The sequence below is a fragment of the Bos taurus genome, chromosome 22, assembly GCF_002263795.3.
Source record: "Bos taurus isolate L1 Dominette 01449 registration number 42190680 breed Hereford chromosome 22, ARS-UCD2.0, whole genome shotgun sequence".
Classification (NCBI taxonomy): Eukaryota; Metazoa; Chordata; class Mammalia; order Artiodactyla; family Bovidae; genus Bos; species Bos taurus.
This window is the reverse complement of record NC_037349.1, coordinates 57,136,763-57,378,411: the sequence shown is the minus strand read 5'-3', so window position 1 is coordinate 57,378,411 and position 241,649 is coordinate 57,136,763. Positions and strand designations below refer to the sequence as shown.

Sequence of the window (241,649 nt, the reverse complement as noted above, 5' to 3'; positions counted from 1 at the left end):
AGGTTGCAGTTAATATGTGTCCTGTAAGAACGGATAGGTCTTATTTTGGGGTCGAAGCCATCATACCCTTGCCACTCCAGTTCCTAGGGAGAGAGAACACCTCTGTGTCCCGGGGGGTGGTCATGTCCCCAAGGGACGGGGCTGTTTCCAGAAGTGAAACCAAGCAGGGCACAGTCGGGGGCCTGTCGGTCATGTGAAGCCAGACCAGTATTGTCGGGGTGACCACCCATGTACCACATGTTGCAAACAGAGGCTGGACCACTTTACCAAGGCTGCCCTCCTTGGGGCACGGCAGGTAACATTGGAGGGGGAGCCAGCCCAGGGGACAGCTGTGTAGGTTCTGTGGCCTGAGATGACCAGCATGAAGTGGAGTTCATCCCCACCTTGCCTGCGTGGCCTTGGGCTCCTCTGTGGCTCACCCCTCTCTTCTGGGGTTCCCTTCTCTAGGTTTACAAGTGCCCTCGGGACATTGTGGATGTGCAGGCTGGGGATCTGGGCTTGGGAGGGTCTGGGAAGGTTTTCAGAGTCAAAGCTTGGTCTGTGGGCAGTGACCCCAGCTTGTGGCCAGGCTTGGAGTCGTTAGTGGATAATCAGATTCTGAGCCGAAGAGGAGACCCAAGGGCATCTGGAATGATGTGTTAGGAATGAGGGCTGTCACTGGTACCATGACAAGACTTCAAGGCACCTTTTAGAATTCGACACTGTGCCAGACGATCTCAGGAGGAATACATGGCTGAGGCAGTGGACATCGGAGGGGAAACCAGCCTGACTCTGTCAGACCCGGGACTGCAGAGCCGCTGCCTGGCATGGCAACATCCCCTTCCATAGAACTCTCAGGAGAAGCTTAACGCCCCGTGGCCACCCTCACAGTGTCCTGGTGATCATGGAGCAATTTTGCAGACACGCTGTATATGTGGCCCAGGTCTCTTCTGTGGACAGGTGGTTGATGATGTCTTACAGTAAAGGGCGTTCTGTGTTGGCAGAGCAGAGTGACAGGTCTCTTCTCTATGCTGATCACCTTTCAAGGATGATGTTGTAACAGTGTGGGGAGCGAAAGAGAAGCTTGGACAAGAGGAAATCTGTATTCAGAAAGCACAAAGCAAAAAAGGGGAAAAAAGCACCATAAATGACATTTCTTTTTCCTTGTTTTTCAAACTCTGGAAGTAAGTTACGAAATCAGTGTCATGGATCACAACCAGGACCCCGCCCTGCCTCGCACAACAGAGAGCAAAGTAGAAGGCAGCAGAATACTCCATCATCGCCAGGGACCAGGTTCATGACATTTTTGTTTTAATCATATGTATATACATATATACTATATATATGTGCAGCCTCTCAGGTGGCGCTAGTGCTAAAGAACCCGCCTGTCAATACAAAAGATGTAAGAGACGGGTTCAATCCTTGGGTTGGGAAGATCCCCTGGAGGAGGGCATGGCAGCCCGCTGCAGTATTCTTGCCTGGAGAATCCCATGGACAGAGGAGCCTGGCAGGTTCACAGTCTACAGGGTGCAGAGTCAGACATGACTGAAGCGGCTAAGCACACATGCATGCATACTATATATGATGTGCTGCTTGTTGATATAAAATATACTTAATAGATCATGGTCAAAAAATTTTTTTGAACCACTGGCTTAAAAGTATCAGGTAAGGGGGGAAAATAAAGAGCACAAAGTTTCAATTAGACAAATTAAACCAAAACAGAAGAATTAAAGTCATGTATTCAAAAGTAAAGACACTTAGTTTTCTTTTCTTTTTTTTTTTTTGGTTTTATTTTCTAAAAGCTTCAAAATACTACAAAGAGGAAAATGTATGAAATTCATGGCAAATCTACAAAAATTCTTTGTTTTTCTGGAAACTGACTTTGCTGATCGAAACTCTGATCCACTCATAAATCTTGACTTCCTAGCACAAAGAAATGCTGATTTACCTGTAATTTCCGAAATGTCTTTGAACAAATAAAATTTCATGTTGAAACCTGGAGCCTCAAGAAGCAGCTAGATAACCAGGAAACATGCATTTCTTGGCTCCCTCCCAAACCTACAGAAAGGACAGTAAATGAATAAAAAGATGTAACCTGAAGGACAGAGAAAATCCAAGAGGCATAGGCTGTGGAAACTGTCATTTTTGGAAGATACAACATGCAGGGACAGTGATGGCTACCTTGGCACAGAATTTGAACACTGAAGTGCCCCCAGGGGGAGATGCCAGCCAGACACATTGGCCCCTGCTTCCCAAACAGGCTCAGAAGCCGAAGGCACAGGGTCTGGGAAGGCCACGATGGGGGTAAAGACAGGAGTGCCAGGTGAGTGTCTATAAGGAACCCTGAGACCCTCATCCCCTGACCCCACGCTATACAGACAAGTGACTGCTCTCCTCCTGCCCTGGCAGGAGACATGAAGTTTATTCAAAATACAAGAACTAGAAAAGGAACAGGCCCCCATCTGCAGCATACACACACACACACACACTTTGGATTCAACTTTTAAATGGGGGGCTTGTTTCTGCCTGCCATGTTCCCTTCCTTGAGATGAGTTCTGTATGCTCAATAGAATCACAGTTCTGAGTTCCCCAGTGTTTTTGTGGAGAGATCACCACTGCCATCTGAAGGTGGCAGAAAGGACCCCTGGGAAGGACTTTCGATCACCCTGGCTCAGGAGTTTGGATTTTATCTGCTTACTCAAAGGTCCCAAACTAGTTCTGAGGCCCAGAACCACGGTTAAAAGATGCTGCTTGGCCTGCAGACTTTAGAAACCGGTTGCAAACTGCCAGTACTTTAAAGGTAAGAGATTTCACATTTACACATCTGGACTCCTGGCTTCTCTTGAGAAATCTGAGATGAGGTGTCTCTGGGCCGCATTCCAGGTGCCAATGAGGGGCTGGGTCACTAACACCATTTAACATACGAATGGTGTTTCTGAACCTCCCTTAGACTGCCTGCTAGACTCCTACCCTCGGCTCCTACCCTCACTCAAGGTCCTCCCCTTAGGCATCTGAGTTTTCCCTTCAGCCCTAAGCAATGCAGAACCATTAGAACTTCTTAAACAGAAGAGGGCTAGGAGTGGCTGTTTCAGCAGCAGCAAGGAAGGGTGGATGAATGAATGGATACAGAGGGAAGCTACTTGGATTAGTTAGGAAGGCTAGGAAACCACAGCAGTTAGGACAGAGCTAAGACCTAAACGTGGGACCAGAGGAGGAGGGGCCAAATGCAAGGGAAAACCAAGGGGGTTTGTGTTGTCTAGACCCTCAGTCTTGACCGTGCACCCAGAGCTCCCTGGAAGCCGGAGGCCTCTAGCAGCGTCCCCTCTCTCCCCGAGGCTGAGGGCAGAATCCAAAGCAAAGCACTTGAGAGAGAGGCTTTCCCAAGGCATCTCTGCTTTGAGGTGCATTTCCTGGGCTATAGTGAACAGGTTGTGGGGTGGAACTCATCTCTTAGGAACCTCAAGGAATGCTGTTTTAGACGGCTGACAGCCCCAAGTGGCTTAGCTCTTGAAGTGGTGCTGGGTTAGTAAAGAACTCCAGGCCTCACAACTCAAAGAGGCCCAATTAGATGACATTTAAAAACACATGGCTCCCAACCATATTCTAAAACAGGGACAAGGGCAGGCAGATTTTTTTTTAAAGTAGGTTTATTTATTTGCCATGCCTCATGGGATGCAGGATCTTAGTTTCCCGTCCAGGGATCAAACCTGTGCCCTCTGCCGTGGAAGCGTGGAATCTTAACCACTGGACCACCAGGGAAGTCCCAGCAGGTGCCCTATTCTGAGAAGACAATCTGATTTTCCCTTATGTTTTCAAGATAATGTGAACCAAGTACAACTTATTAAGGCATGGGAGCCAGGGGGCAGAAACCAGAGTTGGCACTTCCCCGACCCTGGTCATGCTGCCCAGCGTGGCCAAAAACCAAACAGAAACAACAAAAACCCCTTAGAGTCATGACTCAGTAAAAGCCATTCCGGAGCGGTCTGGGACCCACTCTTACAGTGTTCCTGTGTTCCAGAACCATCCATCCACTGCAGCACCAGGCTTCCTCTACCTGGGAAGAACATGGGTCACAGATACAGAAGCTGAGACTTCCCCAAGTAAACTTCTACTGTGACAAAGCTCGACTGTGACAGAATCGCAGAGGTGGGTAGAAGAGAAAGGTTTTCTTCTTTTCTAAGTCCTCAAGGACAGAAGAGACTAAGCAGAAGGAATTCCCTGGCGGTCCTAACCATTCCCAGTGGTTAGGCTTTCACTGCCCAGCGCATGGGCTCAATCCTGGTTTGGAAACTAAGATCCCTCAAGCTGGGCAGCATGACCAAAATATATAAATATATATAAAACTTAGCAGAAATCACTATTGATAAATGTCCCAGCATATGCCATCCAGGTGACTTTGCAGATGTTATTCTCCCTCTGTTAAAGGTTTCCTGCCTCTTCAGTTGTGAAAAAAAAGAAAAGATAATATCATCTACTTCACAGGGTTATTGTGAAGATTAAACAGGATAATGCATAAGTATAAGGAATGTGCAATCTGGTATTCAGTGATTACATCTATTCATATTCCAAGTTTTTTTTTTTTTAAAGGCTAGTAACAATTATATGAGGTTTAAAAGTTTATTTTATAAACATGTCATAATTATATAAATGACAGAAGTGTCACAAATACTATGTACAATAACAAGCTATTACAGAAAAATGATACAAAGATGTACATAAGTACTTATGAAGGTAATCATTAAGTCTTCCTAGTCTATGAAAATAAAAAGGAAAAACCATTATTTACGCTATCGCAAAAGCCATACCTTTTAGGTAAAAAGAAACTCTACTGATAATAGTAATTTGAAAAATTTAGCACATCTACAACTATTGTTTAATTAAAACTTGATTTTCATTAACATTTTATCATTTAAACACAGATAAGCTTGGATGGCAAAAAACATCTACTCAGGTACAAAATGAAAACTGCATGATGATCTTCCTGCTCTCAGTTAATGACTGCAGAACAGACCTGTTTAAGTGTTGTGGGGAAAAAACCTGTCCAGAGGACCACAGAGGCCGAGGAGGGAATGCCTGGATCCCATTCACAAGCTCTGTGCAGGGAGCTAGGAGGCCCGGGCTCACAGGCCAGTCCAGGAAGTCTAACTAAACCATGTTTTCACTTGAGTTCATCCGTAAAAACAAGCTGATGATACCAACACTGCTCATCATACGCTGCTGCTGGGAAAAGCATGCACTAGGTGCCCACTTCATACCCACTCTGTACTAGGAACTGTGTTACGGGCTGAGATGAGGACAAGGCACGTTTCAGCACAGGCTCAGTGTGGGCAGGTGCTGAGGCAAGGCACGTACAAGCACTGGGCACTGCCGGACAGATCACTCCCAACGGCTCTGTGAATGAGCAGTATTCAGGCAGTCAAGTTAAAAAAATTTTTTGAACAAGAAGTTTTCTTTTTGCCACGTTTTTGGAGTTCACGCAGTGATTTGAGCCTGTGGCGTACATCAGAATGACCCAGGATGCCCAGCAGACATGCTCATGCCAGGCCCCACCCAGAGCTTTCAGACCCAGAATGCACCTGGCAGTTCTACAGTACACTCCCCAAGAATCCTTAAAAGGTTGATAAAACAACTTTCAAAGCAACTGTGAATGCAAATGTGGATACTTCCTATTACTAGTCAAAAAAAGTATAGCTAGTTTAACACAATGTGTGTATTTTTGTTATTATAAAATCCATCAAGTGTTACAAAGTCACTTAAGAGTTACCACTAAAAACTTCTGCCCAACACACAGTGGAGCAAAAAACCGGCACTCTGGCAGTGCCCACCTCCGTTTGCAGAGGCCTGTCATACTCTAACAGCAGTCTGCCAGTGCATGTCCATGTACTTGTTTTCTGAGGCAGAAAAGTGCTCAGGATTATGAAGGCTTGCTATTAAAATTTTTTTTAAATCTTTATTGAATTTATTACAATATTGCTTCTGTTTTTTTGCCCACAAGGCATGTGGGATCTTAGCTCCTGGACCAGGCCTCCTCTTCCTTGCATTGGAAAGCCAAGTCTTAACCACTGGACCGCCAGGAAGGTCCTGCTATTACTGGTAGTATCAACATTAACCAAGGTTTTAACCGGCAATTCGTTGACTACTAGTACAAACAGAGCAAACCGATATGGCATGGCAAAAGGACTAGATCAGAGATCTGGCTTCACTTTCTGCACCCGGAGCACCAGAAAGGTCACTTATCTGGGCATCAGTTCTTTCACCTCAGTAAAATGAAATAACACTGCCTTGTTCACAGAACTGTGAGTATTAAAAGGAGAAAATCATAAGCCATCAGAGAAACATTGTTTAGTGTTCATTTCAAAATCTAGTACAGTTTTGTTTGCCGCCCCCCCCAAAAAAAAACCCCACAAAAAACCTCAATGTATGTATTTTAAAGCTATAGCTAGAAGTGGTATACAACGTTGAAAACCTACCTAATGGCGGGGGGGGGGGGGGGGGGGGGCCCGGGAAGTACACCATTACAAAGCAGTACATGTTTACAAGGATTTATCATTAAAATACTGTGTTCCCTTAGGCATATCATTTGACCTTTCTGGTTCTCATCTTCCTCTTCCTTGAGAGATGAAAACAAGGAATATGGGTGTGTTAAAGCATTTCCTATGAAATAAAAATATTACAAGATTATGGAGAAAATACTCAAAGTTGAGGTCACACTGATAAAAGCTAAATGGCTACTGGTTAAAAAAAAAAACAACAACAAATGGTTAAATCATCCATTTTCGAGTCAGAATTTATTAATAATAAACAAGAAAAGTTCAGGAAAAAAATCAATTAGCAGCGGATCTTGGGCCTATCAAAAGCACGGTCATCAAGCGGTCTGGCCTATGCAATTCAGGGCGTCTCAAATAAAACGGCAGTCCGCACCATGCAAAGCAAGTCAAATCATCACTAAGAGAAGTATCTAGTGAATACCTACAACCCAAGATTCATAGGATCAAGAGAATCAACTATTTGTATACGTAAGCAACTCTACAAGGAGTTTCTTTGTATACACTTAAGCATTGTTGCACTTCATTGGTAGGACTGATTGATGCTGAAGCTGAAGCTCCAATCCTTTGGCCACCTGATGAGAACTGACTCACTGGGAAAGACCCCGATGATGGGAAAGACTAAAGGCAGGAGGAGAAGGGGACGTCAGAGGATGAGACGGTTGGATGGCATCACCGACTCGATGGACATGAGTGTGAGCAAGCTCCGGGAGTTGGTGATGTACAGGGAGGCCTGGCGTGCTGCAGTCCATGGGGTCGCCAAGAGTCGGACACTACTGAGCGACTGAACTGAACGGAAGCACTGTTGTTCAGTTTCAAATCGCGAGGAGACTCTGGACGTAAGACTTGGGGCATATATTCCAGAAAAGACAGTGACAGGCTTGGGAGGGCTTCAACACGTTACCTGATACTCCCAGAAGGTGGTGCATCCTCGGATCATCCGGACCGAGGGCACGAACAGGTCAACGCCCACCCAACAAACCACCCACTTCCGCCCTCCGGGCGCTCCGCCGCCATCACTTCTTCAGTCCACTAGCACAGAGGCTTCGGCTGGGCTCGGCGGAGGCCCGGGTGGGGGACGTTACGGCGAGAACACGGTGCCCACCCGGCCTCGAGGAGCTCGCGGGCGAGCCACCCCGAATGACGGGGAGGCCGGCGCTCCCGGCTTTTGACGACGACCAGCCAACCCCTCGCCCCGAGGACCTCGGCATTTAAGCTCCGTGGTGGCCGTATGGCGGCGCGGCCGAGCCCGGACGGAGACCCCGGAGGAGACCGGAGGCGCCGCCCGGGCCGCGGCCGCGGAGGGGCCTGCCGGAGCGGCGCGGACGGCGCGTTCCGGCGCGCGCGCGCGCCTCAGCCAATCGCGTGCTCGCCCGCCCCCCGCGGCCGCGGCGAGGCTGGCGCTGGGAAGAGGAAGAAGAACATTCGCCCTCCTCCTCCCAGCGCGCGGGCGGCGGCGGCGGCGGCGGCACCGGGGTCACGAACTCTGACCTTTCACTGACAAAAACAATAACAAACCCCTCCTTCCCCGCGACCCCGGCGGCGCCTCCGGGCCCGCCCCCGCCGTCCAGCTCCCACCCCGGCGTCCCGTCTCTCGCCAGCTGCCCCGCGAGCCTAAGCGGCCCGGGGGCTCCCGCCAAACGCCGACGTCGGGAAGCCGGCCTCCCCCCCGCGCCCTGCCCTCCGCGCCGGGGGCCGACCCGCCGCAGACACGGGACCTGCTTCGAGGCTGCTTTGGCGCCAAATCCTGAGGTAAAAATTGAAGGGGGAAAAAAAAAAAGGGCCGGGGCGGGCTCGGGCCGGCGGCGGAGGGGGCGGGCCTGGCGCGCGGACATGGAGGCGCCGCGGCTGCGGCGGCGGCTGAACCCGACCCTTTTACCTTTGCCACGGGGCGGTGGCGCCGGCCGCTTTGCATAGTGGGCCGGGCCGCTCCCCTCCCCTCCCCGCCCGCGGCCGGCGAGGCGAGCGGGCTCCCCCTGACCGGCCCGGCCGGCGCGAGGGTGGGGGCGGAGGGGGGACACCGCGGCCCCGCCTCACAGTTGGCCCTCCGCCAGCGCCGCCATTTTGTCCTCGGCGGCGACGGCTCCGGCTGGGCCGGGCTCCCCTCCTCCTCCTCCATCGCCTGCTCCTCCCAGAGCCCTCCTTCCCTCGCTCCCCAGCTCCTCTCCCCTCCGCTTCCCGTCCGCCGTTGGCGACCGCCGTGGCCCAACCGCCGTTTCTGTTTTTTTCCCCCCCCTGAAGGGGAGGGTTGGAGGAAAGGGAGGAAGGCGGGTGTGCGAGTGCGACCTTATGAGTGACAGCTGAGGGGGTCAATTGGCGCCCAGATAGGAGGGACGGGGCCTCGCGGCCCCGCCCCCTGGGCCTCTGCTGATTGGGCTCTGCTGGCAGGGGGTGGTCCCCGCGTGGCGCGGGAGCCCTTGGCGGGGCGGGAGCAGAGACCCGGGCGCGGCGCGGGGGCCTGGGGGCGGGGCCTGAGGCCTGGGGGCGGGGCGCGGCCGGGGGCGCGTGGGACGCGCGGGGACGCGGCGAGGGCAGGGGCGCGTCCTCCGCCTGGAGCGGGTCCGGAATGAGTGCTGCTAAACAATAGTAATAAAAGTGATGAAGCATCCTGAACCCAGGGCCGTCGGCTCGTGGGATAGGGCGTTGTGGAAGCGACACCTCTTAGGGCTCCTGCCCGTGTTGTCGGCGCGGCTGCGGGCGAATCCCCTTCCTGAGGCTCAATTTCATCGACCCTAAAATGGGAGGATGGGCGTTCTTACCAGGCCGGACCTCCCTTCTCAGTTCGTGTGAGGTGCTCAACTCAGAAAATGGAGTCCAGGCTACTTTGCAAACCTCGAGTCCTGCAGAAGTGTTGTTATGGTTGAAAATGGAGTGTGGAGCCACCTGGAGTGGAAAGCTTACGGGTATGGAGGACTTCAGAGAACAGAGGGGAATCCGGAGTATTGTCTTTTCATTCGTTGGTTAAATATGTATTCGATCAGCCCAGGGTCCTGGAATACATTCAGAGAACCAGGTAGACCAGGCCCCTGCTCTTCTAGAATTGGGGGTGGGAGTGAAGTGTTGCAGGCCTGAGAAAACTGCCATTGAGTGGTCAGGGAACGCCTCTGTGAGAAGGTGATTGAATAGAAGAAACCAAGGAAGGAGTAGCGTGAGAGAGGGAAAAGTGCAGAGCCCCAGGAGGGAGGGCGTTTGGTGTGCAGTGAGGCTGGCCGCTAGTTCATTGCTCCATCGGTTCCCCCCTCTACCTCCGAGCTGCAGTCTGTGAAATATGATAAAGGTAATGGAGAAGAGTCATCAGCGAGAGTCAAGGAAAATAAAGCCATGTAATGCATAGCTGTTGAATACATGACTTGGTGGGAAAGCATCAGAAAATCACTTTACTTCCACATTAAAATCCTTTGTCATCCCTTCAATTCCTCAGATACTTGCTGAGCCCCACTATTACCCAGGTGCTAGATGAGTTAGACATTGGTGGGTGGCAAGTATATGATTGTAATTCCAGACACCTGCATTCTGTCCTCTCCCTCCTCAGTGTATCTCTACGTACATACTTACCCACAGATGTAGGCAGAAGCTAGGGTTGGGGTTAACAGTGCCAGGATTTACGAGCCCTGTGACTTTGGCTAAGTTCTTTAACTGTTTTGAGCCTCAGTGTCTTCATCTGAACAGTGAATAGAACTTTCCTTCTAGAATTCAGGATTAAATGAGTTAAATGTAAATAAGGAGCTTAGAAAAGTGTGTAGTAAGTGCTCACAGTTGGAGTTATTGTCATGAAGAACTAGCTGTCTGGAAAAGACATTAGATGGTTAAGTGAGGCAAACAGTGAAATTTTTAGACAATGTGGTGTAGGGCAAAACACTGGACTAGAACTCTGGGGAACTAATTTTGGCTCTTATGCTTTCAGCTGGTCACTTGGCATCCAGGCCAAAAGTGTATTTAGAAAGAGAAGTAGTGGGACTCATACTATTAACAAAACTGTGCAGTGCTTTACAATTTATAAAATTCTCTTACAGGCATTATGGTGCTCAAGCCCTACCAGGACATAATGCTAGAGGTCCTTTTCCTCCTCCCTATTTTCAAACGTTTCTAAGACTTTTCATCATTTTCTTATGCCTGTATTCCAAGCTCGTGCACGAAACACACCGGCCTGCTTTCAGCTTCCTTGAAGGGTTGGCTTACCTTTACCCCAGGCCCTTTCAGATGCTCTTCCCTCTTGCTTAAAACCCACATTTGCTGTTGCTCGCCCGTGCCGGCCCCCTCACCCCCCACCCAAGTCCTGCAGATGTCAGCATAAGCCTCACTTCCTTAGGGAGTCCCATTCTGATCCCCCATACCAGTCTAGATCAACTCCTTTTTCTTTACACTGTGTTCTTTTCCTTTATAACATTTCTCTCTGCATAATTACATTCCGTAAATGTGATCGTTTGACGGATACCTTTACCATCAGTAAGATTCCCTTTACCTTATGCGAGCAGGAATAATTTTGCACATCATTGTATTTCCAGCACTTAGCATAGTGGCTCAGTGACTGCTTGTTGAGTGATTGAATTGTTGATACTTTTGATATCTCTGATAAGCTGCTGCTCATTACTGGTGTGTTTTTATGTGGATTTGTTTAGCGGTTAAGAAGCAGTGTTGGCAGTAAAATAAGTATCTGTTACAGTATTTGGGTGAGTTAGGAAGTGGTTTCTCAGAGTGTGGCATTGTCTGCAGACATGGTGTGCATGCATCAGTCGTGTCCAACTTTTTGCGACCGTGTGGACTGTAGCCCACCAAGCTCCTCTGTCTGTGGAATTTTCCAGGCAGGAATACTGGAGTGGGTTGTGGTTTTCTATTCCAGGGGTTCTTCCCTATCCAGGGATTGAACCCATGTCTCTTGTCTCCTGAATTGGCAGGCAGATTCTTTACCCCTGTGCCACCTGGGAAGTCCATAATATGTGTACGGAACCTGAGGGGAATCCTTTTTTACCCACCTAATGTGTTTGTTTATGGTTTTTTATTTTTTTGAGATAAATAGATAATTGTATCATAAGTAAACTGCATGTAAGTTAGTGCGAATGGAACTCTGCTGCTGCTGCTAAGTCGCTTCAGTCGAGTCCGACTCTGTGCGACTCCATAGACAGCAGCCCACCAGGCTCCCTCGTCCTTGGGATTCTCCAGGCAAGAACACTGGAGTGGGTTGCCATTTCCTCCTCCAATGCATGAAAGTGAAAAGTGAAAGTGAAGTCGCTCAGTCGTGTCCGACTCTAGCGACCCCATGGACTGCAGTCTACCAGGCTCCTCCGTCCATGGGATTTTCCAGGCAAGAGTACTGGAGTGGGGTGCCATTGCCTTCTCCGAATGGAACTCTAGTAAACAGCGTATGTATTCTTGCCATTTACTTTAACTGGAGGATTAGAGCACAGTGTGATTTTTCTTGAAATAAAAAATGCTGGTCTTACTCTTATCACAGAGGATCAAAGGACAAAGAAGAAGACTTAGCTTGCAGAGAGTTGGCAATTCAGTCTTTGTAGCAATTAATTTAAAATAGTTACCTTTTCAAAGATGAATCATGCAATAGAGTTATTGAAAATCACCTTGTAATTGCTTTACCAACGTCACAAGCGCATTTGTCAGGTATATATCAAGCTTCTGCTTAAGAGTCTGGTAAATGGAACATTTCTGTTGACTTATTTTATATAATACAGATATTGCAAATGTTACAATATTTTTAGAACAGTCACCCTTTTATTCACTTATTTTTGGATTTTTTTTTTCTGTCCTGTTTAAGAATTTTTTGGTATTATTTTTCAATCCAGCACTTTTGATCCTTGAACTCCTTAGGGTAACCAAAGAACTCATAGTTTAGTGGAAAAACTAAATATATCTGTGTGTGTGTGTGTGTGTATATATATATATGTATTATTAAATTATTTGTTGCTTTTGGCAGTTTTATTTACGGTGACCTTTAAGTTTTGTTGTCATAAACATGCCTTTCAGAAAGAGGAAAAACTTTGTGATAACCCCAGTTTATGAGGGCTTCTGGGAAGTTTTAGTGATTGTCTCCAAGAAGTCAAGTTACTCCTGTCTCTGGAACTTTAAGTGGGGAGATTCCCCGCGTGTAAGATGGGGAGGCGGGGAGCCAGCACTGAGACTGGGGTCGGGACAGGGGCCTCTTGCTCCCTGGGCGGCACAGGGAGCACGGCGGTTGTGCCTGTGGCTCCTGAAGCCGTGGCACTGAGCGCTGGCCCGCATGTCTTGCTCCCTGAATGTCTCTGCATTTCCAGGACTCTCGGAATTTTTACCCTTGAGTCCTCTTTCTTTTGTGCCGTGTGCTCCTTTAGTCCCAGAGCATCCGTGGAGCAGATGCTAGTCCCCCTTAATCAGAACTGCATGGGAAAAACCTGGGAAGGATCCGTGCTGCAGCTCATCAAGGCTAGCCTCCCACCTGCTGCAGAAGTCCTCTGTCGGAGGTTAGTTTCCTCTTCTCACTTTGTTGCTCGTTATAGGGAACTTACTGTAGACTTTTTTTCCTCCGGGTACGATTATCACCTTTAACCGAATCTGTCACGCATTGAGAAGATAGGCTCTTCCTTACCTGTTGCAGTTTCTCTTGCCTCAGCATACTCGGCCTGGGGGCTGAGATTCTCTGTGTGACCCAACCCTGCCATTCTCTCCCCATAGCCCTTGTCAGGGACAGCTGCTTCCTGCTTTCCATCCTTTCTTCAGGTATCCTGAGTGCTTGAGTGTAAGCAGCAGGGACTCTGTACCCAAAGCCAAGTCTCCCTGGGAACACTCAGCTAGTAAGTCACAGTGATGGTGGGAGAGTGGATAGAGGACTTGAAAGCCCAGATTAGGTCATTGGCTTAGGACACTCTTAGGGGACAGAAAGAGCAGCTTTCTATCCCAGCATCTGGGGTCTGGGAGCAGAGGGGTGGGAGGGAATTAGGATGGGAAAGGAGGAGACTGGTTCAGATACTCAAGTATCTTTCTGATTACCCACGGGCTCCAAGGAGCCTGTAATCATGACAGGCAGCCTGAGGCAAAGTGTGCTTTTTAGGGACAATAAAAATTACCTGCTTCACTGTAATAAGAGGCCTTGAAGTCCATAGTAGGAGGGCTTCCCTCATGGCTGTCAGTGGTAAAAAACTCGTCTGCCAGGCCAAGAAATGTGGGTTCAGTCCCTGAAGGAGGAATTGGCAACCCACCCCATTTATTCTTGCCTGGGAAATCCCATGGACAGAGAAGCCTGGCAGACTACAGTCCATGGGTTGCAGAAGAGTTGAACGTGACTGAGTGACTAAATGACAACAAAAGTCCATAAAAGGAGGTGAAACCTTTTATCCTAATATTATGGACAAATAATGCTGAAGATTCTAATTCCTTGAAGTGTTAGTGAAGTCAGTAGGGAGGAATTTCATGCCAACGATAGAAGAGGCTATCATTCTCTCCTGCTTGGATTAGCGGAACGTGTGAGACAAGGTGTTGAGGCTTGGAAAACGGAGTGAGTGGTATCCGAAGAGCGGGGAGAGAAGTGAGAGGCTGCTGGGCCGGAGAGCAGATCTGAGGCGGCATGGTTTTCCTGGGCGACACCTGACGTTTTTTGTTCATGTTCTCCAGTAACCGCCTGCCTCTGTGTGCCAGGTAGGTCTCCACTGAGAAAGATAGCCGGCTGAGATTGGATGGCTCTTAGGAAGTTAATTCCATGAGGTTTCAGGATGTGTCTCCCCTGGTGGTGGTTATTATATAGTGTATCTGATTGTGTAGTATTTGTCGAACATTTTAGAAATGTCATTTGTAGTGCCCTCATTGCCTCTCATCCCCTGCTCCATCACTTTTGGAATAATGCATACTTCTACTAGGTTGATTAGGTGAATAAGCCTAGAATTATTGAAAAATCACCTTTTACCAAGGTTAAAAGCAGATGTCTCAAAGTGCATGTCAGCCTTTTGCTGAAAAGAATATGTTTATCAGTTCAGTCGCTCAGTCGTGTCTGACTCTTTGTAACCCCATGGACTGCAGCACACCAGGCCTCCCTGTCCATCACCAACTCCCAGAGCCCAGTCAAACTCATTCCATTGAGTCAGTGATGCCATGCAACCATCTCATCCTCTGTCATCCCCTTCTCCTCCCGCCCCCAATCTTTCCCAGCTTCAGGGTCTTTTCCAGTGAGTCAGCTCTTCACATCAGGTGGCTGAAGTATTGGAGTTTCAGCTTCAACATCAGTCCTTCCAGTGAATACTCAAGACTCATCTCCTTTAGGATGGACTGGTTTGATCTCCTTGCTGTCCAAGGGACTCTCAAGAGTCTTCTCCAACACCACAGTTCAAAAGCATCAATTTTCAGCACTCAGCTTTCTTTAGGGTCCAACTCTTACATCCATACACGACTACTGGAAAAACCATAGCTTTGACTAGATGGACCTTGGTCAGCAAAGTAATGTCTCTGCTTTTGAATGTGCTGTCTAGGTTGGTCATAACTTTTCTTCCAAGGAGCAAGCGTCTTTTAATTTCATGGCTGCAGTCACCATCTGCAGTGATTTTGGAGCCCCCCAAAACAGTCTGACACTGTTTCCACTGTTTGCCCATCTATTTGCCATGAGGTGATGGGACCAGATGCCGTGATCTTCGTTTTCTGAATGTTGAGCTTGAAGCCAACTTTTTCACTCTCCTCTTTGACTTTCATCAAGAGGCTCTTTAGTTCCTCTTTGCTTTCTGCTGTAAGGGTGGTGTCATCTGCATATCTGAGGTTATTGATATTTCTCCCGGCAATCTTGATTCCAGCTTGTGCCTCATCCCGCCCAGCGTTTCTCATGATGTGCTCTGCATATAAGTTAAATAAGCAGGGTGACAATATACAGCCTTGACGTACCCCTTTCCTGACTTGGAACCAGTCTGTTGTTCTGTGTCCAGTTCTAATGGTTGCTTCTTGACCTGCATACAGATGTCTCAGGAGGCAGGTCAAGTGGTCTGGTATTCCCATCTCTTTCAGAATTATCCACAGTTTGTTGTGATCCACACAGTCAAAGGCTTTACAGTACAGATTTTTTAAAACTTAACTTTTTTAAGAATGTATTATTTTTGGCTGCACTGAGTCTTTGTTCCTGTGCATGGGCTTTCTCTAATCACAGCGAGGTGAGGCCACTCTCTGGGTATGTGGCCTTGTCCTCCCAGCGGCTTCTCTGGCTAGGGAGCGCGGGCTCCAGGCGCACAGGGTTCAGCAGTCGCAGCTACCAGGCCCTGGAGTGCCGGCTCAGTAGTTGGGGCACTTGGCTCAGTTGCCGCGCAGCATGTGGGGTCTTCCCGTGCTCAGGATCAAACCCATGTCCGCTGCACTGGCAGGCAGATTCTCAACAGTGGCCGTCAGGGAAGTTCTAAATGTATAACATGGCTCTTTTCTGAAGAGATAAAAGATAGTTTTTTAAAGTAGGAAAATTTTCAAGTGAAGAAAAGATAGCATTGCATCAGAAGGCACATATGGATCTTCCTTGATTTATGATGGGGTTATTCATAAGTTGAAAATATACATAAAAGTGCGCTGCTCCTAAGTCGCTTCAGTCGTGTCCGACTCTGTGTGACCCCATAGACGGCAGCCCACCAGGCTCCTCTGTCCATGGGATTTTCCAGGCAAGAACACTGGAGTGGGGTGCCATTAAAAATGCGCGTGATACACCTAACCTACCAAAGACCGAAGCTTACCTTGTTTACCTTAAATATGCTCAGAACACTGACACTAGCCTGCAGTTGGGCAAAATCGTGTAATGGAAGTCTATTTTATAATTATTGAATATGTCCAGTAATTCATTGACTACTATATTGAAAGTGAGAAACAGGATAATTTTAGCAGTTTAATTGTTTAACTGTAACAGTAATGATTGTAACAGTAGATCATGTGACTGACTGGGAGGTAGCCAGATGCCACTGCCCGGCATCATGAGAGGATCATAAATGTATACTGCTAGCCTGGGAAGAGTTCAGAATTCACAAACAGAAGTGCAGTTTCTACTGAATGCATATCCCTTTCACACCATAGTAAAGTTGGAAAATCATGTTATACCACCTTAAGCTCTGGGCAGGAATGCTCAGAGGAATGCCAGTCATTAGCACTCCAAACTAGAAATAATCTAAATGCTCATCGGCTGTAGAATGGATAAGTAAGTAGTGCCACAGTCATGTGCTGGAACACTGCACAGGAGTGAAAATGCACTCGCTGCTCATGGTTATCACAACTGTGAGCAGAGAAGCCAGAGCCAGGAAAACTGTACTAACATACAGCTGAGAAACAAGCAGAAGGAATCCCTGAGCGTGGAAGGCAGGGCAGCAGGGGAGAGGCGGCCCTGAGGGGCGTCGGGGGGCTTCCAGGTGCCCGTGGCGCTCTGAGGGGGTGCGGTTTGTGTGTGTGTGTTCACTGAGTGAAAATGCATGGAGCTGCTTCATTATGATTTGTGTGCAGTTTTGTATCTGCATGTTAGGCTTCAGTAGAAAAATTTTTACGTTAAAGATTGTAAAATTATCCTTGTTATTTTTAATCAGTATGATTATTATGTTGGTAAAATTTGTAAGGCGAAAGTGTGTTCCAGTTCCAAAGGAACTGTCGTGTTGCTGTCTGGGTGGAGCTAGGTCAGAAATTTCTGTAATACTGAAACATCAATCACATGCTTAGGAATCAGTGTTAGCGTTAGTCGCTCAGTCATGCCCGACTCTTTGCGACCCATGGACTGCAGCCCACCAGGCTCCTCTGTCCATGAGGTTTTTCAGGCAAGGACACTGGAGTGGGTTGCCATTTCCTTCTCCTGGGGATCTTCCCAACCCAGGGATCGAACCTGGGTCTCCTGCACTGCAGGCAGATTCTTTACTGACTGAGCTACAAGGGAAGCCCTGTTTCAGAATTAGTGGTTTTATACGTAAGTTACTAAAGATCCAGCATGCTGATGTAAGCCGTTTGTTCCTTTGGATGACTAGCTGGTCTCCTGTCACTCTTTATAATTCTCTTCTGTTGACTTTGTCTTTCAGGAAACTATTTTGAAGGGCAGTCTGGTGCAGAAGGAAGGCTGTGGTTTTAGAGTCAGAGAAGCCTGAGTTAGAACCCCAGGTACATTTTTTCCAACTAGGTGGCTTGGAACAAGTTGAGTAAACTGAGGCTCCTTTTTTTCCCCCCTGTCTGCATTGGTGGAGCTAATAATGTTGCACCTGCTCAGAAGGAATGGATTTAAGGATTAAATGCTGCCTACTGTGACTTCACTTTCACTTTCATGCATTGGAGAAGGAAGTGGCACCCCACTCCAGCACTCTTGCCTGGAGAATCCCAGGGACGGGGGAGCCTGGTGGGCTGCCGTCTGTGGGGTCGCACAGAGTCGGACACGACTGAAGCGACTTAGCAGCAGCAGCAGTGATATCAGGCACGTTGTAGGTGCTCCAAAAAGCTGTCGTGCTTTCCTCCCGTCTCTCGCTGGGCCACACTCATAGAAACCGGGAGCGTGCGTTTCGTCCTTGCCGTTGGGCCCTTGGTAGACTGAGGAGAGCCCCCGCAGTGAGCAGTGCGTCTCAGGACAGGTCTCCACATGGAGACCCGCGGCGTTGCTCTGGTCGCTGGGACTCCACAGAGAGCCGCTCCTCTTCCCCGCTAGCCTCTGCTCACCCGCCTCCCCAGCCCCCACGCACCTCCACTGTCCTTTCCTGGACCCCAGACTTGTTACAGGGAAGAAGCAAGTTTCCTGTGGGCACAGGAAATCACCTGGCCCCAAAGCTAAGTCATCTTTGAGTCTCTCTCTGACGACAGGCTGTGTACCTCAGCTTGGCCCGATGGTGTTCTCGTAGCATCTTCCGTGCCGATGCGCACTCACCGAATCTGTCACCTGATCTGTGTCTTGCCTTCAGGTCGATCTGTGGTTTCAAGTCTTGAGCTGTGTATTTCTCATTTTTTAAGTTCTCAGGTGTTTTATATTAATATTTTCGTTTTTATTTTCTCAGTACAAAGAGACTTCTGACAGTCATAGCATAATAATACTTACACTGAATACCTTGTTGTCTGTCTAGAAGTCCTGTTGTTGTTGTTGAGTCAGTCAGTCGTGTCCGACTCTTGCGACCCCATGGACTGTAGCCCATCAGGCTCCTCTGCCCTTGGGATTTCCCAGGCAAGAAGTTCTATACGCGGTAGTATTTTGCGAATAGTTGTTGGTGTTGGTTTATTTTCAAATGTTTTTGAGATTTATCCTAATTCAGCCCTTTCATTTCTCAGATGTGCAGTTTAATAGGGTGAATTATAAATATTGTATGAGCACATAATACATATACATATGTAGTTAAATTTCATGTGGCTCTTATGTCAAAATAAGGGGCCTATCCCCGATTATAATATGCGTTTGGATACAGTTTGTCGCTGCTTTCTCGCGGCTTTGGGATTGGTGCTGGCAGTAGCGCCATGCACCGCACGCCTGCTGTGTGCCTGGCACAGTGCCAGGCCCTTTATATATGTGTTAAGACCTCTTCTTCATGATAATCTCATGCAGTCCAGTATCAGAGAGACCAGCTTAGAAGCCTGCCAGGGCCTCTGAACCCAGTATATTTGTTTAGATGAGGAAATATCAAGGCAGTAAATCTTTAATGTTATGTAATTTTGGGCCACATACTGTATAAATAAGGATGATGTGAATCGGTTCTTTGTGAAGGGGAAGGCAGGCTGACCCATTCCTGTCAGTGAAGACAGAGTTTCCTTGTCCCACGACGTGTTTATTGTCATTTGAGACATCGGCCTCTCAGCCTGCTCCTGGGGAGAGCACGGCCGGCCGGGCTGTTCTCCAGCTCCCTGGGGTTCGGGTGTTCCCAGGCTGAGCCCCGCTCTCGCTGCAGTGGGATCTGCAGCCCCCCGCTGAAAGCAAAGACACCCTGGTTGCAAAGTTTGGTCAGCTGGATGCTTTCTGTAAATCTGGAAGAGTTGGTTAAAGTCACTGCTGTGTCCTCTTTGTTGTTGTTAAGAGTGATACCGATCTACTTGTATTTGAAGGAATTTGTGTTCTAAAACTTCCTGCCACAGAAGGCCAAGCAATGGTAATTTTACTTCTGCCCTTCTGTGGTCTCTATGATGGTTTTATGTGCTGCGCCCTGTTGCCGTTTGTGTGCTGAAAAGACATGCTAGTTCAGGTTAAGACTGTATCCCTAGTCTTTGTTGCCACCACTTTCTAACTGGCCTTCTGTAGACCGTTTTCTGTCACCTCCTCACTGTCCCCCGAAGGATTTTTTTTTTTTGGAAGAGCCAGATATGACCACTTTGTTTGTTTCTCTGCCACACCGCTGGCAGCTCTTGTTGTCTTCAGTGTCTGCCCCTCTCCTTGGCCGCTCCAGCCGTCTCCCCCAGGTTGCCTGCTGGCCCTCGACCCTGCTGTCCTCCTCTGGTCTGCCGGGCTGTCTGAGCTCTGCTTAGAACTCTCTCCCACCCGCCCTGTGTTGGTTTGCTCCGTTCCACTTCCCTTCAAGACCAGTCCACAGGCTTCTCTCCTGTGAAACTGTCGTCTCTTCTTCCTTTGAACTGCAGCATTTACCTTGCTCAGCTCTCACTGGTTTCCTTCATAAGTTCTTCAAGGACAAGGACTTTCTCCTTTATTTCTTCTTGTTACTCAGGCTCAGCAGTCAACTTGTTGCCTAGTTATTTTAAAAGGATGGATGGTAGTTGAACTTGGTTAGTTTAAAACCACCATAGGAAAGTATTCCATAGTAGGTAGGTTTTATTGTTGTTTAACTTAGGGTACGTGGTTTTCTGCTCTTTGGTTAATTAGGAAAGGGGAGGGTGCGGTGCTCCAGGGTTAGAAGCCGAGCGGGTGAGCGCCAGCCTTTGAAGCCCTGTGCTTCTGAACCGAGAGCTGCGTTAGTGTCCTGCCCACGGTGCTGGTAAGTGCAGGGCCTGGGCTGCAGTGACCACGCAGCGAGTGTCAGTTACTTCAGCATGGCGCTGCTTCCCTCTGCCAGCAAGGCTGTTGTCAAGGGCTTTGTCTAGTTTGTAGTATCTAAACAGTAGTGTTTTCTGTTTTGTTTTTCAGATTTCAAATGCAGAATTATGTTGTACTAGTGATTATGGCTTTTCAAACTACATGTGGACATAACCCACTGTTCCCCAGAGCCGCTGTTTCTTGAAAGACATCCCCTAATTGATAACCATCTCCCAACACCCTTTGCAAGGCTTTGCCCTTCCCTGTGTCCCAGGGGCCACCTGTGGCTGGGGTAGCCAGGAAAACAAGCCCTGAGGGGAGCCTGACCCCCTGACATTGTCTTTTTTCTCTAGGGCATTTAAGTCAAAGGTTCCCCCTCACTTTCTGATGTCACTAGAGGATGCTGCTTTACTTATTTCTCACTACACTGTGATGCCTGCAAGAAGCAGCCTCTGTCTTCTTTGGTTTATACCTGAGAATAAGATGCGGTTTGCAGCTTAACATGTTTTTTCAAATATGATGAAATGGAATATGTTTTTAAAAATTTCTCTCTCTCCTACCTGGTCTCACTGGATTTAAATCAGTGTTGGAAGCACTTTTCATAGTTTTAGTCTCTCTCATATTCTGTTAGTCTCTGCTTGCTTTTCCAGAGGTGCACATTCGTCCTTGTTCATTTGTAAGCATTTCCTAAGCTGCCTTTGGTGATGCCTGTAGCTTCTTTGGTGGCCGAAAACTAACAGATCAAGAATTAAAAGACATAGAGTATTGGGGTGGCCAGAAAGTTTATTCCGGTTTTCCCACAGCACCTTATGGGAAAAACTCAAACGAACTTTTTGGTCAATCCAATATATAAAGGAAGGTTGTTGCTCTGGGTATTGAGTGTTTGCTTTTGACCAAGAGGTTGGCATGGAAGGGAGAGCTAGGGGGAGGGGTGCCTGCCCCAACAGAGAGCAAGCCTGAGCTGTAAAGGGTAGTGTCAGATGATGAAGTAGACAGAGGAAGGCAGGACAGGTGTGCGGTAGAGCAGAGAACCGCGAATCACATCCTCAGGGAAGCTCGAGCTGTCATTGCAGACAAGTGAGGAAAGCTTAGACTGTTCCATGAATGGGGTTGAAAATTGATCATCCGTATTTGAAGAAAATTCATTGGGCCTTTTGTCTACCTCTGACTCAAGAGTTAATTTGCAGATGGATTGAGAACTTAAATGTGAGAGTCGTAAACATATTAAAAGTAGGCTTTTGATTTTGGGGTAGGACAGAATTTTCATAAATAAAGGTACAAACTGTAAAGAAAAAAAAAAAATTCAGCCTTATGAAACTTAAGAACTTCCTTTCGTCGAAAGACACCATGAAGAAAGCAAGCAGATGAGCTGAAGAGTAGAAGATATTTATCATTTATATAATCAACAGAGGATTAATATGCAGAATGATTGGCTTTTCTGAACTTAACAGCTAACTGCTACTTCTCTGAGACCTAATGTCTGTAATCACCAGTCATTAGCAGGATCTTGGGACCCCTAAGCCTAATCTGAGGTTGGTGAGTCCTGCAGACTTAGTGTTAAAGTGAGTCACTGCAGAAAGGTTTCTGAGTTACTATCAGACAGTCACCTGTAAAATCCTTTTCACTTCATATGTCGGAGGGTCAGGCACCTCTTTTAGGGACACCTGGTAGAAAGGTATGCCTTTCTAATACTTTATTATTTCTCTACTCTAATACTCAATGGTATTTCCCTAACACTGTTTTTTAATACTCAAGTTCATGGACTTCTTGTATCAAAACGCACTTGACAGCAACACAAACGCTAGTAACACCTCAGAGCGCTGCAGTCACCGCTGCGTGTTTGGACCTTATTTCTTAATGTAGTATGTCTGTTTAGATTTTATTTCTTAATGTAGTGTATCTGTTTGCTATCTTTATCCATCTGATTCCTTAGCTCTTATTTATGGTTTTGAGGAAAAAAGATTAGAGCTCTAGACTTCCCACATATAGTAGTGGGCTTCTTATCAAGTTGATTTCTGGTACGTGTGAAGTCTTTTTTCTTTTTTCCTCTGTCTCTTACTAGTTTGAACCAGACTGTAATAGGGGAAGAGACAAGAGTGTTTCTCAAAGCTTTTTCTTGTAGAAACAAAGAGGAGTAAACAAATGTTAAAATCCTTGGCTAGTTATTAAAAGAATAAACAATCAGAAACACTTCCTCCCTCATCTTGGACCTGATCTTGTTCTGTGAAGACAATCCACTGAGACTGGTGACCTGGGGTCATTGTCAAGGTTGGTGTAATACCTGCTCTTAGAGGACAGTGATCCTTGAAGTCAGGGGCCATTCTTCTCTTTGTCTGTCATGGTTTCATTCTCCATTTCTCTCTCATTTTGGTAAGAAAATAATCTGAAGGGGAATTAGTGATAATAGAAATGGTGGCTGTCTAATAGTGGATAGAATAATATAGGTTACCAGAGTGAAAAAGTTCTATAGACATCAGTGCTTAAAGTAACACTTTAGGTGAGAACTATGGAAAGTGTTCTGTAAAATTGCATTGCAGAATATTCAGTGCCTGAGGAGTGGCCAGGCACACGGACTGTATGTGCATTTTGTGTACTACACACTCGATTGGACCATATAGATTTTATGTGTGAATGCTGAGAGTAAGTCACACAGGAGCTTTAAATTCCTGTTAACCATGGGTCTGTGCAGTCAGTAATGAAGTCTGCCTTGTCCAGAAAGTGGGTCCAAAGTGGAGTCCCTTTATCCTAGGTTCACTGTGGCAGAGTTATTGGAAAGGGTTTAGGGACTACTCAGGGTTTCCTTGATGGCCCAGAGGGTAATGAATCCACCCGCAGAGCAGGAGGTCCCCTGGAGAAGGGAATGGCTACTTATTCCAGTATTCTGGCCTGGAGAATCCCATGGATAGAGGAGCCTGGCGGGCTACAGTCCGAGGGGTCGCAAAGAGTCGGACACGACTGGGTAGCCGACACGTAGAGACCCCTCGGGAGCGTTGCTGCATGACCGGAAGAGACCAGGGGTCAAGTGTCATCAAGGTGCCTGCACTCCAGTGCTCCTGACCCAGGAGACCAGCACCGTGTCGGCTCTTTAGACGATCTTCCTCAATTTTGAGGCAAATGGTGGCATAATTTTTCTAGTAACATAAAGCTGAATTATTTGTGTTTCTAATTTAATGAGGACTTAAAAGTATAAATTGATAAATTAATGGGTACCATGTTCTTAGCCCCCTTCAGTACTGTCGTCTCCTTACTGCTTTTGTTACTGTTTGCTTTTTAACTCCTGAGTGAGGTGTGTTAGCACCCGGCAGGGCTTTGCTTCTTGCTTGGTCACTAGTAATGGAAGCGTAGTTGCCGACAGCAGTCTAGTGCTCTGTCTGGAAGTCGACCTTAACAGCTTTCTCAGAGAGCCACCTTCGCATTCAGCACGCTGTGACACAGGCCATCCACAGAGATGGCGGTGCTTCCCACCTGCCTGAGAGGTGAACCAGGCTGTTACAACCCGAGAGACCTGGTAAAGTTCCAAATTGATTTTCGTGTTTACCAGGGGGAAGTCTTGTCCCCAAACTGAAGTGTTTCTACTAATCAGTATTGGTACCTGTGATTGAAGAAGCTGCTTAGCTTGTGGTCTGAGGACAAAATCTGTGCCAGACAGTACCAAAGGAGAATTTTATTACTGATGTTTTTCAAGGAGGCTGGTTTCTGCCCACCTGATGGAAGTCGCTGCCTCTTTCCAAACAGGTTCTCTAATGGTCTTGCTTCACCATGGCTACAAGTGCGGAGGGGCTGGTGCAGCACAGAGTGGGGGCCCGGCAGGTGGCTGAGGTGAGTGACGGCGGCCGGCTTGCCAGTTGGCACTCCTGCTCTTCCAGCAGAGGTACATCAGTGTGCGCCGCCCTGTAAAACCGTCCCGATGAAGGCAGCGTGCGGGCCAAATCCAGAGCAGGGTGCTGCCTTTGAAGACAGTTAAAACCACAGAAACGTTGACTCTTCAAGTTCCTTGGTGTGAATAGGGTGGCCTAGCTGCATACAATATGGTGACTTTAAAGATTTTACCTTGAACAAAAGCTCAAAAAGTTTGATGCTTGTCAGGCTTGTGAAAGTATAATTTCAAGTCCCAGGCTCTTAGTTTCTTGCACATTTAATACTCTTAATACTGTGTGTGGTGGGGAGTGGATTCTGTGCAGTCCACAGTCATTGTTGACCTTCTTCCCTGTCCTGGGAGTTTTGCTAAGTTGCTCAGTGGTAATGAATCCGCCTGCCAGTGCAGGAGACTCCTGAGTCGGGAAGATCCCTGGGGAAGGAAATGACAACCCACTCCAGTATTCTTGCCTGGGAAATGCCATGGACAGAGGAGCCTGGTGAGGTACAGGCCATGGGGTCGCAAAGAGTCGGACACGACTTAGCAACTAAACAAGAAATATGGAGGTGAATAAGCCATTAGTCGTACCTTTAGTGTTCTTGGGGTCTGGTTAAGGAGTAATTACAAAGTGGTGAGACGTAGAACTCCATGCGTGGAGGGTAGTCCTGGAGGCTGTCTTGCACTGCGAGTCATCGTTTGTTAGGCCCCAGGAGGCAGGGCTGGAACCTGGCAGGTGCTGACGGGGCTTCTTAAGTCAGAAACCTGTGCAAAGACAGGGCAGAGACCGAAGTCCCTCGGTCTAGGCAGGCAGCCCGAGGTGTCCAGGAGGGAAGTAAGGCCAGGTCGTCTCCCTCTGTGCTAGCCCTCCACAAGGGCTTCAGTCCTCAGCAACCTTCTGAGCTTGATACGATCACTGAACATGAAGGTGAGGAAACCAAGGCTCAAAGAAGTGATCGGCCAAGGGCACGCTGGCCCTGTTGTGTTTCACTTCTTCCAAAGCTCCTCGTCTAAACCGTGCTTCGTGCTGCAAAGAGGAGCCATTAGAAGGATTCACAGTTGTGTTTTGAGCCACTAATCATATTCCTAGAGTGAAGAAGCAGGTTTACCGAAGAGTGGACATTTAAAGGAAGGATTTTTTAAAATAAAAAATAAGTACACACATGCCAGCTTAAATCAGTAAAAATGGTGAGCAGATTTTTCAGATTTTCGATAAACCATTAATTTTAAGGCGACAGTATAATCATCCCTCTCACCCAGCAAATCATCAGTTCAGTGCAGTCGCTCAGTCATGTCCGACTCTTGGTGACCCCGTGGACTGCAGCACACCAGGCTTCCCTGCCCATCACCCACTCTCAGAGCTTGCTCAAACTCATGTCCATCAAGTCCGTGATGCCATCCAACCATCTCATCCTCTGTCACCCGCTTCTCCTCCTGCCTTCAACCTTTCCCAGCATCAGGTTCTTTTCTAATGAGGTGGCTTTTACATCAGGTGGCCAAAGTATTGGAGCTTCAGCAAATCATGATTAAGTCATGTCTTTAACCATCAACAGATCATGGTTAGTGTTAACTGAAGATGAAAGCAGATAGATTTCACAGATTTTTCAATATTACATTTTTTAAAGAGCTACAGAGCTGTGAAAACATCAGGGTTAAAATGCTTGTGTTTATTTGTTGCATTAGTTTGTGATAGGAACAGTTATCTTGAAAATCATTGTTGGCTTTTCAAATATTTAGGGTTATTTTGCATTTAATACAGTTTCCAGCTGACACAGACTTGGAGCCTAGTATATGGATCACTGCCTTAAGAAGTCATCATTACGTCTTATGGGTTTATTTAGTTACATATAGTACTGACCTATAGTAACTTAAAGGATAATATAAGCTTTCTGTATGTATTCAGAAAATTTACTAGCTGAAATTTTCTGTCAGATGCCTTATTTCCATGAGGAAATGGAATTTCATGTATAATAGTGCAACTATTGATTCCCATGGCAAACAGTACATTTTGTGGAGACTTCCACAACAATAGGCATTGTTAATTTGAAGAACAAAAGCAATCTTCCTATTTAAACTATTCCCTATATTTCCATGATTATTTTGAAATTTTAAGCTTAATGACTTAAACTATTAACATACAGTAACTGTATTACATTAGGTTAGCCAAATGTAAGAGAAGCTGCAGGTCATCATTTTGTTGCTAAACAGTAATTGAGTGGGAATAAATTTTTTCAGTTCGGGGTTAATAGCAGTCAGCTTGGGATAGTTGTTCATTCATTCAGCAGACGGTGAAGGACCCCTTCCCTGCCTGTTTGCCAGAAGCCCACGCCAGTGAGTAACAGGCCTGGGGATCTGCTCCCCAGAGCTCTATTGTAGGGATGCGGCATGAGACAGGCTGCCCTGGAGGGTGGGCTCTCCCGGGATCAGAAAGATGCGGGTTCAAACCCAGGCCCTGCCCCTTGCCGTCTGTGGCTGCGTGTGCCTCGGTTCCTTATCTAGAAAACGGGAGGAGGAGCAGTGCCTGTCATCTTGTAGGCTTGTTGTGAGAGGTCATTGAAATAAAAACATGTAGGAAACTTTAACAGGTCCCTCCCTAGTGGCTCAGATGGTAAAGAAGCAGCCTAAAATGTGGGAGACCTGGGTTTGATCCCTTTGTTGAGAAGATCCCCTGGAGAAGGGAATGGCAACCCACTCTAGTATTGTTGCCTGGAGAATTTCAGTTTCATGGACAGAAGAACCTGGTGGGCTATGGTCTGTGGGATTGCAAAGAATTGGACACAACTGAGCAACTAACAATTTCTTCTTTCTTTTTTGCTTTTGCCATATGAATGAGTATAGCAACATCGTCACTTGTGTAAATGATTTTTTTCCCAAGTACTCAGAGCAATCTTTTTTTGCTATAGACCAGAGAAATCACATTACCAAAATAAACTGGGAAAAATGGATCATACAAAATAACAACTTGATGTACTATAATGTATTCAGGTTTTTTCAGTTATTCAGAGAGTTTAATACAGTGGTCAGGAGTATAGACTCTGGAAAAATTGCCTGGTTAAAATCCTGGCCCTGCTGCTTACAAACTGTGTGACCTATTTTTTGGAATTGTTTATAAAGAATTGCTAATTCTTTAAATGTCTGGTAGAATTCGGTATTGAAGCCGTGTGGGCTTGGGGGTTTTTTTTTTGCAGGTAGTTTTTAGTTCCTCATTTAGTCTCGTCACTAGTTCTAGTTCTATTCGTATTGTCTTTTTTTCTTGAGTCAGTTTCAGGAGTTTGTGTCTTTTTTGAGGAAAAAAAGGTTGGTTAATAGGTATTGGAGAGGGCGTGGAGAGGTTGGAAACCTGTGTTGTTGGTCATAATGTCAAATAGTGCAGCCACTTTGGAAAATAGCTTGGCAGCCCTTCAGAAGGTGGGCATGACGTTACCATATGGCCCAGCAGCTCCACTCCAAGCTGCACACCCAGAAGAGATGGAGCAAAAACTGGCTCACCAGTGTGTACAGTAGTGTTCAAAATAGGCAAAAGGCAGAAGCAGCTACATGTTCAACAACTGATAATGAATAACAAAAAGTGGTATATCTAGACCATAGAGTATTAGTGAACTATAAAAAGGAATGAGTTACTGATAACATGCCATAGCATGGATGAACCTTGACAACATTATACTAAGTGAAAGAAACTAGTCACAAAAGAGCGTATTCTTCCATTCATATGAAATGTTCAGAACAGGGAACTCTGTAGAGATAGAAAGTAGATTATAGCGGTTGCCTCGGTCTGGATAGTGGAACTGATACCTTTTGAGGTGTTGAGATTTTTCTGAAATTTACTGTGGTAAAAGGTTGCACATATCTGTGTATATACTAAAAACCTTTGACTTGTACTCTTAAAATAGAGTGTATAGTAGGTGAATTATATCTCAATAAAAACTGTTTTTAAAAAATAACCCATAACAGCAACTAGATGCCACTACCAAAATCAGGGGGTATTTTCCAAAATAAAAAAAAAAATAAAAAGAAAAAAACCTAAAAACCAAAAGGATTTGTGACTTCTGCTTTTTAATTAGAAGTATATACTTTCCAAAATAGTGAAACTTCATGACAATAAGCATTAAAAACAATAGTGTATACAGTTGGATTCCAGTTTTTTAAGGTACTTGTAGTTAACATGTACCTCTCTATATAATATAGTGTGCCTGGTATTATGCTTTAGCTCATCACCTCATTTAATACTTCGGTTAATGCTAAAGGGAAACATTACTTTCCCCACTTTAAATAAGAGAAAACTAAGAGGTGGGAGATCGCTTTGCCGTATCTGAGTAACTTCAGAGCCCAGACTTTTATATGGCACAGTAGGTTCATATTTTATTCTATGAAAAACATCTTTTTCTCAGTTTTATTGAGATATAGTTTACATATAGTACTATATAAGCTGTATATTTAAAAGCAGAAACATTACTTTGCCAACAAAGGTCCATCTAGTCAAAGCAATGGTATTTCCAGTCGTCATATATGGATGGGAGAGCTGAACTATAAAGAAAGCTGAGTGCCAAAGAATTGATGCTTTTGAACTGTGGTGTTGGAGAAGACTCTTGAGAGTCCCTTGGACTGCAAGGAGATCAAACCAGTCAATCTTAAAGGAGATCAGTCCTGAATATTCACTGGAAGGACTGAGGCTGAAGCTGAAACTCCAGTACTTTGGCCACCTGATGCGAAGAACTGACTCACTAGAGAAGACCCTGATGCTGGGAAAGATTGAAGGCGGGAGAAGGGGACAACAGAGGATGAGATGGTTGGATGGCGTCACTGACTGAATGGACATGAGTTTGAACAAGCTCCAGGAGTTGGTGATGGACAGGGAGGCCTGGCGTGCTGCAGTCCATGGGGTCATAGAGAGTTGGACACGCCTGAGTGACTAAAGTGACCTGAAGCTGTAAGGTGTGCAGCATAATGATCTGACACATGCATATCATGAAATGATTAGCACAGTAAGTTTAGTGATCATCCATCATCTTACATAGATGCAAACTAAAAGAAAAAGAAAATAGTTTTCCCCATCATGGGAACTCTTAGGTTTTATTTAGTCTTGTTCACAACTCTCATGTGTAACATTAAGCAGTGTTAATTATGTTGATCATGTTCTGAGTGACATTCTTAGCATGCATTTATCATATAACCGGGAGTTTGTACCTTGTGACCACCTTCCTCCAGTTCCCTCTCCTCCACCTCTGATAACCACAGATTTGAACTGTGTGTGTGTGTATATGTGTTTTGAGGTATAGATGACCCACAACACCATGCTCCTAGTGCACAACATCATGATTCAATATTTCTGTATATACATTGCAAGTGACCCCCACAGTGGCTTCTTTTTTTTAAATACCCTAAATGCTAAAAATGTTTTTAGTTTTCTTGAATTTGGGCAATTTTCTTTATACCTTCATTTTCCAAATTTTAATTGTAACATTTTGTAAAGTCAGTAACTCTTATTTAAAGAAATTAAAACTATTCTTTTGTGGTCACACAGTGTCCGAGGCATGGCTAGATCCAGGCTTCTACTAAATGTGTGTGCTATAGAATTGACTGTGACATTTGATAAAGAACATGCGTTAATTTTTTTTTAAAGGGGCTAGTTGGTAGTTGAGAGTTTGTAGCTGAAACAGTGGAAGGCTGAATCATATGTAACAGTAGCATTAGTTTTACTTGTCACATCTTTGAAATGATCTTTGAAATGGAAGACCCTGTCACCACTGAGAAAATACCCCAATTCTTATGACCCTATTCCTTGATTTATCATCAGGACTTACATCACTGTTGCAGAAAACGCCACACTTCTAAGGGAATGTTTAAAAACCTAGGGCACTCCCTGTACTTGGAAAAAACTCATTATTGGCAAGACTACATCCTGTAGTGGAAGAAAGCAAACTCATTGCTCCAGTTTCAGGTTTTCAGTGTCCTGAAAAGACATAACTCGTTACATTTTATTATTCTGCCCTCTTACAAGCTGGCATTTAAGTTTTCATTTTCTTGTAGTATGTATATATCCATTTTCTTGTAATAAGAATACATTGATTTAAATGTTGGCCAATATTATGTTTGGCTTGAGACAGAACAGGAAGCTTCTGAACCACCCCCACCCTTTCCTTAACCTCGTCTCTAAATTTGGTTTCTTCTGGTATTTAACTCCTTATTCTAAAAGTATCTTTACCTTGCCTTTTTTTTTTTTTTTTAAATCAGTGTTAGACATTGCCCTTTTTTGGGAGAGAGGATTTTTTTTTTAATTGTGGTAAAATATAAAATTTAAAATTAGAACCGTTTTAAGGGTACCGTTCTGTGACATTGACTACATTATTTTATAACCATTACCACTGCCTATCTTCAGAACTTTGCATCTCTCCAAACTGAAACTCTCCACCACCCCCCCCCCCCTTTTTTAAATTCTGTATCCTTTAAACACTTAGTAACTATTGACTCCTCCCCTCTACCCTGGCAGTATTTTATTTTTGATGCTGTTTTAAATGGAATTATATACTTAATTTTTTTTTTTTTTTGAGCATCATTGTTAATTGTGTAGAAGTGCAGCTGATGTTTTGTGTTGATTCTATATCCCACAACTTAGCTGAATTTGTTTATTTTACCAGATGTGTGTGAATGCGAGAGAGAGATTGAGGTTTCTCTGTGTGGAAGATCATGTCATCTGTGTGCTTATTCCCTCAGTCATGTCCAACTCTTTGCGACCTCATGGACCGTAGCCTGCGAGGCTCCCCTGTCCATGGGGATTCTCCAGGCAAGAATACTGGAGTGGGTTGCTATGCCCTCCTCCAGGGGATCTTCCCGACCCAAGTCTCCTGCATCGCAGGCAGATTCTTTACCAGCTGAGCTGCCAGGGAAGCCCCGTGTCATCTGTGAATAAAGAAAGTTTTACTTCTCCTTTTCCATCTGGATGCCTTGTGTTTATTTTTCTTGCCTAACCATTCCGGCTGGAACTTCAGCATGTGGCCTGAAAGAGGTGAGAGCAGTCGTCCTTGGCTTTCTGGCCTCAGAGAAACGTTTTTCAGGTTTTCATCACAAAATGTGATGTTAGCTGTCACATGACATTTATTATGTTGAGATAGTTTCCTGCTATTCGTGGTTTGTTGGCTGTTGTTGTTATAAACAGGTGTTGAGTTTTGTCAGGAATGAACCCCCTTGGGCTTCCTAGATGGTGCTAGTGGTAAAGAGTCTGCCTGCAAATGCAGGAGACACATTGGAGGTGAGGGTTCAGTCCTGGGGTTGGGAAGATCCCCTGGAGGAAGAAATTGCACCCGACTCCAGTATTCTTGCCTGGAAAATTCCATAGGCAGTGCAGCCTGGCAGCCACAGTCCATGGGGCTGCAAAGAGCTGGACATGGCAGAGCACACAAACCGCAGTTAGTCATGGCGTGTAATCTTTTTAACATGCTGCTGTTAGCACTTTGCTGGAATTTTGTTGAGGCATTTTATATTGGTATTCATAAGGGATATTGATCTATAGTATTCTTTTCTTCAGTCTTTGCCTAACTGGTATCAGGGCAGTGTTGGCTTCATAGAATCAGTTCGGGAGTGTTCCCTCCTCTTCAGTTTTTTATAAGAGTTTGAGAGGAACGGTGTTAATTCTTCTTCAGATGTTCAGTAGAATTCAGTAGGACAGGGCCAGGGTTTTTTGAGGAGTGAGGAGGCTTGATTACTGATTCAATCTTACTAGTTATAGGTCTACTCAGATTTTCTGTTTCTTCATGATTCAATCTTGGTATGTTAAATGTTTCTAAGGATTTGTCCATTTCATCTAGGTTATCCAGTGTGTTGGTATACAGTTGCACACAGTACTTGCTTATAATCCTCTTTATTTCTGCAAAATCAGTAATAAGTTTTTAACAACTTCTCTACCATGTTGGAGATACTAGGGATTATGACATTATCACAGATACTTCCTAGTATCTCAAATAGAGTTGTAGAACTCTCTGAAAACTATTTTTCATACAAATACATCAGAGGAATTTTCAGTTTCCTTTATTTTCCTGTGAAAACATTCCTCTCAAGTCCTCTGACCTCCTGCTCCAGTGCTTACTGATGGCTTTTTAAGCCAGCTGCACAGCTGTCATCCTTTATTTCTCTCTTGTTTGGGATTCTTTACTTGAGTTCATGTCTTTTTCCTTTTTAAAAAAATAAAACAACATGCTCAAATAACTTCCTAAGAAACAGTGCATCAGAAGTGAATTGTTTTTAGATCTTAAATATCTAGATATGTCTTTATTTATATCCACATGCTTGAGTAATAGTTTGATGGAGATAGAAATCTAAGTTGAAAATATTTTACTTCAGAATTTCGCAGCATCATTTTATTGTCTTCCAGCTTTGGGAAGCCATTTACATTCTCAATCTTTGTGCGAGTCTCTCTCCCTCTTTCTTTCTTGCCTTTTCTGTTCCCTGCCTCCATTGTTAAGATCCTTTCTTCGTCCCTGTTGTTCTGAAATTTCACGGTAATGTCTCTTAGTGTAGTTATTTTTTCATACATTGTTCTGGGCACTCAGAGGGTCCTTTCAGTCTAGAAACTCATGACCCCCCTGTTGAAATTGTTTGACACTAGTTCTCTGATCATTTCTTTCCTCAGTACTTTTCCAATCTCTTTCCAGAACTCCTCATTAAGTAGATACTGGAGCTCTCGAACTAATCCGCTCATTTCCTCATCTTTTATCTCCTATTTCCAGCTTCCTAATGCTTCTACTTTTGGAGAGATTTCCTGACTTAGATCTGTCTTCAGCTCTCACCAGTTGCTTGAACATACTAGTTAACCTTGCTGTTCCAACTATCAAATGGGGTTAATGATGGTACTTACTGTGGAGGGTTATCGTTCAGAGTTGGTGTGTCTAGAGCATGACATACAGTAACACTACATTGCAGCAGTCAGTGCCCAGCTCCTATTGCTGCTACAATTTTGTTTTCTTCTTTGCTGTCTTATTTTTCATTTTAAGAATTTTTTTTCTGGTTTTCTTTTATAGCAACCTTTTTCTTTTATTTTCCTTTCTTGATTGAAATTTTGTTGGTTGTTTTTGAGGATCAGTGCACAAATATTTCAGTTTGTTCACAGTTTGTAACATGTGTACCAAGCATCTGAAAAACCATGTAGTTGGGAGTTATATTTAGAGGATGTCAAATGCCAATATCTTCAAATGTTGATAAACTGTTAAATTGTAAGTCCCACTGATGCACAATTTAGCATCATGTACTTATTCAGATTTTCAGTCTTTCACAGCATATTAGCAGTTACTAGGAGAATGGACTGCCACGACCAGAGGAGTTACAGAGAGCAGGCAGTTCTGACAGGCAGAGCCAAGATCAAGAAGTTGTTTTCTTGAGGAAACGATTTTACTGAAAACAAAATGAGAACAGAAATAATTTTAAATGTTAAAGGCATATTAAGTGCACACCTGGGGCTCCCAAGTTGTCATTTAGTATGCTGTATATAATAGGAAATGAAAAGGACCCCCCTCCGTGGCACGTTGAGCTGGCACCCAAGACAGTCAACGTGTCCGGCATTCAATATTCTGCTATTTCAGGTTGTATCGAAAAATAAGCAACAGCAGATGATTCACCACTCAAAAAAAAAAAAAAAAAAATTGACCCTTGAAGGATTGTATATGGTGGGATTCCCGCCTTAAAAATGTTTCTAGAACTGCTTTTTTTTTTTTAACCCTGTGTTTACAAAATAGCTGGTAACTATTCCTCCGCATTTCTCACGAAGTGAGACAGGGACCTCTAAGACTTGGTGTGTAACGCCCCGCAGCGGTGGCCCCCTTCTCTCCCGCTTCCTCAGGGGCTGGACTCTCCTCTCTCAGTTCTCCATTTTCTGCAGGTAAACCTTCTTTAGTTTCTTGCTTCTGATGAGCCACTGTGGCCTGTTTTCCTTTGCTCCCCTGTTCTTTTTTCTTTTTTCTTTTTTGTCTGAAGAGTTACCTTTTCCTGTTCTGTCTTTGTTTCCACTTTCGCAGGAGCAGGTTTAGCTGAACAGGATGGAGCTGCACGGCAAATTTTACTTGTCTCATGGATGTGGTGGTTTGTCCTTTTTTAGTGAGGGTGAGAAGTCCAGTGTCTTGCTCTCTAGTTTTCTTTTGCTGCCTCCATAGACGCTGTTTTATCCAAACTCCTTTTTGCCTCTTTCAGTTCCTTTATTCCGTAAGGAGTATTTTTCTCAAATGGCTGATGATCCTTATTGTTGGCTCACATTTTTAAAATGAAGCACTTAAAACTGAAAGCAGAAACGAACACGTTTTGTACAGGAGTAAGTCTTGTCAGCGTCCAGTTTGATCTTGCTTTGGGGTGATTAGATGGGCACCTACACACTTTGTTTGGAGAGTGCCCCAGATGGCAGTATTCACAGGTTTCTTTTCTGGGACCGTTCAGGGTTTCTAAGCAAGAATTCTTCAGTGTAGTGGTGGGGGTACTTCATGCCTTGTCTGCAGTATTTCCAAAGCTGTGGTACAAGGTGAGGGTTGGGGTTCAATACTTCATGTCCCTCATTGCACTCTGAAGAATGGGGGCTCCCTCCTCACTGTGAAGCTGTTCTGTGTCTGGTCTGGGGCTTGGTGGCCACCCTTTCCCCACAGGGGCATAACGTGGTGGTGGTCCTGGGTGAGTCACATGGCCGCATGACAGATGCTCAGCCAGCCCCTGGCTTTCGCGTGTTTCTCAGCCCGGCCTCCGCAGGACTGCGGGATCTAGCACTGAGCCCTTCCAGGCTCCGGGGTGGCAGCGAGCGTATTTCTCAGTAGTGTCCCCTCCACAGTCATTTGGAGCTAGGCTTTGTTCTTTATGCTGAGTCAGTTTCCTCTCCACCATCTGCTTTCCATCTTCCTAGAGTTTGTTAGGATTTGGGATCCGCTGTCATCTCCTTGACTACTATTTTTCCCTTGTGGATTTGTACTTTTTTTTTAATCCTTTACTCATACTTAAATGTGATTTGTTGAAGAAATAGAGATAATAAATGCCTGTACTTGCTGTATTTAACTGGAAGTCAGGTAAAGTATTACTAGTAAATCAAATTACAGTTGTTCACTGATAGATTGAAGATACTTCGTAAATATCCATTCATCCATATAACAAGTATTTAATGAGTGCCTACTGTGTGCTAGGCCTCATTCTGGTTTTTAAGATACTTTCCTTGCATGAAAACTCTATTCTGTTGGGAAATAACCAACATCTAAACAAACAAAAATTGTCAAGAGAGCGGTAAGTGCTCTAAAGAGAAGTGAAGAGACAGGAAGTGGTAAAGAGTAGTCCTGTCTAAGCACCTTAGGGAAGCCTTCTCTTAGAAGGCGACACTTAAATGGAGACCTGAGTGGCGTGAGAGAGCGATTCATCTGTGAGTGCCGGGGCGTGGGCCAAGCGGCCCAGGTGCGGGAGAGGGAGCGTGCTTAGCACAGTGGAGGAGCCATGCAGAGGCCTGTGCGGCAGGACCGCGTGGTGGGGACAGAAGTGGTGGGAGATGAGATGAGTTCTGTGGGCCGTGCTGGAGAACTTGTATTTTCTTCTCTCTGTATTGGGGAGTCACTGGAGAGTCTGAGCAGGAGGTTGGCCTGTCTTTGAAGGTTGTAGCGGGAGCATGCTGATCATGCAAACCGGCACTCAGACCCTGATCTGACAGACCAGTCTCTTCCTTGAGGGTGGGTGCTTTGAAGTGCTTCCCACTTTGAAACCGTTGCTGCCCACAGTCCCTGCTCTTCATGTACCTGTGTGGCCACGTCCATAACACATTACCCTGGTCTTGATTCAGCCAACTTGTATCCCTGGTGGACTGATTAAGCTGATAAATTTCCTACTCTTAAGAATTAGAAAAAAAAAAAAAAAAGAATTAGAAAGCAAGCATTTTTGTTTTTACATGAAATATGCATCTCTGAAAAACCTTGTGTTCTCCACAGTAAAAGTAACAGAACTTATAGGAAAAAAAGCATTCACAATGGCCCAGAGCACTAAAAAAAATAATAATCCTAGTAAAAATGCTAATATAATTAAGCCATTGCTAAGTCACTTCAGTCGTGTCCAACTCTGTATGACCCCATAGACGGCAGCCCACCAGGCTCCCCCATCCCTGGGATTCTCCAGGCAAGAACACTGGAGTGGGTTGCCATTTCCTTCTCCAGCGCATGAAAGTGAAAAGTGAAAGTGAAGTCCCTCGGTCGTGTTGATTCTTAGCAACCCCATGGACTGCAGCCTTCCAGGCTCCTCCATCCATGGGATTTTCCAGGCAAGAGTACTGGAGTGGGGTGCCATTGCCTTCTCCAATAATTAAGCCATTAAATTCCTAATAATCAAACATTAGAGTAAGCATAGGATTTTGTCTTAAAAACAAGGTGAAAGTAACTTTATGGTAGAAGATACAAGGGAGGGTTCAGTTCAGTTCAGTCGCTCAGTGGAGTCCAACTCTTTGCGACCCTATGAACCGCAGCATGCCAGGCCTCCCTGTCCATCACCAACTCCTAGAGTTTACCCAAACTCATGTCCATCGAGTCGATAATGCCATCCAGCCATCTCATCCTCTGTCGTCCCCTTCTCGTCCTGCCCCCAGTCCCTCCCAGCATCAGGATCTTTTCCAATGAGTCAACTCTTCGCATGAGGTGGCCGAAGTATTGGTGTTTCAGCTTCAGCATCAGTCCTTCCAATGAACACCCAGGATTGATCTCCTTTAGGATGGACTGGTTGGATCTCCTTGCAGTCCAAGGGCCTCTCAAGAGTCTTCTCCAACACCACAGTTCAAAAGCATCAATTCTTCGGTGCTCAGCTTTCTTCACAGTCCAACTCTCACATCCATACATGACCACTGGAAAAACCATAGCCTTGACTAGACAGACCTTTGTTGGCAAAGTAATGTCTCTGCTTTTGAATATGCTATCTAGGTTGGTCATAACTTTCCTTCCAAGGAGTAAGCGTCTTTTAATTTCATGGCTGCAATCACCATCTGCAGTGATTTTGGAGCCCCCAAAATAAAGTCTGACACTGTTTCCACTGTTTCCCCATCTATTTGCCATGAAGTGATGGGACCAGATGCCATGATCTTTGTTTTCTGAATGTTGAACTTTAAGCCAAGTTTTTCACTCTTCCTCTTTCACTTTCATCAAGGGGCTTTTTAGTTCCTCTTCACTTTCTGCCATAAGGGTGGTGTCATTTGCATATCTGAGGTTATTGATATTTCTCCCAGCAATCTTGATTCCAGCTTGTGCTTCTTCCAGCCCAGCGTTTCTCATGATGCACTCTGTATATAAGTTAAATAAGTAGGGTGACAATATACAGCCTTGATGTACTCCTTTTCCTATTTGGAACCAGTCTGTTCCATGTCCAGTTCTAACTGTTGCTTCCTGACCTGCATAAGGGGGGCGGGGGTTAGAGATGGTGAATTACTGCACGAATGCATAGGGAGAACCATGCGACGGGCTTTTCCAAGACACAGAGCACATGGCCAGAATGAAACTACCAAAGAACTTGGTGTGACTAGGTCTCGTGCACAAGGCTGAATTTCTGGTGGTTTCGATGCCAGTGTGCTTTGCATTCTGTGGTGTTTACACTGTGCTACAGAATAGAGTGCATTAAGGAGTTGGAAGCGGTCACTTTTGAGTCATTGTGATTTCAACTCTTGTATCCCCACCATTTCTCTGTTTCCAGTTTTGTAGAATCAAAATCACATTACGGAAATAACTTTGCAACAGAACATACTTTGCTAACAGTGGTACTGTTGAATCCTTACTGTGTGCCAGGTATTGTTAAACTCTGTGTGTGTTATCATTTTACTTAATCTTAATGTCTGTGAAATGGTGCTCTCAATTTTCATAGTTAAGACCCAGTAGAGAGTTAAATACATGTTTACTGGTACATGATCAGTAAAAGGTTACATTAGACTCTGGAGTTAGAAGATCATACAGCGTCAGGTCTTGAGTTGATGCTACATGCAAGGCCAGGTTGTTGGGGAACGTAGAAGCAGAGAAAGCTAGTCCTCCAAGAGAAGCTAGAGAGTGATCAGACTCTCAGAAAAATGCCAAGGAAAGTGGGCAGGTAGCCTCAGAAAGATGGAGAGAGAAGCTGCCTCATAGCTCTCCACTTTGCAAATAGCGTGGTCATGCATCCTGAGAGACTGGGCTCTGTGAGTGTCTTCCCAGCAAGTATTCACCCGAGCAGGTTAGTGTGTCATTTGTAACCAGTCACAGATAGAAGCACCCAGAACCTGCCAGTACTACTTGACATGTGTCTGGCATGTCACATTTCAGAGGTATACACTGCAGTTTTCTGTAAGTAGATTAATGTGACTCATTTTCCCCATGAAATCGAATAAGTTATTTGTTGGGGTTCAAGCCCATGGCTCTCAGATACACACGCGGATTGGTTTTGGGTGGGGAAGGCGCTGTGGAGAGAGTGGGAACGCCAGGAACGGAGGAGCAGGGCTCCGGTTCCTTCATTTCCTCTCGGTGAAGCTATGCATTTACGTATTTATTCTGCTGCTGGTAGTCACTTGGATTGTTTAAAGTGAAAAGTGAAGTCGCTCGGTCGTGTCTAACTCTTCGCGACCCCACGGACTGTAGCCTACCACGCTCCTCCGTCCGTGGGATTTTCCAGGCAGGAATACTGGAGTGGGGTGCCATTTCCTTCTCCAGGGGATCTTCCTGACCCGGCGATCAAACCTGGGGTGTAGGCAGACCCTTTACTGTCTGAGCCACCAGGATTGTTACCGCTCCCTTTTGGGAGTGACAGGATGGGGGTGACATTGGTGATGCGTGTGCCTCTAGTGCACGTGGGCACGAGCTTCTCTAGGCTCGCGGTGATACTGTAGGCTTGCTTGGTTGTGCGGAGGCTCCTGGTCAGCTCCAGGCTGTACCACACGGTGCAGCCCCGTCAGCGCTGGTTGGATGAGAGCAGCTGACGCTTCATATTCTTGCTGCTGTGTGGTAGGATCTCACTGGTCAGGTAGGTACGAAATTCTTGCCCAATGTGGCTTTATGTTGCCTCATTTATTAATGACATTGAACACGGTTTTATGTTTTTATGGGTGCCTCATTTTTTGAAATTGTGTTCGTAAATGTATTTGTGTTTTCACCTGTCTTTTCTCACTAGTAGGAATTCTTTATAGATTGATGATGTCAATCTTTTTTGCTTATGTTTTGTGAGCATACTCTCAGTTCATGGCTTACCTTTTTATTCTCTTCATGATATTGTATATTCATCAGTCTTTTCCTTTGTAGTTTTCACTCCTTGTATCTTGTTTATGAAATTCATCCTTACCCCACGGTTCAGTGGTTAACTTGTCTATTGAAGATTTAGTTTTGCCTTTTAGAGTTTAGGCCTTTGGGCCTCCTGGAATTGGCATTTAAGTGTCATATGAAGTTTTATAATAAAGATCAGATTTCCTTCACTTTGTTCCTGGCCTTTCAGATGGTTGTGAATATCTGTGGTCCTTTTCACCTTCAACATATATTTTAAAGTTAATTTGTTAGGTTATACATATAAGAAACAAAAAGCCTGTTGGCTGTTTAAAATTGGAATTGCATTTGCTTCATGAATGAATTTAGAGAGAATTTATATCTTTTTAAAAAGTGATTTTCTTTGTTTTGGCTATGCCGGGTCTTTATTGCTGTGCAGGCTTTTTCTCCGGCTGTGGCAGGTGTGGCCTCTCTCGTTGCGAAGCACGGGCCTTAGTAGTCGCAGCTCCTGGCTCTAGAGCACAGGCTCAGCAGTCGTGGCACGCAGGCTTAGCACGTGGGGTTTTCTTGGACTGTGGATTGAACCTGCATCTCCTGCATTGACAGGTGAATTCTTTATGAGCCACCAGGGAAGTTGAAGAATTATATTTTGATGGTACAGAGTCTTATAATCCATACATGTAGCAAATTTTTCCATTTATTTAGGTTTTTAATTTGTTCTGCTGAGATGCAGCATAATTTTCATGTGATTTGTTTCCCAGTACTTAACGTTCTTTGATGCTATTTGAAAAGAGCATACTAAAGTTTTGTTTTCCAACTCTGCTGGTATATAGAGATCTTGTCTATAGATATGGTTTAAATCCAGCAATCTCTTATTTTTTATAGGGATTGCATTTTTCAAAATTTATTTTATATTGGAGTGTAGTTAATAATGTGTTAGTTTTAGATGTACAGCAGAGTGATTCAGTTATGCCTATACATGTATCTCTTCTTTTTCAAATTCTTTTCCCATTTAGGTTATTACAGAATATTGAGCCAAGTTCCCTGTTCTATATAGTAGATACTTGTTGACTGTCTATTTGAAATATAGTGGTATGTACCTGTCAGTCCCAGGCTCCCAGTGTATTCCCCGCCCCACCTTTTCCCTGGGTAAACCATAAGTTTGCTGTCTGAGGCCGTGAGTCTGTTTCTGTTCTGTAAACTAGCTCATTTGGACCCTTTTTCTTAAACTTTGGCCGTTATATTATGGCCGTCTTCTCTGACCTCACTTAGTGTGGGAATCTCTAGGTCCATCCACGTTGCTGCAAATGGCATCAGTTCAGTTCAGCCGCTCAGTCGTGTCTCACTCTTTGTGACCCCACGGACTGCAGCATGCCAGGCTTCCCTGTCCATCACCAACTCCCGGAGCTCAAAATTGTGTCCATCAAGGCGGTGATGCCATCCAGCCATCTCAGCCTCTGTCGTCTCCTCCTCCGGGGCTCAATCTTTCCCAGCATCAGGTTCTTTTCCAAAGAGTCAGTTCTTTGCATCAGAGAGCCAGAGTATTGAAGTTTCAGCTTCAGCATCAGTCCTTCCAATGAATATTCAGAACTGATCTCCTTTAGGATGGACTGGTTGGATCTGCTTGTAGTCTAAGGAACTCTCAAGAGTTTTCTCCAACACCACAGTTCAAAAGCATCAATTCTTTGGCACTCAGCTTTCTTTATAGTCCAACTCTCATGTCCATACATGACTACTGGAAAAACCATACCTTTGACTAGATGGACTTTTGTTGGCGAAGTAATGTCTCTGCTGTCTATTTATTGCTGTCTAGGTTGGTCATCGGAGAAGGCAATCGCACCCCACTCCAGTACTCTTGCCTGGAAAGTCCCATGGACGGAGGAGCCTGGTGGGCTGCAGTCCAAGGGGTCGCTAAGAGTAGGAGACGACTGAGCGACTTCACTTTCACTTTTCACTTTCATGCATTGGAGGAGGAAATGGCAACCCACTCCAGTGTTCTTGCCTGGAGAATCCCAGGGACGGGGGAGCCTGGTGGGCTGCCGTCTCTGGGGTCGCACAGAGTCGGACACAACTGAAGTGACTTAGCAGCAGCAGCAGCAGGTTGGTCGTAGCTTTTCTTCCAAATGGCATTATTTCATTCTATTTAATGGGTGAGTAATGCTCCATTGGATGTATGTGCCACACCTTCTTTATCCATTCCTCTGTTGATGGACATTTAGGTGGTCTCCATGTCTTGACTATTGTAAACAGCACTGCACTGAGCATTGGGGTGCATGGATCCTTTCAAACCATAGTTTTCTGCAGATATATGTGCAGGAGTGGAGTTGCTGAATCATATGTTAGCTCTTTTTTTTTTTTAGGAACTTCCATACAGTTCTCCCCAATGGTTATATTAATTTACATTCCCACCAACAGTGCAGGAGGGTTCCCTTTTCTCCACACTTGCTCCAACATTTACTGTTTATAGACTTTTAATCATGGCCATTTTGACTGATGTGAGGTGATACCTCATTGTAGTTCTTTTGAAATTTTTTAAATTAAAAATATTTATTTTTAATTGAAGGATAATTGCTTTACAATACTATGTTGGCTTTTGCCATATATCAACATGACTCAGTCATCGGTGTACATGTGTCCCCTCCCTCTTGGACCTTGCCGGGGTCCTGCCCCGGCTGATCCAGGGTATTCGAAGCGGGGACGGCGTCGGCGACCTATTTATTTATTTAAATATTTTATCAAAGATATAAAGAGTAATAGGATGAGGATAGCTCAGTAGGAAAATTCAGTGGAGAAAAGAGGCTGAGTGGCTTGGTTTACGCGGGAGACCAATAAAACTTCAAGACAAGAAGCTTGCACCACTTACGTAGGCCGCAGGCGTCCTTCCGTTCTCCCGAAGGAGAGGAGACACTGAGGCCTCCCCGGTCGGATCTTAGAAGCCCAGGCAAAATTAGTAAGCTTGGTGGGTTCCGCGCTCCAGATGGAGACTCAGCCAGAGGGAGAGAGAGACATGGGGAGACCAGTATTTCGAGAAACTGATCCCAATTCTTTATTTTCCAGAGTCTGTTTTTATACACTGAGATGTTATACAAAAGTCACGTGGGGACAGCAGTCCTGACTTTTATCAAAGTCAGGTGCTTCATACAAATGTATACAGAGGTCTTAGGGGTGTTACATCATCTTCTGGCCAGGGGGGCCTGCTGACAATTTATGACCCTCTCCTTGTGATAGCGGTCAGTCAGTCAGGACACTTATTTCTCCAGGGCTGATTAGTCTCAAAACAGACGCCACCCAAATAAAGTTACATTCCTACAGGGTGAGGGTGTAGTGGGTTTTAGTTAAGGAAAGAATTTACTTAGCCTAAGGTCTAACATGATTAATATCAAAGGTTAATACTTATTCCTTCTATATATTCATTAATGTGTGTAAGGGCAGGGGATATGGAGACTTAGCAACAAACATTGGCTCAACAAATGAAAAACCCTTCACCAACACAATTTCTAATTAGCCCACTATACTTATAGTTTTCTAACTTCTCTGAAGAACCTGTTTTTAGAGGGTTTAAAGCATCTTGTGCCTCTCACGGTTGGGAGGCTGTGAGCAATCACATGTGGCCGGACGAGCCTGTCAGGCAGGCTAGAGAACCTTCAGAGGAGTTTGTAGGTTAAAACACTCTTGTCACACCCAAGAGTTTTTATTGACTGGAGCTCTAGGTTAACTCCTTCTCCGAAAGAGGTGGTGGGGGACAGCCCCCCGTAAAGTCAGAGGTGTAGGTAAGAGCACAAAGTAGTAAAGTAGGCAGGCTCAGGTTATGGGGGTAGATGCTCGAGGATTTCCAGCGGGACTCCTGAGGCTCGATCCCGCCTTTGCGTATGTCGAGCCTCCTTCCTCATGACCTTTGCCATGGGCGGAGTACCTCACTCTGGCCCCCAACACTCCCGCCTCCCACCCCGACTGCATCTTACCCCTCCAGGTTGTCGCAGAGCACCGATTTGAGCTCCCTGTGTCATACAGCACATCCCTGGCTGGCTGTGTTACACATGGCAGTGTGTATGTTTCCATGCTACTCTCCTTTCGTCCCATCCTCTCCTTCCCCGCGCCGTCCCCCACACGTCCACCAGTCTGTTTATCAGCACCATCTTGCCAGATTCCTGTGTATGCATTCATATATGACACTTGCTTTTCTCTGTGACTTACTTCACTCTGTATAAACAGGCTCCAGGTTCACCCACCTCCCTAGAACTGACTCCAGCGCCTTTTGCTGGCTTAGTAATACTCCACCCTGTACATGTGGCGCGTGCTCTTGATCTGCCCACCTGCCGATGGACACTCAGGTTGCCCCCGTGTCCTGCTGTAGTGAGTGGCGCTGCTTCGAGCATAGGGCTGCGCGTGTCTTTCCCGCTGTGGTTTTATCATGGTGCATGCCCAGTAGTGGGACTGTGGGGTCACAGGCTGGGTTTATTCCCAGTTTTTTAAGCAGTCTCCATACTGTTCTCCATAGTGGCTGTATCTATTTACAGTCCTACCAGCAGTGCGGGAGGGTTCCCTTTTCTCCACACCCTCTGCCTTCTGACCTGTGTGCGGTGGTACCTCGTTATAGTTTTCATTTCCATTTCTCTAATAATTAATGGGACTGAACATCTTTTCACATGCACCTTAGCCATTGGTATGTCTTTGGAGAAATGTCTGTTTAGGTCTTCTGGCAGCTTTTTCATTGTGCTTGTTTTTTTTTTATATTGAGCCTCATAGCTGTTTGTAAATTTTGGAGATTAATGTCTTATGGGTCACATGGTTTGCAGATGTTTTTTCCTGTTCTGTGGGTTGTTTTTGTTTATGATTTTGCTATGCAAAGGCTTTTAGGTTTAATAAGGTCTCATTTTAAAATTTTTTGTTTTTATTTTCATAACTCTGGGAGAGTTCTATCTCTGTTAATTCTAATGGTTTCACTATATGTTCATTTTAATTTTTTTTTTCAGTCCTTATGTTTTTGTCTTGCCTTTCTGTCCTGGCCAGAATCTCCAGCACAGAGTGTAACAGAAGCGCTGGGAGCAGCAGTGCTGTCTTGTCCCTTGTCTTACAGGGATGCTTTCAGCAAGGCCTTCTCTTCCATGCCTGGTTAGAAAAAACTCAGATTCAGCAGATGTTGGGTTTTTAATCACTTTTTAAAAAATATACTAAAATGTGATATCTCTCTTTTAATCAGTTAAGCTCATCTTGATTCTGGGGTTTTTGTTATTCAGTTGCTAAGTTGTGTCCATTTCTTGAGACTGGACTATAGCATGCCATGCTGCATGCTACAGATTATGGGGTTAATCCCAATCTAATCATGATTCACACATGCATTTTAAGTTCAGTTTGCTAATTATTTGTGTAGGAATTTTCCATCTGTGTTCACGAGAAGACTGACTTTAAATGTTCTTAAGTTTTGTAATCAGGGTTATGCTAGCTTCATAAAATGAGTTGGAAGGAGAGCCCCTCCATTTCTACTTTCTGTAATAATTGATGTAAAATTTAAATTATTTGGTCCTTGAATGCTTATAGAACTCATCAGTAAAACTGCCAGGGCTTAGAAAGGTTTTAAACTACTGATTTAATTTCTTTAATAGTTAAAAGGCTATTCAGATTTTTTTTTTGGTAATTGACTTTCAGTTTTAGTAAGTTATGTTTTCCTAAGAATTTGACTTCAAGTTTTCACATTTATTGGCATATAGCTACTCAGAATAACTGTGTTTTATATTTTTAATGTTTGAAGCATCTCTAGTTATAGCTTATTTTCATTCCTAAGATTATATTATTTGTGTCATCTCCCCTTTTTTCTTGATTGATTTTACCGGAGAGTTGTTTTTTACAACTTTACATGTGCTTATGTCATTCATATTACATCTTTGATGAAGTACCCGTTCAAATCTTTTGACTTTTTTCTTTGCTGTTGAGTTGTTTGCTTTCTTACTCTTGAGTTTGACAGTTCTTTATATATTCTAGATATATGTTCTCTATTAGATAAGTGGTTTCCAAATATTTTCTCCCAATCGGTGACTTTTCATTCTTTTAGCAGTGTCTCTTGAAGAGCAGAATCTTTTTTTTATTTTGATGAAGTCTAATTTATCTCTTTTTAATATTGTAAGTCATGCTTTTGATGTTGTATCTAAAAATCTTTACCTAACCCAGGGTCATAAAGATTTTCTCCTGCATTTTCTCTAGAAATTTTATAGCTGCTAGGCTTCACATTTATAATTTTCTTTTTGTTGTTGTTGTTATTTTAACTTAATCACAATATAATAAAATCTGGTCTGTATGATAACCAATTTTGGGTTGTTGTTTTGTTTTTTTCCTGAGCTTTGGTGAAAACAAAAGCAATATCTGGGCCATTTGTGTTTTTTGTTTTTTTTTTTCAAAAAATTCCAAGATAATTCTGATATACATTTGGATTTTAAAAAGTGGTTACAGGTTTTCTGTTAAATGATAGTTTTCAGTTCAGTCGCTCAGTCTTGTCCGACTCTTTGCAACCCCATGAATTGCAGCACACCAGGCCTCCCTGTCCATCACCAACTCCCAGAGTTCATTCAAACTCATGCCCATCGAGTCGGTGATGCCATCCAGCCATCTCATCCTCTGTTGTCCCCTTCTCCTCCTGCCCCCAATCCCTCCCAGCATCAGAGTCTTTTCCAATGAGTCAAGTCTTCGCATGAGAATGGGAAAGACTAGAGATCTCTTCAAGAAAATTAGAGATACCAAGGGAACATTTTATGCAAAGATGGGCTCGATAAAGGACAGAAATGGTATGGACCTAACAGAAGCAGAAGATATTAAGAAGAGGTGGCAAGAATACACAGAAGAACTGTACAAAAAAGATCTTCACGACCCAGATAACCACCATGGTGTGATCACTGACCTAGAGCCAGACATCCTGGAATGTGAAGTCAAGTGGGCCTTAGAAAGCATCACTACGAACAAAGCTAGTGGAGGTAATGGAATTCCAGTGGAGCTATTTCAAATCCTGAAAGATGATGCTGTGAAAGTGTTGCACTCAATATGCCAGCAAATTTGGAAAACTCAGCAGTGGCCACAGGACTGGAGAAGGTCAGTTTTCATTCCAATCCCAAAGAAAGGCAATGCCAAAGAAGGATCAAACTGCTGCACGATTGCACCCATCTCACACACTAGCAAAGTAATGCTAAAATTCTCCAAGCCAGGCTTCATCAATACATGAACTGTGTTCAAGCTAGTTTTAGAAAAGGCAGAGGAACCAGAGATGAAATTGCCAACATCCACTGGATCATCAAAAAAGCAAGAGAGTTCCAGAAAAAATGATAGTTTTAGTGATAAAGAATTCTTTTATTTTCTGTTGACCAGTCATGATACAATTATCGTATTAAGTAAAAATCACAATAGTGGAAGATGTTAATCAGTTTTCACAGTCAGTAGCCAAATAAAACATGAAAGGTCACTACACTTGCAAGCCATGAATAACCTAACAAAATAAATACATAGAATTTGGGGTGTTAAGTAGAGTGGTGTGATAAGGGAAAGTGCAGACATGAACGTGTTTTTCTCTCCCCAGCCAGTCTTTGTCTTCTGGTTCATGCATTTACTCCAGTTATATTTAAAGTAATTAGTGATATGTATGTCCCTTTTACCATTTTCCTAATAGTTTTGGGTTTATTTTGTGTAGGTCTTTCCCTTGTGTTTCCTGCTTAGAGAAGTTCCTTTAGTATTTGTCGTAGAGCTGGTTTGGTGGTGCGGAATTCTCTCTTAACTTTTGCTTCTCTGGAAAGCTTTTGATTTCTCCATCAAATCTGAGTGAGAATCTTGCTGGGTAGAGTATTCTTGGTTGTAGGTTCTTCTCTTTGATCCCTTTATACGTAGATACAGACACACTCCGTATGTCTTGCCGTCCCTTCTGGCTTGTAGAGCCTCTGTTGGGAAGGCAGCTGATAACACTGTGGAGCTCCCTTGTGTGCCATTTGCTGCTTTCCCTTGTTGCTTTTGGTCTTTCATCTTTGTCTTTAATTTTTGTCAGTTTGATTCCTGTGTGCCTCAGTGTGCTCCTCCTTGAGCTTATTCTGCCTGGGACTCCCTTACTTCCTGGACTTGGTTGACTGTTGCTTTTTCCATGTGAGGGAAGTTTTCAGCTATTAACTCTTTAACTGTTTTCTCGGGGCCTTTCTCTCCCTCTTCCTTCTGGGATCCCTGTAATGCGAATGTTGGTGCCTTTAATGTTGTCTCAGAGCTCTCTTCAGCTGTCTTCTTTTCCCCCTTTCGTTTGTTCTTCTGCATTCTGTTCTGCTGCAGTGATCTCCACCACTCTGTCCTCCAGGCCATATATCCACTCTTCTGCCTTGGTTATCCTGCTGTTGATCTCTTCTAGTATTTTATTCATCTGTTTGTTCGTTAGTTCTTGTAGGTTTTTGGTAAATATTTCTTGCATCTTCTCTATTGTTTTCCTGAGATCTGGATCATCTTCACTATTATTATTCTGAATTCTTCTTCTGGAAAATTGCCTATCTCCACTTTATTTGGTTGTTTTTCTGGGGTTTTATCTTGCCCCTTCATCAGGGACATAACTTTTTGCTTTTTCATCCTGATTAACTTTCTGTAATGTGATTTTTGCTCTAGCCATTGTAGGATTGCAGTTCTTCTTGCTTCTTCTGTCTGCCCTCTGATGGAGGGGTTTGTGTAAAGTTCCAGATGGGAGGAACGGGGGAACACTGTGTCTGCTCTGGTGACAGGGCTGTGCCAGTGAAGCTTTAATCCTGTGTCAGCCGACGGATGGAGTCATCCCCCTCCCTGTTGGTAGCTTCAGTCAGTTCAGTCGCTCAGTTGTGTCCGACTCTCTGCGACCCCACGCTCCGCAGCACACCAGGCCTCCCTGTCCATCACCAACTCCCGGAGCTTGCTCACACTCATATCCATCCAGTTGGTGGTGCCGTCCAACCATCTCATTCTCTGTCATCCCCTTCTCCTGCCCTCAATCTTTCCCAGCATCAGGGTCTTTTCCAGTGAGTCAGTTCTTCGTGTCAGGTGGCCATACTATTGGTGTTTCAGCTTCAGCATCAGTCCTTCCAATGAATATTCAGGACTGATCTCCTTTAGGATGGACTAGTTGGATCTCCTTGTAACCCAAGGGTCTCTCAAGAGTCTTCTCCAACACCACAGTTCAAAAGCATCAATTCTTCAGTGCTCAGCTTTCTTTATAGTCCCAACTCTCACATCCATACATGACTACTGGAAAAACCATAGCCTTGACTAGACAGACCTTTGGCGGCAAAGTAATGTCTCTGCTTTTGAATATGTTGTCTAGGTTGGTCATAGATTTCCTTCCAAGGAGCAAGCGTCTTAATTTCATGGCTGCAGTCACCATCTGCAGTGATTTTGGAGTCCAAGAAAATAAAGGCTGTCTCTGTTTCCACTGTTTCCCCGTCTGTTTGCCATGAAGTGATGGGACCGGATGCCATGATCTTAGTTTTTTGAATGTTGAGTTTTAAGCCAGCCGTTTCCAGCTCTCCTCTTTCCCTTTCATTAAGAGCCCCTTTAGTTCTTCTTCGCTTTCTGCCATAAGGGTGGTGGTAGTTGTTTAGCCTGAAGCAGCCCAGCCCTGGGTCTGTGGGCTCTATGGTATGGTTAGTGGCAACCTCCAAGAGGGCTTCACACCAAGGGGCCCCTTCCCCGCCTGCTGCTGCCAGTGCTCCCTCCCCCATGGCGAGCCCCTGTGACCCGCGCCTGCACAGGAGGCCCTCCAACACTAGGAGGTAGGTCTGGTTCAGTCTCCTGTGGGGTCACTGCTCCTTTCCCCTGGGTCTTGTTTCCCCCAGTCCTGTGTAAGTCCTGTAATCAAATCCCAGTAGCCTTCAGAGTCAGATTCCCTGGGGATTCCCAGTCCCTTTTTTGGAGCCCCAGGCTGGGAAGCCTGACGTGGGGCTCAGAGCCTCTACAACAGTGGGAGGAGTTCCTTGGTATCATCACTCTCCAGTCTGTGGGCCGGCCACCCGGCGGGTATGGGATTTGGTTTTTAACATGCTCGCACCCTCCTTGCTTCTTTGCTGCGGCTTCTTCTTTGTCTTTGGATGTGGGGCACCTTTTTTGGTGGGTTCCAGTGCCCCCCGTCAGGGGCTGCTCAACAGCTAGCTGCGCTTGTGGTGCTCTCGCAGGAGGCGAGCGCACATCCTCCCACTCTGCCATCTTGAACCCGAAGCCCTGGGTGTTTGAAATTTGTTTATTTTCAGTTTGGTCTGGTACTTTCCAGACATTTCCCCAAGTATTTATGTTCGTGTGTTACGTAACTAGAAATATATAGATTTTTTAAATTTAATGTAAATGGAATCAGACTAGATAGATTTATTTTTCTACAGATTGCTTTAACTGTCAACAGTGATATACATAATTCTTTTACTATCATATTGTTTACATAAGTTACAGCTGTATTTTTTTTTAGCCCCTCTTCTTAGAAGCACACTTAAGTTGCTTCCACAGTTTCTCAAACATAAATAGTGCTGCAGCAGACATCTTTGTCTTTGTTGCCTTCTGGACTCACTTGTGGGTATATTTCTCTAGGCTGGAAGCAGAATTGCTGAATTAAAAGCTATCTAAGTGGCAGACAGAACTTTAATGTGAAAAGATACATACACCTCACTGTTCATAGTAACCCTGTTTATGGTAGCCAAGCCATGGAAGTGAGCTCAGTGCCCACTGAAGATGAATGGCTAAAGATGTGGTGCCTGTATACTGTGAAATGTGAACCATAAAATAGAGTGAAATACACCGTCTGTAGCAAGCTGGATGGCCCTAGAGATGACCACAGTAAGCGACATAAGTCAGAAACACAGGGTGCCATTACTTTATGTGAATTCTAACATAGGACAGACACGAGCTTGTCTACAAAACTGAAACGGATTCAGACATGGAGAACAGACCTGCGGTTGCCGGGGGAGGGGAGGGGAGGGTAGGGAGTTTGGGACTAGAAGGTGCAGTGTTATATGTCGGATGCATAAATAACATGGTTCTGTGGTATAGCACAGGGAAATACACCAGTATCCTATGATAAATCGTGGTGAAAAGAATATGAAAAAGAGCATATATGTGTAGCCGAATCACTGCTGTGTTGCAGAAATTAACACTGTAAATCAACTGTACTTAAGCAAATTTTTTAAAAAGCTACCTGGTTGGAATTTTATTTTCCAAGTTGATTCTTTTCCTTTTTAAAGTTTTTTTTCTTAATCATGCATTCTTATATGCAAAAAGTAGCTGGGTCAGTGATCAGCTCAGTTGTTAATTCAGCAAGCATTCATTGAGGACATACTGTGGGACTCTTCCTCCTTGGGGTTTTCATTTCTTTCCAACTCAGCCCCCTCTGTTTATTGCAGTATTTTAAAGTCAACCTTTTATTACACCAGCATGATGTTAAGAGGAAATACAACAATTCATATACAAATAACTTTAAAAAAAACATTAATATAGTACAGTAACTATATTCAACAGAAATAAAAGGAAGGCAGTTTATCATGAAGGCAGTATATTATGTAAGTGCTTAGGCGCAGCTGTCGCAGAAGATAGAACGGAGAATTCGGATGGTTGTATGTACTTAAATAACCTGTGACTTAAGAGTAGTAAGAAGAAGAAGCGTTTTGGGATTTGGAATAAGATTAGTGTTAGAATAAGTGGTGCAAGAGGAAAAGAGGTGATCAGAAGGTGAGGACGTGTGTTGTCTTTGTAGAAGAGCTGCAGTGTGGAGAAGCGTCTTGTCAAAATAATTCCCTCTGCTGTCTCAGAAGAGAACGGTGATGATCTATACCAGAAAATGTCTCCTTTCTTAAAACCTCACTGCATTTGAGGTGTATACGTTTAGTATCTGAAACTTTCAAAAGACTTTGGAGACCATATTTGTTCATTGGTCGCAGGACTGGAGGGTTTGAAACCTTTTTGTCTGCCAAAACATAAAATACAGAAAATCCTAAACATCTTACATAGGGAAAAATAGCATTTTACTGAGGATTGTAGTTTTAACACTGCACTTGATTTCCTCAAGAAACTTGTAATAGAAATGCTGGGGGTTTTTTTATTATACTACATTGCATTTATATTTATTGCCTCATTTAATCCTCCCAGTATCTGTGAGGAAAGTGATATTAACCTCAAATAAGTAGACAGTCTTAGAACAAGTACAGGACTTACCCAAAGGCACCCAAACAGGAGCCGGCAGAGTGAGATGTTTCCAGGGTCCTGGCTGCCCACTGAGATAATTCCATTTAGATCATAGTTACAGAAACACAGAGCCTCGTTAAACTTCAGTAGCAGTTCTTTAATAGGTAAGGAGATTGAGGAGTATTTTTTTACAGCAGCTTTTAAAACTTTTTATTGGAGTATAGTTGACGTACAATGCTGTGTTAGTTCTGCTTCACAGCAAAGTGAATCAGCTATATATATACATATAGATTTTTTCCCCCATATTGGTCGTTACAGAGTATCGAGTAGGACCTATACAGCAGCTCCTTACTGTTACCTATTTTGTATCTCTTTTATGTGTAAATAATGTGTATGTGTCGGTCCCAATCTCCAGGTTTATCCCTCTCTCCACTTTCCCGCTTAATAACCGTAAGTCTGTTTTCAATAACTAAGTCTGTTTCTGTTTTGTAGGTAAGTTCATTTGTATCATTTTTTTTAAAAAATTTGATTCTGCATAGGCATTGGAGAAGGAAATGGCAACCCACTCCAGTGTCCTTGCCTGGAGAATCCCAGGAACGGGGGAGCCTGGTGGGCTGCCGTCTGTGGGGTCGCACAGAGCTGGACACGACTGAAGCGACTTAGCAGCAGCGTGAGTGATACATTTGACTGACTTCAGTTCAGTCCAGTTCATTGTGGGCTTTCCTGTTGGCTCAATGGTAAAGAATCTGCCTGCCAGTGCAGGAGATGCAGGTTTGATCCCTGGGTCAGGAAGATTCCTTCCCACTCCAGTATTCTTGTCTGGGAAATCCCATGAACAGCGGAACCTGGTGGTCTGCAATCCATGGGGCTGCAAAAGTGTCAGACAAGACTTAGTGACTGAACGGCAGCAGTGTGTCCCGCACCTTCTTTATCCTTTCTGCTGTGGATGCACATTTATGTTGCTTCCATGTCCTGTCTGTTGTAAATATCGCTGAGGTGAACATTGAGGTGCATGTACCTTTTGAAATTTTGTTTTATTCTGGATATATACCTAGGAGTGGGATTGTTGAGTCATACAGTAACTATTGTCAGTTTTCTAAGGAACCTCCATATTGTTCTCCATAGTGGCCGCACAGGTTTGCCTTCTTGCCAACAGTGTAGGAGGGTTCCCTTTTCTCCACGTCCTCTCCGGCATCTATTCTTTGTAGGTTTTTTGATGGTGGCTGTTCTGACTGGTATCAGGTGACACCTCATTGTAGTTTTGATTTACATTTCTCTAATAATTAGTGATATTAAACATCTTTTCAGGAGCTTTTTGGCCATCTGTGTGTCTTCTTTGAAGAAATGTCCATTTCTTGTGTCCATTTTTTTTGATGGAGTTGTTTTTGATATTGAGCTGCTTGAGTTGTTTTTATATGTTGAAGAATAATCCCTTGTTGGTCACTTTGTTTGCACATGTTTTGTCCCCTTCTGTGGGTTGTCTTTTCTTCTTGTCTGTGGTTTCCTTTGCTGGGCAGTAACTTTTACGTTTAATCAGGTCCCATCTTGTTTTTATTTTCGTTCCTCTAGGAGGAGCATCCAGAAGGTCCTGCCGCGACTCGTGTGAGAGTTTTCTGCACAGGTAGATTCTGAGTTCTACAGTGTCTGGTCTTACATTTAGGTCTGTAATCCATTTTGAGTTTATTTTTTTGTAAGGTGTTAGAGAATGTTCTAATTTCATCTTCTATATGCAGCTGACCAGTTTTCTCAGCATCACTTATTGGCAAGGTACAGTATTTTCTGCATTGTTTCTTTTTGCCTCCTCTGTCGTAGATTAGATGACCATGGGTGCCAGAGAGTGGGTTTATCTCTGAACTTTGTTTCCTGTGCCATTGATCTGTATTTCTGTTTTTGTGCCAGTACCATACTATATTTGATTACTGTAGCTTTGTAATACAGTCTGAAGTCAGGAGGCTTGATTCCTCCATCTCTGTTTTTCTTTCTCAAGATTACTTTAGCAACCTGGAGTCTTTTCTGTTTAATAACAAACTGTAAAATTTTTTTGTCTAATTATGTGAAAAATGCTACTGGTGATTTGATAGGGATTGCATTGAACCTGTAGATTACTTTGGGTAGTATAGTCATTTTGACAATATTGATCGCTTCCAATCCAAGAACATGGTCTATCTCTCCGTGTTGGTGTCATCTTTGATTTCTTTCATAAGTTATCTTATAGTACAGTATGTTTTTATATTTCATCTTACCAAAAAAGATGGAAAAGCTTTCCTTGTTCTTTCTTGAATGGGTAGAAGCTTTTCTTTTAAAAATGAAGAAAAGAAGAACACAGTTATTGCAGACTTTGGATGGAAAATAAGATTCATTGTACTAAATTCTAGCAATATTTGCTGGTTGTAGAAGGTAACTTTGTTTTGGAAACAGTTTTTTGTCGTTCTGTTGTTTTGGCCACACTGCTTACCTTACGGGGTTTAGTTCCCCAAGCAGGCGCTGAACCTGGACTCTTGGCAGTGAGAATGCCACTGGACTGCCAGGAAGTTCCCTGCAAACAGTTTGTTCCTTTTTTTCTTTTTTCTTTTTACTATAAAAGTGATACAACATTCTGAAAGTTTTGAAAAAGAAGAAAACTGTATGTCTTTCATTTTGACACATTTGACACACATTTGCTGACAAACATCCGTCTATTCAAAGCTATGGTTTTTCCATTAGTCACGTATGGATGTGAGAGTTGGACCATAAAGAAAAGTCACTAACTTTTTATTACTTTATCAATCACCTCCCTATAAAAAAATAGAATGGCCACTTCTACTTCTATCTCTGTCATTGTCTATCCTCAATTTTATTTTCCTCCGTAATGCTTAACACCATCTGACAAATGTATACTTGTTTACCTGTCACATGAAATGTAACTTCCAGAAAAAGGCAGGAACTTTGTCTCATTTGCTGTTGTTCTCCACCCCCTAATACCCCCTGTCTAAAACTGGAACGTAGTAAGCACTCAGTGTTAAGATTTCTTTTTAAAATGAACAGACATGTAGTTTTTGATCTTTTTTGAGTGTCATCCAGTTGTAATCATCCTGTGCATACAACTTTGTATCTTTTGATCACTTTCATGTTAATTTCACAGACTAAAGGTCATCATTCTTTTTGTAGATTGCTACATGGAATGTATGACCATCATTTTTCATAGCTACATAATTATGTATCAAGGGAGCATAGCATAATTCACTAACCCATCTCCTAGTTTGGGACATTCATTTCTGACTTTTCTGTAATATAAATTAACACTGATAAAAAAAATATATCCATGCTATATCAGTCAGTGGCTACAGCTGTGAAATTCAAAGACGCTTGCTCCTTGGAAGAAAAGCTATAACAAACCTCAACAGTATTAAAAAGCAGAGAAGTTACTTTGCCGACAAAGGTCCGTCTAGTCAAAGCTATAGTTTTTCCAGTAGTCATGTATGGATGTGAGAGTTGGACCATAAAGAAACACCAAAGAATTGATGCTTTTGAACTGTGGTTTTGGAAAAGACTCTTGAGAGTCCCTTGGACTGCAAGGAGATCCAACCAGTCCATCCTAAAGGAGATCAGTCCTGGGTGTTCATTGGAAGGAATGATGCTAAAGCTGAAATTCCCAATACTTGGGTCATCTGATGCGAAGAACTGACTCCTTGGAAAAGACTCTGATGCTGGGCAAGATTGAAGGCGGGAGGAGAAGGGGACCACAGAGGATGAGGTGGTTGGATGGCATCACTGACTGAATGGACATGAGTTTGAGCAAGCTCCGGGAGTTGGTGATGGACAGGGAGGCCTGGTGTGCTGCAGTCCATGGGTACAGTCAGACAGTACATACAGTCAAGAAATCTAATAGCAAATACATTAGAAACCAGCTGTCGGTGATTATTTATTTATTTTCTGGACATTTTTATTTTTAACTTTTTAAACACAAAAAACATTTTGTATTGGGGGATAGCCGATTAACCATGTTGTGACAGTTTCCGGTGGACAGTGAAGGGACTCAGCCATACATACACACGTGTTCATCTTCCCCAAACTCGCCTCCCGGTGAGGCTGTCTCATGACACTGAGCAGAGCTCCATGTGCTATACAGAAGGTTTTTGTTGTTGGTGGTCATTTTAAATACAGCAGTGTAAACATGACCTTCCCGAAGTCCTTAACTATCCCTTCCCTCCGGCAACCATGAGTTCATTTTCTAAGTCTGTGTGTCTCTTTCTGATTTTGTAAGTACATTCGTTTATATCATTTCTTTTTAGATTTCACATATAAGGAATATCATATGATATTTCTCCTCCTCTGTCAGACTGACTTCCCTCAGTGTGACACTCTCTAGGTCCCTCCATATTGCCGCAAATGGCCTTATTTCATTCTGTTTTAATGGCTGAGTACAGTTCCGTCGGATGTATGTGCCACAACTTCTTTATCCATTCCTCTGTTGATGGACATTTAGGTGGTCTCCATGTCTTGGCTGCTGTAAACAGCACAGCAGTGAGCACTGGGGTGCATGTATCCTTTCAAACCATAGTTTTCTCCAGATATATGTGCAGGAGTGGAGTTGTCGAATCATACGTTACGTTTATTTTTAATTTAAATAGAAGTAAGATTCTCAAAAAGCATTGAGTTAAAATATATGTGAGGATGGATGGACAACTTATTTGAGAGAGTTACCAAGAGGGCTGGAGAAATAGCTCTGCAGCTAGACACGACACGCAGATCTCACAGAAGAGTTGGTCTGATGCTGTGACTGCACACCACACCACCGAGGCCAGGCATGGGGCTCCTGCTGCTGCTGCGGTGTTGTCTGAGCCTGATTGACACCTGGCCCTCCTCCAAGGGAACCCAGACCTGCAGTATCTGCTTTATCTGCGAGTATCTGCCTTATCTGAACCCCTGAGAGAGGAATTTCCTATATTCCCTAGAAAAATAATACAGGATTACACACTGTCAGAGTTATTTCTGTATTTAGGATGGTTTATGTAGGGTGGATTCCTGAAAGTAGAATCACCAGTCCACGGGACATGAACAAAATTTTTGATGAGAAGATCAGACCTGTTGACCTCAACAGTTGAGTCTGTAGCTTTTTACTTCCTTGGAGTAATCTTTCCTTGAATGTGTCGTTTATTGGCTATACTTAGTGAACTGAGTTTTTTAGAACTTTAGTTCTTTGATTCTCTTTTAAGAGAATCATCTTTCCTCTTGATTGGGTGCCTAGATTTGTGCTAGAATCTGAAAAATGGATGGCATATTCTTTCAAATTAGATTGTTTTAAGTTAGTACACATAGAAACTTGGGGTGTGGAAATTCTTTATTCATGGCAGTGTGAACTTAGTTTTTCCAAAGTTCCTTCTTTCAATCCCATGCCCCCATCCTACATAAAAGTAAACATCCATGTGCTTCTTCCTGCCCTTGCCCTAGGCTTTCTTGTATTTGGTTTGGTTTTGGTGATGGACCAGCATTCACTCTGCTTAAAACCGGAGGCAAGTGCTCTTAGCTCCCCACCCCAGGAGCTCCCTTTCCTCTGTGGCCTTGGGGAGAATGGAGAGGCTTAGATTCGAAGCCATTCCACAGTCACTCACCTGCTCTGACTACACCTTCTTCCTCACCAGAATCGGAGGCGCTTCCTGTGCCTATTACATATTGGGTGGATGTAGGAAGCCTAGCCCAGTGCTTGTTATTCCTGTGGGTGTTTTCATATGTAATGCAGACGGTTATGTTGCTGCCTTTTGCTTTCAGGGAAGGAGGAACTTGTAAAGACCCTGTGTCTTTACTTAATCTACTGCGGTGTTGAAAATGCTGTGTGCAGACCTTGGTATTTCCGAGTTCTTCAAGGATTCCCTTTACCCCTTATAGTTTTAAAACTGAGTTGGTTGCACCCCATGGTAACATTCTCCTGAGCCCCGTGTTCAGGAAAGGTGGGCTGGGGTGTGGGTTGGAGGGGTGGCATGTAGCAAAGGCAGCAATCTAGGTGAAGGGAGAACTTTGAAAAGCAAAATGCATCTTCCCTAAAAACAATTAATCATATTATTAGACAAACGGCTTCAGCAGCTGGTGAAACAGCAGGAACATGTCAATTTTGCTTCCTTAGTTACCCAGAGTGATCGTGCACTTGACCTTCAGCAGAGCAGGGTCATAGAGAGGGCATCTTTAAACAGCTCTGTCTGGTTTTGGCAAATGGAATCTGCACTGGCAGTTTGAAGCACATGCCCATGAGTTCCCCCCATGAACCCCTGGCTCTTTTGGTTGGACTGTCTGGCTGGGGAAGTTGCTGAGAAAAAATGTAAATAAAGCTGCAGAGAGCCGTTGGCATGGTAAGTGCAGTGTCCTGCAGAAAAACAAGAGTCATTTTTGCAGCCTTTTCTTTTCGTCTGTTTCTGGAGGGAGCCTTCTTGTGATGCGGTGTGTTTCACAGGCACTTGTTTTTCGAGCAGTTGGTGAAATAGCCGTGGAGTTAGATGCCTGCTGTGTATTTGAAGGAAGCTGATTTAGTGTCTGTTCTGTGCTTAGCGCCTAGCAAGTTACTTCTTCATGGGAACTTGGATCTGGACGTGCTGGGTAGATTCAAGTGGGGCAAGAGCTGTTTGTTTCTTATTTTTCAGCAGGTTAATCTGCTTCTGAGCAGAGAGTGAACCCCGCCGCTCTTACACACCTCCTTGTTTTGTATGATCGGGGGCAGTCCTCACTGATTTTGGATCTTTGTATTTGTGCTAAATTTAGGGCTGTAGTCTTTTATCTTTTTAAATATACTATCAACTTGAAAATTTTAAAATGGTCGATCAGTTCTGACGTAAATGAGGCTGATTTATAATACCGAGAGGCTTTAGTATACAGAAGAGCTGGCTTTGCCACTCCTCAGGAGATGTCGTTCTTTAGAAACATGGACACTGGAAGCTTCTAGCCCTTTGTAGGAGGTGACGGCGTGCACTTTGAAGACCAACAGGCTCCTCCGGCTTCTTCCCTCTGGTGTAAGCTGCCGCACTAAGGTTAATTCTTTGCCCATTGACCCTTCACCGTACTTATTATTTCATGGTCCTTCGAAATAAAAATAAAAGCAGGATGTGGTACATTTCAGTCAGGCTGGTGGTGTCTCCTGCCTGAAACCCTTTACCCACTTAGGCGGTTGTTTACTTGTTCATCATTTCCTAGGAATGTTAAGGAGAAGCTGGAAGCCCCTGATTGAGATTGGTTGCATGTTGGGTCTACATGATCTGTCGTCGTTCCCCCCCCCCCCCCCGCCCCGCCCCCCGACGGTGTGAAGTGGCCATTCTATTTTTTTATAGGGAGGTGATTGATAAAGTAATAAAAAGTTAGTGACTTTTCTTTATGGTCCAACTACCCATAACCCATAGGAATGTTGTAGCCGAAAATTGAAATGAGGAATCATTGTAGATTTAGAAATTTAGTTTTTTCTTAATTAGCTGACTGCTGTGGGCATTCTCTTCAACCTAGATATTCATAGCAAATGCCTAATACAGAACTTTTTCCTAAGAATTTCCCCCCCTCACTCCCCAAAAAAATGCTCGCAAGGCAATGTCATGTTATGGTAAAATAGAGATGGTTCTCACTCGAGAGCAAAAATACATGTGCTTTTCCCATCAGCCTCATACATTCACGTGTGTTGGTGGAACCAGTACGCTTTGGTTTATTTATATAAGAAACTGCCAGGGCAGACACTGTGGGGTACCTGCAGAATGTTTAGTTAGCAGATAGATACAAGAGTGGAATAAAACAAAAAAAAGCCTAGGCAGAGTCCCAGGATCAAGGACTGTAAAAATGACTTGTTGTTTATTCCTGAAGTTAAAAACTGTTCCTCTCTAACCAGTCATTGTGGGCCTAGTGTGTGCCTGGCCTGAGGCGTCAGAGGCTGTCCCTTCGGGCCTCTGAGCAGCTGCTGGGCGGGCCCTGGGCTGAGGGCTTGGATGCAGCTGCTCTGGGAGCCCCGAGCTGGACTTGGGCACCAGCCCCCGGGTCCAGGGAGGGAGCTGTCCAGAGGAGCAAGGCTTTCATGAACTCTTTAGGCAGGAAACAAGCATTCGTGTGTTGCGTAAGCATGGTTCACTTTAGAAAGGATGTGAAACGGAACCACCTATTTACTCTGTAAGCACAAGTCGGAGACCGTACTCTGAAGAACTGTATCCGAACGTGCTTTCACACCCTCCTTGCTCATGGTTTAGTTGAGTCCTTTGGACTGGCAGTTTTCTGGCAAAGTGCAAGTGCTCTGGCCAGGTATAACACACCTGGGTGTTGCCAGGCGTTTACAGTCACTGTGAGCTGATGGGCTGGAGCAGATGCAAGAGGGGAGAAGTAGGCTAAGGGGGAGGGCCACGACGTACTTTGGGCACTAAAAAGGGAGGCTGGAAAGGAGATGCTTACACTGGTCAGAAATGTATCTAATGTTCTTATGGCTTGTTACGAAATTGACTGTTGTTTTTCTTTTAATTGTTATTTATTTACTTTTGCCTGTGCTGGGTCTTTGTGGCTGTGCACAAGCGCGCGTGGTGGCGAGTGGGGGCTGCCCTCCAGTTGCGCTGCTGCTCATTTGGCGGCTTGTTGTGGAGCGTGAGCGTGGGCTTCAGCAGTTGCGGCGTGCGGGCTCAGCCGTCGCGGCTCCTGGGCTCTAGAGTAGTTGTGGCACGTGGGCTTAGTTGCTCTGCGGCATGAGGGATCTTCCTTGATTAGGGACCCTAACCATGTCCCTGAGTTGATGGGTGGACTTTCAACCACTGTCCCACCAGGAGAGTCCCCAAATGGACTTTTTATCATTGTGCGAAATGATTTTCAACAGAATGCTTGGGGGGAAAAAATAGATGGCCTGCTTTGATGTCTGATCATAGTATTAGGCTTTTAAATTCACACAGCTGCAAGAATTTCTGAGGGATCCCATCATGACATCACTTTGCCTTCAAGCTGAATCATATCTAAAAACTACCCCTGGTACCACTGGAACACACTTCCTCTCTAAAGGTCTTAGGGGTAAGGGATCTGAAGTGTTTTTCCCTTTCATCTGTCAGTTCTAAAGTTAGGCATCCTTCTCTGAATCCCAGGGATATTTAAGACTGTTCACCCGATCTTACTTTATTACTGAGCTACAGGGAGCCCATCACCAGCATGATGCTTGCCCCCGATCAGCAAATTTGTGGAGGTCTTTGCGCTTCTCATGTGAAAGGAATTAGAAGCTTTAGAAGCATCTCCCTTTATGTGAAGGAACTAGAGTCGAGGGAGTTTATACTATAGCTCAGGCAGGGCCAGAAAGCTGCAAGTAGTCTTGCTGCCCAGCCCACACTCCTCCCCTATTGCCATCCATCCCCAGCCCCCAAGTGCAGGAAAGGCAGGGCCCTTTCTGCTTGCCATGCATCCCCAGCACACAGCCACAGAGGGGCAAGGTCAGCGCTACTGACTTAGAATGCTTCTCTGAGTCCCTGTGAAATACTTTTTGAATGCTGTTATTTTTTTAAATAAAGTCTTTATTGTAGTATAACATACCTGTGTTCACAGTTCATAAATGTGTAACACAACGAATGAATAGGAATTATGCTGCTGTGAATATTCATGTACACATTTTTACATGGGCATATATTTTCTTTGCTCTGGTATATATATCTGGAAGTGGAATTGCTGAATCATATGGCAACTCTGTGTTTAGCCATTTGAAGAACTGACAGTTTCCCAAAGTGTACCATTTTATATTCCAACAGTAGTATATGAGAGTTCCAGTTTCTCCACGTCCTTGCCAGCACTTACCTTCTTTTTCATTATAACCATCCTAATGGGTATGAAATGATATTTTAATGTGGTTTTGATTTGCATTTCCCTAATGACTGATGATGTTGAACAATGTTTATGGGCTTGTTGGCCATCTGTGTATCTTTGGAGAAATGTTTGTTCAGCTCCTTTGCCCATTTTTTCTTTTTTTAAAATGTATTTATGTTTTAATTGAAGGATAATTGCTTTATAGAATTGTTTTCTGTCAGATATTAACATGAATCAGCCACAGGTATACATATATCCCCTCCCTCTTGAACCTCCCCCCACCCCCATCTCCCTCCCCATCCCACCCCTCTAGGTTGATACAGAGGCCCCCCTTTGAGTTCCCTGAGACATACAGCAAATTCCCATTGGCTATCTATTTCACATATGGTGATGGAAGTTTCCATGTTTCTCTCTCCATACGTCTCACCCACTCTTCCCCTCTTCCTGTGTCCATAAGTCTGTTCTGTATGTCTGTTTCTCCATTGCTGCCTTGCAAATAAATTTATTGGTACCTTCTTTCTAGATTCCATATATATACATTAGTATACAATATTTATCTTTCTGACTTACTTCACTCTGTATAATAGGCTCTAGGTTCATCCACCTCATTAGAACTGACTCAAATGTGTTCCTTTTTATGGCTGAGTAATATTCCCTTGTGTATATGTACCACAACTTCTATATCCATTCATCTGTCGATGGACATCTAGGTTGCTTCCATGTTCTAGCTGTTGTAAATAGTGTTGCAGTGAGCAATCGGATACATGTGTCTCTTTCAGTTTTGGTTTCCTCAGGGTGTATGCCTAGGAGTGGGATTGCTGGGTCATCTGGTGGTGTTACTCCTAGTTTTTTAAGGAATATCTATACCATCTTCCATAGTGGCTGTATCAGTTTATATTCCCACCAGCAGCGCAAGAGGGTTCCCTTTTCTCCACACCCTCTCCAGCATTTACTGTTTGTAGACTTTTTGACGATGGCCATTCTGACCAGTGTGAGGTGATACCTCATTCTAGTTTTGATTTGCCTTTCTCTAATAATGAGTGATGTGGAACATCTTTTCATGTGTTTGTTAGCCCTCTGTGTGTGGTCTTTGGAGAAATGTCTGTTTAGTAGGTCTTTTTCCCACTTTTTGATTGGGTTGTTTTTCTGTATTGAGTTGTATGAGCAGCTTGTGTATTTTGGAAATTAATCCTTTGTCAGTTGTTTCATTTTGCTATTGTTTTCTCCCATTCTGAGGGTTGATTTTCACCTTGTTTGTAGTTTCCTTTGCTGTTCATTTGCTCATTTTAAAATTTTTTTTGATATCTAATTGTAAGGGTTAATTAACCATATATTATAAAAATACAAGTCCTTATCAGATATGATTTACAAATATTTTCTCTCATTCTGTGGGTTACTTTTTACTTTATAGTTGTCCTTTGAAGCACAAAAGTTTTAAACTTTGACAGAGTTTATCTTTTCTCTCTTTTGCTTTAAGTATAATAGCTAAGAAATCATTGCCTGTAATCAAGGTCATGAAGATCTACACCTTTGTTTTCTAATCTGTGTGTATAATGTGAGGTAGAATTTAATATATTTTTTATAAAAAGAAAAGAAATTTCTGTTCAAGGAAAGTCTCAGCAGTACAATTAATCATGTGTAACAAAGATATTTATACACTGTTTATAACTCAGGCTTTAGAAAAACATTTTCAGGAAGTTTGTGATATTACTAATAGCAACTATGTACTAAATAAATAGCATTAATACTTAGCATATTATTTATTAACCCTCTCATCAATCCCATAAAGTAGTAGTAATATGTCCACGTTTAATTTGAGGAAACTGAAGTTTAGAGGGTTAAGGGACTTTATCAGGGTGACGGTACGTGTTTCAGAGCCTAGGTTTATCTAATTCCTTGCGTATGGGTACTCAAATAGTGCTGATTGCTTTAAAACTTCTGAAGAGTAAAGTGAGTCAGAAAGGCAGCGTATTATTCTATCGGTTAAGAATTCAAAGGATCTGAAATGGGTAGAATTAACTTACAGAGCAGTAATAGACTCAGCCAGAATTCTAAATGTTCATTATTAAAGACGGATTTAATTCCTGTGTACTGACAAAGTGACTGGCCAGCCTTTTTTTAATCAGAAATAAACAGAGCTAACAGATGGTGTAGGTGGATGCTGGGCGATACATTCTGTAAGGTTTAAGCCTCATCACACTCTCTCCTGTCTTAACCAAGAGAAAACTAATTGATATGAAGCATTTTGTCAACTAAAAATCACTATGAGAATACTGCATTCTGGGTTTGGGGGTTTTTTTTTGGTCTTTTTAAAATAATGTATTTTGGGCTGTGCTAGGTCTTGGTTGCTGAAGGCAAGCTTTCTCCGGTTGCAGCAAGTGGGGCTACTCTTGGTAGCTGTGTATGGGCTTCTACTGGCTTCTTGCGTTGCCAGGCACAGGCTGTAGGCACACAGGCTCAGTGAGCGGCTCAGGAGCCCAGAGCACGCGGGCCTCAGGAGTTGGCTCGTGTGGGCTCGGTTCTTGTGGCTCCCAGGCTCCAGAGCAGGGGCGCAGTAGGTGTGACGCACAGGCCTGGTTTCTCCACAGCATGCGGAGCCTTCCCGGGGCAGGGACTGAGCCTGGGTCCCTGCAGTGCCAGGAGGAGTCCTGTCCACTTGCGCCACCCGGCAGTCCCATTCTGTTGTCTTTCTGTGGTGGACTTTTTGTTGGTGAAATTAATGCTTATGAAAGAAAAAGTTTTTCCTAACCACCCCAATAATTCATCATGCTATGCTTTATAAAATTTATAAATTTTATAATTTATAAAAGAGATATAATTCACTTCCCATAAATTTCACCCCTTTAAAGTGTACAGTTTAGTAAGTTTCACAAGGTTGTACAGCCATTACCACTATCTAATTCTAAAACATTTTCATCATTTTAAAAAGAAATTCCATTGAATTCCCTGGCTGTCCTATGGTTAGGTCTCCACACTTTCACTGCCAGGGGCCTGGTTCAGTCTCTCACTGGGGATCTGAGATGCACCAAGCTGCTGTTTTTGTTAGGGGGCTATCTATTAGACGTTATTGCCCCTTCCCCATCCTTTCAGTGCCTGAGAACCACTGATGTACCTTCTGTCCCTCTGCGTTGCCTACTCTGGACTGTTGTGTAAATGAAATTATACAATACATGGACTTCTGTGGCATGCTGCACATGTTCATCCGTGGTGTAGCATGTACCAGTCTGAAGTCCTTTTTATTGCCAAAGAGTACTCGATTGCATGCATACACCGTGTTTTCTTTATTCATTCATCAATTAGCAGATACTCGATTGTTTTTACTTTTGAGCGATTATGAATGATGCTGATATGAACATTTCTGTCCAGGATGGTTGTAGATATATATTTGCCTTTCTCTGGAGTATATACCTAGGAGTGCAGTTGTAGGTTCACATGGCCCCTTTGAGAATTGGCCAGACTGTTTGCAAAGAAGGTCTGCCGCTCTGTATCCCCTCTAGCAGTGCACTAGAGTTCCAGTTTCTCTGCATCCTGGTCAGCACTTGCCATTGTCCATCTTTTGGATTGTAGTCATCCAAATGGGTGTGAAGTGATGTCTTGTTGTGGGTTTAAATTTAATTTCCTTAGTAACTAATGATGTTGAGCCTTTCATATGCTACTGGTCATTTGTATATCTTCTTGGGAGACATTTCCATTCATCTCCTTTGCCTCTTTTTTAAAAAAGTATTAAGTTGTTATAAATAGTTCTTTATAGTCTGTATGTACATGTCCATGTCTTAGGTACACTACCTGCAAATGTTTCTCCTATTTTATAGACTGTCTTTCCACTTTCTAATCATATCCCTTGAAGCACAAAACTGTAATTTTGATGGTGGCCACTTCATCTGTTTTTGTTGTTGTTGTTGTTGATTATGCTTTGGTGTCATATTGAGGGAACTATCACCTAATCCCAGTTCACAAAGAGTTACACCTATATTTTCTTCTAAGAATTTATAGTTTTAGCTCTTACATTTAATACTTTGATCCATTTTGAGTTAATTTTTCCTGTTTTTAAAATATGAAATATAATATTTACTACTTTATGTATACAGGTCAGTAGTATTAAATACATTCATAATGTTGTGCAGCATCCACCACCATCCATCTCCATAACTTCTCTTCATCTTGTAAAACAAACTTTGTATCCATTAAACACTAATGCCCATTGCCATCTCCTCCTTGAGCCACCACTCTACTCTCTAATCTCTAAGAATCTGACTACTCAGTGTTTCACTAAGTGAGTATGTGCTAACTCACTTCAGTGGTATCTGACTCTGTGATCTTATGGACTGTAGCCCACCAGGCTGCTCTGTCCATGGGATTCTCCAGGCAAGAATACTGGAGTGGGTTGCCATATTCTTCACCTGGGGATCTTCCCTATCCAGAAATAGAACCCATGTCTCTTCAGTCTCCCACCCTGGCAGGTGAATTACCACTAGTACCACCAGGGAAGCCCAAGGGTCACCACTCTTCCTTTCTGTCTCGAAGAATTTGACTACTCTCAATATTTCACATACGTGAAATTATACAATAGTTGGTTGTCTTTTTGTGAGTGGCTTATTTCGCTTAACATAATGTCCTCTAAGTTCATCTGTGTTGGAGCATGTGCCAGAATCTCCTTACTTTAAAAAGCAGAATAATATTCCATTGTATGAACATGTCACATTTTGTTTATCTGTACACGGACACTTCGGTTGCTTCCACCTCTTGACTTTCATGAATCCTGCCGCTGCAAATGTGTGTACAAATACCTCTTGGAGGCACTGCTTTCAATTCTTTGTTTTGATAGTAGCCGTTACACTGAGTATGAGATAGCATCTTGCAGGTTTGATTTTTTTTTTATTTCCCCAATGAATTGTGATGTTGATCAACCTTTCATGTGCTTATTGGTTATTTGTATATTTTCTTTGGAGAAATGTCTATTCATATGTTTTGCCTATTGTTAATCAAGTTGAGTTTTTTTTATGTTGCTAAGTTTTAGAAGTTCTTAATATAATCAGAGGTTTATACCTTGTCAGATACATGATTTGCAAATGTTTTTTCTCATTCTGTAGTTTGCGTTTCCACTCTGTTCATACTGTCTTTCGACGCACAAATATTAGAATTTCTTTGTGTGATTTCTTTTTTCCCCTTTAGCTGCCTGTGCCTTTTGTATCGCATCATGAAATCGCTGCCGAATCTAGTGGTGTGGTAACTTTTCTCCTAGGTTTTCTCCTGAGAGTTTTGTAGTTTCAGGTCTGACGTTTAGGTCTTGGATTGAATTAATTTAGGTCTCTGATTGAATTGATTCTTGTGTATGGCATGAGATAAGAGCCCAGCTTCATTCTTTTGCATATGGATATTGTTTTTCTAGCACTTTTGTTGAAAAGAATGTTTTTCCTCCCATTGAATGGTCTCAGCTCCCTTGTCAAAAAATTGTTTAACCAGATATGCAACAATTTACTTCTGGAATGTCTTTTCCTTTGGTCTATATGTTTGTCTTTATGCTAATACCATGATTTTGTGACTAAAGCTTTGTAGCAGGTTTTGAAATCATGAAACCCAAGTCCCCCAACTTTGTTCTTTATCAAGGTAGTTTTGTCTATTTGGGATCCCTTGAAATTCCATACGAAGCTCAGGATGGGTTTTTCCATTTCTGCCAAAAAAAAAAAAAAAGAAGATTGGGACTTTGATAGGAACTGTATTGAACCTGTAAATCACTTTGGGAAGTATTGACATACTAGCAGTGTTAAGTCCTTCAACCCATGAACATGGAAAATGTTTCCATTTATTCCTCTCAGCAGTGTTTTGCAGTTTTTAATGTACAAATCTCTTACCTTTTAGGAGCTTCCCTCAAAGCTCAGTCAGTAAAGAGTCTGCCTGCAGTGCAAGAGACCCAGGTTCAATTCCTGGGTGGAGCAGATCCCCTGGAGAAGAAAATGGAAACCCACTCCAGTATTCTTACCTGGAGAACCCCATGGACAGAAGAGCCTGGCAGGGGTTGCAAGAGTCGGACACAACTGAGCGACTAAGCACACACTTACCTTTTACTTCTTCTTTTCTCACTTGGATGCCTTTTCTTTCTTTTGCTTGCTTCATTGCTCTTGCTGGAACTTCCAGAACAGTGTTGAGTAGAGAAGGTGAAAGCAGGCATGCTTGTTACACAGGAAAACTTTTCAGTCTTTGACGACTGAGTGTGGTATTGACTCTGGGTTTCTCCTATACGGCTTTTATTAAGTTTAGATAATTTGTTTCTATTTCTAGTTCATTGAGTGTTTTTATCGTAAAAGGATGATAAATTTTGTCAAATGCTTTTACTCCTTCTATTGAGATGATACTGTGGGATTTTTCCTTCATTGTGTTAATGCCATGTGTTATGATGATAGATTTGTGTATGTTGATCCAGTATCTTTGCCTGGCTGATAGCAGGACAGTGCTGGCCTCAATAGAATGAGTTAGGAAGTGTTCCGTACTGTGGATGAGTCTGAGAATGCTGCCTTAAGTATTTGGTAGAAATGACCAGTGAAGCTGTTGGGTCCAGGGTTTTCTTAATGAGATCTTTTGGATTGATTCATTCCCCTTAGTAGTTAATGGTCTATTCATGTTTTCTGTTAATTCGTGCTTTAGTCATGGTTGCTAAGTCGCTTCAGTCGTGTCGTGTCCGACTCTGTGCGACCCCATAGACGGCACCCACCAGGCTGCCCCGTCCCTGGGATTCTCCAGGCAAGAACAGTGGAGTGGGCTGCCATTTCCTTCTCCAATAAAAGAAAGTGAAAAGGGAAAGTGAAGATGCTCAGTCGTGTCCGACTCTTAGCGACCCCGTGGACTGCAGCCCACCAGGCTCCTCCATCCATGGGATTCTCCAAGCGAGAGTGCTGGAGTGGGGTGCCATTGCCTTCTCCCTTTAGTCATGGCAGGTTTGTTAATTTCATCTAGGTTATCCAATTTGTTGGCATACAACTGATCATAGTATTCTTCTATAAACTTTTATATTTCTACAGAATTGATAATAATCTCACTTTTGTCTCTGATTTCAGAAATTTGAAATCTCTTTCTTTCCCCTTAGTCCATCTAGCTAGGTTCAGTTCAATTCAGTCGCATCTGACTCTTTGCAACCCCATGGACTGAAGCACGCCAGGCTTCCCTGTCCTCACCAACTCTCAGAGCTTGCTCAAACTCACGTCCATTGAGTTGGTAATGCCATCCAACCATCTTATCTTCTGTCATCCCCTTCTCCTCCCGCCTTCAATCTTTCCCAGCATCGGGGTCTTTTCTAATGAGTTCGTTCTTCGCATCAGGTGGCCGTAGTATTGGAGAGGGGGGGATCTCCTTGCAGTCCAAGGGACTCTCAAGAGTCTTCTCCAACACCACAGTTCAAAAGCATCAATTCTTTGGTGCTCACCTTTATTTATGGCCCAACTCTCGCATTCATGCATAACTACTGGAAAAACCATAGCTTTGACGAGATGGACCTTTGTCAGCAAAGTAATGTCTTTTCTTTTTAATACACTGTCTATGTTGGTCATACCTTTTCTTTCAAGGAGCAAACGTCTGTTAATTTCATGGCTGCAGTCACCATCTGCAGCAATTTTGGAGCCCAAGAAAATAAAGTCTGACACTTTACATTGTTTCCCCATCTATTTGCCATGAAGTGATGGGACCAGATGCCATGATCTTCGTTTTTTGAATGTTGAGTTTTAAGCCAACTTTTTCACTCTCCTTTTTCACTTTCATCAAGAGGCTCTTTAGTTCTTCTTCACTTTCTGCCCTAAGGGTGGTGTCTGTCATTTGCGTATCTGAGGTTATTGATATTTCTCCTGGCAATCTTGATTCCAGCTTGTGCTTCATCCAGCCCTACATTTTGCATGATGTACTCTGCATGTAAATTAAATAAGCAGGGTGACAATATACAGCCTTGATGTACTCCTTTCATGAGTTGGAACCAGTCTGTTGTTCCATGTCAACTACTGCTTCTTGACTTGCATACAGATTTCTCAGGAGGTAGGTAAGGTGGTCTGGTATTTCCATCTCTTGAAGAATTTTCCACAGTTTGTTGTGATCCACACAGTTAAAGGCTTTGGCATAGTCAATAAAGCAGAAGTAGATGTTTTTCTGGAACTCTCTTGCTTTTTCGATGATCCATTAGATGTTGGCAATTTGATCTCTGGTTCCTCTGCCTTTTCTAAATCCAGCTTGAACATCTGGAAGTTCACAGTTCATGTACTGTTGAAGCCTGGCTTGGAGAATTTTGAGCATTACTTTACTAGCGTATGGGATGAGTGCAGTTGTGCAATAGTTTGAACGTTCTTCTTCAGTTTTGTCCATTTTGTTGATCTTTTCAAAGAATCAGCTTTGATTTGTTGATTTTTTATATAGTTTTCTTATTATAAATAATAATCTTTATTATATCCTTTCTCTTGCTAACTTTGAATTCGGTTTGTTCTTTTCTTTTTTACTCTAGTTGTAAAAGTTAGGTTATTTGTTTGAGATTTTTCTTCTTTTTTTAAAAAATCATTTGTAGCTCATAAGTTTCCCACTTAACACCACTTTTGCAAATTCCCTAAGTTTTGGTATGTTATGTTTTTGTTTCCATTCATTTCCAAGTTTTTTGTTGTTTTTTTTTTCATTTCCAAGTTTTTTATAATTACCTTTATGGTTTCCTTTTTGATTCATTGGTCATTGAAGACTGTGTTGTTTAATTTCCACAAATTTGTGATTTTTTCCAGTTTCCTCTTATTGGCAGTCTCTAACTTCATTCTTTTATGGTCAGAGAACACTGTCTGATTCAGTTCAGTTCAGTTCAGTTGCTCAGTCATGTCCGATTCTTTGCGACCCCATGAATTGCAGCACGCCAGGCCTCCCTGTCCATCACCAACTCCCAGAGTTCACTCAGACCCACGTCCATTGAGTCGGTGATGCCATCCAGCCATCTCATCCTCTGTCGTCCCCTTCTCCTCCTGCCCCTAATCCCTCCCAGCATCAGAGTCTTTTCCAAGGAGTCAACCTTTCGCATGAGGTGGCCAAAGTACTGGAGTTTCAGCTTTAGCATCATTCCTTCCAAAGAAATCCCAGGGCTAATCTCCTTCAGAATGGACTGGTTGGATTTCCTTGCAGTCCAAGGGACTCTGAAGAGTCTTCTCCAACACCACAGTTCAAAAGCATCAATTCTTCGGCACTCAGCTTTCTTCACAGTCCAACTCTCACATCCATACATGACTACTGGAAAAAACATAACCTTGACTAGACAGACCTTTGTTGGCAAAGTAATGTCTCTGCTTTCGAATATGCTGTGTAGGTTGGTCATAACTTTCCTTCCAAGGAGTAAGCGTCTTTTAATTTCATGGCTGTAGTCACCATCTGCAGTGATTTTGGAGCCCCCCAAGATAAAATCTGGCAGTGTTTCCACTGTTTCCCCATCTATTTGCCATGAAGTGATGGGACCAGATGCCGTGATCTTAGTTTTCTGAATGTTGAGCTTTAAGCCAACTTTTTCACTCTCCTCTTTCACTTTCATCAAGAGGCTTTTTAGTTCCTCTTCACTTTCTGCCATAAGGGTGGTGTCATCTGCATATCTGAGGTTATTGATATTTCTCCCAGCAATCTTGATTCCAGCTTGTGCTTCTTCCAGTCCAGCGTTTCTCATGATGTACTCTGCATAGAAGTTAAATAAGCAGGGTGACAATATACAGCCTTGACGTACTCCTTTTCCTATTTGGAACCAGTCTGTTGTTCCATGTCCAGTTCTAACTTGCTTCCTGACCTGCGTATAGGTTTCTCAAGAGGCAGGTCAGGTGGTCTGGGATTCCCATCTCTCTCAGAATTTTCCAGAGTTTATTGTGATCCACACAGTCAAAGGCTTTGGCATAGTCAATAAAGCAGAAATAGATGTTTTTCTGGAACTCTCTTGCTTTTTAGATGATCCAGTGGATATTGGCAATTTGATCTCTGGTTCCTCTGCCTTTTCTAAAACCAGCTTGAACATTTGGAAGTTCACGGTTCATGTATTGCTGAAGCCTGGCTTGGAGAATTTTGAGCATTACTTTACTAGCGTGTGAGATGAGTGCAATGCATTGCCTTTCTTTGGGATTGGAATGCAAACTGACCTTTTCCAGTCCTGTGGCCACTGCTGAGTTTTCCAGATTTGCTGGCGTATTGAGTGCAGCACTTTCACAGCATCATCTAAAGGATTTGAAAAAGCTCAACTGGAATTCCATCACTTCCACTAGCTTTGTTGGGAGTGATGCTTCCTGAGGCCCACTTGACTTCCTGTCTTTTAAAATTTGCTGAGACATAAGTTTTGGCTGCATTTATGGCCCGTGCTGGAGAATGTCCCTTGTGTACTTGAGGAGAATGTGTATTTGTTGTTTCATGGTAGAGTGTCCTGTTATAGTGTGTCCAGTCTCGTTAGTTTCTCTTGTGTTAAGTCTTCTCTTTCCTTATACATCTTCTGTCTGATGGTTCTGTTCCTTCTTGAGATTGCAATATTGAAGTCTCCAATTATTATTGCAGAACTGTCTATTTCTTCCTTAAGTTGTATTAGTTTGGACTTCATGTACTTTTCTGGTTATTAAGTGTGTAACTTTGTGATTATTGTATCTTCTTGCTGTGTTGAATCTCTTATTAGTATCCTTCTTTGGCTTCCCTGGTGGCTCAGAGGATAAAAGAGTCTGCCTGCAGTGCAGGAGACCTGGGTTCGATCCCTGGGTTGGGAAGATCCCCTGGAGAAAGAAATGGCAACCCACTCCAGTATTCTGGTCTGGAGAATCCCATGGTTGGAGGAGCCTGGCAGGCTGCAGTCCATGGGGTCACAGGAGTTGGACACGACTGAGCAACTTCACTTTCTTCTTTCTTTCTTCTTTCTTTGTCTCTTAAACCCTTTTAAAGTCTACTTTGTTTGATTTTAGAACAGCTACCTCTGCTCTCTTTTGGTTTTTGTTTGCATAAATTATCTTTTTCCTTCCTTTCCTTTTCAGTCTGTTTGTGTCTTGGGTTCTAAAGTGAGTCTCCCAGGCAGCATGCAGTTGAAACAGAATGTCTCAACGGTGTTCCGCCATTGTCTCTCTTGATTAGAGAGTTTTATTGATTTGCATTTAAAATATTTATGTATGCAGAACTTCTGTCATTTTGCTCTTTGTTGTATATATGCCTTCAGCTTTTCTGTCCTTCATTTCCTGCATTCCTATCTTCTTTTATATTTAGTTGATTTTTTAGTAGTGAAATGTTTAAATCACTTCTCATTTTCTTTTGTACCTATTCCATGGCTGTTTTCTTTATGGTTACCATGAAGGTTACATATAACATCCTAAAGTTGCAAATTCACACTAGTATGAACTTACACCAGCTTAATTTCACTCACTGTCAAACGTTTTTCATTTACAGCTCCGTCCCTACCTCTTTCAGTAGTTGATGTCACTGATTACATTTTTATGCCCCAAAACATAAGCTAATAATTCTTTTTAAATACATTAGTCTCCTTAATTATGTAGAAAAAAAGATTCTGAGTTTCATACCAAAGATATAGCAATAGTATTTACAATAATTGAGGGTTTTTTAAGTGTATTTTTAGGAAGCAAAAGGCCCAGTGGTGAACCGTTGCCACAGTGACGCTGGCGTTTTATGATCGCCACGTGTTTACATGTGTTGGCGTTCTTGTTTCCCAGGGTCCTACCGTCTTTCCTTTCTCCTCGCAGGTCTCTCTTGAACGTTTCTTGCAGGGCAAGGCTAGTGATCACAAATCCCCTTAGCTTTTGTTTATCTGCAATGTCTTGGTTTGTCTCTCACTTTTAAAAATATTTATTTACCTGTTTATTTCAATTGAAGTATGTATATGTGCGAGTGCTCAGTCACTCAGCTGTGTTTCATTCTTTGTGACCCCTTGGACTGTAGCCCACCAGGCTTCTCTGTCCGTGGAACTTTCCAGGTAGGAATACTGGAGTGGGTTGCGCTTTCCTTCTCCAGATCCTCCAGACCCAGCGACTGGACCTGGGTCTCTGTGGCGCCTGCACTGGCAGGTGGGTCCTTTAACACTAGCGCCACCTAGCTGATCTGCAGTGTTGCGTTCATTTCTGCTGTACAGCAGCGTGACTCAGTTATACATGTGGTTTATTATGGGATATTGAATATAGTTCCCTGTGCTACACAGTAGGACCCTGCTTATTTTTTGTGTATTGTGTGTGTGTGTGTAATGAAAGATTTTTACATATTAGATACAGGGAAGTCATTCTGTTTTATGCATGAGTTAACTTGAATTTTATGCTCAGTAGAATAGCCTGTTCGTGACCTATCAAACATGCATTGTATATCTGCCTTAATTATTAAAAAGAAAAGGTTACATTGACCAGAAGAATGTCCATGTTAAAAATAAAGATTAAATTCCTGTCTTCTTGGATTGCCATTGCTGGTTCTCCTTTGATGATAAGACTCTCTTCCAAGGTGCCAAGGCCTTGCCGACTTGCTGATCTCTGATCCACGTGGGGTTTTGTTTGTTTTTGTTCTTAAACCTTGAAGAAATATAATGTTCTTTGTTTTGACAAGATGCAGAACTCTGCTTGGCAGCCATGCTTCTCCAGAGGAGCTGGTCAGAGTAATCTGGGAAGCTGGCCTCTGGGCTAGTCTTCAGTTTGGCTCACAGAAAACATTTCTTATTATAGAGCATTTATTGGTTATTTTTATTGACATTTGTATTTGCTAATCCCAGAGTCCTAACTTGTGCCCTTCCCCTTTGGTGACTGTAGTCTGTTTTTTGTGTCTGTGATTTTGTTTCTGTTTGGTAAATAAGTCCATTGGTATAGTTTTAAAAGACAACATATAGGTGATACCGTGTGCTATTTGTCTTTCTCTCTCTCTCTTGGCTTAATATGATAACCTCTGGGTCCATCTGTGTTGCTGCAGACGGCATCATTTCATTCTTTTCCCCCATTCTTTTTTATGGCTGAACTGCATGCCACTATATACACACCACATCTTTGTCCACCCATCTGTCGGACATTTAGGCTGTTGCCATGTCTTGGCTATTGTAAGTGGTGCTGCCATGAACATTGGGGTGCATGTTATCTTTTCCAGTTAGAATTTTCGCCAGATTTATGCCCAGGAGTGGAACTGCTAGATCATATGGCAGCTCTGTTTGTTTTTGTTTTTTCTTAAGGAACCCCACACTGTTCTCCGGGCTTCCCAGGAGGCACTAGTGGTAAAGACCCACCTGCCAGTGCAAGAGATGTAAGAGGCGTAGGCTCGATCCCTGGGTCAGGAAGACCCCCTGAGGAGGGTGTGGTAGTCCACCCCAGTGTTCTTGCCTGGAGAACCCCATGGACAGAGGAGCCTGGCGGGTACAGTCCATAGGGTCACACAGAGTCAGACACGACTGAAGCGACTCAGCACACACGCATGTACTGTTCTCCATAGTGGCTGTGCCGGTTTACACTCCCACCACAGTGTAGGAGGGGTTCCTTTTCTGCAAACCCTCTCCAGCATTTGTTATTTGTAGACTTTCTGACCATGGCCATTCTGACTGGTGTGAGGTAATACCTCATTGTTGTTTTGATTTGCATTTCTCTGATAATTAGTGATGTTGAGCACCTTTTCATGTGTCTTATTTGCCAACTTGTGTGTCGTCTTTGGAGAAATATCTAGGTCTTATTTTTTTATTGGGTTGTTTGCTTTTTTTGTTACTGAGTTGTATGAGCTGTTTGTATATTTTGGAAATTAAGCCCTTGCTGGTTACGTTATTTGCAGGCATTTTCTCCCAGTCCACAGGTTGTCTTTTCATTTTGTACATGGTATACTTTGCTGTGCAAAAGCTTGTAAGTTTTATTTTTATTTCTGTTGTCTTGGGAGACTGAACTAAGAAAAGTATGCTATGATTTACGTTACAGAATGTTTGGCCCGTGTTCTCTTCTACGAGTTTTATTGTGTCATGTCTTATATATGTCTCAGCCATTTTGAGTTTATTTTTGTGTAGGGTGTGAGGGAGTGTTCCAGCTGCTTGCTGAAGAGGCTGGCTTGTCTTCGTTGTATATTCTTGACTCCTTTGTCTGAGATTAATTGACAATAGATGTGTGGGATTATTTTGGGGTTCTCTGATTTTGATTACTGTAGCTTTGTAGTATTATCTGACGTCTGGGAGGGTTATGCTTCCAGCTTTGTTCTTTTCTCTCAGGATTGCTTTGGCAATTCTGGATCTCTTATGATTCCATAAAAATTTTGGAATTTTGTAGTTCCATGTAAAATGTCATGGGTAATTTAATGGAGAATCCCTTTAAATCTGTAGAGTGCTTTGGGTAGTATGGTCATTTTAACAATATTCTAATCCAAGAATATGGTGTCTTTCCATTTTTTTGTATGCATATTCCTTTGTCAGTGTTCTAAAGTTGTCAGCATATAAGTCTTTCACCTCCTTGATTGAGTTTATTCCTATTCATTTTATTTTTTAATGTGGTATTTAAAGGAATCTTTAAAAAGATTTTTTCCCTTTCTGCTATTTCATTGTTAGTGTAAAGAAATGCAACTGATTTATGTGTGTTAATCTTGTATCCTGTTACCTTGCTGAATTCGTTTATCACTTCTGGTAGTTTTTATGTGGAGTCTTTTTATACCTAGTATCAGATTGGATGGCACCTAGTCTAAGACTCATGGCTCATTAATAAGGCCATGATGCCTTTATACCCAATAGTCCCTAATCCTTATATACTTCTGAAAAAAAGACCCCCAGACAGCAGCTGGTTCTCACTCTCAGATTTAAAAGATGCCTTCTCTTTCATCCCATTGGCACCAGAATCACAATACTTGTTGCATTGAAGTAGAACTCCTCATCAGTACCCCCTCAGTAGCTGACCTACCCCAAGGCTTTATTAGCCCTCATCTTTTGGAGCAGGCTCTAGCCCAGGATCTACAAGACCTAACTCTTGAGGGAGGAACATTTATTCACTATATTGATGATCTTTTGATTTGCTCCCCCACTCAGTCCCACACCATTATATACACCACTCAAGGTCCTTAATTTCCTGGGTTATTGGGGTTACAAAGTGTCCAAATCTAAGGCCCAGTTGGTACAACAAGTGTCCTATTTTGGGATTATTTTTACCCCTGGTAGATGCAGCCTTCTGGCAGATTATACACAGGCGATACCCATCTACAGATTCCCACTACCCATAAACAACTACAAGCATTTCTGGGCCTAACCAGGTACTGCAGAGTCTGGGTACCTAACTGTGGTCTCATGGCACAGCCCCTTATATCAAGCATTAAAAGGTAAGGAAGATCAGATACCCCTCAAACGAGAACCAGTCCAGCAGGAGCCATGGACACTTTAAAAAGCCTCCTCCACAGCACTCCCACTTTGGGTCTACCTAACCTTTCCTAACTGTTCTGACTCTGCACCCAGAAAACAGGGAGTGCGGCCTTAGGAATCCTAACCCAAAGACTGGGAGAAACCACACAGCCAAAGCCTATCTCTCCAAACAGCTGGAGTCCACTGTGAAGGCTGGCCTCCCTGTCTTAGGGTGCTAGGAGCACTGTCCCTTGTAGCTGAGGGAGCACGGAAATTTACTCTGGGAGCCCCATTCAGGTTCTGATTGCTCACCAGGTACCAGGCCTACTAAATGATCACAAATTTTCAGATAGCAAATTCTTTTATTTGAAAGCCCACAGATATGTTTGAGTATTTGCAAAACTTTAACCCCAGCAACTTTACTGCCCATACCAGGAAAAGATGACCCTACTCAGACTTGCTCCGAGATCCGGATAGTTTCTCCCAGTGTCCACCCAGACCTCTCAGACCAACCCTTAGCCAATACTGATTAAATCTGATTTACTGGTGGAAGCAGTTATATTACGGAGAAGACAGTGGCACCCCACTCCAGTACTCCCGCCTGGAAAATCCCATGGGCGGAGGAGCCTGGTGGGCTGCAATCCGTGGGGTTGCGAAGAGTCGGACACGACTGAGTGACTTCACTTTCACTTTTCACTTTCCTGCATTGGAGAAGGAAATGGCAACCCACTCCAGTGTTCTTGCCTGGAGAATCCCAGGGACGGGGGAACCTGGTGGGCTGCCGTCTATGGGGTTGCACAGAGTCGGACATGACTGAAGTGACTTAGCAGCAGCAGCAGTTATATTACAGAAGGAAAACACAAGGCTGGATACACTGTTGTGTCCCTTTATGGGAATATTGAAGCCCGAATTCTAGCCCAGGTGACGTAGGGCTTCCCAGGTGGCTCTAGTGGTAAAGAACCTGCCTGCCTGTGCAGGAGCCATCGAGACTCGGGCTTGATCCCTGGGTGGGGAGACAACCTGGGGGAGGGCGTGGCAGCCCACTGCAGTGCTCTCGCCTGGAGAATCCCTCAGATGGAGGGGCCCGCGGGCCGCCACCCATAGGGTCGCAGAGAGTGTGACACGGCCGAGTGACCGAGCATGCGTGCGGCATGTTGGGTACGTATGTTAATGAGTATAATATACCTTCTTGTATTGATCCTTTTTTTTAATCATTATGCAGTTTCCTTCTTTATGTTTGTTTTCAGCTTTTGTTTTAAAACCTGTTTTGTCTGATATGAGTATTGTTACTCCTGCTTTCTTCTTCTTTCTGTTTGCATGAAATTAGATTTTCCATCCCCTTACTTTCAACCTATATATGTTCTTTGCTTTAAAGTGGATCATTTGTAGGCAGTATATTGTAGCCTCTTGTTTTACTATCTGATCTGGCACTTTATGTCTTTTGATTGGAACATTCAGTCCATTGACATATAATGTCATTGTTGATAGATATGTATGTACTGCCATTGTAAACCTTGTTCTCCAGTTGATGTTACATTTCTTCTTTTCCTGTTGTGGTTTGATGGTTTTCTTTTATATTATGCTTGTGTTTTCTTCTTTGTGGTTTTTGTGAATATACTGTATGTTTTTGATTTGTGTGTGTGAGTCTCTCAGTTGTGTCTGACTCTTAGTGACCCCATGGACTGTGGCCCACCAGGCTCCTCTGTCCATGGGATTTTCCAGGCAAGAATACTGGAGTGGGTTGCCATTTCCTTCTCCAGGGGATCTTCCAACCCAGGGATCGAACCCGGATCTCCTGAATTGAAGGCAGATTCTTTACCATCTGAGCTACCAGGGAAGCCCCCATTTACTTTAGACTGGTATTCATATATATTCCAAACATATTCTAAAAAACAAACAAAACCTGTTTTCTTACCTCCCACACATTTTATGGTTTTGATGTCTTTTATGTCTTCATGTTTATCCTTTTCTTGTTTGTTGCAGCTATTTTCACTTTCACACAATTGTTTTAAAATGTTTTAATAGGTCTACTGATCTGTTTACGCTGTCTACTTTCTAGTTGCATTTTTCTCTTTCCTGTAGGTTCTTCCTTCTTTCCAAGTTATTTAACGTTTTTTAAATAGTTTATTTTAGCTGCGCTGGATCTTCATTTTCATGTGCAGGCTTCCTCTGCTTGTGGTGAACTGGGGCTGCTCTGCGTTATAATGTGCAGGCTTCTCTTGTGGTGGCTTCTCTGGGTGTAGAGCACAGGCTCTCGGCCTGTAGACTCAGGAGTCAGAGCACAGAGACTCAGGAGTTGCCGCGCGCAGGCTCTAGAGCGCCAGCCCAGTAGTTCTGGTGCACGGGTTTAGTTGCTTCATGGCATGTGGAGTCTTCCCATATTGGGAATTGAACCTGTGTTCCTCCTTTGACAGGCAGATTCTTACCTACTGTACCACCAGGGACGGCCCCTCCTTTACTATTTAGAGAAGACCTTTTGGTATTTTTTTAAGAGTAAAAGTTTAGTCTTCCTGTATTATTTTAGTTTTTGCTTGTCTGAGAAATTCTTTATCTCTCCTTCTCTTCTAACCTTGCTGGGTAGAATGTCATAGGTTGCAGGTTTTTCCCTTTCAGGATTTTGAATTTATCTTTGTCACTTCCTTCAGGCCTGCAGTATTTAGTAGAGAAATCAGAGGATAGCCTTATGGGACTTCCCTTTTAACCCCTCCCCCCCCCCTTTTTTTTTGCAGCCTTTAGAATCCTCTTTATGTTTTGCCATTTTAATGATAACCTCCCTCGCCTTTGAAGGACTGTTTTGCTGGGTATAGGATTTTGGATTGACATATTTCTTTTCTTTGAGCACTTTGAATGTATTAGCCAACTGTCTTCTGGCCTTCAAAGTCTCTAAAGAGAAATTGGCAAATAACCTAATTGTGGATTTTTTGTATGTGACAATTTGCTTCTCTTTTAAATGCTTTCAAGATTTTCTCTTCTCGTCTTTTGAACTTTGCTTATAATGTATCTTGATTTGGGTCTCTGTGAGTTCCTCATATGGTGAGCTTGGATGTTTATGTTCATGTCTGATCAAATTTGGGCAGCTTTTCAGCCACTGTTTCTTCGAGTGCTCTGCCCACACCCCTCTCTCTCTGATTCCCACAGTGCTGCTGGTCTCACTGCTGGTATCCTGCAGGCCTCTTTGGCACTGGTCACTTCTCTCCAATCTTTTTTCTTTCTGTTCCTCAGATTCACTAAATCCCATCAAGGTTACTGATTCTTTTGCTTACTCGAATATTCCTTTGAATCCCTTTAGTGAATTTTTCATTTCAATTTCTGAACTTTTTAGCTCCAAAATTTTTTTGCTTTCTTTCTAGATTTTCTGTCGCTTATTGGTATTTTGATTTTGTTCATATATCATTCTCTGACTTTTCCACATCTTTCTTTAGTTCAGTCCTTATTTAGTGCATTTGATGTGAGATCTTTTTCAGATGTAATTTTTGTTAATTTTTTTTTTCCTTTGACTGGGCCATACTTTTATTTCTTTGTATGCCTTGTGATTTTGTTGTTGAAAACTGGACATATGAATCTAATAATGTGGTAACTCTAGAAATCAGATTCTCTTTCTTGCCAGGTATTTGCTGGTTTTTGTTAATTTGTTTTTATTGTAAGCACTTTCTGTAAGCAACATCCTGACATGTAAATTTAAGGTCTTTTCTAAACATGTGTCTTTCCCTAAGCATGTGTAGTTACTTTCTAATTTTTCCTGTATATGCAGTTAGTTTGAAAGTCTTTGTCTGTAATGTCTAATTCCCAAAAGAAGAACAAAGAGAAAAGGGGGTGGTGGGAGAACAAACCAGTCTTTTAAGTCCCCTGGAAATCACTTTAGTAGAGATGGGCATTGGCAACAGTAGGAGGAAGTGCAAAGACCATGGATGCCACCTCCTTGTCTGCACCTCTGGGATCAGAAGCAGTCAGCAATTGGCGCACGGGTCCCCAGTTTTGGAAGACAAGGACCCTTTCTGCCACCCTGGCTCCCAAGGCTGTGTGCAGGCTGCTTCCGGAGTGTGTGCACAGTTCCCTGCTCTGGGATAGGGGCGGGGACAGGTAGCTGCACTGTTGTGCTAGGAGCTGGAGTTGACCAAAATTAACCGCACTGTATCGTCCAAGTCTTCCCCCGGAAATTGCAAGCCTCCATTGGACTCTGGAGTTCCACAGTAGTCCCATCAGACAGTTTCTGAAGTCTGTCTGTGATCTAGGTAGAGAGACAGATTCCTGGTGCTTCCTACTCCACCATTTCCCTAGAATTCTCTCTCTTGAATTAATTGTTTTTTATATAATAGGAGTGAGGTGTCCAGTTTCATTCTTCTATTCTTCCATCACCATTCGTTGAAAATGCTCTTCTTTCCCCATGGAGTTATCATGGCACCTTTGTCAAAAATCATCTGACCATTGATGGAAAGGTTAGTTTCTACGCTCTTTGTTCTGTTTTATTGCTCTATTAGTCTATTTTTATGCCATTGCCACACTGTTCCGATTACCATTGCTTTCTAATAGGGGCTTCCCAGGTGGCAGAGAACCGGCCTGCCAATGCAGGAGACACAAGAGACAAGTAAGTTTTGAAACCAGGAAGTTCAGTCCTCCAACTTCGTTCTCTTTCAAGATTGTTTTGGCTATTCTGGTTCCCTTGCATTTTCATGAATTTTAGGATGAATTTATCAATTTATGCAATACATGCAGCTAGAATTCGAATAGCAACTATATTGAATCTATTGATCAATTTGGGTAGTATTTACATTTTACCAGTATTAAGTCTTCTGATCCATGAACACAGATGTCTTTATGTTTATTTACATCTTAATTTCTTTCAACAGTGTTTTGTAGTTTTCAGTATACAAATGCTATATTTTGTTTGTTAAACTTATTTCTAGGTATTTTCTTGTGTTTGATGTTATGGTTAGTGGGATTGTTTCTTTAATTTTCTGAGTGCTCTTTGCTAATGTATAGAAAAATAACTGATTTTCATATGTTGATTTTGTATTCTGCAACCTTGAAACTCATTTATTAGACCTAGTAGTTTTTCTGTGGAGTCTTCTGGATTTTCTGTATAAAGGATCATATTATCTGCTAATAGGGATCGTTTTCCCTCTTTCCAGATCTTGCTGCTTTTATTTCTTTTTCTTTTCTAACTGCCTTGTCTAGAAGTTGCAGTATGATGTCAAGTGGACATGGGAAAGTAGACTTCCTTGTCTTGTTCCTGATCATTGGGAGAAGGGTTTTAGTCTTATATCATTAAGCATTATGTTAGCTATATTTTATAAAGACTTGTTAACAGGTTGACATATCAGTACTTCTTAGTTTGTTGAATGGGGTGTTGTTTTTTTTTTTTTGTAATCATGAAAGAGTATTGAATTTTGTCAAATGCTTTTTCTGTCCATTGAGATGATCATTTGACTTTTGTCCCCTTCTAAGGTATATTTTATTGTTTGATTCATATGTTGAAGCAACCTTGCATTCCTGGGATAAATCTCACTTAGTCATAGTGTATGGTTCTTTATATGGTTCTGGATTCATTTTGTTTGGATTTTGTTTCAGATGATTGCATCTTTATTCATAAGGAATATTGATCTGGGTCTATAGTTCTCTTGTGATCATCTGTCTGGTTTTGGTATTAGGTATTATTGGCCTCATAGAATGAATCAAGAAGTATTTTCTTCCTCCTCCTCCTCCTCCTCCTATTCTTCTTTTTTTTTAAGTTTGAAAAATATTGGTTCATAACATACTTTTATTCAAAGAAAAATAATACCTGATCACTTCAGGTGTCCAAGTGACTGTTCTGAACCTTGAACCTTTACTTTGATGGGTACTGACCTTGTGTTACTGATGAACTTTTTCAAGTTTCACCCCGTGGGGTGGGAGGTTGCCAGGCTCTTTGACAAGTACTAATAATGGTAGTTTACAGTGTAATTCTGGTTCTGTTTGCCATCCTCAGCAGTACTGTGAGAGCGTTTCTTCTGAAAACTGTCATCTCACAGGAGTGCTTTATAGCTGGCTTTGTAGACAGTGGGGGGAAAAAGTTCAAAGATGATTTCTAAGAAGTTATTTTGGTAGCTTTATATTTAATTGATGCTGCACAGAGCAGACCTGAAAATTCCTTTCATTTTTTCTTGCATTTTCAACATTAGAAACAGCTGTTTGAGCTGGTTTTCAGGATCCTTCTGGAGAAGCGTCTCGTTGATGCTTTGTCATCCTGAACTACACATTTTGTCACTCGGAGCCACAGTGAAACCAAGGGGCGCGGTCCTCAGACGCCCACTGGGAACCTTTCTGAGCCCCCTTGTGATCCAGCCCGCTTCTCGCCCACAGGTACCACGTACACAGACTTCTCGGCCGGAATCTCCAGGGATGACCAGCCCCTCCCCGCGCATCCAGATAATCTCCACTGATTCTGCGGTAGCCTCACCTCAGCGCATTCAGGTACCTCCCCAGTCCCCCTGGGGTCCAGCCACCCACCCTCCCTGAATCCGTTCCAAAAACAGAGCTGCCTGAGGGTCTCAGGAAGGAGCTGTGCTTCTTAGGCATCCAGTATAGTGCAGTCTCATTTATGTTTTAAAATGTGAAAGAAGAAAGAGTTTACATTTGCTAAACTAACTTACTTTTAATCTAAAAGTCTGAAGTGTCACTTCAAACTATTGGAATGAAGTACCGTTTTATAACTTTTGAACTTCAGAACTGAGAGGCAGCATGTCCTAGTAAACTAGCAGTTAAGAGCGTGGACCCCGCTTGAAGTCAGATCCCAGTGCTCCACTTTATCGCTTTCCTAACATCTCAGTTTTTTCATTTAGAAAATGTGCATAATAGTAGTGCTTACCTCATAAGGTTATTAGGAAAAATCAGTGGATATTACTTGTAAGATGCTTAAAGCGGCACTTGGCACATGATAATGTTCAGTGTGTCCTCTTTATCTATAATAACTATTTGGCACCCCACTCCAGCAGTCTTGCCTGGAAAATCCCGTGGACAGAGGAGCCTGGAAGGCTGCAGTCCATGCGGTCTCGAAGAGTCGGACACGACTGAGCGACTTCACTTTCACTTTTCACTTTCCACTTTCATGCATTGCAGAAGGAAATGGCAACCCACTCCAGTGTTCTTGCCTGGAGAATCCCAGGGATGGGGGAGCCTGGTGGGCTGCCATCTATGGGGTCGCAGAGAGTCGGACACGACTGAGCGACTTCACTTTCACTTTTCACTTTCCACTTTCATGCATTGGAGAAGGAAATGGCAACCCACTCCAGTGTTCTTGCCTGGAGAATCCCAGGGATGGGGGAGCCTGGTGGGCTGCCATCTATGGGGTCGCAGAGAGTCGGACACGACTGAAGCAACTTAGCAGTAGTAGTATCGTTCCTGTTAACTATTTCATATTCACTTATGGGAAGGTTAGCCTTCCCCAGGGCTCTGAGCCTGCCTCTGGCTCACTGAAGAAAGAGAAGATATGTGTATTGAAATCATGACCAGCAAGCAGGAAGAAGGGGAATGCTGATGACTCAAATTAGATTCATAGTTACCTCAGAAGGCTGAATCAGAAGACCAAACCAAAGCATGTGAGCAGAAATGAATGGCAGAAAAAGCACTAAATATGTAACAGAAGTCTGAGAAAATACCAGGCAGCCAGGTATTCAAGTGAATTAGTTAAGGATCGATTTCATTTTCAGTTTGCTTACTTTAAGCTAAGTAAAAGTGAGCAGTAAGCTGTAATAAGAAGATGGTTTCTGTAGTGTTTCCCCATTCGTAAAAGTGATTTTATGGATTGTTAAAAACTAAGCATAACAGAGTTGTATTAAGGAAAGTGAAATGAGTTGTTAAAAATTGTATTTCCATCATGCCTATTTTACATAAGTTAATCATAAAACGGAAGTTCATATACTTGTAATTTTTTTCACTTCACACCAAGTAGGACACACATATCTGAGTGTTTGGAAATTTAGAAGTTATTGGTCCAATGAGGTTTTACTATTCTTCAGAATTAGAAACTTTATGTAGCTAAGTTATTTTTTCTTTCACTTTGTTCTTATTTGCTGATTGTGACTTGAAAATGAGTCCTTTATAGTTTAATGTAGTAGGTATTAGGATCCTGCCTACATAACTCTCCCAGGTTTGGAAAAGGGACTAACTTTGTATGTTTAACTATGGCTGTTACATTGTGGTTTCACAGCCATCCAAGGGCAGGTGAGAGCACAGAACACTCCCCCAGAAGACTCCAGCTAGTCTTGGAGTTAGTGCATATTTCGAGAGAGAGTGTACAGCCCCCTGTGTTGGTGTAAGAAGAATCCTTGTTTTCTTAGGGGCTGTGCGGGCATCCCAGTTCATCCAGAGGGGTATTCCCATGCCCTGGCGCTTGGTCCGTGGTTCCACCACTGTCCTGGCTAGAATGCAGGTTCTTGAGCCACAAGTCTTGTAGAATGGATCTGTGGTGTTGTGCTTTCAGTTTCTCTAGGGAAAATAACCCCTTAACATGAGTTTTATGTGTAGTAAGTATAGCTGAAAATCTTTTCATTGTGAACTGTCAATAAAATTGAATATACTTTGCTTGAACTGAAGTGTGTTTGAAAGTTTGGTATTTTAAAGAAGAGTTATGGTCATAACCAATGTAAGTTGGTTTCTAGTTCTTGATGTTGGCGCCGATGTCTTCTATGAAGTTTTCCTTTCTAGCCCTGACTTAAGCGTTGGATCTCCAACCCATTGTGGGAAAAGAGTTCATTTCCTGATGTTTTAGTGAGTAATCAGTGCTCTGACCTAGATAGTAGCTCTGTGATAAGTTTGTGAGGGAAGATTATTCAGTAAGGATGGCAAGCTGTGCAACATTTAGAAACTTTTGGCTCTGAACGGAACGGACTTTAGGAGTAAATCCTGTGTCTCCTCAGTTGTGTGACCCGGGGAAGTTTCTCTAACATCCGTAACTGTCAAGTGGCGATAGTGACAGTGCCTGTTTGATGGCGCTGTAAACAGGTGAAGAGGTAGTGCCCGTAGCCTATAGGGAGTAGACGGCAATAGGGTTAGCGTCTGTGTTACGGGTTTTTAATGTTGTATTTCCATACAAGTTCAGACGTAAGGAAAATAATACATAGGAATCTTGTATTCCCTTTATACAGATTCACCAGTTTTTGCTGTAACATTCTGAATGTATGTATGATGTATGTTTTTCTGAATCATTTGAGAATAAAAATAGAGACATCATGCTGCTTTGCCCTGGATACTTCTGTTGCATTTGCTATGGAGAATGACATTCTCCTATGTATTTACACTACAGTGATCAAAATCAGGCAATTTAATATTGAAACAAGCCATTATCTAATCCATAGTCCAAATTCTAAAATTCATCAGTTTTCTCAACCAAGTCCTCTATAGTTGTTTTTTCCCCCATCCTAGGATTTCTTTTTACTGTTTATAATAATGACAGCAAAAATCAAGGTGCCAGTCAGCACACGACCAGCAGCACATCCAGTCGTGCAGACCAGCAGAGGGCCGCCCCGCCGGTGGGTCTGTGTCACTGCTACATGTCAGCCCACTGGTTGCAGAAGGGCTTTGCGACCACGTGGGGAAGAGCGACGCTCCCGGTGTGGGGAGAGGCGGACTTGTGACTGGGTGGAGAGCTGTGGTGTTTGGGGGATGCAGAAGTCCCGTGCAGAAAGTGTGGGAGGAAGAAGATGGCGGCAAGAGGGAAACACCGGCTTGTCTGAGAAGGAGGCCTCACTGGAGCAGTCCAGTCACAAAACCTAGCTTCTCGGGAAATTTCATGAGTTTCCATCATATGCAGTCTTTCTAGGCCAGTGGTTTTCAAGCTCGGTCCTTTATTACTTCCAAGATTATGCGCATATTACGTTCAAATGTCATTTTTTAATCCAGCTTTTAAAGTGATCTGTTGTTCAGTCACGTCTGACTCTGCACACCAGGCTTCCCTGCCCTTCTCTATCTTCTAGAGATTGCTCAGTTTCCTGTGCATCGAGTCAGTGATGCTGGAGATTAAAAGAGAAACACTTGGCACAGTACGCACCAAAGTTGACGTGCTGGGGGTCACTGCGCTCACTGGACGCCACCTTCCTTCTCTCTGGGGCGGATCTTGGCTTAAAGCTTCTTTTCCACCTGTGGATTTTAAGGTGTCCCTGAGCTATTCCTCCACACTCTCCATTTCACATTTATGTTTTCAGTAGAGCATAATTGTACTTATTGTTTGACTGAAGGAAATGTTTAAATTTAAGCTTATGAAATACATTTATATGATATGGTGCTTTTTTATCTCCTCTATTTTTTGGATGTTTCACCTGTTACTAGAAAAGACTTCTGCTGTTTGTTTTTTAGAAGTTTGGAATCTGCATTACATTCCCCAGGGGAGTGCATCCCGGGCTCCTGCAGCTTCCTTCCCTCGGTCTCTTCCATCAGCTCTGTATTCCTTCGCGTCGTTCTTGAGCTGCCGGTGCCTGCTGTCTGTCCTTTCTCCATCCGCAGCCTCTGGTGCTTCCTCTCTTGCTCTGCTGACTCTGGTGGCTCCTCTCAGGTTCTCATAGGAGTTGTTTGTATGTGTTGAGTGGGTAATAGGTACACACCGTAACTGAGTCATACCAGAGAAAGTAGAAGATGAGTCTCCCTCTCCACGTCTCTCCCAAGAATGGCCACTGTTGCCGTATTGCTTAGTTTTTCAGAGTTGGCCTGCACCAACACCCGTGAGTGCACATGTGAGCAGCGCAGCATAGTTCACACGCCTGCCACACTCTGCCCGCACTGCTCTGTGCTTTACTCTTGGAGTAAAGTGGTACAAATAGAGCCTCCTCTTCTTATTAAGTAGGGTTTTGAGATTTCATTTTATGAATGTTGTGATAAATAACCTTTCACCTGAGAGTATTCCTGTAGGATCAATTATTCAAAACCGGGTCGCTGGTATTGAGAGTGTGTCGTGTAATTTTGACAGTCGTTGCCAAACTGCCTTCCAAAGAGGTTCTGCCAGTTTACTCCAGCCAGCCTGGTGTGAGAGCGCCTGTTTCCTTACATACTCAGTGAAATATTTTGAGAGGGAGTGTGTGTGTGTGTGTGTGTGTGTGTGTGTGTGGTGTGGTGTGTGTGGGTGTGTGTGTGTTTTATGGCCCAGAATGTGGTGTGTGTGTGTGTGTGTGTTTTATGGCCCAGAAGTGGTCTGAGTGAATGTTTCATGCAGGCGTCAGAAGAATGTATGTTCTGCTGTTGCTAGCTGGAGGACTTTATGAATGTCAGTTACATCAGGGTGATTGATAGTGCTGCTCAGGTCAGCTGTATCCCGACTGATCTCCTGCCTGCATATCTGACAGAGAAGCGACACCTCCAGATGGCCGGTTGACCGCTTCGTCTCTTTCTGGCAGTTGTACCCGTTTTGCCTCGTGTGCTCTGCTGCTCTGTTGCTAGGCGCATGCACATTAAGAGGATTGTTACGTCTTTGCGGGAGATTGAGCCATTTTATCATATGAAGCCCCTCTCTATGCCTAAAATTTTCCTTGTTCTGAAGTCTGCTTTGTCTTCACATTGAAGTAGTTACTCTAGCTGTCTTTTGACTTTTCACTTTTCACCTGTCTGCGTTTAGGGTTTTCTGTAACAATGAATAGTCGAGTCTTTTTTTTTTATCCAGATGACAGTCTCTTTTGGATGGTGTATACAGAACACCCACATTTAAAACAGATTGTCAATATATTTGAACTAATATTACCGTGTATGTAACTGTTTCTGGTATGATGCCAGGCTTCGTTTTCTGCCTTTTCTAGTTTTGATTGAGCAACTTATCTGATCCACTTTTATCTCTTTTCTTAGTGTATCACATGTACCTCTTCACAAGTGTTTTTAGTTGTTGCCCTAAAGTTTACAATTCACATTTTAAACTAATCTAAATTTATCGTCAACTGACAGCACCCTGTTTCACCTATAATGGGAACCTTTTCACAGTATTGCCAACCCCTGCCTCCCATCTTTTGTAATATTGCTGTAATTCATTTCACTTACCCACATGCAGTAGTCACCCAGTACATTGTTACTTAATTTTAACAGTTTTTTTTTTTTTAAGATCAATTAAGAATAAGAAAAAGAAGATTTAGTTTTGCCTTCATTAATTCCTTCTTTGGTGTTCTCCCATTCTTTATGTAAATGCAAGTTCCTGATCTGTTCCATTTACCTTCTGCCTGAAAAAAACCTTGGGACATTACTTACAAGGCATATCTGCTGGTGATGAATTTGTAGTTTTTGTCTGAGAAAAGCGGCTTCCCTGGTGGCTCAGAGGTTAAAGCGTCTGCCTGCAATGCGGGAGACCTGGGTTCGATCCCTAGGTTGGGAAGATCCCCTGGAGAAGGAAATGGCCACCCACTCCAGTACTTGCCTGAAGAATCCCATGGACAGAGGAGCCTGGTGGGCTACAGTTCACGGGGTCGAAAAGAGTCGGCTATGACTGAGCGACTTCACTTTTTTGGTCTGAGAAAGTCTTTATTTCACTTTGACTTTCTTGATGTTGGGTTGTCTTTTTTTTTTTATGATTTTCTGTGAAATACATGACATAAAATTAAGCATTTTAAAGTAACGAGTTCAGTGGCATTGAACATATTCATAATATGGTGCAGCCACCTCCTCTGACAAGTTTCAAAACATTTCTTTCACTCCTTCACTCCCCTTACCCACTGTGCAGCTTTCCCTGTGCCTCCTCCACCTGGTCCCTAGTGGTTATCTGAACTCCATCTCTGTGGATTTATCAGTTCTGGATATTTACTATAAATGGAGTCACACAGTATGTGACCTTTTTTGTGTCTGGCTTCTTTTGTGTCTTACATAATGTTTACCCACACTTATGGCGTGTATGTTATTCTTTCTTAGGGCTACATAACTCTCCACCGTGTGCCATAATTGATTTATCCGTTCATTGATGGAGCCGCCTTCACTGTTGAAGGATATGTTTGTCAAATGTAGAATTCTGGTTTGGTGGTTCATTTCAACAGCATTTGAACTATTTTGCTCTATCATCTTCTGTCTTGCATGGTTTCTAAAGACAAATCTGCTCTAAAATTTTTTTTTTCTTTATTGGTGAGGTGGACTTTTCTCCCAAAGGGAGAGTGGGAGAGAAATCTTTTCCCATGTTTTTGACAGGGAGAGTTAACTTTTTATCTTTTTTGGTCTTATAAATAGGATATACTTAAATGTAGTTTTTGAGTTCTTACTGTGCTTGATGTTCTCTAAGCTTCATGGATCTGTGGTTTGGTGTTTTGTCATTAACTACGGGAAGTTCTCACCTATTATTACTTTGAATACTTCTTCTTCTGGTATTCTAGTTACGTATCTGTTCTCTCCTGCAGCTATCCCGTGGTTCTTGGGTCCTGTGCTCTGGGTTTTGTGTGTCGCGTGTGTATTCTGCATTGGTTTCTTCGTGCTTTCCCCTTCACGTTTCAGTGGAGGGCTTGTTCGGGCCTGTCTTCAAGCTCACCGGTGGTTTCCTTGGTTGTGCCCAGGCATACTTCATTTCTGCTGCAGTGTGTTTGATTTCTAGCATGCTATGTTTTCTGAGAATTTTCATATCTCTGTAGATTTATCATTTGTTCTTACATGTTGTCTATTTTTTTTTTTCCTTCAGAGATCCTTAGATACTGATCATGAGTTATTTTAAATTCCTTATCTGAAAGTTCTAACATTTGTGTCACATCTGAGTCTGGGTCTGATGCTTGTTTTGTCTTTCCAGATTGTATTTTTCTTATGTTTTGAAATTCTGTGTATTTTTTTTTTGCTAAATGTCAGACAATGTTGGCTGTGTTAGACAGCAGGAACGGAAGTGCATCAGCCTCTGTATGAGGCGTTGTTGTTCTGGCTGGGGGTTGCGCTCTGTGTAATGTTTGCTGTGGCTGTAAGTGGCTGAAACTTCAGATTCCTCTAGATGCCTTTGTTTCTGTCCTCTTGACTTTGAGCTGCCCTAGATATTCCTCCTCAGAGAGTTTGTATCTTGAAGCTCAGCCGTAATCTGCTGTTACCATTCTGTAGCCTAGTTGGTAAGGTGTAAGGGAAGGGTGGTTGCTGTTCAGTCACTCAGTTGTGTCCAACTCTCTGCGACTCCATGGACTGCAGCACGCCAGGCCTCCCTGTCCATCACCAATTCCTGGAGCTTGCTCAAACTCATGTCCATTGAGTCAGTGATGCTATCCAAGCATCTCATCCTCTGTCATCTCCTTCTCCTCCCACCTTCGATCTTTCCCAGCATCAGGGTCTTTTCTAATGAATTGGCTCTTCGAATCTGGTGGCCAAAGTATCGGAGCTTCAGCTTCAGCATCAGTCCTTCCAGTGAATTATTCAGAGTTGATTTCCTTTAGGATGGACTGGTTGGGTCTCCTTGCAGTCCAAGGGACTCTGAGGAGTCTCCTCCAATGCCATAATTCAAAAGCATCAGTTTAGCTTGGTCAGTAAAGAACCTGCCTGCAAGGCAGGAGTCTTGGTTTCTATTCCTGGGTTGAGAAGATCCCCTGGAGAAGGAAATGGCAGCCCACTCCAGTATTCTTCCCTGGAGAATCCCGTGGACAGAGGCACTTGGCAGGCTGCAGTCCATGGGGTCACAAGAGTCGGACGTGACTTAGCGACTGAACCGCCTTCCTTACGGTCCAGCTCTCACATCCATACCCGACCACTGGAAAAACCATAGATTTGACTAGACGGACCTTTGTTGGCAAAGTAATGTCTCTGCTTTTTAATACACTGCCCAGGTCTGTAATCTTATGACGAAATCTCAGTATTTTCGTGGTCCTCTGTCCTTGGGCTATGACCTTCACAAGTATTTATTTATTTCCCCTGCCCCCACTTAGATGAGAAAGGCAGGGTAGAGGGACCTGGAGTTGAAGAAATGGCCTTTCCGCAGTGGGATAAGACAAGTCTCTGGTAAAGTCTTCTCTCCTGGGGAACAGACCTTGGTTACGTTGAGTTTTTTGTTTTGTTTTGTTGTTACCAAGAATACTCTTCCCTCTTCCCCTGCCAGAGTCACCAGAAGATCATTGTCATTTCTTTACCAGGAGACCCAGGTGGGTTCCTGGAGCTGAAACTCGTGAGCATGCGGGACCCTCTGTGACTTTACCCCCGGAGTCTCTCACCCCCGTCCTAGTGTACACGAGGTCTCCAGCCTCACTGGGATCACCACTTGGGTTTCCTGCCCGCTTGGCTTCTGACCCACGTAAGCAGACCTTAGACTTGACGCATCCACTTCTCTCCAGATCTCAGTGTGCCTCACGGTCAGCTCTCTGATGGGCCCTCAAGGAAAGTCCTTGGTTTTCAGTTTTTTTTTTAAGGACGGAATGATGACTTCCCAGCCCTTTATGTGTGGAAGTTGCAACTGGAAGTGTACTTTGAGCGTGACTCACCTGTCTGTAGTTGGTTGGACATCCTCACCTGGGCATCTCACACTTGGCAGGCCAGAAGCAGACTCTCAGTGCCTGCCGCCTCTCGCCCGTCCACTGCCTGCTCAGGCTGGAGACCGGAGGGCCGCTTCTGGCGCCGCCTCCACGCTGGCGCCCCCCCGCCTGCGCCCGCCTCCGCGCTCAGCTCTCCCCAGGGCCACCCCAACTGCCCCCCAGCTGCCAGTTTCCAGCCAACATCTAAGAAGGTCTTTGTTTCCCATCATTCCCTCACTTAAAACTTTGAGTGTATTTAGAAAACAGATTTTATCTTATTTAAGAAAGAAAACTTTGTCAGGTATTTTACCCACCTGAACTTGTAGGAATTGAGGCGTTCGTGGGGCCAAATGGAGAATGGGCCAATGTTTTATCATTTCGCCTGTGAGCAACACTAATTATTCATATGAGTTATTTATTTAAAAAATCATTTACTTTTTTGTGTAGTTCAAAAAATGTTTAAACATTTTTTACCGTTTTCATTTTAAGTTTCGTTATCTTTGCTGCTGTTCTTTGTTATGCTCTAACGTGTGCTGGCCTGTAGTGATGACAGAGTTTGCATGTATTACATAAAGACCTGTGTGTCTGTCTGGGATGCATGTGTGAATGTCTGTGTATATAGAATAGTATAGGGCAGGTCTCCAATAGCACAAGAAACCGGAAGACCTGCTTCTGGGGAACAGCCCCTGAGTGGCTCTCACTGTGCTTAGAGGCCCACACTCCCCACAGGGCCAGCCCCCTCCCCTCTAGATCCTTGGGCCTGACATCAGTTCCCAGAGCTCCTTCCTCTCAGGACGTCCCTCATCAGAACATGTCCTGTTGCTTAGAACACACTTTCCCCTAGACCTGTACCTGCCACCATTCTCCTTATCCTTGAATCTTCTTTAAAACGTCACCTCATCACAGAGGCATTTCCTCATCTCTCTTTCTAAAGTGCCTGCATTTTTCTCTTACCCCAGCCTGATCTTTCCCCTCAAAGCATGTATCATACACTTAAATTATTTCCTGGTTGGTCTGTTTACTTGTTTTTTTGCCAGTCTTTCTCATTAAACTAAAAGCTTGGTGAAAGCAGGCACCATCTCCGTAATGCCTGTCTCTAGCCTAGTGCCAGCAAAGGTCCGTCTAGTCAAGGCTGTGGTTTTTCCAGGAGTCATGTATGGATGTGAGAGTTGGACCATAAAGAAAGCTGAGTGCTGAAGAATTGATGCTTTTGAATTGTGCTGTTGGAGAAGACTCTTGAGAGAGTCCCTTGGACAGCAACGAGATCCAACCAGTCCATTCTAAAGGAAATCAGCTCTAAATATTCATTGGAAGACTGATGCTGATGCTGAAATTCCAATACTTTGGCCACCTGATGCGAAGAACTGACTCATTGGAAAAGACCCTGATGCTGGGAAAGATTGAAGGCGGGAGGAGAAGGGGGCGACAGAGGATGAGATGGTTGGATGGCTCGATGGACGTGGGTTTGAGCAAGCTCCGGGAGATGGTGGTGGACAGGGAGGCCTGGCGTGCTACAGTCCATGGGGTCACAAAGAGACACACCCGAGCGACTGAACTGAAGTGAGCCTAGGGCCTGACACGCGTGAGTGAGCCGCAAAAGAAAGTCCTGATTTACTCAGTGGGGGAGAATTGATGAGATGAAATGGCTGAGACAAGGCTTCCCAAGTGAGGGGGAGAAGTGAGAGAGCTGAGAGAAGGGAAGTACTTTCATCTCGGTCCTGTTATGTTCCAGGCTGTGTGCCAAGCACTTTGACGTGTGTTGTTTCACTTCCCTGGAGATCCTTTTTATAGAGCTGTAAGCAGGCTCAGAAAGCGAGAGGGCTGCTCCACGCTGACGCGGCTGGAAGGCAGTGGGCAGGCATTCCAGTCGTGGCTGCAGCTCCAAGCGCCATCTCAGAATCACAGACTCAGGTGTTCCCAGGCCCAAGCAGCAGTGGAGGAGGAGGCGGGGCAGGGGTTGGGGAAACCAGCTAAAGGGGCAGCCACACCCACCCCGCTGGCACCGGGGGGGACGTGGGCCCAGGATGGCCAGAGCTGCTCGTTTGTTAAAAAGAACTGTGTGTGTGTGTGTGCGCATGGGTGGTCATTTGTGTCCGACTCTTTGTGACCCCGTGGACTGTATAGCCCGCCAGGCTCCTCTGTCCACAGGATTCTCCAGGCAAGAATACTGGAGTGGGTTGCCATTTCCTCCTGCAGGGGGTCTTCCCAATCCAGGGGTTGAGCCCCCAGCTCCTGCATTGCAGGTGGATTCTTTACCCCGAGCCATCAGGGAAGCCTGAAGAGCAGTAGACAGGACTTCTGTGGGAAATACCCCACTTTTAAATGTTGTCAATTGGAGTTTAGTTTTTTTTTTGTTTTTTTTTTGTTTTTTTTAATGTAAAAGTTGGAGAATTGAAACGGAAGTTAGGTCATGACTGGCTTTTTGCCTTCAAGCCGTCCCTTTGCAAGCTCTTTTTTCCAGTAGAAACGATGGGCCCAGCCTGGCTGGAACAGAGAGGGTGAATAGACGAGAATGGCAGCATGTGAGGCCATCGCTGAGAGCCTTTTGGATTAGAACCCGGGGCCTTGGGCTGGTAGAGCGCAGTCGGCACTGCTCTGACAGGGCTGCACATCCCCAGCAGTGCCCACCCTTTGCAGACTGAGCGGCGAACGCCACACAGGGCTAGCGGGGAGAGATGGCGTTATGGCTCAATGCTCAGGAGCTGTTGCTGACACTAAAAACGGGCGTGGGTTCAGTGTAAACTGCCATGCTACGTGTGTCCACAGGAGTGCACGCAACCCAGTGCACGCGGCCTTCACTTGAAGGAGACTGGAGCTCACTTGTAGAGGGTGCAGGGACCACGTCCCGGGGGCCCCTGTGCTGGCTTCTCCCGCACCACTCGCTTCACCGGAGGCCTTCTTTGTGTTCACCTGGTGTTTCTCACTGAAAAGAGTGTTACAGACACACTCACGATTCACATTAGACACACGTTCTTCTCTAGTGTATCAGTGCATGGACTGTACAGCCCTTGGAATTCTCCAGGCCAGAACACTGGAGTGGGTGGCCTTTCCCTTCTCCAGGGGATCTTCCCAACCAGGGGTAAGAACCCAGGTCTCCCACATTGCAGGCGATTCTCCACCAGCTGAGCCAGCAGGGAAGCAGTGTATCAGTCACATCAGAACAAAAGTGCTTTTCAGAACCAGCATTAAAGCCGCACTGATAGGAAGCAGGCTGCGGAAGGCCTTAGCCTTAAGAGTCAGAACAGTGTCCCTTCTTCAGTGCTTCCCCACCGCTCCCTGCCTCGCCCGCAGTTTGTTAGCGTTTGCAGGTTGGGAGTCTGCACATTTGTTCCAAGTAAAGAAATTAAAGCTTGCGTCTTGTGTGTGTTTCCTGGGGCTGCCGCAACAGATTACCACAAACTGAGCTGCTTAAAACAACAGAAGTGTGTTCCTCTTCTGGGGGCCAGAAACCCGGAATCCTGGTGTCGGCAGGGCCGGGCTCTGTCTTACGGTTCTAGGGGAGCATCTCTGCTTGCAGCCGAGTCACTGCCGCCTCTGCCTTTGTTGTCACGTGGGCGCCTTTTAAAGGGCAGCACAGTGCGCTGCCACTCAGGTCAACGACATCCGCAGGGGCTGCCCCAAGTTAGGTCAGCTGTGTGAGTCCTGGGGGCCAGGGCTGAGACTTCGTTCTGAGGGGACATGATTCTCCCTGCCACACCTTTCTCCTCTGAGGAGACTTAATCTTTGGATACGTCCCCTCAGTTTACTGTCTCCTCAGTCTCATTACGGAGTCTGCCTGCCCATGTGTGTTAGCAAGGTCTCCCCACCTCATGGTCACTGTGAGATTCCAGAACACTTCAGGAAGAAAGTGAGAGCTGACAGGTGTGAAGAGGAGGTCAGACCTCTGACTCCCAGATCTCCAGGCTAGGGGAGGGCCTTTCGAAGGCCATTTAGCTCCCCTCCTCACGAGTAGGCAGGAGGCCCTCCCTTGGCCGCCGGGACATGTTTTCTCACCCGGTCCAGTTCTCTGTCTCCAGTTGGACTGCTCCAGGGGCCCGGCACACCGCAGCTAGTAACGGTGAAAGGTCCTTCCTGTCCTTCCCGCTGAGGGCCCTGCTTCTAGCGTGGTGGGCCTTTGGCCCCTTGGCGGGAGTGACAGTGTGCGGGGCCTCTGGCCCGCGCTGTAGCAGCTCTGCATGGCCCCCTCTCTTGCCTCAGCGTCACTCCCTCAGAGCAGTCTCTCCTCCTCAGGCTGCCCCACGCCCTGCCCGTGTCGGGCTCTCTTCGTTCCCCTGCTGTTTGGCATCCTCCGTGGCGCTGGCGCTGACTGTGCGATGGCTGCATGGCCGGTCTGTCCTCTGGCAGGTGGGCTCCCCACCGGGTTCACGTCTGCACCCTCAGTACCGGGAGCAGCGCTCATCAGCGAGCAGCTGCCCAGTGAGCACGTGTTAAGCAACTGGCTTCCTTGCTTGTGTCATTTTCTTGGGCACCTACCAGCGTTGGCTTGTCTCCTGTACTGGACATTGGCAGAGCCGTTGGGTAGGACTCTGTGCGTTTGCTGGGGATGCCGTGTCCCGAGGCATTTCTGTCAGGAGGGGGCACAGGTCCGTCTGTAGATGTGCCCCAGGGCCCTGGGGTCCCCCAGAGACACCACACATCTGCCCGGCCCAGGGCCCAGCGCGAGCACCCCAGGAGTCCCGTCTGCCGGGAAGGCCTGCTGGGTCCTTGGGGAGAGAGCGGGCAGTGCTCCGGGCTGGTGCCTGGCCTGGAAGAGAGGCAGGAATGGGCTGGAACAACTTCCGTGAACATCACGATCGGGAGGCAGAGAAGTTGCTCTTCCCACAGCAGCTGATTAGTCATGACTGGTGCACTGGGGCAGGGACGCAGGGAAGAGACCCCCTCTTGCAGGGGCCTCCTGAGCGGTGGGTGTCCCTGGAGAGCCAGGCTCAGGGCTTGTCGGAGTCGGCGCTCACTACCTCCAGGGCTGCCGTGGTCTCGTTCACGGCCTCTCTCCGGTGCCGACCCTGCGGGTGCAGCCCAAGCCAGGTGTCATGTCTGTGCTTGAGGACCTCAGAGTCAGGACGGGGGGAGGCTGGGCTGTCAGCAAGGAGCCCCCTGCGCGTCACTCCGAGGCGGGCATTTACAGGGCCTGCCCTTCGGAGGCCACCCTTCTTTAAAGCAGCCTTTGTCAGCTTGGGTTCAGAAACACAGGAGAGGTCATTCCCTGCTCATCCAGTGGTTTGGGTTCCATGCTTCCAGTGCAGGGTGCCTGGGTTCCATCCCTGGTCAGGGAACTAAGTTCCAGGCAACGTGGCCAAAAAATAAAAGTTAGAGTTGTTCACATTTCTCAGTTTGCCTAGAACAAGGAGGTACACACATCCATATGTACATGGAGCCAAGCACGGATGGATGTATGGACCTCCTTAAGCACACTCTCTCTATATATGTAAGTTAAGATACCGTCTACTGTTTATTATTGTCTCCATTTCATTCATAACAGAAGGGGCCTTTCTCGGTCCAGTTTAATTGAAACTTAGTTGATATGCAGCACTGTTCTGAGTATAAACCACAGTAACTTAGATTGTACCATCACATTGTAAAGTGATTGCCACAATACGTTTAGTTAACATTCACCAACTCATGCAGACACAGAGAAAAGGAAAAGGAAACACGAATGTTTATTCTCCTTGTGGTGAGAACCGTGGGGGTCTAGGCCCGGAACTGCTCTCACCCACGTGTGCGGCGGAGCAGTCTCGAGCCGCGGGCCATGCCCCCAGGACGGGCCTCGCCCCTGGAGTCTGTGCCTTTGCGGCGCCTTGGTGCAGTTTCCCGTCCCCTCCTTCTGCAGAGCATTGTGACTGTAAGAGTAGTAGGGATGGTATCACCCTGCAGTGACACAGCTCTGTGAGAAGTGGACTCTGAAAGGCTCCTTGTTGCCCCCTCTCCGGCCCTGGTGAGGCCGTCCTGGCCCAGCCACCCCCAGGCCGGCGCTGGCAGTTGCACGCTCTCTGTGAGAGCCCCTCCGCGTTGTGTCTTGTAGATCGTGACCGACCAGCAGACGGGGCAGAAGATCCAGATCGTCACCGCGGTGGACGCCTCCGGATCCCCCAAGCAGCAGTTCATCCTGACCAGCCCCGATGGAGCTGGAACTGGGAAGGTGATCCTGGCTTCCCCGGAGACCTCCAGTGCCAAGCAGCTCATATTCACCACCTCGGACAACCTCGTCCCCGGCAGGATCCAAGTAAGACCCGTTGACAGGTGTTTATCTCAGCATTTCTGCTGCCACGCTTGTTCTGGACTCTCACCTCTACTCTGGAGGCCATATCCGTCCCTGAAGGTCCTTTGAGGACCTGCAGCCATGGCAGGTTGCTGCCTTGGTTCAAGTGAAAAGCAGCAAGTGAGGGGCAAGGCCCAGACGGCAGCTACTGCAGTGCTCAGGGAGGGTGGAGATAGGAGGCCGACTGAGCAGGTGGTGTGGCCCCCTGGATGACTGTCTCACCACAGCTGACCACAGCCAGGTGAGGGCCGGCTGGGTCTGATCTGACCCGGCCTGGCCAGCCCTCTGTTCTGTCCTTGCTCCTGTGGGCTGCAGCCTGTGGCCCCTCAGCTCTGGCCTCTGTTCCTGCCCTGCTTCTCCCTCTGATGGGCGAGGTGGGGTCCGTGCAGGTGCAGGGAAGGGAAGAGCAGGAGCTGGCAGAAGAGCAGGCTTACTGGGATGCGCTGAATGTCCAGGTCCAGCACCTGGAGGAGTAGGGCTCAGGCCGGTGTCCCGCATTGGCCAAGCACAGGGCGCGTGCAGTCCACCGTCGTGTTTAGCTCTGCTTTCTAATTAAAAAGAAGCTTGTGGTGACGTGGACTTCACCGCCTCAGTCAGTTTCAAGTGTCCAGTTCAGTGTATTGGCGTTGTTTTGCAACCCTCCCCCGCTCTGGTCCATCCACAGAACGCCCCATCCTCCCCGACCGAAGCTCTATGGCCATTAAACACCTGTCCCCACCTCTCCCCAGCCCCTGGCCACCACTCCGCTCCTTTCTGTGGGTCTGATGACTCTAGGGACCTCACATGAGGAGACTCCTGTAATACTTGTCCTTCTGTGACTGGCTAATTTCACTGAGCCCAGTATCCTCAAGGTTCATCTGTGTGGTCACACGTGTCAGGATTTCCTCCTTTTAAAGCTGAATGATATTCTGCTCTGCGGATGGACCACGCGTGGGTTATCATTCATCTGTTGATGGGTACTGGGGTCGCTTCAGCCTTTTGAGCACTGTGAGCAAAGCCGCTAAGCATCCATGTGTTTTGCAGGGGCATTCCGCTGTGGAGAGAATTCAGGAAGGAAAGGGTTTCTTTCCTTCTGCTCAGCTGTGTTCAGAACACCAGTGTGCAGAGCTTTCAGAGCTGTGCTTCTGAGACACTGCATGATGGACTTACTCATCCTTCCCTTCCCAGCTTCCACTCTGATCACCTGAAATCCGAATTCCTCCCTGCTTGCTCAGACTCCTCGCTCGTGAGAGGATGGCTGTGATCTTTCGCATCTCTTACAAGAGGTCATCCCATGTAATGATTTCTGTATATAGTCACTGCGCTTAAATGACCGTAAGGCTTAGTGGTGGTGGTGGTGGTGTCCCGCTCTGCGACCCCATGGCCTGCAGCATGCCAGGCTTCCCTGCCCTTCGCCGTCTCCAAAATTCGCTTAAGTTCATGCCCATTGAGTCCGTGATGCTATGCAGCCATCTCATTGTCTGCTGCCCGCTGCTGCTCTTGCCTTCAGTCATTCCCAGCATCAGGGCCTTTTCCAGTGAGTCAGCTTCACATCAGGCGGCCTAAGTGTTGGACCTTCAGCAACTGTCCTTCCAGTGAATATTCAGAGTTGATTGATTTCCTTTAGGATGGATTAGTTTGATCTCCTTCCTGTCAAAGGGACTCTCAAGAGTCTTCTCCAACACCACAATTTGAAAGCATCGATTGTTTGGCACTCAGCCTTCTTTATGGTCCAACTCTAATACCTGTACGTTACCACTGGAAAAACCATAGCTTTGACTGTGGAGGCCTTTGTCTGCAAAGTGAGGTCTTTGCTTTTTAACACACTGTCTCGGTTCGTCATGCCTCTCCTTCCAAGGAGAAAGCGTCCTTTAATTTAGTGGTTGCAGTCACTGTCTGCAGTGATTTTTGTAGCCCAAGAAAATAAAATCTATCGCTGTTTCCACTTTTCCCCTTTCTATTTGCCATGAAATGATGGGACCTGATGTCATGATATTAGTTTTTTGAATATTGAGTTTTAAGCCAGCTTTTTCACTCTGTTCTTTCACCTTCATCAAGGGGCTCTTAAGTTCCTCTTCACTTTCTGCCATTAGGGTGGTGTCACCTGCATATCTGAGGTTGTTATTTCTCCTGGCAATCTTGATTCCAGCTTGTGATTTATCCAGCCCAGCCTTTCACATGATGTACTCTCCATATAAGTTAAATAAGCAGGGTGACAATATACAGGCTTGCTGTACTTCTTTCCCAATTTTGAACCGGTCAGTCATTACTTCCACTGTATAATCATAAGGGATTTGATTTAAGTCATATCTGAATGGCCTAGTGGTTTCCCCTACTTTCTTCAATTAAAGCCTGAATTTTGCAATAAGGAGTTCGTGATCTGAGCAACAGTCAGCTCCAGGTCTTGTTTTTGCTGACTGTGTAGAGCTTCTCCATCTTTGGCTGCAAAGAATTTCAGTCAGATTCTGGTATTGACCACTTGGTGAGGTCTCTGTGTAGTTATCTCTTATGTGCTGTTGGAAGAGGGTGTTTGCTGTGACCAGTGTCTTCTCTTGGAAAAACTCTGTTAGCCTTTGCCCTGTTTGATTCTATACTCCAAGGCCAACCTTGCCTGTTACTCCAGGTATCTCTTGACTTCCTTCTTTTCCATTCCAGTCCCCTATGATGAAAAGGACACCTCTTTTTGGTGTTTGTTCTAGAAGGTCTTTATGGAACAGGTCAACTTCAGCTTCTTTGGCATCAGTGGTTGGGGCATAGACTTGGATTGCTGTGATGTTGAATGGTTTGCCTTGGAAACGAACTGAGATCTTTCTGTTATTTTTGAGATTGCATCCAAGTACTGCATTTCAGACTCTTGTTGACTATGATGGCTACTCCATTTCTTCTAACAGAGTCTTGCCAACAGTAGTAGATACAATGGTAATCTGATTTAAATTCACCCATTCCCATCCATTTTAGTTGACTGATTCCTAAGATGTCGATGTTTCCTCTTGCCATCTCCTGCTTGGCCACATCCAGTTTACCTTGATTCATAGACCTAACGTTCCTTTTATAGCATCAGACTTGACTTTTACCACCAGACACATGCACGGTTGGGCGTTGTTTCCACTGTGGCCCAGCCACTTCGTTCTTTCTGGAGCTGTTAGGACTTGCCCTCCACTCTTACCCAGTAGCATGCTGGACACTTTCTGACCTGGGGCTGATCTTCCAGTGTCGTATCTTTTTGCCTTTTCACACTGTTCATGTTCGTGGAGCTCGCGCAGCAAAAATCCTGGGGTGGTTTGCCGATCCCTCCTCCGGTGGACCACGTTTTGTCTCCACTGTGACCCGTCTATCTTGGGTGAACCTGCGTGGCATGGCTCATAGCTTCATTGAGTTACACAAGCCCCTTGGCCTCGGCTAGGCTGTGACCCACATTATTTCATAGCAGCTGTTGTTCACTTTTTCATGCGCCTTTTTCAGTCACATCACTCTTGTAAATGGAGAGCACGGTGGGTCGTGTAGAAAGTCTCCTACAAAGGCAGGAGAAATAGGTTTCAGAGGCTCCCTGTCCTAGTCCCTCCACTTCCAGAGCCTCACGAGAGAGCTAGTTGTTTAATCAGTAAGGCTTAATTATTTTTCTGCTAAATGTACTAGTCTGAACTTCCAAGCTGTTTCACGAGTGTAGAGAAGCAGCCAGAGACTTTGAGTATCCTCATGGTTGGAGCATCTGCACGGGACTCCCCCACTGCCCCGGGTCTTGGTGGTGGTAGCAGATTGGAGGGTGGGTCATTGAGAAGTAACATCACACCCTGGGCAGCCCCACCCGACCCCCACCACTGCCGAAGGGTGTGGCCCAGAGGCCTGGCCCCCATTCCCGCTGGCAGAGGAGGCTGTCAGGTGGGGTTTCCCCAGTTCTGCCCAGAGTTGTTCTTAGAAACCCAAGATTAGGAATTCAGTTGATCCTGACTTGGCTTCTTGTTCTGGTTTTTCATCATCTTCAGTTCAGTTTAGTCGCTCAGTCGTGTCCAACTCTGCGACACCGTGGACTGCAGCACGCCAGGCCTCCCTGTTCATCACCAACTCCCAGAGCTTACTCAGACTCATGTCCATTGAGTCAGTGCTGCCATCCAACCATCTCATCCTCTGTCGCCCCCTTCTCCTCCTGCCTTCAATCCTTCCCAACATCAGGGTCTTTTCCAGTGAGTTAGTTCTTCACATCAGGTGGTCAGAGTATTGGAGTTTCAGCTTCAGCATCAGTCCTTCCAGTGAATATTCAAGACTGATTTTCTTTAGGATTGACTGGTTGGATCTCCTTGCAGTCCAAGGGACTCTCAAGTCTTCTCCAACATCACAGTTCAAAAGCATCTCAGTTCTTTGGTACTCAGCTTTCTTTATAGTCCAACTCTCACATCCATACATGACTACTGGAAAAACCATAGCTTTGACTAGGTAGACCTTTGTCAGCAATGTGATGTCTCTACTTTTTAATACGCTGTCTGCTGCTGCTGCTAAATCACTTCAGTCGTGTCCGACTCTCTGCAACCCCATGGACTGCCGCCTACCAGGCTCCTCCGTCCGTGGGATTTTCCAGGCAAGAGTACTGGAGTGGGGTGCCATTGCCTTCTCCGAATATGCCGTCTAGGCTGGTCATAACTTTCCTTCCAAGGAGTAAGCGTCTTTTAATTTCATGGCTGCAGTCACCATCTGCAGTGATCTTGGAGCTCAAGAAAAGAAAGTCTATCAACTTTTTCCACTGTTTCCCCATCTATTTGCCATAAAGTGATGGGACCAGATGCCATGATCTTAGTTTTCTGAATGTTGAGCTTTAAGCCAGCTTTTTCACTCTCCTCTTTCACCTTCATCAAGAGGTTCTTTAGTTCCTCTTCACTTTCTGCCATAAGGGTAGTGTCATGTGCATATCTGAGGTTATTGATATTTCTTCTAGAAGTCTTGATTCCAGCTTGTGCTTCACCCAGCCCAGCATTTCTCATGATGTACTCTGTAAGCAGGATGACAATATACAGCCTTGACATACTCCTTTCCCGAGTTGGAACCAGTCTGTTGTTACATGTCCAGTTTAAATTGTTGCTTCTTGACCTACATACAGATTTCTCAGGAGGCAGGTCCGGTGGTCTGGTATTCGCATTTCTTTAAGAATTTTCCATAGTTTGTTGTGATCCACACAGTCAAAGGCTTTGGCATAGTCAATACAGCATAAGTAGATGTTTTTCCGGAACTCGCTTGCTTTTTTAGTGATCCAACGGATGTTGGCAACTTGATCTCTGGTTTCTCTGCCTTTTCTAAAACCAGCTTGAACATCTGGAAGTTCATGGTTCACATGTTACTGAAGCCTGGCTTGGAGAATTTTGAGCATTACTTTACTAGCGTGTGAGATGAGTGCAATTGTGCGGTAGTTTGAGCATTCTTTGGCATTGCCTTTCTTTGGGATTGGAATGCAAACTGACCTTTTCCAGTCCTGTGGCCACTGCTGAGTTTTCCAAATTTGCTGGCATATTGAGTGCAGCACTTTCACAGCATCATCTAAAGGATTTGAAATAGCTCAACTGGAATTCCATCACCACCACTAGCTTTGTTCGTAGTGATGCTTCCTAAGGCCCACTTGACTTCGCATTCCAGATGTCTGGCTCTAGGTGAGTGATCACACCATGGTGGTTATCTGGGTCATGAAAATCTTTTCTGTACAGCTCTTCTGTGTCTTCACCATCTTATTTCCTGTTTATTCTTAGATCGTCACGGACTCTGCTTCTGTGGAGCGTTTGCTGGGGAAGACCGACGTCCAGCGGCCCCAGGTGGTGGAGTACTGTGTGGTGTGCGGCGACAAAGCCTCAGGTAAGCAGCGGTGGTCACGCGGGTGCACCTCAGGGGCCGGCATCACAGACCAGGTCCGGGCAGCGGGGTGGGGGGTCAGAATGTGACTGTACTTTTCTTTATTGGGATGATGATGTCCATAAGCAGATCAGGTTGTCAGATTATAGGAATCAAAAGGAAAAGTCAGAAAACTGTCTGTGATTTGTAAATCATGGTTGACTGTGATTATTTTTGTACTAGTAAGAAGGTAATCAAGACTTCCCTCATGGTCCAGTGATTAAAAACATGCTTCCACTGGGTTTGATCTCTGGTAGAGAACTAAGATCCCACATACCCTTATGGCCAAAAAAAAAAACGTAATCAGTCGTGAGCGTAGTCAGCATTTGCGCAGCGCTTTGCTCTTCCACAGGACGTCTGCTGCCCGTCCCGCCCCGGTCCACACTGCAGCTCGTCTCTCGCGCCCTCCCTATAACCCAGGGTGATAAACAGGAGGGAACGTGCCCTTGTGGCTGGAGTCCCAGTCGGGACCTCAGTGGTTGAGCGTGTGCTGTCGGATAAAGAGAAGGCTGCTCCAGCTGGCGGCCCAGCCCGGGGAGCGTAACACGCACAGCCCCTGTGTCTCTGGGGACACACTCCTGGGCCTCCACGGTCGGGAGGGGACGAGGGACCTCAGAAGAGGCCTGGCCCCAGCAGGAGCCGTCGACAGTAATGATGCCGGGGACACTGACCTGTGCTCTGTGGTCACTGCATTCATAGCAGCTTTGGGTACTTGGTGGTCCCGGTTTGGGAAAAAAAAAGGTGAGCTAGGCCTCTGAAGAGGAGGACGAGCCCTGGTCAGGAAGGAAGCCCCAGCCCTGCCCGCTCTGCCGCAGCGCTCTCCCTTCTCTGCGCCTCCCCTGCGCAGCCTTTGTCCTCGTTGCCCTTGTGTTCAGGCCTCTGGGCACTGGATGTGCTCTTTTCTAGTTGCTTCCTGACAGGCCTGTCTGACCCCTGTGTCTCTGAATCCCCATCTTCTTGCTCAACAAGGAGAGACCTGTAAAGATTTGAGCAGATGAATGAAGCTTGAGTGTACCAGAGGCCACAGAATCTGCTCAGCTTCCCCTTTCTGGGCTTAAAGCTCAACACAGGCTTGCAGTGCCTTTGTCTAGACATGAGAGGTCCCTCTACGGCCTCAAGAGCCCGAGGAAATCCACTGCAGGGAAAGAAGAAAGATGTGTGCAGAGTCACTTCAGCACCACTGTGCTCAGAGCCCCACAGTTGGGGCCCCCAGGTGCACAGCTGGAGAAGGGCCCCACACGTCGGGGCTCAGGGCAGTGGGCTGCGCTGCAGCTGCTTCCATGGTGACCCCGTGAACTCTGACCCTGCAGTGCAGTTGTGACCCTGGGTTACAGGAGAGCATGCTCGAGTCAGTCCCCACCGGGATTGTGACGAAAGGTAAACCGATGGGACTCTTTAGAGTTCAGAGACCCCAGAGTTAATAAGCCTAGGATAAAGATTTGTGCTCGGGACGTGTACCTCAAGGATGGAACCACCGTGAGCTGCAGGCGTGGTGGCCTTCCTGGGCCATGCGGTCACAGCCCCCACACCGCGTCCTCTGGTCACACCCCCGCCCGCCCCCGCTCCCAGGTTCGTCTGCAGCCAGGACGGGACTCACAGAGGGAGTGAATGTGGACCGAGACCCTGGGGGCTGAGGAAGCGCAGGCTGCTGTCAGCTCCGCGCTGCTCCCAGCAGGACAGCGGAGCTGAGGGTTCCCAGCCAGGCTGCCCACCCAGCCCTCTCCATGGCCTCTGACGGGAGCCGAGCTTGGGCACGCCATCTGCCAGTGCCGGGTACCATGTCCGAGCTTGCGGCCTCCGTCGTGGCCTCGCAGGCTCCTCTGAAGGTGGGAGGAGGACGTGTAGGCCTGGGGGCCCGCAGTTGGCCCGTGGCTGCCAGCATGGGAGCCCACACAGCAGGCCCACAGATGTCCCTTCCTCTCTCAGGCCGCCACTATGGGGCTGTCAGCTGCGAAGGCTGCAAAGGTTTCTTCAAAAGGAGCGTGAGGAAAAACCTGACCTACAGCTGCCGGAGCAGCCAGGACTGCATCATCAACAAACACCACCGGAACCGCTGCCAGTTCTGCCGGCTGAAGAAGTGCCTGGAGATGGGCATGAAAATGGAGTGTGAGTAGCAGGGCTCACACCCACACGCGTTAACAAGAGGGGAGAATGAGGTCTCGGTGCGTGGCCTTCGAGTACGCCAAGACCACCGTGTCCCCTGGGGCTTCATTCCGGTTCACCCTTTGGGTCAGCTTGGTGGTGCGGCGACGCCGCTGCTGGGCAGGGTCAGTTTCCACAGTGAAATCTTTCCCGACATGCGGGAGCCAGCGTGCGTGTGTGGGGAGCAGACACAGGCTTTGGGGTGAAGCCAAGAGAAGGCAGCCCCGGCCCTGCCCCGGGAGCTGGGGGGCCTGGGCACGGCACATGCCCTGCCTGTGAAGTAGCGCCCTTGTCTTGCTGCGTCTGCCGCCCCTTTTCTTTCCCCGTGAAGGTCTGTTCTATTCCGTTGTTTCTGGCACGTGTGCATGCACTCTGCCAGACGCCGAAGGGAGAGGCTGCTGGTGTGACCCCCGCCAACAGGTGGCGGAAGCTGTCCTGGCTGGAGCCGGGCGTTAGGGTGCATCCTCCGCCCCAGGGGGGTGGGCAGCTCTGTTGGGCCCACCTGAGGGGCTGTTTCTCCCCCGGGAGAGAGTCCTGTGAGCAGCGAGAGTCTCCAGTGGAAGCTGGGCCAGGCATGTCTGCCACGGAGCTTATCATCCCCACAGCAGCGGGCTCAGCCCAGGGGAACCCCACCTCCCGCAGAGGGAGTGGCTTTTGTTGGTGTGGCGCTTTCTTCTCAACACAGGTGTTTCTGTTGTCACTTAAGCTGTGCAGAGTGAACGGAAACCCTTTGACGTGCAGCGGGAGAAACCAAGCAATTGTGCTGCGTCCACTGAGAAGATCTACATCCGGAAGGACCTGCGGAGTCCTCTGATAGCCACGCCGACGTTCGTGGCCGAGAAGGATGGGGCGAGGTCAGTGCCTGTGAACAGCCTGGGGGGCCCTGGAGCTGACGTGGGTGGTGCAGGTGCTCCTTGTGGGGGGCTGATGGCCCCACCTGCGGGCCTCGGCCACCGAGTTGGAGCCGCTGCAGTCACAGCCCTGGACGGGCCCTCGGGGGGTGGGCTCAGGAGGGGTCCAGGATGGGGTCAGAGCTTCCTGTCTCAGGGGCTCGGATTACGTGCTGTAGTTCAGGCATCGTTCATGCAGGAAAACGGCTGTTCCGTGAGTCAGGATCGGGGCTCTTGCAGTAGAGATAAAAGGCGTGAGACCCAGGTGTGGTCTGGGCAGCACCACGGGTCAGTGACACGTTGTTTTTAGTGCGATCTCTCAAACCTAACTTTAAAGCAGCAGAGGGAAACGAGAAGCCCTGTTTTGTACTGTGGCGCGCCCCAGGGTTGGGAATGCCCTGCTGGTGCTCCGAGATCAGGTGGCAGCGCTGGGAGAGCCGAGAGGCATGTCCACGTCCTGTCTCAGGCAGGCCCGGCTCCAGGCGCGTCTCCTTGCAGAGCAGGGCTGGCGGCTCGCTGGCGCCGAGTGAGCGAGCGAGCGCGTCCTCCGGCCTGGCCCGCAGATGCACAGGGTCAGTGCAGCGTGAACTCTGCACTAAACACTGGAAGCTACTCTGGGTTTCTTTATGTCTTAACTAGACAAACAGGTCTTCTTGATCCAGGGATGCTTGTGAACATCCAGCAGCCTTTGATCCGTGAGGACGGAACGGTTCTCCTGGCCACGGACTGCAAGGTGATGTCCCACTCGCGCCCTTCCTGTTTCTGTCTCCACACGGGCACTCTGACGCGCACGATGCTCTCAGCTTCAGGGTGGAGGGTGTGCACTCCGCACCTCTGTGTCCTGGGTTACAGCCGTGCTGTGGGCTGCTCATGGTCACAGCACGTCAGGAGCTAGCGTTCTCCTTGGCGAATGTTCTGTGGTCTCTTTTCTTCTGAGGTCTCTCCCCCGGTAATGCACTTGGGCAGACTGCCGGCCGGCTGGGGAAGCGCTGCCTCTCCTAAGACGGCCTCTGGCAGCAGCCCCCAGTTCCTCTGTAGTAGGCGACCACAGGAAGAAGTCCCGCCAGGGCTGACAGGGACAGAGCGGGGCAACTGCGGGGAACCCAGTGTGCAGACCCAGACGGTTGTCACCCTGAGACATAGACACTGGCTGCCTCCTGGGGAGGAGACTGAGGAGAGGGCTTTATCCTGGCAAGGGAGCCCATTGTGTCTATGGCCTGTGGTCCCCGACACAGCCCAAGTGACGGGGCGGCAGCTGCACTGAGCCCGAGGCCCTGCTCTGGAAGGAGCCCCTCGGGGACAGTGCCGGCCTTGCTCTGCCCCTCAGAGCCGCAGCCGGGCCCCGTCTGCTCAGGCACACGCAGTGCGTCCCAGGGCGTCCTCCTGGGGCTAGGGGAAGGGGACGAGGACTGAGGGCCACTGAGGCCCGCTGCCTGCTCTGACCGTCTCCCGCGGGGCGGTCGGCCTCGTGGCCTCGGGCGCCGCTGAGCCGTCTCCCCAGGCGCGTGGCCTTCGCCCGGCAGACAGGTGGGGCATGACTGACCGCCTGGGCAGAGGGGCGGGCACACCAGGAGCAGGAAATAGGGCCCGAGCGCCCCGAACTCCCGATGGCCGAGGACAGCACCCTGTCCCATGTGCCACCCACACAGAGGCCGGTGCAGAGCAGGTGCCCACCAGGCAGGGGCGACGGGAACCTTGAGGAGGTCAGGTCCATGAAGCGTGCAGCGCCCACTCTAACCGCTAACGGCTCGGAGTCAGCTGGGCAGCAGGAGTGAAGCACCGTGAGGACAGGCGGCCCAGTGCGCCCGCCCCGCAGGGCCCGCCCCAGGGGCACCGCAGAGCCCCTGAGGGCAGGTGTTCTCAGGAGCTAACTGGGAAGCTCTTTCCTATCAAATAATTATACATTCAAAATCATTTACTCTGAATAAAAGTAACGGTATCTCAAATACCACCGAGACCCATGCTCCCTTCACCTCCTCTCCACGGGGCTGCGTCCTGCAGAGCAGTAAGTAGCTCAGGACCGTGGGCAGCTCACGGTACGGGCCCAGGCGTGGGGTCTCTTTCACTCTGCAGCGTATCTGTCACATGCTGTGTTCACATGAGAGAGATCAGATCCATATTCTGTTACGTGGTGGTTCTGTGATTTATTGATCGCTTTTCTGTTTATGATCTTTTCCACTGATTCTGGTCTTTCACGTGTGTAATCACGATACAGCAGACGTTTTTATTTATGTACCTTGATTTATCTTTTTTTTTTTTTTTGGCTTTCTTTTTTAAAAAATTGAGATATTAATTCACACACCAGAAAAATTTACCCTTTGAGCATGTAATTCATGGTTTTCAGTATATTAACAAAATTGTTACAACTGTTCCTACTAATTCTAGAGCATTCCGTCACCCCAGACAGAGAGCCTGAACCCACTAGCAGTCACTGCCCCTTCTCCCACTCTCAGCCCTGCAGCCGCTCGTGTGCTTCTGCCTGTGGTCTTGTCCGTACTGGGCCTTGCGTATAGAGGGAGCCGTGGGGCACGTGCCTCTGGGCCTGGCTGCGCTTGTGGTGTAATGTTCTCAGGGTTCACCGTGTCGCGGCCTCCGCAGTGCCGATAAATAGCGTGTCGTGTGGTTGATCCATTCGGCAGCTGATGAACGTCGCTTCGTTTCTGCTTTTTGCCTCTTAGGAGTAATGCTGCTGTGAACGTTGTGTACAAGTGTTTGTGCACGTGTATTTTAACTTTTCTTACATACGTGCGTAGGAACGGAATCGCTGTGGTCGTGTGACAGCTGTACGTTTACATTTTTGAGGAACTGCCAGGCTGTTCTCCAGCAGCTGTGCACTTTGTTCCTCCCGCTGCCCCCGCGTCCTTGCCAGCACTCGACATTATATGCCTTTTGACTGTGACCATCCTAGTGGGTGTGATGTGACATTTCACTGTGGTTTTTATTTGCATTTTTTTTTTTTGCATTTTTAACTAGCTTATTTGTCTTCCTGTTATTGAGCTGTTAGAGTTCTTTAGCTATTCTGGCTACTAGACCATCATCAGATGTATAATTTGCAAAAAGTTCCTCCCGTTTTGTGGGTTGTCTTTTGTGTGTGGGAGGAGAGTTGTCTTTTTACTTTACCGATAACCTTTTGAAGCACAAAGGTTTAAGCTTTGGCGACACCAGCTTGTCTGAGTGTCACCTTGTCTGTCCCTTGTCTGTCAGTTTACCTGGGTGTAGGTTTGTGTAACTGCCATCACAGTCCAGATGCAGAAGTGTTTGATTACCAAGAGCACTTCCTCTCACTGCCCACTGTAGTCACACCTCCGTAGAAGCTGCTTTTAAAACAAAATGATACCTTCACTTTCCTGAGAGGCACGTGTGTATGTTCATCTTTAATATCACTGTTTTCTGGTTAACAGGCTGAAACAAGCCAGGGAGCCCTGGGCACACTGGCAAATGTAGTCACTTCCCTCGCCAACCTCAGTGGACCCCTTAACAATGGTGACACTGCAGAAACGCAGCCGGAGGACCAGTCTGCAAGTGAGATCACTCGGTACGGAGCCAGAGCGGAGGCCTCCCAACACACAGTTACGCTTTGCGAGGGCGGGGCAGCACTGGGTGCCTACCCCGTATTTAATGGCGGATTGCAGAACTGTCACAGGCCCCTGCGTGTCTGATTCTTCGTTTTAACTATGGGGATGTGGACCTGTTCAGGTTACGTGATACAAAACAGTCTGAAAACTTCATTCCAGATGATAAAGGAGACTGAGTAATTCAGGGGAAGCTCACGAGTCCAAGCATGCCTGCCACTGTTTACTGGACCTAAACGTCAGTAGCGCAGTGCCTTTCTCGCTTGTGCTTTAGCCTGATTTTCTCAAGCGGTGATCCAGAGCTGAGACAGAGCCCTCAGGGTGGACAGATACTGTGGTGAGATGGCACCAGGCGGCTGGACGCCTGTGCCCCCTGCCAGGGTGCACTCCCCACAGCCGGCGGTGAGATGGCACCAGGCGGCTGGACGCCCGTGCCCCCTGCCAGGGTGCACTCCCCACAGCCGGCAGGTGCGTTTACGCCTTTTCTGCTGGACCTGCCACTCCTGCCCGTCAGGCCAGGCCATGCGGGGGCCACTCGGGCAGCGGTCCTCAGGTTCCCTTGTGGTCTGGTAGAAGATGCCAGTCTGGATCCGGTGGAAAGAGGGCGGAATGTGAGCTAGGCCAAATTCCAGTTCTACCACTTAACTCCTGGTAGTCTTGGCAAAGTTAGCTTTCACATTTCTGAGATGGAGGGAATTATACCTTGGAGAGTAGTTCTGAAAAACAAAAATTATGTGTGAGAACAAATAACATCTAGCTTAGTGTCTGAGACCCTGGGGAGACACGCATGGCGGCCGCTGCTGCTCCTCTCAGGCAGAGGTAACTATCTCTTCCTGCTGGGCTGTTTTCCTAAAGGATGTCTCAGCTAGAGCGCTGCTCCTGGAAGTGGACTTACAGCACGTGCTTGCTCCCTTTCTGCTCGCAGGGCATTTGATACCTTAGCAAAGGCACTTAACACCACAGACAGCGCCTCGCCTCCGAGCCTGGCGGACGGGATCGATGGCAGCGGCGGCGGGGGCATCCATGTCATCAGCAGAGACCAGTCCACGCCCATCATTGAGGTCGAGGGCCCCCTCCTCTCAGACACTCACGTCACATTTAAGGTGAGGGCTTCCGCCTGCCTGCCGCGGTTAAAAACCAGATCTGGAAGTGAGCCCGTCCAGGTGGTGGCAGCCTTCTCGCCCATCTTTGCTCGCCTGGCCATCTGGCTCTGCCGCTGACCCTGAGGCTGGTGTGGCCTTCTGTCGCTGCCAGGACAGGCCAAGGCAGGCTGCCCTGCCGTCCACCCTTCCAGGACAGCCTGGCTCCAGCATCAGCTTAGGCAGGCCCTTGACTCCCACAGGCATTGTTCCCAGCTCTTGGGCCTGCCCTCCTGCCCGCTGGGGCCACCGAAAGTAGCTCTCACATACGCTTGGAGGCTGGTCAGGTCCCCAGGGCCCCCCTCTGCACTCACCTCCCGAGCCTCACGTCTCTCTTGAGGATACTCCCAGGCTCCCTGAGCCCCTAGTCTCGAGGTCTGCAGAGTGAGTCTTCAGTTCTCCAGTATTCTTCGCTAGAATGAACTCGTGAGTCCTTGCCCGCCGTTGCCCAGGGATCGAAGGGCAAGGGTCCCTGGGGGGACTCCAGCTGCAGAGGCATTCAAGCCCTTCTGGGACAGAGGGGCTCCTGGGGCCCAGCCCGGCCCCCTGGGTTGTGCTCTGCTCTGCCTCGATGTTCCCTGACACCCCTGCCAGGCCCTGCCCGCCCGTTCCCTCTGGACTTAGACTTGAACCTGCAGCTCAGAGTGGAACTGCTGAGAACCAGTGCCGGGAGGCAGCGTCAGGGAGCGTGTCCTTGTGGATGAGCTGGGCCCTGTCCCCCCGCTCTCCAGGCCCGTCAGACCCCAGCTCACTGGGTGGGCCCGCCTCCCGAGAGGGTCTGTACAGGGCTGAGTGCTGACAGGCCCCGGGCCGTGTGCTTTCTCCTGCAGCTCACGATGCCCAGCCCGATGCCCGAGTACCTCAACGTGCACTACATCTGCGAGTCGGCCTCACGCCTGCTCTTCCTCTCCATGCACTGGGCCAGGTCCATCCCCGCCTTCCAGGCCCTCGGGTGAGTGGCTCTTCCTCTCTGTGTCCCTGGCAGGACCTCCCCGGCTCCAGAAACGGCCCGGAAGGGGTCTGAGGGCCCTTCCAGTGTGTTCCTCTGTGAATGAATACAGTCAGCAGACTGGTGGCGAGAGACCACCTTGGCTGCCAGGGCTGTGTCATCCCCCAACCTTTACTGCGCCTCCTCCACGCGCCTCGGGCGTGCTGCTGGAGCAGGGACGGAGTGGACGGAAGGCACTTGTCCCCGAGTCTTGAGGCAGGGTCTCAGGGGGCCTTACTCGCGCTGTCCTGAGTGGAGACCCACCCCTCCCTGGGCAGCGACACGTCTCTAGGCTTGGGAGCTCCCCTTGGTCGCTGCAGCCTCTGGGGCCAGCCCCACCCAGGGCTGCTGAGAGAGTCGTCTGTCCTCAGAGGGACTTCAGGCGAGGCATTGTGTGGACGCGGCGTTCGTGGAGAGCAGGCCTGAGCCCTCCAGAGGCCTCTGGCACACGCACGCCGACGGGACTTGGGTGGGGTGTGCAGGGCTTGGGGCAGGGGCAGTGGCCCCACACCCAGCCCGCCTCTGTGTCCCCAGGCAGGACTGCAACACCAGCCTGGTGCGGGCCTGCTGGAACGAGCTCTTCACCCTCGGCCTGGCCCAGTGCGCCCAGGTCATGAGCCTCTCCACCATCCTGGCTGCCATCGTCAACCACCTGCAGAACAGCATCCAGGAAGGTAGGGCCAGCCTATCCCAGCGCCACCCTGGGCTGAGGGGCGTTCACGTCACCACCGGTTTTAGTGTTTAAATTCCTACCCGGCTGCTGCTTTTCCTGTAACAAAGATGAAAGGGAAAAGGTGCTGAGTTCTGATGCAGACATTCTGTGCTGTTTTCAGAGTAGTCACCATCTCTGTCTTGATGTTCATGGACAGGTTACCCTTTGATGCAGCTCACAAACTCTCAGGACCCTGTGGATTAGAAACTGTTCCTCGGGGTTGCATGTGGGAGACCAGGTCCCAGGGACGGCTGGGCCCTGGGGCACAGGCCCGGGTCCGCGGCACCCATGCAGGGCGTGGGTGGGCGCGGGGCGCACCGTGAGGTCGGGGCCGCGTCAGGGCTCGGAAGCAGCCTGTGTGGTCCCTGCATGCTGTGTGCCCGCGGCACCCTGAAGACTGTCGGGTGCCCGCGCTGCCCAGGGTCTAGGCTGACCCTGCGCGTCACACCTGCCGCCGAGCTGGAGCCGGCCACCCTCCTCGCTGGGCGTCCTGGTGCTGGAGGCGCCTAGTCACACCTTCGTGTTCCTAGTTACTTCTTCAGAAGTTACATAGAGGTAACTTTTATAACCTGTTGCATTTTATAGAGTTTTAGATTTGTTCACAAATGAGCTTTAGTTTTATTTCTAACTGAACATAACACTACCTTCAGCAAGACACTGTCATGAAGACTAAACCAGACAGTAAACGAAACTGTTGTAGCAACTAAAAAATGCCAAGGTGTTCAGGTCGGCACATGTTTATTCAGTGCCTGCTGAGACTTAGAAAGAACTGATCTTGATGGGATCTGGCATGTGGGCCTCAGCAGGTGCGGGCCACAGGGCTGCCCAGGGAGAGTCGCTGTCCGGGGGCGGGGTGGTGGGGACACAGCGGAGCAGAGTGTGGGTGCCTACAGCCACCTCCCCTACAGCTGGAAAATGGGGCTCTTGAGGTAACTGATTTTTCATTTAAAAGTGAAATTCTCTCCTTTATTCCAATCTGTGTCCCTCCAAGAACCTAGCTCCTTTACTGTTCTCACCAGCCTTTCTCAGAGGATGTCTGTGTTGATTTCTAGATAAACTTTCTGGAGACCGGATAAAGCAAGTCATGGAGCACATCTGGAAGCTCCAGGAGTTCTGTAACAGTATGGCGAGACTGGATATAGACGGCTATGAGTATGCATACCTTAAAGCTATAGTTCTCTTTAGCCCCGGTAAGATATGCGGTGGTCACTCGCGGCGGGTTCCCACCTGAGCTACTGATAGTTCGCACACGGGCGTGTTGCCAGGCTGCCAGCAGCGTAGAGCCCCACGTGCCCGACTGTTCCCACAGCACGTGTGCTTTGCTGACTGCTAACGTCAACAGGACATTTGTTACAATTGTTTTTATAGTCCCAATGTTGTAGTAAGTTCCTATGTTCAATAGACGTCATTTGAATCCTAACAGGATCATTTGTATCTCATTGGCCAAATGAGACCACAGCTTACAAAACTGAGTAACATTTAGCCTTTTGTACCCACGGGTTCCACACTGGTGGATTCAGCCAACCACAAATCAGAAATACTCAAGGGCCGCCCCTGGCTGTCCAGTGGTTGAGACTCCGAGCTTCCAGCGCAGGGCGCCCGGTTTCAGTCTCTGGTTGGGGAACTAAGTTTCTACATTCTTTGTGGCCAAAAAAACAAAAGGAAAAAAATGTTCCAGGAGTTCGAAAGTAATATGCTGCTGCTGCTAAGTCGCTTCAGTCGTGTCCCAACTCTGTGCGACCCCATAGACGGCAGCCCACCAGGCTCCCCGGTCCCTGGGATTCTCCAGGCAAGAACACTGGGGTGGGCTGCTATTTCCTTCTCCAACGAAAGTAATATAGAGAGGATTTAAAAGTATACGGACAGATGTGTAGGTTACATGCACGTTCGACGTAAAGGACAGCAGGGGATCTGGGGGCGGGTCCCAGAACCAATCCCCTGTAGCTACCACGGGACAGCGAGCCCCCAGCCACTGCCCTCTGCCGGCCGTGCTCTCGCCAAGGTTTCGCTGTGTTAGCACATACTCCAGCACAGACGGACGCTGCCCACGTTTACCTGCAGCCTCTGCAGGGCAGCAGCTGCAGGGCACGCCGAAAGGCTGGTCACAGCAGAGAGGCAGTGGAGCTGCGGGTGAGAGGAAGTGGCCGCGGCCAGCCTTGCTCACTGCCCGTGGCCATTCGAGCCTCCTGAGAGGCCCCAGCTTACCCTCTCCACCCCACACCTGCCAGCCTCCTACTCGGGAACGAGGAAATAGCTGACTGAACGGGAGACACTACATGTTGGCGTGTCTAGAAAGCAGATGGTGACTCCCGATTCTGTGTGTGTTTCCTAGAGTAGGTAGGAAGCCACGGGTCTAGAGCCAACCCCAGTGGGACCGCGGAGGCTGGTGTGACTACTTGGGGCCGGGCACCCGGGGAACCTGCAGGTCTCGGCGGAGCAGAGGAGGGACCAGCGTTCTAGCAGCAGTCTCTGACCTAGACCAGCCCCCAGAGCTCAGTCTGTTGCACTTGAGGAGTCTGTCAGAAGTGTGATTAAAAAGAAGTACTAAGAAGTCTGCACGTGAGGCTTTCCAAATACACAGAGGGCAATCTGCCGTCCTTTTCTTCCTTCAGATCATCCAGGTTTGACCAGCACAAGCCAGATTGAAAAATTCCAAGAAAAGGCGCAGATGGAGCTGCAGGACTACGTTCAGAAAACCTACTCGGAAGACACCTACCGGTGAGGCACACGGGCAAGACGGGGGCGAGGCTGGACCTAGCTGCAGATATCAGTTACGTTGGCCTTCCACTTCTGGCAGCCCGGTAGAGCCTCCGTTCGATCACACTTTAATTCTTGCATTTTCTCGGTGACAGTAGAGTGCGGAGGATCAGGAAGCCCAGGCCGTCCCAGTGTTGCTGGGTGACTGTGGGCGAGACCTGGGGTTGGGAGTATCGTCCTCTTGTTTGGGGCTAACAGTGCCTGTGAGACATGAGTTCTCACAGGGACCGCCCCCGAGTCCAGAAGAGTCAGCAGCTCTGCCCCTGGCTCCCCACGCACTGAGGAGACGGTGCTCGCTAGAGCGCTTGACACAGGAGTCCATTGACAGAAACCAAATCCGACCCCAACAGCACGCAACTGGGTTGTACAAAATAATCATCCACTCTCTGCGTAAATTAGTATTTTAAAAATTCCTTTATTCAAGTGCAAGCTTATCATGTTTGGGCCCCAGGGACCTCTGCCCAGCCTGGCTGGCAGAGAGCCTGCTCCTGCTTTAGGCACGCTGCCATGGCCAGACACAGCTTTTGCCAAAGCAAGATCCATTTTGTACTAGCATCTTTTTCACTTAATATTCAGCAAGTATGTATATATTCTTTAAGTCGTTTTCCGTGGCTGAGGAGATGCCGCAGCTTCTCCACCATTTCCCTCCTGATGAAAGTGCCCTGCAGCACAGCGTCCCAGCGCCCGCCCCTCTGGGCGCTGCCGGTGGACTGGCCCGTCCAGGGAGCTGCAGGACAGGGCCGTGGTGTGCCTTCCTGGGGCTCCTTCAGAATAAACATCTTACTGCTTTCCTTTTAATCACAATGCTAAATGAACACTGGAAATTACAGCAACACAGAAAAGGTTTTAATTGATAAAAATCACTTAAAATCCCAATACCCAGAGGTCAACAGTTAGCATTTTGGTGACTGTCCTTCTGAGTCCTTTACTCACACACACGTCCAAACATGATTCCTGCTGGTGCACATCCCACTGTTAAGCTTCTATTCAGCTGTGTGTCATGCAATTCTTATCAGTGAATATAGACTTTGATTCTCCTCCTCAACGTGTGTAGTGATTCGAAAGGTTAGTTTAACCTACCTTCATTAACAGGTTGCCAGGGTTTTTTTTGGTGGGGTTGGGGAGAGTTGTTATAAACAAAGAAGGGAACATATTTGTACATCACCATTGCACTCACGATAAAGTCCTGCAAGAGCGACTATTGAAATCAGGAAAGCACGAGCAGACACTGGCGGTTTGGTTCGGTCCCGAGGGCTGCAGACAGGCCCTGTCTGGGTGAAGCCTGGAGTGCCGCAACCCCGCCCCCTCTAACGACCCCCCTCTTACAGGTTGGCCCGCATTCTCGTCCGCCTGCCGGCACTCAGGCTGATGAGTTCCAGCATAACGGAAGAGCTGTTTTTTACTGGCCTCATTGGCAACGTTTCAATAGACAGCATCATCCCCTACATCCTCAAGATGGAGACAGCGGAGTATAACGGCCAGATCACCGGAGCCAGCCTATAGCGCACAGCCCGCCCTGCCGAGGAGCGCCGGGGTCGCTGAGACACAGACCGTAGAGTAGTGGTGTTGTGGTATGTGCAAATACTCCATATGTTAGCTGTTCCCACCTGGCTTCTCCGCATCTGTTAGTCCCAGACAGTAGCCACTAAAAGACTCGTAGGATCCGCTCCTGCCGTAAGAGATGTTTTAATGCCTTTTGATGAAGCAACAGATTTTTAAACAATCTTTTAACTCAATTTGTATCCAGAAATTCTCAAAGGGCAAAAAACAAAAGCAAAGTTTTATAATGTCAGAGACTAGTATTAAAACTAAAAGAACCGAGGAGAACGGTATGTGTGTATATATTACAGTGTCCTTGGGATAGCTACTAATGACCAGGGTAATAATACTAGCACTTTGTAAGCACTTCCTATCAATGTATAATGTTAGCAACACCTTGCCAATGTGCAGGGCAGATGGAAAACTGTGTCTGTCTTTTGCCGAAATGCTAATGGTTTCTGTGAAAATGCAGTAGGGTACGGGAGACAATCACTTGCTCAAGGGAGTCCTTCCTGACCGCGCACGCTGCTACTGGCAGCCGAGCCCCAGGCGTGGAGGGTGGCGGTGCGGGGGCACACGCGTGCTGCTCTGAACCCGAAGCTTCCTCGGCCCAAGCGCATGCTGACGGGTTCCCTGGTCTGTGATGGGCCTCCGCAGGCTCCTCTGTGACTGGTTCTCAGAACTGGATTCAACCACCAATTCCTGCGGCAACCAAAAACATCGCTGCATCACTTCCGCTGCTCACGGCAGATGGAGTGGTCTGCCCAGCAAGTGCAAGGTGGGCCTTCTGAACACTTGTTGGGCCTCCCACCGCAGTCTTCGGGGGAGGGCCGGGAGGGCTGTCATCTCCGCGGTGCACGCCCCGCGCCTGGCCAGGCCGCAGCCGACCGGTGGGGCCATGCGGCGCGGCTCTCAGCATCTCCAGGCCCACACTGCCTCGGGCGGCAGGCTTCTCGACGCTCCTGGTGCGGCACGCTGGGGTCCTCCAGGGCTGTGTCCACAGATGACCCCTGGCGTGTTTTAGATAATGGATGAAAAGGCAGGCTGCCTGCTCCTTAAAAACAGCCTTTAACCCCAAAGTCATCTTAGTGACCATTGTTTTATTAAAACAGAATGCAGTTATTGGGAAGTTTACCTAGAGAAAAGTGCTCACAGATGCCCCTGGTTGTAAGCAAGCAGCAGGTTTCTACTGGGAAGCAGAGCAAGGCTGCATGAGGTGTCCGCGCTGTGTGTGTGGCCCAGGTTAAGGAAGTACAGTGAGGCCAGGTTTGCAGCTCTTAAACCTTTGGATCAGATGGTCCCTCCTAGGCCCAGGGCAGACGAGCAGCAGGGTGGCGTGATGCCGGGGAGGGAAGGTGGTTGCCAGGCCACCACATGGGCTCGAGGCAGAACCAGATGGCGCCCCGTTGCCGTCGGGAGCACTTAGAGAGTCATTGGTGGGAATTAAGTGGGAACACTGTCTCCAACTTACAGATATTCCTGTTTGTATCTCATTATCGTTTACTGTTCATGCTTTGAAGCAAGTCTTAGAGAAAAGTGTAATACCCATTGTAAAATGATGGAAAGGATTTAATATTGCCAGCTTACAATTCAGGTTTTCTAATTTCAGAGTGACTTAAGTTTCAAAAGTAAGATGGGACGCTGGCCGAGAGGGTGGCCAGGGTGGGTCTCCATCTCTGCCTGGGAGGGCTTGCGCAGAGGCACTCTTACGTAGTGAGGTGCACGCCTGTCTGTCCTGATTTCTGATGGGAGCATGTCTGAGGGTCCTGGAGCAGCTCCCTGGGAACACGTGTCGTCCTGTGTCACATCTTTTAGGTCTGAGCTCTCAGTGATGGTTAGGTCAACACTGGCCTGCTCTCTGGGGCATCATCCTGTCTCTGTGAGGCCTTTACACTCAGGTGGCCTTAGGTATTAGGGCAGCTTAGCCAAGACCTGAGCCGAGGTGCTGTTGAGACAGGCTGGGAGTAGAAGGTGGGAGCGGCGGGGAGACAGTGAACACTGGGATAGGCACGTGCCCCGCGCCCGCAGGATGCCCTGGGACAGTCGCCGAGTCTAACCGGGTCCTGCGCCCGAGTCCCCACGCTGCTGATGGCTGACTCCAGTGGACCATTCTGGGCTCTGAACACTCCTCTTTAGTGTCCCAGATCGCCTTGGCCTTACTTTGAAGTGGTCTTTTCCTTAAAAGTCGGTTCCACACAACCTGAATTCTCACCGCCCCTAATCATTTCAAACCTTTTGACAGCAGGCCCATCCCTTTCCTGTCAAATTGGTTAAGAAGAGCCCAAAGTCAAAAATTATTTAGAGAGACTGGAAGCAAATACCTAGCCTCAACTTTCACAGGGCTCTTCACCTGTTAGTAGTTTGTGAGACTCTGATTCGGGGAAGAGAGCGCGCCCTCTGCATCTGAGTGACCATTCACACCTGCCTTCTGGTGGCCCCACCGCAGAGCAGAGGGGACGAGGGCACCTGAGGGAGGCGAGGATGGACGCGCGGTGTTGCTTCCTGAGGACGCGGGCTCTGCTCCAGGGGCGTCTCAAAGAGCGGGGACAGTTACATGTTCAAAGTGTGGAGTTCTTTACATGTAACATAACAAGATGACACAGAGAAAGACCAAATTACTCAAGCAGGTATTTTCCAAGGTATTCCTGGAAAGTATTTTTAAGGAAGTGTGTGGGGTTTTTTGGGGGGAGGGGGGTCTACATCGTTTATTTTCTAAGCTCTGCCAGGAGCTGTGGTCGGGGTCCTTTCTGTCCGGGTTTTTGGATCTGGTCTCATGTAGTCACCCTTTGGATGCTGTGTGATCGCCCTGGAGAGGCACTGGTCTCTAGCCCGTCAGTAGTAAACGTGGCCTCTGGCGAGGGTTGTGTGGCAGAGCCGGGTGCCCGTGGGGCTCTCGCGGTGTCCAGTGCTCCTGTCCTGGCCTTTGGGGGAACGCCTAGCAGAGCACTCTTGCTTCCACCCTACCCTCGGCCTCACAGGCAGCCCTTGGCTGAGGACCCAAATTCCAGGGCCTGAGGACAGATGAGAGCCTAGGAGCATGCTGCCCGTTTGCCAGGGGGAGTGGCCTTATGTGCGCTGGGGCTACAGGTGACATCTGATGTGCACGTCTTTACTCTGGAGGCTGCTGCCCTCCCAACCTGGGAAGGCCCAACAAGGCAGGGCAGCCACCCACATCCTCCAGGGTCCCACTTCCCTTCCCCACTGACTGTGCGACTCTGAAAATGTCTTAACTTTGATGTCAGTTTGCAGCGTCAGCCTCTCCTCACAACAGAGCGGCCTGAGTCTTTTGTACACAGGGCCCCGGGCTTCCTCACCCGTGCCTCCTCCTAGCGGGCACTTGTGTGTGTCCAGCCCTGGGGTCCCTGCACTGGCGTTGTGTGTACAGATTTATAGGCTTGTATGACTGACTGAATGTACATGTGTTTATACCCTCTCTGTATGTACAGTGTATATAGCATATGTGTACATAGATGTATATTCTGTATACAGACACGTAGCCACATAGCCAGACCGCTTACGTTTTACAGAGAATCTATGATAGAGTTGCTACAGTCATTGACGTGGGTGTTCTTGGTCCCTCAGCAGGATGGATTTGCTGACATTTTCCTTGGGGTGAGCCTGGCTGGGAAAGGCCCTGCCCTCCACCAGGGCCAGGAAGCTGGAAGACATTAGTTTATCCCAGTGTCCAAAACGAGGTGGGGATCGGTAACCTAGTTGTTACACATCTATTTACAGCCTAACTGGGAGGACCTTGGCAGGAGTGGTGTCGGCCTCTCACGCACTCAGCCCAAGACAGAGAACACCTGTGTGGTGGGCCCTGACTCCCAGTGTGGTGGAAGCCGCCCACACGTGCTCTGGGACTCTCTCTACCACAGCTACAAAACAAGTATTCTTGAAAAATAAGCATGAATGTTGAGCTAACTCCTATGGCATATAAATTACAGATCTTTTATTTCTCTAACTGTAGCATGTGAATAAAATTCACTGCCCTTATTCCTAAATTATGATTCTAAAATTTCAGATAAAACTTGCATTCTAGTGCAGATATATACCTTAACACTACAGATGCCAAATTGTCCTTGTCCAGGTCTGTTCCGATGAACTCTCCCCATTAATCGAGCTTTAAGCCGAGACACCGCACTCGGGAGCCAGGGCCCAGCAGGAGTTGCTCACGCACCTGTAAGCAGGAGACCTGAATGGTGAGAAGGCCGAAAGCCGGCCTGCTGGAAGGATCACTGGATAAGTACGAAAACTCAGACACCACAGGCTACTTAAAAAAAAAAACACGAAGCTTATTGAAACGTTTGAAAACACCGCGTTGAGACCACAGTCCTCGGTGCCTTTGTGAGACGGCGGGTGTGCAGCCTTCGGCTTCCCGCGGCTTTGATGTGACAAAGCTCCTGCTAACTTCAGTGGCCTCATCCATTCCCACGTCCTTACCTGTCGTGACAATCACTCTATAGAAGGGGGCTCTCCAGTCAAAATACAAGTGGAAGCTTAGCAGTCTCTAAAGGAATCTGCAGAAGTTCTCCTTGGGGCTATGTACCTTAACTAGTCTAGGAATAAACTCTCAGTTTTAAGAGTGTTTTAGGGGTGAGGAATGTCTGAGATATGCTAGGAAAAAAGGCTCAGCAATATTTATCAATTGACAAACTGTGATAAAGCTTAACACTTGGATGACATTCGGAAATATATAAAAAATGGCTTTTCTTTAGAAAAGTGTCATCAATTATTTTAACAACCAGAGCACTCACAGACTCAAATGCTGCTGCCACACACAACTCAAGAGCTCGAGTATTTTTCTACAGTCTCTGTTCTCCCAGTTATCTTGTGAACCAGTGTTCAACTAGTTTTATACCTGAAAGCTGCAGTTTTCATAGTACAAACCATCGTTTTTACCTGTAGTTCAGAGCTCTCTGTTAAAATGTACCTGCATTACCAACCCCTTTAAAAGAAGTGTGTTAAAGGAAAATTTGGGTGTAACTTTCTTGGGACCGTTTCTGTAACCTCTGCCCTTCACAATATAGAATATATTGTTTATGCCATCACATTTTAATTCCAGGTTTAAAATCTGTTGAAAGCTGTAGCTTGAAATCAGCTTTGTTTATGTGATGGCATTTAAAAAATAGCATGTTCTTTTTAAACTGAATTTTATATCTGATCAATGTCTTCAGTCTTGAAGAAGAATTTGCATTGTTGTGTTTGTATATAGAGTATTGCAGTGCATGAATTAGCTTTATGCATTTTATTAAATGCTGTTTCAATGTGGCATTATTGTTGTGGCTTAATACTACTACCTAAATGAGGTTTATACTATTAAAAGTGAATTAAAAACTCATAACGTACATCCTGCTCTTCATTTCTCCTCATAACGGTAATAACATCAGTAACCCTGAACCCCAAGTATGTGGCAGGGAGGCACCTCGGTGCCAGAGCCGTGCAACTCACACCACACCGTGTTCAGTGGTCACTGGGCTGTAAGTACCTTCAAGGGAAGCACTGGCCAGACTGTCTCCTCTGCGTCTTCCAGAAGCCACGCAGACCTTTCTGGAGAACACAGCCTGTGCCACCAGATGCAGACACAGACTCGCAGAGCCAGGCTTCCTGGAAGGGTCTCTGCTATCCAGGGGGTAAAAAAACACCCCTCATTGTGTCACCTGATGGCTCGTTTTACAGGTGAGGATGCTGAGGTCCAGTCAGACTTGTGGCAGAAACCACTGGCAGCTTTAAATGGCTTTGCCAAGTAGAAGTCAAAATGAAACTGAAATGGGTTACTTCAATAGGACAAGGCCAAAAACCGTCTAGTGAACACTGCTTATGCAAATTAAAGTATATCCATTATAAGATCCTCATAGCAAGCTTCTCTATCATTGCTTCCGATTTCTGCAAATTTTAAACCCATCTTTGTCCCTATTAAAGTAGGAAACGAGGAGAGCACAGCGCCCCGGCAGTGCCAATGCAGCCTGTTACCTGCTGCCGACAAGACGGTCCAGAACAGCAGCGCCATACCGCGAGCGGCTGGACATCCTTCTCTAGAGAGGGGTCCGCACCTACCTTGGTTCTGGGTGATGCTCCTCCTCAGCAACCTTATTAGGGCGCCCCTGTGGCCATGGAGGGAAAGGCTGTTTGCATGAGGCTGTCTCGCTGCGCTCTGGAGACAGTCTGGAAGGGCACCCATTTATGGGACAAGCCCAGCCGGCCAGAGGGAAGGCCCTCAGCGGGTGCGGCATCAGAAACAGGGCGGGACTGAGACCCCCACGCGGGGAGGCGGCAGAACGGGGGACAGGCTCTTCCCTCCAGTACCGCGGTGGGGGAGGGCGCTGAGTTTCAGTGAACCACCCCCGTCAGAAGCCCGTGGCCATTCAGGAGCTGCCCATTCCTCCTCAGACGCGCACGCCCACCTCCCTCCCAGCCCGCGCATTCAGACCACCACCCTGAATGCGGCTTTGGTACAAAATCACAGTAAATCACCACCCGAGCATCAAATGGGAAGAGCGCCAAACTTGTATTACAGTGAGATAAGCCCGCAGCGTTTATACACATCTCCCGGGGCGCGCTCGGGGTCAGCCCAGCCCTGTCTCCTGAGGCCTGAAAGCAACGCGACCCGGCGCGCTGTGAGGAAAGAGGTCCCGGCCAGAGCCCGTGGCGCCGCACCCCGAGCCGGCCGCGCAGGAGGCTCTGCTCCGCTGGGGCCCCGCGGTCAGGGGCGTCAGTGCAGCGGGCTCGCCCCCGGCAGGCCTCCACACCGCGGCGGCCGCGGGACCCAGGCGCGTGTCTCCAGGCTGCGGCCTGGCCCCTTCCCGGCCCTGAAGCCCCGTCCCCGCCGAAGGCCCAGCGGACGGGGTCACACGGCGCTGCTCAGTGGCGCGGACTTCACGGGCGTGATGGCGCGGGGTGTTCACTGAGCAGCTTGGCTGTAGCCCTACCCCCCCTGGCAATGTGCTTTCACACACGTGTGTAAAGGGGGCCCTTTTATTGCAAAGCAGTCGTCAGTCTCCCGGGGCACAGCAGCGGGGCTCTCGGGGCCTCAGTCCTGGGCGCCGGCTCTCAGGGCGGCCTGGAACTTGCCGGTCAGCTCCCTGGGCAGCGGCACCACGGCCGGGCAGGGCACCTGGCCCTCCACCTCGCAGATGCACTCCCGCAGGCAGTACTTCCGGGGCCCGAAGTGCGCCGGGTGGGAGAGCTGCTCCCGCTCCTGCCGCTCCCTCCGGAGGGTCTCCCTGCGGAGAGCAGAGTGCAGGAGGCGTGGGCGGCGCGTTGCGGGGAGCCCTGCCCTGCGCCCCACGTCCCGGGCCGCGGAGGAGGGCGCGCAGGAACGAGGGCAGCGGGCGGGACAAAGGGGCCTCGGTGCCCCGTGCGCCGCCTCAGGACAGCTCTTGCCCCCATCCCTCGCTCCACTCTCGGAACAAATGGGACTCGGCACAGCAGGCCTGGGGCTGCTCCCCACTAGGGCCCACCTGAGAGGCCCCAGGAGGGACACGGTCGCAGCCACCAGGGCAGGGGTCTCAGAGGCTTCTCAGCCCCCTGTGCACCCAGGAGGAAGGGCCTCCGGCCGCCCCCTCGACAGCCCTCCCGACCGCCTGTCTGCTCCGTCCACCCGACCTCTGGGCTAGGGATGCCTGCGCCCCTCCAAGGCCAGCCCAGCGACTCACTCGTTCTTCCCCAGGATCTTCTTGACGTGCTCCATGATCTCCTTGTTGCTCTTGGTCTCCACGTCCACGAGCACTTGCTCCCCAGAATCTGGAGCAGGAAGGGAAGGAAAGGGGGGAGAGGGCTGAGAGGGCGGCAGGACCCCGCTCAGTCTCCACTGGTGCGGCACGGGGTGTGCGTTCAGTGGAGATTTCTAGCGGTAAAGCAGGTGTTTACATAATCCACAATGAGGCCTTTTTCCGTTTCTGTAGTTGTGAACACAGATAAACCAGGTATGTACAGAAGTATTCATTCTGTTTTAAAGGAAACAACCTCCACGTTCATGGATAGAAAGATTTGATATTGTTAAGATGGCGGTCCTAGCCAAATCGGTCTATGGATTCACTCAATCCCTCTCCAAATCCTAGCAGATGTTTTTGTAGAAACTGAAAAATTTAGCTTTAAATTCACACAAAGGACCCAAAATAGCCAAAACAACTTTGACCAACCTGAAAATAGGAAAACATTTCACTTTCCAGTTCCCGTTGAACTGCAGGCTACAGTGTGGGCTTGCCAGGTGGCGCAGTGCTGAAGAATTCTGCTGCCAACGCAGGAGACACAAGAGATGGGGGCTCGATTCCTAGGTCAGGAAGATCCCCTTGAACAGGAAATGGCAACCTGCTCCAGTATTCTTGCCTGGAAAATTCCATGGGCAGAGGAGCTCGGCGGGCTACACAGTCCCTAGGGTCCCAAAGAGCCGGACATGACTGAGTGCACACACCCCCACCATAGGTACACAATCATAACACACACATAATTAAGTCAGTGTGGAATGAGCAAAAGAACAGACTACAGAAATGGAACCAAACTGAGTCCACAAATAAACATTAAATTTACGGTCAACTTCTTTTCAGCAAAGATGGCAAGACAACTCCATGAGAAAGAAGAACATCTGATAAAAGACCTGTTTTCTGACAAAAGAACTCTTACAAACAATCCAAAGGGAAAATGGGCTAAATACCTGAATAAACATTTAACAACAAAAACGGATAATCAGCACGTGAAAAGATACTCAGTATCATCAGTCATTAGAAGAATACAAAATAAAATCAGTGAGATATTAAAGTGGCTAATTTTTTAAAAAAACACAATACCAAGTGTTAGGATGCAGAGTAACACTCAAACCTTTTGTGAATTACTGGTAAAAATGCAAAAAAATATTACAGCCATGTCAGACAGGGAATTGGGACACACAAAAAAGATTGGAAAGAAGTAAAACTCTCTTTGTAGAAGGAATGATTGTGTATGTAGAAAATCTTAAGGAACTTAGCAAATAAAAACTACTAGAAATGTGAATTATCAGGGTTACAAGACACTAGACCCACGTATCAAATTAGCAGTACTTCTATAAGGCTGTTCGATGCTTAACCAAAGAACAGGAAAATGAACCTTTAAAAACTACTGTAATATTTACAGAAAACATACTCAATACTATTAAAATGTCCATTATCCTCAGTGATCTATAATGTAATTCTGATCAAAATCCCAACAAGCTTTTTTTCCCCTAGAAACTGGTAAGCAAGCTTTACAGTTAATACAGAAATGCAGAGAACCTACAAGGGCCAGCTTTAATCTTGGGCGGAAAGAAAGGGCGGGAGGAGATGCACACTACCTGCTCTTAACACGTATTTTCAATCAACAGAAACCAATACAGTTTGCTGTTAGCATGAAGACAGACACAGATCAGTTAGAGAGGATGACAAGTTCAGAAACTCAAATAGCCAAAAGAGTCTTAAAACCAGCTCAAGGAATCATGGTCTCTGACTTGAGACTACATCAGAAAGCTGCAGTACTCCAAACTGCAAGATACTGGCACAAAAACAGACACAGATCAATGGAACACAAAAGGGACACCAGAAGTAGAGCTGCACAAATCTACCACAAAGGAGGCAAGAATATACAACGGAGAAAAGACACTCCCTCAGTAAGCGGGTTTAAGAAAACTGGAGCGCGACAGGTAAAAGAATCAGATTAGAGCGCTTTCTAACACTATCTATGTAGATAAACCCAATATGCATCAGAGACCTAAGACCAGCTGCCACAAAATTCCTAAAAGAAGAAAAATATGAAATCTCAGCAATTTTTTTATTATCTGTCTCCTAAAACAAAGCAAAACTAAACAAATGGGGACCCTCCTCGGTGGTCCAGGGGTTTGCAAGTCAGGCCCTGGGTTTGATCCCTGGCTGAGGAACTACAATCCCTCCCACACGCCGCGGAACTAAGCCCGTGTACCACAACTGCAGAGCCTGTGTCTGCAACTGGAGTCCGCGTTCTGCAAAGAGCCCGCGTGCTGCAGCTGGGACCTGATGTAGCCAAATACAGAGGTGAAAGTGAAGTCGCTCAGTCGTGTCCGACTCTTTGCGACCCCATGGACTGTAGCCTATCAGGCTCCTCCATCCATGGGCTTTTCCAGGCAAGAGTGCTGGAGTGGATTGCCATTTCCTTCTCCAGGGGATCTTCCCGACCCAGGAATCGAACCCAGGTCTCCTGCATTGCAGGCAGACACTTTACCTTCTGAGCCACCAGGGAAGCCAAATTCATAAATACTTGTTTAAAAACTAAAAACACTTGAGTCTGAGCAAGATCCGGGAGTTGGTGATGGACAGGGAAGCCTGGCGTGTAGCAGTCCATGGGGTTGCAAAGAGTCGGACACTCCTGAGCAACTGAACTGAACAAATGGGACCCAGTTAAACTTAAAAGCTTCGGACACAGCAAACCAGAAAACAAAAAGACAACCTATGAAGTGGGGGGAAATAACGGTAAATGATACAATAAGGGGTTAACATTTAAAATATATAAACAGCTCACACAACTCGGTATCAAAAATAAAAGCTGACAAAAAATGGGCAGAAGAACTGACATCTTTCCCAAAGGAAATGCAAATGACCCACAGGCACAGAGAAAGATTCTAAGATAATCTCCAGAGAAACGCAAATCAGAATCACGATTAAGCTATCACCTCCCATTTGTCAGAACGGCTATCAACAGAGACCCCACGCACAAGGGTCGGCAAGGATGGGAGAAATGGGACCACTGTACCACGCTGTTGTTCCATCGCTAAATTGTGTCTGACTCTTTGAGACCCCATGGACTCCCGCCCACCAGGCTCCTCTGTCCACATGCTGATGGGAATGTAAACTGGTGCAGCTACTGTGGAAGACGGTAGAGAAGGTTCTCAAGAAACTAAACACAGAACCACCACATGACCCAGCAATTCCACTCTTGGGTATACATCTGAGAAAACAAAACAAAACGTGTTTTAGAAAGATACAAAGTGAAGTAGCTCAGTTGTGTCCAACTCTTTGCGGCCCCATGGACTGTAGCCCACTAGGCTCCTCTGTCCATGGGATTCTCCAGGCAAGAATACTGGAGTGGGTTGCCATTTCCTCCTCCAGGGGATCTTCCTGACCCAGGGATCAAACCCGGGTCTCCTGCATTGCAGGCAAATGCTTTACCCTCTAAGCTCTTCTAGAAAGATACATGCACCCCAATATTTGGAGCAGCATTATTTAATATAATTGTCAAGATATGGAAGCATAAATCAACAGATGAATGGGTTCAGATGTGCTGCACGCATGCACACACACACTGGGATATCAGCCATAAAAATTTTTTTTGCCATTTGCAGCAACATGGATGAAGAGACAACTCTACATCTGGTGATGTATGGACATGACCAGATGGTCAAATACAGAAATCAGACTGATTATATTCTCTGCAGCCAAAGATGGGAAAGCTCTATACAGTCAGCAAAAACAAGACCGGGAGCTGACTGTGGCTCAGATCATGAACTCCTTATTGCCAAATTCAGACTGAAATTGAAGACAGTAGGGAAAGCCACTAGACCATCTGGGTATAAACTAAGCCCTTATGATCCCCTAATGATCACAGACTGCAGGTGACGAATAGATTCAAGGGGTGAGATCTGGTAGAACTATGGATGGAGGCTCGTAACACTGTACAAGGGGGTACTGATCAAACACATCCCCGAGAAAAAGAAATGCGGAAGGTGAAGTGGTGTCTGAGGAGGCCTTATGAACAGCTGAAGAGAGAAGCCAAAGGAGAAAGGCAACAACTGAATGCAGAGTTCCAAAAAATACCAAGGGGAGATAAGAAAGCCTTTTTAACCGAAAATGCAAAGAAATAGACAAAAACAACAGAAAGGAAAAGACTAGAGATCTCAAAAAAAATTGAAGATAGCAAGGCAACGTTTCGTGCAAAGATGGGCACGATAAAGGAGAGAAACTGTAAGGACCTAACAGAAGCAGAAGAGATTAAGAAGAGGTGGCAAGAATACACAGAAGAACTGTACAAACAAGGTCTTAATGACCCAGATAACCACGACGGTGTGATCGCTCACCTAGAGTCAGACGTCCCGGACTGTGAAGTCACGCGGGCCTTAGGAGGCATCGAGCAAAGCTGGTGGAGGTGAAGGAATTCTAACTGAGCTGTTTACAATAACAAGGCGGTTAAAGTGCTGCATCTAACACGCCAGCAAATCTGTGAAACTCAACAGTGGCCACAAGACTGGAAAATATCAGTTTTCATTCCAATACCGAAAAAGGACAAAGCTAAAGAACGTTCAGACTACCGTACAATCGCGCTCATTTCACACGCTAGCAAGGTAACGCTCAAAATCATTCAAGCTAGGGTTCAACAGTACGTGAACCAAGAACTTCAAGCTGTGAACCAAGATGTACAAGCTAGATTTAGAAAAGGAAGAGGAAGCAGAGACTAAATGGCCAACATAGGTTGGATCATAGAGAAAGCAAGAGAATTAAAAAAAAAAAAAATCATCTACTTCTGTTTCATTGACTAGGCTAAAGCCTTTGACTGTGTGGATCACAAACTGGAAAATTCTGAAAGAGATGGGAATACCAGACCACTTTACCTGCCTCCTGAGAAAGCTGTATGCAGGATAAGCAGCAGCAGTTAGAACTGGACATGGAACGGACCGGTTCAGAATTGGGAAAGGAGTACGTCTAGGCTGTATATTGTCACCCTTTCTTATTTAACTTATATGAAGGGTATATCATGTGAAATCCTGGGCTGGATGAATCACAAGCTGGAATTAAGATTTATTAATTAATTCAGGAGAAATAACAATGTCAGATATGCAGATGACACCACTCTAATGCCAGAAAGCAAAGAGGAACTAAAGAGCCTCTTGATAAAGGTGAAAGAGGAGAGTGAAAAAGCTGGCTTAAAACTCAACATTCAGGCAGCCATCTCTGACTCGGCATCATGGCCGCCCTCAGACCCCTCGTGAAGCCTAAGATCATCAAAAAGAGGACCAAGAAGTTCATCCAGCATCAGTCAGACCAATGTGTCAAAATCAAGCGGAACTGACGGAAGCCCAGAGGCATTGACAACAGGGTGCGCAGAAGATTCAAGGGCCAGATCTTGATGCCCAACATCGGTTATGGGAGCAACAAGAAAACCAAGCACATGCTGCCCAGCGGCTTCCGGAAGTTCCTGGTCCACAACGTCAAGGAGCTTGAGGTGCTGCTGATGTGCAACAAGTAATACAACGGCCCACACTTCTACAACTCACTCTCCATCTGACAGTGGGCCTGGGCCACCTTCCACGGCGGCCCACAGACCTCACCGCAGCAGTGTCAGGACCCGTGACGGGAGGCGCCCAGTGCACTGAGCCAGCTCCCCGTGAGCAGGCATTTGGTGGTGGCCAGCGTGCTGTGGAGAACCACCTCTCGCCTAAAACTCTTGGAACGTATGTTTAGGAGTCAAGTCCACGGAGTCAGTTCACAGAGTGAATTCCACACTTTGAAATGTGCCTAGGGCTTCCCTGGTGGCTCGATGGCAAAGAATCCACCTGCATGTGCAGGAGACACGGGCTCATTCCCTGGTGTGGGAAGAGTCCCCATGCCGCACAGCAAGTAAGCCCGGGAGCCACAACCACCGAGCCTGCATTCTGGAGCCCCGGAGCTGGGAGCACCCTACATTCTGTGCTCCACAATACGGAAGCCACACGCCGCAACCAGAAAGTAGCCTCCACACGCTGCAACTAGAGAAAAGCTCGTGAAGCAACGAAGACCCAGGACAGCCACAAATAAATCAAGAAATAAAAGCATGAAACGTCAAAAAAAAAAAAACAACATTCAGAAAACTAGGATCATGGCATCCAGTCTCATCACTTCATGGCAAACAGATGGGGAAAAAATATAAAGTGACAAATTTTATTTTCTTGGGTTCCAAAATCACTGTGGATGATGACTGCAGCCCTGAAATTAAAAGACGCTTACTCCTTGGAAGGAAAGCTATGACACACCTAGACAGCATATTAAAAAGCAGAGACATTACTTTGCCAAAAAAGGTCCATCTAGTCGAAGCTATGGTTTTTCCAGTGGTCATGTATGGACATGAGAGTTGGACCATAAAGAAGACTGAGCACCGAAGAACGGATGATTTCAAACTGTAGTGGTGGAGAAGACTCTTGAGAGTCCCTTGGGCTGCAAGGAGATCAAACCAGTTAATCCTAAAGGAAATCAGTCCTGAATATTCACTGGAAGGACTGATGCTGAAGTTAAAGCTCCAATCCTTTGGCCACCTGATGCGAAGAGCTGACTCACAGGAAAAGACCCTGATGCTGGGAAAGACTGAGGGCAGGAGGAGAAGGGGGCGACAGAGGATGAGATGGTTGGATGGCATCACTGACTCAACAGACATAACTCTGAGCAAACTCTGGGAGACGGTGAAGGACAGGGAAGTCTGGCATGCTGCAGTCCATGGGGTCACAAAAAAATGGACACGACTTAGCGAATGAACAACAATGTAAGTGAACTAAGTCAGAGAAAGACAAATACTGCGCGTTATCACTTATTTGTGGCATCTAAAAAGTACAACGGACTAGTAAGCATAACAAAAAAGAAGACTCACAGATACAGAGAACAAACCAGCGCTTAGCAGCAGGGACCAGGACGGACAGAGGGGCGGTAAGGGGCAGGGCGCGAGATACAAAGCGTTAGACGAGAATAACGTACAGAGATGCGCTCCGTGGGGAACACAGGCAGCACTGTGTCACAAACTGCACGTGACCTGTACAACTGTGATTCACTGTTTTGTACACCTGTGACTTATACTACTGTACACCAACTATACTTCAGTTTTATTTGGTTTTGGCCTTGTGCCTTGCAAGATCTTAGTTCCCCAGACAGCGACTGAACCCACGCCTTTGGCAGGGACAGCGTGGAGCCCTAACGGCTGGACAGTCAGGGAAAGCCCCCATGTAGCCATCTTAAAGTGTGATCTGGCGGGTGTTGGCACTCTCGCTATGTTGTGCAACATCACGGCTACTGAGGCTCCAGCACATTCCTGTGACCCCAAACAGACCCCCGTACCCGTGAAGCTGGGCCTTCCTCCTCCCCACAGCGCCCCAGCCCCAGACAAGCACTTCCTGTCCTGTGGCTCTGCTCGTGTGCCGCACGCACAGCTTCCACGTCTGCCTTCTTTCTGCTGGCGTGTTTACAAGGTTCACCCATGCTGAAGCCCTGCCGGTACTTCTGTCCTTTTCGTGACCAAATGATATCCCACTGAATGAATATATGCATTTTGTTTATCCAGCCACAGTCAATTTTTTTTTTTTTGACAGAGACGTCCAAGAAATTTCATAAGAGAAGTGACTATCTTTCAACAAATGGTGCTACAACAGCTGAATATCCCAAATCCAAAAAAACCAAAAACAAACCTCAATCCTTCTCTCACTTAACACACAAATAACTAGATCACAGACTGAATGTCTAGTACAGAAAGTACTAGACAAAAGAGAACAGCTGAGAAGCTGAAATTCATCAAAATGAAAGCTTCTGCTCTTCAAAAGACACCATTAAGAAAATGAAAAGCCTGCCACAGACAGGAAATAGTCACAATACATCTATCTGACAAAGGAACTGAATGCAGAATATACGAGCACCTCAACAAGAAAAGATCCAAGTAGACTCTTCAGAAAAGAAAGAAATGAATGGCCAATACACGCATGGAAAGACACTCACAGGGAAATGCAAACCAAGATGCCAAGGAGACACTCCCCCGCTGGAATGGCTAACACTGGAAACACTCGCGTGGCAGGAGGAGGGGCTCCCACAGACGGCCCCTCTTCGTCCGCCAGAACCTGTGAATGACGCCTGATGTGGCCAAGGCGCCTCTGCAGATGCAATCAAACTCAAGGACCCAGAAATGGGGAGAGTCTCCCGGGCAACCTGGCACCTCCACTTTCCACGGTCCTTAGAGCTGGAGAGCTTCCCAGGCGGTGGTCAGAGGCACGCAGGACAGGGAGGCAGCCGGCCGCCAAGGCGGTGCCCGAGGACGGAGGGAGGCCTGGAGCCAGGCCCAGAGCCAAGCCTGGAGCCAAGGGCGGCGTGGCCTCAACAAGCTGGCTGCGGCCGGGGAACGCTTCAGCCCAGGGCCTCCAGGAGCGGAGGCTCTGCTGACAGCCTGAGTTTACGCCCTGCTGGACTTGAGACCTACAAAACTCTCAGGTAAGGACTCTGTGTGGCTTTAAGGCCCCAAGCTCAGGGTGACAGGAAATGCAGACGAGTAACGGGAGCGGCTGGGCTGAGGCCGGGGGGCCAGCAGGACCCTCACCCTGCGTGCTGCAGGCTGAACGGCAGGGTCACCTTGGAAGCCTGTCTGGTGGCTTCTAAGGACGCTGTGTGTCTACTCTGCGGACAAGCCCAGCCCGAGCCTGTGCCCAGGAGCACTGAGCACCTAGGCCCACAGCCCCCCCGAGCGAGGACACCCCCAGCCCGGCAGCACCACCAAGCCTGTCGCCCCCAGCCTCTGTCCAGGACCTGCTGCTCCTGCAGAGCCGCCTGCGGGCCGGCCCCCCGGTTCCCAGCGCCGCACCTCCGTCTGGGGCAACTCCTGTCCAGGCCTCCTTCCGGGGATGTCAGCCCTGCCGCCCTGCCCTCCATAAATCTCACACCTGTAACTCTGTCTGGACACCTGTCAAAAACCCAAATGTTCATCACACTGCTCAGCAGTAAAAATGAGTGAGCTACGGATACGCACAACGTGAGTGACTCTCAACACCACGAGCGAAAACCAGACACAGAAGAATATATACTGTGAGACTCGAGACGAAGTCCTGAAACAAACAAAATGAGGCAGTCTTGGACGTCCCTGGCGGTGCAGAGGAGAATCCGCCTGCCAGTGCCGGGGACACAGTTTAGTCCTGGTCTGGGAAGAGCCCACAGCTTATTCAGAGCAACCAAGCCCGGGCGCCACAACTGCCGAGCCCGCGCACCTGGAGCCCGGGCCCCGCAACGAGAAGCCCCGCTCACCTCAACTCGAGAAAAGCCAGTGCAAAGCAGTGAAGCCTCAGCGCGGCCAAAAATAAACAAGCAAATAATTAGCCTACGGTGAAAGAACTGCCGGCAGCCGGAATTCCCTGGCGGTTGGTGCTTAGGATGCAGTGCTGTCCCTGCTGAGGGCCAGGGTTCGACCCCTGGTCGGGGAACGAATCCCACAGGCCACGCACACACACGAAAGGAAGAACCGCTCGCAGTGATCGCCTCTGCTGGGAGTGGGAGCTGACGGGAAAGCAGTCCTGGGGGACTCCCTGGAGTAGGAGAGATGTTGTCTTCACTGGGGAAGGGTGACACGGGCCCGCAGATCTACCGGAGCTCATCCCTCTGTGCACAAAAGACCTGCGCATTATGGGTAAATTATCCCACAATAAAGTCAGTTTTTAAAAACAACAGCACAAACATGGAACTGGCAAAGCCCCGCCACACTCCTCGGCTCCACCTTGCTCTGCTTTTCTTTTTTCCCACCGCGCTCGTCGTCTAACAACCCACGTCACTGAGTCCCCGTTCATTCTGTCTCCTCCCACTGGAACGTCATCTCTACACGACTAGGCATCTTTGACCTTGTGGCTCCCTGATACCCCAAGCACCCAGAAGAGTCCATGGGTCCTAGCAGGAGCCTGACACATATTTGTTGAATGAGTGAAGAACATCATCGATTTGTTTCCTGATGCATTTCCCAATCTACACTGCATTTGACTCTCGTAACCGTGTAAGGCAGATATTTTGCCCTCCCCTAGACATACGGAACTAGGAACAATACTTGATCAGAATGACTGAGGAGAGAGCCAGGCTAAAACGTTGGCTCTGACTTCCAGGGACTGAGCCCAAATGAAGGGAATCTTCACAATTTGTGCCTCAAGAGGACAGGAGCGCATCGTGAAAGTGTATGATCCAGAAAGGGGACACACACACACGCAGTTCAAGAGAACGTGGCCAGTGCTGAGGGACGCACCCTGGGAGACCCATCTAAGGGGCAGGGAGGCTTCCTGGGGGAGCTGGTACCCAAGCTGACTCTCAAAGGATTTATTTTTTAATTTAGCCAAGAAAAGTAGAAAGGGGATTTCCAGCAGAGGGCCTGACATGAGCAAAGGCATTAAAGCACAGTGCAGCAAGGCAATGTGCAGAGACTGGCCCGCACGATGTGAGCCTGTAGGAGACGTGGGGCGACGGGAGTGAGTCTGGCGGGGGTGGGGGGTGCGGGCAGAGAGATCTTGGTGGCCGCTGGGCACCAGGTGCAGAAGCCAAGGCAACAGGACCAACAGGTTCACAGAGCTCCCCTCTCAGGCCCCAGTGACGGCCGCACAGGAGGAGCACGGGGGACGGCAGGCCTGGGCCACAGCCGAGGGCCGTGTGCTCACTGCGGAGCCCTAACCCGTGGCCACAGAGGTGGAGCCCAGAACCAAGATCATGTCCGGAACTGACTGAGCCCCACTGTAACCGTTCCCCAAAGCGCCCCGGGTCAGCAGCAAGCAGGCTTCTTGACCCTAAGTTAGGTGAAAATGCCGGCTCCAGTCTCACCCTTGAGGGCCCTAACCAGTCACCTAGCGCCGCCCTTCCAGCAGGAACTTTGTCTTCAGATGATAGAAACTGGCTGCTGACCCCCGAAAGCGGGGGCTCCCCCTGGTCTGCCAGGTGCTGGCCCGCTGGGTTTGCAGTGTCTTCATTATCTCTGCTCTTTGCTCTTAATAAACTCACTCCCTTCTGAAATGCTCTGTGTCTGGAAATTCTTTTCCAACCCGCGCCAGACAGCTGGGACACTCACCCAGATAGAACCGCAGGAAAGGGGTCGGCGTCATGTTCTTAAACAGCATGATCTGCACCCAGGGGTTCTTGTACTGGATCTGAGGTATGTTGAAAAACACGAATTTCCTGCAACACAAGAAATTAAACCCATGAGAGTTTCTAACCTAAACTTTATGCACCTGTGTATTCTTCTAAAGAGAAATTCAGAACTCTCATCAGATTCTGAGAGGACTCAGCCCCCCAAAAAGGTGGAGTGAGGAAAAGCAGGTCACAGGAGTCTATTAACATGCTGTCTGAATGCTGGGATCCCTGATTTGTCATTTAAGGAAAAGAAATCTATATCCTTACCTCACATGGCACATTACCCTAAAACTCACCAAAGCAGAAGTATAAATACAAAAATGAAATGTCCTTGGTCTTGCTTGGTGAGACAGTCACACAGTGTGCTCATCTGAGAAGCTGTGCATCTCCAGGTGAGCACTTGATGTTTTTATCATCGTCATGAAAGTTGCTCAGTCGTGTTAGACTCTTTGCGAACCCATGGACTATGCAGCCCATGAAATTCTCCAGGCCAGAATACTGGAGGGGGTAGCCTTTCCCTTCTCCAACGGATCTGCCCGACCCAGGAATTGAACCAGGGTCTCCTGCATTGCAGGTGGATTCTTTACCAACTGAGCTATCAAGGAAGTCCTTATGTTTTTACATCAATATTTAAAAATAAAAGGAACCATAAGAACAATCATGGGGAATACTCTTACAATCTGCTGCTGCTGCTAACTACTTTAGTCGTGTTCAACTCTGTGCGACCCCATAGACGGCAGCCCACCAGGCTCCCCCGTCCCTGGGATTCTCCAGGCAAGAACACTGCAGTGGGTTGCCATTTCCTTCTCTAATGCATGAAAGTGAAAAGTGAAACTGAAGTCGCTCAGTCGTGTCCGACTCCTAGAGACCCCATGGACTGCAGCCTACTAGGCTCCTCCGTCCATGGGATTTTCCAGGCAAGAGTACTGGAGTGGGGTGCCATTACCTTCTCCAATCTAGGAGTGGATAAATCACTGAACTCAGAAAGTTTAAAACACAGACCAATTTGATTAATTAAAACCTTTGCAGGATTTCCCTGGTGGTCTGCCATCACAGCCTTTTTGTGGTGAAGGAGCTTGTGTAACTCAAGCTACGCCATTCAGGGCCACCCAAGACAGTCGGGTCACAGTGAAGAGTTCTGACAAAACATGATCCACCGGAGGAAGGAATGGTAAACCACTCCAGTGTTCTTGTCGCAAGAAGCCTATGAATAGTGTGAAAAGGCAAATAACACCAGAAAATGAGCCCCCCAGATCGGAAGGTGTCCATCATGCTACTGGCGAAGAGTGGAGGACAGTTACTAATAGCTCCAGAAGGAAGGAAGCCTCTGGCCAAAGTGGAAACGATGCTCAGTTGTGGATGTGTCTGGTGATGAAAGTAAATTCTGATGCTGTAAAGAACAATACTGCATAGGAACCGGGAGAGTTAGGTCCCCGAATCGAGGTAATTTGGAAGTGGTCAGATAGGAGGTGTTAAGGGTGAACATTGACATCTTAGGAATCAGTGAACTAACACGGACAGGAATGGGTGAATTTAATTTAGATGACCGTTATATCTACTACTGTGGGAAAGGATCCCTTAGAAGAAATGGAGTAGCTCTCACAGTCAACAAGAGTCTGAAATGCAGTACTTGGGTGCAATCTCAAAAAGGATAGAATGATCTCAGTTTGGTTTCAAGGCAAACCATTCAACATCACAGCAATCCAAGTCTATGCCCCAACCACTGATGCCAAAGAAGCCAAAGTTGACCTGTTCTATAAAAACCTACAAGACCTTCTAGAACTAACAGCAAAAAGAGATGCCCTTTTCATCAGAGGGGATTGGAATGTAGAACTAGGAAGTCCAGAGATACCTGGAGTAACAGGCAAGTCTGGCCTTGGAGGACAGAGTGAAGCAGGGCAAAGACCAAAAGTTCTGTCAAGAGAACTCACTGGTCATAGTAAACATTCTTTTCCAATAACACAAGAAATGACTCTACACGTGGACCTCACCAAATGGTCACAGAAATCAGACTGATTATATTCTTTGCAGCCAAAGATGAAGAAGCTTATACAGTTAGCAAAAACAAGACCAGGAGCTGACTGTGCCTCAGATCATGAACTCCTCATTGCCAAATTCAGGCTTAAACTGAAGAAAGTAGGAGAAACCACTAGACCATTCAGGTATGACCTAAATCAAATCCCCTATGATTATACGGTGACGGTGATGAATAGATTCAAGGAATCAGATCTGGTGGACAGAGCGCCTGAAGAACTACGGATGGAGGTTTGTAACACTGTACAGGAGGCAGGGACCAAAACCACCCCAAAGAAAAAGAAATGCAAGACAGCAAAGTGGTTGTCAAGGAGGCTTTACAAAGAGATGAGGAAAGAAGAGAGGAGAAAGGGAAAGATACACCCAACTGAATGCAGAGCTCCAGAGAATAGCAAGGAGAGATAAGAAGGCCTCCTTCAAAGAACAGAAAATAACAACAGAATGGGAAAGACTAGAGATCTCTTCAAGAATACTGGAGATATTAAGGGAACACTTCATGCAAGGATGGGCACAGTAGAGGACAGAAATGGTAAAGAGTAACAGAGGCAGAAGAGATTAAGAAGAGGTAGCAAGAATACACAGAACTACACACAAAAAAGTATTAATGACCCAGATAACCACTATAGTATGATCACCCACCTAGAACCAGACATCCTGGAATTCGAAGTAAAGTGGGCCTTAGGAAGCATTACCACAAACAAAGCTAGTGGAGCCGGCTGAGCTATTACAAACCCTGAAAGATGACATTGTTAAAGTGCTGCACTCAATATGTCAGCAAATTTGAAAAACTCAGAAGTAGCCATAGGATGGGAAAAGGTCAGTTTTCATTCCAATCCCAAAGAAGGACAATGCAAGCACCACACAATCACACTCATTTCACACACTAGCAAGGCAATGGCTCAACATCCTTCAAGCAAGGCTTCAGCAGCACTCGAAAAGAATTCCAGATGCATAAGCTGGGTTGAGAAAAGGCAGAGGAACCAAAGATTAAATTGCCAACGTCTGTCGGATCACAGGAAAAGGAAGGGAATTTCAGAAAACCATCTACTTCACTGATTACATTACAGCCTTTAACTGCGTGTACCACAACAAACTGTGGGAAACTCTTAAAAGAGATGGGAATACCAGACCTCCTTATCTGTCTGAGAAACCTGTATGCGGATCAAGAAGCAGCAGTTAGAATCGGATATTGAACAACTGACTGGTTTCAAATTGGGAAAGGAGTATGACGAGGCTGTATATTCTCATCCTGCTTATTTAACTTATACACAGAGCATATCATGCGAAATGCCAGGCTGGATGAATCACAAGCTGGAATCAAGACTGCGGGGAGAAACACCAACAACCAGGAAGAATTAAAGAGCCTCTTGATGAGGGTGAAAAGAGAGTTAAAAAGCTGGCTTAAAACTCAACATGCAAAAAACTAAGATTGTGGCATCTGGTCACATCACTCCATGACAAATAGAAGGGGGAAAAAGTGGAAGCAATTAAAGGTTTTATTTTCGGGCTCCAAAACCACTGCAGATGGTGACTGCTGCCATGAAATTAAAAGACACCTTGGGAGGAAAGCTATGACAAACCTAGACAGTGTATTGAAAAGCAGAGGTTTCACTTCGCTAACAAAAGTTTATATAGTCAAAACTATGGTTTTTCCAGTAATCCTGTACAAATGTGAGAGCTGGACCATAAAGAAGGCTGAGTGCCAAGAAACTGATGGTTTTGAATTGTGGTGCTGGAGGGGACTCTTGAGAGTCCCTTGGACAGCAAGGAGATCAAACCAGTCAATCCTAAAAGAAATCAACCCTGAATATTCACCGGAGAGACTGATGCTGAAGCTCCAATTCTTTGGCCACCTGATACAAAGAGCTGACTTAGTGGAAAAGACCGTGATGCTGGGTAAGATTGAGGGCATGAGGAGAAGGGGAGGGCAGAGGGTGAGACAGTGCGACAGCATCACTGACTCAATGGACAGGAAGAGGAGCAAACTCCAGGAAATAGAGGAGGACAGGGAAGCCTGGAGTGCTGCAGTTCACAGGCTCACAGAGTCAGACACGACTTAGCAACGGAACAACTGGTGGCGGGGGTTGAGAGTCCACTTGCCAGTGCAGGGGATACGGGTTCAATGCCTGGTTGAGGAACTAAGAACCCACAGGCCACGGGGCATTTAAGCCCACGTGCCCCAGTTATTTAGCCTGGGAGCTGCAACCACTGAAGCCTTCACGCTCTAGAGCCCATGTTCTGCAATGAGAGAAGGCCCTGCTTGCTGCAACCAGAGGAAGCTGGCTTGTAGCAATGAAGAGCAGCGTGCCACGATGAGGACTCAGGGCAGCCATAGGTAAACAGATAAATACATACAACCCTTTGCAAGGCAAAACTTACCAAAAGCAAAATCAACATCTGCCAAGCACAAAACACAAAACAAAAGGTTAATTCCCTTACGCAGAATTCTGCACACCTGTAACAAATCTATAACCCAGTACTAGAGGCAAAGGCCACCAAGAGGCAGAAACCCACATGGTCTATCCGAGGAAGGATCCCCAGTGTCTTCCCAACAATTAAACAGTTTCATCTCTTAGATTGCTTAAAAGGTGAAAGTGTTAATCACTCAGTCGTGGCCGACTCTTGCAACCCCATGGATTACAGCACTCCAGGCTCCTCTGGTCCGTGGAATTCTCCAGGCAAGAATACTGGAATGGGTAGCCGTTCCCTTCTCGTTATAAGCAATTAATTGATAAAAGTGAAGGGGGCTTCCCTGGTGGCTCAGACAGTAAAGAATCTGCCTGTAATGCAGGAGACCGGGGTTTGATTCCTGGGTTGGAAAGATCCCTTGAAGAAAGGAATGGCGACCCACTCGAGTATTCTTGCCTGGAGAATTTCATGAACAGAGGAGCCTGGTGGGCTACAGTCCATGAGGTCGCAAAGAGTCGGCCATGACTGAGCAACTAACATTTTCACACTTACAGAAGCGAGGAAACCTTTCCTATGTATATTCATTGGTTCCACTTCCTTGGGGGCCATGTTGGAACTAGCACAGATCTTAACTCAATGATTTCACCTCTGCCTTTAGGTATTTTCACACTTGAATGCAAAGACACCCGTGAACTTTACTGCAGTATCATTTTTTTACAGCAAAGGAACAGAAACAGCTTAAATGCCAGACTGACTATATAAATTATGACACCACTGTACACCTGGATCCCTCTCTACCTGCTCTCCATCCTGAGTGGCTAACAGATACGTGCTAGGAAGTCGGCTTTCTTCCCCTATGGCTTCGTGTTGGATTTAGCCCACAGCGAGCACTGTCATGATCTTCATTTTCTGAATGTTGAGCTTTAAGCCAACTTTTCACTCTCCTCTTTCATCAAGAGGCTCTTTAGTTCTTCTTCACTTTCTGCCATAAGGGTGGTATCATCTGCATATCTGAGGTTATTGATATTTCTCCTGGCAATCTTAATTCCAGCTTGTGCTTCTTCCAGCCCAGCGTTTCTCATGATGTGCTCTGCACAGAAGTTAAATAAGCAGGGTGACAATATACAGCTTTGACGTACTCCTTTTCCTATTTGGAACCAATCTGTTGTTCCATGTCCAGTTCTAACTGTTGCTTCCTGACCTGCATATAGGTTTCTAAAGAGGCAGGTCAGGTGGTCCCATTTCTTTCAGAATTTTCCACATTTTATTGTGATCCACACAGTCAAAGGCTTTGGCATAGTCAATAAAGCAGAAATAGATGTTTTTCTGGAACTCTCTTGCTTTATCATGATCCAGAGGATGTTGGCAATTTGATCTCTGGTTCCTCTGCCTTTTCTAAAACCAGCTTGAACATCTGGAAGTTCATGGTTCACGTATTGCTGAAGCCTGGCTCGGAGAATTTTGAGCATGACTTTACTAGCGTGTGAGATGAGTGCAATTGCACAGTAGTTTGAGCATTCTTTGGGATTGCCTTTCTTTGAGATTGTTATAAAAACTGACCTTTTCCAGCTCAACATTCAGAAAACGAAGATCACGGCATCTGGTCCCATCACTTCATGGGAAATAGATGGGGAAACAGTGGAAACAGTGTCAGACTTTATTTTTTGGGGCTCCAAAATCACTGCAGATGGTAACTACAGCCAGGAAATTAAAAGATGCTTACTCCTTGGAAGGAAAGTTAAGACCAACCTAGATAGCATATTCAAAAGCAGAGACATTACTTTGCCAACAAAGGTCTATCTAGTCAAGGCTATGGTTTTTCCAGTGGTCACGTATGGATGTGAGAGTTGGACTGTGAAGAAAGCTGAGCACCGAAGAATTGATGCTTTTGAACCGTGGTGTTGGAGAAGACTCTTGAGAGTCCCTTGGACTGCAAGAAGATCCAACCAGTCCATCCTAAAGGAGATCAGTCCTGGGTGTTCATTGGAAGGACTGATACTGAAGTTGAAACTCCAAACTTTGGCCACCTCATGTGAAGAGTTGACTCATTGGAAAAGACTCTGATGCTGGGAGGGATTGGGGGCAGGAGGAGAAGGGGACGACAGAGGATGAGATGGCTGGATGGCATCACCGACTCGACGGACATGAGTTTGGGTGAACTCTGGGAGTTGGTGATGGACAGGGAGGCCTGGCGTGCTGTGATTCATGGGGTCGCAGAGAGTCGGACACGACTGATTGACTGAACTGAACTGAAGTGAGCGTTGTCAAAAGAGAAAGACAGGGAGAGTCAAGGTAGTTATTTCTCTGGCCGACCCCAGGCTCAGTCACAGCTCCACAGGCTCCTGTCAGGCAGCCCTCTTCATCCCCAGGGCCCAACAATCATTCTCCTCGTCACTCCTGCAAAGCCTGCACCTGGACCTACCTCTTGGGGAGCAACAAAATACAAAGAAACTATCTGGGACTAAAAATAACTCCGTGTGCATGCCCAGGTGGGGCACGTTCTGGACCAAAAGATACAAAATATACAAACCCCAACTGCCACTTCTGAAGAGCCGGGAGCAAAAACAGGGTACTGCGCATGCCCCGCTGCACTCAACACCACAAAGAGGTGGGCAAAACACCTAAGCCCCACCTCTAGCCCGACCCCTGGACACACCCCTAGCCTCACAGCATATAAGGAACCAGCTCCAGGGCCTGCTCCCTCCTGTAGCCAGCGCAAGAACTCCAGTAAAGCGTCTCCTGAGTTTCGGGTCTGTCCGTTTCTATTGGTCGGGGAAGGCCAAGAACCCGGCCAGCTGATGGCACCCAACCTGGGGCAGTCCCCTTCCAGGGCGAGGACCCGGGCACATCCAAGACTACAGAGTGCAACTTTAGCGTGGCTGACCAGTGCCTACCTGAACCTCATTTTTCACCATCAGGGCATGTGGTAAGTCTGCCTTCCTGGCTCCTGGGGGCCTCGGGACCCTGGTTGGGGCAATGCTTTCCCTCCCCTGAAATCTCTGTCCTCTCCTTCCGAGAGAGCTCTGTGACTGTAGAGATCACAGTGGCTGGACCCTGCTGTCTTGCTCTCTTGTTTTCAGTCTTTTCTGTCCCTCCTCCCTACACCTCCCCTTCACTGGGGTCTTTCTTTTAAGTACTTTTGTCTGTCTGGTTGCTCCTGCAGGTCTGCCAAAACTGGGCAGGGTGGAGCATTTAAATTTTGAAATACAAATGCAGCCCACATTGCCTGAGACTCCAGCTTTGGGTTACTTGCTGCTGCTGCTGCTGCTGAAGTCGCTTCAGTAGTGTCTGACTCTGTGCGACCCCATAGACGGCAGCCCACCAGGCTCCCCCGTCCCTGGGATTCTCCAGGCAAGAACACTGGAGTGGGTTGCCATTTCTTCTGCAATGCATGGAAGTGAAAAGTGAAAGTGAAGTCGCTCGGTCGTCTCCAACTCTTAGCGACCCCATGGACTGCAGCCTACCAGGCTCCTCCATCCATGGGATTTGCCAGGCAAGAGTCCTGGAGTGGGGTACTTGGAGGAATTTTAAAGGACAAAAATCCTAGAGGGGATTGCACTTACCTCCTCAGCTTTCGCAATGTCACTATTCTGCCTGGGCTCTGAGCCTGCAGCTGTCCTCTGCTTTTGCAAAGTAACTGTTTTGCCTGAAGTCAGGATCAGCCCGCTTGTCTGTAGTGCCCCAGAGGAAGGAGGCAGTTTTAAATTCAAGCCGGAAAACTAGGAAATCTCTGGTTCTATAGAAATTGGTTAGTCTGACTTAAGCTTGTGGGTTTACCTCATACAGATCTGTCTTTAGAGCCATCAACAATAAATATAATACTTGCACTGCACCTAAGGTTACTGAAGGTCAGTTAAGTACACGCTGTGTTTTTGTTATGAAATTTGCCAACAGGTGTAATAATCTGATATGATTAAATTTTTAAGTAAATGGGATGAACCCTTGTTGGTTAACTCTAGGGGAATGACTGTGTTTTAGAAACATCCATCTGAACAGTCTCTTTACAGGACCTCCATGCTGCACTATGGGTTAAGAAACCGTCCACGCAGGACCAGAGTTCGACTCCTGGTGAAGGAGCGAAGACTCGCCGCGCCACGCCAAGACTAAGCCTGGGCTGCAACCACTGAGCCGAGGACAACTAGCGAGTCCACAACAAAGGGCCCCACGCCTGCCGTGAAGACCCCTGTGCTGCCAGGAAACTGCCGCAGCCAAAGACATAAATAAATATTTTAAAAAGCAAAACGTCTCTGTACACCTTGGTACTCAAAACTAAATTTACGTTAAATATAGGGATTCACTGAATATCCAGGCCATTTCAAATACGATAGATAAAATGTTGGAAATATTAATTGCTAAATAAGCCTAAATTTGCCTACCTTTGTGCAAGAGAAACTTAAGCTTGTCCGGTGCTGCTTTGAGACGTTCTCTACCAACTGATAGAATGCCAATGTAAAAGTCTGTGAGATGTACATTTTTAAAAAAGGAGGTATGAGAAATGGACATACACTTTGTTAAAGGAAAAAGGGTGGTTTTTCTGCTAAGGCTGATTATTTCTAAACTGAAGAATAAGGGACAAAGTATTGCTACAGAAAAGGACAGGTTTGCAGAAGTAGAATACTGGGAAGAATTTTGTATGGGGTTGGGATTTTCTAAAGTGGAATTAAATCTTAGTAGGTAAGTGGATTTTACTAAGACAGGCTATAGAAGGGCTAGCTTTGGTCTTTCATGAGAGAAGGACATTTTCCTGGGACGCTGCTTCTGATAATAGACTGTGAGTTCCTGTGCCTTTAAGTGATCTACACTTAGTTTACTTTTGAAATTTATTTTTTTCACCTTCGCTTAAGGAATAATTGCTTCACGGTGACCTATGATTTGATCTGACTGGGTTTTTTACATTTTTGACAGACTTCCCAAACATTAAATTCTTTTGTGTTTGTGTGTGTGTGTGTGTAATAAAGTTTTATTAAAGTATAAAGGAGATAGAGAAAGCTTCTGACATAGGCATCAGAAGGGGGTAGAAAGAGTACCCCCAAACATCAAATTCTAATTAAAGTTCTTCTGGCCTCCGGCTAACCTTGTGGTGTTTTAAAGGGCCCCTGGAGTATCCCAAACAGATCCTGATTTAACTCGTACGTTAAATTATATGGGAAATGCTGTCCAAACCCGCTGCTCCCTGTGTCAGGTACAGGTTGTCTCCAATTTTATCACAGCCACCAAACATATGGGGGAAAGGGTCTCAGGCTTTTCTGCCGTCTAGTCTCTCACCTTACTCTGTCCAACAAATCCCCTGTGGGAGCACTCCCACCTCCAGCTCCAGCTCCTGACCCCAGGGCCTTCTCCACTGTGAACAGCTCCAGCTCCTGACGACAGGGTCTTCTCCACCATGCCCAGCTCCAGTTCCTGTTCCTGACCCCGGGGCATTCACCGTGCCCAGCTCCAGCTCCTGACCCCGGGGCCTTCTCCACCGTGCCCAGCTCCAGCTCCTGACCCCGGGGCCTCCTCCACCGTGCCCAGCTCCAGTTCCTGACCCTGGGGCCTCCTCCACCGTGCCCAGCTCCAGTTCCTGACCCCGGGGCCTCCTCCACCGTGCCCAGCTCCAGTTCCTGACCCCGGGGCCTTCTCCACCATGCCCAGCTCCAGCTCCTAACCCTGGGGCCTTCCCTATCGTGCCCAGCTCCAGTTCCTTACCCCAGGGCCTTCTCCACTGTGAACAGCTCCAGCTCCTGACCACGGGGCCTTCTCCACCATGCCCAGCTCCAGTTCCTGTTCCTGACCCCGGGGCATTCACCGTGCCCAGCTCCAGCTCCTGACCCCGGGGCCTCCTCCACCGTGCCCAGCTCCAGTTCCTGACCCAGGGGCCTCCTCCACCATGCCCAGCTCCAGTTCCTGACCCCGGGGCCTTCTCCACCATGCCCAGCTCCAGCTCCTAACCCTGGGGCCTTCCCTATCGTGCCCAGCTCCAGTTCCTGACCCCAGGGCCCTCTCCACCGTGCCCAGCTCCAGTTCCTGACCCCGGGGCCTTCTCCACCATGCCCAGCTCCAGTTCCTCCAGGAGTTCCTTTCTCCATCTCTAATCTCCCCTTTCCTCCAGGCTTCAGCAGCCCGTACCTCATTACAGACTATTCAGCTGTCCACTTCCAAGCAGTCCACATTCTGGGATTTATAGATGCCCACTCTTGAGGAATACACCCCAACATCCAACATAGAGAAAACTGCTGTAGGACCACAAGCTTATAGACAACAGATGCCCCCCTCAGGGAGAGTCTAGCAACGCACTGGCACTGGTTCAAATGTTCCCCATCGGAACCCCTGGGGCAAGGGATGGAGGTGGCCAGAGTAGGAGATGCTCAAAACCCCACTAGGTGAGGACGGCACTCCAACCACACTCTGACAAAAGCCTCCTGGGAAAATGTCTCTGGGATGCTGGGTTTCATTTCTAGAAGTGCTCTTGGTTGCAAATGACTCAACATGGGAGGATCCTGTTCTAAACCAGAAGAGACACCTCAGGAATGTATCCTTAAAAATTAGAAGTGTTAAAAATAGATAGGCTTAAAAGGGAAAAAAAAAAAAAAACTTTTACTATAACACTGCTTGGCCTTTATATAGGTTGGGAGATGGAGAAAAATGTCCTGAAAATCCGTCTCTAAATTACAATATCATCTTGCAACCGGAAATCTTTACTGTCACAAGATAGGAAAATGGACTGAGGCTCTGTACGTCCAAGTCTTCGTGGTCCTTTACCACAACCCCACTCACTCTAAGCGGTTTCTGGGCATTCAAAGGCACACCTGGCATTTCAGGTCATCTCCTAACACCCCCCAACTCTCAGGGGGAGACCAAGCTTCCCCTGCTTCTCTAGACCCACCTGCTTCCCCCGAGGCACCTACTTCCCCAGATGCCTCTGACCAATCCCACACCCCAGCAACTCGCAGTGGAACTTCCTACCATCCAAGATCGGGCAAAGTGTGCCCTCTGAGGCAAGTGGCAGATGGCAAAGAGGCAATCAAAGGACATGTGCTCTTCTCTTTAATCGATGTAGTTAGCCCAAGGCAGACTGAGCCAGTTTTCTCAAGACCCTAGTAAGTTTGTCGAAGGGTTTCAGGCCCTAACACTGGCCTTTGATTCTACTTGGAAGGATGTCGAAATAGTCTTCTCTACTTGTTGTATCTGCGAGGAAAAACAGAACTGGGGCAGCAGCCCAGCGACACGGTGACCAGCCTGCGAACATTAAACTATGTGCGGAGACGCAGTTCCAAATCAGGGGCCCAGCAGGAGCTACAGTTACTGGGAGGGAACAGAAGCCAGGAAGCGCGTGATGTGGTGTGCCTTGGGAGGGTGAGAAAGTGTGTCCACAGGTCAGTTAACGACGAAAAGGTCAAAGAAGTGACCCAAAAGAAAGAAAAAAAAAAAAAATCCAGCTTTCTTTCACGGACGGCAGATGGAGGCTTTTAGAAAATCTACTGACACTGATCCACCCACTCCTGACGGTCAGACCCTGCTGGAACATTCTGTCAGCCCTAACATTAGGTGGAAACTCCAGAAGTTACAATTCGGCCCACAGACCCCAGTGCCACAACTCCTAGAGGTGGCCCTTGGGGTGTTCAGTAATCCAGACCAAACCGAGGATGGAGAACCTGATGTAAAAACAAGTCAGGGCTCAAGCTAAACTGAGGCTCACAGCTGTCAGCCATGCCTGGCAACCTCAGGACAACCCAAGGCGGGAAAGGAAGTTTAAGCATCTACCTGGAGATAAAACCAGCAAGGGGGATGGTTCAAATGTAAGTCAACCAGCCAGTGGGCTCCAAAGTGCCAGAAAGAACCCCCTGGTCCGTGCCCAGTCTGCAGACAAACAGATCATTGGAAGTGGGACTGGGGGCAGGGGGAAGGGAAGGGCGGCTCCCACTCCGGAGACGACCACACTGGACATCTGAGGTGGCCCGGGATGCTGGTGGCCCTCCTTCAACAAGACGTCTATCTCCCTCAAGGAGCCTCGGGTGGCCCTTGGCACGGCAGGTAAGAAAATCAACTTTTAACTGATACCAGAGTCACTCACTCTGTCCTGATTTCTCAGGCTGGGCCTCTTCCCTCCAAAAGCTGTGCTGTGACGGTGTCAAGGGAAAGCCTCACACTCGCGTCTTCGCTGGGCCTCTCACTTGTCTATTTGAACAGCGTTTCATCTCACACGCCGTTTTCTGGGCTCTTTTGGAGTCTTATTACAGTTAGCAGGCCCTGAGAGGCCCCCTTTCTTGACTCTTACAACAAATTAGCTGGAAGAACAAGGGTTGGTTGCCAGCCATATTCCACACGGAGCCAACCCTGCAGTTTGAGACAAGGGAATCCCTCAGTCAGTTCAGTTGTTCAGTCGAGTCCAAGTCTTTGCGACCCTGTGGACTGGGAATCCCTGGGACAGCTATAAATGCTCAACCTTTAAAAATAAGCCTTAAGCCAGAGTCACTTATCCTAACAAAAGACAGTATAACCCATAAAGTTGGAAGCAAAAAAAAGTTTGCAGCCCTTCATAGAGAAATTCTTAAATTAAGGCCTCTTAGCGCCCTGTCAGTCTCCATGCAATGTCCCTATTCTGCCAGTTATTCAGCTAAATGGGGAATATCGAACAGCTGAAGACCTTAGGGCAGTAAGCGAGGCAGGGGTCTCTCCACACCCACTGCGGCCAACCCGTAACAGCGCGAAGGCCCAGAGTCCCGGACACGCCAGGTGGCTACTGTGCCCGCGTGGCCTCAGGGACAGCTGCGTTCGTCCCAGGCCAAATGTAACAATACACCTGGACAGTCCTGCCTCAGGAGTTTCAGACCGCCCGTGTTGTCCGCTCAGACCCTAGGAAAAGAACTAAGGGAAACAGACTTAAGAGATGGGGCCGTTTGGGAATTCCTTGGTGGTCCAGTGGTTGAGAATCCCCCTGCCAACGCAGGGGACATGGATTCCATCCTTGGTCTGGGAAGATTCCGCACGCTGTGTGGCAACCAAGCCCAAGGTCCCCAAGTAGAGCAGCCATCGGAATGCAACTGGAGGGCAGCCCCGCTCATGCAACTAGAGTCGAGTCCACACCCAGCGGCGGAGACCCAACGCAGCCAGTCACAGACAGAAAGAAGGGGCCTTTCCACAGAATGCAGATGACACGCTAATACACAGTCCTACCATGGAGGCCTCAGATCAGAATATCACCTAAGTCCTTAATTGTCTTGGGGTCCATGGCTACAGGATCTCCCAGAAAAAAAAAAAAGGAGGGTGGGGGAGAAAAGCACAAATCTCAAAGCAACAAGTTAAATATCTGGGATATATTACAAACGCTGGGAGGAGACAGTTCTCTCCAGAGAGAAAACAAGCTATATTAGGCCTAAGCGTCCCAAAGACAAAAAAAAAAAAAAGTACCTTTGTACTTTCTTAGGCATGACAGGATTTTGCAGAATCTGGATTCCAGAATTGGGACTAATGGCCAGACCTGCATATGAAGCCACCAAAGGCCCAGATGCAGAGCCATTACTTCGGATTGGGGAACAAGGGTATTTCAACAATACCACAGAGGCCCTCACCAGAGCTCCTGCTCTGGGGCTCACCAACTGAAAAAACAAAACAAAACACATTTATCTTAAGTGTAGGTGAGAGCAGGGAGCCCCTCTGGGGGTCCTAGTACAAAAGCTAGGACAAGTTCCTCAGCCTACAGGCTATTTTCCTAAACTAGATTTCATGGCCTGGCTGCCTCCGGGTGGTACCTGGCACTGCTTTTTTAGTGGAAGAAGCTAACAAGCGTACCTCTGGACAGTCACCGGAAGTAAGGGACTCACCACTGGCTAACTGGAGGCCACCTTCCTAAGGACCAGGCTTGACTGCTTGATCCTCAGAGCTAACCCTCAAAACTTGCCGGTGCAAATGCTCGCTAGCAACACTGGCGTGAGCGCACAGACACAAGCCCCCGCCGGCCTGTGCGTGGACGGGAGCGTGTCACAGCTGCGTAACCTGAGGCTACGTTCCCACGTGCGCTGCACCTCCATGCAGTGTGCACTGTACACTCTGACTCGGGTAATTTTTTGAAGGTTATAAATGATGCTGGTTTGTTTAAATACTCAATCACCTATCTGCTTTCAAGAAAACTGTTTTGTCTTTATTCTTCTCAGTGTGCACTCCCATTTCCTCAGTGCTCTTCAGCAATTAGAGGTTTGTAACATTTATACACCTTCCAATTTTCACTAGTATCATAAAATAAAAATTAGAAAATAAGGTAGAAAAATGTGTGTTCTGCTTTAAAAGAAAACAAACAGAAATCAGTGTTTTATCCCAACGCTCTATCTACTTCAATCTGCACATTCCACCTTCCCCATTCTTGGAGATAAAACATGGGCTTAGACACTTTAAAACATGACAGACTACACAGAGCCGAGTGGCTGGGGCCACCCCTGCCTGGGGCCACAGCGTTTGGAAGCTGAGCCCACGGTTTCAGGACAATGACGAGTTGAAAGAGTCAATCCGATCTGTGTTTCTAGCTGATGAGGACGTCCTCTGAGGAAATGCCAAATGCTCTTTAGGCTCACTGACTGCTGTTGGGTTTTTTTTTCTTTTAAGCAGCAGCAGCAGCAAAACCTTTGCCACCTAGCACTTCAGCCCAGAAGGCTGAGCTAACAGCCCTAACTAAGGCCTTACGTTGGGGAAAGGAAAAATTAGAAATACATATACAGACTCAAAATATGCCTACCTTGTTTTACATGCCCATGCAACTCTCCAGAAAGAAATAGGGCTTTTGAATGCAAAACATTCCCCTGTAAAAGATGGGACTGAGTGGTAGCCATCTACTGCCATAGACACCGAAAGGAAATTTTTCAAATTACCCCGTGGGAACAACAGGGCAGATCAGGAGGCAAACAAAGCAGGTCTGATGTCCAAACCAGGTAAAACCACCCTGAGAAAACCTCCCTGCTGGCACCGTGGGGAGGAATCCCTCTGCCAAGGCAGGGGACACGGGTCCGACCCATGCCCCAGAGCAAATGAGCCCTCGCGCCTAACGCCTGAGCTCCAGCACAAGAAAGCTGCCACAGGGAGAGGCCTGAGCACCTCAGCAGAGTCGCCCCGCCCACCTCAAGTAGAGAAAGCCCACGCGCAGCAATGAAGACCCTGCACAGCCAAAGACAAATAAATGAATTAAAAGAATAAAAAGAAACCAACATTGAGAAAAACTGACAAGCCACTTGGCTTCAGCAGACAATTAACCACCAAACCTCGCTATTCACTATGGGCAGGGACACCGAAAAATGGTTTCTCCTGGATTCCACGAGGTGTAAAAAACTTTGGAGGTTTTTATTTCCTTGTTAACTCTCTTCTCTTCAGTCACACTTCTTTAGGCCATATTTCCTCGGATACTCTGTTGTCTTCCCTACTGTTGTAAACCTGAGACTAAGATTCTTCAGTCCAAGGAAACCTGGGACCAAGGGGTCCAGACGTCACACTCTAAAAGACAGAGAAACAGGCACGTCTCTGGTGGTCCAGTGGACAGGACTCAGACTCCACACTCCAAGGCCGGGGCCCAAGGTTCACTCCCTGGCCGGGGAACTGGATCCCACACGGTGGAACTAAGGGTTTCCATGCTCCAACTATAAGATTTCAAATGTCACAACTAAAGATCTCAAATGCTACAAGTAGGACACTGCACAGTTAGGATTTTTTTTTAAAAAAAGAAAATAGTATATTAATTTAAAAATTAAAGTAAAATAAAAAATTTTGACCAAACTTGTAAAATAGTGAATATAAAAACCAAATAAACAAATGGGACCTAAATAAACACAAAGCTTTCTGCACAGCATAAGAAACCATAAACAAAACAAAAAGACAACGCTCAGAATGGGAGAATATAATTGTAAGTGAAGCAACTGACAAATGATTAAATCTCCAAAATATAAAAGCAGCTTGTGCAGCTCAGTATCAGAAAAACAAACCCAATCAAAAACCAGGCAGAAGACCTAAACAGCCGTTTCTCCAAAGAAGATATACAGGTGGCCAAGAAGCACATGAAAAAAAGCTCAACATCGCTCATTATTAGAGAAACGCAAATCAAAACTACATTGAGATATCATCTCGAACCATTCAGGGTGGCCACCATCAAAAAATCCACAAATAATAAATGCTGGCGAGGGCTTGGAAAAGAGGGAGCCCTCTTGCACAGCTGGTAGGATGGTAAACTGACACAGTCAAAGGGAGAACAGCATGGAGAGGTCTTAAACAGCTAGGAGTCAAATTCCCATGTAACCCAGCACCACTGGGCATATCCCCTGAGAAAACCACAACTCAACAACACATATACATCCAAATGTTCACTGCAGGACTATTCACAGTCGTCAGGACATGGAAGATGCCTAGATGAGGAAGTTCTGGTACATATTTAAAATGGAATATTACTCAGCCATAAAAAGGAATGGATTTCAGTCAGTAAAACTCAGGTGGATGAACCTAGAGGCTTTTATACAGAGTGAAGTAAGTCAGAAAGAAAAAACAAACATCGTATACAGGTGTATGTAAATGGAGTCTAGAAAAATGGTACTGATGAGCCTATTTTCAGGACAGGAATAGAGACGCAGACGTAGACGACAGACTCGAGACACGGCGGGGGAAGGAGAGGTTGGGGTGAACTGAGAGAGCAGCCCCGAAACACACACACATCACGCGGGGAACAGCCAGCGGGCAGCTGCTGTGTGACACGTGGAGCTTGATGCAGTGCCGCAGGGAAACCCAGAGCGGCGGGATGAGGGGTGGTGAAAGGGGGGTTCCAGAGGGAGCGGGCGTATTTATAGCTGATTCACGTCGCTCTATGGCCGAAACACTGGAGTCGGGTGCCGTTGCCTTCTCCGACTACTGGGCATATACCCTGGAAAAACCGTAACTCAGGAAGACACATGGAGGGATTTCCCCGATGGTACAGTGGATAAGAATCCATCTGCCAATGCAAGGAAACAGGTTCGATCCCTGGTCTGAGAAGCGCCCACGCACTGCAGGGCAAGCACAGCTGGTGCCACAGCCCACCCTGAGCCCAGAGCCTGCGCCACAGGGGCCGCTGCAGGGGGGCCCGGGCGCTGCAGCAGGAGCCAGCACGGGCGGAGACACAAACCAACTACGCTAGACACAAAAAGACGCGTGTGCCCCAACGTTCACTGCAGCACTACTCATAATAGCTGGGCCATGGAAGCAACCTAGATGTCTACCGACAGATGAACGAATGGGTAAAGAAGATATGACACGTATATACAAAGGCATATCACTCAGCCACAAAGAGGAACGAATTTGAGTCAGCTGAACTGAGGTGGATGAACCTAGAGCTTGTTTTACAGACTGAAGTAAGTCAGAAGGAAAAACACAAGTATCATATATTAACACACATATAGAGGCTTTAGAAAAATGGTACGGTGCACCTCCTTGCAGGGCATGAAGAGACACACAGAGAAAGGGCTTGTGGACACAGGCGTGGAAAGAAGGGGTGTGAACTGAGAGACTAGAACCGACATCTACACTGTACCACGTGGACAACGGACAGCCAGCGGAAGCACAGGTGAGGAAGCACAGCCACAGGAAGCACAGCACAGGTGAGGGCTCTGTGAGGACCTGCTGCTGCTGCTGCTAAGTCGCGTCAGTCGTGTCCGACTCTGTGCAACCCCAGAGACGGCAGCCCAGCAGGCTTCCCCCGTCCCTGGGATTCTCCAGGCAAGAACACTGGAGTGGGTTGCCATTTCCTTCTCTAATGGGTGAAAGTGAAAAGTGAAAGTGAAGTCGCTCCGTGTGTGCGACTCTTAGCAACCCCATGGACTGCAGCCCACCGGGCTCCTCCGTCCATGGGATTTTCCAGGCAAGAGTACTGGAGTGGGGTGCCATTGCCATCTCCACTGTGAGGACCTAGACAGGTGATATCTGGGGGGGCGGGAAGGCTCCAGAGGAAGAGGATATATGAACACACGTAAAGGATTCACGATGCTGCACAGCAGAAACTAACAACTCAGTAAAGCAATTCTATTCCAATAAAAATAAAATAGAAAAACAGGTTAGACTTTAACCCTAAGATTAACAAAAATACATATCCAAGCACAATGGCTCCTTGGGAGCGGGGAGGGGCCCCACCACCTGCTGTCCGGCCAACAGTAAAACCAAAGTCAACCTGGTTCCATCCCGTCCTCAGCTCCTTAGCAGCTAGAGTTGTAGTTCTCCTTTTAGGCCTTTTTTTTAACCTTTTGGTAAAATGTGTGCCTTTTTGGATATAACAGTTCAAAGTTAAGCATATGATGGCTATTCCAGATTGGACAAGGGCGGGGAGAGAGATTAAAGAGGGAGATGACACATGTATATTTACAGCTGAGTCAAGCTGCTACATGGAAGACACCAACACAACATGTTAACATAATTATACTCCAATTAAAAATCATTTGTAAATACTGATTAAAAAGTTAAAAATACAATAAAAATTGTGGATCCACCTTTGTGAACACAGATGGCCAACAAACACATAAAAGAGGCTCAATATCGCTCAAGGTCAGAGAAATGTCAATGAAAACAGCAATGAGGAGTCATATACGGGTCAGAAAGGTCATTATCAAAAAAATTCTACAAACAAAAAATTCAGAAGAGGATGAGAAGAGAGGACCCTCTCACACCGCTGGTGAAAATGTAAATTGATATGGCCACAACAGAGAACAGTATGGAGACTTAAAAAAACAAGAAAAAAAAAAAAACTACCATACACCCCACCAACCCCACTACTGAGCATACACCTGAGAAACCAGTAATTCAAAAAAACTCAAACTCCAGGGTTCATTGCACTATTTCAGTGCAATGGATAGTCACTATCCTGGCTATCGACTCTGTTTCTTATGATAGGATATGCAATCGACCTAGATATCTGTCAACAGATGAGTGGATAAAAAAGTTGTGGTACATATATTGAATGGAATATTACTCAGCCATAAAAAGGAACAACTTTGAGTCAGTTCTAGATAGGTGTATGAACCTAGAGCCTCTAATACAGAGTAAAGTAGGTCAGAAAAACAAGTATCGTATATTAACGCATATGTACGAAATCCAGAAAAATGGTACCGATGAACCAATCTGCAGGGTGGGAATAGAGACCCTGAGGTAAAGAATGGACTTGTAGACACAGTGCCAGAAGCACAGGGTGGGAGGAGTTGAGAGAGTAGCACTGAGATATGTGTATTACCAGTGGTAAGATGGATAGCTAGTGAGTAGCTGCCACATAGCACAGGGAGGTCAGCCTAGCGCTCTGTGATGACCTAGAGGGATGGCATGTGGGCGGTGGTGGATGGGGCAGCTTGGGGGGACATTCAAGAGGGAAGGGATGTACGTATAATTATGTCTGATTCACTGTTTTATGGCAGAAACCAACGCAACACCGTAAAACAGTTAACAAAAACTGTCAGAAAAAACATTTTGATTTTAAAAACTAAAGAAAAATTATTTAAAAAATAAAAAAGCTTGATCCACCTTTGAAAATAATGAATATAAAAACAAAAATAAACAATTAGGACATTTTTAAACTTAAAAGCTTTGGCACAGCAAAGAAACCACAAACAAAACGAAAAGACAATCCACAGAATGGGAGACAATGTTTGCAAAAACAGCGACTGATGAACGATTAAGCTCCAAATTATACAAAAAGCTCATGGAGCTTAACTTCAAAAATAACAAACAATCTGATCAAAAAATACCTGGAAGACCTAAATAGACATCTCTCCAAAGAATATATACTCTTGGCCAGCAAACACATGAAAATATGATCAACATCACTCATTGAGAGAGAAATACAAACGAGAAGCTCAATGAGGCACTACCTCACACGGGTCAGAATGGCTAGTATCAAAACTTCCATCAATAAGTACTGGAGAAGGTGTGGGGAAATGCGCGCCTCCTGGACTGTTACCGGGCATGCACACTGATACAACTATGGACAGCAGTATGGAGGTCTGTTAAACTGGGCATCCTATGACCGTACTCTACTGTGAGTCGCTCAGTCAAGTCCAGCTCTTTGCGACCCCACGGACTGTAGATGGCCTGACTCCTATGTCCACGGGGCTCTCCAGGCACAAACACCAGAGTGGGTTGCCAAATATGACCATATGAGTTGGTAATCCCACTACTGGCCATATACCCTGAAAAAATCATAATTAAAAAGCAGACATGTACCCCAAAGCGCACTGCTGCACTGTTTATGATAGCTGGGACATGGAAGCAAGACAGATGCCCATCCACAGATGAACGGAGACGGAAGCTGTCGTACATATATGCAATGGAATAGTATTCAGCCATAAAAAGGAAGGAATCTGAGGAAGTTCTGAGGGTGGTGGATGAACCTAGAGTCTCTTATACAGAACGAATTCAGAAAAACAAGTATCATATATTAATATACATGGGAATCTAGACAAATGGCATTGAACCCATGAGCAGGGCAGGAATAGACACCCAGAGGGACAACGGACTTTGGTCAAGGTGGGGGAAGGACAAGGTGGGACGGATTGAGAGAGCAGCACTGAAACATAAACAGTACCATGTGAAAATGCATACTTAATGGGAAGCGGCCGTATAACACAGGGAACTCAGCCTGGGGAGCTGTGATGACCTAGACGGGTGAGGGTGGATGCGGTTCAAGAAGGACGGGACATACGTGTGTTTATGGCGGACTCGGTTGTTGTATGATGAAACCAACACAACATTCAGTTGAAAGAAAGTTTTAATTATGAAAAAAATTAAAAATCTTGACCCACATTCAAAAATGATGAATATAAAAGCAAAAATAAATAACTGGAACATTCTTAAAAACTTCTGCACAACGAAGGAAACTGCAGACAACATGAAAAGACAACACTCAGAATGGGGGACAATATCTGAAACAAGGAAACTGAGAACAGATTAACTTCCAAAATATACAAACAGCTCACTGAGTTCAGTTTCAAGAAAAATTGTGTTATTCAGACGCTCCGTCATGTAGGACTATTTGCAACCCTGGACTGGAGTACGCCAGGCTTCGCTGTCCTTCACTATCTCCTGGAGTTTGCTCAACTCATGTCCATTGAGTCGGTGATGCCATCCAATCATCTCACCCTCTGTCACCCCTTCTCCTCCTGCCCTCAATGTTTCCCAGCATCAGGGTCATTTCCAATGAGCTGGCTCTTCACATCAGGGGGCGAAAGTATTGGAGCTTCAGCATGTGTCCTTCTAATGCATATTCAGGGTTGATTTCCTTTAGGATTGACTGATTTGATCTCCTTGGAGTCCAAGGGACTCCCAGGAGTCTTCTCCAACACCACAGTTCAAAAGCATCAATTACTTGGCACTTAGCCTTCTTTATGGTCCAACTCTCACATCCATACATGACTACTGGAAAGACCATAGCTTTGACTAGACGGACTTAGGTCAACAAACTGATGTCTCTGCTTTTTAACATGCTGTCTTGGTTGGTCTTAGCTTTTCTCCTAAGGAGCGTCTTTTAATTTCATGGCTGCAGTCACCATTCACAGTAATTCTGGAGCCCAAGAAAATAAAGTCTGTCACTGTTTCCATGTCCCTGTCTGCCATGAGGTGATGTGACTGGATACAATGATCTTAAGTTTTTTGAATGTTGAAACTTTAGCCAGCTTTTTTTTTACTCTCTTCTTTTCACCGTCATCAAGAGGCTCTTTAGTTCTTCTTTGCTTTCTGCCATTAGGGTGGTGTCATCTGCATATCTGTGGTTACTGATACTTCTTCCAGATATCTTGATTCCAACCTAAGCTTTACCCAGCTTGTCATTTCACATGATGTACTCTGCATATGAGTTAAATAAGCAGGGTGACAATATACAGCCTTGACATACTCCTTTCCCAATTTGGAACCAGTCACTTGTTCCATGTAAGGTTCTGTTGCTTCTTGACCTGTATACAGGTTTCTCAGGAGATAGGTACGGTGGTCTGGTATTTCCATCTTTTTCAGAATTATCCACAGTTTGTTGTGATCCACACAGTCAAAGCCTTTAGTCAATGAAACAGAAGTAGATGTTTTTCTGGAATTCCCTTGCTTTTTCTATGATCCAGTAGATGTTGGAAATTTGATCTTTGGTTCCCCTGCCTTTCCCAAACCCAGCTTGTACATCTGCAAGTTCTCGGTCCAGGTACTGTTGAAGCCTACCTCAAAGGATTTAGAGCATTGCTTTGCTAGCATATAAAATGTGCATAATTGTGCAATAGTTTGAACATTCTTTGGCACTGCCCTTCTTTGGGACTGGAATGAAAACTGACCTTTTCCAGTCCTGTGGCCAGTGCTGAGTTTCCAAATTCACTGTCATACTGAGTGCAGCACTTTAACAGCATCATCTTTTAGGAACTGAAATAGCTCAGCTGGAATTCCATCACCTCCACTAGCTTGGTTTGTAGTAGTGCTTCCTAAGGCCCACTTGACTTCACACTCCAGGATGTCTGGCTCTAGGTGAGTGATCACACCATTGTGGTTATCCAGGCCATTAAGACCTTTTTTGTACAGTTCTTCTGTATACTTTCTGTGTATTCTTGCCACCTCTTCTTACTATCTTCTGCTTCTGTTCGGTCCATACTGTCCATACATATCGTGCCCACCCCTGCATGGAATGTCCCCTTCAGTTCAGTTGCTCAGTTGTGTCCAACTCTTTGCAACCCCTTGGACCGCAGCACGCCAGGCCTCCCTGTCCATCACCAACTCCTGGAGTTCACTCAAACTCACGTCGATCGAGTCAGTGATGCCATCCAACCATCTCATCCTCTGTCGTCCCCTTCTCCGGCCTTCAATCTTTCCCAGCATTGGGGTCTTTTCAAATGAGTCAGTTCTTTGCATCAGGTGGCCCAAAGTATTGGAGTTTCAGCTTCAGCATCAGTCCTTCCAATGAACACCCAGGACTGATCTCCTTTAGGATGGACTGGTTGGACTGCAATGTCCCTTGTTCCCTTGGTATCTCTAATTTTCTTCGAGATCTCTACTCTTTCCCATTCTATTGTTTTCCTCTATTTCTTTGCACTCTTCTCTTGAGAAGGCTTTCTTATCTCTCCTTGCTATTCTTTGTAACTCTGTATTCAGATGGGTATCTTTCCTTTTCTCTTTTGCTTCTCTTCTATTCTCAGCTATTTGTAAGGCCTCCTCAGACAAATATTTTGCTTTTTTGCATTTTTGATCACTGCCTCCTGCACAATGTTAAGAACCTCTACCTATAGTCCTTCAGGCACTCTGTTTATCAGATCCAATCCCTTGAATCCATTACTTCCACTGTATAATCATAAGGGATTCGATTTAGGTCATACCTGAATGGCCTAGTGGTTTTCCCTAGCTTCTTCAATTTAAGTCTGAATTCTGCAGTAAGGAGTTCATGATCTGAACCACAGTCAGCTCAAGAAAAAAGGCAATCTAATACAAAAAAATGGGGGAAGACTAAATGGACATCTCTCCAAAGAAGAGATACAGATAACCAACAAACACATGAAAATATGATCAACATTGCTCACTATTAGAGAAATGTAAATGAAAACCTCAATAAGGTATCACTTCACAGGGTCAGAAAGGCCACAATCAAAAATTCGACAAAGAATAAATGCTGGAGAGGGTGCACAGAAAAGGAACACCCTTGCACTGTGGGTGGGAATGTAAACTGCTACAGCCATCACGAACAATGGTATGGACACCCCTTAAAACAGGTAGGGATAAAACTACCATAGGACCAAGTAATCCCACTACTGGGCATATACCCTGAGAAAACAATAATTCAGAAAGACACCTGTATCCCAATTATCTATGTCCATTTCCAATAGACAGGACATGGAAGCAACCTAGATGTATGTCAACACGTGAACAGATAAAGAAGTTGTGCTACAGATATACCATGGGATACTGAAAGTGGAAGTCACTCAGTCGTGTCCAACTCTTTGTGACCCCATGAACTATACAGTCCATGGAATTCTCCAGGCCAGAATACTGGAGTGGGTAGCCTTTCCCTTCTCCAGGGGATCGTCCCAACCCAGGGATCAAACGCTGGTCTCCCGCACTGCAGACGGATTCTTCACCAGCTGAGCCACAAAGGAAGCCCACCAAGGGATATTACTCAGCCATAAGGAACGGATTTGATTCAGTTCCACGGACGGGGTTGAACCTGGAGCCTCTCAGACAGAGTGAAGAAGTCAGAAAAACAAATATTGTATTTGGTGCATCTATATGGTATCTTCACTTTCTTTTCACTTTCATGCACTGGAGAAGAAAATGGCAACCCACTCCAGTGTTCTTGCCTGGAGAATCCCAGGGACAGGGAGCCTGGCGGGCTGCCGTTTATGGGGTCGCACAGAGTTGGACACGACTGAAGTGACTTAGCATATGGTATCTAGGAAAATGGTATCGATGAACCTATTTTCAGGGCAGGAATAAGACCCAGAAGTAGAGAAGCGACTTGTGGACTCAGCAGAGGAAGGACTGGGTGGGACAAATTGAGAGTTCAGTTCAGTCGCTCAGTCGTGTCCAGCTCTTTGCGACCCCATGAACTGCAGCACGCCAGGCCTCCCTGTCCATCACCAACTCCCGGAGTTCACCCAAACTCACGTCCAACGAATCAGTGATGCCATCCAACCATCTCATCCTCTGTCGTCCCTTCTCCTCCTGCCCCCAATCCCTCCCAGCATCAGGGTCTTTTCCAATGAGTCAACTCTTCACATGAGGTGGCCAAAGTCCTGGAGTTTCAGCTTTAGCATCATTCCTTCCAATGAACACCCAGGACTGATCTCCTTCAGAACGGACTGGTTGGATCTCCTTGCAGTCCAAGGGACTCTAAGGAGTCTTCGTGGCATGGAAATACACACATGACCATGTGTAAAATGCACAGTGATGCATAGTTACTGTGTAACAGGGGCTTATCCTGGTGAGCCGTGATGACCCAGAGGGGTGGGGGTTGGTGGGACAGAGGTTCAGGATGGAGGGGGTATATACACATATATGGTTGACTGACACTTTGTATGGCAAAAACCAACACATAATTGTAAAGCAAACATACTCCAGTTAAAGAATGAAATAATTATGAAAAATAAAAAAATAAGTTTCTGACACATTTTCTAAAATAATGAAAATAAAACCAAAAATAAAACTTGAACCTAATTAAACTTAAAAGGTTTGCCCAACAAAGGAAGCTACACACAAAATGGTAAAGACAACACACTCAGAATCAGAGACAATATTTTAAAGGAAGCAGCTGACATCTGATTACCTTCTAAAATATATAGTTTCTGGAGCTCAATGTCAACAAACAAAGAATAAAAATCCATTCAAAACACATGCACAATACCTAAATGGACATCTCTCCAAAGACATACAGATGGGCAACCAACACATGAAATGTCGTTCAACATCAGTCAGTATTAGAGAAATGCAAATGAAAACTTCAATGAGATATCATCTCAGAGAGTCAGAACTGCCATCATCAAAAATTCTGCAAAGAATAAATGCTGGAGAGGCTGTGGAGAAAAGGGAACCTTCTTGCACTGTTGGTGGGAATGCAAACTGCTACAGCCACCATGGACAACAGTGTGGATATTCCTTTAAAAGTAGGGACAGACTACTACGTTATACGCAATCCCACTACAGGGCACAGACCCCGAGAAAACCGTAATTCAAAGAGACACGTGTATCCCCAAAGTTCACTGCAGCAGTATTTTCGATAGCCAGGACACAGAAGCAACCTAGATGCTCATCCACAGATGAATGGACAAGGACGTGTGGTACACATATCAGTGCGGTGCTCAGTCGTGTCCGACTCTTTGTGACCCCATGAACTGCAGCACACAGGCCTCCCTGTCCAGCACCAACTCCCAGAGCTTGCTCACACTCATGTCCGTCGAGCTGGTGGTACACATATACCGTGGAATGGTACTCAGCCATACAAAGGAAGGAATAAGAGTCAGATCTAGTGAGGAAGATGATCCTAAAGCCTGTTAAACACAGTGATGTCAGAAAACAAATATATTTATGCACATGCACGGATTTCAAAAACGGTAGTTATGAACCCATTAGCAGGTCAGTAATACAGAGGCAGACATAGTGCACATTCTTCTGGATACAGTGGGAAAAGGAGAGGTTGGGATGAACTGAAAGTAGTATTGAAATACATAAGTAAAATGGATAGCCATGGGAATTTGCTTTATGAGCCGTGGAGACCAGCCTGGTATTTTCTGACAACCTAGAGGGGTAGGATGGCGTGGGAGGTGCCAAGGAGGTTCAAGAGGGAGGGCACATATGCATACCTATGGCTGATTCATGGTGATGTATGGCAGAAACCAACACAGTATGGTAAAGCAGTTATCCTCCAATTAAAAAAAAAAAAAAAAATACCATCACCCAGCAGTCTCACTACTGGGCATCTACCTTGAGAAAACCATAATTTAAAAAGCACATGTACCTCAACGTTCACCACAGCACTATTTGTGGCAGCCAGGACACGTAGGCAACTTAGATGTCTGTGGACAGATGAATGGATAAAGAAGTCGTGGTACATATATACAATGGAATATTACTCAGCGATAAAAAGGATGGAAGTTGAGTCAGTTTTAGGGAGGTGGATGAACCTAGAGCCTCTTATACAGAGTGAAGTAAGTCAGAGAGAGAAAAACAAATATCATATCAGTTCAGTTCAGTCGCTCAGTCGTGTCCGACTCTTTGCGACCCCATGAATCGCAGCACACCAGGCCTCCCTGTCCAGCACCAACTCCCAGAGTTCACTCAAACTCATGTCCATCGAGTCAGTGATGCCATCCAGCCATCTCATCCTCTGTTGTCCCTTTCTCCTCCTGCCCCAATCCCTCCCAGCATCAGGGTCTTTTCCAATGAGTCACATCAAGTGGCCAAAGTATGGGAGTTTCAGCTTCAGCATCAGTCCTTCCAACGAACACCCAGGTTGGATCTCCTTGCAGTCCAAGGGATTCTCAAGAGTCTTCTCCAACACCACAGTTCAAAAGCATCAACTCTTCGGCACTCAGCTTTCTTTATAGTCCAACGCTCACATCCATCCATGACTACTGGAAAAACCATAGCTTTGACTAGACAGACTTTTGTTGGCAAAGTAATGTCTCTGCTTTTTAATATGCTGTCTAGGCTGGTCATAGTTTTTCTTCCAAGGGGCAAGCGCCTTTAAATTCCTGGCTGCAGTCACCATCTGCAGTGATTTCATCAGTGTCTAAGGAGATGTCTTAAACAATAGAAATAAGACTACCATGTGTCAGCAATCCCACTCCTTGGCACATACCCTGCCAAAAACGTAATTCAAAAAGACACACATAGGACTTTCCTGGTGGTACAGGGGATAAGAAACCTCCTGCCAATGCAGGCGACACAGATTTGATCCCTGGCTGGGGAAGAGTCCACATGATTCGCAGCGATGAGGCCCCTGAGCCACCACCACCGAGCCCTTGCTCTGGAGCTGGTGAGCCGCGACTGCTGAACCTGTGTTCCTGGAGCCCCTGCTCCACAACGAGAAGCCGCCGAAATGACAAGTCCACGCAGCGCAACAAAGACTAGCCCCACTCACTGCCAACTGGATGAAGCCCGCACACCACAACAAAGACTCCGTGTGGCCAAAAATATAAAATAAATTCTAAAAAAAGACACATGCAACCCCATGTTCATTGAGGCACTACTTACAATGGCTAGGACATGGAAGCAACCTGGATGTCCACAGAGGGATGAATGGATAAAGACAAGTGGTACATTTATACAATGTAACAGTCCTCAGCCATAAAAAGTAGCAAGTTTGAGTCAGCTGAAATAATGTTTAACCCAGAGCCTGTTTCACCCAGTGAAGTTAGAAACAGCAAATATTAATGTATACATTTGGAATCTAGAAAAATGGGACTGATGAACCTACTGCAGGGCCGGAACCCAGGCTCAGACGCGGAGAGCGGACTGTGGACACATGGGGGGCAAGCTGACCGACTAGCGCGGACATTACAGACTACCCTGGGTGAAACACGACGAGCAGGAAGCGGCTGCGTAACTCAGGGGGCTCAGCCCTGAGCGCTGGGTGACCCAGAGGGCCAGGATGTGGGGTGGGCGCGAGGCTTAGGAGGGAGGGGCTACATGAGCACACACGACTGACGGATTCAGGATGCGGTACCGCAGAAACGGACACAATGCTGTGAGGCAACTACACTCCAGTAAAATACAGTAAAAATAAACACACGAAAACACGTTAGAGACTTCATCCCTGGGACTGACACGAATACGTATCCGAGCATAATGGCTCCTTGGCAGGGGCAACATGACCCCTGCTCGAGTCAACAGTTAAGCCAGAGGCAGCCTGGCTCCTTCCCCCATCTAGTCCCTACACAGTTGCTGTTGTAGTTCTCCCTGGACACACCACCACCGTCACCTCACAGAGGGAAACAGCTCAAGGGAGCCTGTTACTTGATTTTGCTCCATCCTGCAGCCGGAACAAAAGCCCCAGTAAGGCCTTGCCTGAATCTCCTGTCAGGCCTCTAGCCAACCTCTACTGCTTGGGGAAAGCCAAGCACCCTGGTCCGTATTACCCCTTACGGTTTCTTTTCCCACTCTTGCCACACCTTTGCAAATCATCCCTTGATTAAAGGCGCCCCAAATGACCCGAATTTCAACGCACCCTCTGCTTCCTGCTGCCGCCCTGCCCCCACACCAGAACATGAACAGGTGTAAGCGGCACTCAGGAGAGGAGCCTGCCTGGCTTTACCACGTCCCAGCAAGTCACTGCTCTGCGCTTCAGCATTTATGTCAGCACGGTGGAGGCAGGACAAGCAGTCCACACAGGAGCTTGCAGTCTATTCTCAAGAAAAGGACAGGAGCAACAGAGAGCCTGACTGTTTGACATCTGCTTGGGCAGATGTCCAAAACTGGCGCAGAATCCAAAGTTAAAACAAAAGCAATGACAATTAATAAAGCTAGGGAAACAAAAAACTGCAAAAAGAAAAATAAAAAATAATCACCGTACTCTGACTCAACTATGTATAGTGTTTACAGTCATAGTGACTTAACAGTGAATTCAGGCAAGAGATTCAGGCAAGGCCTTACTGGGGCTTTTGTTCCGGCTGCAGGATGGAGCAAAATCAAGTAACAGTGAATTTATTCGAAATTCTTAAATGACTGTTGGGAGGAGGTGGGGCTGTCGAGCAGCATGCACTGTGGAGTCCCATAGCAAGGCCACAGACGCAACCCTGGTCACCTCCGGAACTGACTGAGCCCATAGTGACCGTTGCCATAAGCACCCAACCCATCTAAACCGGCCAGCTCCCTGATCCCACACTAGGTACAAATATCCACCCTAACCAATCACCTAATGTCACCCTTCTGGCAGGAATTTTCTGTCTTGAGACTATAAAAATCGGCTACTAAGCCTGCATTGGCTCTCCCTGGTTGGTCAGGGGTCGGCCCTCTGTGCCTGCAGTGCCCTCATTATCTCTGCTCTTTGTTCTTAATAAACTCCTTTCTGAAACACTGTCTGGAAATTCTTTTCCAACTCACACTCAACATGCATGTGTTGGGGTGGGGAATGGCAGTGCTGCTGGGAGAGCTAAATCCTTGCCTTCTAAAGTAGCAGGTCAATCGATAAAGCCTAAAGCTAAGAAAATAAAAGGAGCTAACTATGGTATTTATATGGCGGTAAAACACTTCGCTAATCAAATGGTTAGAGTTGAAAAGTAGTTGCCTCTGGGAGGAAGCGGAAGCAGAGTACTAACTACCATAATAAGCTTTGGAGACCATCACAGCTCACAGGACTGGACTTTGCCGGACTCAGGACCCCTCTCCTCAATTCCCACCCCACAGCAGAAGATGGCCACGTAGCAAAACTGTTTACAAACAAATCAGGGCACATCTGTGAAAAGCTTCTCGCACCTGGAACTACTAGGACAACATTCAGCAGGCCTATGTAACAGTTCCTGCTGGAGCATGGCGTGGAGGGTAATAACAAAAGGTACCTTCAGTTCGCACCTGGGCACTTACACTCGAATGCTGGCAGCAACCCCAGAGGGTGGGGTTTTTACATCAAGAAAACATGTCAGGGATCCAACCCAGGCACCCTGCACTGGAAGCACCGAGTCTTAGCCACTGGACCACCAGGAAGTTCACGTGCCCCAACTAAAGATCCTGCAGGCCGAAACAAAGATCGAAGATCCTGCAGGCTGCCACTAAGACCCAGTGCAGCCTAATGAACAAATGTTTAAAAAAAAAAAGTCCAAAAAGTAAAAGGTCCTTGGTCACATGACCAGTAAGCCACAGACTCAGGGCCGTGAGCATTGGGCTCCAGTCATTATCAAATTCACCTGGACCCCACAGCACAGGGCTGAACACAGAACCTGATAAATGCCAGCAGCTGTTACTACTCCCGTTGCATCGTGAGGGCAAGAACACCTGGCAGAAGTGAGGTGGAACAGCTCAGACACCGAATAAGGCGGCTCCCCACACACCCAGCGCACAGCCTAAGACTCACTAGCCCAAGGCTGTGCTGACCACTGGCACCTGAAACGGAGGGACAGCTGAAGTGCCCAGGGCAAAGGCCAGTGGGCCTACAAAGAGCAAGTCTGCCAGGCTAAAACCTCAATACCAGTGAAACAACGCAAGCCTTTATCACTAGGAACAAAGGCTGTTTGGCTACTGTTTACCTAAAGAATATTAAAATATTTGAGCATGCAAGTATGAGCAGGTCTATTCTGACTGACTGGTCTTTTTAAAAAATATACGTATTTATTTGGCTGCCCTGGGTCTTAGCTGCAGCAAGTGGGATCTACTTCCCTGACCAAGGATTGAACGCTGGGCCCCCTTCATTGGGAGTACTGAGTTTTAGCCACTGGACTACTAAGGAAGTCCTAGAATTCCCCAGCTGACCATTTAAAACACCAGAGACTTACACAAAAAGCTGAAATTCAGGCTTCTTGACAAGTCAGAGATTCTCCATGGGGCCCACCTAGCTAACATGTGGCCAAGCAGTGAGTGACCCCCTGAGACAGGGCAGTATTTCCCTTTACTGCAGGTCCATCCACACTGTGTCCCTCCTTTGCTGTACCTGTCTGGCCTCTGCCCTGGGACTCCTGGTGTGGATAGAAGGATTCAAAGTCAGTTATGCAGGCGATCTGGAGCCCGTTCAGCCCTATGACCGAGTCTTCCAGGAAGCCCTCATAACCAGCTGACCCCACACAAGCAGGTCCAAGTTCCTAGGTACACCTGTGGAAGCAAACACAGCTAGGGGGTAGCTTCTGGCTCTCCTGAACAGCCCTGCACTGAAGAACCCCCCCGAGTGGGGGGGACCACCCTCCACAGGGAGCTGCTCTCCAATCACAGTCTGATCCATCCCACATACCCAGGCCCAAAGTTTCTGAAAAACAGGAATTACATTCCCAGCACACATCGCGGGGCGGCATGAGCAGGCACTCGGTAAATTTATATCTAACACCTGAGAAGCCCAGAGCACTGTCGGCTGCCTCAAGGTCCAGTTCAAACCTTTCATTTGCAAGCTTCCCTTCCAATGAACCCCGACTCTGCTGCGGGCTGAAGAGCATCAAGGAGTCGGGGGTGCAGGGGCGAAGTGGGTAAAGGGAGGCTGCAGAGCTGGCACGGGCAGTCCCTTCATTTATACGGGTGATGAGTCCGGACGTTCCTAGTGGTCCGGTGGTGGAGCAAGGGGCGCGGGCGCCATCCCTGGTCGGGAAGAAAGATCCCACACGCTGCAGCGCATCTAAGCCCGGGCGCGCACAGCCGGTGGTCCACAACCAGAGAGGCCGGCGCAATGAGTAGCCCCTGCTCGGGTAACAAAAGAAAGCTCCCCCGCTCCCCCCGCGGCAACTGAAGACCAGCACAGCCCAAAATTAAAAAACAACAACAACAACGGTGAGGAGACCTTGGAGAAGAAGCACTTTCAGAGCTGCCCCTCACCAGCCTGCAGGAGGGTGTGCCTGGCCGAGCCGGTCCCTCACCGTCTCGCGCTCCCTCATCCCTGGGCCGAGAGGAACACTGCGGTGAACAGCAAACGGGCTTAGACAGCACGCGGAGCATTCAGACACCGCGCTGCACGCCTGAGGGCTCCGGCCCTACCAAGGCCAGCGGCGGCAACCTCTCCCAGCGCACCCCCACCTCAGCCCTGGGACACAGGTGTCCCCCCAGTCGGGACACTGAGGAAACACAACTCGCCCGGAGCCCGCGAGTGCAAGGAGAGCCGGGACGCCAGCGGCTCGGTGGCCCCGGGCTGGGCTCCATCCACCCCACCCCTCACCCAGCCCGGCCCAGGGTCCCCTTCTGCTGTGGGACCTGGAGCAGCTGCCCGTCCGCGCAGTGGGGCAGGCACAGTGGCGCCAGGTCTCCAGCGGGCTCGCAGGCGATTGGTGGGAGCCGGCAGCTCGGACTGACCTGGCGCCTTCGCCCAGCTCCCCGTGCGTGTTGTAGTTCACCGTCATAACCTTCACCGAGTCCTTGAACACCACGTCCCCCTGACTGAGGTACTGCAGGGTGCGGCGGATCGGAAAGCGGCCCTTCATGGGCATGGCGGCGGCGGAGTCGGGGCCGGCTTGCCGGCCACGAGTCCAGAAGCGCGGAGAAGCGAGCACGGCCGACAGCTCCCCTGCTCCCAGCCGGCCGCCTCGCCTCAGCGCCGGCTTCCACTTCCCGCGCAGACTCACGGGAGAGGGAGGGTCGCTCCCGGCGGGCAGCACGCGCGCCGCGGAGCACCTTGGGACTTGTAGTCCTGGCTGGCGGGGCTCTCCTCAGGTGGCGGCGGCGTGGGCGGGGAGACAGCTCCTCTGCCTTACAGCCTTGGAATTCGTGGAACTTTAGGTTTTGATGCTCTGTGACTCGGTCCTTCTCCCTTCCGCCAAGGGAAAACATTTTATGTAGACTCAGACTCGGTCATTCGGACAACAAACTTAACAGGAGGAAGTAGTTCGGGAGAGCTGAGTTTGAATACCAAGGCGCCCAATAACTTTCTGTTCAACCTCAAGTCTGTCAGTTTTCCTCATTCAACTTCTCCAGCTTTACGGTGAAGGGCTAGGACTGCGCAATGTCTAACACTGACTTAAAAAACAAACAAAAAACAAAAACTGACTTGCGAAAGGGGGAAAAAAAGGAATTGAGTATCTATCCACTTTCTAGTTCCATCACTTGAGAGCTCTGGATCTCTATTTCTTGAAAAGCAAAAGGTGGCTGAGAAGTACTCTTTCTGAGGTACTCTTATTGATCCGAATATGTCGGTTGTTCTTTACTTTTGAAGGACAGTTTTACCAGATACAGAAATACAGGTTGGGAATGGGGGGCAACTTTCAACACTTTAAATGTTTCACTCCACTCTCTTGCATGGTTTCTGAGTAGGAGGCAGCCGTCCTTTTTTTCCACTGTGGGTAAGATAGTTTTTTCTTCCGGTTTCTTTCAAGATTTTCTTTATGTCTTTCGTTTATAGAGTTTGAATAAGATATACCTAGGTGTATAGGTTATGACAATTATCACCTTTGTCATCACCCACACAAGTAGAATTCAAATTTAGGTATATGGGGTGTGTGTGTGTGTGTGTAGACACATATATATTATATAACCTGCACACAGTATGTATTTCTAGCAAAATTAAATATCTAAGGTACTTGTCAATCCAGTGAAGTGCACCAGAATAAAATTTCTAGGCAAAAAGAAAAAAGAAAAAGAGAGAGAGAGATACCTAGGGTATGTTTTTGGTATTTATCCTGCTTGATGTTCTCGGAGCTTTCCTGGACTTGTAGTTTGGTGACTGCCATTCATTTTGGAAAATTCTTGGCCATTATTACTTAAAATATTTTTATTCTCTTTTTTTCCTCCTGGTATTCTGATTATGTATGTTTTACCTCTTCTGAAATTGTCCCATCGTTCTTAGATGTTCTGTGGGTTTGTTGTTGTTGTTTTCCATCCTTTTACCCATTTGCATTTCAGTAGGGAAATCTGCCAGTAAATTTGGAAAACGCAGCAGTGGCCACAGGACTGAAAAAGGTCAGTTTTCATTCCAATCCCAAAGAAAGGCAATGCCAAAGAATGCTCAAACTACCATACAAGTGTGCTCATTTCACATACTAGCAAGGTAATGCTCAAAATCCTCCAAGCTAGACTTCAATAGTATGTGAACTGTGAAGTTCCAGATGTACAAGCTAGATTTAGAAAGGGCCAAGGAACCAAACGTCAAATTGCCAGCATCCCCTGGATCATAGAAAAAGCAAGGAAATTCCAAAAAAAATCTACTTCTGCTTCATTTTCTATGTTAAAGCCTTTGACTGTGTGGATCATAACAAATTGTAGAAAATTCTTAAGAGAGATGAGAGTACCAGACCATCTTACCTGTCTCCTGAGAAACCTGTATGCAGGATAAAAAATGGCAGTTAGAACCAGACATGGAAAAACAACAAACTGGTTCAAAACTGGGAAAGGAGTATGTCAAGGCTGTATATAGTCAACTTGCTTGTTTAACTTATATGCAGAGTACATCATGTGAAAAATGCCAGGCTGGATGAATCACAAGTTGGAGTCAAGATTGCCAGGAGAAATATCAACAATCTCAGATATGCAGATGACACCACTTTAATGGTAGAAAGTGAAAGTGAAGTCGCTCAGTCGTGTCTGACTCTTTGCGACCCCGTGGACTGTAGCCCATCAAGCTCCTCCGTCCATGGAATTCTCCAGGCAAGAATACTGGAGTGGGTTGCCACTTCCTTCTCCAGGGGATCTTCCCGACCCAGGGATCGAACCCAGGTCTCCCGTATTGCAGGCAGACGCTTTATCCTCTGAGCCACTGAAGAGGAACTAAAAAGCCTCTTGATGAGGGTGAAAGAGGAGAGTGAAAAAGCTGGCTTAAAACTCAACATTCAAAAACTAAGATCATGGCATTTGGTCCCATCATTTCATGGCAAATAGGTGGGAAAAAAGTGGCAACAGTGACAGATTTTATTTTCCTGTGCTCCAAAATCACTGAGGATGGTGACTGCAGTCATGAAATATAAAGACACTTGCTCCTTGGAAGAAAGGCTATGAAAAACCTATACAGTGTTTTAAAAAGCAGAGACATCACTTTGCTGACAAAGGTCCATATAGTCAAAGCTATGGTTTTTCCAGTAGTCATGTACAGATCTGAGAGTTGTACCATAAGAAAGCTGAGCACCAAAGAATTGATGTTTTTGAATTGTGGTGCTAGAGAAGACTCTTGAGAGTCCCTTGGACTGCAAGGAGATCAAACCAGTCAGTCCTAAAGGAAAAGTGAAAGAGGAAGTCACTCAGTCATGTCTGACTCTTTGCAACCCCATAGACTATACAGTCCATGGAATTCTCCAGGCCAGACTACTGGAGTGGGTAGCCTTTCCCTTCTGCCGATCTTCCCAACCAGAGATCGAACCCAGGATGCGTGCATTGCAGGAGGATTCTTTACCCGCTGAGCCACAAGGGAAGCCCAAAACACTGGAGTGGGTAAGCCTATCCTTTCTCCAGTAGAAATCAACCCTGAATATTCATTGGAAGGACTGATGCTAAAGCTAAAGCTCCAATACTTTGGCCACATGATGCAGAGAGCTGACTCACTGGGAAAGACCCTGATGCTGGGAGAGACTGAGAACAGAAGAAGGGGGTGACAGAGGATGAGACGGTTGGATGGCATCACTGTCTCAATGGACATGAGTTGGAGCAAGCTCCGGGAGATAGGGAAGGACAGGGAAGTGTGGCATGCTGCAGTCCATGGGGTCACAGAGCCAGACACGACATAGCAACTGAACAACAAAGGAAGTCTCTGTGACCAACCTCCAGACTCACTGATTCTTTCCTTGGCTGTGTCCAGTCAACTGATTCTTTCCTTGGCTGTGTCCAATTAACTGATGTGCCCATCAGAAGCATTGTTAGTGTTTTTTATTTCTAGCATTTCCTTTCAATCTGTTTCCTTATCTCTGTTTCCATTACTCATCTCGTCTTGCATATTATTTACTTTTACCACTAGACTCTTTACCATATTAATCACTTAACTTTGCTATCTGGTAACTCCAACATCTGTCTAGTATCTGAATCTGGTTGTGATATATACTTGTCTTATCAGAGTGGGGTTTTTTTCCCTTACCTTTTTTTAGCACACTTAAAATTTTTTGTTGAAAGTCAGACATTATTGGCTGTATTAGGTAATAGGAACTGAGGTAAATAAGCCTCTATTATGAAGGGTTATGTTATTCTGGCTGGGACTTGAGCTGTTTAATGTTTGCTATAGCTGTAGGTGGCCAGAGGCTTCAACTCTTCTAGTGTCTTAGCTTTTGTCTCTTGTGACTTTGGGCTTCCCTAGAGAGAGTGTGCTTTGCACCTCATTCAGTTGTAGTCTACACTTATACTGGAGTTCTTTTGGTGTGGTGGTAAGGTGTAGGGGAAGGGAAGCATTCTATAATTTTATGGTGAAATCTCAGTATTTTAATGGATCAGTGTCCTTGGGCTGTGACCTTTGTAAGTGTTTCTTAATCCACCTCTGTGATAAAAAAAGAAATATATTTGGTCTTTGTTCCCAGCTCCTGGCCAGAGCTCCTATACAGGGAAGGCCAGAGAAGCGTGGCACGCTGCAGTCCATGGGGTCGCAGAGTCAGACACGACATAGCAACGGAACAACAAAGGAAGTCTCTATGACCGACCTCCAGACTCACTGATTCTTTCCTTGAAAGTACCCTACAACTCAAAGTACCCTTCCTTGTAGGGTACTCTCCTGGTGGTCCAGTGCCTAGGACCCCACAGTCCCAATGCAGGGGTCTGGGTTCAATCCCTAGTTGGGAACTAGATCCCACATGCTTCAACTAAAGATCTGACATGCTGCAAAGAAGCTCGAGGATCCCACGTGCTGCAACTAAGACCCAGCACAGCTAAATAAATAGAAAATTTAAAAACAAAACAAACAGGTAATACTCAGTGCCTGCTGTAGGTCAGACAGAATGTCAAGTATAGGGCATGGGTACCTCATTTAAACTTCCAAACAACTCCAGTTTACAGATCAAAGAGAGTGTGGTGAGGTTAAGCATGCTAAGGGTTACACCCCTGGGATTCCAGCCTAGGTCTGCCTGATTCCAAAACCCAAGCTTGCCCTGGCCTGCTTTGTGTTTAGACACTCAGGTTTCTAACATTAGGGAGGACATTTCATCCACAGGAAGCACCTCTTCTGAACTTTAAGGTCAAAAGCTCTTCTGCCTTAAACTCTTCAGTAGCCTAGCAGGGTTTTCAAAAAGACTTCAGGACTTTCAGCTTCAGCTCAGAAACATTAAGTTTGATAGTTGTCACTCCTGTCCTTACATGAGAAAGCTGGGCAAACTGAAAGTCAGTGACTCTTCGGACCCCAGAGATCTGAGTTGGCAGGGCCGACTACCACCTAGAAACTTGGAGAGGTGAATGCAGAGGACAGCCAAGATCTGCTTACCTGCAGCAGAAGCCACTGGAACCTCAGCTGGAACATGAGCTGAACGGCTGGAGGCTGAGTGTGGACTAGCATGTGAGTGGCAGCCTGAGGGACACCCTACACTCTCCTAAACATCACCTCCTCCAGGGTTAGTCCTGGGAGGTCTCAAAGGTCCAAGTGATGGCAACATCGAAGACCCACTCAGCAGCTTCCTCTCTCTTCCCGTTGCCCAATTCTGCTACCTTTGGGCAAGACACCTGTGTAAGACAGTTCATTTCATCAACACTGCAGGAATCACTGAACATAAGGGCAGAACTGGAACCCGTATTTATCCCTTGGGAAGACTCCTGGTTTTGTCTGGAGGCCATAACCACACGGGGATCACAGGAGCTGGGGCTGTTTTCTTGTACTCAGAAGTCATTAACGAGAGAACTGGTATTATTAAGGAGATGACCAGATGTTATCTGGTAATTCTTGGTGTGCACAAACACACACACATACACACACACCCTCAACCGTGAATATCTTGTTATTTTATTTTTTTAAAAAGGTTCCAATACAAGGCCCCAGAGTAGTACATGCAAATCAATGACCCTCCAACTGTCGATGTCGGGTGACCAGCACAATCTACTACCACAGCCTGTGACCTATTAGAGACCAGCCTCTCACCTTGAGTCCCATCACCCATCTATGCCAACGTCCAGCCTCCTACATGGCTCTTGGTGACTCAGGTACATTTTAGTATCTGAACAAAAGAGACACATTGAGCAGCGAGTATAATGAATAAGTGTCCTTAGTGTATTAGACAAGGGAAAATATAATCAAGGCATAAAAGGGAAAAGCTTCATTTGATGCCCGAATCCCCAGAGTCTCTTCCACACATGATCTGTGTCTAGGGACATCTGGCAACGATGGATCAAGGACTTGCTCATTTTCTGATGCGATGGATGGAGCTGTCTGCACTGAAGGGATGTAGGATGAGTGAAGCACTGACATGAGGGAAGAACTTGAAGTTGTGGTTGTGGTTGTGGTTGCAATTCATAGGCCACTTTTTCCATGGTGCTCCCCCATCCCTGTAAATCCAACATTGTGCCCATCTTTGGGTCTATGAATTCTGGGAAATGGTACAACAGAGGGATAGAGAATTCTGACTCCAGTCATGTCTGTGATTACAGGAGAATGTAGCCATGGAGGAATTCAATCACATCAGAGGGTTTTAGTTTGGTTTAGTATATTCAGTGATTCTTTTTTAAATTTAAAAACATGTTTCTTATAGGTCTGGTTCTCAGTGCTCTTAAGTTACTAACAGATTGCTACCTGCAGCTGATTTCAGGGAAAGGGTATGTTTGCTAAACTAGTCTTAACTGAAACCACCAGCTAACTAAAAGAGATATATTCTCATTAGAAAAATAACTATGAGGGCAAGCAGCACTTGGCTCCGGAACTACCTGCTTTTTGGTGCAGAGAGCTTCCTTCTTCTCGGTCAGAGAGAAAGGACAGACCGAGCAGCGAGGAGCGTGCAGTCATCCTAAGTCCCTCAAGAGTAACAGCATGAAGAGCACTGACCTTGAGGGGGTAAGGACATCTGTACCAGGCAGCATCTGAGATGCCTGACTGCCAGCTTCCCAAAACCATGACAATCAGCAAGGCTGGTAACTGGCTGACCTTAGTAACCCACTCACACTGCTTTACGAACAGGACCCAAACTCAAGAGGTCCTCCACACACGCTCCACCCACCCACTCCCCACTGCCAGGCTTCTTCATTCGGGAAGGTTCTGTACAGGACCTCTTCATTCAGCCCAAAGAGCCAGCAGGGGCTAAAGAAATGTGAATAGTGTCAACACAAATTCAGATTACTGTTACACCACAGTATTTTTTCAGACATTCCCAAGATCAACAGGGGTCTTCCCAGAATGAGACAAAATAAATTTCAGCCCTTACACCAGTAACCAGGGACCATAAGAGCCAGAGTTAGTTATGGGTATAAAGTGACTAGTGGTGAGTTATTGTTCATTATTTAACAAGCGTAACTGCAGCAACTCTACCCAGAGCTGAGCACACTTGGGTATCTGATGTCAGATGTCAGTTAAGGGTCATGTCCCTGTAAACCTAAGCACCAAAGCGAAAATTCACAATTTCCCTTTTTGCCCTTAACTGGTGAAGAGTTCAAGTACTGCGGTTCTACCAGAATGATCCTGGGTTGTGCCTCCTGCAAACATTTTACTTTTATTTATTTTTGGCCACACCACACCCCTTGCAGGATCTTAGTTCCCTGACCAGGGATTAAACCCATGCCCTCAGCAATGAAAGCTCGGAGTCTTAACCACTGGACTGCCAGGGAATTCCCCATTTAATTTCTTACTACTACTAAATGTAGGTGAGAGAGTATCTCACCAGTGCCCACGGTCAGCACAAGATGACCTGCAAGACAAAAAGGCTCATTGACGAGCCTTGGAAGTTACTGTCATTGACCTTCTGACTCAGGGGACTTCAGCTCTTCTGACAAGGTTTCATGAGGGCTTCCTGACCACCATCTCCTAAACTATAGCCTGGGCCCTTTGAAAAAGCCCAGATCAGAGTAACTGTGCCAAAGCTCTAGAGGACGCTTTCTCCGGGTACAGAAAATTGTCCCAGTGGTCATTCAATTCCACAGAGCAACACTTGGACAGAGACTCTGCTCCCAAAGTATACTACTTCTATCAGCCAAAAAGTTAAAAACTGCTGTTCTCTAAAAAGCTCATGAACAGACTCACAGTGATAACCCTGCACTGGGAGATTAACTTCCTGAAAGAGAGAAATAAGAACTGAAAGGAAGAGGGCAAGAGACCGTGAGGAAACCTCACCCCCATCACCCCTCTAAAGAGGGGCTTTCCTGGGTCTACACTGTTGCCTCCACAGTGAGACCGTCCCCGGCCATCACACAGGACATGCCCAAGAGGGCAGTGGAAGTCCCAGGCAAAAGAACATAGTCTAATGGGACAGACTTCCGCCAGAACCAAGTAAGATGTAAAGAGCTCTATGCTGTGTGTCTTGGCTAAAGGAAGGGCCCTATAAAAGGCTGCCCTCTAACACTGCAAACTGACCGACACCGGGCAGGAGCGAATGCGGGCACAAGGTGTACACGGAAGCCATTTCTGCCCACGGCCCAACAGAACCGCACTTGTGACACCTCGGCAGTGAAGATTTCACGTCCCTTCTACAGGGAAAACCCAATTATTAAAAAAAATTCAGGAAGAGCAGCAAATGCATGCTGGTTCTCCCTGTTGTCGTTCCCATTTTATTATTCAGCTGTCACAGGAAAAGCTCCCAAGTGTACAGCACCAAATAGCCAATTCCTCCACCCTAACCTTGCAGGGACCTTAAACTCCACCTTCCCCCTCCATGCTCCGCCCCCAGCCCGCCGCCCGGCCAGGTCAGTCGGTGCCCCCCTTCTGTCTGGCCAGGGTGCGCCTCAGCTCCCTCAAGTTCTCGGTCAGCACCTCCACCTCGTCCAGGCGGCCGCACTGCTTGGCGTCGAAGATGTACGCCTTGATGTTGTCGATCTGCTGGAGCAGCAGCTCCTCCTCGATGGGCTCGGCGCCCTCCTGCCCACCGTCGCTCTCCTCCTCAAAGGGGTTGGTGCAGGGGGCCTCCTCAAAGGGGTTGCCAGGGACAGGGGGGGATGCGGGTGTCCGCGGCGGGTGCTCATCTTCCTCCTCGAAGGGGTTGGGGGCGGGGCCGTCTGGCTTAGTGAAGGGATTCCCCGCCACAGCATCCTCTTCATCCTCTTCCTCAAAAGGGTTGTACTCTCTGAGCACACAGGCTGGCGGGCCAAGGGAAGGCTCTGGAGCAGGAGGGTTGGCCGTGTCCTCAGCTGAGGGGCTGGCGAGGTCTTCTTCCTCATCGAAGGGATTCAGGGAGGGCGCCTCACTGCGAGGCGACGCGGTGCTTTGGGGCAGGAACTCCTGGCCCAGGGCTGGGGGCCCAGACCACCCTCGGAAGGGCTCGGGAGCCGAGCTGGGTGGAGAGGTCTTGGTGGCAGTGCCGCTCCGAGCTGGGGAAGAGCCCAGATCCAAAGCGTGAGCGAGGTGCGTGCGTGGCTCCCTGCTCGGCTCCAGCTGAAAAGGCCTGATCTCCCGGAAGTCCAGGGACCGAGTCCGCGTGTGCAGAGAGGCCGCCTGGCCCTGCTCGCGCTCCCGCTCCCGCTCCCGCAGCACCTGCAGCTGTTCCCGCTGCAGGTCCTCCTCCTCAGCCTGCCTGCGGGACAGTGCGATGGCCTTCTCGGTCTGCTGCTGGTCGTACTCGTCCTGCAGCTGGCGCAGGTTCTCCTGCAGCGTGCGCACTTCATCCGTCCGGCCCGCGGCCTTGGCCTGCCGGATAAAGGACGTGATGTTGTGGATCTGCTGCAGGAGGGGGTCCGGGTCCTCGCTCTGCCTCTGGCCTTCCGACAGCGGGAGCCAGCCCTCAGCCTTTCTCAGCGGGGCAGGACCCCTGCGAGGGGGCGCTACCTCCCCGTTGGTCGCGCGGGACGCCAGGTCACTCCGCCTCTCCTCAAGCCTCCGCTGGGATTCCAGGGCAGCCTGGGAAGACACCAAAGCCAAAAAGAAACACGGTCACCAGGCCAACAGCCACACTGCCGGCCACCACTGCGGCCACGCCATGCCCATTCCAGTGAGACCCCAATTCCCCACCTCAGGACTATGATATCCAGCTGCTAAAATCAAGCCATGATTTTTCAAAATTAAAATAACAACAGTAAGTTAAGAGGTAAGCGTTCCTCCATCTCACATTCACTGGCTAAACACTTACCTTAAACCTCTGAGGTCTATTACCACTCATCTACACTGGACTCTCACACAATCTTAAACACACATATTATTCTCTACTTAATACTGCATGTCCCAAAGTGTTCTAAGAACTCCCTGGTGTCTGGGTCATCTGCAGCCCGTACCGCGGGGAGGACTGCCAGTCTCCATGGTATTCTAGACAAGAGAAAATCAGCAGAACCTCTGAAAGAAAAATAGGATCTGGGGGAGAAAAAGTTACTTTGATTTCTAAAATGCAAGAGGCCAGAACAGAAGGAAAACACAAACCAGAGTGAGTGAGAGGTTCTGACTTAACGACAACCTCATGGGACCTCCTGGGAGCCTGTGGAGGCCTCTGTGCTCATGGAGCCACGTGGAAGAAGCCGGGTGCCAGCGTCCCCTGCCTCGCTCACCTGCCTCTCCAGGATCCTCTTCTGCTCCATCTCCTGCTTCCTTTTCTGTTTCAGTTCCTCAAACTGCTCTTTGGTTGGCAGTGACATCAGACCAAGCAACTTTTCCTGTAGGGGGTCACGGACAATTTTACACTTAAACCCTTTTCAGGGGGGAAAAAAATGAATCTGAAGTTCCCTAGTGAGAGCCCGCTGAAGCTACGTCACATCGGTCTCAGACAGTCACCCTAACAAGCAGAGCAGGGAAGGACCTAACCCTGAAATCAGGTCCGTGCCAGCTTCCTTATGGAGGGCCAGCCTTTTCATTAGATGATCAACACCAGACATCCCGGTTACTTGCTGTCTCAGTGAGGCCTTTTCCTGCCCTCCTTGTCCATTACCACATCTGTAAGCTACCGTCTGAGCCCAACCCCCATGCCCTCCTTCCATTTCTCCCCAGCACTTTCCACCCTCTTAAACCATATATTCGGTTCTTTCTCATCCATCCCCTCTCTATAATATAAGCTCTATGAGAACGGGAAGGTCTATCAGGACACCCAGCACCTAAAACTGCCTGGGCCGCAGCAGGCACCCACCGACGACTATGGAATACAGTCATCCATCAGAAGCAGGAGGGGCCTCGCTCTGCAGGATGGTGTCAGGTAACTAACCCAACAGCACATGTACATCTCCGTCAGGAGCCGCACAGGCGACTGTGACTCTCACAAGGGCTTTCTGAGGTCGAGACGACTCAGATGCAGCCTCCCAGGTGGAGTGAGCCCTTGAACAATCACCTGTCTCCTCCAGACCAAGAGCCCAGGGAGAGCCCCCAGGAGCTTATCCCAAGGAGAAAATGCTCTGTGCAAGCAGATCCACCAGGCACTCCTCACAGCAGCGGAGAAATGGGAGCCCATCAGATGCCCAGGGACAGGGGAACAGTTACATAAAGGGTGGTGAGCACACCCAGAGCAGGGTCTATGTCACTTTCTTTTGACATGCAGATTTTTCTCTAGATGTGGCTGACACACGTGTAACCCTAAAGAGCAGGAAGTGTACGAACAGAGAACAAGCAAGCCATGGGCCCTGTCCACCCTCTGAGTGGTGGAGAGTGGCGGCTTTACCTGCACAAACAGTGTGGCCGAGTATCTGATCATCCTCTGCAGCCGCAGCGTGTTCGGATGTGGCGGCGGGTCCTGCTTCATGTCTAAGGTTAAGATCTTCTTACTGCATGAGAACAAACACGTCGCTGTACGAGGCATGGCCAGCCTCAGAAACACGGGTGAAGAGTCCCCAGTCGCCAGGCTTGCATGCCGGCAAGGTATGACGAGAAATGGGCTCCAGGCTCCCCTGAAACGTCCTTGCAAGTGAAGCCCGTTTCTTACCTGCTGGCTGTACCTGAGGCCCCAAACAAGCACAGGGCGAACGACAAACACCCAGCCACCGAGGGCCATGACCGGTGCAGCAGGGGAGCCCTGTGCTTAGTTTAGCGCTCTGCTGTCGCTGCCTCACAAGCCTCCTTTTTGTATTTATTTCTGTATTTGGCTGCATCAGGTCCTGGTTGCTGCTGCAGGCTCTCGGGTGCGACACACAGACTTCTCTTCAGTTGTGGGGCGAGGGCTCAGTAGTTGCAGTACACGGGCTTGGCTGCCCCGTGGTATGTGGAATCTCAGTTCCTCGATCAGGGATTGAACCCACATCAGAAGGCGGATTCCTAACCACGGGACCACCAGGGAAGTCCCTTACAATTCTGAACTTGGATCAAGGACCTGCATTTTCACTTTGCATCTGATCCTGCAACCTCTGTCTTTCATGTCCGGATGGACAAGGGTTCCGCATCTCTGTTTTCTGAATCACAGTACTTCCTATACCGCAAAGGGCTGAGCTAACCCCAACAGCCAATCCACAGTTAAAAACAGTAGCTGGGAAGTCCCTGGTGGTTCAGTAAGACTCGGCCACTTTCACTACCGCACGCCTGGTTCTGGTCCCTGGTTGGGGAAATAAAATCCCACAAGCCACACAGTGCAGCCAAAAAAAAAAGCAGTGGTCAAACTGAAGAAAGAGTCTGGACTCCATCCTGGTTCCAGCACTTTCGCTAGCTGGGGTGCACTCTTGCACCTATGAAATGGGGGTGTTAATCTCTACGTCACAGGGTAACTGTGGCAGAACACAAGAGCCACCCTGAGTGGAAGCAGCCCGTGACCGACACACAGCTGACGCCAACCGGCTCCTGTTCCTTTAACAATCATGAACGGTAAACTCCTCAAGCAAGTTACCGAGACGCACTGAGGGCCGGAGCTGGCAGCCCCCTCAGCCTCCTCCTCACACACACCCCCGATCACCAGGACCAGGTAAGCTAGGTCTGCTGGCCGCCCACCACCCGGTAAACCCAGCACATCCTCCACTTAAGCCAACAGGTAGGAACATCACCTAACAGACCTTACCTTAACGCGTCTATTAGCTCATACACTTTCTGCACTTCCACTCGAAGGTCACCGGCATGTTCCAGACTGTAGGTTGTCTCTCCAGCACTAGGGAGAAATAATGCAGATGTTTGATCTAGGTTTCACGGCACTGAATGGAGAGTGTGGTGTAAAAGGACTCTACAGGTTTAAGGCCTCACAGAGAGAGGGATAGTTAATTCTCTTCAAGTCATTTTAGACTCCCCCGCCATGTGGCTCTGCTGGTAAAGAATCCACCTGCAATGCGGAAGACCTGGGTTCAATCCCTGGGTTGGGAAGATCCCCTGGCAAAGGGAAAGGCTACCCACTCCAGTATTCTGGCCTGGCGCATTCCATGGACAGTATAGTCCGTGGGTCGCAAAGAATCAGACACGACTGAGCGACTTTCACTGTCACTTTCATATAATGCAATGCTCGTTCCTTTTCAAAATGTGAGTGTTAATTAACCAGAAGTCGCTTTTAATTTGCTGATGCCGTGGGAAAACCAGTGCCAAGGCCTATGACGGCCAGCTCCTAAGCTCGTTGTCAAAATAAGCAGGACTGACCCTGCTTCAGCCTAACACTTTCCCGGAACGACTTCTGTGCATCTAGGAAGAGGGATGAGTTGCTTACCCCACACCAGAGGAGAAGGCACTTTTCTTTCCTCAAAGACCACCCAGAGAGCAGAGGAGGGGACATCAGAAAAGGCCAGTGGGGGCTTATCAGTCTCAGAGGAACAACGTGGTTACCATGTGGTCTCAGAATTTCATTTACGAGGCTGCCACTCCCACCAGGCAGCTTCCCTGGTGGCTCAGTGGTAAAGAATCTGCCTGCCAAGCAGGAGACCTAGATTCGATCCCTGGAGCAAGAGGATCCCCTGGAGAAGGAAATGGCAACCCACTCCAGTATTCTTGCCTGGGAAATCACAGTCCATGGGGTGGAAAAGAGTCAGACATCACTTAGCAACTAAGCGCGCACACACACTCCCACCAGAGTGCTGAATTCCAAGTGCAGTGATGATGGTTTTTCATTTTTATACCCCCAGTAACTAACACATGGGACGAGCTTAAGGTTTCCTGAGAACAGAAGCATTTCACGTGATCTCCCAGCTATTAATCCAGCCTCAGCTATGGCCACTCAGCTCCCTTCCTGAGGCAGCAGCAAGTTAAGTTAAATAAAAGCCCTGCCAGGCTAACCTGGTTTCCCTCTATCGGGCAATCCTGGCTGGAAAAACCCTGGTGTGTTCTGTAATCTACAGACTCAGCAAAGTTGTTTCATCATCTCTAACAGCACAGTTTGCAAAAAGAACATCAGACCAGAACCAAGAGGACTTGTACTTTGTCTCGATATCACCAAGTCATGTGGAAGATAACAGGGCTGGCCTAAATCTGGAATCGCTGCCCTGGTCTCAGTCACATCAACCCACTGTGTTATCCTCGGGGCAGCCGTCAGGCCCGGCTTCGTTATCTTCTGTGTTACTTGTTCGCTTGTCACGGTCTGCACTCCCGTGATAATGGCGCTGTCTTCGCTGTGCACTGCTACAGCCCCAGCGCTCAGAAGAGTGCTTGGCACCCAACGCGTGCTTGATAAACACCCACTGAATGACTGAGTGACAGACTGAGACGCACGTACTGAAGCTCTGCAGAACTGGTCTTGGGAGGAAGAGTTAACACACCTGGAGACGTTCTCAGCAACGGTAGCTCCCCTCTGGCTAGAGGAGAGCCCACGGACCCACAGTGGTGTCGAAGGCACAAAGCAAAAACCCCACAGGACTCTGGGAGAGGAGGCCCTCGGGTGACAACGTCCTGAGGAAAGGGCTGGACGCCAGCGCACTGCCCGGAACACCAGCTGACGCTGCTGGCGTCCAGGTAGAAGGTAGGCCCACTCTAATTTTAAACCCGTGGGCAGGGGTGGGAGGAGGGCGCGTTGAGTCCAGTGAGTTCCAGGGAGGAATGGAGCAGGCAGCAGACGCTCCCAGTCAAGGACTCTCCATTCCAGGGAGGTTTACGCTTCTTTGCAGCTGCTCACAGGAGGGCAGTGTGATCCACTGAGTGAAGTGACTGCTGAGTGAACTGCAGGCAGAGAAGGGACTGTGTCCTTTCCCTGCTCTCCTTCAGAGCCAGTGGTCTCGGGCAAGAAGTGGAGAGAGGGGGACCGGGACCCAGGAGGCGCAGATACACGGGGGTAGTCGGGACAGTGGGGCTGAGAGGGCTCAAGAAACAGGGCTCCCTGCACTTCCACCGTCTGCTGGCAGGGCTGCGGCGTCTAGCTGTGAGGACTGAGGGGAAAGGGGGCAGGCCCTACATATTCAGCTACTGAAGAACTGACCAAAATGCCAGAAAACAGTCACCACTGAGTCAGTAAAACAGAGAGGAAGAGCTTACTTTAACGATGCTGCCATCTTGATGTATTCTGGAGCTTTTTGGTCAACTTTCTCCATGCAAAGCCGTAATTTCTAAGAACAAAAGAGAAGAAGCAGGTTGTGTCTCAAGATACAGAAAAGGCAACACAAAGGTTGTGTGGAATCAGTGGAGATGTATATAAAATGTGCAGTTTTCTAAATTAAAAAAAAATGCAGAGAGTGGCTTTTAGTTTTGTTCTGTTCATTGTTACCATTTTCCTGATTTACAGACCTACTCTACAAGGAAATCTTGTAGGAAGGAAAGAAGGGTGAACTTTGGCCAGATGTTTTTAAGAGGAGCAAGGCCCTCCAGGACACATGTCACGTGAGCTCGCCAAGATAGCAAAAGAGATCAGTTGCTATGGCCTTTACCTGCCAGGTGATGCCGGACACCATGCAAGGCATTGCCAGGGCTCACTTCAAAAAAGAAGGAAACCAAAAGCTCGGCGGCTGCTTATAGAAATTATCAGATCGTGAGCTCCATGTAACAATGGACAACGGCTACGTCTGCAGCTCAGCAAGGCTTTCACTGACACCATTTCTAGCAGTCTGACTATTCTCATGGTGGTTCCAGAAACACAGCCTCTGGGACCTGCAGAACTGCTAACAGTGACCATTCAGTGACGACCAGACAAAAACTCCCTCCTCCCCATCCGGCTTTGCACCAACTGCTTCCTTCCGCGCCTCCCCGTTTCCTATCACCTCCTTGCCCAACACCCTCCTGGCTCATCCTTCTCAGCCTACGGGCCTCATCCGGGTTAGGAGGCAGAGTCAAGCTCACCCCCAGTCTGACTCTAAACCGCAGGCTCTGGCCACACTCTGCTCCTGTAACGTAGCAGCTACTCAAGGCACTGCAGGGTCGCCGGTGGTAACCAGAGCTGAGGCATCTGAAGGGACTCAAAAGAGGAAGCTCTATGCTTCGGGGAAGTTTCTCAAACTCCCAAGTGAGTGTCCCAGGACCCTTCTGGTCCACAATTCACCACCAGCTCCTGCTCCCACTCTGACCCACAGAGCCTGTCCACACCACCACATGGCAACCAGCCTTCCTCCTCTTGCCCCGGGGCCACCGAAAGCACCAACCCCCAACTCTCAGGCGGGCAGGGAAGGGCAAGGAAGCAAGTTTGTTGCAACACACCCAGTGACTGCGACTCACTCAGGGCCCTAGCTAGTGCCCACTGGCAGAAACTAAAAATAACTGGAAGGAACGATTTCCCAAAGCATTCTTCAAAATCTGCGGGCGTGCACATGACGAACAGCCCGGCCTCTCGAATGGGACTCAAGCCGGTCCAGGAGTCACCTCGTAGAGCCTCACGATGTCGGGCGTGCGCTCCTTCTCGTCGATCTGCTGCTCCCTCTTGAGCAGCGTGTCCTTGCAGTGTGTGCAGCAGCGGATCCGGTCGTCATCCTTCTCGTCCAGGACGGAGCTCACGCTGCTCACGCTGCTGATGCTGCCCCGGCGGGAGCCGTGGACGCTGTTGGGTGACTGGCTGGGGCTGGTGTGAGCACTCAGGGAGTCCTTGCTGGCACTGGTGAGCTTGTCTGTAAAGAACACAGATGGGCAGTAGTGAACTCCACAGGTGGGGAGCTGATGCTGCCCCGGGCAAGAGGCACCCACACCTCTGCCTGTCGGGACTCAGGCTCTGTGGTAGGCTGGATGCCCAGTGCCTCCAGGAGAGAGCCAGGAGCCAAGGACAATCTGTCCTTGAAGCTCTGAGGCTCATCCCAATCTGGCCTTACCGCCTCCTGCCCTGCTCCAGCTGCCCGGACACACCCAGGCTCTCCCTGGGACCGTCCCCCGCAGCCTTTCCCCACGCCCAAAACCCAACTGTTACCCCTGCCAAAGCTCAGCTCAAATGGCACATCCTCCAGGAAGCCTTCCCCAATTCCTTGAGGCAAAAACCATTTGCCCACCTATCAGTTCCCACCACGTCGCTCCTCCTGGGGCACTTCCCACTTGTTCCATGTGATGACAGCTCTATGCACAGCCCAGAGCTGCCCAAGCAGTTGTGATTCCGAGGGCACAAACTGTCTCATTCATCGCTGCATCCCTATGGGTTTGTTCCAATAGGGCTACCGCACAGCAGCTGCCCAGTAAATATCAATCAGCCCAAGAGAAGGAAGGTGAAGAGTGTCCCCAAACCATAGCTCAGCTGAGAAAGGGAGTTGTCTCAGGGAGAGAGGGAACTTACCAAGGTGACACATGCCCACTGGACACCAGAGCCCCACCCAGGAAACATCTGCCCCATCCCACGTTACCCAGACACCCTGCACCCAACAGCATGTGCAGAGTCAGTGCAACTCTGCAGGGTTGCAAAACCCCCCACATCCCAGAGTCAGCCAGAATGCCTTGAGAGCATCTCCAGCAACTTTTCACCAGCTGAGAGTCAAAGTCCTAGGCCACTGGGTTCCCCCTGCCCTGGAGGAATGGATGATGCTGACAGACCACACGTGGGCAAACAACCACCAGTGAGCCAAGTCCGCTGGTTTTGTATGTGGCCCTCAAGCTACCTATGGTTTGCACACTTCAAAAAGGCTGTGTAATAAAGAGGAAATGCCACAGAGACAGGATGTGAGCCACAAAGCCTGAAGTGCTCACTATCTGGTCTCTCATGGGAAACGCTGGTCACCTCTAGCACAGACCATTGCCCTCGTGGGCCTGGCGCAGGGCTGAGGCTGCAGTGGGCCTAAGGGATCAACAGTAAAAGAATGAAGATCCCATGGGCCATACACTGAAACACAAAGCCCCCCCAGCCCCCCAGTGGAGGCTGGTCTCGATGGAGGTCAGGGTCCAGGCCGCCTCCACGTCACCTACTTGCCAAGGGAAGGCTGATAAGCTCCATGCACTTCTTGCACATGATAGACCCGCAGAGGCGGCAGTGGTGGCGGCGGTTACGGATGCTGAACTTATTCCCACAGTCCGGACAGAAAGGGACATCCTGGTCGTTGACCCAAGGCACCACGGACTTTTCTATTGCTGTGGGAAGAACAAGACAAAAACCAATCACACACAAAGGGAGGCCGTCTTAAAAAAAGAGATCGGGTCAGGATGAACGATAAAGAACAGAAGGAATGTGAGCAAAGTTCTAGAGTTACCTCGGATCTTCGCAGACTCGGTATTTGTTCTGTCAAACGCAGTCAGCTGACAAGGAGAAAAAAGGGTCAAAAGGAATGAATCTGGTGGTGGATACACTGTCTACAGGCGGAGGCATCGAGTGGGAAGGAGCACACGGGCAGTACTCAAGTCTTATGTCATCTCCAACCCCACGATGTCACAAACAACTTCACGGGGACAGACTATTAGCTTTGCATCCAGAAGGCACTCGCCTTCCCATGACCCATTCCAGTCTGAATGCCGGCTGCCCAGGGAAGCAATAGCCAGGGGCAGGCAAGGACACGGTGGGGTGGCTACCGCGAGCAAGGGGGGACCCCCGATTCTCCACAGCCCTCCTGGACAATGAAAGCGGACACAAGATTCCTGCCCCACGACGTGCACGCAGAGAGCTGAACCCGTAGTGCTGCCGTGCCGGCCTATCTCACAGCCCAGCGGATATGCATCAAGCGTTTCCAGGGCTGATGTAAAAGAGAGCAGTCATGGTACTCAAGACTCGCTCTTAAACCAACCACAGGACAAGAGGTTCCCACCCCATACGCTGGTCCTGGTGGGCACTCCTCCCGCGTCTGGCTCCCAGCCTGCTGCCATCACAAGGTATCACCCACTCTACCCCTTCGCGTGACGGTGCCTGGGACCCCCCAAATGAGGACAGGATCTGAAGGCAGAAGGGCTGCCAGGCAGTCAAGTGGGCTTCACAGGAAGGAAAAGGGAAGCTAGGTATGTGGCCAGTCATCGACCCGGGCTGCTACCCTCAGTAAAACCAGCCCAGGCTAGAACCGTGCACCACATCCTCAGCACCACTGTACGTGGGGTGTTTTCCTGCCAGCGTCAGACACACACGATAGATTTAAGGTGACACACCCACTGCAGAAATGTAAATTTCCCTTCAAAGAATTTATACTTGCAGAAAAAAAACGTGTTTTAAAACAAAAAAATTTACCTTCTCTAACCTGATTATTAATTTATTGACTTCAACGACATAGTGGTCAATTCTGGCAGCTCGGTGTTTTTTGAAGTCAGAAAGATGGCTTCGCATAGCACCTAGAAGGAAGGGAGGAGTCAACATAAATGAATTGTCATTTCCCTGAGGGAGCCTCCCTACCCTGAATTTCAAAAGCAAGCCAAAAATCTAGGATTTTAGAGTCTTAATAAAAATTTAAAAACTAGAAAAGCAAACGGAAGGAAGTTTGCTAAAATGATAACTATGGTCACCTTGGGGCCACAAAGCACATTAAGAAAGACCTCAAGGACAGAGCCTGGACTCTGGAACCAGCCTGTGCTCAATTCTGCCACACACTGTGTGACCTTGGACAAGTTCCTTAACATCTCTGTAACATGGAGTACTCAGCTATAAAATGGGGAAAACAGGAATAGCTACCGCACAGTGCTGTTATCCAGATTAAAGAAGTTAAATTTATAAAACCCTTAGAACACTGCCCGGCATGTGAACTTTTGTTAAAGAAGAAGGAAATAACATTATGGGCCTTTTTTTTTAATCTTAAACTTTTCTATACTTTTCACAGTTGGTACAATATGGCTTTTTCATCAGAATGAACACAACCCTTCTCTAAATAGCCCCCAACATACAAATGCTAAGAGACGCCTTTGTGGGGCTAGTTCAACCGATAGCATCCTCAGTCCAGCAGCCAAGACCTAGGACAATCCTCATACAGATGGAACCAAGTAGCCTTTTGTCTCAGAGCATCTGGAAGAGCTCCTGCTCAATCTCTCACCGCTTCTGAAAGCCGGCCCTGACCCCAACCCCTCCCAGCACTCAATTCATTTCTTCCTCCCAAAGACGGCTTGTTCATGTAGGTACTTTACTGTATCTAGATCTTTATACTAGATTCTTTTTTTTTTTTTTTTAAAGATTTTGATGTGCATCATTTGTAAAGGCTTTATTGAATATGTTACAATATTGTTTCTGTTTTATGTCTTGGTCTTTTGGTTGCAAGGCATGTGGGGTCTTAGCTCCCTGGCCAGGGATCGAACATACACCCCTTACATTGGAAGGTGAAGTTTTAACCACTGGACTGCCAGGGAAGTCCCAAGATCTTTATACTAGATTCTTAACCATCTATTATTCTCTTCTTCCTAGCCATAATGTTAACATCTAATTAAAATTTAGTTTCAAATTTTTAGGAGTGTTAATAAGCATTAACTCTGAAAATCTGCCATTCTCTTGACCTTTTGCAATTTGTGCCTTCCTTCAGTTGTTAAATCAGGGAAGTTAACTGGAACATCACCTTGAAAAATTTAACACTGGCAATCATGAAATAAGTTATCAAAAAACTCATAAGAGGTCATACACTTAAAATGTCTCCTTCATGTTTTTAATTGTGTTTCATATGTAACAAATAAGTATATGCATATAGTCTTATTTCTATTTTCTCCTGCCGTGATGAAAGTAAAACGTTGCCACTCTCTAATATGTTAGCCACTGGCCACACATGGAGACTGAGCTCTTAAAATTTGACTGGTGTGTGGTCGTGGAACTGACTTTGACTTTTAAATCTTATTTAACTTTAAATGGAATGGGCATCACTATCCTTTCCACCTCACATGGCTTTTATGAAAGGTGAACAAGATAATGAGTATCAAAGTATAGTAAAGTAGTACCTGGCTCCCCTAGCAATTGGTGGTTCAGACACCACATCCAATGCGGGGTTGTGGCTTCAGTCCCTGGTCAGGGAATCACGATCCCACATGGCACGTGGCTCAGCCATCCCTGGTCAGGGAATCACGATCCCACATGGCACGTGGCTCAGCCATCCCTGGTCAGGGAATTACGATCCCACATGGCACGTGGCTCAGCCATCCCTGGTCAGGGAATTACGATCCCACATGGCACGTGGCTCAGCCATCCCTGGTCAGGGAATTACGATCCCACATGGCACGTGGCTCAGCCATCCCTGGTCAGGGAATTACGATCCCACATGGCACGTGGCTCAGCCAAAAAGCAAACAAAGTATAACAAAGTACTACCAAAAAAAATCATTATTTATCCATCACATGGACAGACAGTATTATATTAATGATCACTAACGTTCAACAGTTAAAGGACACGGAAGATTAGTTCAGCTCCATGTGGCATGATCTTTTTGGTAAAAGCTTCACTGAGTTATCATTCAAATACATACAATTCACCATTTACAGCATACAAAATCAGTGGGTTTTAGTTTACTGACAGGCTTGTGCAACCATCACCAAAACAATTTTAGATTACTTCCATTACCCTTAAAAGATGATAACTCGGAAAGCAAGTAGATGATACCATAATTACACACTTCAGAAAATTAAGCTGCATGAACCGGTGGTTTTCAGTAGGCAGGTAGCATCTATATGAGAAGAGACAGTGGACTGTGTCTGGACTGATGTCCAGAGACTCGGACTCCTATTTCAGTTCTGCAGCGCCCCAGCTGCCTGACCCTGGGCAGGTCCCCATGGAGTTCAGCAACAATTAAATGAGAGTCCACATGTAAAGATTTAACTCGGTGCCTAACGCCGCAATGCTTTGTGTTTGAATGCCCAGCTCATCCTTGTTGGTTATCTCTCCCCTGCTGCTGCTGCTGCTGCTGCTGCTGAGTCGCTTCAGTCGTGTCCAACTCTGTGCGACCCCAGAGACAGCAGCCCACCGGGCTCCGCCGTCCCTGGGATTCTCCAGGCAAGAACACTGGAGTGGGTTGCCATTTCCTTCTCCAATGCATGAAAGTGAAAAGTGAAAGTGAAGTCACTCAGTCGTGTCCGACCCTCAGCGACCCCATGGACTGCAGCCTTCCAGGCTCCTCCATCCATGGGATTTTCCAGACAAGAGTACTGGAGTGGGGTGCCATTACCTTCTCTGTATCTCCCCCCACTAGGACACAAAGGTCATGGGACGCTTACAACCATGCAGGTTTACTGGTGTCTCTTCAGCCAACTCGGAAAACATACAGACGCTCAATAATGAATGAATGAATGAAAAGCATTTCTTACCAAGCTCCTGGGGTTCCCACATGTAAGGATCGACCCCTCCATAGCTGAAAGACTCGTATCCTTGGGTGCCTGATTCAGCTCGATCATCTCCTTCCCGTTTCAACAGCCTGTTCTTTGCTTTCCTAGCCTTCTGGACAAGACCTTAAAAAATGGAACAAACGCCATATGAATCCATGAAGAATACCAGTGGAGTGTTGAGGTGCTACAGGAACAGCACTCAGATTTCCCCCATCAACAGGCTCCCAGTGCATTTCATGAATTCTCCTGTACCAGGGTTCTTTCATTCTTCAAGGACAGAAGCAGTAGGAGGGAAGGAGGCAAACTTCTAGGACCACTGTCCCAATCCCATCCTCCAGCCCGTATCATTATAGGGATCTTCTCGCTTAAAAAAATAATTGATTTAAATCAATTATGAAGTTAAGGGGAGACTCAATGGCAGGCTGAGGTCTGCCTACCAGAAAATTGGTTCTGAGGTCAAGACTCTTGGATTCAAAGACCTGGACAAATACTATGAAAGGTCTGTACATGCTGGACGTGTAGTACAGAAGGGAACCCCTGGGTCTCGGGTCCCATAAGAAAGCTGCAGATGGTGATTTCAGCAGTACTGTTATGATTAAGTCTAGTCTACAATCTTAGGGCTGCAAAACAGACTTCAGATAAAATTCAAGAACTTCAAGGACAGTTAATAGTTGGAGGCCAAGGAAGGACATACAAGGAACCATGTGCTCCTATGAGGACAAAAACGCCCAGTCGAGAGTTCGAAAGGTGGAGGGAGGGCTAGCCAGCAGGGGCATGAGGACACTACAGAGAGCATCGTCTCCCCCCCAAGTCACTCCCTAGCCTTGGGTCTTGCCTCCCAGATTCCAGCAAGACAAATGGAATCAGAATCTGTATGAACACCAGAGTGGCCCCCAGATTTTAAGTTTCCCAAATAAGAGGCTGATTAAGAGGAACAGAGAGAATCAGGAAAGATAATTCAACTGACAGCCCTTGTGTCCTGAAAAGGCTCTGGTAAAAAAAAAAACAAAATGCATTTCAGACAAGGCACATGTCCTCAATTCAAGATGGACCAGGCAATGAACCCTTCCTGAAAGGTTTTGTATGGCTTTGGGGCAGAAGGCAGCTACAAAGGAAGCCTAGAACCCACAGTGTAGCACAGAGAACTCTACTCAATGCTCTGTGGTGACCTAACCAGGAAGAAAATTCAAAAAGAGGGGGATGTTTGCCTACGTATAGCTGATTCACTTTGCTGTATAGCAGAAACTAACACAACATTGTAAAGCAACTGTACTGCAATAAAAATTAAAAACAAGAAGGAAAGAAAACAGTCCCCCCAAAAGATCAAAAATAAATAAATAAAATAATTTAAAAAATAAATAAAGTAAGCTTAGTGAAGGCACCAGGAGGACCATGGGCTGTAGACACAGTGTCCCTCTGATGCCAGATATTGGGAGTTAGGAAAGAAAACAGCCCATAACCTGCCCTTGAAGGGATGGTGAGGCTACTTTTAAGAGGCTATGTTGGAGTTAGAACCAAAGCTTAAGTCAACCAAAGAAGGTTCCTCTTGTAGCCTTCCATTGTGACCAACGCTAAACGGAAAATGAGGAACGCCCTCCCTAATAAAAGCAGGCTTTCGTGCTCGCAGCCTGGCCCCTTAGCTGGCATCATCTTTGAGAGTTCTTTCCAGTCCCAGGTTTTCCAAGCACCCACAAGTCAAGTAAAGGAAGCAGGAGGAAGGAGCAAGGAACTCCACGTGGAGACGTAGTTTCCAGTATCTGATCAGCCCACAGCATTTCAGCTCAGTACCACGTTTCTCCTTTCCATTAGTTGAGAAGAAAGCCGGAGTCTTGACTTCTTGCAAATGTTTTGTGATTATGAGCCAGATGAAAGGAGAGGGGCCTAAAATCTAGGTGTCTGATTCATTTTGCCCATCTTCCCTTCACAGCCAAAGCTGACAAGAAATCCACTGTCTCTCAAAGGAGGCAGAAACACAAAAGCAGAGAGAAACACTGACAGAAAAGAGGAACTAAATTTGATAACTTCCAGTCTCTTTCTAGCCAGGATTCACGATTAACCCTCACTTCCTTTCAGACGGAAACAAAAGGTCCTCTATCTATTATTTCAATAATCTTACACATTTTCCCTAATAGAAGCGCAGTCGTCCCAGCAATGTGAAGACACCACTCTCTAACCTCTCTAGCCACCAGCACCAAAGCCTTAGCAGAATCCCAGTATACGACCCAGTCCAGCTGACACCATGACTGGGTGTTCACGGAAAACCACGGAGCCCCTCAGTTGTCCCAAGGCCACTTAGACAAGCAGTTCATTTGTTTGCTAGTTTTCCAGCTGCAGTGTTCGCTGTGATCAGAATACAGGGCCTCACCTCCGCTGTGATGCCACGGGCAGAGCATGGAAGACACGGGGCCAAGGCCTAGTTCTGTCAATCCCTGCGTGACCTTGGAGAAGTCACTGTACATCTCAGAGTCTTGCTGTTTCTCTGTAAAATGAGATCAACCACCTTCCTGCAGGGTTGTTGGGAGAGTATGTGAAAGAACACACATTTCTCTCTTGTTCTTTCTTCTCTTTCGTCTCCTAAGAGCCTCCTAAGAGGCTGCTCCAGACTCTGCAGCCAGAAGCCACCTCGTCCACTGTAGCCCTCAGGATTCTGAAATGTTCAGCTGTCATATTTTTTGTCAGAGGTTATAAGTAGTAATGCTTTCAACAACTTTTTTTCTGAACTGAAAAGTGAGACAGGGAGTGAGATTATTTTGATTACAGGCGGTGTGTGACTCACATGTGTGGAGGCCAAAGTCCACTTAGGAATACATGGATCACTCCTTTCTCTCCCACCCGACAAAGTTGTGAATACGGCATCAGACCTTTTTAATTTCATTGCCTTCAGAAGTGTGGCCAGCACTTAACTGAATCACTAGGAAAGAGCGTTCCAGAGCACCAGCATCGTACTTAGGGGTTAGAGTCTGAAGTCTAGGAAATGAATACTCTGAACAGCAAAAATTGCCTTCAAAAATTCTTTTTACAACCCTTTAGGACCTGAGGGTCCTTGGAAGCTCACCAAGTTTGGAAACTTGGAAGACACCAAGTTTCACCTCTGTGGGTTTTCCTCCTTACATTTCAACCATACCTTCCTTTTCCTGCGCTGCAGAGGGCAAGGTGCAGTGAAGGAATTAAGGATGGCAGGAAAGCCTGAATCTGTGACAGGTAAACGGGTGTACAATGTGCCTCCGCTTACATAGCAAAGGAAAGGAATTCCACCCCAAAACCCTCTGGCACTGCCAGTTGGATAATTCAAACAGGCTAGAAGAGACAGCAGAGAACAGTAATTACACTTACTGGGTTCAGAGCCAGGCTCCACCTCACTGTGCAGCTTCACATTATATGTGAAGCCTCACTGTGTAGGCATTATCTCGGCGTTTCATGTGTGTGTCTGGAATCCTCATCAGAAAGATGGGGCTCATTGACAATACAGTTATGGTGAGAATTCAATGAAATTGATGCAGGGGAGTGTTTTTAATACTGCCTGCTAAAAAACCTGGAAATGGCACCCCACTCCAGTACCCTTGCCTGGAAAATCCCATGGATGGGGGAGCCTGGTAGGCCTACAGTTCATGGGGTCACAAAGAGTCGGACACGACTGAGCGACTGAACCGAACTGAACATGGAAAACACTAGAAACATGTTCTCTATTGTTATTATTAACTTACTCTTAGTTATCGTGTGATGGTGGTGTCAACTACAAACTGGCACTTACCAAGAGCATTGCCAACAACTGAACAACAAAGCGTGTGCCACCTGCCTCTGGAGACTGAACCCCACGCTGCTCTAGCTGCTGACCTTCAGCAACCCCTGAGGGAGTTCAGGGTGGAGGGAGGTGCTCTGCGCTCCAGGGAATCTGGTGGGACAGCTCTTTAGATAGTTGGGTGTTTTGGGGAACAGATTTTATGATCTCAATCCTTGGATCTCCTCATATCTAGAGAAGCACTAAATCCCTTCATGGTGACATCAGACCCTCATGACTAACAAAAAACCTGTTGTAAATTGAGTGCTTCATGGTACTGAACTCCCCCTTCACCAAAACCTTATATATTGACTCTCCCCCACTTCTGCTTTGGAGCAGTCTCTCAGAGCTATCTGAGATGCTGCCTCCAGAGCTGCAGTCCTCATTTTGCCCCAAATAAAACTTAACTCACAACTCTCAACTTGTACATCTTTTTTTAGTCCACAGTGGCATCCATGGGAGCTGATAAAAACCATCCCATGAGTTAAAGCTCCAAATGACAGAACAGGATAAGCAGGAAATCCTAGCCTCTTACTTTTAATTTGCCCTTTGACATCACGGTCTTCCCCGGAGTGCTCTTCCTCATAATGTGACTGCAGCTGATAGAAAGACTGCAGGTCCTTCAGGCACAAAGGGCAGAGGAAGCCCTCTCTCACTTCTCCTGGGTCATCCAGAGACGCCATGGGGTGTCTCTCTCAACCCCCAAAACGCAGGGGCCTCATGCCACGAGTCAGCTGGATTCCTCCACAAGAGACAAGGGATCCCACAGCATTAGCTTAGACAAGGGATCAAGCAGCACCCAGACGATGGGGAAGTGGCATCATGGTCCCAGATGAGGTGTCCTCTCTGGAGCAGAAGTCCTGCGAAAGGAAAAAAGAAAAGGGAGGGGGTAACAAATTCAGGCAAATTAGCAGCAACTGAGAACTTTCCTTGTTCTTTTCACAATTCAAGATGGGTACTTAATGTTTTCCAGTGCAGGCCTGAGAATACAAACTGCTTTCCCAAATCCTTAGACGGAAACCTAAAACTTTGTAAGCTGAGACCATCACTGGACAACAACTCAATGAAGACGGAAGCACAGACTCCTGAAGATAAGAAAGGAAAATACAACATCAAAAGGGTCAATTCTCTAACATTTATTCCAACTTCATAATGTGCATGCCATGTCTGAAGTAGTTCTCAACAAGCAGAAGTTTTTACTTGACTCTCTTTCCCTTGACCATTTATTCAACTACATATATGGAGTTTTTGCATCTGTATCAGAAATGCACTGATGTTAAAGGGATAGCATCTATCCTAGAAACCAAACAAAAATGTCAACTTCAGTCTAAGGAGCAGCATTAGAAACTTGAGTGATCAGAAAGAAAAATCTACTTTGATCGCCTCAAACTGAAAATAACACAAATATTTATCAAAAAAAAGAAAAATATATTTGTGTCTTATTTTGTACGGTACTTGTTCATAAACTTACTAGACTTCATAAACCAGCAAACCTAACATTCTCCCTGCCTCAAAAATAAAAGAACCCAGTGCTTAAACAATTCAGAGTTTAATAAGTTACATTTTCAGTTTTATCCAGCCTGGACAAAGTCACTTTCAATGTCAACTTGAAAAGACTCCCAGCCACAGGGAAAAACGTAGGCAAAACCATTCCACCAAAGCCAGAAAAACTTCTCAAGAATCTGAGGCCACAAACGAGGGTGGAGAGTGAGCAGGAACGTATGAACCTCAGCTTTGAGCTGCCGATGGACCCGCTTACAGCCCACTGAGGAGGGACTGCCCAGTCATCAAAGCCAAGCGGGGTCGGTGTCCCAGGAAATAAACAAATGAAACACGAGGTTCCTGTTTTCTTCCTCCAGTGAAAAAGCCCGATGATTACATACAATCACAGCTCAGCCCCTTCCACAGACAGCCGCTGAAAGAACAAGCAGTTCCTAGCCAGAGGATCACCCGAGCCTCCTCTCTTCCCACTCACCCAACCAGCCGCAAATCCAACACACACTCCCGAAATCTCAAGGCACCCTCACGTCCTCGAAAAAGCACTGCTCAGGGTGTTCTGTCCCTGGCACCTCTCCTCACAGCACTAACCTCAATTTGTAATCACAGGTACACAAAGCGACGAAAACCCACAGCCTGTGAGCTGTGTGAGGGCAGAGGCCACGTCCATGTTCCTACCACCACACCCGCAGGTCAGTGCCCGGCACCAACCTCCGATGATCCCAATAACGCCCCGGGAGAGAATGAATGAATGAACGAACTCTTAAGATCACGTAACCAAACACCCACTACAAACCACCTAGCTGGGCCCCACGTCCACAACACAAGCGAGACCCGCATACCCGAAATCCTGTCCGAAATCCAAATAAGGCCCACGGTTCCTGCAACTCCTCGTCCAGCGCGAGCGCCGCCGGCCGCTCGCCGCAGCCTGGGACCACGCAGCCCCCCGCCGCAGAACCCAACACCGCTAACGCGTCCCCGCGCAGCCACGGCCGGAGTAAAAGCACCGCGGACACTCGGGTGGGGCGCGCGGCAGGAGAGGCCCGGCGCCCACCACGCAAGTCACACCCACCACAACACAGGGCCACCCGGCCACCGCCACCAACCGCCCGTCTGCTTGCCGAAGCGGGGTGGCGCCCCAACCCGGAGAGTCGCCTGGCCTTCTCTGTACCCTGCTCGGGCCTCCCCCGGGCGCTCAGGCCTGTCCAGTCGTCAGACGCGGGCTCCGGGCCTCCACAAGCCTTCACTCGGGCGCGGCCGCCATCTCCATCAACACCTCGGCGCTCGGCAGGCACGCCTGCGGCGGCACCGAAACCAAAAGACCGGGGGAGAAAACACGTAGGAGCGCCGAGTCATCGAGAGGCCGGAAAAAAATTCCCCAGGAACGGCGCAGCGGCGGCTTCTGCGCAGGCGCCGGAACGAGTGGTCGGGTTTGTTTTGTTTTTTCCCTTCAGTCGTGTCCGACTCTGTGCGACCCCATAGACGGCAGCCCACCAGGCTCCGCCGTCCCTGGGATTGTCCAGGCAAGAACACTGGAGTGGGTTGCCATTGCCTGCTCCGAGTGGCCGGGTGACGCTCCTTGATTATACGTTTTTCCCAACCCCGGAACTTGGGGTTGTTGTTCAACTGCTAGGTCGTGTCTGACGCCTTGTGACCCCATGGACTGCAGCACGCCAGGCTACCCTGTCCTCTTTCTCTCTGTCTCGGAGTTTGCTCAAACTCATGTCCATCGAGTGGCGATGCCATCCAACCCGCTCATCTTCTGTCATCCCCTTCTCCTCCCCGCTTCAATCTTTCCCAGCCCCAGGGTCTTTTCCAGTGAGTCAGCTCTTAGCATCAGGTGGCCAGAGTATTGAAAGTTCAACTTCAGCATCAGTCCTTCCAATGAATATTCAGGGTTGATTTCGATTAGGATTGACTGGTTAGATCTCCTTGCAGTCCAAGGGACTCTGAAGAGTCTCCTCCAAGATCACAATTGGAAAAGGCCTTCTTTACGGACCAACTCTCACATCCTTACATAACTACTGGAAGTTCAGGGGCTGAGAGTCGGGGGGCCGTGGCGGGTGGGGAGGTGGGGAGAGGTGAAGTTAAACCCCATCCCTTGCTTTCCACTCCATTGCACAGATTGGAAAACCGAACCTTGTAGCCCTTTAGGCCTTGGCCAAGGTGCGTAGTATATGAGGCATCCAGGGGTCTTTAATGCGTCCTCCAGGCCAACAACTGCAGTTCTATTAATAAATTAATTAGAAACAATAAAAGTTCTGGGGCTTCCCAGGTGATTCAGTGGTAAAGAATCCGCCAGGCAATGCAGGAGATGTGGGTTCGATCCCTGGGTTTCAAAGATCCCCCGGAGGAAGAAATGGCAACCCACTCCAGTATTCTTGCCTGGGAAATCATACGGACAGAGGAACCTGGTGGGCTAGAGTCCGTGGGGTCCCAAAGAGTCACACGCAACTGAGCACATGTACCTAGTACATAAAGGTCCTGAGAGCTAGAGAGAAAAGGCTATTTGAGAAACTTGCAGTATGTGGAACCATCTAGAATATTACTGCATGGGCTTAAGCTTGAAATAAGACAGAGGATCCAACCCAAGCATGTACAGGGTGCTCAGGAAAATCTGTGAATCTTCAAATGCAAAACAAGATGGCGATGAGACATCACCTGGTAGCTGAGTGGCTGTATCACCAAGAAACGTGCTGGTGAAGATGGGAACTGCGACTGTAAAGTGATGCAGCCATTGTGGAAAATAGCATCAGTTCACTTCAGTTCAGTCACTCAGTCGTGTCCGACTCTTTGCGACCCCATGGATCGCAGCACGCCAGGCCTCCCTGTCCATTACCAACTCCCGGAGTTCACTCAAACCCATGTCCATCGAGTCAGTGATGCCATCCAGCCATCTCATCCTCTGTTGTCCCCTTCTCCTCCTGCCCTCAATCCCTCCCAGCATCAGAGTCTTTTCCAATGAGTCAACTCTTCACATGAGGTGGCCAAAGTACTGGTGTTTCAGCTTCAGCATCAGTCTTTCCAAAGTCTTTCCACAGGACTGATCTCCTTTAGAATGGACTGGTTGGATCTCCTTGCAGTCCAAGGGACTCCCAAGAGTCTTCTCCAACACCACAGTTCAAAAGCATCAATTCTTCGGTGCTCAGATTTCTTCACAGTCTAACTCTCACATCCACACATGACCACTGGAAAAACCATTGCCTTGACTAGACGGACCTTTGTTGACAAAGTAATGTCTCTGCTTTTCAATATGCTATCTAGGTTGGTCATAACTTTCCTTCCAAGGAGTAAGTGTCTTTTAATTTCCTGGCTGCAGTCACCATCTGCAATGATTTTGGAGCCCCCCAAAATAAAGTCTGACACTGTTTCCACTGTTTCCCCGTCTATTTCCCATGAAGTGATGGGGCCAGAGGCATGATCTTCGTTTTCTGAATATTGAGCTTTAAGCCAACTTTTTCACTCTCCACTTTCACTTTCATCAAGAGGCTTTTTAGTTCCTCTTCACTTTCTGCCATAAGGGTGGTGTCATCTGCATATCGGAGTTTATTGATATTTCTCCCGGCAATCTTGATTCCAGCTTGTGCTTCCTCCAGCCCAGCGTTTCTCATGACGTACTCTGCATATAAGTTAAATAAGCAGGGTGACAATATACAGCCTTGAGGTACTCCTTTTCCTATTTGGAACCAGTCTGTTGTTCCATGTCCAGTTCTAACTGTTGCTTCCTGACCTGCATACAGTATGGAGTGCCTCAAAAAATTAAAAATAGAGCTGCAATGGGGTTCACTAATTCTGCTTCTAGGTTTTATCTGAAGAAAAGACTAACTGAAAAAGGCATCTGCATCCACTTACCTGCTGCAGCATCTCTTACAAGAGGCAAGATATGGAAGCAACCTAGAGTATCCAGGAATGGATGAATGGATTAAAAAAAAAACAGTGACCCAAAAAAGGGGGGGTGCTCATTATATTCACCACGGGCCTTGGTGACCCTGACTGCTTTGACATCCCTAAATCTGAGGAGACTTGAATCCCAAGGCTGTACTGCAGTGGGGCCGAGGGAGGTAAGACAGGATAGTCTGGCAAATGAGCCCCGTTTGGGCCTCTAATACCTCGTCCATGCTGATGGAGACCAAACTCTCCTGACCCAGGCGGGCGCTGCAGCAGCACAACCAGACCTACTGCACCCAAGTGACGGTGGACATGGAAGATGCAAGAGCTTCGAAAAGTCAACTGGTCTCCAATATCCTAGTGGTAGGGTAGCCTTAGTGGCTGGACTGCAAGGAGATCCAACCAGTCCATCCTAAAGGAGATCAGTCCTGAGTGTTCATTGGAAGGACTGATGTTGAAGCTGAAACTCCAATACTTCGGCCACCTGATGTGAAGAGCTGACTCATTTGAAAAGACCTTGATGCTGGGAAAGATTGAGGGCAGGAGGAGAAGGGGATTACAGAGGGTGAGATGGTTGGATGGCATCACCGACTCAATGGACATGGATTTGGGTGAACTCTGGGAGTTGGTGATGGACAGAGTCAGACACGACTGAGTGACTTCACTTTCTCTTTTCACTTTCATGCATTGGAGAAGGAAATGGCAACCCACTCCAGTGTTCTTGCCTTGAGAACAAGAACAGCCTGGTGGGCTGCCGTCTATAGGGTCGCACAGAGTTGGACACAACTGAAGCAACTTAGCAGCAGCAGCAAGGCTGTATATTGTCACCTTGCTTATTTAACTTATATGCAGAGCACATCATGAGAAATGCTGGGCTGGAAGAAGCACAAGCTGGAATCAAGATTGCTGGGAGAAATATCAATAACCTCAGATATGCAGATGACACCACCCTTATCGCAGAAAGTGAAGAGGAACTAAAAAGCCTCTTGATGAAAGTGAAAGAGGAGAGTGAAAAAGATGTCACAATGGTAATAAATGTTGGGGGGCAAGGAAAAAATGAACTCTCCTTCACTCTTTTTGGGAATATGAACGGATAAGACTTAGAATGGTAGGAACGTTCCCCTTCAAAAAAAAAAAAAAATTTCAATGAGGGACACTTCCTGAGAGTCCAAAGCTAAGACTCCATGCTCCCAATGCAGGAGGTCCAGGTTCGATTGATCCCTGGTCAGGGAAATAGATGCCACACGCCACAACTAAGCAACTAAGAGTCTGCATTCTGCAAATAAAGATCCTGGGTACTGGAACTAAGACCAAGGGCAGCCAAACAAGTAAATAAATAAATATGTATTTTTACAAAATACCACAAAAAGTTGAGCCGGTGATCAAACTCCTGGACATAAATGCAAAAAAAAAAAAAAAAAGAAAGAAAGAAAACCTGACATTCGAAAGGAAACATACAAACAACATTCACTGCATCATAATTTATGATATGAGAGCCAAGAAGTGGGATCAACAGGAGTGTCCAGAGAGAGATGGATGTGTCAAGATGTAGTACGTATATATAATGAACTATGACTCAGACAAGAAAAAAAAACAATGAATGAAAAACTGCCTTTTGCAACAGCATGGATGGACCTAGAGTTGATCATACTGGTGAAGGGCGTCAGGCAGAGAGCAAAAGTAGCCTATGATTTCATGAGATGGCATCAACAAACTAATACAAACATAGCCATTTACAAAGTGGAAACCTAGTCCAGGAATCAGACAATAAACTGATGCTTAACGAAGCAAAAAGTGGAGAGATATATTAGGAATACAGGAGTAATATATCAATTCTAATACATATAAATACTCAAGGAGGACCTAATCAACAAGGGAACACTACTCAAAATAATCTAAAAACCAACAGTTTAAAAAAAATAACAAAGAATACTTCTATATAAATGTGTAATAGAAACAGGATGCTAAACACTCAAAGAAACACAACATACAATATCAACTTTATTCCAACATAAACAAAAGACCTGAAATTGAAAGAAGAAAAAAAAAAAGATAATGCCAAGGCTCTGTACCTGAAGTCTCGGTGACTGGGGCTTGTGTCACGTCCCCGGAGCCTGAGCAGCCTGGGGCCCCCGAGGCTGGACTCTGGGCCAGCTGAGAGAGCTGGGGAGGACGTGTCTCTCCCTTGAGACCTGGAGTGTCTGGTCCCACGTGGACCAGACCATGATCTCACGATCCAGGTGCACCCTCTGCATCCAAGGATCGGGGCGTGCTCTGGACTGGAAGAGCTTGCAAAAGTCACCTGGTGCGCAACTCTCACGCCGGTGGGATTCCCCGCTGGAGCCTCCTCGCACGGAGCTGTCTCCCCACCTAGGAACCACAGCGTCCTCAGCGGAGCGGTCTGTCAGGGCTTGGCATCCGTCGGGGGTGGGAAACGTCCCGGGAAACAGCAAGGAGCACAAGCCCTCGGCTGTTTCTTCTCGGCCTGTCCACCCTCCTCTCCCACCCAGGAAAGCCACTTTCTTTTAAAGCTCTGCTTGCCGCCCACCCAGACCCCAAAATGGAAACGTGCTGCCGCCTTATGGATACGTCCTGTAACAACACCTTGAAAACCAAAGCTTCTGGGGACTGGATACTCACAAGCGCTGGGGCCCTGGAAATGACACCCCACCTCCAGAAACGTCCTAGGGTTGGTCATCAGAAACAGTTCAAAAAAGAAGCCCCATTCAAGATGCAAATTTCAAGAGGTGAGTGGTAGGCAGGCAGAATGAGTTCCTGCGGTGGTGATTTTGCTTAACCACAAGAGCAGCAAGCATTAGGGAGAGACAGACAGAAATCTCAACCAGATACCACTTCACAGCCATCAGAGAGGAGATCAGGAAAAATGCAATAGAGAATCAAAGCGGGATAGGGCCCAGGGGAAAGGGACCCATCCGACGGTCGTTTGGGGAAGGGAAAAGCACAGGAATCACGATGGCAAAGGTTTGAAGGTCGCACCCTCAGAGAAGATAAATACAAATACAGATGGATCTCTACCAATGGGTCCCGCAATCACACTCCTGAAACTATATGCAAAGAAAAACTCTGATTCCCAAAAAAAGGGTGGAAACAACGGGCGAAACCAATGTTCACTACAGAATAATCTGCAATCCCAAGGTCAGCAGGCAACAAACATGTCCATGGACAGATGGATGCGCCAGCAAGACGTGGCACCCAGATGCAAGGGACTCTCACTCAGCCATAAATAGAAATGAATGAAATGCTGCCTTTTGCAACCACACAGATGAACCGAGCTGATCATACTTAGTGAAGGACCTCAGTCACAGAACGACAAATAGCCTGTGATGTCACTTGGACAGGCAGTGGAAAATGGACAGAAACGGACCTGTTGACCTAAGAGAAAGCAATGCCCAGACCCAGGAAAAAAAAAAACAAACTGATGGTTACCAATGGAAAAAGGTGGGGGGAGGAGGGAGGGATGAATTAGGAGTCTGGGATTGACGAATCCCCACTAGCATACAGAAAGTCGTCACGAGGACCAACTGTCCAGCATCAGGGACTCTGCTCAAACCTCTCTAACAACCTGTATGGAAAAAAAAGCCTGAAATGAAATGCGTGGATAACAGTTAGGGTACCTAACACCCAAAGAAGCACAACATTGAAAATGAACTCAATTCCAATTGAAAAAAAAAATGAAAATTCTAAAGGAAGAGGGCACACACACACACACACACATTAACACACAAAATGCCACGACTCTTCCCTGAGCCCTCAGTGACCTGGGCTTGTGTCATAGCCCTGGAGCCTGACCAGCCTTGAGCCCCGAGGCCTGGGAGACGGTAGAAGTTCCCGGAGACCTAGAAAATGCCCAGGGAGGTAAGTAAAAACAATTCAAAACACAAGCACCTTTCAGAGAGCAAATGTCAAGAGGGCTTTTTACACCCACTGTGTGTTTTATTTTAATTTTTTGCACAAAAACCATGGCTCTCCCTTATCAATTATTATGAGAGGGCAATCAAATCACCACCAGGTATCACCTCACACCAGTTAGAAAGCAGATCAATCAAGGCTGACAATACATTCCAGGGAGGGCATGGAGGAGAGGGAGGCCTCCTTCACCATTTTTGGGAAGGTCAATTGCTAAGAGCCATGATGGAGAACGGAAGGAAGGGCCCTTTCAAAAATAAAAATTCACCTACCATTTAAGCCTGCGATCACACTCCTGGGTGCTATGTGAAAAAAATAAAAATTAAAAACAAACAAGTAAAACCAACCTTCATTCGCAAAGACACACTCACCCAACCTGCATGCAGCGTCATTCACAAGCGGAGACCTGGAAACAACAAAAAATCTCCATCGGTGATGGATGCCTCAAGAAGATCTGGTTCATTCATACCCTGGGATATTACTCTGCCAAAATAAGGACTGAAATACTGCCGTTTGCAGAAAAAACAGAAAAATGGATGGACCTGGAGTAGACCACACTAAGTGAAGGGCTGCCGGCATAGAACCACAAACACCTTCTAATGTCATTTAGAGACGGAATCCAAAGACTGAAACAAATGGACTCATTTAGGAAAGAAAAACCGATTCTCGGGTCCAGAAACCAAACAGATGGCTACCAAAGCAGAAAGAGCAGGGAGAGGCATATATGATGTGTTTGAGAGTAATAGATATGCACTAATATATAGATAAATTATCAAAAAGGTCCCATTCGCACAGGCTGCTGTGCTCCACACACTCTAGAAATCTGTATGGAGAAAGAAATCAACACAGAACATGTTTAGCGTAACAGAATCAGGTGGCTGGAAACCCTCCCCCCCTCCCCCCCAAAAAACCCACAACGTTGTAAATGAACTCTATTCCAACCTAACATAACCCCTTCAACCTAGAGAGAAGTGGGGTGGGGAAAAAAAAAAACAGAAACGTGAACACTATCTCCCTGAAGGCCCTTTCAGCAGGCTTGTGTCACCTTTCTGGGGCCTGAGCAGCCTGGGGCCCTGCAGCCTGGACTCGGCCAGATGAGAGAGCTGGGGAGGATGGGTCAGCAAACGAGCTCCCCTGAGTCCTGGAGTGTCTGGTCTCTTGTAGTGGGGACCACAATCTCCCGATCCAGGCGCACCCCCCTGAAGGCTCCATGAAACCTCCCGCATCCAAACAGCGGTGCGCGCTCTGGGCTGGAAGAGCTGCAAAAGTCACCTGGTGCGCAACTCTCACGCTGGTGGGATTCCCCGCTGCAGCCTCCTCGCACGGAGCCGTCCCCCCTACCTAGGAACCACAGCGTCCTCCGTGGAGCGGTCTGTCAGGGCTTGGTATCTGTCGAGGGTGGGAAACAGCAAGGAGCACAAGCCCTCGGCTGTTTCTTCTCGGCCTGTCCACCCTCCTCTCCCACCCAGGAAAGCCACTTTCTTTTAAAGCTCTGCTTGCCGCCCACCCAGACCTGGAAATGGAGACGTGCTGCCGCCTTGTGGACACGTCCTGTAACAACACCTTGAAAACCACCGCTTCTGGGCACTGGGTACTCACAAGCGCTGGGGCCCTGGAAATGACACCCCATCTCCAGAAACGTCCTAGAGCTGGTCATCAGGAACAGTTCAAAAAAGAACCGCGGTTCACGAAGAAAATTTAAAGAGGTGAACAGTAGGCAGAATGTGCTGCTGCGGTGGCAATTTTGCTTAAGCACAAGAAAAGCAATCATTAGGGAGAGGCAGATGGACATCTCAACGAAATACCACTGAGAGAGAGAAGGAGAAGATGAAACCAGCAAGGAAGAACCCTGTACTATAGGTGATAATGAAATAAAGCTCCAGGGGAAGAGCTGTGCAGCGTGTCTAGAAAGCAACCAGCCCCGAAAGGAACGGGGGACACAGGACTTCAGGAAGAAGGTCCCCACGAAAAGCAAGAAACAGAGAAAACACCTGATGTGTTTGTCTACAAAGGAGGATGTTTTACAGATTTGTAAGAGAGTTTGAGGGTGAATTATTTACAAGTATATAGAAAATACAAGACCTTCCAGAACTAACACCAAAACAAGATGTCCTTTTCATCACAGGGGAATGGAATGCAAAAGTAGGAAGGCAGGAGATAGCTGGAGTAACAGGCAAGTTTGGCTTGGAGTGCAAAATGAAGCAGGGCAAAGGCTAACAGAGTTTTGCCAAGAGAATGCACTGGTCATAGCAAACACCCTCTTCCCACAACACAAGAGACAACTCTACACATGGATGTCACCAGATGGTCAATACCAAAATCAGGGCTTCCCTGATAGCTCATTTGGTTAAGAATCCACCTGCAATGCAGGAGACCCTGGTTCAATTCCTGGGTCGGAAAGATCCGCTGGAGAAGGGACAGGCTACCCACTCCAGTATTCTTGGGCTTTCCTTGTGGTTCAGCTAGTGAAGAATCCACCTGCAGTGCGGGAGACCTGGGTTCAATCCCTGGGTTGGGATATCCTCTGGAAAAGGGAAAGGCTACCCACTCCAGTATTCTGGCCCGGAGTCCATGGGGTTGCAAGGAGTTGGACACGACTGAGTGACTTTCACTTTTATATTCTTTGTAGCCGAAGATGGAAAAGCTCTATATGGTCAGCAAAAACAAGACCTGGAGCTGACTAAGGCTCAGATCATCAGTTCCTTATTGCAAAATTCAGACTTAAATTGAAGAAAGTAGGCCATCCAGGTATGACCTAAATCAAATCCCTTATGATTATATAGTGGAAATGACAAATAGATTCAAGGGATTAGATCTGACAGACTGCCTGAAGAACTATTGACGGAGGTTCGTAAGACTGTGTAAGAGGCAGTGACCAAAACCATCCCCAAGAAAAAGAAATGCAAGAAGGCAAAATGGTTGTCTGAGGAGGGCTTACAAATAGCTGAGAAAAGAAGAGAAGTGAAAGGCAAAGGAGAAAGGGAAAGATATACCCATCTGAATGCAGAGTTGCAGAGAAAAGCAAGAAGACAAAAGAAAGTCTTCTTAAGTGAACAACACCAAGAAATAGAGGGGAAAATGTCCTTTCAAAGTAGAAAGGGAAAGACTAGAGATCTCTTCAAGAAAATTAGATACAAAGGGAACATTTCATGCAAAGATGGGCATGATAAAGGGCAAAAACGGTAAGGACTTAGATGAAGCAGAAGAGATTAAGAGGAGGTGGCAAGAATACCCAGAAGAACTATACAAGAAAGGTCTTGATGACCTGGATAACCACCATGGTGTGGTCACTCACCTAGAGCCAGACATCCTGGAGTGTGAAGTCAAATGGGCCTTAGGAAGCATTACTATGAACAAAGGCAGTAGAAGTGATAAAATTCCAGCTAAGCCATTTCAAATCCTAAAAGATGATGCTGGTAGAGTGCTGTACTCAATTAGCCGGCAAATTTGGAAAACTCAGCAGTGGCCACAAGACTGGAAAAGGTCAGTTTTCATTCCAATACCAAAGAAGGACAATGCCAAAGAATGTGCAAATCACCACACAATTGTACTCATTTCATAGCAAGGTAATGCTCAAAATCTTTCAAGCTAGGCTTCAACAGTATGTGTACTGAGAACTTTCAGATGTACAATGTGGATTTAGAAAAGGCAGAGAAACCAGAGATCAAATTGTCAACATCCACTGGGTCACAGAAAAAGCAAGAGAATTTAAAAAAAAAAAAATCTACTTCTGCTTCTTGACCATGCTAAGACCTTTGACTGTGTGGATCACAGCAAACTGTGGAAAATTCTTGAAAGAGATAGGAATACCAGACCACCTTACCTGCATTCTGAGAAACCTGTATGCAGGTCAAGAAGCAACAGTTAGAACCGGACATAGAACAACAAACTGGTTCAAAATTTGGAAAGGAGTATGTCAAGGCTGTATTTTGTCACCCTACTTATTTAACTTACATGCAGAGTACATCATGAGAAACGCTGTGCTGGATGAAGCACAAGCTGGAATCAAGACTGTCAGGAGAAATATCAACAACCTCAGATATGCAGATGACACCACCCTAATGGCAGTGAAGAGGAACTGAAGAGCCTCTTGATGAAGCTCAAAGAGGAGAGTGAAAAAGTTGGCTTAAAACTCAACATTCAAAACACTAAGATCATGGCATCTGGTCCTATCACTTCATGGTAAATAGATGGGGGAAAAAATGGAAACACTGACAGACTTTACTTTCTTCAGCTCCAAAATCACTGCGGACAGTGATTGCAGCCATGAGATTAAAAGATGCTCCTTGGAAGAAAAGCTATGACCAGCCTAGACAGTGTATTAGAATGCAGAGAAGTCACTTTGCCGACAAAGGTCTGTATGGTCAAGGCTATGGTTTTTCCAGTAGTCGTGTACAGATGTGAGAGTTGGACCATAAAGAAGCCTGAGCACTGAAAAATTGATGCTTTCAAACTGTGGTGCTGGAGAAGACTCTTGAAAGTCCCCTGGACTGCAAGGAGATCAAACCAGTCAATCCTAAAGGAAATCAACCTTGACGATTCATTCGAAGGACTGATGCTGAAGCTAAAGCTCTAATACTTTCGCCATGTGATGTGAAGAGCTGACTCATTGGAAAAGACCCTGATTCTGGGAAAGACTGAGGGCAGGAGGAGGAGGCAGCAGAGGATGAGATGGTTGGATGGCATCATTGACTCAATGGATGTGAGTTTGAGCAAACTCTGGGAGATGGTGAAGGACAAGGGAGCCTGGCATGCTGCAGTCCATGGGTCGCAAAGAGTTGGACATGACTTAGCGACTGAACCACAACAATGTAGACACTAAGCAAGAAGGAACAAATGGACTGATTAACTCCAAGAAAAACAAAGTTGTGCAGGAAAGTAAACTTCACAGTAGTATATGGCAGCAATGAAGAAACCCAGTTGTCTTAATAAAGTAAATTTTGACTATTAACCTAAAATTACGTAATAATTATGCATACATGCATGCTCAGTCACTTCAGTTGTGTCCCGACTCTGCGACCCCATGGATTGTAGCCTACTAGGCTCCTCTGTGCATGGGATTCTCCAGGCAAGAATACTGGAGTGAGTTGCCATGCCCTCCTCCAGGGGATCCTCCTAATCCAGGGATTGAACCCACATCTGCACTGCAGGTGGATGGATCTTAACCATCTGGGTGGATCACTGAACCATGTGGAAAGCCCATGTAATAACTATATGTGGAGCATAAGTGAGTGTGAAGAGAGAGGCGGAAAGAGTGCGTGAGAGAGAGAGAGTGTGTGTGTGTGAATGGAGTGCATGAGAGTAAAAAATTCTCATTTTCCATAAAAGGGTGACAAAAAATGTACAAAACTGAAAACAAATCAAGAAATAACAGTCAAACCACATTACTTATAAATATGGAGATAAACACCAGAAGCCTCAGTGAAGGAGATGAAAGCAGCTTCTCTGGGAAAGTAGGAACTGTGCAGCAGGGAAATGCTGCTTTTCGTAAAAACCTTGGGGTGTCACCTGATTTTTAAAGTGTGCAGGCATCACTTTGAGAAGAGTAAAAATTAAAAACACAAAACCTCAATCTAAAGCAAACACTGCAAAATCTGTTAACCTGAGTGGTGGGTATTCTGGGCATTCATGTTATTCTCTAGCACTACATTTAAAATAATTCCTGTTTTTTAAAGTTTCCTTTCAGTTCTAGAAATACCATTAATTTGTTATTCAACATGAATTGCCCCTATTATGTGGAAGAGGAGGAGCTTTAAAAAAGTTAATGGTGTTATCGTAAAGATTAAAAAACCACAAATCCTATAGTTTAAAAAATCTTATATCCAAATTACATTTTTCAAAGGTTCTTTGACTTTTATTTTCAAAAAACTTAGTATTTTTTTGATAAATACCTTGAAAGAAAGCCTTGTCCGCTATGTCAAAAGAAAAGTCCCAAGACACAATACATATAACGAGTGGGGGAGAAACAAGCTTCAGAATAACATATATGAATACATTTATGTAAAAAAAAAATGAAAAAGACCAAGCCACTTCCTACATGTCTATACACGTACACACAGAAGCACACGCAATGAGATCTGGAAGCGAACACACCAACCTGTGAATAAGACTACCTCTGGGAGGCAGATGGGTTTGGAGGCGAAGAGAAGGTAATTTCAGAGTTTGCTTCTATTTGTTTCTGATTAATAATTAATATATGTAGCAAGAAGTTCAAATGGCAAAAAAGGTACACACGGTGAAGACCGGCCCCCACCCGGCTCATGTCAGCCCCTGGCCCTTCTCCGGAGGCAGCCTCCTGTCTGTCACTAGTTTCTTATGCGACCTTTTAGCCTTATTTCAAACACACAGAGAACACGTTTACACGCAAAACGCACTTTCTGTGAATAGTTACCACACTGGTCATACTGCGCACTCGACTTTTCCCCTTAAACGGGCTCCTGCCTCAGGACGGACCCGTGATGTCCCACCGACCGCTCACCTCCAGGCTGCCCTGCTGGGCCTTATACACCACCTGGGGGCTCTCCTGCAGAATGCTGCCGTACAGCTCCCGGAAGTGGGCCATGTTGGGCTTCACGATATTCAACACTTTTGCCTTATCCTCTCCAACCACCATCCGAAAGTCACCTGGTTAAAATAAGCACAAAACCAGTTTCGCACTGCGACTTCAGAGTCTGCCCTGTGGACTGCAGGCCCCCAAATGACCTGTGAACCAAAGCCCCCCAGCTGACACTGCACCAGGTCAGCCTGGCAGGATCTCTCACTCGAAACACTGGCTTTTTCACCTTCAAGACGTGAACACAGCAGCCCAGGAATGCAGGCACTTGTCTGGGGGGAAATAGAGACTCTCAAACCACAAAGCCCTTTCAGTTCAGTTCAGTTCAGTCACTCAGTCATGTCTGACTCTTTGTGACCTCCCTGTCCATCACCCACTCCCGAAGTTCACTCAAACTCATCTGCATCGAGTCGGTGATGCCATCCAGCCATCTCATCCTCTGTCGTCCCCTTCTCCTCCTGCCCCCAATCCCTCCCAGCATCAGAGTCTTTTCCAATGAGTCAACTCTTTGCATGAGGTGGCCAAACTATTGGAGTTTCAGCTTCAGCATCAGTCCTTCCAATGAACACCCAGGACTGATTTCCTTTAGGATGGACTGGTTGGATCTCCTTGCAGTCCAAGGGCCTCTCAAGAGTCTTCTCCAACACCACAGTTCAAAAGCATCAATTCTTTGGCGCTCAGCTTTCTTCACAGTCCAACTCTCACACCCATACATGACCACTGGAAAAACCATAGCCTTGACTAGACAGACCTCTGTTGGCAAAACAATATCTCTGCTTTTTAATATGCTATCTAGGTTGGTCACAACTTTCCTTCCAAGGAGTAAGTGTCTTTTAATTTCATGGCTGCAATCACCATCTGCAGTGATTTTGGAGCCCCCCAAAATAAAGTCTGACACTGTTTCCACTGTTTTCCCATCTATTTCCCATGAAGTGATGGGGCCAGATGCCATGATCTTAGTTTTCTGAATGTTGAGCTTTAAGCCAACTTTTTCACTCTCCTCTTTCACTTTCATCAAGAGGCTTTTTAGTTCCTCTTTACTTTCTGCCATAAGGGTGGTGTCATCTGCATATCTGAGGTTATTGCTGTTTCTCCTGGCAATCTTGATTCCAGCTTGTGCTTCTTCCAGCCCAGTGTTTCTCATGATGTACTCTGCATATAAGTTAAATAAGCAGGGTGACAATATACAGCCTTGACGAACTCCTTTTCCTATTTGGAACCAGTCTGTTGTTCCATGTCCAGTTCTAACTGTTGCTTCCTGACCTGCATACAGGTTTCTCAAGAGGCAGGTCAGGTGGTCTGGTATTCCCATCTCTTTCAGAATTTTCCACAGTTTATTGTGATCCACACAGTCAAAGGCTTTGGCATAGTCGATAAAACAGAAATAGTTTTCCTGGAACTCTCTTGCTTTTTCCATGATCCAGAGGATGTTGGCAATTTGATCTCTGGTTCCTCTGCCTTTTCAAAAACCAGCTTGAACATCTGGAAGTTCACGGTTCACGTATTGCTGAAGCCTGGCTTGGAGAATTTTGAGCATTATTTTACTAGCGTGTGAGATGAGTGCAATTGTGCGGTAGTTTGAGCATTTTTTGGCATTGCCTTTCTTTGAGATTGGAATGCAAACTGACCTTTTCCAGTCCTGTGGCCACTGCTGAGTTTTCCAAATTTGCTGGCACATTGAGTGTGTTGGGGATTTTCTCCCCGGGACTTGGAAGCGACGAACCTGAAAGAAGGACACCTGGACAGTCTCTTGCAAGCACTGACAAGTTTATTTCTGCAGTCAAGCTTTTTTATAGAAGCAGGAACAAAGAGCTTAAAGTATACGGTCAGCAGAGCGCATATGGAGTTAACACATAATCAGTGAAAACATTTCAAGGCCAGCGCGCTCTAAATGACCCATGGGCTTATCCCACAACCTGCTTTCACAAGTAACATCCCTATTAACTCTTGGTGCTGAGCATAACCAAAGGCAGGAGATGTTTTTCTGTCCGCAGTGCAAAGCCGGGTATTTCTGGCCCTTCGCCATTTTCCCAAGGACTTTCTCCTTTTACGGCTATTTTGCACTACGCTCCCCAACATATTCTCCTTTTGTTTTTAAATTAAGCATGGCGGCTGCTAGTTGGACTCCATTGTGGGAAGCATGGAGTCTTGAGTAGAGACTTCTGTATCCCATAATCAAGGACAAAAAGAGCAGGGTGATTAATACATATATAAAAATATTGCTTCCTGAAAGCTAAGCTCTAGGGTCTAGAGACCATAGGGTTTTGGTTAAAGTATCACAGAATTGAGTGCTATACAATTCCCTAGGTACCCTAACTTGAAAATTAGCAACTTGTTGTTTCAACAAATTGATGTCTAAACTTGAGTTATTTGTGAGATCCTGCAAATGCACTTTAACTTTATCCCAAGGATATTCAGTGCTATTATAGGGCATGTTAGTCAGACAAAAAGAAGTAAAATTCCAGTGACAATGTACACGTATTTGGAACGTCAGTTGCTGCACTTGATCTCCTGAGTGGATAACTCATTTGTATCCTAAGTGGATAACCACAGTTTGTAACTCATTCATTCGTGTTTGTAATTGCTGATCTATTTGAGCTTGTCGAGTCCAATTTTCAAGAACACAGAAAGAAATACAGAATCAGTCCAAGGCTCAGTTAAGTTTATGGGAAGCCATAACTCAGATCTTTGTTTAACTAGCGCAATGCTAGCACTGTGATAGGAAATGGTGTGATTAAGGCAGGTATACAATGCACATGCAGTACAATTGACAATCTTGGTCGATAAGTCAATATCAAAATGCCCTACAATAAACAAGTACAGAAGGTGAACATATGATTGAATATAGCCAGTACTATTGTATAGGAAGGTATAATTAGAAGGACGAAACACACCCATAGTCCCATAAACATTAGCGAAGTGCTCTAAAGCTGCTGGAATTTTCCAAATGTGCCACTGCTCTGGCCCCACAATGGGGACGACAATCCTGGGTCGTGGGGGTGATAAGCCCCCGTTATACCAATTCAGCAATATGTCCTTATCAGTCCAGAAACTTGTTTTAGATTTATGAAAGCCTCCAATGCTTGATCTATTAAACCAGGAGCGATTATGATGTTCCTCTTGCTCTTCAGTGTCTGCTCAGCCTGACAAGTCATGTTTTTCACTTGAGCCCATGTCGGGTAAGGATTCAGACGATGGCGTTTCCTCATTGGCTCCTCCAGGGTCATTGACGAGACCCTTTGCGTCAACTTCGTCACTTCCCGAGGGAGTCCGGTCTTGGGGTCCCTCTCGGTAACGGACATAGCAAAGGGGAACCTAGATTTCCTCTCCATCTGCAATGACAAGACCATAACCCTTGCCTAGGAGTCGTAAGATTCCTGGCAGCCACTGATTAAATTGCTTATACCATATTGGTGTATTGATTTCTAATTTGCTGTTTTGTCTTCTGTAAAATGTCTATCTGCATGAGTGTCAGAATTATTTTTTGTTAAGTTTAAAAAATTCAGGGAATAAAGAGTTAAAGATAATTGTAATTGAGGGTTCATAGGATAAGAAGTCTATCTCCTCTTCCATATCTCCCCTTTCTGTTTTAGTAAACGAGTTTTTAGGGTGTGGTGGGCTCTTTCAATAATAATTTGACCCTGAGGATTATAGGGTATTCTTGTAATGTGTGTTATGTTCCATTCTGATGAAAATGAACGAAATGAAGGCGAGGTGAATGCAGGTCTATTGTTTGTTTTCAAGACAGAAGGAATCCCCATAATGGGGAAGGTGAGTAGAGTGTGGAAATGGTGTGTTTGTTAGATTCTGAAGAGACAGGTACTGCCCAGATAAAGCCCAAAAATGTATCAACTGAGACAAAAAGCAAAGAAAACTTTCTTAAGGAGCAGTGAGTGAAATCAGATTGCTAAAGGGAATTAGGTTGTTGCCCCCGGGGATTAATTCCTGAAATTGTAGTTCGTAAGTGCAGAGGGGCGCAAACATCATAGGTTTTAATAATATGTCGGGTTTCAGTGAGAGGAATATGGTATTTAGAGTGCAATCTGTTAGCATTGGTATGAAGATTAGCATGTTTGTCATTGGCAGATGTAAAAATGGGAGCTATGAGCCTGTCAACAGCATCATTTCTTGCGACCAGAGGGCCAGGTAAACCTGAACGAGCACGTACATGTGCAATAAGGAAAGGTTCCGTACGTGAGCGAATTAAAGCTCGAGTCTGTGAAAAGAGAGTGTATAATTCTTCATCTAGGTTGTATGAAAAGGCGGTAACAAAATCAGGAAAAAGGGAAGCAAGGTATTTGGAATCAGTATATACATTGAAGGATAATGGTTGAAGTGACAAAAGAGCATATAAAGCATATAATTCAGCTCTTTGTACTGAAGAATAGGTAGTGGGTAATTTCTCTTTGATATCAGGGCCGACAATCCCTGCTATGCCTTTCTTGTTGCCATCAATGAAATAGGTGGGTGCATTGATAATAGGCTGGGATGCAATGACATTAGTTACAATGAATTTAGTACATTGTAGAAAGTCCCATAATTTTCCTTTCGGCAAATGAAATGAGATAACATTTTGAAAATCATTTAATGCCATTTGCATGGTCAAGTTGTACTGTAAGATAATTTGCAATTCCTTTTTTTGTCAAGGGAACATGTATTGCATATGGATCAAATCCAGTCAAAGTTTGTACATGGCTTCTTCCTGACATAATTAAGTGCCCTATTTTCTCAATATATGACATAATTTTTTTAGACTGTTTAGTGTGTAAATATACCCATTCTATTGGGCTATGTTGAGCTATAATTGCAATGGGCGAATGTTCAGTGGGGAATATATATAAAGAAACTGATTGACCATAATCTAGCCGAGTTGAAAAAGATTGTTGAATGCGTTTCTCCATTAAGGCCAGTTCTTCTTTGGCCTCTTTTGTTAGCTGCCTAGGGCTATTAGGGTCAGGGGATCCCTCTAAAATTTTAAATAGATTTTGTAAGGCATAGGTGGGGATGCCAACAGATGGCTGCAGCCAATTAATATCTCCTAGCAATTTTTGAAAATCATTCAGCATGCGTAGAGACTGCACAGAAATTTGAGTTTTTTTGAGGTTTGATTTTAGATTCTCCTATAACATGTCGTAAATAATTAAAGGGTGCTTTCCATTGAATTTTATCTGGCGCAACAAGCAGGCCATGATTTTGAAGAGTAGTAGTAACTTCATTGTATAACTGTTGCAAACAGAGTTCAGATTCCATAGAGAGAAGTACATCATCCATATAATGAATTATAAACGCAGTAGGATACTTGTCTCTAATCAGTTGTAATAAAACAGATATGAGATATTGGCAAATGGTAGGGGAGTTCATCATTCCCTGAGGTAGCACCTTCCATTGGAATCTTTTAATAGGAGCCATGTGATTTATAGAAGGAACTGAAAAGGCAAAACGTTTTCTATCTTTAGGGTGCAAAGGTATAGTAAAAAAGCAGTCTTGTAAGTCAATAATACCTACAGACCATCCTTTTGGTACCATAGAAGGGGAGGGCAATCTGGGTTGTAAGGGCCCCATAGGTGACATGGTATTATTAACATTTCTTAAATCTATCAATATTTGCCATTTTCTTGATTTCTTTTTTATTACAAAAACAGGGGAATTCCATGGGGAAAATGAAGGTTCTATATGAGCTTTTTGTAATTGTTCATTTACTAATTGTGTAAGAGTTGCCAATTTTTCTTTAGTTAGGGGCCACTGAGGTGTCCATACTGGGGTATTAGATTCCCAATCGAGGGGCAGCAGTGTTAACTCAATGGCCCCCATTAAAAAGGTTCATTTAAAGAAATTGTGGCTTTCGTTTGTTCAAGAAAATCCTGTCCCCATAAATTGATAGGGATATTAGTAATATATGGTTTAAGATAAGCTACAATTTGATCAGGGCCATACACTTGTAAATAGGATGCACTGACAAAAGTTTGTGCGGCATCAGTTTCATCCATTCCTAATAGTCTAGAAGGAGCCATAACCTTACCCCAATCGAGGGGCCACTCTGCAGCTCTAATGATTGAAATGTTAGCTCCGGTATCTAACATGCCTGTGAAATTCTTTCCCCGTATGCATAAAGTAAGCATGGGTTTCTGATGTTCCTTTAATAAGGTGGATAGTGCAGCAGTAAGGTTGGTACTACCAAAGCTTCCCTGCCGAACTTTATCAGATGCCTTCATTGGTTTAACATATGGCAAAAGTAATAATTGTGCGAAATGTTCCCCTTTTTGTAAGTATGCATTTCCCGTTTTCATAACATTTACCATAACATGTATTTCCCCTTCATAATCTTTGTCCATAACACCGGTCAATACCACTAAACCTCTCACTGTGCAGCTACTATGTCCCAAAATTAGTCCCATTGTCCTGGGTGGAATCAGGCTGTAATATCCAGTGGGAATTTTGTGGGGGTTGCATAATTCTATTAGTTCCATATCATAAGGACTAGATACATCAGTGCAAGCACTCTTAGATGTAGCTGCTTGTAGCGTCATAACACTAGGTCCTCCTTTTGTAGTGGGGCTAGAGGGCTGCTTGTAGCATCATAACACTAGGTCCTCCTTTTGTAGTGGGGCTAGAGGACGGCCCCTTTATCAGTTTCCCTGTTGTTTTTGTTGTGCACCGGGGTTCAAGGTGTTTCCATCCTTATCAAATTTAGAATGACATTCATTCAGCCAATGGAACCCCCTTTTACATCTTGGACATATTCTTGGGGGTCTCTTCTTATTAGAAGTAGTATTATTTTTTTCGGCCTGTGTTGGTAGGCAACATTGTTTTTTCATATGGTTGGGCTTCCCACAGTTAAAACATTTGGTATTAGCAGCCTTTTGTACATTAAAGGTTTCTAATGTTGCCAATTTTGCTCTATGGGACATAGATCTGATGTCCCTATATGCTTTCAAATATTCCATAAGAGAGCTAGTCTCTTGAATTGGTCTAAGCATGGATTGACATTCCTCATTAGCATTTTCAAAAGCAAGTTGTTTTAAAATAATATTTTGTAAAGTCACATCCTTAATAGATTTCTCAATTTCATCCTTTAATTTTCCTATAAATTGAGAATATTCTTCTTTATGTCCTTGAATAATCTTAATAAATGAACCATCAGAGTTAGTGCTATCAACCTTTGCTTATGCCCTGCAGGCAGTTTCTTTAATGAAATGTAATATCTCAAGGGTAATATTAGCTAATTGTGCAATCATATCAGTCATGGCTCTTGTTCCAGTGAGTATATCATAGGTTAAATTGGCAGGGTTACCATGAGATTGCTGGTCAATCAGCATTTGTTGGGCCTTATCATTAACCCATATTTGCCACTGAAGTAATTGTTGAGGATTTTGAATTATCTTTGCTATTTGAAAAAAATCATATGGCATCCAATGGCCAGCCCATCCTCCGAGAAATTCTATACAGTAAGGAGAAGTAGGTCCATACAGAGTGCATGCTTTCTTAAAGCTAGACAACATGCTAAAATCTAGATTAGCCCAAGTATTTTGGTCTTGGGCAGGTTGATTAAATTGCATTGGGAAAGCGAAAGTGCAAGCAGGCATCTCCCAAGGAGGAGTGAAATGATTAGTACGAGCAAAGTTAGCAATTGCTGTTACAGGCGGAGCAGAAGGAAAAACCTCAGATTTGGGCTGTCCGTTGAATGAAATGACCTCCGTTCTAAGTGGCTTCAGTTTTGACAAATACTGTCAAATACATATATCCTGTATATATATGTCTCTAAGTTGTTTTTCTAAGGATTGTGTCTGATTGAGCATAACATTCTTATATTTCAAAGCACCTTGCGTATCTTGTTCCTTAAGCTCATATTCATGTAAAGATCGAATAGTTTTTACTTCCAAATCAACGTTATGCCCTTCAATTTGTTCTATGATAGCCCGTATGAGTGACCATGTAATCCTTGCCGATATGCTCACAAAATATTATTTTTAACCCTTTTCTATATGTCTAGATTGAGTGTCCCCTCTTCTGGGAACCATGAATTGTTCCAGGAAAATATGATAGCAATCCTTCAACTGATCTCTTGAAACATTAATACCATTTTGTTTAAAAAAATGATGCATTATAGAAATGAAAAGAATTTTACTGCTATGTTCTCCCATCCTGCTTACCTCTTTCTGCAGGGGCTCGTCGCTTTGTTCAGCCTTCCTCTCAAGTCCCTGTTCGTGGCGCCACTTGTTGGGGATTTTCTCCCCGGGACTTGGAAGCGACGAACCTGAAAGGAGGACACTTGGACAGTCTCTTGCAAGGACTGACAAGTTTATTTCTGCAGTCAAGCTTTTTTATAGAAGCAGGAACAAAGAGCTTAGAGTATACGGTCAGCAGAGCGCATATGGAGTTAACACATAATCAGTGAAAACATTTCAAGGCCAGTGTGCTCTAAATGACTCATGGGCTTATCCCACAACCCGCTTTCACAAGTAACATTCCTATTAACTCTTGGTGCCGAGCATAACCGAAGGCAGGAGATGTTTTTCTGTCCACAGTGCAAAGCCGGGTATTTCTGGCCCTTCGCCATTTTCCCAAGGACTTTCTCCTTTTACGGCTATTTTGCACTACGCTTCCCAACAGAGTGCAGTACTTTCACAGCATCATCTAAAGGATTTGAAATAGCTCAACTGGAATTCCATCACCTTCACTAGCTTTGTTCTCAGTGATGCTTTCTAAGGCCCACTTGACTTCACATTCCAGGATGTCTGGCTCTAGGTGAGTGATCACACCATCATGACAAAGCCCTTTAGCCAGTTAAAATATACCTCAGTAAAGAAGGAAGTCACCCTGAGAGTTAATATGCACTTGTTTTTCCAATGCACAAGCTTCTCTATTTATAGACTTTCATCTTGTTAACAAAACTCCGCCTGTGACCAATCAAGACAGTGGTGGTGTGTTATCTCATCCTTGGTGCTGCTCACTCAGCTTGGCCCTGCCTGCTGTGTTTGTATGAGGGCTTTTTAGGTGCTCTGCAAATATGAATAACCTTATTATATTTGATAAGGGCAAAGTTTACATTTAGGATAAACTTTAAAGCTGATATAACCTGCGGTGGATTCATTTTGATATTTGGCAAAACTAATACAATTATGTAAAGTTTAAAAAAAAAAAAAAAAAAGTTGCAAGTGGTGAACTGCTGATCTGGAGAAGCAAGAGGCAACGAGGCCTCCTCCTGGGGACAGAGACACTGATGGCCGCCCTCCCGAGAAGCTCATTCCGCCCACGACTACTCCACTGCTGGCCAGGGCCATCTTGGCATCCTCTGTCCAGCCCGTCAGCACCAGCCTGCTACCCAGTGGGCTGGAACCACCGCAGGCCCTACAGCCAGTCACCCTTGGACAAGCCCCGACCACCGGCACGTCAGCAGCCACCGCACAGGCAGGGCCGGCAGCTCCTGGGCCAGGGAGCAGCCCCGCCTATGCGCATGCCCAGAAGCCAGCCCCGCCCCAACAGAAGGGCCCCTGAGACCCATACAGGAGGCACCGCAGAGCAGGGAGTCCTGGTGAGCAAAGGGGCATGCTGCTGGGCCCACAGGGAAGCTTCGACATGCCACTCCTCCAAGGCTGGGAAAACAACCAGCAACACCCTGATGCCACACCAAACAATCAGGCAGCTGATCTGATAAGACATCTGCATGCCTATGTTCACTGCAGCATTATTTCCATTTGCCAAGATAAGTAAACAACCTAAGTGCCCACTGATAGATGAATGGATAAAGATGGGAATATATACACATATATGGAAAGGAATATCAGCCATAAAAGAAGAAGGAAATGTTGCTATTTGCAACAATATAACTGGACCTAGAGGATGGTGTGATCACTCACCTACAGCCAGACTGGAAGGCGATGTCAAGTGGGCCTTAGGAAGCATCACTGCGAACAAAGCTAGTGGAGGTGATGGAATTCCAGTTGAGCTATTTCAAATCCTGAAAGATGATGCTGTGAAAGTGCTGCACTCAATATGCCAGCAAATTTGGAAAACTCAGCAGTGGCCACAGGACTGGAAAAGGTCAGTTTGCATTCCAATCCCAAAGAAAGACAATGTCAAAGAATGCTCAAACTACCGCACAATTGCACTCATCTCACACGCTAGTAAAGTAATCCTCAAAATTCTCCAAGCCAGGCTTCAACAGTACGAGAACCATGAACTTCCAGATGTTCAAGCTGCATTTAGAAAAGGCAGAGGAACCAGAGATCAAATTGTCAACATCTGTTGGATCATCAAAAAAGCAAGAGAGTTCCAGAAAGACATCTTCTTCTGCTTTATTGACTACACCAAAGCCTAGTCAAAGCTACGGTTTTTCCAGTAGTCATGTATGGATGTGAGAGTTGGACTATAAAGAAAGCTGAGCGCCGAAGAATTGATGCTTTTGAACTGTGATGTTGGAGAAGATTCTTTAAAGTCCCCTGGGCAGCAAGGAGATCCAACCAGTCCATCCTAAAGGAAATCACTCCTGAATATTCTTTGGAAGGACTGATGCTGAAGCTGATACTCCAATACTTTGGCCACCTGATGTGAAGAACTGACTCATTTGAAAAGACCCTGATGCTGGGAAAGATTGAAGGTGGGAGGAGAAGGGGGCGACAAAGGATGAGATGGTTGGATGACATCACCAACTCGATGGACGTGATTTTGAGTAAGCTCTGGGAGTTGGTGATGAACAGGGAGGCATGGCGTGCTGCAGTCCATGGGGTCACAAAGAGCTGGACACGACTGAGCGCCTGAACTGAACTGAGAGGATGTTATACTAAGCCCAATAAACAGTACCAAGGACACAGCTGTGTGATACATGGAAGAGGCTGGGCACGTATGAGGACCTCCAGGGAAAGCCTAGAGAAAGCCACATGGCTGAAGCCGTTGCTGGGCAGAGAGAAAGTCGTCCAGGGCAGGAGGGAGGTGGGAAGATCAGACACATACCTCTGCAGCTGAGGAAGCCCTGGGGCGAGGATGATAATATAACTTATCATCCAAAAGAGGCCACTTTTGACAGTGAGGGGGGTGCTATGAGTCATCACATTATGATGAGTATAAAGTGGGCAAACCAGGGTGTGTGGTTGCCCTTGCCGATTTTTTTCCGCAGAGCAGAAAGGGAATCATCGAAATTATAACCCACCATGGCAAATTTTCTAGAGCAAACTGTGGGTTTGTTTGGAAAAATTAACAGATACTCAACAGTAAGCATGTACCTCAGTGAGGAATAAAATACACTGGATTTTTAAGTTTCAAAGAACCAACATGTACTGCAATTTGGTAGAAAGCGTGTGGGGACTACAAGCTTTGGAAAAGATTCATGGACAGCCTCTGGAACCTGACCTCTGTGAGATGAGGTGGGAACTGGTTAGGGCAGTGAGCTCGAGTGAGTCCTGCCCTAACAAGCCGCTCAAACACAGAGACAGTGTTTTCTGTTTGTTTACACAATTACACGCGAGGATGACTGCTAGTGAGAGGTTGGAGAAACTGGTTCTCTCACGTAACTCTCTTGACTCGTATGCTGCTACAGTCCTTCTGGAAGCTGTGACTGACGAAGCCTCATCTCTGGAGAGCGAGCCCCAAACCCAAACAGAGGCCAGGAGATGAAGCCCGCTGAGGATCTGGGTCATCGTTCTACCTCGTCTGCCCACACAGCTGTCCCCTCAGCTGGGCACTGCCGCCTCCCCACGTGGCAGGAAGGGGACAGGCACATGGAGATGATGGAACTGGACTGAGGTCTCCCAGGAAGCCAGTGAACACCCTCCACACACACGACTCTTTACTGAAGCATGATTTACAACAATGAAATCCTGGCAGCAACCAAATGTCCCTCAACAGGGGAACAGTGCACCCACACCAACCACAGACCGGGGCGTGCCCACTAAGAGTTACAGGAACCACACAGTGAGATGGAAAATGACCATGGAATAATGTGCAGCTGAGAAGCCAGGACACAAAAGTACCAGAAGGAAACAGCTTTGGGAAAAAAAAAAGACAAAGGACTACTTTTAAATGGTTCAGTTCAGTTCAGTTCAGTCACTCAGTCGTGTCCGACTCTTTGCAACCCCATGAATCGCAGCACCCCAGGCCTCCCTGTCCATCACCAACTCCCGGAGTTCACTCAGACTCACGTCCATCGAGTCAGTGATGCCATCCAGCCATCTCATCCTCTGTCGTCCCCTTTTCCTCCTGCCCCCAATCCCTCCCAGCATCAGAGTCTTTTCCAATGAGTCAACTCTTCGCATGAGGTGGCCGTTTGCTCTAATAAGAGACACATTTACTGTGGGCTCTTTAAAGGCATGTGCTCCGCATCTGCTGTCTCATTTAAGGCTGCCAAGCCTCACAAGGAAGGTGCTGATTATCCTCAATCTTATGGACGAGGACAAGGAGCAACAACCTGCCCAAGGCCCGGCCACGTCCCAGGATCAGGGCAGTGACATTTCAGGTGCTAACTTCACTTCACTCTGTAATTCTCCCCTGTAATTTCCCCCCTTTCCCTCACTTCTGTAATGCTGGCTCACTACCTCTAGCGCTCTGAAGTAAGTTCACGGATGCACAGACATGCTGTCCCAGCAAATGTGAATGGAGAGGCAGCTGGGTTGACTTTGAATTGTGTATATACCCTCATGCTTTCATTCAGAGCCTATAAATGTTTTCTACTTCTCCCTGAAGGGATGAAATGTCATCTAACTCTGAGTCTCACATAGCTGGCTCAGAATTGAAGCATCAGTGCACCACTGTTGAGATCTAAATATTTATGCCACCTCCTTACCTCCTGTACATTTAACAAACAAAAGCTCTTACATTTTAGACAGTAATTTTCTGAGAGAGGGAGTATATTTCACCAAAATGTAAAGGCAAATGATCCAAACCTTCCCCAAACAACAAATGCCGGTCACGATGAAAGGAGCTGGGAAACATTAAGGACTTTCTTCGAACAGGGACCAAAGCGTATTCGTCCCTGTGACCCCGGCTCCTCACCTGCTGCCTGGCACATGAAGGCAGATCCATAAATGTCTGCTGAATTGGATTTCTCTAACTGCTGTGCAGCAGAACCAGCTCAGCCACGGGGAACAGCAAGCAAATGGGCTTATTACCCGCTGCTTCAAAAAAAATGAATAAAATTTTGGGCACTGCATGAACCAGCATTTAATCCTAAGAATCAATTTTTCTTACCTCTGGAGATAGGCTCACAACAAAACACAGAGATTGAGGAAAAACTGACTGCTGACTTGTATTTTACGGGAGTTTAACTCTTAACTACCCAAGCCAGAGAACAGCCTGTCTAATGCGATGGCTAGACAAAAGGGTAATCTCTCCTTGACCTGAAGTAAGACAAATTCAGAGGCTTGTAGTGCATTTGGAGCTGGCCTGCTCCATAATTCCAGCACGTCCCCAGCAGTCAGGGACCTTATTAGGAACATAAGGGTGTGAGCGGAAAGGCCCGGCTCTCAGGTCTGGCCATATCCCTGGGAGACTGGGGGTGAGTTACTTAACCTTTCTCAAGCAGCTTCCTTCTCTGCAACAGTCACACGAACCTCACAAGACTGCCTTTAGGTTTCAGTGATTAAGGTATCAGAGGATGCTCTGTCCACAGTGAGCAGACAGTACTGCTGTCATGATGTGTATATGGGAGGGGCAGGGCAGAGGGTGCAGGAAGCCCTGGGTTTCTACGACACTGGCAGGCTAACTTTCCCTCTTAGACGAACTGCCACACTCCTGTCATCTCGGTTCGGTAAATATCTGGGTGGCTTCTAAGTGCCGGGAGCTGGTTGGACTCAGGGCATACAAAGATACAGACTCTGCCTCAAGCAGCAAGTGACATGGAAACAGCATTTCAGAGCAGGTTAGTGCCCGGGACTCCTGATGTGGAAGTGGTCAGGAACAGGAGCTCAAACTGGAAGCTGATATGTGCAACATAATATTCATTTTAGACTGTTTTTTTTAAAAATATAATTCACATACCATATAATTCTTATGTAATGCACATAACTGTTTTTTTAGCATATTTACAGGGTTAAGCAACCATCTAACTTAAGACCATTTCAGCCTCCCTAAAAGAAACCCTCTACGTCAGCAGTCACTCGCCTTCCCTGCTTCCGCCCTCAGCCCGGCACAGAGACTAATCCACTTTCTTCCTCTACAGATTTTCCTGTTCTGGACACTTTGTATGAGTGAAAAGTGAAGTCGCTCAGTCGTGTTCGACTCTGCGATCCCGTGGACTGTAGCCTACCAGGCTCCTCCGACCATGGGATTCTCCAGGCAAGAATACTGGAGTGGGTTGCCATTTCATTCTCCAGGGAATCTTCTCAACCCAGGGATCGAACCCGGGTCTCCCGCTTTGGAGGCAGATGCTTTAACTTCTGAGCCACCAGTGGAACTGCACAATATAGGGTATCTTATGATCAGAATGTTTTCAAGTTCATCATGTTGGAGCACCTATCAGTACTTATTCCTGTTTGTGGCTAAGTAATATTCCACTGGGTGGATGTACCACATTTATATATCCATCTCTCAGCAGGCATTTGGGTTGTTTTTACTTTGGGGCCTTTTTTTTTAAATCAATAACACTGCTATGAACAGTTGTGTATGAGTTTTTGGTGGATATATATTTTCATTTCTCTTGGGTAGATACCCAGGAGTAGAATTGTTGGGTCAAATAGTCGCTTTAATATTTTGAGGAACTGCCAAACTGATTTTTCCAAAGTGGCTGTATTATTCACATTCCTTCAGCAATGTATGCAGGTCCGTTTCTCCACAGCTTCAACACCTGTTCTCATCTGTATTTTGATTATAGGCTTTGAGAGGGAATTGGGGTCTAATGACAAATGGTGCTGATACCTTTTCATGTGCTTATTTGCTATTTGTACACTTTCTTTGAAAAAAAAGTCTATGCAAATCCTTTGCCCATTTCTATATTGGGCTATTTGTCTTTTTACAGTGTTCTAAGAATTCTTTATATATTCCAGATACTAGTTACTTATCAGATATATGATTTGCAAGTATTTCTTTCCATTTCATTGTCTGCCTTTTCACTTTCCTGACAATGATTTTTTGCAGCACAGAAGTTTAATTTTTATATTGATCTATTTCTTCTTTTGTTGCTTTTGGTATATATTTAAGAAAACACTGCATAACTCAAACTGACTCTTCTAAAAGTCTTATGGTTTTAGCTCTTATGTCCATGATCTGTGTGTGTGTGCTCAGTCGCTCAGTCATGTCCGACTCTTTGCGACCCCATGGACTGTAGCCTGCATCAGGCTCCTCTGCCCATGGAATTTTCCAGGCAAGAGTACTGGAGTGTGGTGCCATCTCCTGCTCCAGGGGGCCTTCCCAACCCAGGATGGAACCTGTGTCTCTTGGATCTCCTGCACTGGGAGGTGTATTCTTTACCACATCCATGATCTATTTGGACTTAATTTTGTGTAGGGTGTGTAAGGGGTCCAATTTCATTCTTTTGCACGTGGAAAAAATAATTATTTCAACAAAGATGACTAAGGCAGTATTTCTAGGTGGCAGCCTAACACATCATTCAAAATACATCCTCCAAAATATTTCCATCACTGCACTAACTCACACATGGAGGAGAATGAGGTAAGAACAAATGGTTGATGCGTTGGTGCTATACATTTGAATCATATATAAATTTTTCTCTTGCACACTTTAGAGAACACAAATAGGTGCAGGAAGCATCAGGTTTACGATACTGATTCAGGAAGGAACCAGTACCACAGCCATCCACCCACCCACCCGTCCCCTAAGTATTTACCGAGCACCTAGTATCTGTCAGGTGCCACTATAATCACTGAAGGAGAGTGAACAACGCAAGAACATACGTCTGCCTTCCACATCCTAGAGGTGGAACAAAGACCAGAGACAAGAAACCCAACAAATAAACAGTACCTCAGAAGGTGGAAAGTGCAAAGAAGGAAACACAAGCAGAGGAAGATGGCCAGGAACGGGGAGGAGCCCCAAGCGGCCGCACAGTCTCTACCATAGTCCCCGGTGTGAGCCAGGAAGGGCACGTGCCACACAGGCGCTCTGCAGGACATGGAAGGGGAGGAGCGAGGATCCTGGACCAGAGCGCCTGTGTTCACCCGCACGCTGGACTAGAAGCTGCAGGGCCCAGCACGAGCTCCCTCCTGCTCTGGCTTCGGGATCTCCAGACACAATACAATACGGAGCAGCAGTATAGCAAGTTCATGAATTTCCAGGATTAAATGAGTTAGTACATGTAAAGCACTTAGAACACCACCAGACACACAGTAAGTAACCCGGAGACGTTAGACACGGCTGGTGACTGACACCCTTTCAGGAGTGTGGCATGCTCAGAAACCAGCTAGTGACCGAGTAAAGAAGCGTTCCGAGCGAGGCTTCAGCAAGCGCTCAGGCTTGCCAAGCCTGCGGAAATCTGTTTCCAAATGACTGCGAGAGTCACTCCCAACATCCACGTCACCCAGGGACACTGCTGGTGAGGGCAGAGGTGTGAATGTCATGGAAGAAATCGCAGGAGCTCTCGCCCCAGAGGAAATGTCTCTCTACTGGCTTCTACCAGGATCCAGAAATGGGGATGTTCACTCACACTGTAGAGGGCTGGCACTCATTCCTAATTTTTTTTCTCTAAGAAACACTCAGCTGGCACTTCCTCACTGCTTTGTCTTGTTCCTAGAAGTAGCTGAGCCTGCATTCAGACAATCTGGCATCAAAAAGAAACCCATTCTCTCTCTCGAACATGTCAGCGGTTGAAGGGGTTTTTCGTTCCTCAAGGACTGTGAAGGGCCAAGTGACTCTACCTGACTTAAGTCCTCTGCTAACTCTGACACGCATCATTTGCCAACATGTACCAGTTTAGTGGTTAGTATATCAGACGACATAATCCCAGTTTGGCGAACGTGTCCAAGGAAGCTAGTGTCCCCCTTTGCTCTCTTCCCTACCAAACAGATTTGGCCGAAGTGAACCATAGTCATGTCATTAGTAGAACAATGGTAGATGAAGGCAGCCTGAGTGTCCACCAGTCACTGAAGCACTGGGCGGATCAGGGTGTCTCAGCCTGAGGAAGGTCTCTGCAGTCAGCGATGATACACAGTAACAGTGATGAATAATGACAGGAGTCATTTTCTGAGCGCCAACCATCAGTGAGCTGTGATGCTGGGGTTTTATACATATTATCTCATGGAAAATCTTCTTATGAAATAGTTATTTCTCCTTTACAAAGGAGAAAACGGGCTCGGAAAGGTTCCAGCACCTCCACGAGGCTGGTGTTCAGGCTCAGGTCTGACTGCAGCCTTGCCTTTCTGTCTACAGCAAGTGGCTGTGTGGTGTGTGTGTTAGTTGCTCAGTCGTGTCTGACCCTTTGTGACCCCAAGGACTATAGCCTGACAGCCTCCGCTGTCCATGGAGTTCTCCAGGCAAGGATACTGAATAGATTGCCATTTCCTTCTCCAGGAGATCTTCCCAACCCAGGGATGGAACTCGGGTCTCCCACACTGCAGGAAGATTCTTTACCGTCTGAGCCACCAGGGAAGCCCTATGTTAATACAAGCAAACATGGATCTAGAACAATGCAGGATAACATTTACTGAGCATTTACGATGTGCCAGGCACATACAATTTAATTTACATGTATGGTTTAGCTTCATCCATATAAAAAACTCCTTTAGAGAGAAAGAAACTGAGTCACAAGGAGATAAGAAACTTGCCCAAAGACAGAAAGTTAGTTAAGGTTAAAGCTAAGAGGTGAACCCAGGAGTCTGACTGCAGAGCCCCAGCTTATGAACTCTGTACTAATGCTGCCTTCCATGAAGTAATATAATGATTAGAAAAAGCAAAGTACTAAACAGAATGGGATTCCTGAGGCTCAGTGGTAAAGAATCCACCTGCCAGTGCAGGAGATGTGGGTTCGATCCCTGGGTTGGGAAGATCCCCTGGAGAAGCAAATGGAACCCACTCCAGTATTCTTGCCTGGGAAATCCCATGGACAGAGGAGCCTGGTGGGCTATAGTCCACGGGATCACAGAAGAGCTGGACACAACTCAGCAACTAAATGGAACACCCAGCTGAGCAGCTGTTTCCACGTGAGGCTGTCGCGGTCCTGAGGCCCTGCCTGAGCACTCATCGCCATGCAGACTGGCTTTGGTCTGTCCATCCACCCACACGCAGAGTGGCCTGCCACGCACCACGGGGCGGGGGGTTTCTGGAGGCCACCCAACACTGGCCAGGTCCCAACCGTCCTCCCTGCAGGCCCCTCTCTGCCTGGCCAGCTCTCCCGGGGCTCTCCTCACGGGTGCTCAGACGCCGGTGCTCAGGTCCCACCTCCTGTCTCTGGTTGCACCAAAGTGACGCCCGCCCCCTCCCCTGTTCTGTGCTGCCACATGTCTGCCGTCGGGCTTTTCAACTGCAGAGAAAGCGCCACGAGGGCCGGGGCCGTGCCTGCCTTATCCCCAGAGCTTAGAAGGGCGTCCAGCAGAGGAAACTCTTGTGATTATGTGCTGAGGGAAAAAACGTTCTCATTCTCAGTCTTTCTCCCTCCTGCACACTGCTGGCAAAATTATCTTTCCACAACCACAAATCCTGGCCCAACCTGCAATGCCAGAAAACTTCTGTGGCTCTCAGCTGCATACTGGTTGTCAAATTCCCATCTCTTCACTTTGTATTCCATGCTCTGCCCAATCTGGGTCTAACTTCTCCGAAACACCAGAGGCAGTGACTTTCAATGATTAAGAATGAGGGCTCACATGGAACTCTGCTCAATGTTATGGGACAGCCTGGATGGGTGGGGAGTTTGGCGGAGGGTGGAAACATGTATATGTATGACTGAGCCCCTTTGCTGTTCACCTGAAACTATCATAACATTGTTAATCAGCTATAAGGTAAGGTAAGTCACTCCAGTCGTGTCCGACTCTGTGCAACCCCAGAGACGGCAGCCCACCAGGCTCCCCCATCCCTGGGATTCTCCAGGCAAGAACACTGGAGTGGGTTGCCATTTCCTTCTCCAATGCATGAAAGTGAAAAGTGAAAGTGAAGTCGCTCAGTTGCATCCGACTCCTAGTGACCCCATGGACTGCAGCCTACCAGGCTCCTCTGTCCATGGGATTTTCCAGGCAAGAGGACTGGAGTGGGGTGCCACTATACCTCAATACAAAATAAAAAGCTAAAAGAAAAAAAAAAGGGTGTGGGCTCAGATTCCAGCGCTACCACCTACTAATCTACCAGACAACTGACCTGAGACAGACCTGGGCCTTGGTTTTCTCATCTGTTAAATGGGGCAATAATATAGCACCCTATCAAAGGGTTGTGTGTGAGGATGAAATGAGTTATTAGATCAAAGTACCGAGAGTCATTCCTGACATATGACAAAGAATGTGCCTTTCTCCGGCCACCAGCGTGGACCTCCATCACGTCCATCCGCTCCTCCCTCCCTGAATGGGACATGCACTTATACACCCCTGCCTTTTCCACCTGGACTGTTTTGAAGTCTGCCACTGACTCACTATGACCACATATGTTGATTAATGTGAAGCTCCTTAGAGCAGACATTGCATCCTTAATTCTTTATAAGGTATGGGACGCTGATTCACTTGATAAATGTTAAACCAGGGATCATTACCTAACACTAGTCAGTAGTCTGCACTTGCACAAGAACGTGAAGGTGGCCCTTTAAAAAGTCCATTCGGTTTCCTTTTCTGTTTGCTTAAATGCTGACTTCTAAGAATAACTGAAGGATTAGAGGGCTTTCTGCTCCCCAATTCTGCAGGCTCCCATCTTCCACCCACTCCTTTCTCACCACCATTTATAATGATAATGCCATAAATACTGACCCTGGGGCAGTTAAAGTGATCCTCAAATACTACACAGAATACAGGGATTATTATTATTATTACTGCTAGTAATACTGACAGATCTTGCCTCCGCCAACAATTTCTGGCAGGAACTTGTCCAATGACACGGAGACAACTGTTTTCTCCATGTCCCCCAGACTCCGCCAGGGAGAAACGGAACTTCGCAGGTTAGGGACAACATATCACCTCTCAACTAGAAATAAGTGGAAAATAAATGTCCAAGTTATAAATAAAAATGAGATTGGTGGGTAATTTGAAGTCTGGAATAGTCTAAGGGCTTGAGAGGTTTGGGTGGTTTCCCGAAGAGATTAGAATCTGATCAATTCAAGGATACTGCGTTCTCAGAAGCCCAGGAAAGGCAAGAAGAAAAGCTGGTTTTCAACACATCACCTGAGGTAAGTCTCACATCTACAGAAGACACCTGCCTGCAGGGCCTAGATCCTTCCCCATCTGCACCATCCCAGTCTAGTTCCATCATATCACAAGCTAGTTAACCATTAATTACACTGTGTCCTGGCGTACCAACAACCATCATATATTATGCTGTTTCAATAGGGAAATAGATTCCCAATCTAAACAATTTATTTACAGAATACTTTTTGGAAAAGGTCTCACTCACAAGGTAGGGACCACACAGAGTGGGAATCAGTCCCCTTTGGGGAGGATTTGAGGAACTGAAGCGACTTAGCAGCAGCAGCAAACCAGTCAATCCTAAAGGAAATCAGTCCTGAATATTCATTGAAAGGACTGATGCTGAAGCTGAAACTTCAATACTTTGACCACCTTATGCAAAGAACTGACTCACTAGAAAAGACCCTGATGCTGGGAAAGACTGAAGGTGGGAGGAGAAGGGGACGACAGAGGAGGAGATGGTTGGATGGCATCACGGACTCGATGGACATGAGTTTGAGTGAGCTCCAGGAGTTGGTGATGGGCAGGGAGGCCTGGCGTGCTTCGGCCCATGGGGTCGCAAAGAATCGGACACGACTGAGCGACTGAACTGAACTGGGGAGGATTCGCAAAGCATTGTGTCCTAAGTGTTGTAGGAAAAAGAAGTCAACCTCTTTGAAATGAGTAATGTGGGCTACTTGGCCAAAATCTCAGACCCAAGGCTGGTTAAGCAATGACAAATAGAAAGAAAAGAAGGAGGCGAGATGAGAAATGGGAGCGACCAGAGGCTGTGGGGCTGGGGTCAGACACAGCAGGGTGTGAGACCTGGCTCTGGGGAGCAACGCACTCATCGGTCGGCTCTTCCCCAACAGCCCTGGGCTGGCTCGTAGACACCATCCCCTGCCTTGGAGGGCCTTCCTGAACCACCCACTGAGAAACAGCCTCACCCTCAACCTGCAGTATTTTCTTCTCCTCACGGCACTCACCGCTGTCTGAAACTGCCTACTGCTTCTTTGCCGTCAGTCTCTCCCTAAAAGAACATGACCTCCATGAGGAGATTCATCGCATCTCGCTTGCGAGCTCGCACCCGGCCTAGTGCAGTGTGTGGCACAGGAGACACAGGACACACACGTCTGCTGAGCGGAGGCGGCACCATGAGGATCCGTGGTGGAGTAAAGGGTAAGTGCTCAGCCGCCCACCTACGCATCCACCCACCTACCCACTTGCTGACCCACTGATTATGGAACAGCATCGCTATACAGCAGCTCTTAGTGAATATTCTAGAAGAAGCAGAGCAGAGGATGATTCTGCTATGAATCAGCAAGTGTTTACTAAACAAAAGGAGAAACCAGGAGCGTATGACATGGTCCTTTCAGGAGGCGGAACAAAAGTCAGCTCAAGATTGAAAGTGATTGAATGCTTACTTAAAGTCTGTAAATAAATGTCTTCAGTCAATGTTTGGAATTTATAGAGAAATCCTAGAGTCATGCAATTAAAAGAGCTTGCTCCTTGGAAGGAAAGCTATGACGAACCTAGACAGTGTAAAAAGCAGAGAAATCACTTTGCTGACAAAGGTCCATCTAGTCAAGGCTATGGTTTTTCCAGTGGTATGTATGGATGTGAGAGTTGGACTATAAAGAAAGCTGAGCACCAAAGAATTGATGTTTTTGAACTGTGGTGTTGGAGAAGACTCTTGAGAGACCCTTGGACTGCAAGGAGATCCAACCAGTCCATCCTAAAGGAAATCAACCCTGAATATTCACTGGAAGAACTGATGCTGAAGATGAAGCTCCAATACTTTGAGCAGCTGATGCAAAGAGCTGACTCACTGGAAAAGACCCTGATGCTGGGAAAGATTGAGGGCAGGAGGAGAAGGGGATGACAGAGAATGAGATGGTTGGATGGCATCACCGACTCGATGGACATGAGTTTGAGCAAACTCTGGGAGATGGTAAAGGACAGAGGAGCCTGGCATGCTGCAGTCCATGGGGTCACAAAGAGTCAGACACAACTGAGCGACTGAACAACAGCAGCAACCTGGAGTCCACCTAACACTAAGCTGATGCTGACGACGTGATCAGAGCAGAGGACGGCTCTGCATCTTCTCCCACAAAGTCGACCGAAGGCTCAGGTCCACCTTTCCTTACAGGTGAGCGGGGTCGGGGGAGGCACCCAGACAGAGGGCCCCTCCCCACGTTCCTCCTGGAGCAGCCCCACCATGCTGTCCCCTTGGCCTTTGCTGACAGGCAGCGAGGCTGCCGTGAGATGCTGGAAGCAACCGAGACCAAGGCTATTTCACCTGCCTTCTCACCCGTGCTGCATGACAGTCACAGCACATACGTTTTGGGAATAAGACTGAAGAGCGAGACCTTTTGCATCTCTGTGAGCACGGCGTCTCCATGAAATCTTATCTGTACAGGGATTCAGAGAATGAGTCAGCTGCCTCTGCAGTATTTTGAGCATAGACTTCTTCGAGTCATACTTAAAAGTGGGTAAAGATAATATTTAAGATAGTGGTTTTCAAACTACCACTTAAGAGGCAAACTACTTTTCTGAAAATGGAGTTATACACAAATTCTTAACATGTTAAGGATTGCTGGGGGGCTCCTGGGGCCAAGGCTACAGTGAGGGGCCAGGCTCTGCCCTCTCGGCCTCCTCCTCCCCCTGATAACTTTGAGGAGCACAGCTGGCTTAAGGGGAAAGGAAGTTAATACTCAGATAAATAAATAGATGAATGGAGAACGAGGGAGAAAGGTTTCCTTAATGTGAGGAAAGGTGGAGTGGCCAAGTCACCACTTTGCACCCATCATAGTAAAGACTGTTTCCAGCAAGAATCATCAGTGGAAATTCACCCTCGAGGGAAAGTTTCGTTAAGAAATAGGATACTGGCCTGACCTTCAAATGTCTTCCCAGTTTGCTTAGACAGGAGAAAACACTGCTTATCAGGGCACCAACATCACTGGTCTGCAGACTGCAAATATGTGAGTGTCATACGAGACAAAGAAAGGCTGAGGAAACGTTACAAATTAAAAGATAAAAGAGATGGCATCTAAATACATTATGCGATCCCTAACGGGATCATGTACTTGAGGGTAAAATATTAGAAAGGACATTATGGGGACAACCGACAACATTAGAAGTGAAACTTATCAGTTTGATAGAAGTGATGCATCGTTGTTATTTGGCGCCTGCACTGTGGTTCTGCGAGAGGATGCCCTGTTCTTAGGAAACACACACTGAAGTAATGGGCCTAAAGGGGATGTGACACATGTGCCCGACTCCCTAACAGTTCAGAAGAACATGCATCATGCGGCATATTTACGTGTAGACAGGGAGCAGTGGTTCTCCAAGTCGGGTCCCTGGAGGAGCATCAGCATCACCAGGAACGGGAGAGAAATACAGACTTTGGGGACCCCGCCCCAGACCTCCCAAATCGACTGTCTTGTCTGTTCCGACAGGCCCTCCAGGGGGTTCTGCTGTCAACTTCTGAACATCACTGATACAGAGAGAATGATAAAACAAGTGTGAGTCGTTTCTGGGGAAAGGGCATAGCTTTCTGGATGATTACTGAAACTTACCTGTACTCTGAAAGTGTTTCAAAATAAAAATTAACGATAACAACAACAGAAGGCTTAGCCTATGTAGAGATGTGAAAAGGAAGAGACCTTGGGGGCAAGGAGGCAGATGGCAGGTTCCTGCAGAGACCTTCAGAGAGGTGCTGGGACCATAACCTCTGTTGCCAGCGAGGGGCGGCGGGGTCGGGCCTGCTCGATCTTCCAACAGCGAATCTCTTTCCGGCAGGAAGTGCAGCACGAAACCTACTAACCTGAGTAGGAGAGCCCGGCGATCTCCATAAACAGGTCTTCTTCAGCAAAGCTTTCGGGGAGCATGAGGAAAGCCGCGGTCACAGCGCTCCTTAGGTTTTGATCCAGGGCCGAGCGGAGCGCCACATCCTCATTCATCGCCACGATCTTCACCTGGAAAAGCAGGACGCTCAGAAGACTTCCTGAAGTGGGGCACTGCCCAACCTGGGTGTTACTACACGCACTGGAGCTGTCCAAAACCCTCAGCCCTGAAGATACTGCAGTGTTAGGCCCGTTGACATGAAATAGTTACTAATCTAATTCTGGAGTCTCCTGTTTTAAGCCCAAATCAGAGAACTCATGACATAGGAAAGAAAACAAAATAAATATTTTTCTAAATGAGGAAACCCCACGAGTTTTGAAAAAGTTAGTACAAAATGGAATAAATAACCTTTGAGAAATTGAGAATTTTATTTTTTAATCTCTTTGTTCTTCATTTAATTTTATGGTAGACAAAGGCATTTTACTTCTTTATTCAGAACTCATCTCTGTTCTTATCTAACCTGAGCAGGCCATGCTCTATTTTGAACTGATCTGAACCTGAGTAAGGAAAAAGGAAAGAAAACTAGCTAGAAGCAACTGCTGTCTGTGCTCCCCTCCCATCGAGATACAAACTGCTCCAGTGTCTGACTGGTCGTGAAGACGGCACTGCAGTCGCCAGCATGTGCTCACGCCCTGTCTCTCACTGCCTCTGTGACGGGGTTCATACCTGAGCCAGGCTTACGAGCTTGCGGGGAAGATTCAGTGAGAGCCCGCAGCTGAGCCCGCAGCTGAAGGGAGCTTCCCTGTGTGTCTCCTGGTGCACAGCGCATGCGCTTCTCTGAGCCGGGGCTTCTCACCTTTAGGAGATCAGTCTCCTGCAGGGCCTGTTCAAACACCCAGTATTAGGCCCATCCCCAGAGACTCTGACTCGGCAGGCCGGGGTACATTTCTGCCAGGTTCCCAGGTGACGCTGATGCTGCTCCAGGGGCCTCGTGTGAGCAGCACTGCTCTAAGGCACGAGCTTAGAACCAGAACTGCCACGTTGGTCTCTGTAGCGACTGTGCCAGTGTGCACTCCCGACACAATTGTGGACCATCATGCTGCTTCTGACTGACTTTCTAAGCAAGCAGTGGGTCTAGAAATCCCTCCTGAGGACACTCACGTATCTGAAACGCAGCTGCCGTCTCTGATCCTTTAGTGCTGTAAGCAAACTCTCCTCGTGTTCCAGAAAGTAGGGTTTAGACTGCCTTTCATTTATCAAACACAGATCATTTCTGACAAAATTCAGACAACACATAAAAGACACAAACAGTATGACAAACTCCAAATTAAAAGTGTATTAGATGGCAAGGAAAGATGGGAATGATGTAAATCCCAAAGTATAGTTTCTTCTCTGTTTTTTTTTTTAAATTAATTGTGAATAACAATATTAGAAGACTTAACTATTTTATAAATCAGGCTCAAGAACCTGATTGAAGAAAGACTGAAGGTAGGAGGAGAAGGGAATGACAGAAGATGAGATGGTTGGATGGCATTACTGACTTGATGGACATGAGTTTGAGCAAGCTCCAAGAGTTGGTGATGGACAGGGAAGTCTGGTGTGCTGCAGTCCCACGGGGTCACAAGGAGTCAGACACGACTGAGCAACTGAACTGAATTGTAAAACCTGAATTCTACCTTTTACCTTTTGTCCTTATTTTTTTAATGGAATATTTATAACATACAAAGCTTCATATGGTACATAAGCTACTTAATTCCATATTGCCTCCTCCCTCATAAGGATTTAACGGCCCTGAATTAAGCCTTGGAGCACTTGGTTGAGTGTGGAATTACCGCAAACATCTGCAGAAAGTCAAAGCAGGGAGCAGCCCAGGAGCATGGTCCGGAGAGGAGAACCATCCCTAACAACACTCACTCACTGGTTTTTGGAGTCGACCAGCAATGTCTAAGTTATTCCAGTTGAGGAGATCTTCAATCAAAACACTGGTGCTAATAACTCTGTATTTGATAAGCTGGAAAAGAAAAGAGTCGTGCATGAGAAAGAGCAAAATGCCATACTGACCCTTGTGCAAGTGCAAAATATAAAGACCTAAATTTCCGACCAGGGCAGAAGCTTGATTTCCAAAGCCACTCAAAAGACCGCCTACCTTGTAAAAACACATCTCCATGAAATCTTCTGCAAAGGGTTAGTTTCCAAGACTGTCTGTCGCCTGAGGTATTCATGGTGTGATGACCACAGCTTTAACTCTGGCACTTGTGATGTCAGAGGCAGAATGGCTCTATAGGCTGTCTGGTCTTGGTCCTCAATGGACTGGAAATATCAATATAAACAATGGTCCTGACAGGCACGTGGCACAGTTCACGCTCCTCATGTGAGAAATAAGAAACCTGATGCTCAGAGAGAATAAATGGTGTGCCCGAGGTGGCACCCGGTGGAGCAGAGCCAAACCAGGTCCCTGAATTTCAGTCTGGGCTTCCAGTGTTATTTCATCACAGAGAATGAGAAATTTTTCTCAAAGTTTTCACTGACATCCTTTACATGGTGAATTTCTCTTTCACGGTTGACTATTTCAAACACCTCTGTAATTACAATGCAACATGCAAACATAAAACATCTTTATCAACCCTGAACACATGGAACTATGGTCAAGCTCATCTCAGTAGTAATTTGCACAAAACCCTGAATGCAGTTGTTCCCGGTTACAAAATCCCATTTGCTTCAACAGATATCTTCAGACTCACTTCAATGAACTTCAGTATCCAAGCAGCCTTCGCAGGCTACAAATATCTAAAAAGTAGCTGAAGAATTTCAATTAAAAAGTACAGTCCCTTTGGCACACAGTTATGCCCAAACATTTGGTTACTGGCGCCTGTAATATGTTTGAAACTACTAAATTAGAGGTCGGCTCAGCATAACATTAATACTGGAGAAAGCATAGAGCTCCGAGCTCCATGACTAGCGCGGATGTGCAGGGCTGGGCTGAGTGACCCGCTTCCCCCGACTCCGGCCACCGCACCGCAGAGCCCTTCTTGCCCCAGGTGCCTAACAGCTGGGAGGCAGGACCAGACGGCAACCAGAAAAGTAAACGCCCGGCCCAAAGGCGATGCAGACATCACCATATCAACCACAGCGCTCATCCCTGCCTCACTCAGATAGGCCTGCAAAACCCTTCTCAAGTTGGTACTCCAGCCTCCTGCCTTTCAAAGTGTTGTCCACCGCCCAGGAGCATCAGCGTCACAGACCCAGTGAATCAGAATCTGTGTTCCAACAAGATCATCAGGTGACTCGTCTGCCCAGGGAAGGGTGACGGCCCTGAGCTGTCGGGAGCCTGGAGCAGTGCAGGCACAGCAGTCACCCTCTGCCCGGCTGACTCTAGGAGGCCCGACTTAGCTTCCACTGGTCCTCTCACACTGGGGTCATGCCGGGTTCCTGGATGTCCTCTTAGAGCCTGGACTCCTCATCAGAATGACCACTGGGCAGGGTCCCCACAGTGAGACAACCCTCCACCAGGATCGGGGTGCTCATCTGCCCTCCAACACCCGTCATCAAATTCTGCCCAACCGATGGCACCAAGGAGTTCCTCCCACTGGGCACCACAGGCTTCCAACTACCTATGATCCCCTCTTCACTTCCAACTTCTCCCTGGGAGTGTGTGCCTCTCCGTATAAATAAGATTAATTTCCACCCTGATCTGCAATGAGTCTGCCCCTTCCTCCCACTGACCAAACCAGTGGTTCTCAAAGTATGTTCCAGATGGGCAGCATCAGCATCATTTGGAAGCCTGTTAGAAATGCAAATCCAGGGGGCAGGAGAAGGTGGGAAAAACTGAGAGAGAAGCACTGAAATATACACCACCATGTGTACAAGAGATAGCTAGTGGGGAGTTGCTATACAACACAGGGAGCTCACCTGACACTCGGCAGCAGCTCAGAGGGGTGGGATGGGGTGGGCAGTATGTTCAAGATGGAGGGGACATATGTATACCTACGGCTAATTCATGCTGATGTATGGCAGAAACCAACACAGTAGTGCAAAGCAATTATCTTCCAATTAAAAATAAATAAAATTTTAAAAAAGAAATGCAAATCCTTGCTGCTGAGAGAGTAAACCTTAAAAGTTCTCATCACCAGAAAACCAACTATGTATGGTGATGGGTGTTAACTAGACTTACCGTGGTCATCAACCCGCAGTAAGATCAGTCATTACGCCACACACCTACAACCAGCCCAGCGTTACAGGACGATTACCTCTCAGTGAGTGAAAACTGCAAATCCTCAAACCCTCTCCCCGACCTTCTGATTCAGGAACTCTGGGGGCAGGGCCACCACCTGTGCGCCCGACAGGCGCGCTCGGGTGCTGCTGAGGCACTAAAACTTGACACCAAGAAACAGCTGCTGTTGCTGTTCGGTCACTAAGCCATGTCTCTCTGTGACCCTACGGACTGCAGCACATCAGGCTTCCCTGTCCTTTACTATCTCCTGAAATTTGACTCCAGAGTCAAACTCATGTCCATCGAGTCGGTGATGCGGTCTAAACATCTCATCCTCTGCCGCCCCCTATCTTTCCCAGCCAAAAAACATTTGGCCAAAGGCAACAAATAAAACACAGTCACATTCATCACCTTCATCCGGCAAAAGTGTGAACAGTTCCTGACTGTAAGAACACACATATTTAGCTGGAACTCTAAGAATAAAGGTTAATAGCCACCGAAGTTAAGACAGAGGCCCGAAGTCACTCACCCTCCCGTCACACATGATCACCGGTGCCGTGGTTATTCTGGACAGGAGTGATAATCCTTGGTCCCAATACTTTTTTTCTAGTCATTAAGTTGTATCCGACTCTTTGTGACCCCATGGACTATACAAGCCATGGAATTCTTCAGGCCAGAATACTGGCGTGGGTAGCCTTTCCCTTGTCCAGGGGATCTTCTGAACCCAGGTCTCCCACATTGCAGGCGGATTCTTTACCATCTGAACCACAAGGGAAGCCCAAGAATACTGGAGTGGGTAGCCTATCCCTGCTCCAGGGGATCTTCACAACCCAGGAATCGAACTGGGGTCTCCTGCATTGCAGGCAGATTCTTTACCAGCCCAATACTTTAAGGAAAGAGTAATGGTTCCAATTTTTCTTCAGGTTTTTTGAATGCCATGTGACAGGGTCTCAACATATGTGAACACGAAGTTCCACATGACATTCTGAGAGGTGAAGAAAAGAGGATTTTTAGTTTTAACTCCTAGAAAGACAGCGAGACAGAGTTGAAAGTTCTAAGACTCAACGTTGCTGTGATTAACAGCAGACTCAGGGTCAGAAACTTAAGCAAACCTCTGGAACCAGGTTGAGCTTCGTTTTCCTCAACTCATATAACAGTAATGCTGACTGAAGTAATGTTCCAGCCCTCTTTTAAATACTTTCTGTATTATACATACAGTAACTCTTTTTATCCTCAAAACAATCCTACAAGGTAGATACCATTATTATCCCATTTCTACAGGAAAGGAAACCATGGCACAGAGTAAGCTCCCTGCCCAAGGACACACGGTTAATGAGTGATAGACAGAGTCTGGTTCCAAATTCTGGGCTAGACCACTTTGCTACACTGTCTTCCACCTAAACAGTTAAATGTGCTCCACTTTTCTTTCAGATCAGATAACACCATGTGGACAAGCTCTATAAAGCATTATGCAAAGGGAAATAAGTTATCTTAACTTCACCCATTAGCCAACCTCTCCCTGATCATCTAGGATGAGCTCTGATGGGTCCTGAGATAAAGAGCTCAAAGTCAACTGGGGAGAAGACAGATTATTAGCAAAACGACTTGCTAAGGGAATTTCACTCAGAATGGGGTCACAGAGGAAGGAGGAATTTTCCTATGAGACGACACTCTTCAAGACTCTGGTAAGTCTGAGTCTTCAAGAATGCACAAGTTAAGCAGATTTGGTGAAGTGTTAGGCAAGGCCTGAGGAATGGGGTTGGGGGGAGTCCTGTTGGGTGAAAACGCTCTTGTGGAGGAGACAAGAGCTGGGCATGTTCTGGGAGCTGTGTCTAGGTCGGTAGGGCTGGATGGGATGCAGGTATAGAGTGGTGGCAGATGGACCAAAGAGGGAGACTGGCTGCCGTGGTAAGAAATGCTCCTGCAGCAGAAAGGGAGGTCAGACAAAGGATGCACCACCACACACGAGGCTGCCTGCCAGTAACCAGGGCACCGAGGCAGGGACTCATCTGCGACAGACTCAGGTGCTGGAATCTACTTGTGAACTTG

The 241,649-nt window shown here is 46.8% G+C and overlaps 4 protein-coding genes, 1 long non-coding RNA gene and 1 pseudogene across 23 annotated transcripts; 3 read left to right on the top strand and 3 right to left on the bottom strand.

Moving 5' to 3' along the window:
• Positions 1 to 8,188: 8,188 nt before the first annotated feature.
• Positions 8,189 to 123,220, top strand: NR2C2 (nuclear receptor subfamily 2 group C member 2). 14 transcript variants are annotated; one of them, XR_003031713.2, is made up of 16 exons: positions 8,189 to 8,276; positions 24,160 to 24,243; positions 82,985 to 83,095; positions 98,057 to 98,257; positions 104,002 to 104,104; positions 106,067 to 106,246; positions 106,989 to 107,136; positions 107,812 to 107,905; positions 110,574 to 110,707; positions 111,670 to 111,847; positions 112,714 to 112,835; positions 113,406 to 113,545; positions 114,636 to 114,773; positions 116,196 to 116,301; positions 117,669 to 118,657; positions 121,967 to 123,220. XR_003031713.2 is itself a non-coding variant. In XM_024982465.2 (15 exons), the coding sequence occupies exons 2-15, from the start codon at positions 24,184 to 24,186 to the stop codon at positions 117,841 to 117,843; spliced, it is 1,890 nt and encodes a 629-aa protein (XP_024838233.1). In that variant the 5' UTR covers positions 8,189 to 8,276; positions 24,160 to 24,183; the 3' UTR covers positions 117,844 to 123,220. The 14 variants fall into 14 exon arrangements, 12 of the variants coding, with proteins under 12 accessions (XP_024838233.1, XP_059735490.1, XP_024838238.1 ...); XR_003031714.2 differs by lacking the exon at positions 121,967 to 123,220 and having other exon boundaries at positions 114,636 to 114,735; positions 117,669 to 117,757; XM_024982465.2 differs by having other exon boundaries at positions 117,669 to 123,220.
• Positions 123,221 to 124,835: 1,615 nt separating this feature from the next.
• MRPS25 (mitochondrial ribosomal protein S25) lies at positions 124,836 to 169,817 on the bottom strand. 2 transcript variants are annotated; one of them, NM_001075979.2, is given in 4 exon segments: positions 124,838 to 125,099; positions 125,532 to 125,619; positions 136,657 to 136,763; positions 169,551 to 169,793. In NM_001075979.2, coding segments are annotated over 4 exon segments (522 nt in total). In that variant the 5' UTR covers positions 169,685 to 169,793; the 3' UTR covers positions 124,838 to 124,906.
• Positions 130,773 to 136,601, top strand: LOC132343529 (large ribosomal subunit protein eL32-like; annotated as a pseudogene).
• Positions 142,203 to 145,403, top strand: LOC101906319 (uncharacterized). Its single transcript, XR_239475.5, has 2 exons — positions 142,203 to 144,087; positions 145,169 to 145,403. It is a non-coding gene; the product is annotated as an uncharacterized lncRNA (long non-coding RNA).
• Positions 169,818 to 175,065: 5,248 nt separating the features above from the next.
• RBSN (rabenosyn, RAB effector) lies at positions 175,066 to 232,512 on the bottom strand. Of its 4 annotated transcripts, none has more exons than XM_024982594.2 (12): positions 219,464 to 232,512; positions 195,984 to 196,308; positions 191,653 to 191,793; positions 188,618 to 188,718; positions 187,659 to 187,704; positions 187,378 to 187,539; positions 185,863 to 186,104; positions 184,549 to 184,619; positions 182,168 to 182,254; positions 180,848 to 180,950; positions 179,751 to 179,855; positions 175,066 to 179,112 (listed from the first exon to the last, which is right to left on the bottom strand). In XM_024982594.2, the coding sequence occupies exons 2-12, from the start codon at positions 196,129 to 196,131 to the stop codon at positions 177,967 to 177,969; spliced, it is 2,352 nt and encodes a 783-aa protein (XP_024838362.1). In that variant the 5' UTR covers positions 196,132 to 196,308; positions 219,464 to 232,512; the 3' UTR covers positions 175,066 to 177,966. The 4 variants fall into 4 exon arrangements, with proteins under 4 accessions (XP_024838362.1, XP_059735583.1, XP_024838363.1 ...); XM_059879600.1 differs by lacking the exon at positions 219,464 to 232,512 and adding an exon at positions 198,052 to 198,231; NM_001205700.1 differs by lacking the exon at positions 219,464 to 232,512 and adding an exon at positions 198,117 to 198,234 and having other exon boundaries at positions 177,967 to 179,112.
• LOC112443501 (phosphatidate cytidylyltransferase, mitochondrial-like) lies at positions 196,222 to 239,768 on the bottom strand. Of its 2 annotated transcripts, XM_059880130.1 has the most exons (5): positions 237,537 to 239,749; positions 237,309 to 237,401; positions 235,371 to 235,521; positions 211,239 to 211,384; positions 196,222 to 196,308 (listed from the first exon to the last, which is right to left on the bottom strand). In XM_059880130.1, exons 1-5 carry the CDS (start codon positions 237,555 to 237,557, stop codon positions 196,237 to 196,239), a joined length of 483 nt encoding a protein of 160 aa, XP_059736113.1. In that variant the 5' UTR covers positions 237,558 to 239,749; the 3' UTR covers positions 196,222 to 196,236. The 2 variants fall into 2 exon arrangements, with proteins under 2 accessions (XP_059736113.1, XP_059736112.1); XM_059880129.1 differs by having other exon boundaries at positions 237,309 to 239,768.
• Between the last annotated feature and the right edge of the window lie 1,881 nt (positions 239,769 to 241,649).

Excerpts from the sequence above, each read along its gene's own strand:
- NR2C2 (XM_024982465.2), top strand. The coding sequence starts at position 24,184 with ATGGCTACAAGTGCGGAGGGGCTGGTGCAGCACAGAGTGGGGGCCCGG. Across the intron at positions 104,105-106,066 it reads GTGCGGCGACAAAGCCTCAG|GCCGCCACTATGGGGCTGTC; the intron begins GTAAGCAGCGGT and ends TTCCTCTCTCAG. Across the intron at positions 114,774-116,195 it reads TATAGTTCTCTTTAGCCCCG|ATCATCCAGGTTTGACCAGC; the intron begins GTAAGATATGCG and ends TTCTTCCTTCAG.
- MRPS25 (XM_059879751.1), bottom strand. The coding sequence starts at position 169,684 with ATGCCCATGAAGGGCCGCTTTCCGATCCGCCGCACCCTGCAGTACCTC. Across the intron at positions 125,620-169,550 it reads GAGCTGGGCGAAGGCGCCAG|ATTCTGGGGAGCAAGTGCTC; the intron begins GTCAGTCCGAGC and ends TTCCTGCTCCAG. Across the intron at positions 125,100-125,531 it reads AAGATCCTGGGGAAGAACGA|GGAGACCCTCCGGAGGGAGC; the intron begins GTGAGTCGCTGG and ends TGCTCTCCGCAG.
- RBSN (XM_024982594.2), bottom strand. The coding sequence starts at position 196,131 with ATGGCGTCTCTGGATGACCCAGGAGAAGTGAGAGAGGGCTTCCTCTGC. Across the intron at positions 188,719-191,652 it reads GTGGGAACCCCAGGAGCTTG|GTGCTATGCGAAGCCATCTT; the intron begins GTAAGAAATGCT and ends CCTTCCTTCTAG. Across the intron at positions 184,620-185,862 it reads ACATCGTGAGGCTCTACGAG|AAATTACGGCTTTGCATGGA; the intron begins GTGACTCCTGGA and ends TTTTGTTCTTAG.
- LOC112443501 (XM_059880129.1), bottom strand. The coding sequence starts at position 237,557 with ATGGAGATGTGTTTTTACAAGGTAGGCGGTCTTTTGAGTGGCTTTGGA. Across the intron at positions 235,522-237,308 it reads CTGGTCGACTCCAAAAACCA|GTGAAGATCGTGGCGATGAA; the intron begins GTGAGTGAGTGT and ends CTGCTTTTCCAG. Across the intron at positions 196,309-211,238 it reads CCCAGCAGGGCAGCCTGGAG|GACTTCTGCTCCAGAGAGGA; the intron begins GTGAGCGGTCGG and ends TTCCTTTCGCAG.